The sequence below is a fragment of the Caloenas nicobarica genome, chromosome 2 (assembly GCF_036013445.1).
Source record: "Caloenas nicobarica isolate bCalNic1 chromosome 2, bCalNic1.hap1, whole genome shotgun sequence".
Classification (NCBI taxonomy): Eukaryota; Metazoa; Chordata; class Aves; order Columbiformes; family Columbidae; genus Caloenas; species Caloenas nicobarica.
The window spans coordinates 130,780,870-131,069,227 of NC_088246.1; the positions used below are offsets into that span (position 1 = coordinate 130,780,870).

General features: G+C 39.4%; 1 protein-coding gene across 17 annotated transcripts; it reads right to left on the bottom strand.

The window, feature by feature from the left end:
• Positions 1-29,138: 29,138 nt before the first annotated feature.
• EYA1 (EYA transcriptional coactivator and phosphatase 1) lies at positions 29,139-207,957 on the bottom strand. 17 transcript variants are annotated; one of them, XM_065627176.1, is made up of 20 exons: positions 207,879-207,957; positions 184,780-184,889; positions 115,631-115,680; positions 114,098-114,225; positions 112,217-112,279; positions 101,610-101,690; positions 99,660-99,729; positions 99,145-99,290; positions 94,821-94,958; positions 88,090-88,172; positions 87,483-87,669; positions 74,939-75,081; positions 73,742-73,825; positions 67,622-67,711; positions 42,613-42,671; positions 42,250-42,410; positions 41,930-42,044; positions 41,519-41,640; positions 39,486-39,586; positions 29,139-31,266 (listed from the first exon to the last, which is right to left on the bottom strand). In XM_065627176.1, the coding sequence occupies exons 2-20, from the start codon at positions 184,810-184,812 to the stop codon at positions 31,186-31,188; spliced, it is 1,935 nt and encodes a 644-aa protein (XP_065483248.1). In that variant the 5' UTR covers positions 184,813-184,889; positions 207,879-207,957; the 3' UTR covers positions 29,139-31,185. The 17 variants fall into 17 exon arrangements, with proteins under 17 accessions (XP_065483248.1, XP_065483250.1, XP_065483252.1 ...); XM_065627178.1 differs by lacking the exon at positions 207,879-207,957 and adding an exon at positions 197,391-197,571 and having other exon boundaries at positions 99,145-99,287; XM_065627180.1 differs by lacking the exon at positions 207,879-207,957 and adding an exon at positions 197,391-197,571 and having other exon boundaries at positions 74,939-75,078; positions 94,821-94,943.
• Positions 207,958-288,358: the final 80,401 nt, after the last annotated feature.

Genomic DNA, 288,358 nt, shown 5'->3' on the forward strand with positions numbered 1-288,358 from the left:
AAAGTGAATACATTTGGCCTGATGCCAGAGTCCTGACGGGAAGAAAGAAAAGGCAAACTCATGGCTTTCACGTAAGAAAATGCTTGTAGTAGTGCTACTCAGGGTTTGGGTGGTGAGAGGGTCAAGGTCGAGGTTTTATTTTTATTTTTGTAACAGGGAATCATAGAATCATAGAATGTGCTGAGTTGGAAGGGACCCACAAGGGTCATCAAGTCCAACTCCTGTCCCTGCACAGGACAACCCCAAAATTCACATCATATGTCTTGGAGGCCCAGGGTAATTCTCCTAAAGGATGCTCAGCAGGACAAAGTATGTCCATTCCAGCTGGACTGAGCCAGATAGGTGCTGCATTTTGTTTTCCCAGTGAGATGCAGTGATGGCTCACCATATCTGCTGCCCCAGGACAGGTAAGAGATGCAGGTTGTGCTGTGGGGAGGTGGGAGGCAGCACGTGCTCAGGACCAGGATGCAGCCCAGGTATCCTGCCCAGGGACTGCTGACTTCTGTGGCTCCATCTGGCATCAAGGACAAAGATCCTGGAGACAGAGACCGTCACTGATGATTTGACTCAAATTCACCCATTTGGGTGACTTCTTAAGTTTAGCTGTGCACTGTGGGTAATCCTTGTAACTCAGGGGTTAGAGATTAAGAACTATAAAATTATTAATTCAGGCTGGAAAACAGAAACCTGCAGCCATGTGAATATCTTCAGAGATTGTGTTTCAGGGCACAGATTATGTCAGCAATCATTAATGAGCTACCTTTAGGTATTGAAAGAAAATTTTCCACTGTAGAGAATTAGCGAGATTAACTTTTTTGTGTTGGGAAATTATCAAGAAAAAATAAATCAGCAAATACCTGTAAATGCTCCTAGTCTGCAGGTGAGATATCCCCAAACCACCTGCAGTACGAAAGAAAAGCACAACTATGAGAAAGCTCCACTCAAATTACAGTGTAAAAAATAAAGAATGAGTCTGTGTGACTGACTGTACCCTTTTAGCAATGCCAAACAGCCCCAGAAAATTAAACTGATTTGACCTGATTGTATGGTTTGTGTTATTTTTCAAACACATCTTTTTCTTGCTGAGAACATTTTTTCAGGAGTTTGTTAATCAAATTGCAATTATTTTAATGTTATAAGTCATGAGCCATCACGAGGTTAACCGCAGATTTGTTACTGTGATAGGCAAATAAAGCAAACACACCAGCTTCCAGTGAGTTCTGCTGTCCGTGGAACCAGTTAGCAGCTGGGATGCTCCCTTCACTGCAGTGGAGTGATGCTGAAGCAGACTTTCACCACCACCTCCCATTGCTTGGCTCCTGCAGCTATGCAGGTCCCCATAGATGCAGTAAGGGTCTGTGCCAGTGGGTTGATCCCAATGAGTTACTGCTACAGGAAGGAGATCTCCTCATACAGCAAGCATAGCCTGAGCAATTCCTTCGGAGAGTTTCTTAGGATTGGTTTCACTTCTTGTGGATTTTTTTAAAAGGTTCACACAACAGCTGAGGTTGGAATAGACCTCTCTGTGGATCATCAAGTCCAACCCCCTCTACAAATGATCTAGTCAGACTTTGCTGTCTCTTTCTGTAAATATCTGCTTTGAGATGCTTTGACTTAAATAATACAGAAGAAATCTAGAAAAGCTGTTAAAATCAATCATAGGTGTTAAATATCTGCCTTGAGATGCTTTGATTCAGCGACTGAACAGCTCACCAACTGTAAACAAGTGACAATTCCATAAACTTTTTGGGAATTCAGGATGGTTTGAATGATTTGACTTTTGGCTTCTGCAGGCATGAAGAATATATTTACTCAAAAAGGGGAAGACTGGCTTCTCTCATGGAAGAAGGTCGTTGAGGCCTGAGGCAAAGGTACATTAAAGCGTGAACAGGACATCGAATACACAAGTACTCTCATTGAACTCAGTGGGACCACTACTGAATTGAGAGAAACGAACAGTTAGATGTTTTCCTGCGTTTATGCTTTACCTTACACAGATTTTTAAGGCATGATTTTAGAGATTTGATTCATTTTTTTAAACATTAAACAATACTTCATGCTATTTCAGGCTAATGTAATAAGACAGGTTCACTTTTTACACTACATTGAAAAATAAATTTGTCCTCAGTTTCTACCTGAAGTTGACATTTCCCTTGCACTATTTGTGTATAAACTGAAAAGTGGTAGCCTAAGGGAAGGTGTTTGAAGAATTCTGTGTTTATAAATGGTCTATACTATATTTTATATATATAGGCAGCATCTATAGTCTCCACTTTTTGGCCTGAGGGGAAAGCAATGATTTCTTGCATCATGGAGCCGCAGCTCCTGTCTGTAAGCAGGTACACAAAGCTCCCTTTAACTGGCTCGAGAGGAGCGGTGAGATGAAACATGCCCACTGATGGTTAACAGATCTGTCCCTCAAGACTGCTTTTCTCTGAACATGGCATTTGTTTACACTCAGCTAAAGCTTTTAGCATTTTCAGGCCTATAAGAGGATTTGGCTGGTAGCCCTGCTGTTGATTGTCATATTCCCCAGCTAGAAATGTCAATTACCACTTCTCTTTCTTCTTCCGTTCATTAAAATTTTTGTATATTTTCTCTGTCTTCCCTAGGAATTAGTGATGATGTGCCATTTGCATATTACTGTAGTTCTTCCAGGAGATGAGTGCACACAGAGCTTGCAGCTTGTAACCCACTAGGGATTCAGGGGACCAGGAGTGACATAATGTCGCACGAATATTATTTGTAACATCTTGTGTATAGAAAAACATAGTGAAAAAAAAGAAAGAGCTGTTCAGCTGGAACTGAATATGCACACATATTGCTCTTCTCACATGACATACCACTGAGCATTTTCTCTGCAGATGACAGGAAGATATTTCTAGAAATCTGTCACAGTATAACTAACTGGAAGGATCTTGCAGCTAAAATTGTTTAACCCACCCTTTTATTACTGTGTGGAGCTGGATCATCAAGATGGCTGCACGGCTGATTTCTCAGATTTGCCACTGAAGACCCTCATGGGGTTGTTGCTTCACGCTGCCTGCCTGAGAAGCTACCATGGGCTTTCTGTGCTTCTCTCCCGTGCTAATGTACAGGGGAGAAATTCTTTCCCCCTTTTCTTAGGTAAGAAGACCATAACATACAGAATACTCCACCATGCAGTGCTGAGGCTCAAGCCTCAATCATGGGTAATGTAGCCTGGCTGCTGCTGATCCACGTTTAGTGGTTTCCACCCCAGATCACTCCATCCAGCGACTTTTTCCCCCTGGTTCATTCACAAACCCAAAGCAAAGTTCACTGACAACTGGTTACACCAGCAGAATTGAGGAGGCAATAGCCTCAGGGAGGAGGGTAAGAACAAGCAGCTGGGCATCAGTGTCAGTTGACTTAATTTTCCTACTACAGCTGTCCTTGGCTTGTTGCAACAATGACCTGGAGGGGCTTAAGTACACTGGAGTCATTTCATGTACGTCTACCTAGCTAAAAGTTATGAGCTTGTCCTAACTCATGAGCTGAAGTCCCTTTGGTGTCTAGAAAAAATAGACAAGCACCTCCAGAAGGAAGTTCATCTGTCTTACGTGCTTTAAGAACAACTCATCTAACTTTGTCTCCTGTGGTATTGGTGAAAGCACAGATTAGGGCAACCAGACTATATGGATTGGTCTGAGACATCCAGGAATTCAAGAGAGACTTCAAGCCATTATCTTGTACAGATTTTAGTGACACCAGTGAACACTCTGCAAGGCATTAATCTATGATGTGTCTTCCTCCTTGATATGAGTCATAGACCCACATTCATTTCAAACCTGTAGCGGGACAGAAGGAGACCTGCCCATCAAGCTCCCTGACATGTTTACCATTCCCATTATAGCCATTAATCCTGTGTTTAGAGTCAAACTGCCCTATCCCAGATGGCTAGATTAAACTATCTAACCTCAGATAGTTAAAAATTAGAGAAATTAATAGTATTTTTAAAGCATAAATATAGCCACACTGCCTTTAAACTAGTTAGCTCAGAGAGTGTTAGTGAGTAGCTACAGCAGCAGGGAGCTCAGCTCAGGGTGCAAAACCTGCCTTTATAATTTTTTTGTCAAATACTCAAGTCAGCATTTTATTCAAGCAGTGCTGCATCCACAGCAGTATCCAGTAGCTACTCAAAACCTGAGGCTGTATCACTACAAATTACCTCTGTGGTAATGAAATGTGCATGATCTTCCTCCCTGTCAGCCCCAAATGAGACTCCAGGTAGTCTTTGGCAAAGACTCACCCCAGAAAGGCTGTCGTTTATTAAAAGAACCACAGTAATCCCAGCTCCATTTGTGGCTGGTGCTTGGCTTTTATGTATGATGAATTAGAAAGTGGGATGTTTCCTCCTCACACTACAGGTTTCATTTTACTCTTCTTTGTGAGAAATTACTCCCTTTCAACCTACAGACCTGGAAAGCATTTCAAAGCCCATCCTGTTCATGTGATAGTTTGGTAACTCCTCAAGAACTGGTGAGTTTAAGAAGTGACACTGTTCCCCACTTTCAATTCCTGAAGCATATCTCATAGCCACTCAGGTTGTTTCCATTTTGTACCACTTCTGAAATTTCGGAGATAGCTTATTTGATCTTAGCTGGTAAAACAATGTAACTACATTTCTAATAATTCAACCAGACCTGCTGAACTTCTTCTATGTCAGCATGAATACTGCAAAGGGAAAATCCTTCTGACAAAACCTTTATTGAAAATGCTCTGCAGGAACTTGCACAAATTGCAAGTAGGTGTTTAATTTTTTCAAACGCACCATGTTGATTTTTTTTTCCAGTGAAGTAGTCCCTTTTAAAAAAGATCTACGACTATTTTTTAATTGCAAACTGTTACGTGCATGCCAGGCTGTACATCCTCCTGTTATCCTCTGGGCAGTCCAGTGAAATATCTGCTAGACACTGTAAGCAACACAGCACAGCTGCTGTCAGATTTGGTTTCATTAGCTACTTCCTGAGGCTCTGTGCTGTTGCTGGAACTCTCAGCTATCCTCCTTCCCCTCCTTCAGTTCACTCGCCCCACATTTATTCTCAATAGGGTCATATAGTGTAAGGTACATCAGCTCCAGTGTCTTTTCTGAATGCTTTTCAAAAGAACTGGTACTCTTAAAGCATGCATGGATGAATGTATCCAGTTTCACAAAAGCATACATAAATGGATTTGAAAGAGGGAAAATTCAGGTAATAACCTCAGGGCCAGCAGGTAGCAGGGCTGCATTTGTAGCTTGCACATCGGCAAATTATTTACATGGCTTGAAAGTGCAGTGAGGGCATTGATGGAAAAGGGAAGGGACTGCCATAATTTTGAAGCATGGATGCACTTTCTGTGAAAATTCAAAAATGACGGCATATGCTGAAACCAGCCACTTTCTGCTGAGATGCTCTGCAATGATAAGAAGTTGCACAGGTTTCACAAAGTGCAATTTGTGTTGCTGTACCTCCTACAGTAAGTTCTTTGCAGATATTTGCTGACTTTGGATAATGATGTTGAACAGAGGCTCTAAATGATATTTGAAACAGAGGCTCTTCAGTGCAGATGGTCTCTTCATGATTGTGCAATATTAACGTGATGGAAGTGAGTGGTTTGTCAAGGCTATATAATAAGAACAGTAATGCTACTGATTTAACAGGAGCTTACGGTTGCCTAGAAATTTTATCCTTTAATGTTATTACTGTTGTTCTTAAAATTTCACCTTTCAAGCTGGATTAGACTCCTGAAGGGGCATTTTGTTTTATTTTGCAGTCTTTCATTTGTCTTTTTTTTTTTCTGTTAGTTTATAAAACACGACCCAGTCATTTTAAGTGCACAAAATAATTTTTGGTTTTACAACAAATATTAACACTTTTAAAAAAAATGTAATAGCCGTAGCATCTAAAAATTTCTTGGATAAAGATTTTAATTTGACACACGAATAGTTTTATGGTCTGAAATGTTCCAGAATTTCAACAACCTGGTGAAAGTCCATTGTCTTTTGTCCAGATTATCACCGTTAAGTATATGCGGCTTTTGCAGAAAGCACACAGTGATTGTTTTCCTAACTATCTCCCTCTCAATTTTCTCCTGCCTCTGTGCATGCTTGTGTGAGTAACCTGAGATGAGCGTTCAGTCTCTGAGGCTACAACTATTCTAGTAAATTAAAAAGTGGCAAGGAATGTTCCCAGGCACTGGGCTTCAATTGCCTGCACTGCTAAATTTTTTAAAAGGTCCCAGAGATGGTTTTGGCTCACATCAAAGAGTACTCTCCTGGACAATACCCCAGCAAGGTCTGAGGGCTAGCAAGGGACAAGAAAGTCCTCCTAGCAGGCAACCTGAATGCAGGGACTGCATTTTGGAAGGCAAGAGTGTGGTGATGTGAACACAAGTGCCAGTTGTGCTCACTGCCAGAGAGTGGTTCCAAGCATGTTTAGTTTTTTATTTCAGACACAATTTGAGTGTTATTAGGGGACTTCTACCTCTTTGATATTTGAAGGACCTGTAAAATAGCCCTCTCATTTCAAAGGAACTATTAATGGACCTACAGAAACTTTGATGTTCCAAGACAATTAACCAAGTAAGTCGTTCTGTGACAGTCAACAGCGTAACTCATATGCTTGAGGTCAGCTCCATTCTTGTCACATCTCTGGGTTTGAGCTGTCTGATATCACTGAATTTGGATCTTCACAGGATGGTCTCTTGTTACATCCTGAAAAGCATCTGATGAGAAACAAGACAAATTCAGCCCAAATTCAGAAAGGATGCCTTTTGTGTGTGTGTGTGCAGCTTCTCACCTTATTTGCACTGAAATATTCTGTTTCTGTCCACTTGTACCATCACTCTAGATCTAACTTGCATAGTGTAGGAATAGAAAAAGGCATCAGGTGGTGCCTCATGTCACCTGTCTCAACAGACTGATGACAACATCCATGTTGTCATCCAAATTAGCATCTTCAAAATTACACAGTTTAGGGACAAAACCCATATAGATGGAAGCTAAATGGCTTATTCAAAATGGCAGGTGTCATTCACATGTTAAATGATAAAATAAAAAGTTAGTACATTCATCATTGATTAAAAGTAAGTTTGTTTCACTTGATTTTAGCCATCTGAAATCTAGATCTCTGATCTAGGTTAGATTTCCTTTGAGAGACAAACTACACTAAAGGCAATTTTCAGTAGCTCAAAGAGTAGTCTTAAAATGAAAGGCTTCTGAATGTACCTTGAGGTTGTTGTACACTAAAGACCTGACTTTTACATAGCTGGAAGTGAACCCTACCTTAAATCCTTACATCAAGATTGGGATATCTTTCTGAAAAACAAATGCTGTTTCAGTGAGATATAATGGGTCTGGAATTATTCAGTGAAATTGTGTGGTCTGTGTTCAGACTGGAGGAACTTAATAGCACCTCTGGGTTTAAAAGCTACTGGTCAATGAAATTTTGCAAAGAGATGACATGGACTGAACAAATCAAGCAAGACATATAAATAGGCATACTTAACACATAGATGGCTTCACATGTTTGTGTCTACCAGAATTCAAAGGTGCATATTCAGCATCAGTATTGGACATGGCATCATTTGGTATTGGACAGTCTTTGTGCAAAACAGCTAAAACAGCAATGTTGTTTTGAACACAGGTCTTTGTTGCCTTTGTTGCTGCCTGTAAAAAGTGTTAGCAGAAACTTTGCCATAACACAAATGGATTCCCAGGTGTTGTAGATAACTGAGCTTTGATGATCATTTATTTACATGAAACTCTGGATGTAGTGACAACTCTAGCAGACTCAGGGTAGCCAAGCACTCACTGCAATAACTGAGCAATACAGCTCTGACCAAGAATATTCTGCTAGGATGGATTAGAAAGACATCTGAGAAAGCTCACAGAAGGTTAGAAAAGATAAACTTTTTTTTACCACCTTTACTATTATTTATTAACAATGACAAACCTCTGAAAAGTGAACTGTAAATCCGAGTCCCCAGAAGTAGAGAAATGAAATCCAGGGAAATAAAATCTGTATAACATATGGGGAAATCTGTTGGTCAGGGCTAAAGGCAAAAAGCTGCTGTGAAGGGAGGGCAGACAGAATACCTGTGTCTAGAAAAAGCAGCTAAGAAAATAAGAGTCTGGCTATTTTTTTCAGACCAGAGGAAGCCCAGAATGTTGTGGGCTAATGTGACATCTTTGTGAGGATGAGGCTGGTGGCCAGCCTCAGCATCGTGCAGCTTTTCTGGTGCTGTTCTTCTATGGTGTGTGCTTGCAACAGTTCCCATAACATCAGCTTCAACAGGAGCGGACCGGGTACGGTGCACAGAGGTTGCTGGAAGTGCCTATCAGATTAACAAGATAATCAGTCCAGCCTGATATAGTAACAAGTAGACAGCAAACAGTCTGGATGTGAAAGAACAGCCCTGCCAGAGCTGTATAGCTTGATTATAAATAGCTGGACACATGGACTTCTAGTACTTCTTAAAGACATTTTACCTCTCCGTCTGCTTTGGATTAAAACCAGCAACTTTTTAGAAAAAAGACCAGCATCTCAGTCAGATGAGAATTTTCCAAGTACAGAGAGCACAAGAGCCTCAAAGTGGGAAACACAAAAGTTAATTGCTGCTTCTCTTCTCCTATCCCCTCCTCTTGAACAATTTGTCATATCTGATTGAGGCCGGATGAGTTTATAGTGCAGATGACAGGTCTAGGCATGCAGTGCTGCTTGTACAGTAGGACTGGGAGGAAGCCCAGGGAAATCTGTGCCAGCTCATGAAGTTAAAAACAATTTTGCATATAAAAAGGAAACCATAACTAATTAACACCAGGCAGGTGGTCTAGCTGGAAAACTAAAATACAAACTAGATCACAAGGGAATATGGGACTTGGCAGATGAAACTGTAACTGAAATCATCTCCCAAGACCAGCCAAGTGAGAGCAGAGCCAACTACCCTTATGAAAAAATATGCCTGTGCCAGTCATTTCTGGGAAAAACAAGCCAAGGACAAATGACTGCAGCTCTCAGAATGAGCATGATTGCATTTAGCCTTCAGGGTTTTGTTTCCAAAAGTGTTTTTTGTTAAATGCCAATCTTATTTGGTCAGATTCACAACGAGATCAAAATCAGCCTTCATGGTACTTTAAGAAAATCAGCAGGGAAGATGACTGGTGGAGGCATCAAATAATAAAACAAAGAGGAGGGTGTGAAAATTTATGTTAAATTGAGGTGGAGCTTGGAGGAAGCAATAGACCCCACTGAGTTACAAAAGCAAAAGCAGATACCAGCAAAGTACAGAGCTGGCTGTATATCAACTACAGTATCTGGGATTGTGGCTGTTACCAAAAAAGGCGGGGAAGATTTTGTTTGGAGGAAAGAAATGGAGAAAGTGAGATTTGTGAGGTGAAAGTCTCTGCTCTTATACTGAAAATAAGGACTGATCAAACACATGCCCAGGGTCTTAAAACTTACCATGAGTAGTGTATGAGCTTTGGGAAACTGAACACCCAGATCGCATTTTCAATTGGTGGCCCTTGGGAACACAGAAATTATTGCCTCTCCTCAAACTCCTGAAATGTAATCTTATGACATACCTAAATGTGAGAGCAGGCTGATGGGGACTTACCCTCACGGTACAGAAATAGTTGATAGATTCGGACTCTTAAAAGCTTATGAAAGCTTGCAAATATGTAATGTAATAGTAGGTACAAAGATCCAGCTTCTTCTGCTGTTGCAGGTAGGTTGACTCGTGGTCAGAGTATGTGTGGTTCTCCACATGAAAAACTTCAGCTGTGCATTTAATGCATACTAAAAATACAGCCTGTAAGGTCAATTGGCTGTAGTTTAATGGAGTCCTTTGGCAAGCAATTCAGTGAAAAGCTAATTGTAATCAGCGAGCAGGAAAAGTAGCTCTTTAGCTTTAATCAGCCTCATGGTACCATTTATACCTACTACTGTAACCACTATTATGGTAATTCTATAACAATTCATGTTGATACTTTACTAAGATTATGATTGCTCTCCTTTACACTGCAGTGCTCACATGCAGTCATTCACATATGCATAGCATTATACACATGCCTAAAGTATAAATGGCCAAGTTCTTTCCTGGTCAATACTGGTATAACCTACTGATGCCAAGTGGAGCCCATATACTTGCATGAAGTCCCTGCCTTGCAAGTATTTTTTCAGCCCTATTTAAATATGTATAAGGCAAGATATAAAATACTAAGGGATCAGGGTTTGCTGGTAAAGAAAGTTTGAGGCATGGAATGATGTATTCTGCCAGATCAAACTCGAGTGCTTGAAGACCTAACTGTCCTCATGTCTCCATTGCTGGCTCTCTGGACCTTTTCCCAGCCTTCAGCTCTGCATTTTGCAGGCTGCTCAGGTTATATGTGGCCAGATAAACTTCAAAACTCATTGACATGGTTTGAGCTAATTCACCAACCCTGTGCTGAAACAGATTAGGAATCACTTGCCATGCTTACTGCTGAGGCCATATTGGCACAGTAAATGTCTGTCAGGGTGAGTAACATCTTCTGGCACCGCAAGGTTTGCAAGGTAAATGTGTCATGCATAAGAGAAATGTGCTCAGTCATAACAACTAATTCTTCCCTCAGGGAAACAGAAAGGAGAAGTAATTTCTCACAAAAGGCATTGGAAACTATTTCATCTAGAAAATAGCAGCAGGGAGGGAAAAAAACTAAGACTGGGAGGACATGAAAAGAGTAAAGTTAACGCCAGAAGCTGGACTGGCAGCATGAGAATAAATTTTACAACACTTAGTGCAAGAGAAGAGCTGTCAAGCTTCTGCACCAGGCTGGGAATAGATCATGCAGGAGCTAGCATCCATTTCATCAGGACAAAATGAGATTTTAATTCCCCTTTCATATTGTGTTCTCACTAGTTAACTGCTCTAATGACATGGCTGTGCTATTTTGCTTGTATCCCACCAAAACTCCTCAGTTCTTAAAAAATAACTTGTTAAAAAGAAAACCAAACCCAAACCCCCCAAACCAATAACCCAACAATATGACAATTGTGCAGTCAGCATCTCTCTTTTTTCCATGTTCTACCTTAAGAAAAGTACTGTCTTTTCGATAGGCAAAAATCCTTTCTGAGTGGGAGCTAAAGCAGCAGAATACAATTGTTTTACATCTCCATACCATTACTGAGTTACTATAGGAAACCACTCAAATCATTTGGGAGCCTTCTGTAGTTTGTGCACAAAGGAGAGATGGACTAATCTATACAGTCATCATAATCTCTACAGAAACAGTTCACATTGTCTTGAGGGAAACATATCCAAATCTGTAGGAATTTTATTGCTTATATTAAAATTATTCTCTTGGATAACTATCATACCTGTTGACTTGGGCATTCAGTTGAAACTGAGCTATTAAAAAACCACTCTGAGGTGATCTTTGTAAAACTTCTAATTATTGAGTTAAATAAAACATCAATTATCTTTTAATGAAATATGTCACTGCATTCAGCCTTTCCCTCGGGTTTACCAGGTGTATTCAAACAAATACTTAGAGACAGCTCTGTTATTATCATTATTACATTTATAGTGCCAGCTAAGTGCTTGTTGTATTCTAGAGAGAGACAAATAGTAGTCTAAGTATGCTTGGACTATTTAACAATGTAAATGAAAATCACAGGAACACAGGCTCCAGGAGAATGAAATAGAAGAAGGTCAGAGTTTGGCTGCATTGAGCAAAGCTGATAGTCCCTATTACAAACTCATATTGCATACCTACAGAAAAAGCCACATGCTTTAATAAGAACGTTAATTAATGTGTTCAGCATGGGTGACATAGCCAAATGCTGTTCTCTGACCAAATTCATAGAGATGCCAGACCTGAAATACTCCCAAAATACAGGAAAGCAATGCCCAGGACTGGACTATTCTTCTGCCAGGATACATCTGCTGTTCATGTGGCGCTGAGCCCAGGCATACTGAGAATCCCATTATGGCTTTGTTGTGCATAAAGTCTAAGGGAAGAGACTGTCCAAAATGGCCTGGAAATCACATTATGGAACTTCATGAGGTTTGCCTGGAGGTCTTAGATGCTCCCATCCCCGTCAGGGCATCTGCCGGCTGCAAACGTTGGCGGCCCTGACCCCTGGCAGGGACAGAGGCAGCACTGGAGACAGCCCCTGCTTTGCAAAGCAGGCGTGGTCCTTGACAGGATGAAGTTCTTCACTGACGTAAAGCATCTCCTCTGTCTTTAACTAGCAGCATAGTGACAGGGTAATGTCTCTGCTATCCAATTGCTGCTGTTTTGTAACCACTTAAAGTTAAAACAATTGTTACCCTGCGAGGGAAGTAATATGCGCTTAGATGATACATATGCTATTGCTGGACTTGACCCAAAGCACACTTTGGGTGAAATCAGAGTCATCCCATTGGCCTCCCTGGGATTTGGATGATGCCAGTTTGGCTCCCTGAGCACCAGGCACAGTTTGTACTGTTCATGCAGATTATATTGTTACCCTTTTCGACTTGATTATCTATGCCAAAAAACTGGAGGCTTGAAGGTTATTCTCTTTAAGAAGTTAAATTGATGATGGAGTCAGGTTACTTATATGCAGTTCTCTCTGGCTACAAGCCCTGTGTTCTTGAACCCAGATACTATCAAACAATGGGAGATAACTTTGGTTTTAGCAGCAAACTTTTTAGGGCAGCTTGCCCACAAAAGTTGTTTTCCCTCTTGATGACTCTACTGGATCATGCCATTCTTCAACTTTCTGCTTTTGAGCTTCCTGCCACTGCATCTGTGCAGCCTTTTCTACAAGGAGCAAAAGCTCACGCACACACATGCACATACACAAATGCATAGAGACATTCAACTATGTCCCACTCAATGCAGGGCCAAAGCACTTCTGCCCAAGTCATTTACATTTTTCAGCAGGATCTTACACCCCTTTGAGTGGAGACATAGACTTGTGTTTGGGTTTGGGAGGCTGCTGTCATTTCAGGTACATGCTTCCAGAAAGGTACGTAATAGATTTTTCCAGCCTTTTTAAATGAAGGGTGGCAGCTTAGTCCATTTCCTTTGGTGAATTCATGCCCAGCCTGTTTCAGACTGCCTGTTTCACTGTAGACATTCCCCAGACTGCATGATTCTCTCTATACCTTGCTCTTTCATTCAGTATCAGATTTTCTGCACGTTTTGCGTATTTTATGCACTATGAAAATCAATAAAACAGATTGAACAGTGAAATGCTAATGAATAACAACTGAGACACTGCAGCTGTTTCATTTTAAAATGCTTTTAATCTCCATTACCATAGCCAACAGCATGCTCTTGAATGACAATTGTTACCAAGGCAGACGTATTGCCCTTGTCACTAACGATATATCGCCGAAAAACCTACTCAGCTGCAGTGTTGCAGTGAGTGATGCAAGTCTGTTCAGTGAAGCTCCTCCACCAAAATCAAGGAGTCTCTGTGCAGGATCAGTTTCAAATACCCAGGTCTGTGGAATCATTCCATGAAGTGACTGAACCAGAGCAGCCCAGGCTCTTTCCATGTCTGCTTATCTGCCTAGGACACATGGGAAAGTTAAGGCAAACCAGCTCAAGGTGGGAAGTCACTGCACATAAATTACAGCATGCTAATCCCTTCCACAGATGCTCTCATTTAGGTGCAAAATGGTTTAAGGTTATTGAAGTTCCATGCCACCCTTGGCAGGATTTATTTACATTTCCTGTAGGAGGCTGTGGTTTGATGTTACAAAATGGTCAACAGTGATACAGCAGCTAAAGAGAAATTTCCCCAGTTAAAAGAACAAAACAAAACCTGGTAAAAAAGAAAAAAAATGGTTTGATTTTGCATCCAGATCAGTTCATCAACTTTATTCACAATGAAGTCACACAAACAGCATACTAGAAGCTCTCCTTTTTCAGATAAATTTTGTTCTGGATACAGTGAGGGTTTATGTCCATGTTTTACTTTAAGCAGTTAAGGGTAGTCCCATATTAGTTGATCTTGTTCAGTTCTGCCCTGCTTACTAGCATAGTAATTGCAAAAGTAATTTTTCATGAATGTCCTATTTAGCTAAATATGTACAGGCATAATTAAGTCAGAAACAAAACTGACAACTGGGCTCGCAAGTCTCTGTAATCAGTCTTCTAGCCCAGAAACCCATGTGGAGATAAGAAAGTTATGGACAGGAAGAGAACAGCTGGAACCAGAGTGTGAGTGCATGTGTACAAAGTGGAGGGAAAGTGTGTGAGAGACCACTTTGGAGTGGTAGGACTTGAAATCTCTCTCGGAGCTCCAGAAAATGGGCCAGAATTTGGAAATCTCAAGAATTAGACCCAGAGATGATCCTTCGACATGGGGATGGACCAGAGCTTCTTCCTGTAGTAGGGAAAACCTCATTAACAACACAGTGGGAACTACTGAGCTGGTACTGTTAGACCAAACAAGAGGCAAGGACCTTTATTCTGCATTTTGCTGTGGTTGGACACACTGGATGAACACCAGGACAACTGCAGTTAAGGTATGTGGCACTATTCAGGAGAATTAATCTCCATTGCTAAAGAATGAATAGGCATAATTCCAGCACATTTGAAAAAGTTTGAAACTATTTTAAAAAATCCCTTTCACTAAACCTATTGTCTGTTTAGGATTATTTAAACATTCGTCAGTAACATTCTTTGAATAATAGACTAGTGTCCAACTCCCTGGCAAAATTCACCTTGATCTGTATTATCATTTAGACTCCACCTGAAAACATCATTAATTTAAATAAGCAATACAGTCTGAAATAAAATTCCATTCATGCTTAACTCTCCAATGTGGTTTTGCAAAACCTTTCTTCTGTAGCCAGTCTTATGTTACATGCTAGATGGTCTTTGCTTTGACCACCTCATAAAAAAAGGCTCATAAATACTTTTCATGTATTATTTAAACTAGTGGTACTCCCTGAGGCACCACGCTTTTATTTTTAAAAATCCTTTGTGTATTCCTAAAGCATTTCTAAACCAGTAGCAGAGGTAAGTGTGTATTTTAACTCAAGAAAGCCATGTTCTGTCAGTATCAGACCGTTAGTTTTCTTACTCCATGCTGATAAGAATAAAACTTTTCTAACAACTTCCACCTGATTTATGTGCTTTCCTTCTAAAAATCATCAATTTTTGAGTATGAGCGAAAATAACTGAAATTACTTTTCTTGATTAGATGCTATCCAAAACCAAACCCACATTCTTAGTATGCTATCACAGGCATAAACCATGGACCAAGAGCCTCTCCCCTTGCTGCTGCTCAGGAATGCCCTGAAGGAAGGAGGGAGGCATGAAAGCAGCACCTGGAATGGGCAAGAGCTTGCCTGGAGAAGAGTGGGACTAATACAGGTGTGGTGGGAAGTGACCAAAGATGCATAGAACAGATGGATAGATGGGTATGCAAAATTTCACTTGGCATAAGGGAATTTCCTTTTCCCTAGTTGACAAATATAGATATCAGTAGAATTAAGTTCTGCTGCAAGCAGAAGGACATGGACTCACAAAGTGTAGGAAACAAAAAAATATACAGCAATGTTGATGGAATATTATGTTTAACAAAATCAAAAGTAAATTAAGATTTAAACCAAAAAGACTAGAAACTAAACAGGCAGAATATGCATTAGACAATTGGATAAACCCAGATATTCCAGAAAATCTAGAGTGGTTCTTCCGTGTTCCGGTCCTGCTCCCTGTTTACCCTTCAACAGGGAAAGAAAACCCCAACAAAGCCCTCACAACCTGAGCATGTTCTTCTTGGCAATTCGTAACATGGGATCTTCTTTGTGTGATCACAAATTAGGGCAGAAATGACATTATCGTGAGTGAAACAGGTGTTTTCATCCCAACCTCCTTGAAAGATCCAGGCTGTGGTACCCACACAAAAATGCTGACAATAAAGCCAAGAGAGAGAAGGCAAGATTTCTAAGCTAAATATTTTCCTTAGATACTGCTGCTGTATCGTTGTCTCCTTTGACAGACACATGGAGGTCAGCTGGTAGAAGGGGTAATGACCTTCCTCCTGCTCATGGAGTTTGTAATCTCTGCCAGCACCTAACAGGACTTTAAAGGTTCACATTTGTTTAATGGGTAAATCCCTATTAAACAATTTTGTATCCTTCAGAAGAACTTGCAAAGCACTAGCTCTTGCTGAGATAAATTGCTAAGACCCACTTACAGCTTTAGATGTAGCTGACTTGCTAGATCCTATGTTTTAGAACAAATGTTACAGAAAACTGTTTACATATTATTTTTAGCAGTTGTTTAATCAAATGCTCATATTGTGAAGACTTCCTTTCCACTTATCCTCACAGTTTTTTAAAATAATAAATACTGAGGAAAATGAAATAATCAACTCCCTCACTCCTTGCCCAGCCATCCCAGTTACTAGGTAGCCAATCAGGCATGAAAAATATGAGGAAGAAAAAGAGATTTATGAAGATTTTAATATTGTATTTGGTAAGCGAGAGAGAAAAGTGGCATCAGAACTGGTCTAATAACACTGGAACTGAAGTAGCTTTTTCTGTATAACTATTTCTTCCTCCCTCTCTCACACTGAGATTGTTCCCATCAGACAAAAGCAAACCTTTCACAACACCCTTACCGTTTAGCTGGCACAGTATCCCTAGGATTCAATTCCAGTTCAAATTTCATGAAATGAGAAAGGCTGCTGGGCTGTAATTATTTGGCACACACATTGATGGTAGTCAGCGTGGGAGCCATGATCAGGGGCAGACATGGAGTTATGAGCTCTGCTTGTAGGAGGATTTCACCTCCAAATATCTTACCAAATTCAACAAGAGATGAGGTTCCTTCCCACAGAGGCACCAGCCTCGAATTTAGAGAGGTGGGAGGGCAGGAAGTGTCCTCTCTATATGTTTTTGCTGTGTGGCCACCAAGGGTGGCTGTTTTCTGTACCTCTTACCCTACGCGCTGCATGGAAAGCCAGAGATGGGCCATAATGGCACCCTCTCAAGGGACACAGCAATTCAGCAGGACAAGGAAGAGGAAGAGGAGAAAGAGAAGGAGGACTGTCTCAAAAACATCAGGACATCTGGCTGACTACAGGGATCTGTGGAGAGTAAAGAAAATAAAACGTTTGAAATACAAATAACACTACAATTAAAATGGAAATGTACTTACAATAAAATATTGACATCACTGAAAACATTGGACTGTTTTTGTAGGACTGAGGAGTGCACGATGCTTCACAACTGTAATCATGCCAGTATCCCAACAGCTTGTCCTGGTTTCAGCTGGGATAGAGTTAATTTTCTTCTTAGTAGCTAGTATAGTGCTGTGTTTTGGATTTAGGATGAGAATAATGATGAAACCACAACATAGCTATTTTGTGTATGATATTCTCTGTTATGAGGTAAGAAATATCACATGAAGTCGATAAATCACTGACTTAGTGGGACATGGGGCATCAGAGGATATAACCCAGCCATCCTGGATGCTGTAGCTGCATGAATCCTTGTTCTCCTTCCAGTGTGCTATTGTTGACTCACAAAAGATATTAGCTCAAACTGAAAAATATTTTTCCATGGTGTTTGCTGGTTGGAGGACAACAGTTGATAAGGACAGGGACCTTTTGCTGCTGGCCATATTCATGCTTTACCTTCCTATGGGACCTGTGGCGGTTGCTGGGGGATGCACATACTGTACAAATTTGCATAGCGTTCAGCTCTGAAGGGGCCAAAGAGTCCCTGTAAGTGCAGCAGAGGAGTGAGTGAAGATCCCTGCCTCAGGAGAGTGCCACACATGGCTGCACTGCAGTTGGATGAGCCCGGCTGCTCCCACCATGGAGCACTGCCTGCTCGCCTTCCCACTCTGGAAAGATATGGGTTAATTCCCAGCCAAACTATTATAAGATATTTCAAATAACATCGACTCTAAAATTAACCACAAGTTAATTGCGTAGCACACAACATGGTCTCTAAGCCAAATCATTTCTCCTTGCCTAACTGATCCTTTCTCTCAGGCTTTTACCTACTTTTTAGTTTCTGGAAGAGAAGTAATGATAGCTGTCTTCTCATCAGTTGTGTTATTCAACCAAAGCCATTTATTTATTTTGCTGCTTTTCATCCTATCCTACCCTATCCTATCCTATCCCATCCCATCCCATCCTATCCTATCTGTTTATGTTATTTTTGAAGATCCGGAATGGTCATTATCTACAAAGCAACCTCAACAACTGTTAAATGGAGGAATAGTAGAATATTTGTAGCCTGATGCAGTCAGCATCTGGCAAGATGAAATGCTGTAGCAAAGCTGCAGAGACCATAAGTTAGGTTTGTGAGCAGAGGCTTTTACCATTATCCTCTTTGTTTTTTTGGGTCTTTGGTTTTTTTCAGCATCTGTGCGAGTAAGTTTTACTAAAACATGGTTCTTCGGGATTTACTGTCTGTGCTACAGAGCTGAAGATTTGGGGAGCTCTGGCAGAACAAAACATCAGTGCTGATAGATAAATGAAATGACATAGTTACACAGGTTCAAATTTTGGCCAAGTGATTTCAAATCATAGCAGTGTTTTTCAATTTATATTTATTTGCCTTCCTCTTCGCAGTAAAGAAAACTACACACCACTGTAGGTTCACAAGAATATATAAGGAAGTCAGAGCTGATTATAGTCTGACCACCAGGGCTCTGTAGTTTATTTTTTCATGGGCTGTATCACTAACAGTATGCTCAATCTATGTTGGAGAACTAATGATTAATTTCATTTATACACTTAATGCAGTTTTTTCCTCCTGATCTTGTTTAGATAGGCTTAGATTTTGCATACTGTTGTTAAGGAGTATTGTAATGAATTTGAAACCAAGCCTTTCTTCTAGCCATAGACACAAATACATGGTATTTTGTTTATTTAACCAAGGCTGTCTTTGGAAAACACCAAACACAAAGATGAAACAGAAAATCTCTTTCAAGTGAAGATATAAAATGAATGAGTCATGTGGATCTGACATATGACTCGGTGACTTGAATCTAATAAATAGGAATCCAACCTGTGTTGAAGAGCCCGTATGCCATGACAACAAGCCACAGCTCTGCCATTTCGCAGTTCACATTCTTGCAGCATTATTACACCGGCTGTAGGGAACTAATATCACGTAATACCCAAAGACCAAGACCAATGAGCTGAGGAATGTGCTCTGCAGATGTGTGAAATAGTCCTGTATATGGAATAGCTTGAACCGAGCTGTGGAAGAGCATTCCCTGCATATACGGTGTTGAGGTTGCTAATGGGTAAGGCTGGCATGGACCCACACACTTCTCTCTGCTTTCTGATTCATTGTGTCACATGACTGATATAACAGAAGAAGAATCACAGAATCAGAGTGGTTTGGGTTGGATCATCTAGTCCAACCTCCCTGCCATGGGCAGGAATGCCTTCCACTAGACCGTGTTGCTCAAAACCTTGTCCAACCTGGCCTTGAACACTTCCAGGGATAGGGCATCCACAGCTTCTCTGGGCAACCTGTTCCAGTGCATCACCACCCTCATCATGAAGGATTTCTTCCTTATACCTAACCTAAATCTCCCCTCTTTCAGTTTGAAGCCATTACCCCTTGTCCTATCACTACATGCCCTTGCAAAAAGTCCCTCTCCAGCTTTCTTGTAAGTCCCCTTTAGGTACTGGAAGGCTGTTACAAAGTCTTCCTAGAGCCTTTTCTTCTCCAGGCTGAACAACCCCAACTCTCTCAGCCTGTCTTCATAGGAGAGGTGCTCCAGCCCTCTGATCATGTTTGTGGCTCTCCTCTGGACTTGCTCCAACAGGTCCATGTTGTTATCTTGGGATCCCCAGAGCTGGACGCTGTACTCCAGGTGGGGTCTCACAAGAGCAAAGTAGATGGGAAGAATCAACTCCCTCCAACCTGCTGGTCACGCTTCTTTTGACGTAGCCCGGGATACAGTTGGTTTTCTGGGCTGCAAATGCACATTGCCAGGTCATGTTGAGCTTCTCCTCAACCAACAACCCAAGTCCTTCTCCTCAGGATTACTCTCAATCCATTCTTTGCCCAGCCTGTATTTGTGCTTTGGTTTGCCCCAACCCATGTAGAGGACCTTGCACTCGGCCTTGTTGAACTTCATGAGGTTCACATGGACCCACCTCTCAAGCCTATCAAGGTCCCTCTGGATGGAATCCCTTTCCTTCAGTGTGTCAACTCCACCACTCAGCTTGGTGTTAGCAAACTTGATGACCGTGCACTCAGTTCCACTGCCCATATCTCCAACGAGATTTTAAACATTGCTGGTCCCAATACCAACCCCCGAGGGATGACACTCATCACTGGTCTCCACTCAGACATCAAGTTGTTGACAATAAGATCACAGCTCTGCAGGCGTGTGTATATCTCAAACTCCTCTTGTTTATTCCCCACATTATGTACATTATGTATGTTTGCATAGACGCTTTTTAAGCTGGGTCCCCAGTGAAGCTGACTTACTGACTGGAGTGTCTGGAATTCCTCTCTGCTGGTCTTCAGGTGCTCTCCTGCTGACCTGTGATCCTTCTCCAGGCTCTGGGCATCTATTGCTCACACTGGCATCAAATCAACAGGAGTGGGATGCATTGAGGTCCCCCTCCCCTGGCAACTTTAAAGCGCTCTTCACCAACTTGACAAGCCTATGGCAGAAGATGCTCTTCCCCTTCTCTGATATATGGACCCCCATCAGCCCATCAGAAGGTGACTGGTGGCTAAAATACTGATTTCTGCATAAATACAGATTCCAAATGGAATCTATCTGAAGATGGGTGGGAAGGTCACGTGGTGGCCCTGGGTCCATATTGGAACTGTTCATACCCACACTCACACTAACTGTGCAACTGATGCTGGAAGTGAAATCTAAGTGACTGGGAATGGAAACATACAGGTTAGAGACCTAGGGCACACTTGTTACACACATTTAAGCAGGTTCATGTACCAGTTCAGCCACAAACGTACTGCATGTTAGTTAGCTTTTCTCACTTACCTACCCTCCTGTAGATTAAAAACAATGTCATTTGGTTATTTAGGTGGATTAGTAAATCAAAGAGCCAAAATCCAGATCTCAATCTCTCTACCGAATTGTGGGAATAACTGGATTCAATCTCAGACTGCAGCTGTCCCTCATTTTTGATTGAAAGTATGATTGAAAGGGGTCTACTTTCCACTTCTAGTCAGAAAATAGTTTAAATTGTTTTTTTCCATCTATGAGAGCCAAAATCTTCCTGTGCTTTATGCTTCTGAATGAACAAAAACCCCCGAATCTCACCTATAAGTCTAATAAAAAGTAGTTAACAGACTGATTGGAAAACAGCATTCATAGCTCATCTTCAGATTTGTGCTACAAAATGAAGCATTTACAATAGTCTATTCTTCTTTTACATAACAATTAGGTCATCATTTCAAGAAAGATTTTTATTTCTACAAAATCATTGGCAATTATTTTGTCATCTGTATAGTAAAACCATCTGTCCAGAACTATTCCCACTAGAAAACAGAGGGTTTAGAAATCCCATGTACCTCCACACTTGAGAACGATACCACAAATATTCAGCAGAAAGCCACTGTCTAAGAATTAAACTGGTGTCTTGTGGAACAGACTCCTTTTGCCAGCATGTTTTCAAAATTACTAGAATGGTTTTAGAAACCTGACCAGAGACAACATAACTGTTCAAAGTCCTGCCAGAGACCTACACAAGGTTTGAACATCAGTCTATATTTGGTACAGATGAAAGAGTAATTAGAAGCCTGTGGAAAATATTAGTATCTGAACTGTGGCTTTTTCTGTACATTTCAGGTACAGTATTCTCCATCTCAGAACAGAAGGAAATATATTACATACTATTATGGAAGTATTAAATAGCTTCTGTCTCAGATGTCAATGTTTAAAACATTTGAGTATCATAAAATATGGAGGAGGATGTTGCATCCAGTAGGAAGAACTTAAAATGACAAGAACAGGATCATAGAAGATCAGTTCTTCACAGACAAATGTGAGAGAAAAGATGGTTAAAAAAAAAAAAAAGAAAAAAAGAAAAGGAAAAGGAGCATGAGGTCAGTATCTTCTCTCATCACCCAGCGGCCCAGCTCAGGACTTGGACTGCTCAGCAGGAAGGGGGAAATAACATCAAACCACATTCCCAAGGAAAACAAGGTTCAAGAACCAAATAAAAGTCTTCAGAAAAAGCTCTGGCTCAAGGTTGCCATAGCAATCATCAGGTTTGTCTCATTTCTACTCATAGTGGAAAAAAAGAGCAAATATTAAGCAAAAATGCCAATAAGCTTTCAGGGTCTGCTACAGTTCCAGATCTGCACAGATGTCCATAACTTTTATAGAAGCCAATGGGTGACCAACTGTCTGGGATTTGTAACAGACAGTTTACATTCAGGTTTTGATGGGAATTTAGTCTTCGTCTTCAATGGAAGTAAATGTATAGCCACCATAAATGAATTCCAGTTCTGCTTATCTATAAGAAAGAAAATCACCAAAAAATAGTTCAGAAATGGAACTGTTATGTAACACCTAAACATGTTAGCCTGTTGCCTATGTTAAACAAGAACAGCCAATGGTAACAAGAGCACTTTCACTCCCAAGGAAATATTAACATTGGCTTTGTTACCTGCTCTGTGCACCCATCTCCTGGTTTGGGTCTTCTGCAGGGAAATGCCCGAAGACCCTCAGCAAAATCCTCAGACCTGATGTTTCACACAGCAAATGGAGCAATGGGGAGAGGAATTGTAAAAACACAAAAAAGGATTGCTAACATTCACAGAAAGTTATTTTTTTTGATGCAATTGCCATTTAAAAGAGATATTGAAACCTTGATTACTTCTGTTTTTGTTTTATTTTGCTGAGCTTTCCTTGTCTTCTATAAAACTAAGTATATAGTTTAGGTTTGTTTTTTTTTTCAGCTCCTGTTCAAATACTTTCTGTCTTAAAACAAAAGAGCTCCAAGAAGGCTATTACTGGTGAAAAATCAGGGCCTTTTAAACTGAATTTCAAACTCTCTTTTTTTTTTTAAGATATCAGGAGCAGTCCTAGAGGATTTATCTGCTGTGTAGTGGAGATATTACTGGACTAACATCCTGTGACCCCAAATTAATGACAAGTACCAAATGGCATGTTAGTAGACCTCTGATATCTATGACAGAGATGTTCTACTGAATATTTAATGAGTCACATATAAATAATGACTGCATAGATAGATCTAGGAGCTGGAACATGAATTTAATGCGAAGTTAATAATCCCTTCTGGAATTATAGCATTTCTTAAGGTAAAAGGGAATATCATTATTTTGTTTCTATTCAGTTACTCATCTTTGTACAAAGAACTGCATTTGTTTACTGTGGAGGGGAGGGAAAACGGGTATCATTGCTTCCTCCTGCTGAATCTATCTCAGTCCGCTCAATGGATTTTGCTGAGGAGTGCAAAGGGCATCACTGTAATTTGGCGGTGTGGGCACATGCCTCAGAGACAGGAACTCAAAGTCAAGTGCCAGCTCCCAGGACCTTCTGTATTTTGCATTAAACAGCTACACAGAGGCAAAGCACTCTTGCTCAGCAAACACTATCCTTGTGTGCTTCTCTGAGAGCCTGGATGCTCGTTCACTTTCTCTTCTCCTGTTTTCTTCCACCCCCACTAAACTCCTCTGACTCTCCTAGAGTATTAACAGCAGGCAGCCTCCCAAGAGTACACCACATGGATCGGGATAGGGTTGAAAGCGGAACTGGCTTAAAGTCTCCTGTATCCTGTGTGAGTGGTCACTAATCTTTAAGCTTCTGCAGAAGATGGGCAGCAGGATCTGTGTAGGACATGGTGACCTCCTGCCACGTACCACAGCACGGGCAGCCTCACCTCCTGTACAAGCCGGGAAGCAAGCGCACAGCTGCCTTTGGGAAGGGGCTCCCAGCCATTGATCAGGGGTTGCTCAGCCTCCCAGTAAGGACAGGATTTCATGTGCTGCTCTGGTGCCAGTAGCTGGGTTCAGAACCACTCACCGAGGTTCCCAGCTCTCTCCATGGAGAACACCATGCCCAGCTGAAGCTCTGGATGTCTCAGCCTTTTTCGATTCGAGGCCATAACAACATGCCTGGGTCATTCTGTGGCAGAGCCAAGAAGTGAAACTTGCTTTCCTAAACATAAAGCTAATTCACTCCATTCTGGACAACTCATCCTTCTTTCCTACTCTTTGCTTTGGATTATTTTCCCCCCAATTTATCATCTCACATTATTCAAAACAAATTACATTTTTTTCTTTCTCTTTCTAACAACTCTCCACCTTCTCTCTATTTTATCTCCTGTCTCTGCCGTCCAGATACTCAGTTCAATGTAATCTCTAGATCTCATTTCACTTCCATGTCAAATTTGACACGAGTTGCCAATGAAGAAAGTGAAGCAGACTGTGACTTCTGTTGTAAATGCTTCAATTCCCACTTTGGAAAATAATGCTGCACCTATACATGAGACTGGAAATAGCAGAGTGTCAGCGGCCAGCCCTTTGGGGAGCAGTAGTCAGCAGTTCACACAAAAGATTTCAAAGACCGGGTGAGAAACAAAACTCAAGCCACAAATACCTCTCCGCAGCAAAGTAACTGCCAGTGGTGGTGAAGCAATGGAAAGGGCAGATTGCTAATAACATACTTACTTGTGCATTGGGCTGACTTCCACAAGGTGTTAGTTGGCAACATCATGTGGCTTCCATGAGAGGTGGCTGAGCTGTATTTTCCTTTAAATAAATCCAAATCTTTTGTTTTCCTTTCCCTGTTATTCTAACACCATTAGCAAGAACTATTAGCCACTTATGAAAACATAAATGGCAATGTAGAGTATATTTCATAGAATGAAAAATATTTTTTCCCCAGTGTATTAGAATGTAAATGTTTATTTGCACTAACATAAAATGAAATGCTGACAAACAATTCTGAAGATGAATGATGTGGGTAGGCAAATTTAAGAGTTTTATTCATCTCATAGTTCTGCTGGAGAATGAGAGTAAAAGGTGTTTTCCACTGCAAACCATTTGCTCCAAGGTAAATTAGTCAACAGGCTCAATGACACACCATTTTAACTGCACTGTCATAATCAAGCTTGACTATCTATCTATCTATCTATCTATCTATCTATCTATGCACCCCAGACAGGTTCACACAGTTAATAGGCTGTGAAAGGACTCCAGGTCATGTACCACATAGCTTTCCATGTTCAGCTGTGGCCCTCGTGGCATACAGAGAAGGGCTGCACCTCAGATGCACAGAGATGATGGGAACAGGGTGAGAAGTTCAGGAGGAGCCCCACAAGGGGCTACAACCAGGCTCCTTTTGATTTACACCATCCTCCTCTGAGGCACATATTGAGTTGCAGCACATTGTTGTCTACCACGCTGCAACCAAGCCAGTGATCCACACCATGAAGCTGGTGGGATAGGGTAGATGAGAGACTTTGGGGCCTCTCAGCAGTCTCTTGTCCGTCATGTCCCTGGGCAGAGCACTGAGCAGCTGCTGGGAGGCTATCTGGGAGTGGTGGGTGCTCCTCTCAGTGACCCTCCCTGGTTACCTACTGACCCTCTTTGGAGTCTTGAAACCCTCACACCTCTCCCTTTTTTTTTCCAACCTGGCAGCTGACTGTTTCCCCTGCATTTTTCCTTTTTCTTCTAGCCCTTTGTTGCACAAGAGAGATGGATGGTTTCATTAGAGCCAGTCCCTGGCTAAAAGGAGAACAACAAAAGTGGCAGCTGTGCAGCCTTGCCATTGGCAAAGAACGGAGGAAGACTGGTGCGGGACTGTGCCTCTCCCTTGGCATACAGCACAAAGCAACATGTCTCTTGACATCCACCCTCTACTCATGTTGCAGAGTGGAATTCAAGAATCACGACACTAAAAGGATCAGAAATTTCAAGGAAAAGATGACTAACCTTTTATTGGTTTGCATTGCAAGCATTTTTGAGGGAAAGACAGCACTCACTGAGCATGCCTTCCAGTCATGAAGGACATAAATAATAATAACTCCTATTATTAATTTCACTTTCTTGGCACTACCTCAAAATTACATAGCTCTAATGATTTTTATGAATTTTATTCTTAGAACTAAAGCTATTACAGATGAACATTGTTATCAGGGAGAATCTAAGAAACTTCAAGCAGTACTGATGTGTTCCAAACAGCAGACCCAAGCTTATGACATACCTACATCATAACGTGGTGCCCTTCATTCTACAGGAATCTTACAGGATTTTAATTTAAGTAGGGTCTACCTATGAAATTCCTGAAAAAAACACTCATTTTCTCGACATAGAGAGGCTCAGAAAAGAAAGCTGCTGACTTCAGAGGGGATTTAAGTGCCTGCTTCACTGAACTAATTCCCAGCATCATTGATGCAATGCCGAAAACATACAGTTAACTCCGAGCACCTAACTTCCATGGAGATGCCAAATACACAGAAGTGGTTCCTTGGTTGGTCTTGGCTCTGCTTTTGTTTGTTAGGTTGTCAGTTTTAAAAGAAAGAGATGGAAATATTAACAAAAAGCTCTATTTCTTCTTCACATTATAAGCACAAGTTTGTAAAGCTGTAATTGTGATTTGTCACTGAAAACTCAATGCTTTAATGGATTACAACACAATAATATATTGCATCTGGCTTCTTTTACCTCAAAAACATCAATAGTACTGTACATATAATCATTTTAAGATGGAAAAGTTTAAAATAAACGAGGGACCTGAGGCAATATTTTTTAACACAAGTATGTGTATTCATATATCAAAGGAGCTGATTCACAGTGTAGAACATTTAGGCTACACAGCGTCCATGAGTAATGTCAGAGAATGTTGAGCTACAGGCCTGCCAGGGTTCTGGAAGCAAATGTGTGGAGCTAAATAACACTTACAATTTCATGTTCTTGGTTTAAGAATAATCTGAAATCAGAAGCAATGATGAAAGAAGATGTCTTTAAAACACTGTGATCATCCACCAGCATGAACACCAAAACCTCCAAAATGAGTTCAATAGAACAGTCAGTGCATTTTCATGGGCTGTGGAGGAGCACACCTGAGCCCTGGGTCCAGTGCATCAAGGGGAAGAGAGAGCTTTGGAGGTGACTTTGTAAAGTGTGGCCAGCTGGCAAGTGGATTTCAATCTCCGAAAGACCTCTATCCAAGAAATCACAAGAAACAGCAAACCTCAGAGGTTTTATTCATCATTTGCAGAAGCAAACTGCAAAACCTCATGGAATAAAAGCCACTGTGCTTGTTCCAGAGTTCTGCTGTTTGGAAGAATTTGTTCGGTTTTGCTGTAAGAGAGAAAACTCCACTTTGAGCCTTCTGATGGCAGGCCACTTCCTAAGGGAAGACAATTTCTGGCACCTGGTGGCATAATGGAACTGAGTCCTTCACACATAGTGGGACTGGAGATCTTGCAACAAGCACTGCCAAAGAAGCAGCTACACTGCAGCAAAACCCAAGCAAACACTTGTTGGAGGAAAGGTGAAAGTGTGGAAGACACAAGAAAGGAAAAGTGTTCGGCATGTGGAGATTGATAATACTACAGCTTAGTTTGTTGCCCATAACTTTTTATTCAGGCTATTTTCCTCTTCCACTGGACAGAGGGAGATGCTAAAGGCTAGGTACAGAAAGAATTCATGTTACCTAAAGTGAGACTTAGGCAGACTCTACAGTGAAATATCATCCTGTTCCTTACCTAAAATTATTAGATACTGCAGTTTGTAAAGTTAAAGAGTTATTTGCATTTAGTTGTTTCACCTCTTTATGTACACCCAGTCTTGGTTCCCAGCTCTCTCCCAGGGCTGGAAAGTAGACATTTCTTCCCCTGAATCTCCTAAGGACCTGACTCGCCAGGCACTTCCAGCACCTCAGGCACCAGTAGGATCAAATTACTCAGAAAACATGGCAGACACCGGTTCATTCTACGCCATGCAGGGAATGGGTGCAATGCACTCCTTTTGGTCAACTACTGTTAGAATTGGACAATTAGTTTGAAAAGAAGCTATGCTGACTTAATCCTTTTTCTCTCTGAGAAGACACAAACCCATACTTGACCTAGCCATGCCTTTCTCAGCTTGTGGCACTGCTCGTCTCTCCTTTTGAAGCTGTAACACAATGTAGCAACAAAGCCCAGCTCTCACTAGACCAGAAAGTGCCCTCTTGCCCCCATTCGAAGCTCTCATTCATGGGTGGAGTAGCAAAGAGGGGTCTTCACCAGCCACTCCAAAACAGCCACTCACAGTGGATGGACACATTTTCTCCTTCTGCCTGATTCTGCTTTTCCTTTCAGTGCAGCCATCCTCATTCTTTGGTTCACTGACTGCAGTCTCTGGCTTCACTAACCCTTTTGTGCAGGGTGGTACAGCAGAATGAAGAGGAGTGGAGGGTGTTTCTTGGGCAGATTAGTTTAAAAGTTGTCCTAATTAACAGACTTCTGGAAGGTGAGATGTGTGTTTGGGCAGGCCCCTCACTATTCTTAGAAGAGAGAATCAGACCCACACCCTGGACCAACACTTCATGGGTCTACAATAAAGCACCTGCTATGAAATGGTGGGCACTGCCACTCTTCCCCTGATTTAAAGGGTGGCTCTGCTCCGTGCTTGTAAGAGATAAACGCCAGTCCTGAATTCCTAGAGATGTTCAGGCCTGTAGATCCTCAGAGGATGGGAGCACTGCTGGAGCTTCGAGTGAGATGTCTGAGCAGTGAGACTCATCCATCCAGCACAGGGATTGCTTTGGATGACATTCAGAGGCACCGTGGCACCTAACATTCAGGCATTTACTTCTGGGGGGGGGTCACCTGGGCACGCATTTGCAAGACACCATGTACCAAGTCCCTGTTCTGCACTGACCCTCTCTAGCTCCTGCTGATAAGCAAAACAACTGCTGGCCACCTAACTGAGCCTTCTGCAAACTAGACACAAATCTTTTTTATCCTATTTAATATCTCAGCTGGGCACAAGTGGGTGAACAACTTCTGCTTTGTGACAGCAAAGAAATGAGAAATGTCTCCTCGTTCCCAACCCAGAGGGCAGAAATATCATAGATTTGCATACAAGACAATTGTTTAATATGTTCACAAATCAGTTTTATTAATTTAAAACAAAATTAATGAAGAAAAATTCTGTACACAATTGTGGACACAACACACTTTTTGTACAATAAGGCCCAGATAAACTGTTTATTTTTTTTCAGTCTGTGACTGACTAAAAATTGGAAAAAAAAAAAAAAGACAACCAACCCCCCATCACTTTCTACTTTGCTTGAGGAAGAAAAAAGCTAATTATAGTCTCAATTCTGAAGACTACCCACGACATGCTTTATGTATGTATGTGAGTACTGTGTGAATTCCAGTACTCATACTGGGTAAAGTAAAGCACATGTGCAAGTCTTGGTAGGACGAAAACCTCTCTGTCGATAATAAAGCAATCCACAAACATTGAATTCTAGCAGCAATATGATTCCTCCAATAGAGAAGGGTGTTGTTTTGTAGCTACATTGGCGCTTTGTAGCTCTACAGGTAGCTTTTTCAAGGCTGGTGTTTTTAGCAAAAGAAAACAAGAAGAAAAGCTGGAGAATGAACCAAAAAAAGCTGAGGCTTCTTTTTAATGAAGAGATTTAAATTGGGTAAAGGGAATTGGTACAATTCAAGTGGAAAAGTCAGACTAACTGTTGATCTGACCAAGTAGCTCATGGCCTTCAAGATTAGAAAAGTCACAAGTCACAGACAGACACAGTCTACATTTGTCCTGTAAATGGGTATAGACAAAAGCGAATTTTAACTCCTTGGCGATAACTATTTCAGTATTTCCATTGCCGGCAATGGATGTTACATCTTAGGAAAATCTGACTCCTGGTGGAAGAGGATTAAAAAACTTAAACGTATATGAGTATTCTCGTTCAATTTCTCCAAAATATTCTCATTTCTAATTTCTAAAAATAATCACGATGATAGTTTTCTTCATTTTTGGGTGAGACAAAAACTATTTGGTACCAACATTGCAGTTTAAGTCATGTCTTAAAATATATGTCTTCTCTCTCTATTTCTTTATGGAATGAATTTGCTAATTCATTTTTCAATACTCTAAAAAAGGGTTAATATGTTAATTTTAAAGGAGGAAACAGAAGAGAGCAAAGGACTCCTCTTCAATTGTGTTTTATCTATATTTCCTTTGTGGGGGGGGAAGAAATCAATCTTTTCATAATCAGAGTAGGTGAAAGAAGAAAAGGTAAAGAAACAGCTGAGAAGAACAAAACCCAATTCCTATTGACACTTGACATCCATGCTTTTGGTCTTGACAAGTTTATCTAAAAAAAATCCATTATCTACATATTTATACCCAACGCTTTGATAAGGCACTGCACAACAGTTTGTGCGCACGTGGCCTCATTCTTCACCAACAAGGCATTACTATCTTTCAATAGCATTTACCTTAACAATATGTAAAAGAATCATTCATTATTACAAATTTACACAAAAAATTCTTCCTGTACATGATTGTCTCAGTGATGTACCTATAAGTTTAAATTAGACTTATTTTAAACTACTCTGTAATGTGCTAAAATCAAAAGTAGTTGCTGTACCATACGGCAAAGGCTTACAATAGCCTTTAATCCTATTATACATAACCTCAGTTACATGATGTCAAAATATAGTCTGTTCATAAATAAGTAAAGATGTACAGAGTACCCTGGGTATGAGAAACCAAAAAGTAAACCTTCTTTACAAGAAAATTACTCCACTGGTATTTTGAAAAATCTCAGTCTTCATTGTGCAATCAAGTTTGCTGTGTTGAAGAAACGGTGTGTGTCACATTGAAGAGTCTAAAAACTACAAAGCATTTGCAGGTCCTTTTATTTTTCTTCACAGGCATGAACCTTTTACTTCCTTTCTTTTTTTTCTTTTTTTTTCCTTCTCTACTTCTTTTTTTTGTAGCAAATACGGTAAAGATGAGCTGTTCAAATGTTCGCATGGCTTATTTTCATTGGACTTGCAGTACCAGAGTCAACAGCTGTTCTGAAGAAAAAGACATGCTCCTCTGTTTACTGAAAGGGCAAGGGTTAAGACCAATTGCAGCTGTACGTCAACATGTTGAAATCACAACGTTCCGTAGTCCAATGCTGACACAAGACACAGGCATTCCGTCCACGGGCAGAAGGAGGCTCTGGGGTTTCAAAGTGCTGCTGAGCTGCTACAAGTACTCCAGTTCCAAGGCATGGTGAAGGGCCATAAGGTCAGAGTGGCTTGAGATCCTCCAAAATGGCATCGCATGCTGTGAACAGCACAGACAACATGTAAAAATAACCCCAAGCGTTCTGGTATTTAGACCCACCCACTGTCTTTCGCAAAGATAAGGGAACACCGCAAGGAGAGAAAAAGAGCTCTTGAAACCTCAAACCCTTCACATTTATCTCTGGTTTCTTTGACTCAGCCCCTCAACATATAGTCTCAATAACAGCAAATCTATTTACCAATGGGAACAACAGCAAACATGTCAGGAGATCATAAGGAAGAGAGGGGTTTCTCATCTCTTTATGAGAAAAACAGATTTCAGCATGTGGCAGAAGAAAATATTATTTCTAGAACAAATTATAGGAAAAATGACCTATACATGAAGCATGTAGGTTGAGGAAAGGAACATAATTTGATTAAAAAAAAAAGCGGGGGGGTGAAATATTATTTACTATCAAAACCTGTTTGTTCCTTGTGGAACTATCCCTGGCAGGTGAATTAAGAACATAGCCATGGTGATTCAGACTAGCTCATGTGTTGCTTACATCTCTTTGAAAGGAATTTTATCCCTGTGCTTTGTATAATATCACTCATTGTTAGCACTGATCTTAAAGCTTCTTTTCCATATGGGACAAGTTTAAAATAAATACATATTTTTTTCCTATTAGCTGCAATAAAATCTGTCTGGAGCACAAATATGTTTGCAAGCAACCTGAATAAACCAAAACCACAAACACCAGGAAAAAGCACACTATACCTTATCCATGAAGGGTAAAAATCTGGTTAAGAACTATCTTTATACTGTAAACCAGGGATTATAGTGTCAGCAAGAACCTTTGCACAAATAATGACAATAGTAATAAAGATAACCATCAGCTTTCTTCAGAAAAATAGTCTATAAATGCCATGGGAAAAAAAGTTTATTAAACTCGGCAATATCTGAATGTGATCATGTTCACCTTTTCATTGGGTCAGCCTGTGTCCTGGCATCTTTAGGAGGCAAACCACAAGCAATTTATTACCAAAATAGCTTCTGAGTTCCCCAAGCACTTTATCTACAACTTCTCAGAAAGGCTTTCTTCATCCTCCTTCAGCAATTCCAGAGCAAATTCCTAATCCTACTGAAATCAGTGGTAAAACTAATATCTTCTGATTGTCACTTCTATGATTATATTCTTTTTTTCATGCAAGTCTTCTCAAATTTTAAGTTAGAGAACAATCTTGAAAACAATGTGAAACTCTCTGTTTCCAGCTTCATGTTTACTGTATGTCCTTTAATTTTACCTTATACCTATCTCAGAAGGCAAACACCTTAGCACAGAGCCTATCATATTTTTGTCTTCAGAAGCTCAGGTAAACATCTGTCTGTCAGTGCATAAATAACTATTATTTTTAGAAGAATGCTGCCTCAATCCAGATAATGATGTAATGATGAACTGGGTTGAATTTATAGAATAAAACAAAGATTAAAAAAAAACCCCAAAACGTAACCGTGTAAATAGGGGCAAGTCTCTCTGAAGTCAAATGGCAACTGTTAACGAGCGATCAACTGGTGCTCTTGTGTGAGTCAGGGAAGATAATGCTGAATTAATCAATATTAATAAGCAAGACTAAAGAGTCACGTATGATCAGCAATGGAGCACTTTAAGGAATCGGGAAAATGAGCACCCAGTGCAGGACAAATGTTAGCAAGTGCAGTTGCACAGTAAGAGGGAGTGCAGAGTGAAGGAGGAGCTGGTGAGCACCCAGTGCCCATGTTTCAGGGTTTTCACTTCAGAAGAGCTCTAGTCTGCCATCATGGAAAAAGTGCCCATTAGCTGTTGGAGAACACTTGGTGAGCACCTGGACAATACATTCTTGTTTAGTTCTATCCAAAAGAAATCTTCCCCCTCCCCACCCTCCCTGCCTCTCTAAAATCAGTCAAGGATGTTAATCAAAGCATGGTAAGGAGTAATGATGGGAAGATCTGTTTCAGTATGACACTCCTGATCTGAAATAAAATGTAATATGGATGCATAGACAAATGCCCACATTCAGACTATGCCTAGCTTTTAAAGCAAAGAAATTTCTTCAGGAAGAAAATGCAATTACTCACAAGGAAGCACCATTGGAAGAGTTTCTGTTCTGCTTTGCTTAACTCTAGATTGTTACAAAGCCTTGAGAAACAGCTGACTAAATCTCATTTTGGACACAAATGAGTGAGTGATAGCATCAAAAGTAAAATTCAGAGATGTGAGATGTTGTTGGAGCAAATATTTATGATGCTTCCAAAACACTTTTATACATTAAGCCTTTCCTTAAGAAGGAAATATTGAAAACTGACTACAACACCTATTATTTCTACATCTTCAACCTAAACTTCCATTGTACTGTCTCTATGCTCCACCACCAACAGAAACGATATGCCATTAGCTCATTGACTTACAACTCCACATCCCAGTGTCTTCCCTCTGTTACTTTATACAGATAGTCTATCCTCTCCACTCCATCAGGTCAGACACTGCTGCTTTCTGACTCGAATCTTTCCCAAAGACTCATTTGAGGAAATGAACCAGCAAGAGTGAAACAAAATAAAAATCCCTAATCATGTCATTCTCCAGGCTTTCCAAAAGCTTCTGTACACCTATCTCTTATTTAGGCTGTGAGATCTTCCTGGCAGAATTTATAACATTTAATAGTGGTATTACATCAAGGACAAAGGGGAACAGGTTTGTGCTTGCTGCAGGTCTGCGCAGTGTGTGCCAGCTGACTGCACTTGCCCAGCAGTGCTCACCCATGCTGCCTCCCTTTCTTGTGCAGCTGCTGTTTCCCCCTTCTCTCACAAGCCCCCTGCCAGGCAGGACCTACCTGCTCTGTCTTTCCACCAGCCATAGCTCTCAGCTTCTCTTAGTCAGCTTGGCACCAGCTCTGCCTCAGCCACCGAGTCCGGGAGATGTAAATAGCACACCTAACATGTGGCACGGCAAAGAGTTGGGTGGACGCCTGCCTTTGAGTAGTGTCTCTGCAGAAGCCAAGAGTCAATGACATGGACGCCCTTCAAGGTCATGCAGCAAACTAATGAATAGGGAGAATTGTAGTAATAAATTCTTGGCTTCCAGCTCCCACTTCATGCAGCTCCAGCATTATATTGCTTCCCTAGTAACAACCTCAGCATCACAGAGTGTACACACACCAGGCAGCTAGGGCAGTTAAAGACCCTGATGGATTTAACAGAAGGTTTAGCTTCTGCTGAATCAAATCACAGCAATTATTGCTAGATGTCCATATGCAATATCGAGTTTTGGATTACCTTCGGCTGTTTATGGCCAGATTTTAAACCAAAACTTTAAGTGGTCATTATTTTGGCTATATCTTTCTATTTCAAATTCACTTGAATCTACTCTGTTTCATTTATGTCTGTCTGTGAAAGGAATATAACCTCCATTTACTCCATATAATTACAGGAGTGAGGTGTGGATTGATTCTAGGGAGTCTCATGGAAACAAAGAGGTTGCATAGACCTCAGGATTATAATTATTTTCAGTTCTCCTGCGTATAGGTCAAAAGACCAGCAGCACACTCCCAAGAAATAAAGCACGCCAGGAACGCGGCGGCTGCAGGGGACTGGAATCTGCCCTGGCGCTCTGTGCACAGTCAAAGGCGGCTGATTCAGATCTCTATCAGTCTGACCCTACGGCACAGCCTCTATAGCTAAGAGGATGGGAAACAAACCTGATACATATATATATATATATCTATATGTATATGTTTGTGTAGGTATATAGAGTCTCACACACGTATGTGTCCCTATATATGCATGTGTGTTCACAGGCTATGTACTGCAATTTTCACCTTATCTAAGATAACAAATTATTGCACAAAACTAAAACATTGAAGGTAACAAAATTATCATACAAAAACTTATACATCATTCCTGTATTACCATGCCCCAATCAACCACAACTATCCAGCCCTGTCAAAAGTGGCAACACACCCTTGAGACAGAAGTACATTTTTTCTTACCGAATGACCGGGCAAGAGTTTCTTTGTATATACATTTACTAAATATTGCCTTTAGAAAGCCATCCCTGCCAACACTTACCATGCATGTCATGTACAACACGTGTCCTCTATTTTAAGCACACTGAGAAATGCTAATATCTCATTTACTGCTATGGGAGAATGGACGACAAATGCTAACCGCTAATAAATAGGCAGTGTAACTGGATGCATTAGTATCTAAGAAAACAATAAGAAAGCTTTTCTTATTGCATATGGGAGGAATATGTATCTAGACTGGCAGTAAAACAATGATTTTGTGTACTATTTCAATAGCTTCCAAATAAATAGGAAGCTTTTGTCTTTTAAAAAACATGAATTGTTTTGTTAATAACATGATGTTTGGGAATAAATACAATTATGAGCTTTTTAATTATTTAATTTTGATGACACTTTGAAATGAAATATGGTGGTAAAAGTTTGACCTTGGTTTTGGTGTAAAAAACATGAAAAGTGAAATTATTAATTTAGTAAAACTAATAATTATAATATTATTAAATAACATAAAAATATTAAGGAATTTTATTTCTGAAATAGAAACAATATTATTTTTCGGCATGTATTTACTAAAGGAAAAAAACTTCAACAATTTTATTCAACCAAGTAAAGTATATCTATTAGCACACGTGCAAAACAAAGCCAGTTTTTGACAGCAACGCTGAAAAGTTCAGACTATCCTCCTTTCCTTAAACAAATACATATTTATACAAAAATCTTACTCCTGAGATTTGTGATGGATTTGAATAGAAAACTCATCAGTTTCTGTCGTCTTTCACAGTATTTTTGTTGTGTTCCTGCCAGATTTGCTAAGCGGTCGTCTTTACTTCCTACCCCAAACCTGACCAGCACAGTGTGACTGTGAGCTTGAAAGCAGTGGCATATTGGATACCCATTTATATTCTATTTATTGCTCCACAAAGATTTATGATTTTTCCTCCCAATTTCCCCCCAATGCAGCATGACCATTTTGGAGACAAAGGGAGAAGCCGATTTGCCCGGGCTCTCCCGAATCACCTGATGTAAAATCCAGCTCCTTGGTGCACAGAACCTTCTCCTTTGTCTCCTCTCACAAACTAGAAATCCTTTGGAGAATTCTTCTAAGTAGAAAAACTCAGGAGTTGTGTGTTGGTTTTGTTTGTTTTTTTTTTTTCTACTTTACGACTGTGGCTCCAAAGGGAAAAGATGAACTCAAACAAAACAAAACAAAACAAAACACAAAACAAAGCAAAACAAATAAAATGCCAAGACAGTGGAGTCTCTAGCAGAAAACCCCAGAAAACTATTCTGGGAATAGCTGTGTCACCGCAGTAGCCCCACCGAGCATCTCGGATGCCGCAGCCGCCCCAAGCACCTTTGAGCTCTCGCAGCGGGTCCTCTCTGCCCTCCTCTCCCTCTTTTCCCAGGGAAGCTGATCCGAAGGTAGCAACCTCCGCGTGAACCCTGGCGTTCCAGCCACCCTGGCTGTGAGCTGAACCGACCCAAAGGGTAGGATTATTCCTCAGTCTGCAATGCACACGGCCTGAGAATTTTAATTGTCTTATAAAACGTTGTGCTGGAAGTGACAATTAACGGCGGTGTTGATACCACGGCTAGTCCTGTGCTACGTGAAACATAAGAGTGTGTGGTCTCCTCAGTGTGTTGTATTTATTTTCATCAATCAAAAGCGGCATTTTTCCAGTAAAACATTTTGTCTTAAAAACGTCTCTCAAAAGAGCAATGATCTTTTAAACTGTATTAAAAAGTTTCTACTGTTAAATTTTTAGAATAATGACTATAATAAGAAGATTTTTTTTTAAGTGGTCTTTTTTTCCCCCCTTTTGTTGTATTGACACAGGATTTTCATTGAATGAAGGACATAAATTAAAATCTTGGTTTACAATGAAGCAATTGATCAATTATTGGTAAACTATTTTTAATAATAAAACTTAACTTTCTTACCTCCTAAGCTAGAATTTCAGGTCTTTTCACTACACGAACACAGAATAAAAAAAAAATCTCTCAAATTAAGTAAATTTGAATTTATGTGCTCACTTAAAAATTCTCATTGTAGTTCACAGGTAATCAATGAAGTGCTATTTGAGCATTAAAGAAGGGTGTACTGTTTACAGTCTATGTGGTGCAAAGAAATTTACGTATCCTAAAGGGCTTCACAACAGGCTAAACCCCTTCAGCAAAGTGCTGTCCAAAGGGATAACATAAAAGCTGTCCCTGCTCCAAGAATATCACAAAACCCAATGTGCTGACAGGAAGGAAGGTAGGAAGGAATCAGCTACAGGGTTCAGGGCATAAGCAAGGCAATGGGGTACATCATGGCACAGTTATGCTAATTTGGGTCAATGGGTTTTGAGGTTTTTTCTGGGGTTAAATCTTTGCTGTTTTGTTTGCATGGTCTCTGGAGAAGGTCTCGGCTTTCATTGGTTTCTAATACACCGATATCATTTATTCCCGAGGCAGGGCATACATCTTTAAACAGTATACACTAGTGTGCATTCCTATGCTTACTACTAATAAAGCTAAAAAGAACTGGAGGAGCAGATAACCAAAAAGGCAACATCTGAGTTGGGAGCAGCTCCTGGTACCACAAGGCACTGCGTAGTTGTTGCTCTTGCAGGATGCGAAAGCCAAAACTTAAGAGGCAAATCCTGCTTTCACAGTGTGAAATGGTGACCTCTTTTTTGGTGGAGTAAGAAGCAGGACGAGAATCACAGAAGCATTTTCCTTAATCAAATTAATATTTTCTGCAGAAAGGCAGAGCTGCTGGCCTACTTATTGACTTCTCTGGCATTGCTGCAGCAGATAATTTAATCCAGAGCATCTAACATGCTTTGAATCTGAAAATTCCTTCCACTGGGAAAGAATACGCAGAAGTAATGGCACAAAGGAACTTTCTATACTGCTGCTCCTCTTAGCGACTAGAAAGGCTTTTTCTTATGCTCTTCTGAATCATGTTTCCTGTTGAAAAAAGCATTGAATTAGATAATGTTACCGAAAGGACTACTCCTGCCATTATCATATACAACACTATTTCACCGGACAACAAAAAAGGAACAAAGTTGTTTTTTTCTTTTTTTACTCCCAATCTTAAATGCAGCTTTTAAAATGTAATCATTTACAGTGGGAAAACATGTCTCCGCAAAGATGAAAGGCATTTCTGAAGGAGAAAGGAGCAAACTATTCCTGTTAGTCCGCCAAAGGGATATATGAAACTGAGACTCTGTGAAGCGCTGGGATGAGCTGGGAAGCTACCCACAACACTTCAGGGACACAAAACATGGATTTCATGAAGAAAAACCAGCAAACGGTTGTAAAACAACATGTGGACTAATTAGTTTCACTTCTCCAATTTAGAAAGTTACAGTGGAAACACATACAGAACTATCATTGAGAGCCTTATGCTAAAAGAGAAGCTGTGTAAAAGCAATTTACCTGTAAAAGGAAGCAAGAACAGAAATGCCCCATTTCCTACTGTTTCTCCTATTGTTCAAATAGCCAAAATTATGCCTCATTCCTTCAAGCAAAGACTTTATATCTGCTGTACTTTGGTAGGATAGAAAAGCTAGGAATACTGCCTATTATTCATCATGGAGAAGAATTACTTTTTATGGAGCCTGTTCCACACTGGGGGAAAAAAAAGTGAATTTTTCCCTTCTTCCCAGCAGAAAGCAAAAAATAATAAAGACACATTCAAACAGTATCCTATGGTCAGTTAACTGAGGTTATGAATGCAGGACAAGCCACAAACATTTACCTGAACACAGAATCCAAATTATGGACACAAAAGAAAACTGAAAATTTTGCATACCTACTCCAGTCCTACATACCTTTTCAAGGTGTGACATATACGTATTTCATATAGTCAAACAGCACACTGCCTTTGATCAGCAAGAATTGCCATTTTTTGCTTATATTCATAACATCCTATGTAGTATTTTGAGATGCCAATGAAGACAGAACTATTAGTCCTTGGCACAAAGCAAGGGTCCACTTTCAGGCTCCTTTTTGACATACATCAAACATCCATAGCTAGCTTAATGTGTCTTTTGGAGAACAACAAGGCACATTATTATCTAGAGTTGTACACAACTTTCTACTAGATATGGTCAAAACATATTTCATAAAGCAAAGACACAAAACCCAAATGTCAATGCATTCTGTCCCATATTGAAGACAATTTTGCTTTCAGACTCTTGAAATCAATCCGCACTGAAAAAAGGCCATTACCTTTTTTGCACCTTGCTCTTCTTCGACACCATCCCCTATAACAACATACACTACTTTTCTTCCAAATCTTTGAATTATTCGCTCGAAACAACTTTCCTTTCCTGAAATAAAAAGATCAGACTATTCAGGATAGGTGGTGATGGGATGACATCAAATACATGACTTTTTAGCACAGATCTATAATAAATTATTAGAGCTAGTGGGAAAGAAGAGCCCTTCCCACAGGACGGCGTGTCAAGGCCAAGTGCAGTTTGACTCTTGCCACGGCAGCTGCCAGCCAGCCTTAAAATCTGCTCCATGAGGTCCTTTAGTAGACACGCCATGGCAGAGGTAGCAAACTAGAGGTCCGCAATATCAACTCCCTTGTCTGCTTCTCTAATCTGAGATGGGGTTCAAGGGGTAATTTCCCCATCAGGACAATTCTCTGCTGGCTGTTGATGGCCAGTATCCTGAACTGAGCAAATTGATTGAATATGAGTCAAAATTCCAGGTTTTTTTTTCCGCAACCTGTGACAAGAGTAAGCACAGCTCCTGAAACAGTAGTATCCTGACTTAGGAGGTAACCTAAAAGATTTAGATTTAAATGTCTGTAATCCAATACATGGGCAAGTCCTTGATCCTGCACTGGGATGCATTAACATGGCTCATTACTTCCCTGTGCAGACCTGGGGAAACGATCCCAGTGCTCCAGTCCTACACCTACATACTGATACTGGGAAGCCAGAAAGAAAGTAAATGCTTGCAGTTGAGTTTTCTCAAATGTTCCCCCTCTGAAAGTTCACTTCAGTCTGGTCATGGTACATGCTTATCTGTGTGTCTACAGCAAGCGATGGGGAAAATTGTGTGTTTCAAAGTAGTTTTTTTCAGTTACAGATCAATATCAGCATAAGAAAAAAAAAGCTTGGAAATTACAAAAAGGTTTCTAGCCAGAAGAGAAGCCAAACTATTCAATGACACCCTTTAACAGTAGTGCCAGGCATAAGACACCTCCAACACTAAGTCGGTTGAAATGATGCTTGAAAATTATGAATCATGTCACGTTACAAAAATCTCATGATTTCCTGTGACAGTCAGTGACTGAACACAGTTTTCCAAAAATACCCTTCTGTCCTGTGTATGTGAAGTCACAAGGGAATATTTATTAAAACATGTTTTAATTAAAATATGTATTTAAAGTATTATAATTCAAAGTTTTAATTTAATTTAAAGTTTTGACAGACAGTACCATTACATTTCCATCCAGAAAACAGTTTTAAATCTTTTATGGTAATGCTTTCAAATTTCTACATAAAAATCTCGACAAAGTTTGTTTGTTTTGTTTGTTTTAAACAAAACCAAACAAAAATAACCCACCATTTTTTCTCAGCCATTTGAGCTTCCTGTATTATAGATACTTAAGAACACATGTTTTCATCTAGCCCACAATTTTGAAGGAATCTGCGACACAACAGATATCTCATGATCACATTAAAAACTACAAGCACGGTTGCAATATGGTCCTATGTACTTCTAGATACTCAGAATAATATCTTTTATACTGAATCAGAAAACAGAAATAAACATTTGCCTGGCTGAAGCTTATTACAGTCAGTATGAATGAACTTAAATAATTACATTCTGCAGCAAAATTGTCTTGCTTCTGGTAAACTGTTTACCAAAATTTGCTACAGAGCCCATAAAAACAAATGGAGCCAGGGCTTATGTTTACAGCATTCTGTACTTACAGCCTACTAAAAAGCCTTCTCAGCTGCTACACAGCCTCACAGTTTTGAGAAATGATGACAAAAAAGCAATTATGTTTCCTCCTAACAGAGACTGCATGAGCTATATGAAGCTTTCTGTGCTGGATCATGACAAACATTTGAAAAACACTTTTAGGATGCTTCAGCATGAAAAGTGTTTCATGAGATCAGGTGTTACCAATCTCTGTATTTGCTATGGCAAATGTAGGTAAGAAATAAATATAGACTACACTAGCTTTTTATTTAGAATTACAGTTTCAAAAGTATCACAACAGTATAAAAATAGCTCACCTATTTTAGTCGCACTGTAAATATTCTCTATGGGAAATACAACCCCTAGTCCATACAACAAGACTTTCGCCAGAGCTGGAATTAGCTGCGTAGTTGTTACAAGAATGTTCACACAATTTGTCCTATGGGAGAGAAAATGCAAACATCCTTTTTTTTTTTTTTAACAAAACAAAACAAGCAAAATCTTATCCCTCCCATCAGAACCCCTCACCATTATTATTGCCACTTACAAAGAAAGGGGTTTTCTCTACCTTATAGGAAAGCAAGGTACAGAGTGGCATGGTCAGACCAGAACAAGGAATGAGAAGAAGGTCCTCCAGGTTCAGCATTTTGTCCACCAGACCAGGCAGCCTCTTCTATTAATAGATCATCATCAGAAATCCTAAAGTTTCCTAACTACCCTGTACTCACCTTGAATGAATAAGGGTGAGTGCTTTCAGTGCAAGTGTTAGCCAAGAATCTGTCAAAGCTTCAATTTCTGCTCTGAGTTGTAACCAAGCCTCTCTTTTTGCTGGACCAAGAAGACCTGTGGAGTAGATAAGAGAACGTCTGCACCAAAATTAAGTAACCTTCTGCCATTTTCCTTTGCTTTCCATCAGCTCAGAAACAATTTTCCACATACCTCAAACTGAACAGCTCACTAAACACTACCACGTTAAAAAAGGGATGGAAACCAAATGTTCTTCTCTTTTACTACTTCTGTATTTGTTAGATACTCCAGAGTCACTTGCCTCCAACATTATTTTTGTAGGTGTTATATATTTCTTTTACTCGTCTGTAGCGGAAAGCCAACTTTCGCATCCAGTCCACTCCTCCTCGCACCCCCGTCGCAAGGCACAAATTCGCACTGGTGGCAGCCGCGGGAAAGCCGTCTGTTCCGAAGTTATACGTGCTAGTCGGAGATAAGAAAACCCCCAGATTAATAAAAGACAACAGTCTACATTCAATCACCAGCTACTCACTTTGCTGAGTTGCAAAGGCTAAGACAGCTATTATAAAGAGAGAGCGGGCTACTGTGAGCATTACAGCAGCTCATCGCTTTCCCAGGGAGGAACTTGCAAAGCGAGGTTTTATCTTGCTCAGTTCTCTTGTACCTTAAATCTTGGCCGTTGTCGTCTGAAGACACGTCATCAATGTGAACCTGGTCGCATTCCTAAGGTGACAGAAAGACTTTATAATTTTCTTGATCTTGCAATTCTTGAAAATAAAGCTATAAAAATGATGAACAACCTACTCATCAGGAATATTTTTAATTGTGGAAATCAGTAGATGGCAGTCTTGTTAAAACAACTATTTTACCTATTCCTTGTGCTCATTTCTTAGAATAAATGCACATCATCATTAGCTACTACTGCTAAATGGCTTTCCAAAACCAAGTTTTTGTGTTTAGAAAGGAAAGTGGTTAAAAACAATTAGCATATGTGTTCCATAAACATTCTTGTAGCTTTTTAGGTACCTTAAGACATCATGCTGCTCAAAGCTGATTCGGTCAGTGCATAAGTGTAACTGAAACCAGACATTTTGGTGAATGTAACATATTAGAAAAATTAAACCTGATGCTAACCGCCAATGAAATTATGACCTCTGATTGCTGTTGAGCCACACACCAACACAGCCTGAGGCCAGCATTTCAGAGGAGTGCAGACGAAAAATCTGTTCCTAGTTTGCCATTCATTTGAGAGTTGTGAGTTTCCTTCTCTCTCTTTGGTCTTAGTGCATGAAAGCAGCATGCAAAGACGAAGAAAATCTGAACAGAAACAGGCAAATCAAGCCATCTTCCTTCAGTGACTCGTATGCAAACTAACACGGCACATTCATAATTAACTTTGTCCGTCACTAAACTAAATATTGTAATGGGTACTGTTTATCCACCAAAAAAACCATTAAAACATTAATAATAACAATTTAACTTTTGGCAGGAAAACAAATAAACCTTTGGCACTCTAGATCAGTCTCAATTCAATGCTTGAAACAATAATGGATTTCAATTATTTTAATAATTTCCTCTTCTCTCTCTTAATGTGAAGTTCTATAACAAACATGATCTATTTTAAACATTAAAAAATTGCAGTCCTTTATTTTTGTGTTATTACTTTCCCCTGAACAAATTTTTCTCTCTCTATGGATTTGTGAGGAAGGGAGGGAAGATAGAAGTGCAAAGAAACTCAAACCAGCTGTTCCCTAACAGAATTAAAATCATGACCCTCAACCCTTTTTCTAAAACATCTATTTTCCAGCCAACCCTCTCCCAGCAAGCAGCAAGCTCCAAGGAGGAAAAGACTTTGACCCTGTAACCTACTCCTCCTCTCCTGAGGTCAACAACCTCAGATAAGAAAAAAGTTGAAGAAGTCTATTTGGCCTCACATGATGGCTGTGGATTCTAGATTTTTAAAAACATAGGTCTATGAAAAATAGCTCAGAAAGTTTTCAAACGCTTTGAAGAACAAGGTGTGGTCTTTTGCACTTGTATAACATATACTTATTCTTACTGTAATAGGTGCTCTTTTGTATTTTAAACATAGGTAGCTTGTGCTAAAGAGATGTAAGAGTGGCAACCAGCACAGGAAAGACAATACTACATTTGCTCATATTTAAGCACCATACAGCGAATTTCCTCCTCAGGCAGACAAAATGTATTAGATGTACAGACACAGCTGAAACTACAAGTGTGAACATATGTTGCCAGGCTTTGAAAATCAACTTGGCTGAAAAAAAAAAAACTAAAACAAAACAACCCAAACAAAAAAAACCCAGAAGCTTCTTCAGCAAGTTATCAAATTCACAGAAATCAAGAGGTTCTTTGCTTGTTTATAACTGAAAGGAACTGTCCATCCAAATGCCTACAAAATTAATGATTCAAATATAAACTGAGTGTAAGCTAATGAAGGGACACCCTCCTGAATCTGCGGCTTTCCCATTGTAGTTATTCTTCCACTACTTAGTGACTTCTCAAAGTCTCCACAGATAGAAAACCTAAGCTTGGGTTGTCAACACAGCAGTGACAATTATCAAGTTAACAGTCTCCCAGGTTGGAAACTATGAATGACAATTGCAACAAGTTGCCAGAGAAGAGGAATCAAAGTAGAAATTTGGGAAAAAGAAACAATTTTTTTAATAACCACAAAACTGAAGGAAGGAGCAGAAGATCAGCTTCTCACAGGAGCAGTTGAAAGAAGGAATAACTCAACAGAGTTACAAATTCAGTGCTCTCAGGCAAAAGATAGAGGCAGGAAAGATGACACCAGTCATCTCCAATCCTGCAGTTAGAGAGGACCTGAAGACTTGGAATTTTAATTTACATTGCAAGGTCTTGGGACCATCACAAGCCTTGAGACATCACAGACATTCTCCCCTTCTGACTAACTATCTGCTTGATAGGTAGAAAGCGAGAACTGAAATGACACATTAGAAATAGAAATCATGGTATTGAAAGAAAGAGTGATTTCAGAGACAAAAACCCCCAAAGAGAAATTAGAGATTAAAACTCATTGGGGTAAAGGTATAGAAGCAGTGTCAAGAAAGCAAGCAAATGGAAGAAAAGGTGATGAACATCACACATTTCTGATAAAATACTGAATATAATGGAGAGAGATAGTGTCCCCTTTTGTCAGAAATAAAAGAAGAAAAAAGTCAAGTCAGGAAGGGAATGAAGCAAAGTTAAAGCACAAGAGATACATGTTATAATTTGGAAAGGATTAAAGACCAATGTGATTGACACTACATTACAACTAAAGGAAGGTCACAAACAGTGCATGACTGTTTTGTTCCTCTTGAGTGGCAGGACACGGCTTTGAGGCTAAATGTGAGCTTTGAGTGCCAGGTATTTTTTCACACTGTCTAGCTGACTCAGACTTTGGGCTAATGAGTGATGGGTGCATTTTTCAACCCCTGAACACGGGAAGGGAAAATGCTCATTTAGCAATTTCTTTTTTAGCAGTAAAGTTATTTAGGAGTAACTCTTCAGAGAAGCCAACACCTGCCCACCATTAAGTGATCTGGTCCAACCTTCCTTTGGAACACCTTGTATTTGTTTTCACTTGCTTGCTTTGTGTGGAGCATTTTGTTCATGAGCAAAGACTACTTGAGACACTGTTCAGTGCCCTGATTAGTTATAAGCAAGTATCCACACATTTAACATTTTAAAACAGCAGTTCACTCAGTATGCACAATAATCAGGAATACGGTAAAATGAAGTTTGACACTGACCAATAAATAAAGTATACACTTCCAACCAGTACCTTTTTGCAAAGATATATTTTAATAAAAATACAAAGACTCATAAAATCCTCAAGTACTTCCCCAAAAAGCTTCCATGACAGGAGCCAACTTACAGCTAAACAGACATTCAAAAAAACAACCAAAAAACTGGTTTATTTGCAGGCTTACCATTTCAAACTTTTACAGATATATTTGACACTTTTGTAAAATTTTCATAGGAAATACAGTACTAGTATTCTCCACCTAATTTCTCTGGCAAAGTGCTACCTAAAATTAATACTGAAAGTCCCAGTAGAAACACTATAACTCTATGTTATTTATGCAGATGTATTTTATTATGATAGAATCAGATTAGTAGTTAGCTCCAAAGCAGAACATTAAAATTGTTGGATTTGCTTTTAAAATAGGCTGAACTGGTGAGTAAGGAGCAAAATATCCTGTGGCTTTTGTATAAAGATAATGCAGCAAGCTGTGTTTTGCTCCTAAAGGTGTTGACCTTGCAACTTCAGTGTATCCAGTTTGAAATCTTCACAAGGGACTACAAGTGATGACATGTTTGCACTGGAGGTTTGGATTTCAGTCAGACAGGCTGAGATGCAGCTCTGCACTTTGGGATCAAACCCTGGAAAGCCAAATACACTTGGTATAGTTCAAGGGATAATACTTTCAGAATGGAAAAGCATCGTAGACGTTTCAAACCTATTCTCACATAGGTCTGTCTAAATTGCATTGATTTTAATGAAAACATTGCCAAAGTGCTCAATTTTCATTTGAAAATAAGAGTTGGGCTACTGAAACATACAGAAATTTTAAAAGACCTTATTCATGGTGCCACATGTATGTTCTACGCGTGAGTGCCGGACACAGGATAGGACAGTTATTCGCAAAGGGTAATTTAGCCTAGAGAAGCGATGCTGCTCTGATTCAGATCTCTGCTGCAGATCCCTTGCAGCTGTGGCCAGCAATCACAGGGCAAGTTGGTCAGAAACGTGGCTCAGCTGTTTCTTCTTGGTTGGTTTTCTGTACGATCAGCACACTAAGCTTGACAGCCGCTGTGGGAAAAGGCAGAAGAGTGGGGCTGGGCCGTTGGAGCCCAAGGCAGGACCCCCAGAACTACATCAAATAAGTGCCATCTGGAAGCCAGGGAAATTTGTTCAAAAGGCTTCGTGGAGAATTACATTTTAAGAAAGAATTTGAGGCAGAGAGAAAATGCACCTTCTGCAAAGTGGGAGAACAAGTCTTTTCAGTTCAGGAAGGGTAGCACAAAAGACAGCAAGCTGTGAAATGCAGGAGGATTTAAACGCCTGTAGGAGGGAGATCTCAGCAAAAGCTACTGTCAAGGAAGAGAAAGGAGACATTTCCTGTATACCTTTAAAGTGCAAGTTTGGATGAAGGAAGAGGCCAGACAGGTGATATAAAACATTAGTAACATGCTTAAAGCATGCTCAAAGATACAGTGTTAAAGGTGATATTGGAGGTTGTCTGTGGACTTATCAGTTAGCCTAAGGGAAAATGAGTGTCAGCACCTGTAACTTAGCAAATCTATCTATAGCAGTTTAAAAGAAATTACTTTCCATGCTGTCCTTTGCTCTTCTCTTGCACAGCTAACTTACATGGATCTGCATGTTTGCATCCCTCAGACCTTTCAGTGCCATAACTAGTAGCTTAGCTTGAACAAATCTCCTGCAGCAGCACAATTAAACCAACAGACACTGCAGGGAGTAACTGAGGCTTGTTTCTATGCTCTCTTCCATCAGCTCTGCTTTGGGATTGAAGCAGCAGCAGATACATGTTCACAGGAGCTCCTTCAAACTGAAGTGAAAATATGTCTCCAGTGAAATGCAGTAAGCCAAAGAAAAACAATTGGAAATGGTGGACTAGATGAGTCTAGCCTAAGACTTACTTGGGCATGGAAAGCATGTGTCTTCTCCCTCCTCCATTCCCAAAGCATTTGATAACTCCTTCCTGCTAACTTTTCCTCCTCTTTTCTGTTTTTGTATGATGAGCCAAAAACTCCGAGAGATGCTCCGCAGTCATTATTCACAGCTCTTAAAATGCCTGGACCTATGTAGTCTTCTGAAATAATTCCTTCAAACTAACTTAGGACCTTTAGAAAGATTCATATGCAATGCATTAAGTTATGGCAGAAATGTTCTGCAAATGTTTATATTACTTTGCTCCTTCGCTACCACCCATGAAGTTGTGCACTTCTGCCATAATTATGTAAAATATGCCTCACTACTCAATTTGCTGTAGGAAAATTATAATAACAAAAAAAAAGAGATTAAGGCTGTTACAAGAGTTCCTCTTATCTGTGCCAACACTACATGCCAAGTGGAGTGATGTAACGGCTAGCATGCTGATCCTCTACATTTCTGTGTTACAAAACTAACAAAAATAAACCTAATAATTCTGCTGCCTTTGAATAAACATTGAGTGTAAGATAACTCTGGACAAGCTTGCATACTACGAAAAGGAACAATGTGAATAATATTATGAACATAACCTCAGAGGATGCCGAAGTATTACAGTCCCAAATCTGCTGATTATGGCTAAAATACATTTCCAAATTTGGTTAATCTTCTTAATTTACCCTGAGAAAACTAACACCACGCTGTCAACTAATTGTTTCAATACCTTAGTCTGCAAAGTCAAATGAGAACGAGGGGAAAAAAAAAGCCAACAACCACCCTTCAGAACAAGCTATTTTGAGTTTGCCTTTACATCATCATGTCCATTGAGACAACCTGGACTCTGGCCAACTCGCAGGAAATGATTGCTGGGATTCTCTGTTCCTCTCATATCTGTCATTACGCAATTATATCCACTGCTTCATTTTCCCTACTGAACAGTAGAGAAATTTGGTCATGTACATGTGAGAACAGATCTGGCAAAACAAGTTAAAGCTGCAATCCTTCATAAATGTGATGTATCTGAAAAAACCTTAATTAAAAAAAAATCCTCTAGTGTACACTGCTGTGTTTTATATGCAGCTTTATATGACAGCAGTATGTCTTTTCATGTCTTTTCCAGAAATAATATACCCTTTAAGATATATACCCTTTCAGATTATTATCTGCTCCACAAAGACTCATCACTTCTATAAGCCATCACAATGTGCTTCTTTGGGAAACATAGGATTACAGATTGTCAGGGAATGTTTTTCCAAACTGCAATTGCATATTCCAAAGCTAGTTTGTGATGACCATTTTTTATTATTTGTTTGTTTCTACATCTTTTTACTTATAGCTGTGATTATATTCCTGCAAAATAAAAAGTAGATTGCTGCAACTAGTCTCTATTCTGGTTTTATAAAAACAACATGCAAGGACCCCAACATTATTTAATAGTAGTCGTTAAACCTGGCAAATAAATCTCCAGTTTTTACTTGACTAGAAGTATAGCAAAATCTCTAGTATGTGTACAGGTTAGAAAAATGACATTACATAGAATAGCAGCACCCATATCCTGTGTGTGTTCATATATATGGCCTGTGCCAAATGCTCCTCTACTGTTATTTCTGTACTTGTTAAATATACAAAACCCTCTGCACTTCCTTTCAAGTCGAGGCAATAAAGCCTGAAGTGCTGAACTTCCTCACCCATCATCGCACGGTGCCTGTTAACGTACAGCGTAAATCCATGTGAAAAAGCAGAGACTACGGTTCGCAGGTTCTCAATACTGGCACTCAATTGGCAGGACCTGTCATCTCTGTCTAGCCTGCACTTTGTGACCCTAACATTTTCTCTTCTTTCCCACCATAATTATTCGTCACTGAAGAAAAAAGGTGCAGATTACCTGTGGGTCAGGCACAGGATATGAAGAACAAAGAGAGTTCTTGAAATCCACTTCATTCTGTCTGACAATTTGTGGATGAACAGTCAAGGAATTAAATCAGGCTGTGAAGGCTTTCAAAACACTCCTGGTTTAAACTTAAGACTATAAAGAGAAGCTTATAGTGTGAAAAAAAAATCACAACAAAAACCCAAAGCCCATCTTTTACTGTTAAAATAGCACATCAAAACAAACAAACAAACAAAAGCTATTAACTATATAAATAATTAGCTACTACTAAGACCTGAAATTATTTCATGAACCCATTTTCATAGCCAATGACTTAGGAGTCCTCTCCTGCACCAAACACACAATGAATGCTATTCTTTTCTAATAGAAAAAGTTATTAAAATCCTATTTTTCTTGGTCACAGGAACAAGTGCATTTGGATTAAATATGATACTCCTAAAGAAAACAGTGTTTGTTCCAAAATAAATACCGATCTTACTCTGCAACTTCTGTTTACTGAAGTAGCTACACTTAAAGCAAGGTTTACATTTTCATTTCAGCTGCACCTTGTAACTGGAAGAATCAAATTTAAAACAAAACATGACCTAGAGAAGTATCTATATAGTAACTGTAACATGACAGTTACATTCCCACAGCAAAAGAAAACTCTATTTTGCTGGTTCTCTTTACCTCATAAGTGTAATGAAGCAGATATTTCAAGAACTGATAGTGTCTCGGTATATATTATTTGATACACTGAAATCTTTCTATTGAAGAGAAAGACCAAAATGTAAAATCATACCTCTAGCCAAGGGCCAGCAGAGCTCAAGACAGTCACAATAAGTGCAGTCCTCCAAACCCCAGGGCTTTCTCACTTGCTTTACAGTGTAGATTTGTTGTCTGGGTTCCAGCTCAGAGAGACTCCCTATCATTCTGAATATGCTCATTACCTTCCAGTTCAGATAAGTTAAAGCTTAAAATTATTCTGTTTCTGTAATGTATGATCTTACTCAGAGAAGCGTTTTAGAGTGCCTCTCTAACAATCAATTCCTGCTACGACTCTGACAAAATCATTTGTTATTCTATTTCTGTATATTTTTGCAAGAAGAGAGAAGGGAAGCAGAGAGTGTCAAAGAAAGAATTTTACCCATAGATAGAAATGGCTAAATGAGACTCAAATTTATATGTTTAAAGACTCCCTGTCACTCCTGGAAAGGACAGTGTTAAGTTCAAAATGTCAAATTCACTTTATTTTAAAAGTTCAGCACTTCACGTTGTAAATGCCTTCTTTACGACATGATTCATGTTATCTGTGCATGTATACTTTTGTAAAAAGAAAAAAAATCTATGACTAATAAAAGTCAGTTAAAATAAAATATGAATGTGTTTAAACAAGTAACAAAAGCCATGAACCTGGTCAGCATGTCATGAATTATTCCCAAACACACTAACTTGAAAGTATACTTTTAGGAACATATACATTTTATTGAAACTATATACTAAAGGTTGTTCAAATATATTTAAATTTTAAACAATATCAAAATTAAACTTATGAAAAGAAAGATTTTTCCATAAGAGCCTGAAAACAATGTCTCATATCTCAGGAAATGAGAGTGCTCTTGTGGTTCACATAGAAATTTTCACAAGGAAAGGTAACCTCACTCTTTCCATCGCATGTGACCCATTTATTTAAACCTGCAGTGCTCCAGTGCTGCTGACCATCTCTCCTAAATACATATATTTGAATGAAAGCTAAAATGCTTTGAGCTAGCAAGTCTCCCATCCTTGTAATTATCTGCTAATGGGACAAAGACTGGGATTAAAATTCTCTCTGCTAACCTTGCCAGTACAGATAGCTAAACATTTTCCTCCTATGGGCAGCCTGAAGACCTTTGCACAATACTTTGCATTTTTTCCCTCTCTCTCTTTCTCCTCTCGATGCTGTGGGGCAGATGTTGGACCCCTATGCTGCTGGTCCATGGCAGAAATAGGGAGGGGGTTGAGGCACTGCTGCCTTGCCCAGATGAAGCAGAGGATGACTATCTGCTAAGCCAGAGCTCTGGGAATGCCAGCTGGGCAGGCAAGAGCTTTTGTGCCACCTTACAGTCCTGCATTCAGAGAAAGGGAGAAGCAACAGGAAGGTAAATAAAGTTACAAAGTGATGCTACGACTTTGATAGGCTCCCATGTATTTCAGCTGAGCTTTGCGTGTGCAAAGACCACTCCATCTGGTTTTCTTGAGAAAGGACCTCATATAGGGTCTATTTTCAGTAGCACCTAGTAAGAAGGTGCTCACCACTGGACACATGAAAGGAAAGAAGTTATGTGGTTAAGAAATCACGTAAGCCTATAGGAATGATCTTCTCAAGTAAGTTAAGAAGATATTTGTTATTTTTTGTAACTAACACTCATGCACCACAGCAGCACATTCCACAACAGCCAGGCATCGTGCATTTTGGATTGGTGAAAGCTTTTAGCTGGGTTTTGCACACACCAGCAAAGCCACTGTTCTGCCTATGAATAAAGACTTTGTTTTGCATTTCCGTTCACTTCCCTAGAGCTACCTGTGTGGTGTAATTTAGTTCCATGTTCATGAAGTGGAACTTCATGAGCTTTCTGCAAGTCACCCATGGTTGTAGTATCACATAGACAAGAAACTATTTCCAGCCATTCTCTCATATACATATCAGGTAAAATTCCTTACCATGATTTTTATTTCCTTTCCTTTCTTTCCTTCCTTCCTGCAGTGAAACTGAGCTGTTCTTGGATTGCTGCTGTGGAAAACTAAATGCTAATAAATGGGCTTTGTGTCTCAGTCAGAATGTGCTGTGATAACTGCTGCGATGCCTGCTGGAAGGGAGTCCACAATCATTGACAGGTTTATTAGAAAGTGAACTCTCCTGCTCTTCATAGGACTTAAAGTACCTTATAAATCAGGTTTACATCTACAAATAAATGTAGTGCTGTAGAAAAAAAATAAAAATCAGGCTCTACTAAAGCTTTTGGAATAATCACATTCAGTTTTCCCAGAACTCCCTGTTGCTGAGCGTGAACTATCAGATTCATGGGCTCCTCCTAAAGCTTACCTAGCCACAGTCCCAATCAGGAGCTTTCCAGTACAGGAGGAAGTGCACTGTATTTCAGCCAAATGAGAAAAGGTATTTTTTAATAGATATTCCTCTGTAGAGCCTTGGAGGACTCTACTCTGGGTGACCAGGGTTCATTCAGCTGTCATGGTATTTGGGGGTAAGAGGGAGATAATTTGGCCAGCTCTGTCTGTGAAGTTTCCCTCTCCCTGAAACCATCCCTTGTATTAATATTGCACCAAGAACAAGGCTTATTCAACCACCTTTCTTGTAATTGCTTATTTTTTGAGTTTGATGGACCAGAAATCTATTTTCGGTATGTTCTACCATCCTTTCTACCTGTTTTTGTAATAAGTGACTACGGTTGTTTCTTATTCAACATCCAGCTAAACAATTAGGCAGTAAATGGCCAAAGGTCTGCAAAGACTTTGCAGGATCCATTCTCCAATCACAGCCAAACTAGACTAACTCTGCCAAAATCAGATAGGCGTCTCAAGGGAAACAGCAATTTCTCACAGCTGTAGAACCAGACCTAGTAGTTTGAACATGAACTTCTGTCCATTGTTCATTGCTAAATGGTGATCTGGCAAAACCCATCTCCTTTTGAAAAGCTGGACTGTTATATTCTCATTTTTTGTATTACTAGCAATAAATATTCACATGACCAATAAGAGTGATTACATTCAACACTCACCAAGAGCTGATTCTTCTTCCAGCTGCGTCTTTAACTATAATGTTCTTTTGAAAACTATTTTCAAACAAAAATATATTTCTTTCATAGATTGTTTTTTTAATATGGCTAATGAAGGCATTTAGTATATTCAAGGATGCACATGCTATTTTTCTGGTTTGAGAGGATGTGAAAGGTAATGTTCTTAAGAAATGTATTTTCTTTGGCATCACCTTAGTTCATATTTACTTTTGGGTCAGTAAATCCACCTGTTTACCTCAAGACAGGTTAACCTCCACCTATCAACAGCACTGTTTCTCTGTACTGGGTAAATATATCTTTATATATATATATATTTTTTTTTTTCCTCTGACATTGACACAGCTAGGTTGATTTTCTTTCTTCCTTGCTGGTACATCATTGGTGATCTCAGCATAACAACGGAAATTCATACCATAATGTTACATTGAGCTTTTGCAATGCTCTGAGACAAGTTTGCAAATGAAATGTTTTAAATAGAACTGGGGTAATTGTGCATGAGGGAAACAAAGAGCAGGAAGCACTCAGAGCTGCCGTGTTTACCTCTTAAACAGCAGCTACCTATTGCTCAAAAAAGAATCTCAACCAAAATGGTAACAACCTGCCCCATCCTCCAACAACTTTCTTCATGAATGATGAAAGAATTAAAACCCAAGAAGCTGCTATATGGTTTGGAGAGAATCATTAAATTCTGTGTAACTTTACTCAAATGGAAGATATTACCAGTTCTAACGGCAGTGCTGCAGACTTAATCAAGGGTTTAATCTTCTGAATATTCTGAAGGCTTAGCACACACTGAATCTGAACATAGTAGTTGTTAATCCCAGCTAAGTTCATTAATGTATTAATGCATTCTCCATCACACTTTCCTTCTAGCAATATTATTTCAAAAAACATAAAGTTAAAAAAGTAGATGTGATACTAATAAATGATAACAAAAATATAAAATAACCACAACCAATTACTATTTTTTAAAAAAGCTAATCGAAGAAGAAATTTTTTCTCCTTTCTCCCAGATTATTTTAATTCATACATACCAGTTTTTTCTGTTAAGGAAAATGGTATAACTTTACAGTAATTTTATTGATTTCTGAAGAATTATTTCACACCCCTGCAACTGAAAGCCCAGGTGTCTCACTTGCTTTATGGACAAGGGAAATGGGAGCTATTAAATGATATGCACAATCACAAGTATCTTGTTTTGGAACAGCGGTATTTAGAGGAGCAAGACTGATTTACTGTTGTTCTGATTTCTTCTTTTTCAATGAGTTACCCCATCATTTTGTAAACATAATTTGTCACCAACACCAGCCAGAGTTCTCTGTAACTACTTTTTGCCTTTCTTTCAGATCTGTTATCCCTGCTGAGAGAATCTACTAAAGAAGAATTTTTCATACTGACACCAACTGTAGTCTTGCTGTGAATAACCACATTCCCATAAAAACCATTCCATTTATTGCAAAGTTGTTGGCAGACCATAGGAATAATAGTCAACTCAGGAAACCTTTTATCCTGAAATCACATAGCTTAACCCTTTGCATGACCATATGAAGTTTATACATAAAAACTCTATTACCACACTGCTGAGATAGTGCTTCAGTAAAAGCTTTTTTTTTGGCAAGTTTATAAAATTTTTTTTTCATAGTACTTCTCTTTTTTAACTCAAAAGAAAACAAAAGAAAGACTGAAGTAGAATCAACCATGCAGTATTCAGGGTTTTTTTTTCCTAATATACAATGCTATATTTAAAATTAAAGATTCCTTCCCAGTACATTAAATAATATATTAGCATAGATGCTTGAGTTTGTTTTTGATTAGAATGTAAAAATCTACACTCATGAAACTTCTTGCCCCCCTATTTTTCCTACCTTCCTATGATAAGGACAGATGTATGAATTTACAATATAATGGAACCATTAGAAAAAAAAAAAACTGTTTGCTTTAAGATTTTTTGTTGAAGATACTTCTGTTAGTCATTATATTTGCTTTGTTAAACACCAAACTAGTGGAGATTAGATTCAGGAAAGACATTAGTTTTGTTAGTCAGTCCTCTTGACAGTTCGGGAGTCAGAGGTTGCTTGTATTCAAATTTCTGTCCGAATTTATTAAGGTGATGGAACAAAAAAAGTCGGTGTATGTTTTCACTGTCTTTTTTGTTCTGTTCGTCAACTATTATTTGTAGGTAATTATGGCTTGATTTATTCTTTATGCATTTGACCAAAGCCATAATAGCAGTTTCAGACTTTTAAACACACTTTTAAGAAATATATACAGATTTTGTTCCAAGAAATGAACTGAAATATTTGAGTTGTATTTTTAAACTTTTCAGTCAGAGAAAATTCTTAGAAAGTCTCTTACTTGAGCTAGAACCACTGCTACAATTGGCTGTCCCCCTTGCCTACCAGTGTCAGGGAAAGAGTTATTCCCTTGTGTAGCCATACTTTATATTCACAATGCAAGTTACACAAATAAGCAGAAAAGGAGATCCTTCAACTGATTTAAATGATTTTCTACAGTTCAGAAAGGGTCACTTGCTCAGAGCTGATCATTCTTGGGGCAATAATATTCCATCTGAGCTCAGTACTCATGTCAGTGGCCTACACTCTGCTGCCAGTGAACACATGAGAACTATCATCTCCTGACTGCATAGTGCTGCAGGTAATGTTCAGAAGGTGCCCAGACTGCCCTGTTCCGACTGGACAAGGATCTTGAGAAAAATAAAACAAATACTCCATTCCTTCAATACGACATTGTTTCTTTTGTCAGGCTTTTCATTTACATGTTTTAAAACCCTCATTAAATCCTCATGCTTTAACAGCACACACTAAGCTCGCTTTAGTCCGCTACAGAATCACCCAGCTTCTTGACCATATTTAAAGGCAGATTTTAAAAAGACAATTAAGAGCAGTCAAATTTTACTTTAAAACACAGAAAACTAAAAGTGATACTGCAATGAGTAAAGGGAATAATCCCCTCCCCCCTTTCTTTAAAGTTTCATTAGACCATTGAACTGGATGAAATGCAGATAGAGGCCTTATTGTAACCACACTGAAACAGTAGAAATCTCCTGAGACCGTGAAACTCAAACATTTTGGGAACCAACTCCAAGCACTCCTTTCGTGCTTTTAAAACAAAATGAAAGACACATCTTAACTTTTCTCCCTGTAGCAACATTTAAATATAATTCCTACAACCCTCCCCCCCGCCAGAACAAACAGATTTGTTTAAAATACATGTGTATGCATAGCTTCTTAAAATTTAAACCATAGTCATAGCACGCACAGGTAACCACACAAGCACAAACTGCCTAATGGTTCTCAAGATACCAGCTAACTTGTAAATAACATTGTAAATCCATGCTAAAATTAAACCTCTGTTGAAGAGGTTGATAGAAACTACCTACCATGAATACTGCTAAGATGCTCGTGCTGTGGTTTCAAATCTTTGTATTTATGTGAGGATGGGCTAAAGCGCTCTCATCCTGCAAAATGGCATGTAAGGATGGCAGTTTTGCCTAGCTTTCCTAAAAGAAATGGTATATCATTTTCAGAGACTAATGCACTTAAAACACCAACTTGGATAACGCAAATCTGAGGTTTGCAGTTTAAGATGGTACCCAAATCAACAGCAAGAGAATTTTTTAAAAGGCAACTACTATGTTTTCTTAAGTTTATCATCTGGGGTTTACATTGGAAGAGTGCAGTGAGGAAAAAAAAAATGTTTGCCTCAAAGTGGCGGAATCAGCACAAAATAACTGCATTACTTGCACAGAAAGGGTGGGCTGGGAAAGATATTTGAGTGTAAATTAATGTTGATCTTAGCTGGAATAACTTGCACTCTTCAGCACTTGCAGCTGCACCGGGGACTTGACTGGCTGAATGAAATTTTACACATCTGTCAGCTTAATCAAAGACCAAAACACAAAATCTACTGCTCAGGAATGTTATTTGAATTTGTAAAACTTTTTAGATTTTTAGGTTATAAACTAACAATAGATTACTTAGAAAACTTATGAATGAATCATAACTACAGTACTGACATCTGCAGTAGTAGATAGGCTTTTTGTTCAGTGGTATTCATAATATTTAAAGAAAAAGTAAGAAGCATTTTGTTCACATCAGTTTTGTAACGTTACAAGTCAAAGAGAAGCCTTTCTATGCAAGAATAAATGGCAAGCAATACATTAATTAATAACAACATTAACAGCATTTACCATTAGTATCAACTATTTACTGATTCATTTGACATCACTGTTCTGGGATAATTTAAATCATAAAAAGGGCCTATTCAAATCTGAAATGACAATTCCGGCACTAAAAAGAGGCCTTGAGGATGAATCACATCATTACCTGGTTTTGGATCTAACATGCTGAACCATCAAGCAGTGTATCACGTCTGTGCTTAGGGCATGACCTGCATTGGCAGAAAAGCTCTGTTTCACATAGCAGGGACTTTGTAACCCCGTAAAAGTAAAAATTCATTAAGGGCAGATGTTTCTATGTGTCATCAATATAACATAAGCCAGTGTTTTGAAATCTGCTAATGGATTGTCAATAAAAGCATGAAAATATACTGAAAACGTCTCATTCTGTTAAATTCCAGTGAGTTTTGCACCTCTTAATTTCCATCAAGCTTTAGGCAGGTTTTTAGAACAACTATATTGTTTAATTATTGGTTGTAAGACAATTTTCAAAGCGTCGTATCACATCATTCATTATACAGCAATTTTTGCTACCCTTCAGAGCCTGCTGCTGCAGCACAACACTAAGGTTTTTGTTGCAATTAAAGCTTCCATACCTGGGGTAGGTCTGTGATTCCAGTAACAGACCCTGTCTAAATACTGCTTTGAGGCAGATATTACAATGACTTCCAGGTACCTCACTGCTGCCCTTCAATACACTATCTCTTGTGCTGGCCGATCCTTAAATCTGACATTTCCAGCTCTGCAGAATCTAGCCCTAACGGGCAGGTACAACTGTTACCATGAAAAGTAGGTCAGCATTTGGTATTTTATTTCCTGGAAATGGGACAAGAACGTTAATTCTGTTACTGAAAGGAACATTTTTGAATGTGCAGTTTGGGATAGTATGTAGACAAAACGTTATCTGATAGAAATTACTTTTAGGGTACCATCTTGGAGGTGGGTTTAATACCACTAAAGTTAGCCTACTGTGTATCACAAATAATTTTTCACCAGAATGTATGGCACTGATAAACGGGATGCCATCCAGAGGGACCCTGACAGGCTTGAGGAATATGCCAATTTGAACCTCATGAAATTCAATACAGCCAAGTACAAGGTACTGCCCCTGGCTTGGGATAATCACCTGTATCAGTACAGGCAAAGTCGTGAATTGATTGAGAAGGACTTGGGGCTACTGGTGCATACAAAATTGGACATGAGCCGGCAATGTATGCCTGCAGCCCTGAAGTTCAATTGTATCTTGAGCTGCATCAAGAGCAGCGTGACAAGTAGGTCAAGGGAGGTGATTCTGCCCCTCTGCTCTGCTCTGGCAAGACCCCACCTGGAGTCCTGTGTCCAGCTCTGGAGCCCTCAGTATGGGAAAGACATGGACCTGTTGGAGAGGGTCCAGAGGAGGCCACCAAGATGATCAGAGGGCTGGAACACCTCTCCTATGAGGACAGGCTGAGAGAGTTGGGGTTGTTCAGCCGGGAGAAGAGAAGGCTCCAGAGAGACCTTATTGCAGCCTTTCAGTACTTAAAAGGGGCCTATGAGAAAGATGGGGACAGACTTTTTAGAAGGGCCTGTTGCAACAGGAAAGACTTAACGGTTTTAAATTAAAACGGGAGATTTCAGCTAGATAGAAGGAAGAAATTGTTTACAATTAGGGTGGTGAGACACTGTAACAGGTTTCCCAGAGAAGCTGTGGATGCTCCACCCCTGGAAGTGTTCAAAGGCAAGTCAGACAGAGCTTTGAGCAACCTGATATAGTAAAAGATGTCTCTGCCCATGGCCTTTAAAGATCCCTTCCAACCCAAACCATCCTGTGATTCTATGGAATGCTCTTTACTATAATTTACATGTCAATGTATTTCTTCACAAAGCATGCCTGCCTACTTCTTAGCTCATTTGTACTACAGCAAAATCCAGGCATCCCAAACACAAGCCCCGGCACCAAACAGTAGACGTACACGGAGTTCATACTGGTTACTAGCTCATGAATGCAGACACCTGAAACACAGTCATGATTAGTGTTAACAGGTGCCCTTCTGCTCTAAATGTTTGGCTGTTTTTTTAAACTGTGGTTTTAAAAAAATGGACTTTACTTGAAATTTGTGAATAACTCAAACTGGAACAATTACAACTTAGAAAAATAATCCAAAATAATAATAAGGTACAAAAAACCCAATAGAAAACAAATCAACAAATACAATGAAAAACTGGGAAGTTTTCTTGGATAAGTATTTGCAATGTTTTTTTTGTTCCCTTCTTTTTTTTAAAAAAAAGTGTTTTGAATAGACACATTTTCTAATTGTGTCAGCAGAGACAGCATTTGTGCCAGGATGTTCCTCAGGACTAAGACATTAAAGAGACCAAACTGAAGCATTGTTAGAAAGCCAACTACAACTGTACACAATAACAACTACTACAATCACCAGAGTAACCTGTTTATTTTCCCTCTTGTGTACTTTATGACAGAAGTATCCTCCTTGTATCTGTAGATACCTTTTAACCATCATCATCCTTATCTGTAGATGAGGAGACGAAGGCACAGTGATCAGAAATTACAAAGTAGGGGCAACCACAAAAATGGACCTCATGTTATTTCATCTGCATAAATATGTATGTAGAACTCATGCACCAGACACGTGATCAGTACATAATGCCAGCAAAGTCTTACCCTGTAAATGTTCAGAGCTTGGAGCATCGCTTCAGACACAAAATGATCTTGATCTGTTTTTTTCTATGCGGAGAAGTTGAGTGAGTTTTTCTCTCTAGTGATCATGTTTTCACAATCTTCCTTTGCCACTTCCTTGGTCTGCTTGGCTCTGTCCCTGCTGCTCCCCCAACTTCCATCACTGACCATGGACCTCCATGCAACTTAGTTAAGTTTACATCCAGGCAACATCACACCTATCACACCTGCCCAAAGCTGGCTGCACAACATTTCCACAAAGTGTGAGAGAATAAATGATGGACTTTCACACTGCTAATAGTGGCCAGCCTGCTCTCCCAGCTTGCTCTGGAGCTTGCTCAAAGCCTGCACTTAGGGGCTGGCATGCATCCAACCAGTTCACTCGTTAGATTACTTGATTCTAGGACCAGATGTGCTAAACGCTTTCAGAAAGAAGAGCATTTTACCCTACAGTGGTCATGGTTCTTTGAGATGTGCAGTAACCTGCACACAATAAGTCTGCTGAATGTTATTATTCAATAATGTGTATTATCATAATGCCCACGATCCCGAATTATGCTTCAGAGTGCTACTGTGCTAAAAGTTACCAGCCTAAGTCTGTGGCATATTAAAGTATCAAGGTCTGAGAGGAAATAGTTTCCCTTTCTCCTTCAGATTAAAGAAACAGAACATATGGCTGTATTGCTTCAAAGGCATTCCTACAGGGCCCTGCGTGGTACGCTGGGGACATAGCTGTGTGCACGGTCACTGAAGGACCTGGGAGGAAAGTCACTTAGTCTCCTGTGGTGTTGCTGAGACCTACAAAGGAGAAAATTCTCAAGCTGATGAAAAGAAGAATATATGTCCCTGTCATGAAGAAAAGGTCTCATTGAGGCCCAGAAGTGATTTATATGGTACATTTGCTTCCAGCAGCAGGGAGGCAGCCTGGTTTCACCTGCAAGAATTAAAGGCAAAGGCCAAACAGGGACTAACATTGCAGAAGCTTTGCTATGTGATCAAGCTTCATGACTGCTGGTGCTGAGGTTTTGTTATTTCTTTTCTTAGGCCTGAGCTTTCACTGCAAAATTCCTGAAGCACCTTTTGGAGCAATCCCTTTAGTGCCTGGTGTTAGTACAAAAGGCATCACCATCTGCTTTAGTACCACGAGAGTCTGTATTGCAACATGGGCCTTAAAGGTCCTTTACATTTCTTTAGGGAATAGAAGTGCTTGCATACTCCTGTGTAACAGATATTCCAGTCACATTGCAGTAAAAGCTGCCCTTCACACAGCCTAGAGCTTGCAAAGGAATACAAGGGAGAGGTAGTGTGGATAAATACAGATAGTCCAATGACTGGGAGCTACAAATAAAGAGAGCAGGCCCATGCACATAGTAAATTATGCAGGAAGTAATCCACAAAGAGCAGTTTTCCTAGAAAATACCTGGCAGTTAATTTCTCCCTATCAACTACTAGATTTGAGTAAATCCAAGCTAGCAGTTACAGATTTGTAGGAGTCCTGGAAGGATTTATTGCTATATGGGTAGAAGAAAGAGGTTTACAGGGCAAACAGAGTGTGAGAGTGTAGGGACATAAATGCTGTTTATTCTTTGCTTTAAACTGTGAAAAGATGCATCTATGTATGTCAGTATCTTGCTGCTTCATGAGAGCTGGGTATGTTCCCATATGCGTAAAGTGTAGGATTTGTAAAATCTTTCTGCATTAATCTTGCTTTATTTAACAGAGTGAAGAGGCAGGAGAGTCAGCAATGCAGACGGCTGCTCTCATGCCGCTCCTTGGTGTGGGAGGAGCGGCTGACCTGGCAGGCAGGAGAGAGGAGCAAAGGTGCTGCCTGGTAGCCTGGAGCGAAGCAAGCACCGGGCGGGAAGATTGAGCACCTGGGGGAGAAATAAAAATTGGAGCACCGTGGCCACTGCTGGCCCAGGCCACTGTGCCAACCAGCCATGGTTACAGACGCAGCTGCAACTTATGGAAACCACAGGCAGCTCCAACACAGGCGGCTTTCCAGAGGGGTCTGTGCATAGCAATATACTAATGCGACGCCACATAGATTCATTAATCTGTAGTAACATCATGCTTGTAATGATAAAGCACTTATGCAACTCTTCTTGACACACAGAAGAGACTACACTCTAAATTTTCATCAGGAACACAGGTGGATATTAAATAAGAATCTGATGAGAAATTAGTCGGTATTTCTAACTGCTAGAATGTAACTTTTTTTTTTTCCCCAAAGAACCAAAGTTACCGCTTTACAGCAATATCTGATAGCATCCCCTCCTCTTTTATTGTTAAGAGAAATACATCAACTAATGTAGCAGAAAAACTCCTACCATACTGCCATCCATTATAAATTACTCCCATAGATGTATCATCACTTTGCATATAGAGACTTCACGATTGTGAAGTGATGAGTGTGCATTATATATCCTTCACTGGTAGCAGAAAAATGAATGCTAATCATCATTACTGTGCCCTTATGCATTACCGCATTTCTCTGAGGTGTTCTAATTATTTTTCTTATAGTTTCATAATACATAGAACCTTATTTTGAACCCTCCCGCAAAAGCCCACACCAAAAACTTGACATGAACAAACAGAAATAAAAAGCCTAAAAGAAAACAAAACAAAAAAACTCCTACAAATTAATTTGATTTTAATTACTTCAGTAGAATTCAACACAGATCAAAAAAAAAAAAGGTATATTTTTCATAAAAAGCTGTTAGGTAAGATTAAAAACAAAAAAAGTGGCTTCATAAGTGAACTTTTCAGCTTCAGAAAATATCTCTAAAGGAACAGATCTAATCTGACGCTACCATTTTAGAATAGACTTTGCAAAGCACTGAACTGACGTTTTAAAATAAGGTGTTCATAATCATTCACTACCAGCAATTATTCCTTTAACATATCTAGTTATAATGTGCACCTGATATGCCAAAGAAATGAATAAACTACTCTTCTAAGAAGGTCCATATAAATACGTAAATATATACAATCTTTAAAGATGCAGATAGGTAGATGTCATGTTTCAGTCCTATCATCAAGTTGCTAGTTTCCCTAAAACACTGGAGAATACGTACTAAAATACCTAATATGTGTATTTGCTCCATACATACCATTAAAATATTATACCTTATTATCCTCATCACAACATAATCAGCATGTAAAATCACACATTCTTTTCTGATGAGATAAATCTGGTTCTCTTGAGAGCACTAAATCAATGTATTTTTATTCCCTCCTGTTCACAATTAGAATTCTACTACAGAGCAGAATATGAGATATTTAAATGAAAATTTTCAATTTCCCTACCCCAGGACAGGGTGACTTCACCTCCACCAGCTGGTGGGGCAGGAGGGGTGGGACCCTCGATCAATTGACCGGGTCCTTAACGGGACCCTGAGTCAATTGACAGGGTCATTAGCAGAGGAGGTGCCCAGAGTAGCTGCAAAGCTTCTGGACCATGTAGTAACACCCACAGCCAGATCTGACCAGCCTATAAAATGGGGTTCCTGCCAAAGGCCCCCTTTGGAGTGGTCTTCTTGGAGCAGCAGGTTTGTGAACTGGAGCCCTCTCCTTAGACTGGGATACTGTCTAAGGAGACTTCCTGGGATTGAGAGCTCCTCATTTGGGTGAGTGGTTATTTACTGGATATGTCCTTGAATGAGTCCTTATCTAACCCAGGCTAAGTGATTATTTCTTGTGGGCACTCTGCAGTGAGAGGTCTCTGGTTTTGTTTCTTGTGGGTGTGTGCGTGCACATTGAGGATCCTCATTATTCTTATTTTACCGTACCCCTGTAATCTCCTCAACTGATATCCGAACCTGTATTTCATGTTGTCAGAGTGCTAAATAATTATATAAACTCTGTTTCTAGTCGGTTTATCTGCTGCACTTTTCTGGCTAGAATAAAGTCTATTTTGGAATTTGTTGTCCGCCTAAAACTGACTTTGGGGTGCCTCTGTGACATACCCCTTTAACATGCTGTTTAGGAAAAGTTCCTTCAAGATCCAAATTATTTTCTGTTATATCAGTTTGGAATTAATTACTCCCAATAAATCTGTGCAAAGTCAAGGAAATAACGCATTCTCTTACTTTTTCTCGAAGCAATAAACTAAGAACTAGTATAAACTGAGACTGAGGTAACTGTAAATTTAAGTGCAACTCATTCATAAACAGAATACTGACTTCAGAGATAGTGACACCCGGCTGAATTTTTTCATTGAGTTTGAAAAATGCCAATTACAAATACCATTATTATTAGTAATAATAATATATAGGAAATCAAATTATTTGTTTACTTGGCTATATACTAAATTAGGATGGGTAAACTAGTTTGCAATTGATACGCATTGGCATTGATTCACTTTATACAGACTCAAAAACTGCTTAAGTTTAGAATTTAACCTAATAACATTAAACAAATCTGTAGGTTGAGCTTTGAAAAGCCAGTTAGGTCACACACAAATCAAGCAGTGCTTCAGAGATCATTGCTGCAAGTCTGCCTTTTACATTCAAAATATTTAATCAGTCTTCAGCAGTTTATAAGACGAAAAATACTTTCCCTGTAACTTAGATGACAAGAGATATGTTCTGATTAGATCTTTCTGGAACACGTTAGATGAAAAGAAGATTTTTATTAAAAAACATCAACTTGTGGTATCTGGAAAAATGTGCATCACAGGCCAAAGTTATGACAGATGATTGCCTGCCCGTAAGCCCAGCCTCTCTATATGCCAGGAAGGCTTCCCTCTGAGCCTGGGTGAGCCGGAGAGCATCGGTTTTCAGGTTCCCGCTTTGAATTATGCCTAGACCCAAAGACACATCAACACTGCGGGTTAGACACGTTCCAAATCCAGCTTTGCCTGTCTTCATACTATTTCTGGGCAAGGATGCCCAAGATTTGCAGCTCACTGGCAATGTTGCCTACAAACTTCTTGATTCCTAACAGCCCAGATGCTTGTGCAGATGAATTGGAAAGCTCAGGCCTGAGCAGGGTCACCACTCGATCCTCCAGACTCTTCATCAGCAAGAACAGATGCTTCAAGCCTGAGGCATAGCCAAACCAAATTGCCCACAGTTTTCATGGATGCCTGTCAAGCTGTAGGGCAGCCTGAACTTCCAAACCACCAAGCAAGGACGTTGAGTTTCTGAGATGGATGTGAGGCAACTGCCCTGAGGTCACAGGCCCTGGGAACTAGGCAGGCCCTGCTAATAATGGTGATGCTCACAAGAACAACCACCTGCAGCTCCAGGAGGACACATTCCTTCAAAAACACCACGTGTCTGCAACACGTTTCGAAAACCCTGAAACTTCTGGTAAACTGAAAGCCTCAGTCTGTGGCCAGGCTGAGTCCTTATGTGCTGCTTCCCACAAAGTACAGGCTCTCTTATGCCACCCTCCCCGTGCACTTGTCTGAAGACTTCTCTGTGGGAATCCACAAGCACAAACCCTCTTGTCCACACAATGAGCATGTTCTTTGCTCCCTTAGACAGGGAATGATCTTTCAGATCAGAGCTCATCTTCCTTGCAAATAAGGACTCAGAGCTCATGTACAAGGACATGAACACAACTTCTTGCTCCTAACTGCTTCTGTGTATGAAGAAGACATACTGGGGTATAGACACAGACTGTTACACTGGAGTTTGGAGATGCAAGATAAACTGGCTTGTTATGGAGGGATGCAAAGAACCAAGCTCATCCAGTGAGCTCTTCTGCTTTCACGAACCACCTGGATCAGTATTTTTTCATGCTCAGCTTCAAGGTTCTTCAGTTAAACTGCTATGCTGTACTGTTAAGACCGTAACATGCCAGTCAGCAGAAGTTAATCTACCATTCCTAAGATGCAGTTGATTAACTTCCAATAAAGTCAGTGACACTGACAATCATGTACAAAGAAGTACCTACAAGTCTAACAAGTATTTGGCTATGCACATCAAATGAAAACACAGTGAACTTTATTGAATATGCTGGCAAGATACAGTAGTACTTTCTCTTTCTGCTCTGGATAAAATGAAATATAACCAGAAATCAGAAACAGATTTGGAAAATAACTAGCATTGTTATATTTTTCTACAAATCTGAAAAAATCAGACCTACACATGCAACTCACTAATGGTGTTTCTCATATACAAAACAATCATATCTTTACATATAGTTACCTTAATGAAAGAAAACATTACCTTTAAAATTTAAAGATAAAATCTATCTTATTGTAAGTATATAAAAAAAAAATAAATACTCCACTAAGGAATGGAAGAAAAAATAAAGCACATTTAAATAATTTCATTACATTCTAAGATGCCAAATCATCTGTGAGTGGTTTCTTTTTAGATGAAAAGAAATCAAAATATAGGACAGATGTTGGACAAACCACATTTGAGGTCTATCGCACACTGGCATTTTTCAAATGATTTTGGCTCATCTATTAAATAAGGTGTATTTTGCTTGATTTCGAGAAGGGAAACATCAGGAAATATTTAAAGGCCAATTGCTGCCAATTAACTTTGATCAGCAAAAGTTACATTTGAATCTTTCAGATTCTTTTGCCTGTCTGGAATAACACACTATTCTAAAATTCAGCAAAACAACAACTTGATGATTAATGTGTGTTGGCAGCCCCACCACAAGCTTGCTTAACTGTTGGATTTTAAATAAACAGCTGTCTTCATTGTGATGGGAAAGAAATCTGACTGTTTTCATGTTTTTGTGTTATTAAAATATGATCAGAAATTGCTTTTTTTCCCTTTTGAAAAGAAACAACCAGGCCTTATGGTGACAGTCTCTTTCAGCAGTTTGGATAGTTTTAGAAAGATCTCACAAGCGTCGCCAAACCATCGCCCACGTAGGCTGAAAAAGCCCTTGGCACGTCGGCACCAGCTCCTCCCCGCACACCGCAGGGGAGAGGCAGCGAAACCCCAGCGCATAACAAATCGTACCTGCCACCGGGGAAGGCAGGGGACTCCCAGTTAAAGGCCACTGAGACGGACAGTGTATACAACATTAATGATTTCCCTCAGGTTTAAGGTTATACTCTGCCACAGTGGGATGTAAGTGAGAAATCTATACCCAGCCTTTAACTGTTTATAGAAGCTGAAGTTTTAATGTTTAATGGCCTGTGCAGACTATTGAATTCTAATCTTTATAGGTGCTTTTGGTGTATCCACTTCTAAAGCTTGTCTACTGTGGTTGTAAATACTAAGACCTGTGAGGACAAAACCCTGCCATTTAAACTGTCGCAATGTTTGAATGCCAGTGCAGACATTTAGTGTAAATATTCTTATATATCCTAATGACTAAATTATACAAATATTTTCTAAACGTTTCCATATTAAAACTCTGAAACCAAGAATAATTGTCAAACCATCTAACAACACACAAAAAGAGACAAATATTAAATCATCTCTATGTGTTTTAAAAGAATAAACACTTACTTCTAAATCATTGAAGAATAGATGCGTGTCCGCCAAATTGAAAATCATCTCTTCCATTCGGAGTCCAAGAGACACAGATGTGGGTGGATCCTTAAAGAAGAAATTGAGTATACCATCAATATCGTACCTAACATACATACTAGAATACAAACTGGAACAACTGCTTTTCGAGAGCGGTTATTGGATGTATTACATGTAACTTGTTCAGTTTAACTTCAGCAACTCACTAATCCTGTGCTGTAACACTTACCAGTAACACTAAAAAAATATGACTTTAACTCAACTGATATTACGATTCTGTAGCGGGATCTCTGTGGTCAACCTTGTGCATCCCTCGCATAGGCTCTCTGCCCTACCATGCACAAAGGACAAATCCATTTCACCTAAAACTTCTCTAGATTTTGCAACCATTTACAAGTTTTATGATCAACCAGGGGTACGATAATGCTATTGTCACTCAAAATAAACTCTCACTGGTCACAAGTAAAAGGATTCGGTCCTGGGAATATCTAGTGACTTTAAAGCAAATCACCGTCAATGTTTTATTTGCTAATGGCAATTATATTTAAAACCACTCCTTGATTCTCCACAAAACCAAGCTTTAATTACTCTTTCAGTTGGGCCCACCCATGCAGAGTGAACAAATCTATTGTTTGTTATTAATACATAACACACTTTAACTTCTCTACAGAAATTACCATAACAACTTATTCCTTACTGAGCTAATAAACTCAAAAAGCATGTTCAGCATTGTGGTTACCAAATGCATTACAGATGTTTGCCTTGTTTTGATTTTTTTTTGTGTTTTATGTATTCTCAATTTGAAAAATAGAAAAGAGAGCCCAATATATACATATTCGATATAGAGTTTCTCATTTATAAAGCCAAGTATATCCAAGTGCACAGAAGCATGAGTTTGAAAGAACATGTTATATTATCTCATGACACCCTCTATTAACAATGTAAGTTTGTTAGGAACTGCAAAAGTGACAACCCATATTTTACTTAAAATAAGTTAATATTCTAAACCTGATGACAACTCCAAGTTAAAAACCAAAAGATGCAGTCTGTAGTTTCTTTTTCCACTTCTCAATCAAATTAATAGGTGTTTCAACATGATCTCTGAACTTTCAAACATTTTTCTATAACTACTGGTTAAAAGGCAAAATCTGTCAGTAGTAAAGATTTGGAAAAGAACGGGGATTTGGCAGCCTGTTTGCCTTCTGGAAATACCAAACCCCAAGTAAAACTAACCAGAAAAATAATTATGGAAAGAAGCATTTAGAAACAAAGCTACAAAGAACCAACAAAACGTTTATTCTTGAACTCACATACCTTAAGAGTAAATAAGTATTCTAGCATTGAAAAAAAAAATGCCCTTATAAATGGGAAAGAAAAACTGCATCATGCTATTTTGCTGAACTTTGCTTTTGAAAATAAGCCTTCTATTTAAACTGGCACCACCATGAAAAAGAATATTTGGCTTCTTAATTCAAACGGAAAGTCTTTAAAATATGAACAAAAGTATTCTGTGACTTTCTTTTAATACTGCTCTATTTTTAGACCTATGCCTTCCTTCATTTTACTTTTGTAGGTGTGTGAAGTGGAAAACAGGTGATATTTTCTCTCTAGATAGGCCTGGGGCTACTTCTCCCTCCAACATTCCTGCTTATTTTTGTGCCCAGTTACCACCCCACCACCCTTCATAGCTCATTAGCCTTTAAAGAAAAAACCAAACAGACAATGATTTTTGTTGTGCCTAAGCACTAACAGAAGTCACCCCAGAGAAGCCTCTGCTCTAGTTATTAAAAGGAGTTAGATGGACTAAGTGCCTAAGATGCAAATGAAGATCACTAGCTACATCTTAATTATCAACTATTATACTAACATAACAGTGTAGAACTAATCCCATTCTGAGCCTCCATCCATAAATAGGAACATCATTTTGAAAAGCAGAATAAATGGGCAGACAGAGCATGACATTGGTTATGAACATATATGGTTAATTTCAAAGAAATGGCTCTGAATATATTTTTTAAGTTTCAATATACACATGACTTAAATTAAAAATTTTTATTAAACTTTTAATCACACTTCTGAGTCTGAAAAAATGGCTTTTTGTAAAGCTTTCTGTGAACCATTTCACTCCAAGGTATTTTTAAATGGCAGACAAAACAGAATAGGGATTTCTCTAAAGTAATATTAAAATAATGCCATTTGCTAGGTTAATTTAATTAGGAGAAAAACAAATAAGAAAATCATTGGCACCTACTGAAAATGTCAGATTAAATACCATAAAAGCTAAGAGAAGAAACAAAACAGGTTGCTCTTCAAAGAAACCTTAATTCCTTGATTAAACACAATCTTTTTCTATAGCAAGTTCCACTTAGCATAAAAACTGTGTTAAGCTGCGGCTCTGGCTACCCACGCATTTAACAGAAGCAAAAGCCTTATCTGCATTAGGGTTTTAAATATCTGTGTAGGCACAAGAGCCTTGGTTTAAGGCACAGCAGTAGATTAAATTCTGATGTCAGACATTACAGTGGGGGCTGAAAACTTGAAAAAAAGAAAGGGCTAGAATAAGATTTAAAAAAAAAAATCCCATACCAAACCTTCTTTTGCAATTTTAAGCCACTAATTGCTAACTAATTATTGTGAGGTATCACACAATGAGGAGGAAAGCTAACAATCTCTTCTTGTTGATTGGGATTTGCAGGTTCAGTCAGAGTGTCTTTTCAGGTATGGCCAAAATCAGGTACAAATCTCTGAGGGAGGTACAGTTTAGCTGAAGAAAAGAAATACCAATGTCAAACCGCTTAAGTAGGCCTCTTGTTTTGAATACTGGTATTGGAGCCAAAACATTGTCTGTATGTCATTTCAAAATTCTACCCACTTGATTTCTTTGTTTTGTGGAGAAACAAGAAGCTGAAAAACAGGAAAGTTCACTTTGGGTACAAGGCTTATTTTCCACTTAAGCCTACAGGTCACAAATGAAGGGTTAAGTGAAACCAGGCTTTGTTTTTCTCAATCTCTAAAATATATTAAACCACATTAAAATAGCTTATAATTTAAAGGAAGATTCCTTTAAAGCCTCTGAATCTAAATGCTTTCACGGAGAATGGAAATGTACGTAAAGACCACAGTATTCTAGTGCCAATATTATGACATATTTCCACCTGCTCCAAGATACTAAAAAAGGGCTCCAACTTTTTCCAAATTTCAAAACTTAATCAGCTGACATCCAGCTCAAAACATAAGTTTTTATAGGTGTTAGAAGCCTCAAAGTCAATTAAAGTAAGTGATAATTTTATATTCATTCAACAAGTCTTTCTCTGTACATATAAATAAAATAAATTCCAAAAGCAAGTAGAAATGTTTTGGTCTGATTTGTTTCTTTTTCTTCTCTTCTGGAAGTACAAATCATGTTTCTATACTAGTTTCATACATTTGCATTAAATTCACAAAATTCAAATCACCCTTAGATAAAAATGTTGCAGTTTATACCATGACTGTGCAAACTGAAAAACAAGGGTATAATTTTGTTGCACAAAGCCAAAGGACAAAAGCAGGGAGAAAGCAGAGCACAATAGCAGCAAAAAGAGAGCAGGTGATGAAAACAGATGAGAAAGTAAGAATACACAGAAAAGGCTGGTACAAGCAAGAAACTATGAGGAATGAGGTAGAGAATATGCAAAAGAAAATCAATCTCTTCAGCAGTAGGGCTGCTCATCATTCATAGCCACTCACCATGAAACTCACTCAGGCATTATGACAAGAGCTGAATGCCAAGTTGCCAAATCCTCTACCATTTAATTAGGATATTTTTGTTTGTTTGAAGATCCAGCTTTTGTGTTTTAATGATTATGTGAGCAGCTTAGATTTAATTTTTTAAAAGGGCATTTCTAGCCCTCACCGCAGTGCAGAAACATAAGAGAACATGATGTTAGATGGTTCAAAAAGGAGAATACAGGTGAAAAGAACAAAATTTCCCCTCAACATTTTTTTTCCCAGATTGATGTACGATGTGGATTTCTGATTTCAAAGGCCAGAAATCAATAAAAATCAATTAAAAAATGTGCACCTTCCATTGCTGCAAATAAACCCTACAATTCTCATAAGACACATACATGTATTAGCATGTTTGCTGTGAACATTTGACACTATCTTCCTCTTGTGTGTATGGAAATTGTGAACTGTTGTCTGAAGCTGTTAATAAGTCAAGAGAAATTGTGGCATGAAAGAAACGTTAAGAAAACAAAGCAAGAATGGCACACTTCCATGACTGCATCTGAGAACCAAGGGCATGCACGTTGTTACCCATCACCAAAAGGTATAATATTTATCTACAGCACATAATACACTAATTCTTAGCATAAGCACTAATGCCATCATCCTTCTTAACATCAAGGGTCGGCCGTCATCCTGCAATGCAGAAGTATTCTGCTATGTGCCATGCAACCAGTGCCAGCCGGGTGAAAGCTTCGTCTCGCGTAAACAGCCAACAGTGAGGGAGCTACAATGAGGAGCAACCCGTCTCCTTGCAGCACACACATTTATATCTCTTTGCAGCTGAGGACCAGCCATTTACTCAGCCTCAAGCATCCAGCAAGAAAGGTGTTTATGTTCAGGCCCCAGTTAATGAAACCACTATAGGGAACTATTAACAAATGGAAAAAATATGCTCGCACAAGTACGTCTGTGGCAATGACTAATTAGGCTTTTCCAGCCCTACTCTGCTGCCCAAAAGCAAGTGGGGAGATTTTGCTGGCACTGAGGTTTTTTGTGAGCACTGGGATTTGGTTTCCTCATTCTATACTGAACTGTCATAGGCTTGATGCTTTTGGCATGCCATAAGAAATGGAAAACAACTTTTGGTAAACGTTTAATACTCTATGATAATACTGTCTATATGTACCCACACAATAATTATCAAAACATTTAAAGTTCTAGTGTCTTTTTACCACCTAAATATAAACTAACAACACTAGAAAACAAAGACTGCTGAATTAACTTGCTTTTCTGACATGTAATGAAAAAAAAAACTAATTATGTTCCTCAAATAGGTAAGCTGCTATTACAACAAATCCTTCTGAAAATACACTGCACCTGAACAAGCAAGAAACATTGCAAAGCAGTACTGCTTTAGATTTTTATGATGCAATAATCTGCTAGGAGGAACTCAGAAATTGTCCCAGTCATGGACTGAATCAATAGTATAATAGCTTTTCCTTTCACTCAATTGGGTGTAGAGTAAAACCTTTTAGTGATGAATACAAGCTTTACGAGAAGACAGAGTGATTACATGAAGCCAGACAAAACTATCTGGTTGTTCTTTACATGAAGAATTCTTTAAGGTTACCAAAAATTACATTCTAGTTATACCTCATATGAGGTGAATATGAAATGGCCAACAGACTTTAGAGCAAGCTGAGATAATAACTTTCAAATACAATCCCGGAAAAATAAACTTTGATCTCACAAGGGCATTCCATTCATAAACTTTTTTTTTTACACTTAAGACCACGTTTCTTTTCTGAGAATTACCAAGGAAACCCAAGGTCTGTAGATATATTCATCAGTTCATTTATGATTTCTAGACTATGCACAATAGAAAGATTTGACTCACAAGCAGACTTTCAAAAACATCAGTCAGTATGTAGATTTCTAAAAAGTTAAGGTAAAAAACTTTAGACTAATCTGTCTGTGTCCAAAAGTATTCTTCCTCTTGTCTTCTTAATGGAGAGAACAGCATACTGCTGATCACTCAGAATTAAAATGTTATTTTAGCGATCACTCCTGGAAGTTCTTCACTCTCCGAGGGGAGGTAAACCTCTGCAGATTTTGATTATATCAACAGGTTTCAGACGCTCTGTACCTACAAACCAAACCTCAAGTGGTCAAAGTATTATTCCAACACTATTTAATTATTTATTGAATATGAGAGTTGAGTTCGTGCAAAGAATGGACGTGTGAAACAGCTTTACTCCTTTATTTTTTATGTCTTGAAACGCTGGTACTGGTTTGCCCCTGGAGAATCAATTAATGTTCTGGTCTGCCTTGTGTATCAACCATAAAGCAGTAAATATTACTGAAAATATCTATCAGTTTCTTGACACTTACCCTTCCGTATCTGTTAGCATAGGACCCTGTAAGCAAGGAATGGAAAATGATGATTGTCTCATCCAAATCCCAAATGAATACTCTCTGTAAAAAGAGAATCAAATCAATGTGTTCCTCTGTGAAGCTGATACTTGAAATGGAAAGTTAAAATTTGAATCAGTAAGCGCACAAATGAGAAAATTGTACTGAAATGGTTATATATTAAAACCATAGTCTCCTTGCTCTTTATTTTCAGAACTAACAGGTTTTTTTCCATAATAGGGTAATTCAATCTGTTAGCTTTTTACTACAATTGCTATTATATCAAATTATTCCATTAGAATAAAATTATAGTTATTGTCAAATACACACAGAAAATGAGATTGTACAATGTATTATTTTGAAGCCAGATGTGAGATAGAAACTGAAATAAATGAACAAAAGCCTCTGAAAATTAAATCTTCTGGGTTTGAATTCTGTGTTTCTGCCAGTCTTACAAAACAAAGTTCATATAACTGCTCTTGAAATGACCTCTAAAATCAAAATAAAGCAAATTGCTGCAAAGCACTTAAATGCCCTTAATCTGTGTTCATTTTTAATGGATTTTAGGCACCTGAAGAATTAAAATTATGAACTTAGATGCTGCATGTGTAAGAAGTCATGGCATCAGTGAATCTTTTGCTTACAGCCCATGGAAAATATTCGTTTTAAATTTGTCCTCTGATCACACACAAAATGATATTTTAATGAAAAATAAAGTGTTCAAATACAAGTACTTTAAATCCTGGTGAGATTGTTTTTCCCATCATGACAAATGGGCTAAGCTTTTGGAAAGGAAAAGTAATGCAGTGTGGACACTCGAAGCTGTGGTGTGTCATTGGAGATGTGTTCTCAGCACAAAGCACTGGCCACTGAGGGGAATGTGAACATAGCATGAGAGAACAAAAACCACTATTGTGCTTGAAGCATCTCCTGTCCAACTGCAAAACTTTCTTTGACTTGGAAAAAGCACTTTTTTTTTTTTTTAAATCTAAAGGAGAAACTTCCAGTATTTTTCAGAGAAAGTAGATGCTTTTCATGAAGAAGGTTCTTTAGAAGAAAAATTCTATCTTCTCTGAAAATACTGTTTGAGGAAAAAAAACAAACCCAAACTTCTGCCTGCAAAATGATGATATAAACAGAGCCTATAAGAGGTCGATGACATCTAATATAATGTACCTCTAGATCAGAGTCAGGTGGTGGTGAAGGATTATTGTTTCTTCTGCCACGTCCACGTGATTTCCCATCTGAACTACGACGCAATCTATCTGAATCTGAATCTTTAATGGGTGTTGATGGACTGTGGATTGTACTGTATTCTGCTGCAGTAAAGAAATGACATTTTTACCTTTCAGTTTAAACTTCAAAATGTTCAACTTCCTTGCTTTTTACATGTGACACTAAAACCAGGATGTTCACTAAAGAGTCCTAACTAAAATAATTACATCTACAATGATAAGTGGCAATACTGATACAGAATTAATTCAATCAAGTTCAAGTTATATGTAAAAACATAGTGATAAATTATTTCAGTAAACAAATAAAAAAGAAGTAAAAGAAAATCTTTATTCTTTCAAATCACAGAGAAAATCATATTACTTCATAGACAAGATTAAACTCTAAATTAATGATTTTAAGGGATACCAGCTTTTTTTTTTTTTCTTTTTTCTTTTTCAGAACACTGATTTAATTTTAAGTTTTCAAACACACTTTAAGATAACCACTATGGTGACTGGTAAGAGAAAACATCCAGGTGTGAAAAAATAACATATTAAAATGGTAAACTTTTCCAAATTGTCTGATTGCAGACACTTTTAGATCACTACATTTGAGCCAGATTAATAGAATTCTTTCTGAATATGGCAAAAAAATAGAGCACTTATTTTCCCAGGGTAAGTTCAGTTATTAAGTTTTAAATATGTATCAGCTATGAAGATGAAAGTTATAGTCTTCTTCAAAGGCCTGTTGAACACTGAACTTTTCAAATCAGCACCATCAAGACAGGATACAATTCTTTATACAGTATTGTATGCTAATAATTATGCTTCAGTAAAATTTATTTACAAAAATATTTACTGTTGTCTAACAGGTGAAAAAGAATTATGATTCGTGCGTGTAAGAACAACAAAGTTTTCCTGAAAACATGTTAGTTGGAAGATGTTTTGCTACTTTTAACATCCATAGACTCAGTAACAGTGAAGTGCTTTTACATTAACAAGGCAGAGACCCAGCATAAATTATCCTTCCTAACTCATTTAACCAAAAGTACCACACTCCTCAGAAACGCAAAACCATATTTTTAAATCTCTTTTCAATACTTCCCTTCACAGTCTTACAATCACAAAGACTTTTATTTTGATGATTATACTTTTTTTCCTAAAATCACTATTTTTGTGAAGGCAGTTGGAATTTTCAGCATACGATATCTTTATAATTCTCATTTCTCAGTTAACATTAACTGCTCTTTAGAGTTCAGTAGATGTGGATATTTGTACCAATATTAATTTGCTTTTTAATCAGCCTAGAACATGACATTCCGGTTCGAACAGACAGGTGTACTTCTCACACAAGTGATTCTTTCTCCTAAAAACCCATCCTGATGAGGTCAAAGGTTAGATTAAAGAAGAGACTCTGGACATCTGTGTAACACCACATACTCACAATTACTCAAAATAATAACAGTTCCTTGTGCTGAATTAAAGGAAAATGTCTTGAAATTCTCATGTTCGGCCTTCAAATCTACACTTAATGGAAATTAATATATATTTCACATTATATTTTTACCTAAGTATCTCAGACTACATTAAACAAAGCAGAATAACCGTTTAAGATGTAATTCAAGGTTAAAACAAAGAATTTTCAAAAGACACTCGACCTATACCTAGAAGAGTGATTCTGTGTACATGCTAAATAACAAAAATGATCCAGCCACATCAGTCTGCATAACTAAAGACAGACGTTTAAATGTTGAAGATCATGCACGTTCCAATAATATATGTTTTTCCTATGACAATGTACACTTCAGAATATTTAAACTAATACTTTGAATGTTCATTCCTCTTTCATTTACTCTACTAAAATGTAAATAAGAAATCATAACTAGTACAAATTTTCCCAGCCTTTTAAACTTAAATGAGTTTATCTGCTATACATTATTTTCATTAGTAAAATCCTTAATAAAAAAGAAAAAGAAAATAAAAGAAAGAAAACAACATGCAAAGGCTTTGAAATAAATTATAACCCAGTAAAATAAACAGACCAGAATTTCTTTAACAGGTATGTTGGCCAAATACGTGCTTTAAAATTCAGATGTTTGGGTTGAGGCTCATTTCTATCTCCCCTTCTCAGGTGCAAGTCATCTGTCTGGATGAGTCAGACCCTCACCTGACAGACTCCCACCCCTTAGCCCACCCTTCTGGGGCCTGCTGTACCTGCATCATTCCCAAGAGAGATTTGTCTTACTCTTATGGATCTGTCCAGGAAATCTACTGTGCTATCATTAGAAACAAAACATACAAGTTCAGCATTCAATACAGCAATTTAAGTTCCATCCATGAAAGTGGAGAAAAAATTCTTCCCTTCATTGTATTTGCAGGCATTTGAAGACTGTTCTCAAACCTCCTTTGTTGTTAGGTTAACCCTTCTCTGATGATCCTCTTTTCTAGGCTTTTATTATTGCTCTCTATTTTCTGTTCAAACAGTAATCCAAAGCAAAGATGAGCAAAGCTTTACTTCCCATGTCCTGCACGCCACTGTCCCCTGGACACCATTTGGCAGGAGACAATTTGAATTTTCTGCAATATTTTCAGTAAATGTTGGCTTCAGGATCCCTAGATACCTTGTGTTGAGGAAGTGACACCTAACTGGTTGTTTCTCAAAGACCTGGCCAAATATTGCACATGAACTGAATACACAACATCGCTAATACCTAGAGCCTCTGAGCCTACTCAGGAGACCAGTCTGTTGTCAACAGTGTGACAGATGGCAGTAACCAATGGGTGGAAACGTGACATCGTGTGCATGAAACATATTCCATGTATGTAAAGGGAAACCATAGCATGTACTCTTTGGATTAAGGCTGTTTGGCAGGGCAGCCTCCGTGTGCATGGCTGGGTTACCAGCTCACTGTCCAATGGTTGCTCTCAGGTCCTCATAAGGAAACCCAATTAAAGAATCCAGTATCCAGCTGAGCCCTGAGCCTCGACAAGCCCAAGCCTGGACAAATTCTGGAGCAAGAAAAACAACAGCGGCTGAGGGTACTCAGTGTGCCACTAATATAGGGAGTACTGAGAGAGGTCCACAGGGAAAGGTAGAGCCTGGAAGGAGCTGCCAACATTCCCCATCCCACATTTGTGCAGTTCATCATTCCTGCCTAAATGTATACCTCACACCTGCTCCTATTCAGATCACATCTCCATTTTTTGAGTTCTCATCCCGTCTCCAAAGAACTCGCAACCCCTCTCAGCATGGTGTCATCTACATATTTAATAGGCAAACACATTCTGTTCCGTCATCTAAATGATTAATGAAAATGCGGTCTGGTGCTAGGCCCAAGGCAGACACTGAGGAATGCTGCTGTAGCCATCCTTCTATTTTAACAGCAAGCCCTCACTGACTTCTCTCTGGACATGGTTTCCTAAATAGCTTTGTATCATTCTGCTGTAGTTTCTGCTAGACTGGTTTAGCCTAGTTTGCTTATAAGTTTGTTAAGTGAAAAGATTTAAGTGTCAAGACAGCAAGAACCTTGCTAAAGTCAAGCTACATAGCCATAAAACACGTTATCATTATACCCATTATTCTACATTCATTGGTGAGAGGATGATGATTTGTTCAACCTCAGCTGACTTCATAGTAACAGACAGATTGTAATATTTGCCAAGCGACATTATTATGTTTCTAATGCACTTAATTTAATTTTATCCTGTTCTTGAGCATTACAAACACAGGGAAGTGCAGGAGAAAACCCAGCCCTCCACAAAATCAGGAGTGGAAAAGGGGGCGAGGGTCAGCTCTCTGCTGCCTGTCCCAATACTAAAGCAAGATTCCCAAAGGAAGCTGGCATCAGCCAGGTTAAACAAAAGAAGGAAGAGTTCAGATAAAAGCTAGGAGATTTGTTGCACATTTTGATTAAAAAAAAAAAAAAAAAAAAAAAATCCAAGCTCCCAAAAGATTACAAGGGCTCAAGAAGAGCCTGAAGACATCCCTGGAAGAGAAGCATCCAGGAGTGCTACAGCCATGCCGCATTAGCAGGTTGTGTCTGCGAAACCGAATGAGTGGTGGCAATGACCCCAGGCTTCACTACCTATTTTCTGGGAGGTCATTTCAGTGTAGGTCCAGCCCGATCTAGTCTCCTGAGCATCCTTAATAGGTGCTGGAGGAATTAGGATCTGTCCTGGAGTACACCTTCCAGGTTAGATTCATCTGGAAGGACTCCAGCCAGGTGCTCTAGGACCACTCTGCTGAGCCAAAGCTCCTCATCAAAACAGACTCCTGTTTCAAATTAAAATGCTAATGTAGGCACACTCTAAACATACAAACAACAGCAGCTTTGGAAATCCCCTGAGATTAAAATATCTGGAAGCTGGAAAAGTGCTTAAGGCAAATCCTACAGAAGCTCAGCCTGTCCTTGCTGTTCCCAGGGTTTCTGCTGATGGCCACCAAGACAGGCAGGGTACAGGGCCGGTTGGTCCGTCAGTCTGGGGCACTACAGCCATTTCTGTGTGTTGCATATGTCTTCACAAAATTATTAGTAATGTAGCAATAGTTATTCTTCTGCATCCACTAGCAGACATATAATTTTATCTCTCTCTGCTATGGCACCTCTCTGCACTCTGCCCCAGGCAGGCACTAAATGTTACAGCTTGTTTCTGCTTCACACACTCAGAGTTCCTTCCTCCATACCTTGACCAAGTATAATAGACTCAATCTTGGCTTCCCTAGTCAGTCAGGAAAACATTTTAAACCCAGATTCTGCAAATGTATGCCTCCTTTTCCAGGAGTGACTGGTACACCTGGCTCCTGATCCCTGGTAGTGCAGGGTGACATCAAGTCAGATACAAACTACACATAACTGTGAGGAATGAAATGTGTTTACATTCTGATTTACCTAAAATATATGAACCGTATTGTAGCAGACTTTCCTCTATGCTTCAAGGCACCGTATTATTGCAACTTGACATAACATTTCATAAGCATGTACTTCCCTGTTATACATCATTGTGGGCAGTTTTGATGGTCTTGTCACACAGGACAATTTTCCATCATCTCATAAATAAGAGTACTTTGATTACTTACTAATAAACAATACAGAGATACCACAGAGATACCATTTGCAACACCATATTCTGTAATTCCTTTCAGTTTGTTGTGGAAATGCCCCATAAGTAATTGCTGTATTTTCTTCCTATTGATTTCAATGTACCATACAGCAATAGTATCAAATGAAAAATCTGGGGAAAACTAGCTATCCCAGAAATCCCAAAATAAAGTCTGTCTCTAGGTAAATATAACTGGTGAATGTGTGGGTAGAGGTCTTGCTGTTGACAAAGCCATTGCAAACTTCATCGGACTTTTTCCCTACTACACTGAAAGAGTATGCAAAAGAGTAAATGCACATTGTCAAAGTAATCATATCTCATGTCACAATGTAAATCACATGGACGAGATGCGGCTAGGATAGCCAATATAGGCTTATGTCTCTGCAAGTAGGTTTGTACAAATATTTTCCATTTGGATTGTGCCCAGATCAATGGTTTCCCCTCAAACCTTGTACTTAATTTTGAATAAAGACCTTAAATACTCAGGCCAGTGCTTTTTCAACTCCTGTATACTAAAATAAAAATATAAGAGACATGTAGTTTGAATATGTCAGTCCCATGCTATGATTTTCTTTTGCATAAATAAAGTCTACTTTTGCATAAATAAAGCTAAACACAGAATTTCATGAGCACTATACAAACTTCTTTCTTTACTGCTTACATAGAACTACACCAGCATTAAACAACGCAGCAGAATCGCATAGGTATTTGAGGATTTTTAATTTTTTTTTTTACTTCTCTATAAAAAATATGACTACTATATTAGTAGTAAGCAAAAGTACTAATTAAGTATTGCAAGAAATACAATAGTGCCTGCTGACAGGATCACAGGAGGACGTCTTTAGTGCTGTTTTGACAAAACATTGAACTCTTCACATGAAAAATGAATCTAAGGTTTGTCGTTTGAGGACTATGAGTGTACTATTATAAACTTGAAAGAAACCCTCAATAGTTGTTAAAAATGTTGTCAAAAATGCCTGTTTATTTCAAGGTTTAGATGACTTTTTAATTTAGGGTTGTATATTCAAAATAATGACAAAGTATCATATTAACAGTATATCTTATATATGACAGTATACATTAGCTATGTATGACAACAACTATATTAAAAAGCCCTGCAGTGGTCCAGATTTTTTTGTACAACTTTCAATGTTAAAGAAGAAAAGATGAAGCAATCCCATAATGGGCAGATAGTACCTCTCTCCATTGTAGACATTTCTTCCTTACTCATTATTTATGCTTTTAAACAATTTGAAATTATTGTTACCTTTAATCCTCCTAAAAGCTATTATGAACATCCTATTTATCTATCAAAAAAGGCTATTGAAAAGTGCATCAAGTTCTCAGCCTTAACATATCTCGTGACAGTGAGTCAGGCTATAAATTATTGGATGTGACGCAAAGGAGTTAAAAGTTGTACACTGTTAATGTGAAAATAGAATAACCATTTTCAGAGAAGCAAAACCAGCGCTGTACTTTGCCATTCATTATTGCACCCTACCTCATTACTTTTTTTACAAAATTTTCATTGAGCTTCCTTCATATATATACTCGAGAATTCCTCTTCCTTTCTATTTATGAAAAAGACCAAACTTTGGAACACCAGTAATGTACTGTGAATACAGCAGCATTTGTTTCTATACAGGTATTAGTGAAAAGTTGCCTATATACCCTATTTGCTCTGTTTCACTCTCCTGTCTCTAATATATTGTTATGAAATACGATAAGGAGAAACTGTAAGAGTAGCTTTCCCTTTTGCAATAAATGTGACAGAGTGTTCAAGGAAAAAGAAGTTTAGTCTTTAAGAGAAAAATGGTGACCCATGGCTGAGAACAACTTTTGTTGGCTAGCACAGCCCTTGTGGGATTTTTAATCTGCATGGTGAAGTATGTGAGTAATATGAAAAAAACGCTTTCAGTAATATTTCAAACATACTTATTAAAGAAAGCAAGAAAACTGAAAGAGATCAAATCTCAAGAACAACACAGGTCTCTCTTGTGAGAAACACTGTTTAAAAAATTATAAAGACAGCATCATATGAAACAGGATAAATTCAACTGTTGACTGAATTTCTGAACAAAAATTTGCACAAATCAAGAAATTTTTTTTACCAGTTGTGCTGATGAAGTTGAAATATTGCAAGAGAAGATTATTAAAGTGTTAGAAAAAGTAGTAATTTTCTACATTAACTCTTAGAAATACATGCTATTAATGTTCCTCTAATTATTTTACAACACCAGGGCAGGCATAATGGATTGGGGCAAAACTCCATCCATCCAGTATAAATTTCAATACTGGTCAACAGCAGGTGACTAGGTGAGAAATTGTAAAAAGGACAGGCATACATACAGTGCTAATACAGCCACTGTCTCCAGTGATTTTTCGCGTCAAGAATTTCTTGAATTGACACTAGACCCTGTGTAAATCCAGTGTCTGGGTTTGTCTAAGCAGTGCTTGAACTGGCATGAACTTTTTGCATCCACAACATCCTGCAGCAAGGGGCTGCACAGCTTACCTACATGCAACATAAATAAATACTTCCTTCTCTTTACTCTGAAACTTCTTCAATGAATCCAAGGATTGGAAGGGAGAGCGAATTTTTGCTCACTGTTCTACCTTTATTAATTTTTATCATTTTAATTATTACTACTTCTTGTAGATACCACAGCTCACATGAAAAAACAGTAACTCACTAGTTCATACCTGGGATAATTTACTCATGAACAGACTGAAAGTTCATCCCAGAAGGAACCTAATATATTTTTGTTATTCTGATGAAAAACATTTTCTTCTGTAAACCAAAAGTTAGAATTCTATAAGTAGAAAAAAAAAAACTTTGAAAATTCTTACTTTTGAACTGAAACAAAATTTCCAATGAAATCTGAAGCAAAGCAAATAAAAATTCGAAATTACATACTGAGATTTATTGTTTTGTTTAATAATTTTTTGATTATGTCACTAGTGAAAATACAGCCCTCTGTTCACAAGAAAATAACATTAATGTCTATGTCTGATTGATGGAGAAAGGGACTATCAGCCTCTATGCAATCAAAGTTTCTTGTGATGACTGTGGTATAAGAAATTTTTCAGATCCACGAAGGGAACAGAAAGAAGAAATATTGAGCATGTAAAATCTCTGGTTCTTTTGCAAGAACCCCTGAACGTCCTGGATTGCATGCCAAAAGCTTGCATATTTAACTAGGAACTGCGTGAAACTGTAAAAGGATTATTTTAGATTTGAACAAGGAATCAAACATATTTTAAGTGAAATTATCTGAGCTTTCTAAGTCTGCAAAACTCTACTAAAAATGTCACAAGTGCACATTATTACTTTCTCTTTTTTCCCGTTTCCTACCAGGCTCTTCTGTTTCACTTCCTGGCCCAAATTCATAGGAACCACCTATGTCTGTCAAATTATTCTGGTGCCGCTGTAGATCCTGAAGGCTGTTCTGCGCTTTTCCTGGCACAGTTCACAACCACAGAGATTAGATAGTTTTTTTGTTTGGGTTTGTTTGTTTGTCAGATTTTTTTTGGTTTTTGTTTGTTGGTTTGGTTTGATTTGGTTTGGTTTTTGGTTTGTTGCGGGTTTTTTTTGGTGTGTGGGTTTTTTTGTTTGGTTGGTTTTGTTTGTTTGTTTGTTTGTTTAAATATACACTGTGTTTCAAAAAGATGGACCAAATTTGAAATCACCAGAGTTTGAAAACGGGTCTGTCCTTTTGAAACACCCTCTGGAAGGTATCTAAGGATATCGACATCCAGCAAGAACAGCTGCAATTCAGCAGCTGGTGACCATCCTTCTAAAGGTGTACAGCAGCCTGTACTGCTCTGTACTGCTCCCCACCATCCCTCATACACAATGTTCCATTTATGGTGGAGAATCAGCAGCCTAACTTGACAAGATGGGGTCAACACGCTACAGAAATCTGACTAATTGAAATTAAAATTTGGTGAGTTTGCTTCTTTGTTCAGTGTTTTTGATCCAGCTGGGAATTTCCTTCTCTCTGCTATGCCTTTCACTTGTCCCCACTCCAAGAGAATTCCCTTCCTCCATGCTGATCCCTCATTTCTTTGACCCTAGCCTTGCTTTATCTCCTGAGCATACTGTGTATGAACTCAACCGAGGCTCTGAGAGAAGTAAAAAAATAAAAGACATTGTACAAGCAGAAATGGCAGGCACAGCATTGGATTCACTGGCAGGTCCTCACTTCCCTTCTACCAGCGTTCAAGGTTTGTGAGGCAGTGAAAGGTTCTCACCTAACTTTTACTTAGGAACCCACCATCAGTGTCACCCACTTTAAACTGCTCTCATACCAGTGGAGAGGATTTAGCACCTCTGGATTAAGATTGTAGTTAAAATGAACTCTAAATACTGCTCTAGAGATTCTCATCTCTCTCCACTGAATACAGAAGGAGCCTACATGGGCTTGATCCTAACTTCACAGAATGTCACAGAACCACAGAATGTTAGGGACTGGAAGGGACCTCAAAAGATCATCTAGTCCAGTCCCCCTGCCGGAGCAGGAACACCTAGGTGAGGTTACACAGGAAGGCATCCAGGCGGGTTTTGAATGTCTCCAGAGAAGGAGAACCCACAACCTCCCTGGGCAGCCTGTTAACTTAAATGCATAAAGATAAGTAAACTGCACAAAGATAAATGGAGAAATCTGAATCCAGCCCTATACCTTCTGCTGACTGTGTTGGTGAAATGGAACAGGAAGAACTTCAAGAAGTTCAGCAAGCCCAAGTACAAGGTTAGGGCAACCTGGGTTGGGGCAAACCCCTGTATCAATACAGGCTGGAAGATGAAGGGATTGAGAGCAGCCCTGTGGAGAAGGACTTGGTGGTACTGGTGGATAAAAAGCTGGACATGAGCCGGCAAGGTGCGCTTGCAGCCCAAAAAGCCAGTGGTATCCTGGGCTGCATAAAAAGCATCGTGACCAGCAGGTTGAGGGATGCGATTTTGCCCTTCTATTCTGCTCTGATGAGACTCCATCTGGAGTCCTGCATCCTGCTCCAGAGCCCTCAGTATGGGAAAGACACGGACCTGTTGGAGAGGGTCCAGAGGAGGTCACCAAGATGATCGGAGGGCTGGAACACCTCTGCTGTGAAGACAGGCTGAGAGAGTCGGGGTTGTTCAGCCTGGAGAAGTCTTCAGAGAGACCTTATTGCGGCCTTTCTATACTTAAAAGGGGCCTATGAGAAAGATGGGAACAGACTTTTTAGAAGGGCCTGTTGCAACAGGATGAGGCATAATGGTTTTAAACTAAAACAGGGGATACTCGGGCTAGATATAAGGAAGAAATTTGTTACCATGAGGGTGGTTAAACACTGGAACAGTTTGCCCAGAGAGGTGGCGGATGCACCATCCCTGGAGACATTCAAGACCAGGCCGGATGGGGCTCTGAGCAACCTGATCTAGTTGAAGATGTCCCTGCTCATTGCAGGGAGGTTGGACTAGATGACCTTTGAGGGTTCCTTCCAACCTAAACTATTCTATGATGCTATGATGCCATTAGCTCCTGCTAACAGAAAGTGCCCACAGCAGGTACTTTCCTAGATGTGTCCCTGTCTTTGAAACTGGCAGTGGCCCAAGATAACCCTATAGCTACATCAAGACTTGCTATTTGCAAACTATTTGAAGAAACTTTTTCAGAATTGTTAAGTCAGTAAGATAAATATCTCAGGGTAAGAGACAGTGGTCCTAGCAATGTCAGAGGAGGTGTGCACATGTCCAGGGAACAGCCATGTCCAAGCCAGCAGTGGCAGAGCACCCATGGGTGTACAGCTTTCAATACATGAAAGTATAAACTAGAAGAGGGCTTAGGTGCAGGACCCATCCATGAGAAAGCCCACCAACCTCTTTCACATTTTTAGCCAAAACTTTCTTCACAAGAGTGTGGAAGATTGGAGAGAGAAAAAAAAGACTTCTTAAAAAGGAACTGACAGAAAAGTTCTGCCCAGGATTATAGAGGACAGAAAACTTTTTAAATGGGAAGGCAGCCTGTAATCCACTAAGTTTGAGCTTGGGAAAAACATCCATCCTCTCTGCATATATATGTTTACCATTGCTTTTAGGAAGTATCAACTACTTTAAAAAATATGCAAAGATTTTACAAAAAATCAAGACCCAGATAATAAAACAATTCAATTTTAGTATTTGATAAAAGCTAAAACTCAATCACATTTGTTTTGGGGGGTAAGAAGAACTTACTGCTTCCAACTTAGAAAAGCAAACAAACCCACAAGAAAACAAAACCAAAAAATTAAAAACAAAGTGAAAAACTGAGTAATTATGCAGACTACAATACACATCCATATATTCTAAGTGCCACAGATTCCAATATGCATTCATATATTTAGAAAGATTCCTGTCTCAAATACATTGCACACACATGTGATCTTGTGTATATAAACACACATCAGCAGTATTTTCTTTCCTACTTACTTTCAGCAAATGTATCGAAAGAAGCAACACTGCATACATTTTCTTCAGGTACACACTAATGCGGAAAAGCAACAGAGTGCTAGCAAATTATATTAAAGCTCACATTGCACATGCAAGATCAGTCATCAAGCCAAGAAAACTAAAAACAACCTCCCTCAACAAAACTCCAACCCAAAATCTCCTGATAACATTGCCAAATCATAGCTGCTTCTTAACGCGTTACTGAAAAACACATCTGCAACCTTGGCCTTTTCCTGTGACAGATTTCAAACTTCTGCCATCTACTAACTACTGACATGCCTCAACTGTTAAAAAATGTAATATTTTTTTTTAATAATGGGAAAAGTATTTTTTACCCCTCATTTCCAAAACCAGCTGGAGCAGTTTGGCGTAAATGTTCAAAAAATATCTCAACTAGTAAAGGACTGCCAAATTCCAGCAAGAAAGGTAAAACGACTTTGAAAAAGGACAAGCCACTGAAAATTTTTTTCTTAAAATGGAAACACTTGTGCAATTTCAGCTCCCCATTACAAGCATTATTATGTCCTCTGGAAGTGAAAAACACAAAAGCTCTCTTTCAAGTGGACAGTTGGGCTATGGTCTGAAGGCCTCTCGATTTCAGTCTTTGGAAAAATCAAAGGAGTTTATCTTAACGAAGACAGAGCTTAAAAGCATCAGGTTCTTGTTTAGTATCAAGACCTTCCTATACCCTGCAATTTTTAACAGAAGCATTTTACAAATACAACTTGTATTTCACACAAGCTTTAAAACTTTTACTAATTCCAGTTTTTCTTTAGTCTATTTTCTGCTAGAATCTGTGCAAGACGTGCGACAGGCTCAGGATTAAGAAATAATAATAATAAAAAAAATCAACAACTACACACACACAAAAAATCCAGTTCAATCCCCTTTCAACTTACAAAAACGTGCCACATAGGGACCATAAAATCCATGTAATTACCTGCTGCAGGATCTGTAACCGCTTGACTGGTGATGCCAGATGGTGGTTCTTGAAGCTGGTATGTTGCATTTGTGGAGGGTGTCGTTGGGCTGGTGTTGCTGTTTGTCATGTAATGTGAAGGATATGGTGAGCTATTATAATACTGTGCATATTGGCCCTGGCCAAAACTGGGATAAGAGGGATATTCCTGCAAGACAAAGAGCAACTGAATAGTCCATCGAAGTTTTGCCACTTTTTAGTATAAATTCCAAAATATAACTACAAACACATGTCAGACTTTCAGCAAGTATGCTTCCTGGACTGGATGCTGTAGGACCTAAATCTGTGAGGCAGTAAAAAGAAATCTGAATTATGCATAATTTAATATGTCTTCCCATACAAATAGTTTATTAGACACACTGCTGAAGATGTGTGAATAAGAACATCAAGCCCAGACAATTAGCTCTGCTGTTGGAAGATGACAAATTGAAGAAAACCATTTGTAAACATTAGTTTAACTTGAAAGGATCTAATTTTCTTTCAAAAATAAATTTAAGGGCTACATTTTTTCAGTGGATGAGAATTCTAAGTTTGCCAAAGTTTCCTCAACTCATATTTACAAATTTACCTGCTGTGAACTATTAAATCCAGTAGAATTTGTGAGTGAATTATTTCCTGCATATATTCCTGATGAGGTTGTAAAACTGCTGCCTAAAACAAAATGAAAAATTATGTGAATTACTAAAACACGGTATCAGAAAATAACTTCAATCATGCAATTATATCACAAGGATATGGTATATTTGTAATATTTCCCATATGTTGACCAATTTGGTTGTCATCGGCTCCATAACATCTTAATACACGGAAAGTGATAATTCATCGTTCCTACACCCTGCGTTTCATTATTGCAACAAAAAGAAAATCTTTACATTTACACAGGGATTTGAAGCCACCTCAGCTCTGATTGAATATTAGGCTATCCCACCCCTCTGAATAAAACCCAGAGTTGTAGAAATAATGAGAGTTTCTTCACTTTCAGTTTTTTTTTTTTAACAATAGCTGTCAGCCTTGTCCTGAGAGATGCCGTCTCCCCTCCCTCACAGAAGCTTTCTGGCTCCACTTCTCCCACCACCTTTGAGAACCAGGTCCTCTCCCCTCCCTGAGCCCCAGCCCCTCACGAAACAGCAAAAGCCGTAACTCCCTGCTCCAAACAGCTCAGCCTGACCGCAAACCCATTAGGATTCGCTAATCAATCATAGACAGCCTTGGGCCACAAACCTTTTTCTTTTTTTGATATAGTCTACCAGGCATGACACAAGGGAAAAAAAGCACCTCTCTGAGAAGGGAGATCCAAGATTGAATTTAGCCCAGAGACTGAATTACTGCCTTCACCTCCCTCCTCCTAAGCCACCGAAAATAGACAGATGGGGCTCTTGTTTAATACCTAACCTGAGAAGCTGTTCCACTAAAAGGGCAGCAACCCCCTTTCAGCTGTTTTGCCCTCACTGGTTATAACCCAAGAGTGACACAGCCACCAGCTGAGACATATGGATGCACAGAGTGAAGCTACATAAGCCACCAGAAAGTCTGTAATGAGGCAACCTATTGAACTTGTCCAGTGGAAGGGAGGGCACCGGCCAGCCAGGAGCTCACATTAAACCTCAGGGATTGTTTATAGCCTCCCTCACCACTGAAACCTTAGCGCAAAGATATACCGAGACCTTGGGAGCAAAAGCTTGCAGGTGAGCAACAAGGAGGGATGGAAGTCAACAGGGAGCCAGGCACAGAGATTCACCGACCCTCTGAGGTACCCCAGAGAACTCAGTTAACAACCAAATCCTATGCAGAGGTTACTTATTGGGAAAAGTGACATTTCTTGCAAATCCAAACAGCGAGGAATGCAGGCAAGGCTGCATGCCTAGTACAACCCCTGAAGGGCATTTGTGAACCATTTACATTTTTTTTTTTTTTTTAACACACAAAACCCCCCGCCAAACCCTATAGGTATCCTAGCTATAAGAAGTCAGAAGGGAAAAAAATATTTAAATTATTTGATTGCAGAAGTTACTAAAAATGCACATAAGCCTCAAAGTAGATGTGAAGTGTGTCCAACAGCAGTGGGAGTAAAGGATGAAGCTTAAACTTAATGTGTGATAATGACTGTAAACATTTCTCTTGTATTTGCTAGTAGTGCAGAAGCTCTGTGGTTGTTGATAGATGCTACTAATCCTGTGAAGTAAAATCAGATTACTTCAGCAGAAGAGTTGACATCCAAGTTTAGCAGATAGTACAGATAAACAGTACTAATGAGAAAAACATGTTGTGTTAAATTTAATTTAAAATTGGAAAACAGATGTTATTTTTTATTATAACAAACCCCAGAGCCAAAATACAGCTGAAAAATATTTTAAATTGCAAAACTTTGAAATGCTATTTTATTTCTAAGAGTGCTTTGGCTGGAAGACTGTAAGTCACTGTGTCTCTTTTTATTTCTCTAGTTATTTCGGAGTGATGCAGTAATACATTCAAACACAGGTTTTAAAGGTGCTTGGTTTGAGCCATTTTAAAAAGACATAAAAGGCCTCTCTTAGTTATAAGAAGAAAACAAAACAAACCACAAAACACATACACACACACACAAAACCAAACCAAAACAAAACCCCAAAACCCAAAACCAAACCCCTCACCTTTTTTTGAGGAATACATTATCTTTCCACAGAAAGTTTGGCAAATAATTTGCAAGAGCAAATGAGTAAAGTAATTACATGCCAGCCAGCATCTCTCTCTCTCTCAGACAAAGACACACACATACTAACATGCAAATCTCTCTCTTTCATCTCATGGTCAGCACTGGCTCCTATGGAGGAGGGGTAAGGGTCTCCTAGACCGTAACAAACATGAAGCAGGTTTCTCAGAAATGGCTCTGTGGGCCACCCAGAACTACTGCCCTAAAGTTGTTTTAAAAATCGTCCAGTTTTGCCATTTGTTTTTCAAATAATCGTCCACAGCACGGCATAGAGCTGCTGCTCCTGCCTTAGCTGAACAAACGCAAAAATAAGAATATTTTCAAATCGCGCAAAATTTACTGCCCCAAGCTGGCCAGCTACGTAGCTTTAAAATGCGATAAAAGCTGTAAATTGCAGGTCAAAGGTCTATTTTGCAAAGAGCGTGGACCCACATTAAAGCTGGGAATCCCAGCCAGTGTCGGAAGGCGGCCGGACCCTGCTGGGAGCGGGGCGCGGGCTCCAGGCGTGGGGCTCGCCCCCGTGCTGCCGCCGGGCGCGGGATGCCGTCCTCCCCTCTGCATTTGCACAGAAGCCCATTTGCTTTCCGAGCTGCGTCTCCTTGCCATGGGCTATGTCTATCATCAGGGTGAGATGCATGTGGCAGAAGTTTAGCGCAGCTCTCCTGGGAAAGCCTAAGGCGGCCAGATGGGCTATTTAAACTCAAGGTTTCTTCCGTTTGCTTACAGTGTTTAAAAATCCTTGGCAAAGTCCTCCTTGTTGTCCTAGTAACTGCTTAGCCATCCAGCACAATATTTTTATACTGTATAATAATAACCGAATACCTTAACGTTTACTTTTTAATGGATAAATTCCCAAACCGATCGGTTAGTATATTCTCAAACATCACAGTCTTGGTAACTAAAACAATGCTGGTGCTCATCACAGGTCTAGTACCCTTCTAGAGGCAGGGTATTTGGGTGCAGAGTAAAAGCCATGCTTTTATCTCAACCAAAAGGATGCTCAAGAAGGATACTCCTGTTGCAAATGGAGCTCTTTCCTTGGAATTTCCCCCAGCCTTTCTCCACTCCATTTATCTTCACTGAGCAATTCTTATAATTGTGCCAATATAGGAACAACGGCCCATTGCCACAGCCATTAGTCATGTAAGTGGTCTTTCAACATCTACCAAGCAACGTATATGAAAAACAGCTTAAGGGATGTACTTGTTAAAATAAAGGTGGGGGGAGCAGGGAGACAGGGTGGCAGAACCATCTAAGTTCTCTTCCCACTCTCTCCCTTCCTCATCCCCCATTATAGAGATGATAAATTTGTAACAAACAAAAATCCAGTTACCAGAATAACCTTAGCAAAGAGTCATAGGCAGCAATTTTCCCCATCATTTTCAAAAGTTGGCAGCCTCTCTCTCCGCTATTGTTCGGTGACTAATTACGCTGTAATTTTAGCAGGGTCAGGACAAGCACTGGGTTTAATTGGCTGCACACGCACCGCCAGGCAGTGCCTTTAGGTTGCAGAGAGACATTCGCCCCAGGGAGGGGGACCAGAATCACTCCAAAGGTTTTGAACACGAGGTAACCCCAACCAGAGAGCACGCGCGTGGCAACAGCAAGGACACTAGGAAAACCCCTTTACTGCAAGCAAGAACACCAGCAGGGCCCCGAGCACGCCGTCCTGTAGCACGTGGCTGTGAAATAGGTTATGGGATCCATTATCTCCATTTAGCAGCTCAGCAGCCACACAGGAGAAGAACAACGGCTGTTGCAGGCTATGACAAGGCTGAGGCTGCAGGCTGGCCATAGACTGCTAGGGGGGAAAGGAAGAATAAACTCATTTCTCTTTCTGGAGGTTTCTGCACAAACAACTGAACAGCAGCAGCACTACCCCTGTCTTCTGTCAAGAGAATCAGTTTTGTCCTTAAATAATAGTTGAAGCTATGAATAGGTTCTCTTTCCAAAATTAAATGAGGAAAGGGAAACTAATGTTCCTGTTTACTTTTAACACCTGTTCAATCAAAAGGAAGAATTAAGTCAATTTAAAGGTGTTTCAAATTCAAAATTTAGCCTAATGAAAACATTAAAAAGACATATATTCTCAAGTATAGATAACTATATGCTGTCGACATTTAAGTTCAAGAAAGACCTGTTCAGCAAGGTGATTCTTTTCTATTTAACTTCTAACTCCACAAATATTTTAATTTGAAATATCCTCCTTATTTCCATCCTCATTGTCTGTAAGGTTCCTGTAGGAGACCAGTCCTTCCCTCATCCACACTCCGTGCTGTTTACAAGCACGACAGAAATGACACACACACCACAGGGACCCCCAGACTCTCCCACTCTGACCTGTGGCTCTTCCACCCAAGCCAGACTGTCAGCGATCTCCTGCCTTCCACAGCTGGGCAGCTCTCAGCCCACGCACGGCACAGCTGGAGCAGAACCCAGGCTCAGACCAGCTCCTCCCTCAGCCCTGCAGGCAATATTGTCGTGAAATCAATGCCTATGCCCCTTCTCTCGTTAGAGCTGCACAACTGGGTCATCTTTAACATCATTCCTTTGCAGAGTATTTTTAGATCCTTGCCTTTCAATGTGTACAGCTGAAATGCTTTCCAAGATCTTACTGTTCCATCTCTTGGCAAGTGCCACCCTTTCATGACCTTGACAATTCTGATCTTATACATATTTTGCATACTGCAGAAAACAAAGCAATACCCTTTATGACAGACCTCTATGTAGTCCATTGACTCATTCCTAGCTGTGCTCTACTAATGCCAGAATTCAGTACTTACTCTTAAAATTTGCCAACAAGCACTCTCTCACGTTATCCCATGCTGCTCCCCCCTTCCTCCCTGCATTGAATGAGTTTCCCATAGACATCTGCAAAACTGCTTTATTGTCCTCCCTAAAATCCCTTTATATTGACACCCTTCTGCTCTGTATCTTACAAAAAAAACACCTTTAGAGCTGTTAGATAACCAATATGGGGTGACAACTGTTTATCATGTCTAAACAGTGTCAGCTTTATTGTTATATTAGGCGTTCCTAGCCTGTGTGTTTTATTTTAGCCTTCAACTTCTATAAGGACTATATTTTTGTTCAGCTGTATAAATCAGCACAATAGGATCCCGATACATGACTGTGGCATGAAGACACTACTGCAATATAAATTATAGGCAACACAGACATGATTTCTCAATAACTCTATTTCCTAGTGACCATGAATTGTCAGTTCCTCAAAAGCTGGAATGTCGATACAGGAGCTCCTCATAGCTGCTGCTGGCAAGCATTTCAAGCTGACACCTACAGAGAGGTAGATGGGCTTTTTAGGCGGAGGAGAGCACATGTGTTTGTTTTTTTTCAGTGTAGCTATCTGCAGAAAGCAAAACCGATAACCTGGTCATGGCTATATTTACTCAGGTGAGTAGAAGTCCACCACTATTCAGCATGTAGATGAAAGTTTGCATACTATTCATACTATCTTCCTCTTACTTGTCAGCACACACTACAAGTAAGCAATACTTCAGATGTCAGATGGTCGCTTCTGCCCTGAGCTACTCAGCACACAGTTCAAAAGGGGATTTTAAAAAAAAAAAGAAGAAAATCTCTGTCTGAGAGAAGGACTGGATCAATATACCCTTAAAGCTGCAGAACAAAAGCAAAACCTCATTCACCTGGTCTCTGAAACCACTTCTACCTCAAGACATTTCATGAAGCGTTTCTATGATGGCACACAGTTTGAATGGAGCATGATAATAACACAGAGAGGTGCAAAACTTTTAAAAAATGTAGTCCAGTTCTGTGAGTGATCACTTATTTCAACAATTCTGAAATCTGCAACATTCTGTATTTCAACTATGAAATTCAGAGGAGAAAAGTCCTGTAGCAGACATCAAAAATTATTTATTTGTAGTAAATGAAGATTTTTTTTTTTAATATCTCTTAAAGTGGTGATGATCCACAACTGGGAACACCCAGCAACTTCCCAATACAAAAGGGAAAAAAGGAACTGGGAGTACAAGGTGGAAAGATATTAAGTAAACTAAACAGGCAAGTAAGGCTACAAAATATAATTGATAATAATAGCCCACACATACAAAGACTTGCAGCTTTAAAATAGACTTCAAAGAAACAGACTTCAATCATTACTTAGCTACCTCCACAGCTGCAGTAGGTATTTTTATCTTCTTCTCCCTCCCTGAACACACTCAGGTGTCGAATTATATTTGGCACTTCCTAAATTCATAATCCTGACACGTTTCCCAGGACTCGCTTTGTCACATTCACTGTTTGTTGAACTATTGCAATTTGGAGGTACATTTTTACTGTAATAACACTACAACACTTCACTATTTAAAAATTAATGAAGTCACTAAGTGAGGGATCTTCCAAACTGCTGAGAGCTGGCCCGCCACTGCTCTCAGCAGAAGCAATCACCATTTCAGCTCCAACTGCAATAACATCAGAGGTAAGTGCTCAAGCAAACATTCATTGTTACCCTAGAAATGTAAAGAAATAAGGGAAAAAAAAAAGAAACCAAAAAACCCAAACAAACACCAACCAAACAAAACCATAGCATTAACTATGTCTAATTAATGGTAATACCCATTTATACAGACCTTGCATCTGGTAGCTATAGGGAGCCTGTCCAGGTTGAGGTGTGCTAAAGCTGGCACCATAGCTTAGAAATCCTGTCTGTCCAGGTGACTGTGACTGTGCCAATCCACCTTCTGTCTTGATGCCTGCCCACAATGCACCTAAATCAGTTAGTGACAGCAAATCTATTTGTTCGTATTCAAACAGGGATGGAAAATAAAACCACTTAATTAACAGCACTTTTAACATATACCTAATATTGAGTGCATGACAGAATGAATACCGAGAGCATGTACAAATGAACAGGGTAAGGGCAGTCTAAAAGCACACATAAAACTGAAGTTCACCAGGGAGAGGTTAAATTCAAAACCGTGTTTCCAATAACTGCAAAAGAAATTTATACATGAACAGGAAGTTGCATTATTCTTTTTTTCCTTTCCTGCCAGAGGCTAACTTTTCCATATATTCATGACATTTCACAGAGGTAGATTAGCAACTTTATGTGACTTTAATGAAGCATAAAATAGCCAAGCTATCCCACCATCCACCCATTAATGACATAACTGAGATTTGCATTGTATAATATTCCTACATGAAAATTACATGGCTATGAGTTCAACGGCTTTCTCAGGAATTAGAAGTGGATAAAGAGAACTAGCAGCATTAAGTGTAGTTATGATTTTCAAAGCTAATTAAACACTACAGGAGGCATTCGGTCTTTTAACAAATAAACACCTAATAGACAGGAACTATTCCTGAAGCAATCTCTCAAACTGGGAAAAACATAGCAGAGAGTCATTAATCTGCCCTGACAGGGAAATCCATTACACATCACATTACCCTCTCATTTCCAAATTTAATAATAAAAGAATCCAAAGTCCAATTAAATGAATGACTTGTCTCTCAACTTCACTGATTCTTCCACCAATTTGTAAGGCAATGAGCAAGTGAGTATCAGCAAGTGAAACACTGAGAGAGTGCACACAATCCAGCCTCTGTCTCTTAGTTTTAATTACAAGGTTGTCCCAACATGCACCACCATTTAAAAATAATTATAGCCAATGCAATAGAAAAGTAATACAATACTCTTAGGTTTCACTGTGGCATTCAGCGATACCTCATTGTTCAGAAACCATTGTTATTTGAACCGAATTAACTAAGTGTGAATTAGTAACATTCCTTTCAAAATCACTGTTAATCTGAGGCCATTTCCTGCTTGGATCTTTAAATTAAAAAAAAAAAAATCAACAATATTTGAAGGTGCAAGAGGGCTGAGAAGTTCCTGTGTTTGTACAGTTAAATATCTCCCTTTATACAAGTGGCAGCATAGTTTCTCCTGCCATTTAAATCATTATTTTTCAACTGCTCTCATTAATTACCATTAATTCCTTCTGCCAGACTTGCTAACTGCCAGACTGTTTGCTTGTTTTTCCCTGATGCTTACTTGCTTCTTCTGTTTCATGTTACAATTAAACAATCACAATGACGAATCTGACACCTCTCTTCCAAAGGGAAACTCCTGCTACAGATGTTTTGGTATCAACGATCCCTATTTGTTGTCTGTTAAAAGGACTTCTGAAATCCCGATTAAATACTGCTTAGAGAAAGTTTAACTAAATCAAGCATTAAACTTTTAGTCCAGCTTTAAGAGCCTGATTCGACTCTGTTTCAGACAGAGAGGGAGGAGACGATCAAAGGCAGCGGCAGGAGGATGCCACTTGAGTGAAGACAACTTGGCACTGATGTGCGCTTTTGCAAACCTCCATGCTATGAAGAGCCTTTCATCTCCTGGGACTTACTCTTCCCACCTGCTCTCATCCAGAAGGTCTTCACTCATCAGACCTTGATGTTCCCTTCTCCTTCTCCCAAGCCTAATGCATGCAAGGAAGCGGGAAGGGACAGGCGACTGTCAGTATCTGGAAAGAAAAGAAGTTAAGCGAAGCCTTTGCTAGATGCTGGTACTGGAGCGGCCAGGAGGAGGGAGCTTCAGGAAATTCTCCAGCCTCCTCAGAGGCTTTACAGATGAAGCAGAGCCAGGAGCCCCTGGGAGGCAGCTGTCAGTGGCATTCCCCTCCACCCCCTATCTGCCCGCGTGGCTGCACCACGCTGGAGCTGGAGGAGTGGAAAAATGAGGAGGCTCGAAGTGGACTGGAGACAGCACCTTCCCAAACTCTGCCCTAAAGAGAAAGTTTGAGGGAGGTTGATATGGGAATTCATTAATACTTTGTCTTCCAGTAAGCCCCAGAGTAAAGAAACAACAAAAAAAGAAGCCACCTACTCCAACTCAGTTTCTCCTTTCACAGATGCCATGTGTCCTCTCTTTATACCTGCTGCAAGCTCTCTGCCTGGATGAGAGAAAGGCAAGGCAGACAGTACATGAGGTCTAAGTTGCAGACCCAAGAGGAGAATTTTGGCTCTAAGCAAGGCTTCAGTTCTTGCATGTTGCAAATGAGCATCCCAGTGTTCCCCATGTATTTTATTTTGAGAGCTCGGATTATATAACATGCCTTAAAGATGCAAAAATATATATGGTGTTAGGTCTCAAAACTTTTAAATGGTTATTTGCTTTAAAATATTACCGCTATAAAGTACGTCATCAAAGAGCACCTTAGCTCCGCTCAGGAGGTACTGTCTGAAAAGAACAAAATGCATTAAAATCCACTCGGGTCAGGAGCTGGGGGGTTCAGTGGCCAAAAGTAGCTCTGCAATGTAAAACATTCAGCAAAATTCCCCCAAGTCCTAGGCACAGGGGATGGACTGGGAAAAACAAAACAAACCAAAACAAAACAAAAGAGCAGGCAGGCATGTTAACCCCTGGCGAGTAGTTGCCAAGTAAAGCAACTCTCAATTATAGCTCCGACGACAGCGAGATGGTGAAACTCAAGTAGCGAAATCAAGGCCTTGCTGAAGTCAGTAGGAGTTTTACAGTTGACTTCAGTGAGGTCAGGATTTCATCCAGAGGAACCAAACAAAAAAACCAAAAAAAGTCACTGTTTGGGATGCCAGAGCCACAGCAGCCAACTAAGTATGAACATGAAGTGGCTGCAGGAGAAAGGGGTCAAGAAGAGCACAGGGGGGAAAGGGGTCATCTGTTATCACACCCCCGATCCAGCTGGATGTAGTAGACCAGCTCTCATCAGCAACATGAGCTTGTTGTGGTGGGGGGAAGAATCCCCATCTCCATAGTCTTGAAAATGTAGTTTAAATATCCTTAAAGTATTTTGTTTGTGTAAGTTTAAAATATGTGGAATGGAACTGAAACATCCGATTCATGTTTAAAACTATATTTTTGGTGGTAAGTAATCAAGTTTATAGCCACAGGAAAAATGCTTCATTGGATCATAATTTTTTATATGTTAATAAAATGTGTTTTCTTAAAGGGAAATAATAATCTATTTTTTGTGCCTGTTGCCCAGAGTAATCTGCTGTAGGATATGCTTGAAACGGAATGGATTTCACCTTGCAGATTTCAGGATGAAAGATTCACCAGTTTTGCACTTAGTTTTAAGGATTTTAAGAGGCACAGCTTGTACTGTGAGTTCTGTCCTCTTGCTATAAAACTTACATTACCTGAGTCTATCTTTACAAAATACACTGCTAAAAGTATGTGGATTGTATATTTTCAACATATTCCCCCAGAGGAATATAAGACCTATTTTCTAATAATGCATCCTTGCTGCCGAACTGCTATGTGGTCTGCCAGCAGACAGTCTGGCAGCAAAATGGTCTCACCCACAGCAGCTTGTTTTTAAATTAATTTTTTTTTTAAATATTTGCTACTTAATATTATCTCTTTCATCAGGCAGACAGAGCTTTAGTGGTAATTTACCTCCATTTTCACCTTCAGGGAATTTTAAAACACTGAAAGTGAGATTTTTTGGTGGAGGTCTTTTTGAATCAGTTTTTCACCTGCTGAAAGTCAGTGCAGATTTTCTGATTCGCTTGGGTTCCAGTCATCTGGATCAGCTGAAATTCAGACCTTTATGGTCTCAACTTACCCTACTGTGTTGCTGGAGAGCAGAGCTCCTCGGCAAGTCACCAGGAGCTGTGCCTGTGTAATGGAAGTCCCTAGATCTCTTTTCCAATTTCACTGCTGGTTTTTTTACATCACAAATAAAAACCTCATGAACCTCTCTCCTTGATACCAAAACAGAGTCATCCTCTTGAGTAGCTTCTTACGTTTCTAATACTTAAATTAAGCACCACTCCAATGGGGAAATTACCAATCTTACAAAAGAAATACTCGAGAGCACAGCTGTCCCACTAAGCACTGATGCAAAGCTCACGTAATCTTGCTCTAAAAAATATTTACCTCTGGAATAAAATAACACTGACATGATTTCTTACCATATGAAGTGATTCCATAGGGTTGGCCGGGCTGGGGGTAGGTGGCATAAGCTGCAGCTTGTTGCATCCCCGTTGTAAACTGTGTCTGCCCATATGCAGCCATCGTTTGTGAAGAGGGGGTAGGAAGAATATGTGGGTATGGTCTGCTATTGATTACAAATGACACAAAATAGGACAGACACTGCATTAGACAGACATGCATGTACTTATTTTTAGCCTTATAATCCTGCTACTTCATGAACATATAATCATAGGCTATGCTAGAGAACAGAAACTGTAGGACAAAGACAAAACAACAACAAGGGATAAATAATAAAAGAATAAGTAAAATAAGAAGTTTCCAAATATTTTAAATACATTCTTAGCAATTTTTAAAATATTTTTTTCCCTGGAAGCTGCTGTGGTTTAAATTATGACTTAACAGATGGACCCAATTATTATTTTAAATGAGGTTAAAATCTGCTTATTTCAGTTATTATTACTACTACTATTATTATTTTTAAAAGATATCATACTTGGAAGGGTAAATCTGTGGTGGGGAGAACTGGTGTGTTTGTCTTGGGCTGAAACCACTGCTTCCAATTGCTGCACCAAGGAGAAAAGAAAGCACACAGAAGTGTAAATACACACACCAAAGATAAATATTATTTTTCCTAATAGAATTTCAGAGTATTAACAAGATTTTAATTAAATTCAAATATCATCGATACCTTAGATAGAAAATAATATTTTATCAGGAACTATACAAGAATGTTTAACATTAAAATCTTGATTACGATTTTCAAATACTAAATTGCCCCTTTGTACAGCTCCTGGGCAATAGTCTATTCTTTGCTCGCACACAGACAACATTTTCAATGCAAACAATCTATTTCCTAATGGAAACATTTCCCTTCATATTTTCAAAGGATTATTGATATCTCAAGTGCAACGTTTTATTAACTTTTAGAATTTTTAAGACCTACATTTTATGAAGGAGCTTTATGCATGCCTCGATTGAAAACATATGGCCAGCTTCAGAGCACGTGCCTCTTTTTTTTTTTTTTTTTGTAATTCCATAGTGCAGACAATCTATTACCATATTCCATTTCCTTCTCTTTTGCCCCATCTTATCTGCTTTCTAAAATGCTTTCAGGCCTCCAAAACACTCAGTATTGCATAAAGATGTCCCGACCAATGTGCAAATTTTCTTAGTGGAAGACTTCAGCCTGGGAGGCTAAACAGTGAGCTGCTCCCTGGCAGCCCAGCCGCTGCTGACACAGAGCTTTGTGCCAACCCAACCCAGTTTCTTTTGGTATTTCTTGGTGCTGCCGAGAGTGTGGCAGATGTGCCAATGTGCTCCAGACGTTATTTTCAGGAGCCCCTTCGCTCTCTGGTTACTATTTGGGCGCCGATTCTCCTTTAGGTCCCAGGGCTGGTTTGGAAGCCTTTGCCAGGAAGGGGTCAGCCGCAGGTTATGAGACTACTGTAAAATCAGACAGCCAGAGAAACAACAGGCCCTATTGCTAAGTACTTGGAAATAAACAAGGCACGGATAATTACCCTTTGCCAGCTACCTCTTTCCCGGCCAACTACAGGAAAAATCCATCATCTTTACATGCTGGGAGCACTTGCAAAGTGTGGAGGGAAGGAGGGAATCTCTTTCTGTGCCTTCCACACATGATAGTTTTCTGTGGCCTGTGGGGCTGCAGATACGTCAGACATTATGGTCTGACCTTTAGTCAGATGTACACAGCTCCTATAGCTCTTCTTTCACTCTAGAAATCTCTTTTTTTTTGCCTTTCCAGTTTGGTACTTTCATACTCAACAGCATAGGCAGAAAACGGAGGCTGTGACAAGACCAGAAAAGGGTTGCCTACTTGGAGCCTGACTGGTTGCAAGATGTCAAATTTTGCTATTCTGGAAATATAATCCCACGACAGAGTATTAGATCCTTTTTTTTTATTTGATTTGCGCCATAAAAATGATGTGCTTGAAATACCACAGTTTATCCATGGGTATGCAAAACTGTGCAAACATCTTAGGATTTTCTTACAGCGTTTGTCTCCTGTATGTTAGCAGCTAAAATGTGTTTGGTTTCCAGGAAGAAAAAAAGCCTGACAAAAGAATGAATACCTTGATAATAACAAATTAAAATAAATAAGACCTACCCCTCAATGACAACACCAATCACAGAGGCAGGTGTTTACTCACAGAAAACAGGAGCAATTTACTCTGGGCCAGAGTACTCCCTAGTGAGACTCTCACTGAAACACCAATGGACATCAATAAGCCTGGTGCTGTAATTCTCCTTACTCAGGGAAAACTCCTATTGACTTACACTGTCTGAGTAAGATGAAGAAAAATAGGCATACGCTGCAAAGTGCACAAGACTTTTTAACAGCTGTGCACAGGTTTAGACCACCTGGGGTAAGAAAATAGTAAATGAAAAAATGCTGAGCTTAAAACCTTTGTTTATTCCTTACCTGATCCTGAGAAATTGTCTAAAGACCCGTCTGTGGTAGTAGTAGTAGCAATCTCACTGCTGCTCATTGGTTCTGTTTTAACTATAGAAATATAAATAAAATATATTCTATATGCACCTAATATTCTTGCACACGCATGCACACACACTCACTGCAGCCACAAATTCAATGAAACAAAAATCTGCTGAAAATGTTTTAAATCATGGCTACAATATTTTGCATTTTATGTATTTGTGTATATGAACAATGCAAAGTACTGCCAGCTATGATTTACACATACATATAAAATGATCAAGATGGTTATTTCTGTCCCCAAGGAATAAGAGCCACTGTAACAAACCAGAAGTCTCCATGCAATTCTCTGCACCTGTCCTGATTTCTCTTAATCCTGCAGACCCAACAATAAGAGTCCACATTTAGATCAGGTCACACAGACATTTACAGGCTTGAAAGACAGCAATTTGAATAAGACAAAAAAAAAGGAAATATTTTAAAGTGGGTTTCTCTGAGTCCTGTTTGATTTTTTTTTTCCCATCCAAATAACTTTTCAGAGGAAAATTTGTGATGAAGTAAAACACTTTCCTCGTGGTGGATTTCTCCTCTCAAAATGAAAACCAACTTTATACTCAGCAACACTGAATAAACACAGAGCACACAGTCCTCGCCAGATACTTCAAAGAACACTTTTACATTTTATTTCCTCTGCCCCAGCAACCCAATGTGGCTGTCAGAGAGTGAAAAAGAATGAGAGTAGAAGAGATTCTCTCCTGGCTCATGCTGCTTCACAATTAATTATTCATTAATGACTTTTAATAAAGCCTCAATTAAAAAAACAAATTTCCCTTTCTGCTACTCCAGCACAATCTCAGCACAATCTCAGCACAATCCATGGACAAAGAATGGGGCTGCCCTGGCTTGGATGCAAACAGGCGCAATCCCTCCTCCCAGGGAGTTACCGGATCAGCACAGCCATCTCTCAATCCCATTTTTACATACCCAGCTTTTGGAGTTACAGCACACCAAAAGCAACTGAGGGTTATGTTTCAGAAAACAATGGAGCTGATCTTACTATCAACATCCCACCACTTTCGGTCTTGTTGAGACACGCAGTCACCGCTTCCCACACGCCAGCACGGGTGCATACCTGACCTTTCGGCGAGGCAATTCAGCAACACTGCAGAAAGTGAACCCGAGAAAACCAAGGTAAAGTGCACCCTATTTGACGTGTAAAGCCTTAGTGTAATCTTGACATAGATGTGTGCGTATGTATGTATGTTTGGCTATACATCTGTGTTCAGGAATTGCAACCATCACCAGCAGAAACCCTTCTGGTGCCAGGTTTGCAAAGGGTGAGAGAGAGACACTTTCCCCTTTTGACAAAGGATCTTTCCTTTCCTTGCCAATCCAAATTCTTATTTCTGCATTCCTCACTATTTCCTTCACCTGACCTCATCCAAGGGATTTACTTGCAAACTCTCAAGATTTTACTAATCGCCCACTGTTTTCTTTTGATTCTCACACGGGATGTTTTGTCTGCACACACTAACTCAGGAGATGAATTCCAGTTCCACACAGCTCGTAGCTCTTCTACATCTGCATTAGCAAGCAGTGCAGCCCAGCAAGAAAAGTTTCATGGAGTGAAATAGTTGGTGCAGAGAGTCCAGTATCCACGGTTCAGGCATTATGATGATAGGTTTAGTTTTGTCCCAAGGATGGAGCACCCATCAGCAGCTGGAGAATGTTGGCTGTTCTCCTGCAGAGCATCTTTTTTGAAAGAAGTGAAGTCCAAGAGACTTCACAAGGTGAATTTATGTGTGGTAAGAAAGCGTGACCAAGAGGTTCACTTCAAGAGTGCACTCATGATCTGAATTACAACTCTAATACAAATGCATTTCCTAAAAACACAGCATATAACACATCCAATATCCATTTCATAACTAAATACTGAAAGTCTAACACACAGGTACAACAATATATTTGTTTATCCCGAGTAATTTTCCAAAAACTACCAGATTTTAACAGCAAGTCCTACACAGTTTGTTAATCTAGATACCAAGAATTATAGCATCTACATGATCTTCCGCTTTTTCTTAGAAATTTATCACAGCTACATTTTACAGTCAGACTAACACTTCCCCCATAGACTACTCCAGCTTTCCCAAAATTTTGCAAGTCTTCTGAACCTAATTTCCACAGTACAATTACACTTCTGGAAATAACAATGAAAGATGCTTTTCTCTATAGCTGACAGCTGTGGGAGAGGAAAAGAGATGAAGATGACACAGATCAATCTAGCTTAGGGTAAGGGGTGGAAGACTTCGGTGTGTGCTTTCTCCAATCTCCCTCTTCTCTACTGGAGAAACAATTCTTCTATATTCCTTATAAAATAAAATATCATTGTTCGGATCACTGCAAAGTAGCAGCCCAAGGACTATGCTGAGCCACCTCACACACCACACACTTATAGCATCCTTTGTTTTAGATAAAGATTTCTAGGATTATTTCTTTCTAAGTGGATGCAAATGCCTCTCTTGCCATTGGTTTAAAATGTACTTCACGTGCCTTTGCCACTTATCTGGATCTCAGGTCCTTGTTAAATTTACCATTTTGGAAAAAAAACCTCATCAAAATGGAATTTATGTCTCTACGGGTGATCAGCAATATTTCAGTGCAACTATGTTTATAACTGAATGCTATTTACTAAACATATGACTTTTGAAGATACAGTAAAACATATGAAGTACACTGCAGTGCCTTCTTCATGGAAATGAATTCTAGTTGCTGACTGAGGTGCTTATAAATTTTTCATAACAACTGTTCCTTATGTCTCCTCTCTTAGCAGTTGTATTTCCTGAATATATGAAAAGCCAGGATAAGAAAGGCTGTTCACATTATTCCTGATCTGGATACCCATTAGTAGGGTGATAACAAATAAGCCCTATCATGCCATCTTTAGGAACAACCATGACCTTAGCAGACCTTGTGCTGCAGCTAGTTGGGAATTTAATAACAATGGATAGGAAGTGAAAAGCCCTTCATTCCCCAAGCATTTTAATCAAAATGCCAGAAAATGACTGCATATTTCCTTCTGTCTGAGCCTAAACATATTTCAAGAGGATGAAAGCTTGCTATACAAAGAAATAAACTGAGAAGAAACAGCCATGGTTTTGCCAGTTGGAAATATTCACCCCTGGATTCTCACTGCGTAAGACAAAAACTGACCTGCAATGGAGCATATGTCTGGGGACAGACTCTAGCAGGGCCTGTTTTGATAGAACAATGGGTAATGGTTTTAAACTAGAAGAGGGGAGATTCAGGCTAGACAGGAAGAAGAAATTTTTTATGATGAGAGTGGTGAAACACTGGCACAGTTTGCCCAGAGAGGTGGTAGATGCCCCATCCCTGGAGACATTCAAGGCCAGGCTGGAAGGGGCTCTGAGCAACCTGATCTACTTGAAGATGTCCCTGCTCATTGCGGGGAGGTTGGACTAGATGACCTTTGAGGGTCCCTTCCAACCTAAACTATTATATGATTCTGTGATCTTTCCCCACAGAATCACAGGGGAAAAGAACTGCAAAGGGATTTCCTAAAGTTACAAGTCTACCAGTCTATCACAGCAGCACATCAGCAATCCAGGTCTATCATGAGAGGTGTACAGAGCTGTCCAAGGAAGCAAAGCTTTGGTCAGGCACGGATCTGACCCTGCCACGTGCTCCTTAGGCATGCTCTGGATTTCAGCTCTCCACATTTTCCATGACAATTAACATTTCTGCAACGTGTCCTAAGCTTTCACAAGATGACACTGGGCAGTCAGTGGGAATATTGCCACATGGACATAGAACACATTGCAAGCTTGCCAGGAACTGCCAACAGCACGCTCAGTCATGGCAGAGACAACAGAAAGTGAAACAGGAGAGTTTCATTTTCTACTGCTCCATTGTCAAAACAGAACTTAACAGAGGTGCAGAATTATCAGACTTGTATTATAGAACAGACTGTGATCTAGCAATATGCTACTAAGTTTCAGTGCTGGCAAAATCATTGATGTAACGAAACAGACTATCAAGAAATTCAAGACAAAATCCAATGTGTTTCTAATCTGCTACAAAATTTTAAGTTATTTAGAATTTCTGATATAGATTGGGTTTATATTCCAAGGAGCTTAGGAAGCTATAACAGGGAAACATTTTTCCTCCTTATTTTTCTTTTCTAGTTATGTATGATTCTGAAGACAAGATTTTAAGAGAAACTGTATAAGGAAACAACACAGCAAAATAATAGAAAAAGTATGACTAACAAATAATAACACACATGCTAGCTCTGAGAAGAAAAGAGCACACAAATTCTGAGATCGCATCATTGCTGATCTGGCATTATATCGATTGTCGAGATATTTCTACACTCAAAGACTCCAAGTGCAATGCGCCCTGTTTTGTCAGCCTTACAAAAACCTTACAAAAGGCAGTTAATAACAACTTACATGGCAGTTTCTGAACTCTACCATGAAAGAGAACTTCAGATGAGAAACGACAAGTTCATGTGTTTCATTGGTTAAGTAAGAACTTTCTGAACTCACAGTTTGTCATGCAGTCACTGGGGTATATAGCAGTAAAGAGTGCTGTGAGGAATGAGATGCTGGTTGTTTTAAATATGGATTCAGAGACCTAACATTTGGCCATTCCCAATACAAAAGTCATATGAATACATCATAAAGATTGCACTTTCAAGCACGCAAATAGTAAGGTTCTTAAATATATTTTTTAAATTACTTTGATTATCTAAACTACATATAAAGCTTCCTTTCCTGAACTAGTATTTGTCAACAGCTATGCCATAGACATTAAACCAGAATAGAAATATTGTAAACATGGCTAAGTTATTAAATTGGTTTTAATTTTGCATTTAATAATTTTGAGTTAATACTATAATGTTATACTCTTTGTGTTATATGACTAAGTGGGCAAAATGAAATAATTCTTGGCTGAGAGCTCTCAGTGTTCACAGAGCACAAAGAATGTCAACAAAATAAGCAAGGCTTTCACATTTGTTTATAGACATACATATAAATACAATCTCTAGCCCTATTTTGTTCTGTCTCAAGGTGACATCTTCAAATAATGTTAGCAGCTAAACACTCTGTGGATACAAATTTTCATGACAGATACTGCCTCACCATAACTTGATTGCATATTTTATGTATCCATTAGTATTCATACACTATTTTCCTTGATACCATCCTCTTTTCGTACCCACTAGAAGCCCAAAGCTCTCCTGAAAGCTCGAAGAAAATTATTTGTCACTAACAACTGGACAAAAATTCTACCTTGAATCTCTAAGCTGATGATATTTTCCATTATTTCATTCAAACTCTCAACTGTTTGCACTGAAAAATCTTGCAGTTATAAACAGGTTACTAAAGGTTACAAGTTACTTATAAACAGGTTACTCAATTATACTAATTCTTACTCAAGACATTATTTTCTCTTTTTATCATAGACCATCAAATCATCAGCTCCTGACCACAAAGCCAGATAAATTTACTCACTCCTGCTTCTCAAAGCAGAGGACTCTTCCTGAATTTCATTTGCCTGGAAATTACCAGAAGGTAATTACTACAAGGTAATTTCCAGCCTAAATTTATGTTCAGCTCTCAAAGAAAGTCCCTGCACAAAGCAGCACATTCTAGTTCAAGCCCGGACTGTTTCCTGCTTGCTCCTTCCTCTGCTCCAAAATTTCTGCAGTAGGTGGGCTGCAGTTACATGTAGCCTTCAGTGCATGCACGGTTCCCCCACGACCTTCATCTTCCTTTTATGTTACACATTACAACTAAAAGAGCCTTAATGTCATCGTAACCTGCTCACCTAGCAGTAAAAACCTTGAATTTACAAAGAAATGGCATCACTGCTGCAGTGCAAAATCAGAAAGAACATCCAACACCGAAACCACCTGGGTGGAGACAAATTTGCATAGTACTTGTAGCTGCTAATCAAGATTTAACCCAGACCTTCACCTGACAAGTGTAGCCATGGGTTAAAATAGTCTCATCCACTGTAGTTAGGAGATGAGAATAATCTGAGTCAAACTAATGTTCTTATCCCTTCACACTCATTTGTCCATTCACACTAGATGATTGTATCTCTCCTGTCCAAATGGAAGCAGCATATATCCAGAAACAATCATTTAGAAGATTAGATTTAGAGGATTCTTTTCTTTTCTTTTTTATCTTTTCTTTTCTTTTTCTCTTTTCTTTTCTTTTCTTTTCTTTTCTTTTCTTTTCTTTTCTTTTCTTTTCTTTTCTTTTCTTTTCTTTTCTCTTCTCTTCTCTTCTCTTCTTTTCTCTTCTTTTCTTTGTTTTTGTTTTTGTTTTTGTTTTTCTTCTTAAATCCTTGATTGGGAACCTGACCATGGCAGTTGTCCTACACATATGTAATAGTTTGCACTGTGTCTGTGTAAAATATCTGTACTCTTTAGCCAAAGCCAGACAGAATGACCACACAATGTCACAGTCTCAGCCATTAATGGCAAAGAAGGTTGTCTTCAGCCACCTTCTGGAAACACAGAGGGTTTCAGGTGAACAGAGAGCATCACGGAGAAGTCAAGTCCACTCTGCAATGTAGCTGTACAAGATGTAAGACTGAGACATGAAGACAGAAACAGAATACAAAGCAGGGGCCATCTTTCATAAGTGGGAAATAACGTCCTCTACTTTGGCCAAGGTCTGAATTGCAGGACTTAAAGCCAAATTCACCTGGACAAAGAAGGTCAGTGTCAGCTTGCATTCCCCTCTGCCCAGCAGCAGCAGCAAACTCCCCAGCTTGTCTCATCAAGCCAGGTAGCACAGGTACTACACTCACTGACCTAGGGTCAAATGACCTGGCTAACCCTGAAGTGTGACCAAGTTTCATGATTTTTTTATCTACCTGTGATAAGCAAAACTCCTCAGAAGACTACAAGATGCAAATGTAAGTGCTAAATCATCTGAAGGGTCAGAAGTCTCTGAAGTTGCTAAGGCTCTTCAAACATCACCCTGTTGTCTATTAAGGTGTGAAATTAGACTGAGATTTCTATGGTTCCCTGGAGTTTCTGCTGGTGCGCACCAACGGCAGGGGCTGGATTGCCTTCTCGTCTGTATTACTGGTCTGGTGTATGATATTTCTATCTTACGCTGTGCAATCGCACAATTGCACACATGAAAATCACACATAACAGGCTGGCCCCACTGCAGAGGCGTTGTTCCCAGTGCAATGTGTTGCAGTTCCAGTTTTTGGTGAAGCAGTGAATATCTTCACAGGTTCTTGACATCCCACAGGCTGTGCAAAGCCACTGTGCCAGGAGGGCTCTGGGACCCTCAGGCACACTCAGAGGGTGCTCTCACACCGCCACACTCCATCCACAATCTGGAACAACATGTGCTGTGAACATGTTTATGAGAAGCTGGCAAAAATAGATTATATTAAAATAATGGTGCTTCCAGATGTTCCATTCTTTTTCTTTTTTCAAAGACCTTTGTCATTCGGAGTATTTTCTTTCCCTCAGATGTCTGTGAGAACCAGTGTTGCTATTGATTTTTCACTTAAATGAGGTTCTTTCCTTCAGGAAAATGATATTTCTAAATATGGAAGTATCCCTGTGCCAATTACAAGTTTCATACCATCAAGCTCTTCATCACAAACAGAAGTCTAGAAACTTCAGCATACATTAATGGCAGAAACTCCAGAAATGAGCAATTAAAAAACACTAGAACCCAAGCATCTCCCGAAGGAGGATCATTTTGTCTAAATGCCATCATTTACCACAACTTTGTGCCCCAAAGTACACAAAATTATTAATAACTCTTACTAAAAAATTTAAAATTATTCACTGCTAAAGTGCAGGCTTGGTTTTAACACCTGAAAAACTATTATGAGTGCTACAAAGTATTGTTAGAATTACAATGCACACTCAACATATCGTTTACTTACAGAAATCTACATCATGTGCTGTAACAACCACCAGCACACACCTTCTCTATGGATTTCAACATCTTATTCCACCAAGTAATCTTCAGAAAATACTGAAAACATTTTTTTCTCCGTTCTGTAATATTGCAGCTCAACAGCAAACATACTACACAGTGCTGCCTTCTGAAACCCTGAAGATGGATTTACGTTCACCAGACTTAAAACAACCTTTCTAATGGCCAACTATCAGATAAGTCATGTAGTGGGGAGCTTTGACTGCCTTTGTGTGGGATCTCAATCTCATGTTGCAGCAGATACTTAAAGAGTGAGAACCCTTTTTTTTTTCCAAAGGAATTTTGATGTCCAATTCCCTTTGAAGCCTCTCTTCCTATGTATCTTTGAAAATCTGATCTTCAATTTGTTATCCACTCAGAAATGAGAGCAGAAGCAGCTCCACACTCCTAACGTGAATGAAGTGTAGTTGCTTGGAAAACCATGTCTCCTTCTCTCAATCTTCATCTATTCTTTTCCATTCCAGTTGCATAAAACAACATCACGATGGGCCAAAGGCTCCTGTTTCTCACTTTATGTAATCCATCAGAACTGATTTACATTCTTTAGATAAAAGTAAAGATCACTGAAGGCAGAAACTGGATGCAGTTGTTCGCTATGGAAAACAGCTTTGCTGCTCCTTTCAAATGTATTGATTACTCGCAGACTTTCCCCTCTAAAGTATATTGACCAAAGTGGGTGCTCTTGTTGGAATAGCCACTAGCTGTTGGACAAAACTTAACAAATGGCAATTTTATTAGCTTCTGTTGTTATTCTTTCTTTAATTCCTTCAGTATCAACCAAACATAGCAATTTGCTGACAAAGGAAGATTAGAGATAAGGCATGACTATGAACATTTTGAACTCTACTTCAGTTCTCCCTTTTTTTTTTTAACAGATTTTCCTAGGCAAGTCATATAGGACAATTTTTTAATGGTGTTTGTTATCTGCTGTTACCTACGACAGAGAATATTTTGTAGAAAAATACTTAAAGACATAATGGAAAACTCAAAAACTGCAGTATTTATACCATCAGCACCATTTTCGCATGCCAGGACTAGCTTCTCTGAGAGTTTTTAGCCAGACGTTTTAGTGTTACTCCTCTGGATTTGATCCTGGGGAATTTCTGACTGGTCAGGGTCTATAATTTCCTTGTTACTTCCCCATCACTGGTTTGAAGGCCATGCTGCCTGGCTCAGAGAAGAGGAAGAAAAAAACAAACACCAGCAAAATAATTATTTCTTACTAGTAATTACTACTGATTATTTTTTTTAAATCAAGATGTTAAGAAAATGCTACTTTTTCCCTCACCACGCATACATTCAGACTTATGAAGACTGTCCCACATTCTGCAACAAACCTGAAAGAATAGTGTAAGTTCTACAGAAATCACAATGCTCTAAAACAATCCTGTAGAGGAACTGCTATCTGAGGCAAGAAGTAGTAAATCTGACTTGTTTAAAAATGTTTAGATAAAAGGAAATAAATAGCAGTCACCCAAAACCCCCTGATTTTCTTCAGCTACAGTCCTTGGCCAGCAGTACCTGGTCGGTTCTGCACTACAGTAATTTTGCTCCACCACAGTGAAATTAAGCACACAAAGAGTTATTATCAAAGCTGCACGCAGAGATTAAACTCAGACTTGATCACACAACTTAATCCCCATTCAGTGCTTTGCCAACTTACCACTAAGTGTGAAGCTAAAAATATTAGCTAATAACAGTGAGCTATCTTCCAACCACATCCTCTTGTAGAACAACATCAATAAGAGACAGGTCTGAAAATGTGCCTTAGAGGAATTAATGAACATCTTTGTTTGAAACAGGGCCATTTCACTTTGGGACAGGGTTTGGGGTTTTTTCTTCTGTTTCTTTTTTTTTTTTTTCCCCTCATCTAGTGAACATATCCTACACTTCAGGGTATGGAAACTTGCCTAAATCACACCCAGAGTCAAATAAAATTTAACATATCTTTACAAGATATTTATGACATGCAAATACCTGGAGGGCCTGTTTCTCATTCACATGAAGGTCCTTTATGCCAGAAAAGGAGGGCTCTTTCATGTTAGTGAGAACAAATGCATAGTCGATTAGATGTTGGTTTTACATATTATATTTAACATGTGAAGGTTCAGCAACCCGCATCTCCACTCCACGTGCAACAAGCAAGCAAACACACTGCAGCATTTTAAGAAAGGTGTTTGGCAAGCCCTTACAACTGCATCCTCACAATCTGCCACTTGTGTCTCAGCAGGATTCTGCTTCAAGAATCTCAGAAAAAATAATTTTACTTCACCTTTCATTTAAAAAAAAATAAGAAACCCTTGCTTCATTCACTCCAGTTTTTCTTAAGCCTTTTAGCATCTCAAGGCATCTGCTTCGCTCACAAATTTTGTCTCTTGGTACACAACTAATTCAGAAATAAATTATTCAATTACATTTGTTTCAAAAACCTTTCATTATTTGTCACTTAAGAGCAGAGGGAGGAATTTTCAATTGAGAAAGTTTAGATCAGAACCGCCAAACACAAGCTATTTCTCGGGATGCTTTCTGGACAAGGTGTGAAAACACATGCTGCGTGCCCACGCCTGCTGCGCCCCCCGCAGCCCCCCAAACCTGCGGGGCTCTGTGTGCTAGGGCTCAGCAACCAGTCTGCAGTGCTGAGAAGGGTCATGTCACCTGAGGGAAAATTGCACAGAAAAACAAAAACATTTGGCTTTGTCTCAGAAGGTAAATGTATATTGCAAGTCATAAGCTTTCTGGGTAGAATTCACCCAAAATTAATAAGCCTGAGCTTTAAAATTCTAATGTCAGATAAATAAGTTACCGTAGTTTAATTCACTTTCTTCGATAAACTCTGATTTCTGCTGAGAAGCTGGGATATTACTTCCAAAATTATTTGCTACCTGAGGTCAGTCCATGAATAGACACAATATACAGCTAATTTCCTGACAAAGTAATATTAAGCACCCTATTTTCCAGAGCGTATGTCTGCACACAACAACTACTTAGAAGAAAAAGTCAAGCCAGATGGTGTCTTTGTGTTTCAAGGAACATTCCCTATTTTCGTGCTGCTAAAGAACCTTCAAGTTACATAAAAGCTACAAAAGCTGGTGAAGTTTACAGCAAAGGCTTTCGTGAGCAAGAGGAATTTTAATTTGAAAGGGTTGAGCAATTTTTAACCTGCACCAAAACTGGTTTATAACAGATAATACGATACAAAAATATAATAATATACTTGAGTATTCAAAATATAAGATGACTCATCTGTGGATATGAAATATTTTTCTGCTTAAACTACATTAACACATTAAGAACTTTATTTATTCTTTTAAAAGCTACTTTTTTCCCCCAATTAGCTTAAAATTTGACTGCAGCAATACTCTTACAGCAATAGAAAAAAGTAAATTATACACACCTCTGGCACAAACGCCTGTTAATCTGATAACCCAAAAACCCTCCCCACTACAGAGGACTCCAATTAGAATGAGTAACAGAAATGTATGGGGAATTGAGGGGGATGACATCTGTTTGACTGACATGTGCCTTTCCTGGAAGAATGCAATGCATGTCCATAATCCTAAACAGTCTGACAGCACTAATATGACCCAGTTCTTAGGAAATAAGGCATATCTTTGCTACAACGGCTAACTATACATTTATATTGAAAAGTAATATTTGAAATTGTGTGACTCTGTTTTCTAGTAATGCATTAAAAGCTCTGTTCACATAATTAGCCAAATGCCATGTATGGTCTTTCCTATTATTGCTATAGAAATGTTACAGGAAAGAGTATTTTTCGCTGCTTTTTACATAAACTTTTCTGTGTTTCATTACATGTACTATTACATATATTATATTACCGGCAAAGCTGTTAGGTTGCTCTGCTGTTAGTATTCTACTGAGAACAAACATAACTTATCAACTGGCTGACTGCTTCTTGAAAAATAGGTATCAGTTTACCCCATTGAATTACTACACCTGTTTGAATTTTGGCCACTCCATCAGAGCAGCAAGCTAGCCCAAGGAAATTTTGACACGGTTTTATTAGCCTACTTGACAAAACCTTAATAGCCTTAGGAGCTTGAAAAAAAGTGAGAACATAAAGAAATACTCAAATAGAGAAAAAAAGAAAAGATGAAAGATCGCATTTTGTAGTCTGACAATTGTAAACATCTCCTTTTTTTTCTCATCGCTAAACTGCTCTTTCAGGTTTTTTTGATTTTTGTTTTTTTTTTTAAAGCTCTGCACATACTACCTGCTCAGTCCATTCAAACTCCATGAAAGGAATATAAACCTGGAACGAAAGCTATTGCTGAAACTTGATGATAGTAACTACTGAAAGACATTGAACATTAGCTCTATACACCATATTACATAAACACAGAACACCTGAAATAGTAAAACATTTTCTCTATATACCTTACTGACTGCGAGAACATCAATGCAATAAGGAGAAAAAGCAAACTATGAAACACTAAAGAAGTGGTGGCTCACCTTCTGTGCCATTTGGTGTCATGGAATTATTACTTATATGAGAGTTATCAAGTTTTGGACCACTGGGGGATTCACTACTACCACTTAGTCGGCTATGTGGGCTGGCTAGATCCTGCATTTCCATAGACCTGAAAACAAGATGCAACTAGTTTTAGTGACAGATTCGACATGGATTATGGAGGAATTACCTAGATGAGGCACAGCTCGCTATTAATCAATGTCCTGAAAACAGTAAAAAACGAACAGCTTCTCCCAGCTTGATCTTTTCTAGTGCTAAACTCATTTTGTAGTCCCGCACATGACTGACCAGCTACCTTAATTATTTTTGCAGCTTCTAACAGAATAAAATTTAGATACAAAGTACTGTACTTTAAACGTTTATGTCACCTTGCATTTTTAAGACACATACAAAGATATACAAATACACAAAGACATACAGTCTCTTTACAACAAATTAACACTTTGCTTTTTCAAGATTTACCACTTTGTGGCAATATAATGGGCCTCCAAACCAAATAAAACACTTGAAGCAATTGTGAAAACCTCTCATCTACTGACAGGGAATGAGATATTCCTGATGTATGTGTTTACTCTGGCAAACTACTTAATTGTTCCTCTGTTTCCGTTGAAACAAATGCAGCATTAAAACATTATTATGTCTGCTCACTTGTTTGCTTTGTGGATTACATAAAGCGTGCCCAATTGAAAAGGGATATGACCAACGCATAGTGAATCCATACAGGCGTTAGTGTGCCTTAGCACTGCCGTATCTGAACAGCTGTCGTTCAGCCAAAATAAGAAGAGAGCAATTCTGATTCAAAGCAAAAATTAAACATTTATACAGAACACAAGCAGCTGTATATTTACAATTTGCTTTTTTAAGAGCCTTATACAAAAAGGCCAACGGCCATCACCACTATGACATATCCCTCAGTTGATGCTGGGGAAGCTTATGATTGAAATGCCCCATCTTTCTGTTTCTTTATACCTTAAACTTTTGATAATGTTGATGAACTCAGTCTAAGTAATTGCTCCCAGTAGAAATTTCATAGGTTACTGCGCCTCCAAGGCATTTGAACCAGTAATTTTTTCGGTTTAGAAGAAATGCTTAGGCTCTTTTAAAGACTATTAAAATTACATTAAAAATTCCTCGCACAATAATGGTATAAATATCCTCAAGCCTAAGTGTCATTTCAGACACAAAGTTTTCACGTGTTAACTGAGATTTTATCACAAGTTCTAAGCATGAATCCTTCATTTTATATTTCATTACCTAAAACAAACTACACATCAAAAGGATGATATGGCAATGAGTTTCAAAAGCCAGTATCTAATATAAAGTCAGACAATTTAGAGAAAAAGTGTAGGTGCTCATGGTTGACAGACTTGGTTGCACGCACATAAAAGCAACACTCCAGCACTTACTCATCTGCTTAACGCAGAAAACAAGAATAAACATTTACTTATCACCTGAAGTTTAAAAAATTAATAAAAGGCTTGCAGAAAAATAGCAGCTTTCCATCAAATCCTTACCTGCAGCTTGAGGAAACAGCGACATCTGAACTGGTTTGGGACTTCTGCACCTGCAAACCAAGGAAAGAAACAGAAGCCTCTGTTACTCCGCTTTACTACGAGGCCTTAAATTAAAGAAAGGATATCACTGCAGATGACAATTCTGTCCTTTAAACCCAAAAGGAGAGGAGGAGGGCGCGTTGCCCGTGAAAGGCATATTGTCTTTAAATTGAAGGCTCAACTGTTGTTTCCTCGGCAGGTCTCTCTCCCTCCTCCCCGCGCCGGGGGACGGCGGCCAAGTGACGGGATAGTGATTCATCAGGGGCCCGTGACAGCTGCAGAGGGGCTCACTCCTCCCACGGCATGGCCGCACACCCTGGCAAAGGTAACCCCACCACGCACCCCACCAAGGGCAGGGGGAGCCGCTCCAGTTCCGAGCCCCCCCAGCATCCTCCACTCCTCTGGTCATCTCAGGCTGAGTTCTCTCTCCCTCCCATCCCCTTAACTCTGGGCAGCTTCTTGCCCTCACCATGTTGCCTTTCCTCTTCCTCCCCTCTTTGCCATCCATCCTCTTTGCCTGGGTAACAGAGAACCCGCAAATCTCTGCTCAACCCAAAGATGAGGGGTGAAACACGCTAGAGAAGCTGCCACTGTTTTTTTGTGGGAGACAAGGGGCAGGTCTGTCTATGGTAAAGATCTTCAATAAATGACCAGCAATATTACACAAGCCCATCTCCAAATGGGGTGAATTAAAATAAAAACTCCGCATGTTATTGCACAAGGTCTTACCCATAAAAATTCCGGTCGCTAATGAGATTTCTGATAAAATGACTTAAAATAACATTTCTGGATAAATAAAGAGGGGGAAGCTGCAGCATTTACCTCTGAGGTCACTCATCAAGAAAAATAATCTGGTTCCACTGGGAAGCCGGCAATAATTTTCCAGTTTAATTAAACAACTCATTCTATAACTCAGGTGAGCAAAAGATTTTTATGTCCTATTAGAAAAACACCTTTGCTTTGCTAACAGATGTCTCTATAGCCAGTAATGATTGTCAGCAGGTGATAAAATTCAGGTGAAGGTACGGTGGCAGACACTGTTAGCTTAAAAGCACGCAAAAGCTTCTCCAGGCAAGGTACATGTCCTCTTAATGTCTGCATTGAGAATCCTTCATGTGCATTTCCATTCAACCTGAACTGACATCTCTTAAATGATCACAGAGCAAAGACAAGAGAGATGAGGCATTTTAAGTGCCATAAAAATCATCCAAGCAAATCCTACTTATGTGTCTGTAGGGGGTTTTTTTGTTATTTTTAATCACAGACAGAATTACTACTAGCAAGAGTAAACAACTGCTAGGGGCAGCCAGGCAATGCAGAACATTACAAATGATGTCACGAATCATGCAATAATGCACGCTGGAAAACATCAATCTTTTTATAACTGGGTACTTAAAGTACTGCATAATGTGCTTTTCAGTACATCATCATATGCCAAATCAAACTAGATGAGCAGATACATTCAAAAGCGTTTTGGTTTTTTTTTAAAAAATCTTTTTTTCAGTTCTTTACCCCAGAAGCTGCAGCAGAGTGCCCTAGGATATGTTTCTGCTGTTACTTCTAAACACCTGGAAAAAATTATAGGTGAGAACTAAGTTTGCTCACAGAGCTATCTTCACTCCCTCTTGCACAGGATCCTTTAAAATATATCTTTTATAACAGCCAAAACTTAACTTTTTAAATAGATGCTTTAATTAACTGATGTTTTCCAAAGTGCCCTACGGTGTTATTCATACTAAACTCTAAAATACATTTAATCTTCACTGTTTTATTTACCCAAATTAGAAAAAAAAAACCAACTTCTGTACACTTACGAATATATACATATACATGCACATGTGTGTATAGTGAGAGACTTCATTTAAGGATTCATGGGAGACGGGAAAAAAAGAATCCAACCCATTCAAAGTGAATTAAATATATAGCTTATATGTCCTTTAACACTTTATGATTTGTGAAAGTTCATATCCACAATCTTCATTTTCATTAGACATACTTTAGATATATTCCTTTGTGTCTCTAGGATTATTTAAACCATGTGTTGCACGTTACCATATTTAAAATGACTCTTTAATCAAAATAACTTTAAAACAACTAATCCTCACTTAGGCTGGTCAGCTGAATCCACAGAGTGGTCCAGGAAAAATAAATCTACTCTCAAGAATGTGAATGCAGACAACAATTAGACACAGATGTGAGTGAAATTAGTTACAGTTTACAAAATGCTACACTTCACATGCTTTCAGTTTTTTATGTGTAGTACAAAATTACAATGCAGTAAGGAACCACACTTATGACGACCAGTTCATAGAATAAAAACATTTCTGGGTGGCGTGTGCTTGCTCTCATACATTCTCTCATTTTGCCAATAGATTTCTGGATAGCTGAAGTTCTGCAACATAACTCGCATATCATACAAAAAGTGGGGGGAAAAAAGAAAAAAAAAAAGGGAAAAAATAAAAAGGGGGGAAAAAAAAGCAACAGCCTTACCCAGCTAGCCAAAGAGAAATATTAAAAAAAAAAAAAGAGAGAGAAAAAGGAAGCTGTCACTCACCCTTCATACTCTGTGCTCTACTGAAACTAAAAATGCCATATATGCTAAACGACATGCACATTCTCCTTAATACCTCAAAGATATTACTGTGTATAATTTGATTGTTATAAGTAACGTTCACATCTTTTTCTTTCATATGGATTGCAGATCTGGGCAATACATATTACATGGTGAGAAAGTAAGGACAATGATACAAAGCCACTTAAAATTCATCCATTTAAGAATCTTAAATCAGTAACATCAAATTCTGATTAGTTAATGAGGTCTTTTAAGTTTGCCTTTTTTCTAATTAAATTTATAATTCTTCACAGATGTAGGTTTTGTTGATGTTCAATTTGTCTCTCTCATTTTGTTAAACCTCACATAGTACTCCACCAATCCGTTGAATAGCCACATTAAATCTGTTAATACCATGCTCTTCAACCCCAGAAATTATTTCCAGAAGGCGAACTTGCTTTGAGAGATCATCAAACAAGACTTAAGGTACACATTTTATCACATTTTCCCTACCACAGAGCTCAGGATGCAGAGGAAAATTCATGACTTTTGCACTGTTTATTATACTTTGCTAAATTACGAATCAAAAGCATCTGACAGAAGATCATGTATGAAGCCAAAAAGTTAATAATGTTCTGTGAAAAGTAAACTGTAAATGGGAAGGGATTCTGAATTTCAGCGGTACAGAGCAAGTAAAATGTAGGTACTTGTCTAAATTACAGGTTTTGCACAGTATTTTTGCTTGCTAGGAGAACTTTTTAAATGTCTATAATTTAAAACATTTTTCCTGATGAAAATAAAAAATTTCTAAGTGAAAATAAGAAGTTAACCCAGAAAATAATAGCCAGCACGTGCACTTTTTCTTAAGACACAGGTCTGTTTTAAAGAAACAAATTTCAAAGACAATGCCAATTTTCAAATCAGAGGATTCATCCGGGGGAAGGTGGGGTTGGGGGGGGGGGGAGGGAATCTGTCATTTTTAGCAGGGGGTGGAGGGAGGGAGAGAAGAGGACTTTTCCCCCACCAGAACTCTTTGCCTCCTTAAAAGCGCTTTGCACTCACTATCTACAGGCATAATGGCTTCAAGGGCTAGAATGTTACAAAACTAAAATGCAAACTGGCTACAAAAAGGCACCTTCCTGACAACACATGAAACTTGGTAATTCTTCCACTCTCCCAATAATCATATAGCGGGAGTCTAAGTGAGGAGGGAGAGCTTTTTCACTAAATGCTCACATCAAAGACAAATTGCACTTATTAAACCAGAAGCAGGTAATTACAGTTATTTCATTTTTAATTACTAGTTTAAATCCTTATAAAAGTGCTCTCCTACATACTCACTTTCATACACTTATGAATGAAACATTTTGAAACCCCAACACTTTCTTCCCTTTAAGAAAGAAGTCCTACAAGGCGACAATGCTCCTATTATGACCAGCCATTTAAGAATGTCTTTCTGCTTTTCCAAGATTTTTTTGGCTCCCGAAAAATATTTCATACTTATTGCAACTGAAACAAAATGATTACTCATTCTTTTTTTCTCCGCTCTCCAAAGGCAAAGGGTGACTCAAGCCGCCTGTCACTGTGCAGAGCTGCTGAAAGGGGATGGCTGCTCATTTCCAGACCCCACCAGGCCTTGGGAAAACTCTGACAGCAGTGAGGTGCTTGGCTAAATACTGCGTGTCAGGGCTTCATGAGCAACACATAAACCACTGTGCGCATATGTGTTTATATACATAAAAGCATATGATGTACATGCACATGTGTATGTACAGATACATATACACATTATTAATTTATTTTACACACCAAACCAGCAGTCTGTGTTCTGGCGGGTGCCAATGAGTACGGGATGGAAAAGAAAATATTCTTTATACATGGTATTGAACGCTGAAAACTTCCAGTGATACACTACACAACATTTCCACTTCTTTACCCAAATTTATCTCTATGATCATTTTAAATTTAAACAAACCACCTGAAAATATACTATTATCTTTTTTCTCTCTGAAAGCTTTTATCTCTTCTGCTTGCCTTATTTTAAAAAGTTTACTTACCAAAAAAAAAAAAAAAAACCCCACACCAAAAAAACCCCAAAACAAACAATGACACCAGAAACTAACTACCTTCTAAGAAACACTTTTAAATGCACAAACACCTTTGCTTTTCCAGAACAAACCTTTCACTGCAAAGGGCAGTCCTTCCTCTTGTTGGTGTTTGTCAGAAACACCGAGAGAAACACATATTTGGGAATTTTTTGTGGGTCTCGGTTGCTCGAAAGAAAGATGTAAATTTCATGAGACTTCAGAAGGTCTTTAACTTTCTCGTTCTAAGATCACCGTTCTAAATAAGCCACCTAAAATGTCAATAAACGTCAAATATTTCAGTTGTGTAGATGTTTATTCCGTCATCATAAAAAGTTCTCCTGTGGGGATCTGTGTGTTTTCCTTGGTGTTTGGAAAATTCAAAAGGATTTCCTGCTTCAGAAAGCACTGTCAAAATCTCTGTCAGGCACTCTTCCTTCTAGTTTTTTTATTCTTTTTCTCACGCTCTCATGTCTCTTTCAGAAAGATCGAAGGGTTTTCTATATTACGTGCCTATTTTCCCCCTATTGAACATCTCCATCACTTTTTTCCTATCTGCCGAAGCATTAGCACGCTAGGAAGTCCAAACAGGAGAATCCCCAAAACCTGGCTGATCACAATAAACAGAACCGCCTAACATCTGCTTTGTGGGAAGCCTACAAACCCCAGCCTGAAACAGGGCCAAAATTAACTGCTGCACCTAGTGATTTATAATTGAGCCTTGCTCTTCTCCAGGACGGCGGGCAATCCCCGCGCAACTCCGCGCAGGATCCGTCCCCGCCGCCGCCGCACAACTCCGGGCTGCTTGGCGACGAGGCTATTGCGATCTACCCCTTTCTCTGCTCTTTTCCTCCCCCTTCTCGCCTCTCCCGCTGCCCCGCGCTGCCCGCCTGGTACTCACGGTGCCGGGGCGCGCCCTGTCCGCGGCGCGCAGCCTCCGCGCTGGCGGGCTCAGAGCGCGGCGGCGGCGCCTCCCATGGCGCGGCGGGGCCGGCGCGCCCCGGGGCGCAGGGACGCGGGCCGGGGCCGGGGCCGGGGCCGGAGCGGGGCGGCGGCGGGCAGACAAAGCCGCGGCCGACGCTGCCTCCAGCCCCGCCGTCTGTTTGCTCAGCCTGGTGGGTCTGCCCAGGCGGTGCCTGGGGGCACGCTGCCGCTCCGCGCCCTCTCGCCTCCTCACCCCCCTTCTCCTGCCCCCCTTTTTTTTTTCCCCTCTTTTTTTTTTTTTTTTCCTTTGGGTTTTGTTTTTGTTTTTGTAATGCAAACCGCAGCTATTCTCTTGTCCTAACCTTATTGGTTTAAAAGCAACAACTGCAATGAGGCTTGCGCGTTCTGAAGTCAACCTCCCCGCCTGGGCGAAACGCAGCCGGCGCTGCCGCGCTCTGCCGGCTGCGCGGAACCGGCGCGGGGGTTGCGCGCTTCTGGCCGGCGGCCGCCCAGCCGCCCCCTCCGCACCCAGCGTCTCTTTTTTTGCACCTTCTTCAGACTCACCCTGGGACAAGTAATGAATCCCTCGGGTCCCTCCTCGTTTAAAACGTTTAACTGTGTGTAGATGCGTCCCCTCGAGTAAGCTGGGTTTAAACAACAGCCGCGCTAATAGAAGAACTGGAATTAAACCAACATCATATCAATGAGAGAAGCTAAATAAGGATACTCACAGAGGCTCTTAAGCATACAACCAGCACACACGTCCGGACATGCCGTTTTGATTGGATATGTAACAGATTTGTTCTCAAATATCTGAGATTCTTGCAACCTTGTAAAGAAAGGGTCTGCTAAAACTATTTAAGCCAGTCTTCTCCAATATAAAGGTATTTATTAAATAAAGTATCTGCAACTTTTAAAATTGTTTAAACTATGCAGATATGTGAAATCTCTGTACTTCTAAAAACAATTGTAAATGTAGTCAAATTTGTACTTGAAATTATTACTACTCACCTACTAAAGTTTTAAAATTTAAAACTGTGTAAAGGCCCTTTCCATAGACCTTACAAATACTTCCAAGGAAGAGAGAGATGGTTGCACAGAGTTAAATTTGTGCATTAAGTAACAATAATTCTTTAAAGCTTAGCTTTTACCAATCAATAAGTAATTAAATAATTTAATTAGTAAGCCATTAAACTGAAATGGGTTTACGATACATTTCTATTACAGCAGTTTTAGTTGCTCATAATTAAAAAAACCCACACAACTCTCTTAAAAATACATACATTATGTTAAAAAATATTTTAACGTACACGATAACTAAATTTGACCAGGGTTCTCCAGAGCATTTCCACTTCGTATACAGTATCTTTCAATTCATGTAACATTTATTTCTTTACACTTTTTCAATACACATAATCCAAATATGATGAGGAAAACAGCATAACGATCTGCAGTACCAAAAGAAAAAGAAGTCTTAATACCATGCCAGGTCTAAAGTACTAAATCTAAAAAAAAAAAAAATAAAAAATAAAAAAAAATAACTTTATACTGTATAAATAGATTCAAACAGAACTTTTTTTCTTTACAAAAATCTGTGGTTATCCACTGCTAATATATCCTTACCTTCAATTAACTAATCTGTGAATGAAAGCAATACTTCTAGAGGAGAAATGTCTTCTGGCTATTACATCCCAGTAAGTGAGACATTGTTTTGTAGCAAGTATATTGGGAATACTTCAGGAAAGCCGATCGGTTTGCAAAGCTACAAGTCAACCTCGAGCTGAAAAGGCACCTAGGATTTCATTTTGTTTCGCGGAGAAAAGGGATCTTGGGACAGTCACATACCATATATGGGAGCCCAGGTCAAAATAAGCAGCTTTCGATTGGGCCCGTCTGCATAGCCAGCACAAACACAATCCCTTTACTTCTTTATATTCACAAACCAGATCTCGAGCCAAGAAAACTATTTATGATGTTCTACATTAAACTGTGAAAGAATACAAATTACTTATTATGGAGACATGCAGTTTTGTCAGGTAAAATTCATTTGAAATCCTGCAATATTAATAGAAGGTTATGTGATCATTGTGAACTATGTGCTTCTTGGAACAGCCATGATCCTCCGGAAAATGCTTACTACTGAAGTGTTTACCAGTGATAATAAGAGCATTTAAAAAAAAAATCCTATCCAATCCTATACAGCATTAAAGACACATGTCTTGCTTCACTCTCTCTAGATCTACTTATTACATGAAAAAGATCAGACTTCTACTTTTAGGAAGCAGAAGCTCTTTTTTTTTTTTTCTGGGAAAAGAACTTCAAAAAATATATTGTTGTTGGGAGGTACCATCTGACACTGGAAAATGTAACTCAAAACCCTTTCTCAAAAATAGTGATACTTAAATGATGCTATGGAAATAAAAAAAATATTTAAAAAATATGACTGTACTTCCAGTGATGCATGTGATTTTTTTGCATAAATATACTTCACTTCGTATTTGGAAAAAAAAAAAAATACTGTTTTAGGTGTAAAGCTTACTGAAACAGGTTTACTGTGGGTTAGAGTTTGTAGTCCCTAATGGGAGTTTTGTCTAAGTAATAACTTCAGGAGTGTGTCCAGTCTCTGCATTTAATTAAACTGAGACAGATCCCCCTACACACATACAGAGCTTGATAATGTGATGATAAACATGGGATGAATTACACAGAGGCTAAGATGATCAGAAAAAGGGTGCTGACGATGCATTGCAAGAAAAGAATCGGCCTTGAATTTTTAATCTCTTCTGTAGTATGGCATGTAGGCAGTATGGGAACTGAAGCCATATAAATGATCTAGATGTGGGGATGTAAGATAAAGGAGAGTCCTCGGTGTTTATACAGCCATTAAACAGTGCCTTAAAGTTCTTTATCTGACGTCTGAAGATTGGACTTCAGATTAATGTATATCATTACCCCCTGGTATGGTCTAACCTATGAACTTATCCTACAGCTGATACCATGGACCAGATCCTCATTTGGTTTAAGTGAGTGCAGTTTTTTATATTTCAACAACTAATCTAATTATGCCAGCTGAGCACTGCACCTATTCGAAAGAGGTTTGTTTACTTGGCTTTTTCGTTTTGTTCTTCCAACTAACTGCATATCAAATCAGCGCAGGCTGGGTTGTTGATCACTGGCATCCAACATCAATTTTGAACCACAATTGCACTGAGTTTGGAACAGAGATTTCAATGGGATTTGTATACATTTATTTCATACCTGAATTTGCCCTGATTCTGCATTCCTGATGATGCAGCTGGCATCTCAAGAGTCGTAAGTGAGGGACCAGGCCTATTATGTAATATCAAATGCACAACAAGCCATTTGGTATATTTTTACAACTGTCACTCATGTAATATGGTTGTAACTTCACACGCAGTGTCACACAGTTGTTTCAGCACAAGTAAAGCGGGTCCATCCTGAACACTATATTTACTGGGTGCTTGGATTCCACAATTACAGATGTGCTGGTAATTAAGAAAAATTAGATACGGATATGGAACAGTGGGACAGTTTGCATGTTTGTTTCTAAGCAGGAAATGATACTGAAATATTTTACATTAGAAATAGGCCCAGGAAGACCACACTCTGCTAAAGTAGAAGATGCATCCCATCGCTCCCCAAAGCCACCGCCTGGCTCTTCCCATAACAACTGCAACGCAACGTCAGAACCCCTTGCAGCAGGCGATATCCCTCCTATGTCTCCATACGAGTTTTATTTTACACATAGCAGCTGTTGCCTGGAGACGTCCCTGGCTGGAGCAGAAGTTTGCAGCGTTTGACAGGCGCCCTTATTGTCTCATGCTACTTGCGTGAGCAAAAGTAGGACGACCTTGGTAAATACAAACACAAAAAGTGAGAGAAATCAACCATTTTAAGTGCTCTATTCAAAACGCTATCAGTGTGTTTGAGAAGGACAATTTTATTGCATTCTTTCAAGAGACACCAGATAAAATTAATAATTAATTAAGGTCTATGTACAATGCATTATAAGAAAAGGTGAGTGCTGCTAACCATCGTACTTAGTCAAAATTGTGTGAACAGCTGGCCCCAATGCCATCTTTACTAGTTTGCATGCAGTTGTACTTGTTTCAAGTCAGCAACTTCAGTATGAAGTACAGGATCATTTTGTATAATTTAAAATAGGAAATAGTAAACTTCATTAATCTTAAGTAGATACTGCTTTCGTTTTTTGAATGAATTCATGACTTGATAGGATTCTGAAATAGTTCTTGGCAACTACAACATAAACGAATGCAGATATTTTCCACAGAAGAAGTGCTCAAACTCTAGTTTGACAGCAAATACCTTAGTGTTTCTTAGTTTTTCACTTTCCAAAGTCAAGGTATGCATGTTTTTTCAATAGATTCATTGCATCTTAAAAAGATTATGTAACAGGGGAAAAATATACGGCATATATATTTATAGACACAAACTGCAAACTGTAAATATGCTCAGTACTGTAACTGCAAAATAAATAAATAGTTTGGCAGGGCGAAGGGAAGGTTTCCTACATGAAGGTAAGTTTTAAATCTACCTAATAGTCATTTCTCTTTCGATAGTTTGTGACACCCAACTGAAAACTTTCTACATCACTTTTCTCTTCTAGAAATCTCATGAAGGTAATTATACTTATGATTGCCACACAAAAATGATCACCACACAAAAATACTGCTAAGTTTTGGTCTCCAGATCACCTGAAGTAGATGTTTTACCCCAAAACGATGGCATTGCTTTTCCCTAAAGACTGAGAAACCAGGTTCATGACACTCTGAAGGTGGAAGCTCTGAGATCTCCTCTTAGTTTAGGAGTAATACTGTAGCTTTCCTAACTACAACAGCCTTCATTTAAGCAATGACTTTTTCAGTTTTTCAATTTTTTTCAGTTTTCCAATAAAGTTCAATAGTTTTACAGGGGGATTTTTAACACTGTCTATGGTACCTAAGAATCAGTGAGAATGTCACTTTTTCTTTTTTTTTTTTTTTTTTTCAGGAAACCCTCAGCTTAAAAGATACATAAACATAGTAGTAACTGTTTACAAAAGTAGTCCCACCAAAGGCAACATAATTGCCTTTGAAAAAAGTTACATGGAGAATTAGCTGGTGGCAAGACAGGGGATGAAATGAAAGAAGTAAATTGCAACCTATGAGCCTCCTTGAGAAAGAGCTAATTTTTCTAATTTACACTGAAGTTTTCACTCCAGCTCATCATGGAAACATAACAGCTTAAAAAACTGAAAACAATCATCCTTCATCTGATGTGTGCATAATAATTTGCTTACAAAAACGACCTAGTCTAATCAAATGCACCAGTGATGATGAGGAGCAGCTTGCTAGCAATCTAACAGGCGATAAAAGTTATACCCAGTGGTTCCTTAGCAGACGAAGTTGCACAGAGAATGCAGCACAAATAAGAGATTACCAGAGAAAATAATCAAGTCCCGTTGTTCTGTAAAGGCTATAAAACACATCATTTCACACGCATGCCATTTTTCCATAGTTCGTTCGCCCACAACTATTTAAGCCTTCCTCATCTTTCATTTGGTGCTACTAGAAAAAAAGTTAGAATTTACAAACCATTGCAATTTTTTTTCACAGCAATAACTTACTATTTTACTAGTGATATAAATACAGCACACTGTATAACATGAGTCAGCTCAGTAATGCTACACTGTCTTTTCTCCAACTATTTTCCACTAACATGAACAAAACCAGTTTTGTCAGCACCTCCTATAAGGTGAAAAGGGAGATGGAAAGTTTGCCTTTGTTTTTCAGCTCTGAATTAAAGCCGTACTCAGAATTCTTAATTCGGCAAGAAAAATATGTTTGTTCACTAACCACAGAAACAATAGGTTTATTCGTTGCAAATTCCATTTTGTTATTATTTCCTAAATGCATTTTGTATTTTTTTCCTGAAGCATTATTCATGTCACTGTTCAACAGTAGATGGAGCAGTGGATCATTACTGTATTTTCATTATTTCTGTCAATTATTGCATAATTTTTCAGTTGCTGACATATCAGACTGGACAAGCAACTTTAAAAATTATATAGAGAAAATAATTGTTAATTAAGGCATTTATAATCATGATGAACACGAATAGAATAAGAATCCAAGCTTACTCTGACAAATGGTTAAGTAAAGCCTGCTTTTACGACTAGTGTAAGTGATTCATAAACACACATTCAAATCACAAACCTTGTGCTAGTTTAATACAGTAAATATGTACATCCTTAACCTTGAAACATTCAGTCACACATATTTTTCTTATGATGACCAAGAAGGGTGAAGTATCTTCTAAAAGTGAAGTTCATAAATATTCCACATTTTGGGCCTTGTAACAAAAAGGAAAAAGTGGAAGTCTAAGTTAAAATAAACATTACAAGGACAATTTATATTACATTCGCATCAATTCCTCTTCCTGTAAACTGTTTATATGAAATTTACCACAATAAATTGTTTGAAACCTTACAGTAATTAAACCATGACCCTCATTTGTTCAGCAGGGGTTAGATTCCTCTCACCTAACCGTAACCACCTAAAATGAAGCATTTAATTTAAGATGATCATCTCAATCCTCATCTTCAGTGGAGAGGGACAGACACTTCCACTTGATGTGTCAAGGGGGGGCAATTTTGAGGTTTCCCCTCCCCATAGACACAGACGATCAGCTTAAGCTAGCTCTCAGGTTCTAATGGCTACAGCTCCCCAAGCATCCAGACTTCGTTGCACCCAACAGCATAATTTCCCTTAAAATCAGTTGGGTCTCAATAGTAATTGTATTCACAGAAATTGCAATTGGCACATGCTCTATTGTGAAACTTCGTATAATTACTCAGAGTCAGACTGCCAATATTTGTTGTTACAAATCAAGGCCAGAGGAAAACTTCTCAGACGGCTTCAAAGTCCCAGTTCTCATCTCCAAGCCCAGCTCCCTCCCCCGCTTCCTTCCAGCAGCATTAACTTTTTCTCCGCAATCTCACAAATCGGAAAAAGAGTAACCTCTAAAGCTGGTTTAGACTGAAGGTCAGAATTCAAAGGATCGGTAACTTTATCCACAGAGCTTTGCAATCACATTGCTATTGGAAACACACCCAGAAGCAGCAGCACTTGAGATGTTTTTATTAAGCAATGTCAATAGGTACGAAATTTGAAGGTTGGGGTTTTTTTCCATACTGTAAGGTTTATCAAGACTCATACTTGCAAGAGATCGAATTGCTTTCTGCCACTGAATTTTAGTTTAATGTTCTCTGAGGTAAGGAAACTGGGCTCTGTGTTTCATGCTAATGAAAACAGCAGCTTTGGTTTGTTTATCTAAATACTTAAAGAGAGGCACCTCTTGCAGCCAAAATGTAAACAAAGCTTAAACTCTTTTTACTGCTTGGATACTTCCAGGCTACTAATACGGATTTTCTTTTAATTAAGTGCATTATACAGATTTTCTACATCTATTTCCTGCTTAACAATCTACCTTTCCAAAGAAATATTTAATTCCTAAACCAATTATTCATAATTACACCTATATTTTCAGCCCATGAACATGAGATGACAGATCCTTTTCAAACCAAGGCTCAAGGGAAAAAAAAAATCACAGAGGGCAGTCAATACTTTTCTCCCTGAAAACCTGTCATTAATTTAGAGGGAAACAGGTTAAAATAAGGATTTCAACAAGGCTTCACAAGAATTAAGAACAAGCAGAAGACTGATTTAATTATCTAAAAAAATAATCATATACCTTGCCCTTCTACCACATTTGCATATGCAAAAGACTGAAGCACTCATAACCATCTGAGTGATTCATCTGATGAAGTTCTGAAAATGTGTCTTTAAGGATGCCTTGCCTTTTATAATACAGGGATCTCTATATAGAGCAACCTCCATTAAATAATGTTACCAAACTGGACACAGACAAATGAAACACATGTTGCACTGGATGCCGCTTTATGTGCTGAAAGGCACAGCACATGGGTACTGCACCCCAAGCAGAGGCAATAACGCTTTTCATCTGGTGATACCAGAAGAATGCAGTAATGTAAGGAGAAGAGGATGCAAACATACACACAGCAGAACACAATTCTATGAAGAACTTGAAACAAAACTGGATGACCATAGAGAAATAGTTTTTAACTGTTCTGATTTTGTTTTAAAACTTTGTAATTTGGCAGCTATCAGTATAAGGAATGTGTTGAGTGCAACTCAAAAATGCATATTTATTGTCAGTGCATCTGGTGCCACTTTCCTTATATTAATAAGCAGGTTACCCTTGTGTATCTAGGCTGATATTTAACAGCACTTCTGGAAATCAGCAAATCCTAAATTAGAGACGCCTAGAAAAATTTAGCCCATTTAATAGCACTAAAAATGCACTAGCCTGAAACATACTCCACCAATGTTCTCCACCCCACGTGACTGTTTATTGAAATAAAGTCAAAATTATACTGCTGGAGATTGAATGCTTCAAGTGATGCCTTGTGGTGCCTGGGACACAAACGAGGGCTCCATTGTCCCTGCTGAGGACACTGGTGGTGCTGCTGTCACGTCAGCCTCTGCCACCTGCTCCACCAAGCCCCAGTGGGCTGTAAGCATCCCTGGACCCCATAGCCATTGATGAATTGCTTCTCCACCCTTCACTGCAAGGCAAAACAAGTGTCCAGAATGAAGGCTCCTCCTCCTAAACCTTAATCCACATCTAGAAAGGGTTTTGAATTCAGAAAGAGTCTCAAGAATTGCGTGGTGCCTACAGTTGGGAAGGACGAAATCCAAGGGATTGGAGAGTGGCTGCTCCTCAGCTGGGTACAGCTCGGGCACCATAAAGCTCTTTTTCCTCTGTGAGACCCAAAACAGCTGCCACAAACCAGCAATGATACTGCTACAATGCATTCCTTTTCCCTCCTCTCTCCCCTCTCATAAAATCCTCATTATTTTTAGTCCTAATATATTTTTAAATAAGAAAACACTATAAATATTTTCACCTCCAAAACACTAGAAAATATAGTGTATGCATCTTAAAGCCTGAACTAAAATAGGATCAGCCTCATGTTGGGGTTTTTTTTATGGAATCGGCCTCAGACATATGTGGTACACCAAGCACAGCAGGAGCTTCCTACAAATCTTTCTCTATTAGTTGATTAATTCCAGGATTTGGCTCTTGTTTTTCTGGTCAGTAAGTAAATAATAGTAAATAGTTATGCAGTATGCATAAAAAAGTAACAACTGGTGGGTAGAATATTTTTTACAATAATCTAATACGGGGTTGCCTAAAATTGTTTTTGCCATCTGACAAATGTACAGGATGAAACAGGCTCAGCATATCCTATGTTATAAAGTTCCTGTCAGCCAGTGTTGGGATCTGCTTCAGCCCAGACCACCATCCTGCAGTGTGATCCAAAGAGTAGACTGTGGTACCCATTAGTAGTCCTTCTGACTTCAAAAGGTTGCAGGATCCAGGTCTAGTTATTTCTTCATGTTTGGATGCATTGAAGTCCACGAAGACACCAGTTTCTCAAAAATTGAATGGATACCGTAAAATTACTTGAAGTGAATGGCAATGAAAAAATAGCTGAAAGTTAATATGCAGTAAAAATGTTTCCTATTAATTTAGTGAGAGAAGTGGACTTTAGAGACCCTGAATAAGAGGTTTGAAGACTGCTGTTTACATTTGGTTTAGAAAATCATGACTATGAATAAAAAAATAATAAATCACAGTGATTTAAGAGATTGGTTTGAGACACTGATTTGCTAAATCTTTACACTCACCTAAGCTTTCTTGTAACTTTGCAAGACATAAGTTTCTGTTTTAATAAAACTGCACTACACAGCTTAAAGATACATGCTAAATTTCTAAATAGCTCTGTTGAAGCACATACATGGCTTTGCTCTTGCTAGAAAGATCCATGTATAATATAAAAAAATTCTCAAACAGCTGAGAACTAATGGTAATGAGAACTATTAACAGTTATAAAGCAGTGTTGCCATTTAACAGTCAAGAAACATGAAAATACATGTGGTGGCTACAGGCAGGCAACTGCGGAAACACAATAACCTAATAAATAGTAAAAACAGTGACATTCAGACTTTGTATGATTTCCACATATCAACATGCCATAAGCAGATAGGTGTCATCTGCTCAAGGGAATGACTAATTAATTTAATATCTCTTTTAGTATATGAAAATGTGGTTTTTTCCTCCCATCCTACCATCCTAGAAGAACTATTAATCCACAACATCCTTCCCTGCCTAACACCAAATGCAACGACGTCCAAATTAACATCCTTGCAGGGTGGATTCTACTGAAAGAAGAAGTAAATCCATTTTGTTCACTGGAATGGATCTTTGATTTGGTCCATGATTTGAATATCCCAAAGAATTTACTCCTTACTCTGCCTCCTTTCTGAAATGTGCACATGAATTCATAAAATAGAATTTAAAAATTTTTTTTTTGAAACATCCTTTTATGAAAGCTCGACAGAAACCAATATGCTTTGAAACGTTCAAACTGATCTCAAACCTTTAAAACTCATTTATAATACCTGAACTCTGGTATTCCAGTCACAGATGGAATACCAAGTAAAGGTTGGCATCTTATTAATGACTGTTGGCTAACAGTTACAAAGAAAAATAGAATTTATGACAAGGTATTAGTATTATGAGTAATTATACCGGATAATTATGAATTAGATCAAAAAGTGAAAGGAATATTTTTTCTTGTTTACCAGAAAAAAACCCCAACTACCCAAAAACTGTTCCCAACTCCATGAATTTGCCTTAGCTTTCAACCTAACTTAAAATTCAACCCAAATAACTGTATTGGACATGACCTAAGAAAAATGAAGTAACTAATGATGTCATATTGGAACCAGTGCTTAAATTGTGCCACTGAGCATACTGAGCGCCATATCGCGCCTTGCAGAGCTCAGCTCCATGCTTAGGCTATCGTTCTCTGTTGCCTAAGACCTGCTGGCATTCAGAAAACATCCCAGCGCCTATATGCTCACACAAATGCAATTTGTTAGGGCCAGACACTCTATCTCTTGCACCATCGCAAAGTGGCTTGGCCAGGAGGAATGGAGAAGACCCCTTGAAGGAGAGTGGGACAGCGCGGTGGTGAGTGGTCCCTCCTGTGACTTGGGCCCTACTTGAAGGATCAAACAGAAGCCTTCACACCGCAGCCCTTGCTGCCTAAGTCATAGCGCTCTCCTCCTAGATGGCACTTGAATGACTGAGTTTTGGGAAAAGCAGCAGCAGCATGCAGTCACCTACATGAAGGACTCAGGTCCAAATTTGAAACCCACCTCAGGGGGAGGTGCAACTGCAGCTCTCATACAAGCAAGTGGCAGGAGAAACCTCCAGCAGAATGGCACAGTATCTCCACAGTGCAGGTGGGCTGCTGGGATGGGATGGGGGTGAGGAGAGGCACAGATTCAGGCCCAGTGAGAATTTCCACAACTTCCCTACAACTGGTAAAACCTGCTTTTAATCTAGCTTCCAATAAACATGGCTTATCTGTTGCCACAAATGAAGCATTTCCTGAAGAAACTGAATCTCTCACGAAATTCTTATTTTCCTTACCTGCCATTTTCACAAATGTTTCTACAAGACTTTATCAGTGTGAATGTTATCAATGTGTTTATTAGAATATTTATCATGTTTGTCAGAGTGTTTCACAGAGTTACTGGATATGACAATGATGAAAATAAAACTATTTTTTAGGAAAAAAAAAAAAACAACCCAAACCAAATCCAAATCAAACCAAACCAAAACCAAAACAAAAAATGAGCTATTCCTAAGGAGGACATTTTCAAAATTTCCCATAATTTTTTTTCCAACCATTTAGGCTGAAACAAATGAAACCGTGACATCCTGCAAGTCTAGAAAACATAAATGCCGACTTACCATTTAAAATTTGTTCCTATTCCACACCTGCCTGCAATTACAACTCTGACTTCATTAGCTGAAATCTGCTAAATGCATCCTAATCATCTTTTCATAACTGCACCCAGAGTGTTTCATTTCTTCAGTCTCCATCACTTTATCTGATTATTTCTCCATTTACATATTTCCTTGTTAGCTCTGGAAATTACTTTTTATAAGTGTTCATCAGAGAAGTTAATGCATTGTCCAATATGCCGGTGTCTCACCTCTAACTGCATTACAAATACTTTCTAAGGAGTCCATTCTCCCACACAGGGGTGACTGCCTTTTTGCATGTTGGAAGCTTATTTCCCTTCTCTTGGCTTTGAAGATGAGAGAAGGGAGTGGATGTATTTATTTGATCTCTTCTGTGTTCACTCTATCAGCTCTCTTGATCTGAACCACTGAAGTAGGAATCACAGATACTCCATTATATTGGCAGCAGAGACAGTCCCGTGGCAATATGAGCTGCCTGGCATTTTTTTTCATAGCAGGTTCTGCTATCCAGCTGTTCACAAGCCACTGTCAACAGCTGGAGATGCCCACATTCACCTAGAATGATTTTCCAGCCCTCTCTCAATTTACCCTTCAGTTAACCAATTTACACAATTTGTCTTTCTTTACACTAGCCAGTTAAACTCTCCTTTAGGGAAGAACCACTCATATTTCCCAGGGAATTCTCTTGGAACATGCTTCCTGGAGAGGTGGTTGATGCCCCAAGCCTGTCAACGTTTAAGAGGCATTTGGACAATGCCCTTAATAACATATTTTAACTTTTGGTCAGCCTTAAGTGGTCAGACAGTTGGACGAGCTGATCATTGAAGGTCCCTTCCAACTGAAATATATTCATTCTATTCTATTCTATTCTATTCTATTCTATTCTATTCTATTCTATTCTATTCTATTCTATTCTATTCTATTCTATTCTATTCTATTCTATTCTATTCTGTATTTTCCATGTGATAGAGAGGTTGCTTATATTTTGTTTGTAACAAGTAAGGGATCACTGCCTCTGATACTGATCAATTTGTTATATATTTCTCCTCACCATTCCTATGTTGGGTCTCCCTAGGAAGGGTGTGAGAGGCTCAGTCCTACTGGAGATGTGACTGTTTCCCTTTTCAGTTTGGGGTCCCAGGGAGGAATTTCTCCGCTTCACAGTTTCAGGAGAGGAGGATGTTTGGGTTAAGGCAGTGCTATACAGAGAGAAAGCATAACATTTCTTTTCTATTGGTCTTTGTTCAGCATCTGGTGTTCAGTCCACAGGGCAGAGAAGTTAAGATAAAATGACAAAGCCTATGACAGACTAAATGGTGATGGAATTATTTGGCAGAAGATGGCTGCTCAGTTTGACAAGACTTCAAAATGCAGAAATCATTTGGCAGACAGGCAAGCACAGAGAAACCTGCAGAATATCTGCTTTTCCTGACAAGTTTTTTAAAGGTTATATTGAATCAGAATTATTCTCATTTTGCAGGCATTGTCATTCATTGACCTCCTACATTCATCTTTGGAAAGCAAAAGTGGTACAATTATACTATCAGCTGAAAAAATAGTTCTGGGGATCTTGAGTTTTGGATGGGATGCAGATACCATCTGATTTTTTTTTTTTAAACATACCTGCTTCATCTTTCATTCTTTCTCTGAACTGAACTAACAATGAGGAACCATGAACCTTGCTAGTTACCTTCCTTTGGATATATGCTGTTGAATACAAGATCAGTGGATAATAAAATTAACACCATTAATGACTTAATTAAAGATAAGCACCCTGTGTTTTTTAGTAAGTCAGTAGTAACTGTATAGAGGACACTGCAAATAAGTGGGTTCTTAAGAAAATGCATATTCCTTTCCTGCGTACCTCCTGTACCTTTCTCATATCATCCTTCAGTGCAGGTACAGTCTTCAGAACACAAAGAACTAGATTAACCCAATGTTGAGATCAAAATAAGACCTTTGGTACACTACCAGAAAGCTGTTCGATATCTGGTGATCTGATTGACATAAACCTCTCCTCTTGAGTGATATGATTATCTATCTTTAAAATATATATATATATGCATATATATATACTGGAGTATAGATTTTAAATATCATGTTAAAAGCACAAGCAGGTTTAGTGACTTCTTTAGAAACTAAATCAGAAAAGTATTCCCTTTTTAAAAAACTGCTGAAACTTTTCTTTTGTGTTTAACTACTTTCTTCATTCACATGCATTTTTTTATTACTGGACAAAAGTGGAGTTTATGTCAATAATTAAAAACATGTAAATTATGTGATTACTTTGTATTTACAATGGCTTTTACTTCATTGTCTGCATTTTATCTCTGATTGCATAAATATTCATAGAGAAACACCCAGGGAAATTTTCAAAGTGGTGCACAGAGACTACACTATGCAGTTCCTATTAATTTTAATGAGTCACATGGTTACGTTCTCACACTCTAATTTGAAAATTTCCCTCCTGCTTTCCACCGTCTAAAATAACAGTCTAATTCCAAGTACACGCTGTCTGCATCTCCCACTCTACAATCTATAAACACACAAGGGACATGCAGTCTTTTCACATAGATAGGTCAGGATGCTCCAGTGGCAGTTTATACCCAAAAGAAAAAGTCCTCAGCCTAATCAGAGTTGCTAAACTGCTTATGCTGCTCCTAATTCTCATGTCCAAAGACATTTCCATTAATTCCTTTGCTGAAATGCCCATTTGGATACATAGAAAATTAATATCCTGGGAACCTCTCACATAATTAAAAGCACAATTACCAAAAAAAGTAGGATCAAAAGCACCGCTAAAACCAGAATAAGACATAATCAACCTGGTAACCCATCCAATAGTCCCAGAAACCATGCTTCGACATTCCTTCCCCAGAAGCTAATGACAGCAAGTTATAAATGAAAGATTTTTGTCATTTGACTATATTTGAACTTTCCCCACAATGTGCCAGGAAGGTCAGCCAGGGTATTTTAGAGCAAGGCTGTGAGTAGAGAGAATTACAGGCGTAGAGTTACTTTCAGTGTTTTGCCAGAGATTCCCTCTGTTTTATAGCTTGTAGGCTTCACTTTTCACAGTTGCTGCTTCCAACCAGCTTTTTTATATCTCCTCAAAACAGAGGGTGGGGGAAGGGAAGACTTTTTTTCCCTGCACAGATAAGCTTGGGAAGTTTGGCAGCAGGGGCAGTGAACACAGGCAGACAGCGGGAGCTCAGCCGTCTCAAAGCTGCACCTTAAAACGGGCTGAATTCTGGTGGCAAAGCAGCTGCAATGGGTTTGAAAGCTCTGTCTTGGTGAGCTTGAAGAGAAGATCATGGGGTGGCTTAAGTGAAGGGAATCCAGGGACAAGGAAGAAAGGGAGGTTTGCCGATGAAGATGATGTGGGTCCTAAGAGGAAAGCATCCTGGTTCTGGCATGCAAGTTGCTTAGAAATGCAACCTCTGGGCTTGGGAGCGCTGAGAGTATCTGGCTTAGGATTGACACAGAGCAACTATACCATGCAACCTCTTACCAATACCCCAGTCTGGGGAGAGGGACACATAATGAGCTGCGCCCACCAGCAGCACCCCCAGGGCCAAAAGGCAGCTGGCTTGAACTGAAGAGCAACACACCTCCCACCTTTCCATCATCAGTACAGGATGGCCCTATCTTACAGATTCACAGATGTCTATTGAAAAATATAATTGTCTTTAGCCTTTCATCAGCCAAGGACATCTACACACGTTCTCCATGACCCATCTGCCTCTATTCACAAAACCTGAAGGTGCGTGATATTTTTGAGACTGTTAGCTCCCTGTCAGATTGGGTTGAGATTTCCCAACAAATTGAAAAGTTACTATTAGGAGACATACAGCTAGACGGACATGTACAAAGAATGTGGTTGCAAAAGTCTTTTTTCTTTAGGAAACCAGGTTATAACAAGAAACTGTCTGATCTCCGTTTACAGTTCTGTTCAGTTATCTTAATGAACTTTTTCATTTTGCTGACAGAGCAACTTCATTTTACGTAGAAAGACAGTTCCCCAGAGGGTAAGATCTGTCAGTTGTCACAGGAAATCTTTTCAGTCCCTACCTGAAAGCAGTCCCTACAAGCAAAGCTGTACCTCAAGTAATCAGGTTCATCCTGAAGAGCTGCTGAAGGAAAGAAAACAACACTACAGACACGGAAACCTTCCACAGTTTGGTTGCGCATTCTTTGCTATCAGGGCCCAGCTATGTCTGCAGTCAAGAATTAACTTCTTCCATACTACAGATCATCTGAACACTTTTTTTTTCAGGCACCATCTCGGACCTGATGTTGTGCACAGCTGGATTGCCCTGTCTCATATGTGGGCCAGACTGACTTTCTCTGCTTCACCATGCAGCAGCAGGTCATGAGTAAGAGTGATAGCAGTGAAGAGGATCTTCTTTTTCACCCATTCATTCAATCTACTTTGATGAATACCAGAAAATAAAATCAAAGGCGGCATAGGAATGTAGTGAGAGATGAGACCACTAGAAAAGAAGTAAAAGCCACAAGAACTGACACCATGTATGAGCTCATGATGAGCCTGATTTTGTATTAAGTAGGTCTTGAAAGGGCTTTGTTACACAGCCTGCTGGAAAGGCTTAGGCTGTCAACTTGTTTCAAGGAAAATGGGAAGAGTGTTGGCAACCTGAGGGCATAAAATGATGGGCAAAAAGATTTACATCAGGGACAGGGGAAGCAAGAGTCTTTCTACCTGGCTCAGTGACCTGGTGGCTTGACAACTTTCAGGTACAGCTATCTGTATTGGGAAAATTGTCAATGTTCTGTTGAAAACGAATCTTTTCCTTATATAAGCAAATCTCAGATCAGAAGTCTTTTCACCCAAACTAAATGAAGTCTCAATTTACAAAAAGATTTTAACAGCTGTAAGAATAAAAAAGCTGAACGCTCTTTGCATTTAAAATGTTCTAAAAATATTACTACATCCTGTAAATCTCTGAAAACCCAATTTTCTCTCAATTTTAAACGTTTTTCCTTTTAAACATAATGTCCCTGATGCAACATTATTTTTGTTTCTGTCTTAACCTCTCTGTAGAAACCCATTTCTAGTTGAAGAGTCATGGAAGGGGAAAGCAATAAACAAGCAACAAAGGTGGAAACTCGATGTTTCTAAGTAGTATTGTTATTAAACTTGATATCTTTCTTTTAAAACATTTCTAAATAATATTAATTCAGAACCATACTAAGTTTATGCTGTTCTTTATTAATAAAGGCAGGAGACCAAAGATCATAACAAACTAGATCGGGCCACATTAGGTGTTTTCACCATCACTGTTAAAGCTTGAAAAGGTATGCAGCTGAAAGTAGTTACTTTTTAACATATTGATATCCAATGCAGTATCCAATTAATCATTGTCTTTGTTAAATACAAAAACAAAAGGATGTTAAGGAAAGCTGACAAGCTGCTAGCAAGCTGTAAACAAAAAGCCTACCTCCAAGTTTTTTATATCAATGATCAAATCATCACTGCCATTCAATTTTTCTTCATAGATGTCTTTGCCCAGATGAGACTGTCAAAACTTGTATGCAAAGTATTGAAAAGCTGCATCCAAAAAACCCGCTCCAGAGTATAATCTGGATGTACAGTTTCTTCAGTGTTTCAGTATCTGGAGCTTTTAGAAGGCTCGCCTTTCTTGAAAAAGAATTTAAAAAATATATTAGCACATGTAAAAGGAAGAGAAGAGTACATGGGGACTTGCAACCACAGCCAGCTTGCAGACACTGAAACCTTCGTGTAACATAGGTGTGAAAATTGAGTATGCTTACCAAAGCATTTGGCCTGATTGGATAGCTATAATTGAAGCAGGTGGCTGACAGATGTTATGTCTCAAGTATGAATTTTCATGTTCATTTTCATGTATTTAGAATTATTTGCTAACATACTGTAGTATGTAGCCTACATGATCCTTAAAGGAGGTTTCAAAGTAGAGTTCAAAGCTGTCAACTAATTATACAATGGGAAAAATGAGAATAACCATTGCCAACTTACCAGCCCCCAACACAAACTAAGATGGGCTGTTCCACAGACAACTGCAGCACCAAGGTTTCAGCATGAAAATACAGCAACCATCACATCTTTGCCAAAGTTAAAATGAAGGGGTTTTTGCTGTACCTTGATGAAAAATATATTAAAATACTACTTCTAGGTTGAGAAGATGTCAAATGGAACTCATCCTTTCACCATTCAAGAGTTTGCAGATGGTAATCTCATTGCAGCATAATGTTGCAAAGGTTTTGGTCTAGATATTATATTTTAGCTTCACTCAGAGGTTTGATTCTGCAGAGAGTGTCAGAGACCAAAATTACTAGTAGTGGTACCACTGCGCGCTTCATGTATGATCTTGGTACTTCAACAGAAGAAATGTATGTGACTACTTACTGATCTTACATATGGGACTTACATATCAACCTATCTATCCAAGTGGAAGACGAGTGACTGTTCTGGAAAATGAGAGCTAGATCCTTGGCTGGCAAAAGCAGCACACCAAAAAGTAATCTTCAGTTCTGAGTATCACCTGGAGAGCTGTCCTAATGAATGTAATCTTCCTCACAGAAATAAAACCATCCTATCAAGCCCACTAGGCTACACTGAGATTTAATTAACAGTCCTGACTTGCAGGAAAAAAACTACCAAATAATACCAACCAGTGATGTTGATAAAGTCATAAATACAAGATATGACTGTTTTGCCAAATACAAGCAGTACTCCTTTGTTTTTATTAACAGATGTATCATGTCTCAGTCCTTCAAGATGAGGATTGAAATGCTCTATAGTAATTTGTGTGAACTTTGGGACACATTTACTTAAATCCTCTAAAATATGCAGACTACTTGGCCAGTGAATTTCAAAGTTAATGAAGCAAACATCCTCTTACATGCGTAAGTGATGAAAAAAAGGACATAAATCTTCCTGTTTGACCTCCACGCACATCTGAACATGAAACACGAGCACTTTTAAAGCAAGGCAGAATTTTGTAATATATTAAAAGCATCTGCTAAAACCTACTGCTACTAAAAAGCCTACTGCTCCTCACTTTATCACCGCACTGCGTAGGCCACCTCACAGGTGTGTATGAGCTTTTAGACACATGCTATTTCCAAATGTGAAAAAAAGGAAAGGAAAAAAGTAGAAGCAATCTTATGATGATTTTGCAATTTATAAAAGAAAGCTCTTTGAAATGTTGCCCTGAGCCACACAGAACTCCAGTTGAATAATTAATTACCTATTGACAAGATCTTACAAAAGAAAAGCTCAGAGCTGTATTGATGTTTATATCTTCTTCTTAACATTCATCAGAAAATGCCATTCTGCTTGAAACAATTGTTTGTAGCTTGTAAGTTTTTACCTTCATATTCAAATTCTTGTTAAAAAGATATGTGACTGATGATGTTTTATGGTTATATACATTAACAATTTGCCTAAAATTTAATCTTTATGATCAACTAATTTATATTATTTGTATGTTCTATAAATAAATAAGAAATTCTGGTCTGTACCTAACTACAAGCCAGTGTGCTACAAAAATTTCTTTTACCTATTCTAGTTAGGCATTACATCTGAATTGTTGTGCAATTAGGAACCATTAATGCACAAAATACAACCAAAACCATTTATTAAAATGACTGCACATGAACTTTACTAGATAGGATGTAAAAAGGAGATGAACAAAATAATTGCAAAATGTGCAATTCTGACAGCATGTTGTATTTCAAAAGGAGAGAGAATATATTTTCATATTTCTGTTTTCCTATTACATTTGCAATTAATTGAACTAGGATGGCATGCACAATTCCACTAGAGCTCTTTTGTTACAGCACTTCAGATGCACTTAATAAATTGCACCTTCCATGAAAAGAAAAGGTGATGGATTGAAAAATGTTTAGCACAACCATGCATAATTGATAGGTTCCCTAGTGCAAATAAGTGTCTAATAAATAATTAAATTTAATCTCATTATAAGAGTTTTCATAATGGGATAATTTAATTAAATGAAAGCCAAAGGGTTTCTAGGGGTTGAAAGATGCTGCTGTTGCTATATTTGGCTAATGGTCTGGGGATAGTATAGTGAAGAAGGGTAATTCACATGGGTGCATGCATTATTTAATGAATCCCTCTGAGATGGAGGAAAGGACAGATCAATGATAACTTGTCATTTTATCATTGCTTACAATGCACGTTTAAACAACCTGGGAAATGTTAAAAACAGAGAGAGAATCTTGCAACCCTTTGCAATGCATCAGGCCTCTCTCTGCCAGACACAGTGAGCATTGTCTTTTGCGATACTTCAGTTTCACTCTCATCTGACATCGTTAATTTTTTTCCTTCTTTCAGACCAAAAATAAGAGCAAAGCTTTACAAGCTCCTGTACAGTTAGGGCAAGTCTGCCCCTAAGTGAAAGTTATAATGGATACAGCATGTATATCTGATACTAAAAAATTGATAGCTGTGTCATGTGGGACCCATTAACAAGCTTTTTGAGTGGGCTGAGTTTTGAGCTTTAAGTCTCCAGAAGCACTTAGCTAGCCTAGGATACTAAAACCATACAAGTCTAAGTAGTTAGCTCATTTGCAGGTGATCAGTTATGAATTAACTATTACAATATTGTATTATATTATTATATCTTTTCAGATAAGACAAAAGTGTCGTCTTGCACACAGTAAATGTGCAAGACCCAAAAGCTAAATGGAATGGGTTTGCAAACTGAACTTCCACCTTCTAATGACCTATACAAATACAAGCATTTTCTCATTTAGAGACTTCTATCTTTTCAGGTGAACTCTGAACACAATGACTGCTGTACCACTGAGCCTTGTGGTTTGTGCCTTCCAGATGGTCTCATCCCTCTGATGGTACCAGACACTTTGATCAGAGACATGCTGACCACTCTTCTAGAACAACAACAGAGGGATACAATTGCCCAAGGTTTTGCCTTCTGTAGCATATGGGTTATGTAACATTAAAAAAAAAAAATCTTTTAATGATTTCTCTTTTTATCTGTATTATCCTTGTTAATACCCTTTTATATCTTTCTGAACTTTAAAAGTAATTTTTCTCCTATGGACAACACAGGCTTATTATTTGTGCAAAGAAAACATTTTCTAGTATCAATGAAACCAATTTAATTTTTGATTGATGCTGTGCTCTGAGCAAAAGCAGCCATGAGCTACACAAAAGGATGCTCGAATCTCTTTAGGGGCTCTGACTACAGTAGCTCACGTGGTTCTTCCAAATAGTTTGCATCATATTTGCCAGTTATATCAGGTCCTGCAGGAGTTCTTCAGCCTTTCTTAATATTCTTTGCCTAAATTATCTTGTCTTAAATTTGCCACCTCTCCACTCATCCTATTTTTAGTTGATTAATAAGCGTATTTATCAAAGTACTTGTAGTATAGATGCTGAAGGTTTTGCACGATGAATATCAATGTCCTATTTCTATTTGTTCTTTATTCTCCTGGCCACTTTTGAATCCCCACAGAAGTTTAGTAGTAACGTGGTTCTTGAATTACTTCTTGTGAGAATCTAAAGCTTTTTTGAAAATCCAAATATACCATATCTGTCTGGTTTTTGTTCACCTTCTCAATGGCGCACTTGAAGAATGAAGAAGCCTCATTGTGTCTCGTGTACATTCTCTGAGGGATCTACACCTCCACACTCACTGGTTACCTCATGCAAAAAGATGTCTCGGTGCTTTCCAGTATTGTTAGTCATTTTTTAAACAACACTTTAAGCTGAACAAATACAATGTCATTTGGCTTTTTTTGCTGCTGTTCATTTATGTGGTTTAGCACCTCCTTCAGCATTGTAAATACAAACAGTTCATCAACTTTGTATAAAAAGTAGGTGTTTAATTTTACACTAACATCAATGAATGATTGATGAGTCATTATAGAGATGTAGTGCCTCTTCCCTTCTCAACTATTATATTTCGTTTCTTACAGTTTAATAGCCTGTCTGATTAATGTTTTGCTTTTACGAAATGAATAACTGGATGTTTTTTATTAGCAAAAGGAACTAAAGAAAAAATATAACATTTATTTCTTGTTATCTTTAAGACAACCTCTTCCATCTGTTTCTCTACAAACAAACAAACAAAATATAGAGATGTCTTGGGAAAATGCAAGGGGCTGTATCTTCTGATTTGGGTGCCCAGAATTCAGTAGCCTGATATCTATGAGAGTTCAATATTCTCAGTGCCTATGAAATGAATTTCAGAGACACTGGCCTGAAATTAAGATGTTATTTTCTATAATTCAACTTCCTCAGGCACAATGATCTACTTAAATCTCTGGGAGGATTTGTGTACATTTTATTACAGCTTATGTAATTCAAACAGCTGGGAGGCAAGATCTCTGGTTATTATTCAATAATCTGTTCTGTCCTTCAAGAACTAATGAAGTTCTCCATCCAATTCTCTGCTTCTCTAAGGAGACCTCCAGTAAAATAAGCTAAAATACACATGAGGCATTAGAAAATGAAGACTTTCCCTGCTTACAGGGATAAATACAGGATAAATATAAAAGACCCTTATTTCTTCGTTTTTTTCAGGTTGCATTTCTATAACGACTTGTTGGAGTATAACTTCCATTCTGAATTACTCTGAATGGTGTTCAAACTTTAAGAGCTTAGTTGTGAAGGGATTTTGTTTGCTTAAGAGTGGGACCTTTTATTTATTTTTCCTATTAAGTTACAAATTCCATTGCAGCCCCCAGGAACTAGTATGCTTATACCAAAACATCAGCAGATAGCTACATCCAACGTTGCAATAATGATCCTGTCATAGAGTTAAATTATAATCTGTGATTTCTACTCCCTGTTACAGTGCTTTCCCAGACTGTAAGACAAAATTCCAATAAGTCATAAAAGGGGAAAAAAAAAGATTGAAATGAGAAAATAACATGGAAATATTTTGGTGGGAAATTGAAAGTATATCTACTTGGTATAATGCTCTTTTTCATGGCTTCTTTTCTTTACAAAAATTCCCGACAGCCAGCCTAAACTCCAAACTTTGGCAGTCAGAGTTTTCATGCAATACTCCAGTATATGCAAAATTTAACACTGCTGTGTCTCTGAACAGTGGTTCCATGTATTCTAAAACAGTAAAATCACCACAATACAGTATGGAAGTATTGTAACTTCAGCTTGCAAATCCAGGGTTCTTTTCTAAGTAGTGATTCTACATGTCAATGTCTTCTAGTAAAGAGTCAGTATCTGGCACTAATGAGTACACCAGTTAATGCTTCCATAAAGCTCTGCTTTTTGCATACACTCGTTACTGAGTCTCAACATGCAGGAAGTAGGAGAAAACAGAAGAAATACATGTAACATTTGCCCTGCTAAATGTATCCCGAAACTCACTTTTAAAACTGCATTTGTAGCTTGGTTATAGTGCATTTGGAGTTTATTTGGTGTATCTAATATTTATTTTGAAATCTACTCCTGTAAACATAACTTTGTTGTACTACTACCACTTAAAGCAGGAGTGAATCTGTTTTATGATGACATTGGGATGAACTTTGCAAGATTATCCAAAATATATAAATTAAAACTGAGAATGGTTTCTGAAATAAGTATATATTTTACTATTTCCACAAACCACATGAATCAGTGTCCCTGCCTTCTATATAATACAACAAAAAATAGCACATGAATTTACACTTCTAATTGCTAAAGTTTGAAATACAGGAATGACGCCATTTTTTTTTCTTGGCATACCAATTCATATCTCTTAAGTTTGCTCACTTAAACATAAATTTAATAAGTCTCCATAAGCAAATGAAAAACCGCAGTTTTACTGCCATTTCTGAACTCCTTCCTGCTACTGTGGAGTCCTTCTCCAGATGATTTCCATTACCTCAGTTCTCCATGAGACACACTAGTTGGCATCATGAACAACAAAACTTTATTCACACTGGAGAAAAAGTCTACATAAAACAGAAAGAAACCAAAACACTAATATTTTTCCTTCTTGAGGCATGGGAGGGATGCTCTGACAGAACTGGTCAAAATCTGTAGAACCTGGACTGGGTACACGTCACTAACTTAAGCCTTCCCAAGGCGCTGCAAGGATGCTATCAAACAAAAGTCAGAAAATCTGCTCAAGGAGCAAACTGTCCACCTATCCATATGTAGATACTGTTCATCAGTAGCTATCATCAAATTTAAATGATCATAGTTTCTGATATTCAGAAGGACCTGCTGATCTGCTTCTCTCCCTTCTCATGCTTTTCTATTCACCCATCTAGTACAACTCTCCACAGTCTCATGCAGCACTAAATCTCCTACAAGTCTCCCAAGGATGAGAACAAAATTATAAACTGCCACTCATTTCCATAAATGTTCAAAACAAAAATAAAAGCTTCCTACCTCTACATCTAGCCAAAATAAATTGAGTCTTTACAGCAGAAACACTACATATTGTGAATAAAAAAATCTCCAAATACCAAGTATAAAACTATCAGAGAATCTCAAGGAATTCCTCATGTTTCCTGCCAACAGTTGGGGCTCAAAATGATCTGTTGGATATACTTCACTACAGCTTTATGAAAGCTTCAGCTTCATGCAAGCCAGCTACAAGTCTGCAGCTCCCCTACAAGAAGAGAAACACTGGAGCCAAGCATAAAGTTGTGACAGATGAGCAAGGCTCTGAAAATATCTATGAATCTGGTCTTTCCAGCGTCTTGCACCCAGTAATTTCTGGGCTGCTGTAACCGCTGAATGCAAACTTGTTAATACAGCTGTACAAGTCAGTTTTGTATTCTTAAACTACTGGATGGTAAGTAACAGATTTTCACTTTTATCTCTAAGCATTTACAAGTTCTCTTCTTTCAATTGAAAAATGTAAAAAATCAGGATTAATATAGATAGAGCTTGGTTTTGGCAATTTTGGCATTTTACTTTGAAACAAACATAAGACACACCCTCGAATTCCCTTTGAGGACGTATGAGAATGTCCCCACCTACTCCCTCCAGTCCAGTCTCAGTCCAGCCACAGGAACAAAACAATTTTGAAGCAAAGTCATGAAGACAGCTAATGACAACTTTGAAACACTTTCTCAGGAAGCTGAGATTGATTCATTTGTAAAAAAGAAACTGTTGATAAAAACAGATGAACCACTTTTCGTAGTGTAAATATTTTGGGACATCTTGTGTTCAAAATTAAATGTGCTAAAGAAATGCAGGGCAAAATAAGTAAAACAATCAAATAAAAGGAGTGGATGTCCTAAGAGTTTTATGAAATGCAAAGTAGAACCTGGTGAAGATGAGCTAAACAGAAGTTCTCTGAAGATGAACTGATGTTCCCAGTAGCTTTGTAGATTTGACTTTCATTTTAGAGTTTAAAATCCCCGCAAAATGGCAGAAAGCAAGAAGGATGCAAAGAGGGTATGTCCTTCTGAATAGATTAAGTGGAAACAACACAAGAGATGAGAGATCCACTGACCTTTGGAGGAACCTCGCCTGACTAATGTAAATACCAGATTACTCCTGGTATGTGAAGAGGCATTCAAAACCAAAACCCTTCTGCAGCTGATAGAGAACATCAAGTATCCACAACTGAAACATCCCCCTCAACATTTTAGTTCTCCCCATGCTGAACCTCCGGGCGCAACATTCACAACCGCTCACCAATGTCAGACCAACTCTCATACAGCGCAGAGAGGCATGGTTCTAACAAACACAAGGGCAAAAAGTCTGAAAGGCCTAAACTCGTGTCAACACTGAAGTATTAGGAGTTTTTTAAAGGTTAACACCTGGCCTTTGCTCCTCAAAATAACATGTGGCTTGGCCATTGGATTAAACTGGGCAAACTCTATCAAGTTTTGCAGGCTTAAGGGTAATCTGGTAGCAGCCTTCCAGCTCCTCCAAGGTGGTCATCAAGAAGACAAAAGCCAGGCTCTTTACAGTGATGCATGGTGGTGGGATGAGGGACAATGGGCATAAGCTAAAACACAAGAGTTTCAGAGTAGATTATAGGAAAACCTTTTTGACCCTGAGGTGAAAAACTTTGAGGTTTTTCAAGACTGGACTAGCTAAAGCTCTGAGCAACCTGGTCCGACCTTATAGGTGATTCTGCTTGGAGGAGGAGGCTGGACTATGGACCTTCTGAGTTGCCTTCCAAACCGAATTTTCCTATATTCCTAACACCCTAAGTTATTAACTATCTAAACAGAGAAATGGCTAAATAATTAAATATTAATTACAGGAGAATTAACGCACAAAAAAGAACTTGTATAACAGCTGTAGTATATCGCTTAACATTAGCCAATGCATGCTAGTCTTTCAGCTATCCTACATCACTTATTATAGAACGAATGCCTTGATAAACCCTTGCACAGCATATATTAAAATCTCAGAAGAAAATGGTGACAAATTTTAGTCAATAAGCCATAAATTAAATTGCCTCCAAGTAGATCTTGGCATGATACATTACATTTCCATTCAGTAGGCCTTAGATGTGGCTGATTGTAATGATTCATACTACATTAATAATTAGTGAAATAATACAATATACATAATCCTAAAACTATGTTCAGACATAGAGGAGAGGGATAGCTACAAGAAGCTGGCTATTTCTCCCCATTCCTCACCTGAGCTCAAACAACCAGCAGCCCACCTATACTTCTACTAACACAGTCCAACAAGTGCTGAAGCACAGAGAAGTTAGCTCCATCATGACCTGTCTCTGCCTCCAGTTCCACTTCTCCTAATCAGAAAGAGAGCAGATGGTACATGACAATTATCTGTACCCTTTTTGGGGCTGAGCCAGGATTCTCACTATCTACCAAAGATTCAGATGGCAGGACAACCTGATAACCTGGAGAAATTAGTGCTAAACCTATAATATGTTACAGGTTTCCAGAATTAGTTCTGAGCGTCTCTTATTAAACCCTTTCCTTAAAGTCTGAAGAGACGACTTAGTGTTGTTTCGCTCCAGCAGTGTTTGTGAAGTTATACTTGCAGTAGGACTACAGGTCTACTGGGATAACTGGAGCACCTAATACCTGACTTAGCTGCTGGTGGTGTTCTACAAGCCAAGATGTATTTAAGGTCTAGAGTTTATATACAATGCTATATACCTCTGAATGTCTAGCTATGTAGTGATATAGATACACATATGCGCATAAATACTGCAAATAATTCTCCTAGGAATTTTTAGTTTCCTGTCAGTGGTTAATTTGCCAGACCTAGGAAGTCCCACTAGAACTTGGAGAACAGACAGCTAAAAAATGGTATTTACGATCTATTAAATCAAAACTATGCTGAAAATCAAACTCTATTTACAGCATCACTTTATTTGCAGTATTCCTCCTGGTGCAGTGAAATGGTAAGGAAATAGTTTGCAGTTTTTCAGTAGTTATTTTGCAGAAATATTTTCCATTTGCTAAGCAAATTGTGTTACAGAGCTTTCCTAAATAAAGAACCGTACTGTTCAAATCATAAAATTATGGTGCCATGGGTTATTTATATCAGTGATGTTAAATATGCCGTAAAGGTTCAGAAAGGTATAGAAACATACCTCTGTAGTATTATCTCTTAAACACATAAAAATACGCATTGTTGTTGGAAAGACCTCTCCTTGTTCTCTGTGCTTGATGAAAGTACAGTTTCCTCAATCGGAACAGAAGGCTTACTGCTGAATTTAACAAAGAACATCTGGTTTTCATTTGAGGTGCATTCAAGTGTTCATTAAAGTGTCCTTGCTGGTCATTTTCAGACCTTTTTTTTTTCTGCTTCACAATGGTTTGTGTCCTAACACTGTGGCAATTACAGCTTGTTACTAAAAACAGTCATTGTCATTGTACCATTTCCTTTGAAAAATCGCAAGAGAAACATGAAAGAGAACCAAATGTGGATCTCATCTGATTTCAGTGTAAGAGCAGCTTCTGTGGCTCACCTTGTTCATACTTCCTAGGGGTGTTTATTTTCTGCGATTTTTCATCTAGGCTTCACTGAACTTGAATACTAATAAATTTTAAGAAGTGAAACAAGAAGCCTTCGTACTGTCTGTAGGGAGGCCTCAGAAAACTCTGTTAGGTCGTGAGTTATTATTAGCACCTCTGGTGCTAATACTTTGTTACTTGCCACAGAAAGCCAGATCAGGTAAAATACATCTTAAAAATAAAAGAATACCTTTGTACATTTTCTCTGAATACAGAATCATCCTTACACGACCAATTTAAAGTGGAGGGGTTCATTATAATCTGTAAATATTTTCTTTAGATTTGTGTTGTGGTGAGCTATAAGGTTATTAGACGTATTTTATAGAAATATGAACTTAAAAAAAATAACTTCGGTAGTTTTTAACTACATTTGGGGGAAATTATTCCATCACACAAAAGTGTGTGCATTATTTATAGTCAAAGTTTAAATTTAAGGAAACTACTTCTGTTCTTTAAGTTACATTTCTGTCTCAGTGCTTGAGGTCAAGAAAATTCAGCAGTGTGCTGTAACTGCATGCTAAGTAAATTAATATTGGTACAGATAACAAAACATTCATGACACTTGACAGGCAAGTATAGAGACAAGACTGCCTTTAAGCACTCATACATCTGGAGTTAGACTGAAACCTCTCTAAAATGTACAGCAAACATTCAGAGGATGTAAATGTGGGCTTTAAACACACATAGGATGCACATTCTTACTGCTTTCTCTGAAACTAAATTTTAATAGTTGCATGGGTTATGCAGAGGTGGCTCTGATAGTCAGTAGGTGACATCTAAGCATCCTCTGAATGACCTGGACTTACAAAACTTGCAGCCTGACAGCAAAACGGTAGCAAGGCAGTTGCAGAAGAAATGGCTTTTCAACTTACTTTCCAGCTTGGCTGACAGAGGCCTAGAAAACTTACACATGCTTTAACTAGCAGGGGAACAAGTTCCACAAGAAATTTACAGCTTCCCCAATATCAAGCTGATTCATATGAAACGATCAAAATTGTTAGCCATTTCTGAGAATGATAAAAACCAACCAACCAATTCTGCCCACACTCAAAATAGTGGGTTTTTAAATTATTTTTAAGATGGACTATACATCAGGATGATGCAATTTATTTCAGGGCAGCAGTTATTAACTTCCCTATGAATCTGATAAAAATAATTAATCTTAGAAAACTGCAGCTCATGGTATCAAAGAATCACAGAATGTTAGGGATTGGAAGGGACCTCGAAAGGTCATCTAGTCCAGCCCCCCATGGTAGAGACTTGATAACATATTACGTTTTAGCAGGTCAATCCTGTGGACCAATCTATCCACACTTGGCATGTTTTGGGGAATTCTGAGTGGGCTGCCTCATAAAATTAGGACAGAAATGGGGTTTTATCCTTTCTTTAATGATCTTTTCTTTCCCTTCATTCTCTACATTGTGCCCAGGAAGGACAGAGAAACAAGTTGGTTCAAATGCAGGAAAAGAAGAGCAGATGAGAGATAAAATGAGCTCTGGGACTGAGAAAAGCATAATAGGCAGAGAGGTGAGGAGAGGGAAGAAGAAGAAAGCTAGGACTAGTGAGACAGGAGCTGGGGATGCAGGGATGTCAGGGGCAGTGCAGGACATGAGGTTGGAGGATGGAAAGAACAAGACATGGGACACCACAGGAATGGATGCTAGAGCTGACCATGAGAAAGAAAAAAGACCAGGAGGACTCACCAAGGAAGAAACATCAGTATTGGTGGAAGGACAGTGCTAAGACTGCTTGGTGGAGTACAAAGCACAGCGGATACCCAGAGGAATGGCTTGGGGGTCAACCACAGCCTTCCCAAATGGAAGAAGCCAGCAGATGGCCTATATGCAATCAGGTTCAAGTGCTTCCCTGGCCAGCCCAATGATACAGTTATATTAAGGACAGGCAGGCAGCAACTCTTTGACAAGCTTTTACTAAAGCAGATTAACATAGCCCAACAGTCAAGGGAGACAAGCAAACAAAAAAAATGCATATGGAAGGGATAGGAAATTATATGGGCATGCTTCTAAAGGAAGAAAAAATAAAGAGCAGAAGCTCTATTTACAGATTCTGCATGTGATCACCAAAGTCAGGATAACAAGTATTTATTTAAGGTGGAACCACTTCCTAGGAAAAAAAAATGCTTCTGCATGAGCACAAGCAATTTTATAAATGATTTTGCTAAGTGCAGAAAGTGCTTCATTCTAAGCAATTTTTTTCCTAATAGTTCACATTCATGCCACCTCCAGTCTTCTTTCTGCGCTCTTACTATTTACTTGAATTAACATCACCCTTAATATCAAGAAATATTACCCAACAGGGACCATCCAGAAATCTCCATTCTTCTCCAGTCTTTACCTACAACAATATCTCTATGTTTGTTGAACGTAGCACTTACTTAGGGTCTCTTTATGCAGCAAAGATTAGCGTATAATAATTTAGTATTTTTCACTGCAGTTACTTTAACTAAGTCAAGTAGCCAAGAAAATGTCATTATTAAAGGAGACCCTGAACAATCTGAGTTTTCTATTCCCCTCATAACAAAAGCCACAGTAGCTGTGGACACTTAGCACATCACAGGACCAAGCTTCTGATTAAACCAACATTTCTAAATACCATTTTTCACATCTACATGTGATTTTTTTGAAATAAACTAAACTTAAATACACTTTTAAATTAGCTTTTAGTTCTTACAAATTCTACATAATTCAAATATTTAATTCCTATCTTATCTGTGATCCATAGAACATGCCACAGTACTGTCTGCCTAAACACTCCCATTTACTACAAACGGAAGAATAATTTGTTTAGCTATATAATCAGCAGAGAGGCAGCACACAATAAAAGAAAGCATTCTAGCTTTAAAATGAATAAAAATTGATTGTGTCCCTATAAAAACTAAATTGGCAGAGTGTTAATTGCATTTCACATAAACATCTGTAGCAGTCGGTGACTCGTTACTGTGCTGTAATGCAATACAGGACACTTAGGAATAAATGCATCCTCTAGATGAGTTCATAGAGATTTTCTAAAAGCGCCTGATGAGATTGTAAAAATCTGATTAGTCAGAACTGCTAATGACACTTAAAACAAAGGGAAATCTTTAAATAAAATTATTTTGCTTTCCTTTTCTCTTGATAAATTATATGCAAATTACTGTTGATTGAAAAATGCCTGCCTTGAAGGGAAATTCGTACTAATGAAGGAAAGGTCATCAGGCAACAAAAGCGTTTGCTAAAGAAATCTGCAGGCACTTGAAAATTCAGAATAACCTAGTTTTCTTTGTGTATATTACTATGCTGGAAGAAGAAAATATACCCATTCTTCATATTATTTGTTGTTATTACAATGCATGAGACACTTCCCTGGCAGGAAAGCAGAGTTGCTTCCCCAAAGACCTCAAAGTAAAGACTCAGTACTCAAATGATGTAAACACATGTCCAAATATATGTCCTGCAAGCAGGCCCCTAAACTTCAACCACATTAGTTACATGCAAATGCATATCTGCAAGAAAATGGTCTAGGAAAGCAGGGCTATGGGGCATAATTAATACCAACAGTTTATGTCTGAGCATCTGACCAAAATAAACAACAACAAAAAAAACACACAAAAAACCCCACAAACAAATGAAAAACAAAACAGAACTTACCAATAAAAATAAATGTCCTTCAAAGACTTCCACCAAAAGAACAGTGAGGATAAAATATAAATATCAGTGAAATAAAAGTAAAAGTTGGAATTAAAGATGCTCACTGCAAGTTTCTATAATTCCCTTCACTGTCAGGTCAGAAAATTGAGTTTGCATTTTTAGTTTCTTTTAGTTATTATAAACTGAAATTATACTTAATATGCAAAAAAACTGCAACATTTGAACAGGCAGCTGCAGAGATATGAGAAAGCAACTATTGAATAGGTAGCAGCTCTGGAGAAATGGCTTTGGAGCAGATCACAAATTGAGTCTAAGCAATCTGTGTGAAAAAAAAAGTGTTCATCCTATTGTGATGGATAAACTGCAATGTCAAATGCAAGACATGCAAGGAATTCCTTCACTCACCTCTACTCCAACACAGCCTCTGCTTCTTTTAGGTAACACACCCCAGGTGACCTTGCAAGGAGCAAGAGACAATCAAGTTGAGGAAACATGAGTTATCAGGAATGACTTAAAGAACTCAGCTTAGTGGATCTAGAAAGGAGAAAATTGAGAAGAGGTACAATAAAGCACTACCAGTTCCTAAAAGTCTCTCACAAAGAGGGCAGTGAATTACCTTCCGAGAACTGGGAAAGCAGCAAAGTCCAGCATCATAGCTTTTAAAGAGCATGTTAAGCTAGCATCCACAGGTACAATGGTATTTAAGGTGTTTGATCCTGTTTCAGAGATGGTGATAGATGAAATGATCTATTGAAGTAAGTTCTCTCTCATTTACATTTCTATTAAAATTTTTCAATTTACAGTCAGCATATTTAAAATATTCTGGTGATATGTGATGTAGTAAAAACATCATTAGAAAATAAAAAGGCCATTAAAAGTTTTTAAAGGTTGATTTTATTCTTATTTATAGATCAATGAAAATTAGTCTCAAATAGGCCTCCAATACGCATAAGAAATGTCCTTTGTAGATAAATGGTAAAGCAACTATTGATAACAAGAATAGGAGTTGCCTTCTCATTTTTAGGATTACCATTTAGACTACTGTATCAGCTGAGAATGGGTGTTATTGTCCTTGATTTCTACAAAATAGCGTAGTCCCACTCCTGACAAGTGTCTCTGAAAAACACTTTTCTATGGCCTCAAAAATAGTAACTCCCAGGTTCAAGCACTGATTTTAATAGAATAAATCCCCAAAATTTAGCAAAAGACATAGGCTGAGATCCTTCAATGGAGCATACAGGAGTTTCAAATGAACTAAACATGTTTTCACTTCGTTATATCTTTTCAAATGAACAAAACTTGTGTCTAACCTCACTACATACTGTATATTCCTGCCTCCAATAGATTATAATAATATGTTGTAAAGCAGGTTGGTTTGAACTGTGGCTGGTGCATTACCTTTCAATAAATGAAAAATGAGTGGACATATGGAACCACTAGAATCCACTTTATTCATCTATTAATGGAGGGTCCTAAATCATGAACCATAAGTTTAGCCTGTTGGTAGCTGCACTGATTATAATGAGACCATTTACTCCTGAGGTTAATGCTTAAGCTGATTCAGATTCTTCCAGCAATCAGATAAGGCTGGCCAAAATGTGGTGCTAAACAGAAATAGATGTTCAAAGGGATTTCCCTACAGTGAAGCTGGCCAGCAGCAAGTTTTAGTCAGTCTGCCAGCTAATCCATATTGCCAGCAAGGTTCAGCTTGCTGAAGATGACAACCCTCAGCTGCTCTGGGACTGAGAAGCAAGACAGATCAGCCCTGTGGAGCAGAGGGACTCTTCTGTCACTTCTTATTGGGAAAATCACACTCCTGTTATCCTTGATTCTCCAGTGCATCCCATGCAGTTTTTTATCCACAAGTGTTTTAGGATGGAGCTCCTACAGTGATGAGGTTTGTCTACCTCTGGTTTAAAATTTGCAGCCCTGTCAATTGAAATGAACTTCAGTATTCACAGTTCACTTGCTTCTAAGTCCTCACCAACCTAACCACAAGGGATTCAACACAGATGCTTCCTCAAAGACATCAAGAAGTACAGGACACATTGAATTTGTGCTGCCTTCTCTCACTGAAATTGCCCCATCTGCTGTGGCATACAGCCCAGGAAAGACAGAGCAACCACTAAAGTATTCTCACACAGTAAAGTTCTTCCCTGAAATCTCAGCACAATATCTCTGACTTTATTTAAATCACTGATGATAAAGCATGCCAGGAAATACAGTGGAGTCCTTCCAATGAATATTATTGTTTTCTGTGCATTTCTCCTAAATAAGTAAATACAGTTAAAATAATTTTTGCAGCAAAAGTTTTATATATTATACAATTAATTATTGTGTGCATCTTGATGAGGGAATTCACTCTTTTTCCAGGATGCATGAGCAGAGAGTCCCCTGAACCGGTAAGTACTAATGCTTTTAGCATATGAATATAGGGGATCGGCTACGTGTTTATGTTTCTTTCTCTGTCAAAGTAAAAGCTAATATTTTCATAGCAGTTGCAAAAGGAAGATCACTATAAGGCAGCTCTGGTAAGTAGCCTTTTTGAAAGAGGGACAGAAGAAAGGAAAAGAGCTGGTTCTCCAAGCACTAACTGCAGTATTTTTGTCTTATACATGGCAAAGTATTTTTCAATTTCAGTTCTTTAAAAACTAATAAAGGCACCCTTCTGATAGATCAGAAACATCTCCGTATTTACTGATAACAGGTAATTTCTGTTCTTTAAAATCTATTATACAGACAAGCTGCAAAATACCTTACTGAAATTGTGTGTTGTGGCAATCCGGATGACTACTTACTGAAATACTTTCAGTGCATCATAAAATTAAATTATGTGTTCCAGATCATTGGCTCCTAATTTAGATAAAACAGTAAGATTGGAATTCATAAGGCTGGTTGGTCTGTAAGGGGCGCCCTGTAAGGCACTGTATATTAGGCTATTAAGACTTTAATTTTAGCCCGGCTGTAGTTATGTCATGCACTTGAAGTGAAAACATGATTGAATATTTTGAGAAAAAAATGGTGAATGGGGTGCTTAAATGAGCATTTATGGGGACATATTTAGACCTGGTGTTTACGTAGACTGTAAACAATTTCTAATTACACCCACAATGTCTTCTCTATGAATAGATCATGTTTTCTTCCTTTCATAGATAAATATTTAGATAAGAGGGACAGAATTGGTTTGGGGTTAAACATTATTTCAAATAAGCATCAGATTTAAACTGAAAGATACAGTTAATTGCTTCTCCCTTGTATGTAACTGAATCATCATCTTTTCTGCAAGGAATAAATCTGAACATATCTCTTCCATGGCAGCAATTTTCCATTTTGTACAACCATTCACTCCTCTCTGTTACATTTTAAATAAATTCAGTGAGTGAAGAGTCTACCACAGAGAGTTCATTTTTACAGAGTGTTAGTTCAGCTGCAACTTCTGCTGAATGATTTAATACATATAGCTATTATGTAACTCAGATTGTCTTCCCGTGTTTTAATTTATTCAGTCATTTCCTTTTTAAAACATGTGCTACAGCGTACAGCATACCTCCTGGTTGTGATTTTGAAAGCTTCCAATTTATTAGTTACATTTCTGACACTAAAATATTTAGTTATAAAAATGTAAAGATTTGGAACAGTTGGAAACCATTGTTTTCATATTTGACCCCTGTTTTGCATTAAGGGCTTTTGTCCCAAGGTGAATGTGGTAACCAAGTAGATGTGATTTGAATAAGTCCTAGATAAGGTATTTTTTTCCAGAAACATACAGTGAGACGTATGTCGGGAGAAAAGGTTATGAGAATACAAGAGACCCACCAAGGATTAAAGGAAGGAAACTTGGAGCTACCTCTCTTATGGTGCTCAAGTATGAAGTCGTCCAACTCATTAGTTATCTTATTCAACCTTGACATTCATTTATATGGAGGACAAGGCTACAAATGACTTAACCAGGCATGCACAGTCTCCTCCTGAAAGGAATATAGTTAGGAAGAAAACACAGTAGTCATTTCACAGTAACTTGCAAGAGGAATGTGGTCTATGTTAGGAGCTTATCTCAAGACATGAGTTATTTGTTTCCCCTAATAAACATCCTATTACACTGGCTACTATGTTTAGGCTCGAGATTGACAGGGAGGTCTTGCATAGCGAAGATTTAGCTACTGTCTCATGGTGCTGCAGACCAGATGCTGAAAAAACTTGTCTCACACAGAGTTGTTTTAATATTTGTGTAGCAGCCAGGCAGGCGAGTTTCCTGTATAAAAAGAACATTTGAACTTAGGCATCAACACTAGAAGAATTCATGTTCTTTAATTAGGTCACTGATCCCCCCCTCTAAATTTCTATGTCTTGGCGAGACATAGAAACATTTTCTGGTCCTCAAGACAGTCAGCCTGTCCACTCTGGTTCATATGAAATAGGATAGTTAAAACTATCTTCCAGGCACATTTATCTAAGTTCCCTGTACTTTGCATTGTCATTTACATACATAGAGAGTGTTTATAAAGGAACATCAAATCCTACCAAACAAAATCAAACATGTTGTATACTCTGTTTCAGGGCTGCAATGCGATGAAACTTTGCACCTGGCAAGTGAGAATATGGCCCACAAATATCTGGATAAGGTATGATCAGTTCAAATTATCTGAGAGCTATAGATGGTTGTAGACAACTTTTTAAAGTCTGTTGGTCTATTAGCACTATTTAGGATTTTAAAAATTGAATTAGATATTAAAAGATATATCAAAAGTTATACAGTTCTGTATCATTTTTATGTTGGTCAGGAACTGGTTTTGGCGGTTTGTTTGGTTGGTTTTGGTTTTGATTTTTAATTATGAATAATCTTGCTCTTACTCACTTTTCAGCCAGTAAATATCAAGAAATTTCATCTACTATTAAAGCTTACAGATTAATCCTGCACAGTGACATACCTGTTACTTATATTTAATATTTACAGGAAAGAAAGGCGAAGATATGTTAAAACTCACTTTTTTTTAATTTTGCCTTTTTTTTTTTTTACAAAGCAATGAAAAATTCCATTTCACATCAAAAGAAAAAAAACACCAAGTATTTTACTGTCACATGGGCCATGCGTCTCTCACTCTTTGCTTGGTAACATTTGAACCTGGCAGTAAAGGACAGAGAAACCTAACTAGAAGAGAGATGCTGATTAGCTCTTCCCCATAAAGGGAAAGGCTGCCTCATAACCACAGCCAGATTTTAGATAGCAGAAAATCCACACAGGAGACAGCTACTGAAAACTGAGCTTCATAAATTTCACCAAAGGTCTACTTTTAATCTGAGATAATTCAAGATAATAGTCTTTCACATGCACAATAGACTAACAGACTAATCCACTATAGACTAATTATCAACCGGTAGTAACTGGAATACTCTACAGTGGGACTCTGGCAATTATAAAAAGAGACAAATTTGGGCCACGGAATTATCTCAAGTACGAAAAAATGACAGTTGCAAAAAAAATGGGAGGCTAGTCCCTCTGAGATCACTGGTAATCCTCTTGCTGACTTCAACATTGTCACAGTTTCTCTCACGATCTTTGCGTTAGGTCCAATCATTAAAAATAATTATATATTTTATCATTCACCTAGGAACACACAGTCTGTGATTAGGCCCCTGGGCACTACAGTAAACTATTTATGTGTTTTTTGTATTATGACAAAGTAACAACAGTTCACAAACATAGAAACACAAGGTCTGCAAAAGCACTGTTTGTTGGCAGGACTAATTATAGTAACACTGAAATGTTCAGCTTACACTTGGTTCATACTCAAGATCTTCCCTGTAAACCTGGAAGCTCACAAACAAAACTCAACCACCAATGGAAAATCTAACAGCATGACAAATGACCAGCCTAATCATCACCTTGGCTGGTGTTCAGAAATGTCAGTCACCTTAAAAATGAGTCTTGGCACTAGCACAGTTTTCTCAATAATTTTCTTTCAACCAGATACCTAGAAAAGTTGGAGTATAAAATTCCCTCTTAAAAGTCCCCTTCTGGGAGATGTGATCTACTAAATCAAGACTTTGAGATTTTTAGTGATTGTAATACTTTGCTTCTGCAAAGATTAAAAGATAAATACGGAAGGAATGAAAGCAAGCGATTCAGTATAAATGACCTGAAAATTCAATTAGCATTTAGAACAAAATTTACTTTAATAGATCATTTTTCATGTATGTAAACTTGAGATCCATTCGCAACAGTTATACCTGCAGTACTACTGAGAAGCTTTCTACACATCTCAGTTCACTTAACCCATATATAAGTATGATATACTTATTTATGTATTTATATAACATAAATATAAATGTATGTATTCATATGATACGTATGTTTTACTTCGGTGTGTTTTATGGAAAAAGATATATTACTGGCATGAAAAGTTTAAAATTAACCATATCATCACAGATACTGCTGAACTACTTTGTTCATCACAGCTGAAAACAACTGCACTGATATTCAACTATGTGGCTCATTTCCCCCTTTTTACATACTTGTATAAATCTCATTAATATGAAACTCATAGCTGCAAGAGATGCAAAAATATTTTTGACATTAAAATATTTGATTAAAATAAACCTCATTAACACCCTTTTGTATCTTAAGTAGTCTTTTAAGACCTGTCCATTTATTAAGGTCTTTGAGTTGCGTTATGGAGTTTCAACTATCATGACTACACTGAGGAAGTCTAACTCCTACCACTAAAGGAACAAGAAAAGATTAAAGTTCAGGCCTTTTTTAATTATTATTTTGTGCACATTTTAGAAAATAAGAAAAAGTTATTTTGATACTTAACATCTAAGTTCAACAAATACGGGACCTTAAGGGTGAGAGGCCCAGTTTAGTCCCTAGATAACCAAGCTACATCATAGAACTAAGAATTCACCACTTAGTACAAATAGCACTTCATGTTAAGGATATCCCTAGGCTTAAGGTCAGCAGGGCAGCAGTTTAGTTGCCAGAAACCTGACTGCAAGTTGAAAGGAACTACAGAATTTAAACTAGTTTTTGGTAATTGTTCTTGAAGTTAGCAATTTCAAAATTAACTGTGTTGCCTTTAGCATTCAGTAACATAAACTGGCTAGGTGGAAAAGGCAGAGGAACTGCTAACATTTTAACATCTATATCTGTATAACTCAGTCTCTTGAACATTCAGCCACTTCTTGTTTCAGTGATGAACTCAACACTGTATTCCTCATCATACCTTATCTCACAATGTGTGCATACATCAAGTCCACTGATAGTGACTGAAGAGTTACTGCTTTTTATCTAATTATGACTAAATTTACTCATTTAGTGATTACTGCCCTTCTCTGCAGACAGGGCCAACAAATGGAGTACTCAAAAAAATCTTCAAACTAAAAGGCAGAGAATTGCAGGCATCCCAGGAAGGAGGGAAAAGCATTGTTTTCATGTTGTGGGTAATGAGTTTGTTTTGTATATTACATAATGGGGAAATATTTGGGCCCTGGAGTTTAGCTGCATTAAATAGTTTTTGTGGTTATCAAATTTTGTAGCCTAGCTTCAGCTTTTAAAAGTTGCCACAGAAGTGGTTTTCTGTTTTGCAGACTGTACAGGCATAAACATTATCAATTAGATAAACTGACATAAAATTGCTAGTCATTCAAAAGCAAGAACTTCCCCTAGGAATTGATAACATTCTATCAGGCTCTCAGAAGTCAAGGCTCTGTTTATGTCATAAGCATTACACAGAAAAAAAATATTCATTCAAAATACAATAATTACTTTGCATTCTTCTGTAAGAAAAATAAAAAAGGCACACTTAAATCAATTTCCTCTTTCAACCTAATCTGCCATGGTTTACATCCGCAATCTCTGCTTGTGTTTTATTATTTGATTTATTTTTTATTCAAATGGGCATTCAGCCACATTTAAATATTGCCAATTTCTAGGCAAATGCCCACTTATTTAAAGCTATTTTCTTTGAAGTTTATGGATTGAAGTGGCCTTGAATAATCTTAAGAGAAAAGAGAATGTCTCAAATCCATTAGCAGGGAAAGTATAAGGCTGCCGTGGGGAGCATCCTTCTGGTTCGAATGCAGTGCAGCCTTGGAAGAGTTAGCAACGGGTACCACACAGTTATGGCCGAGATCGAAAATACAGCAAAGCCACATTGCTGCTACTACGACTATTCAGATGATCTACGTCTCACTGCTCTGACTCCAACTTCTGACGGATCCCTGACCCCTCCAAACTCTAGTGCCACCCATGCGCTCTCTCCCAGTCGCACCTCTCTGGCCAATCAGTGCAGGCTGCTTACTGGAGTGGCTCCCATTTGTTTTGTCACCTCAAACAGCATTCCAATTACTTGATTTTCTAATAACAACTTTCATATTCTAATAAATCAACATTTGCCCTAGCACCGAGTAGGGCTGATTGCTTATTACAATTGTAGACTTGTAGACTTGTAGACTGCCTTTTTCTTCCTCAGCTAGCGATGCAAGGGCTTCAGGCTGCTGAACAAAGAGTTGCACATTCAGAACTGTTGCCAGAATAAAGCCTTATGCATGTGGTAAACCAGCAAATTAGGAAGTGTGTAAAAACTGAGCATGGACATTTTTCATAATGCAAAATATTATAGTCAAAGCATAAATAGTGCTTGTAAACACTTTTTTCTTTTTCCTTCTGATTTAATAATTCAACAGCAGTAACTAAAGCAAAACTCCACTGTTTCTTCTTTTCTTGTCATCAAGCCTCTTGTGTGATGTTTTCCTAACCAGTTTGCACTCAAATCAACAAACTGATTTTCACGAAAAACTGAGAGAAACAAATCAACTACTTTCTAAGGTTTAGAATGTCTCCTGACTCAAGCATTAAACTAAAACTGACGTGAAGTCTTGTTTCTTTGGAAGACCCAGAGCTTTCCATCCTTCCTGGGCTCTTTGGAAAACAGGCACATGCATTTGGATTCAGTATCACATTTAAAGTGAGGAAAAATCATACACATATTATATATGTATATAACACAGATACACAGAAACACAGAAATACAGATAGAACAAGCATAGTAGTATCCACACACTCTTCATTGTTGGTTTTTTTTTTAAGGGGTTTTGTAATGTAATTGAAGTATTCATACATCAGAAATATTAATTGATGTTGGGGTCTAGAATGCCATCAGTGTGAAAGGAAATTAGCAGTGATAACTTAGGCTACTGTTACATAATACGCAATTACCTCTTAGTTATATGGAGCTTAACAACAACCCTATACATTCATGTATTTGCAGCATATTACAAAATCAGTTATTCTCAAGAAAACAGACATTATTACCTTTTCTAGATTTGATCTATGAGCCTGTGGATTCCAGTGCTAAAGGACTTTCCCAAAACACTAGAAATTCCACGTGTTCCTTGTAACAACCATTTTCTCCATGTTCTGGTTGTCTAAATCACAGCTCTAAAATTTATCTTGCTAACACCATTAGCTAGTATCATCAGCAGCTGTTATCACCAATAGTAGTCCTCAATGGAAGTTGTGTACCTCCATTTCTTCCTCTCCACATTCCCTCACGATGCTGCCAACTTGGAGACCAGAGCTACATCTTTTCCTTTCTGTTCTGACCTGTCCCACAGGGAGAAGCCAACCCCACATCACCATGAACACTCTCATCCTACAGACTGTGACTGAGCCTCAGGCTCTCATCTATCCAAATCTTAACGTTCAGAAGAGTAGATGGGACCTGCTTGGCAGGATCCTATGGGGGTAGAGGGGCCCAGGAAAGCTGGTTGACCCTTCACAACCTCCCCAAAGCATTGTCCTTTCCAACATGTAGAAATCTGAGCAGGAAGGGAGGAAAGCCAGTATGGCTGAACAAGACATTACTGGTTGAGCTTAGCCACAAAAATGAAGTACATAGAGGGTGGAGGCAGGGACAGGCTACTCATGAGGAGTATCAAGATGTGACCTGAGTGTGTAGGGATACAAGCAGCATCACTGACCATTTTTGAGAGGTCATAATGATCAGAGGAGATTCCTGAAGATGGGAAAAGGGCAAATATCACACCATCTTTAAGAAGAACAAGGAGATTGTGGGGAAATACATGCCAGTCAGCCGAACATCAGCCTCCAGGAAAATTATGGAACAAATCCTCTCAGAAGACATTTTCAGGCATGTGACAGACAAGAAGATAATTGGGAACAGTCAGTATGAATTTAGCAAGGGCAACCAGTGCTTAACTGACCTGATTGCCTTCATGATGAAATGACTTGCTCTGGGGAGAAGAGTCCACAAGTCTCCCACAGTATTCTTTCAGACAAATAAGTAGAAGATAAGGCCGGTAGAAAATTGGCTGAACCTTTGGGCTTGAAGGTTTGTGACTGGCCATATGATGGCCAGCTGGCAGCTAGTTTCCAGGCATTGATAATGAGGTCAATACTGTTTATTATCTTTACTAACAAGCAAGATCGATAGTGTGTATTACCAACACGTTCGCAGATTGCAAAGTTTGCAAATTGGCAACTCTGCCCTCCAAAACTGGAAGGGCAGGGCTGCTATTCATCAGAGGGACCTTGATAGGCTTCATATGGGCCTACATGAACCCCATGGAGTTCAACAAATGGACATGCCAAGTCCCATGCCTGGACAGAATAGCAACATGCAAAAGTGCAGGCTGGGTGCCAACTGGATAGGAAGCAGATTTGCAGCATGGGTGTACCTGGTGAAGCATTTGAACATGAGCTAGCAAAGTGAAGAATTATAAAGCCTATGAGGTCGTATCAGCCAAAGTGCAAAGCAGCAGATCAGAGAATGTTTGTTTCCCTTCTATTTGGCACTTGAGAGACTGCCTCTGGAACACTGTGTCTAGTTTTGGACTTCCCAGTATAACAGAGACATTGCTGTACTGGAATGAGCCCAAGAGAAGGCTATTAAACTAGAGGGCACATGCCATATGAGAAGAAGCTGAGAGACCTATGTTTGATCAGCCTGAAGAAGAAAAGGCTAATAGGAAATCTTCTTGCTCTTTACAACTACCTAGTGGAAGGATAAGCAGAAGATGAAGTGTGATTCTTCTTGGAGCTGTGCAGTAACAGGATAAGAGACAACAAATACTAAGTTCAACATACGAAAATTCACATGGCGGGGAGGAAAATCACCATAAGAGTAGTGCAGCATCCATTTTCAGTATATAATCATAACATAAACTGAAGAAACCAACCCTGTAAAACCTGAGGTTTAAGCTATTAAGGCAAGTAGTAATCTACGGTTAGATGAAAGCACTGGAAAGCTGGAAAGCCCATTCAGAAGTGGTAGAACTTAATGAAACTCAGAGCATCAGTGTAAGATACCTCTGCTGACTGTGACTTTGTTCTTCTGACAAAATGAACACAATTTATCAGGGATACAAACGGATTTGTCAATACCAATTGTTTTTCTTCATGGCAAATTTTCCATTCTTTATTTTTTCACACTGGAATTCGCTGTGGCTGAATGGCAACTGCTCTCTGAAGTATCTGACGTTATATACAGAAAGACTGGCATAGTAAACACTGGTCTCATCCTATAAAAGTTTTTCTTATGTGCATAAAGATCACTGTTCCAACAAAATGTCTCTTTCCTCATAGCTTAATTACTGAACATAACTTACAGAGTATAAGAAAAAACTTTCAATAGGAACATCAAAATATGACAACTAGCTACACAACCAGACATGTTTCTATTTAACACATCTGATGTAAGGAAGCTATTAATTTTCTAAATGCACAGCCAAACTTCTTCATAACACCTGACACTGCATTTTGCTAGGGTAATAAAAGAAAGCCTGACAGCTGCGATTTTCTAGAAATATGGATTAAGCCTTTCACTATGCTCCTGGGAAAGTTTTCTCTTCTATAAGCTTCTATAATTTGTTTTAAAATGGCTTGCTTCTGATCATTCAGACCAGAGTTCTCCTGCATCTGCTCCAGCTACAAGTTATTTTTTCGGGATGCACATATCAAAGCATTGAAAAACAAACATATATTCTTCTACATATCCTCTGTGACGCTGCTTTTTAAATTATTTTGTTTAAAACCTTTCCTTTAGATACTCATATCAGTGAAGACTACAGCAAAAATCATGCTGATGTACTTGACCAATGCTTCCTCTTCAAAAAACCCGAATTATATTATTATAACCAAAGGGGAACATTGCAGTGAAAGTAGCTGGCTTCCCCCTCTGAGAACGAGACGCACTGGTGCCTTGTGTTGTCTGGTGACAGGAACTAAATATATTATCTGCATTCTCCACGACATTCCACTTTGAACTTAACATGCCAGAAGTCATGGTACAAGTGAATGGACAGCTGCCATGGGGAAGGCATTTAATGTTTGAAACAAAGATTAACAGAGAAATCACAGCTGAATGTAAAATAAATATAAGAAATACATGTGGCAACTATCTTTATCTTTATAATTTTAAAATATTTGTTCTAAAATTTGCATTGTTTAAAAACCCATCAAGTTACAGGATAATAGATTCTTGCTACTATTGAAATTGCGTCACGTAGCCCTCTGTTCATGTACTATCATTTGTGCACAGTAGCAACAGAAGATGTCTAAAAGCAAGTCTACTAATTTTGTTGTATTTTAGAAAGAGCTAATGAACAAGTTTAAAATTTGCTTTATTTGTCCTGGCATTTCCTTCATTTGCCTCTCAGTACCACTTCGTATTAATTAATCAAACTACTCAATAGACTAAAAACTACTAAACACATTCTGCAAAGTTGGATTATCACAAGGTATTCCCACACTATATTCTGACCAGATGAGAACAAAGAAATGTGAAAGCATTGAACAGTGTCATTTAAACATGTGCTCAGTATTTTAAAATGTCAAAGTCTGCTATAGAATATAATTGCTCTAGAATTCAAATTGTTCAAAAGCATACAATTCTTTGTACACTGTGGAACAGTCTTATAAAATGTGTGTGCACTCACAAAGAGGAAGAAACTGTACACAAGAATATGCTTTAAGATGAATTACTGCATTTACAGAGCACCGGAGAAAATTCTGGATCAAATTCAGGGCTTTAACCATGCACACGCAACTCCCACTCCCCCCACAGGGACAGATTATACAGTGCTCAAATCTAGACTTCAGATCTTTGTCACTGCAAAAGCGTAGGAGTCAGTCTCTGTGTTTCGGATTTGTCCACCGGAATATAGTTGCTATGAGCATTTACACAGAGATGTTCAAAGGAATAATATTTTGAGCTTCGTCTTTTTCATCATTGAAAGCAAAAGCTTAGAGTAGCTCATCTTTCATGTGTGGCACTCTCTCACTTGGCTTTCAAAAGGAAACACAAGTTCAGTACTCAGGACTGCAAGACAAAGTGCCTAGTGCACCTTCTATACATAATACAAGTTTACTACAACTAGCTCATATTGGCTAGATTAATCTGATGAGAGGGAAAGACCATTTTGCAGACAAAGAACAGGCAGAGACAGACTACATGGCATCCCTACAGTCATGCAAGCAGCTTGCAGGACAGCCATGGAGAGGCTTGATGTATCTCAATGCCAGGTCAGTGTCTTAATGACAAAACCCTCCTTACCACCTAAACATTACATTCAATTAGACAAGGACATCTTTAAGCAGAGAAATGTAATTTCTTCCTCACTTAAGTCTTTGATCTCTACATAGAGTGTCAGCAGAGCAATCACAAAACCTCTAATGACAGCTGAGGCACACTGGGCTAACACAAAGATTTTGGATTAAACACATCATATCTTACAGCCAGTTAACCTAGTCCTTCAGTTCTGACAGATCTGGAGCTATTAAAACCGATAAGCCCTGAAAAATCCTTTATGCACATTAAATGGAAAGGCTGTGCTGAATGAAGATAAAGCCCAGTCCAGAAGCCCAGCACCTGCACACCCCATGGTCAGCCTGTTTGTGATCCTAATGGTACTTGTTTAGTGTCCCTCCAAGAGCCTCTATAGCTCTGCAAACACCACTGTCACACACTTCGTCACAACCATGTTTATTTTTGTTGGCAGACCTACACAGTTCCTGTGTAACACTTTTTGGCACTTAATTCACTCAGATGTACAAATGACTCACAGAAAACAAATGTTAAAGTACAAAATACGTCAGGTTTGTCAGCACCACTTGTTTCTGACAATTCTCTTGGACTTATACATGTGACTCACAATTTCTCAGTGGGGCGCAAGAATTACAGGCAGAATAAAAACAGTCTCTAAACTAGTGTCTCACAAGGATTTAGGGTTAAAGATACTTAAGCGTGAAACATTTGCCAAGTAACCCAATAAAAAGAAAAATACTAAGAGAAGAACACTGTGACGGTTAATGCCATCTGCAATAAAAAGTATAGCAAAAGTTTATAATCCTCTCTAGGTAACAGCAGTAACAACTACATAGTCTCGCACCGAGGAGTCGGTTTGACACGCACTATCTACAACTGCTCAGCAAAACCAAGAAGGACGCGACTTCTATTTCTAGCAGCTGTCTCTAATGCTGAATGCCCTGTGCACACTTTGGAGGGAATAATGTTTTCCTACTTAGCTGTTGACAGTGAGAAGCCAGAGTGGCACAAAACAGCAGTGGTTGAATAAGATGAGTGCAGAAAAAAATAAATCCCCAAAAGAGCATTGGCCTTTTGACAAAAACAGCTGAGATCCACAGATTATTATTAGCACAAGCTGACAGTGAATGGGAAGAAAGCCAAAGGTGTACCAGAGCTTAAGGAAAGGACTCAGGATAACCTAAAAAGCATCAGTGTAAATCTGGCATTAGTGTGCAGTAAGCAAACAGTCACAACGCTCATCAGCACAAGATAGGTATATAACTGATACCTTTCAAAGTCGTTCTGGGAAAATGTTTAACATGCATTTTTAATTTTATGGCAGGTCATATAAGACTTGAAAGCTCAGATGCACAAATAACTTTTTAGGCATGAGCTGGTAAGATCCTTGGTCATGTGTTAACCTCAACTGGAACAAATTATTGCTCTGTGCCAATAAATGTGAAAACAAAGATGAGAAGTCAAAGGCTAGGAAAGGCAGGTGAGTGAAGGAGTGCTTTCACCTGAAGGTAGAAGGAAGGAGCAAATGACTTGTCCTTCTTTCTTCAAAACTTCTTTGCCTCTCATACAGTTCAGAGTAATTGTCCACAGCTTTTCACTACCCACTCATGCATTACACCACACAGTGCAGTTCCTACCTTCCTCCTCACTTTCAACTTGCTCAGCACAGCCTTGTCCTGCACAACACATTGAATGCCATGACATGTGGATAACAGCTGTAAAACATAGAAGAATGGACATGCTCTGTACAGGACATCTCTTGAAATTGTGTTAGATATGATAAACCTGATAGACTAAGAGGTCCAGGATGAGTCAAAGGTGTTAACATGATCCTTCTCACTACACGGTGACAAGCAGTCAATACACACCTTGGCATTGCAAGTACAGAGAAACCATCACACCTCTCAATGACAACAATCCCCACACAGACTGTCTAAACCTTTAACAAAGAGCAGTGAATGCTTTCAAAACATTAAAGTATTATATACGTCTTTCCTTTTGATAACACTTCTTACTCTCTTCCCACTAATATGCCAAAACATTTCATGGGAGAGGTCAAGAGAGGGATAAAATACTTTTGTGGTGTCATTATAATCCAACTGTAATTGGATTAACTCTTCTCTGGAAGAAGTCTAGGAAGAGGCAGAAAAGATGTCGAGCTGCCATATTGCTGGTGTCTAGTCTTACATTCTTGAAGATAAAGAAATTACTCACAAAATGAGGGGGAAGCGTAATTAAAATAAAATCAGCTTCTCTGTCTCCTACACACTTTTAGTTGCAATTTGTTGACCAAGTTGAGCTCATGATCTTATCAGCCATTCTCAGATCTACCAAACTGTGTTAGCACCAGACAACGTAAGGCTTAGTTTTTGGCAGCTTCACCAGTTGAGGATTCACAACTGACTTGCTAAAGGAATCATATTGGTTACTTAGGAGACGTTTTTCTTGAACAGAAGGCAACGGAGATGGGAAAGATGAGGAAAAAAGTGGAGGAAGGAAAGTAGTGCACAACTTAAGAGCAGAAGCCCACGTCTTGCACACCAAGTGACTTGCTTGGGATTTAGCCACAGCAGATAAGAGTGGTGATGCAGACTTTTTCTGTCTCAAGCTCTAGGATCTATCCAGCAACAGTGCAGCAGGCATGGGCTTCAAGTGCACACTGAAGCCAGGATGACTGAACTACCTGAGGCCTGAGAGTCAATAGCTCTCATTGGTTACTGATATTTAACAACAGGAATAAAGCCCTGTATTACAGCCAAACTTCAGACATCTGTTCAACTAAAATAAAAGAAAAAATAGTCACTGCATTACTTATTAAGGGTATTGATTATATTTATTTTTCATAAAAAAACCATTAATAGAATATTTTTTCCAAAAATTAAGTAATTCAGCTCTCAGAAACTGCTTTTAGAACAGATGGGCTTACAACGTTTACTCTTCCACCATATCTGGCTATAAACTAAACTTGCAAGTTCTTTAAGCAACAGTTTGTATTTCTCTTTCCTCTCTCTGTGCGACCCACAAGAACTGGTCCTTCATCTTCTCATAGATACAAAGAATAATAACATATACTTTTAAAAAAAAATCACAGAGCTACTAATTTACCTTAAAATAATATTACATAAATAATGGAATGTTTCCAACATTGCCTTTTCTTGGTCAGTGAGATGCAGGTTCCAAAAAGAATGTGAAAAAGATAGCTCTGAATATGGAGTTTTGCTGGAAGGCTATTTCCCCACTCTCCCAAAACCTATCTGTCTAACCCTTCTAAGTCAGACCAAAAATCGAAACTTTCCAGAATTTTCACTAGCAAGGGGAGAAAAAAGTTTTGGAGAAAGACCTTTTAACGAAAAGATTAGATGACAAAGGGGTGGGGCAGGTGGCTGGAGCAGGAGTTTCTTACCAAACTGACTATCCTACAATCCAAAGAATGCAAAATTGAGCCTAAATCCCACTTCTGCCTGGTTAGAGCTGGAATTTAAACTTCATCTTCTCTCTTGTTTTTCTGTAACAGATTGCTCTCAGACTTCTCCCTCAGAATATCTGCAATCAAGTGGGGAGGACACTCGCTCTCAAGGGCGAGGTGTTCATTCACCTCTCTGCTCTGACACAAGCTACCAGTCATGACCATGTGTCCCAAAGCACCATCACCAGCAGAAAGAATGAAGAGGGGCTGGAATCACACCTTCCCAACTTGCAACTGATGCCAGCATCCCCAGTTTCTGGGTTTTTTTTGTCAAAACTCTTAACTCAAATTCAACACAAATTCACCAAGAGTTTCAGTTTCAAAGCTATTCTCTTTTGTTAACTGAACACATTCAGTGAGAAAAGCTGCAAATGTTTTTGCACCTAAAATTGATTTTTGCAACCTCTTATTCCATCATTTTGATCGTATAAAAAGACACTTTTTTTTCATGCAAATCTTACCACAAATACCTCTTTAGTTCATCACAGCTATATCAACACTTCTGCTACTCAAAGTAATGAGCTCTGCTATTCAGCTCATCCATCAGATGTGTTGCAAACCATGTGAAACACAAAATTTTGTCACCTCAGTTCTCAGCTGGAGAAGGGAGCTCTTTTTGGTGATGATCTTTTCAGTTTAAATGTTCAAACAACTCTTTCTAACAACAACAAAAAGCTTTACTCAGATCTCACCCTAGTGCTGTAGTCACATTTTCACTGATTATAAAACCTCCCACTGTAAAAGTTACTGCAGGATAGTAAGTTCTGTTCTCAGCCATTGGCACATAATAAAAATGCTTTACACATTGTCACAGGCACTCTAGGCTCATGTGGAACACTTCTGAGAAAAAACAACAACAACAAAATCTGGAAAGTCTCACACAGATAAAGGAGATTCATAAAGAGGATCTGTTCCCTCGAATAATAATAAAGCATATACTTTGCTTGTTCTGCAGCTTTATTTGTGTGGTTATTTATGCTGTATGGAAATGGTCTCAAAAATGCTGTCTACATACCAGAGTTTTGTGACCTAATTCTCCCTGATGTAGTTGGGAGACTTGACCTTCAACAAAACAGGTAGAAGGATAAAATTAAAAAACTATTCATCCCGGGTCTTTAAAAATACTTTGGGAATGTTGAAATATCCTGCTGTTGTTTCAGCTTTGACAGAAAGAGAAGTCACATTGCCAATGTGTCTCAGTTCATCATAGAATAGTAGAATAGTTTGGGTTGGAAGGGACTTTCAAAGGTCATCTAGTCCAACCCCCCTGCAATGGGCAGGGACATTTTCAACTAGATCAGGTTGCTCAGAGCCCCGTCCAGCCTGGCCTTGAATGTCTCCAGGGATGGGGCATCCACCACCTCTCTGGGCAACTTGTTCCTGTATTTTACCACTCTGATTATAAAAACTTTATTCCTCATGTCTAACCTGAATCTCCCCTCATCCAGTTTAAAACCACTACCCCTTGTCCTGTCATAACAGGCCCTTCTAAAAAGTCTGTCCTCATCTTTCTTATAGGTCCCTTTTAAGTACTGAAAGGCTGCAAAAAGGTGCCTCTGGAGCCTTCTCTTCTCCAGGCTGAACAATCCCAACTCTCTCAGCCTGGCCTCACAGGAGAGGTGTTCCAGCCCTCTGATCATCTTGGTGTCCTTCCTCTGGCCCCTCTTCAACAGGTCCATGTCTTTCCTCTGCTGAGAGATCCAGAGCTGGACGCAGGACTCCAGGTGAGGTCTCAACAGAGTGGAGTAGAGGGGCATTTTTCACTTGGAAGAGATGGCTGCACCCAGCAGTACTAGCAGGGAGAAGACAGTAGCACGGTGTCTGCCTGGGCAGGAGACACCACCATCCCCTCGACCTCGGACATGAGCAAGGCTACAGGTGCCCACCTACAGGCACCAAATCAGCAAAATCCTTCAAGAGCATATTAGACAAACTAAAGAGGTTTCTAGGCTTCTATTTAAATTTTTTGTAAGACCATGTGGGAAACGACTTTCTGAAACAAACGATTAAACAACAAAAAAGAATTAGAGTAATACATTAGGAGGGCTTTGGAGACTCCCATAGCATACAAACCAGGAAAAGTCTGTAACCAACTACAGGGCATTTAAAAAAGATGGACCCGATTTCAAAGCAGTATATTTCATGATGGCAACATGTTACAATTACACAAAAATTTACAAACAGTTTAATGAGTTATCTAGCTGTAATAATTCGAAACTCTGTGCCCCACCCTTTCAAGTGGTAAGAGTTTCGTTCATGATTGCAGAGATATAGAGATTTCATATTTGGTCCACCTTTTTGAAACACCCTGTATACTGCTTTTAAAATCATTGAAACAGTCTGTATTATATTTTTTCATTTCCGAAGAAATAAGAAGAGGTTGCAAATGTGCAAGCATGCATTCAGTCATACCGGCAGACATACTCACGCTACTGACAATTGGCATGGTAGGTACGCTTAAAATACATAACTTCCTGGAAGTTACGAAGCCCGTGCATTATAGCTGTATGATCTGGAAGCCAAGATGCAATTAATTCCCCACATTTTCTGGGTTTGTATTTTTATACACAATACACGTGATTAATGGATCTCACTAAACTATTTATACAAAATAGCGAACATTTGTAGGAGGTGAATGATCTGCAACAGTACATTCAGTCTATACTCTGAAAAGACAACACAAGTAGAAAAAGACAAAATTACTAGACAGGTAGATAGAAGATTAATAAAATAAAAAAAAACACTGGGAGCAATTCTGATGCCCAGACAAGGCCTCTGGTGCTATTTTAGATGCCCTAGACACCTGTACAGTACTAGGTGACCTGTGCAGAGCCACAGAAGACTCAGGCTTAGCTGGAGCAGACATTGAGGGTCGAGAGACATTACACAGGCTAAGTGCCATACATTACAGCTAAATACTTGAAACTGGAAAAGGGCTTAAGTTCTGTAGATTCAAATGTAAACCCCGGGGAACGCAGGGAAAAAAAAAATTGCTATTGGCTCAGATCAATGTAAAAACTTCATGGAAAACACGTGAAAAGCCAACATTTGCCTGTGGTAATACAGGAATGCTCAGTCAGGATCAGACCATTGTAGTAAAGTTATTAATAAACGAATTATTTGCATGATAGGCACTATGCAAGAAGAAAACACCTTGAAAGCTCTAAAGTATTAGCAGAGGAAGCATTGGGGCAGATTAACAAAATGAAGAGGCACAAAACACTCAGACCCAAGAGTTCACCCAAGACCTCTAAAACAATGGAAGCATGATCAAATCAGCTGCTATAATAAACAAGAGAATTGGTAGGCACATGGGAATATGATGTAATGGGGAAGAGAAAGTATGGCTTTGTAAAGAGAAGTCATAACTTCAAGATTACTAGCGTTTCTGCAAGGAGTTAATGATTATTTGGATAAGGATGATTTGGTTAACGTAGTATATTTAGATGTCTGAAAAGCTCTCGCAAGCGAAAAGCTCTTAAATAATTTGTCACAAGGTAAAATAAAAGGTCTGTCATTAATTACTATTTAAAGGATGTAACAGAATAAGTGGACAGTTTTCACAATGTTACTAGCGGAATTCCAAAACAACCTGCTCAATTAAACACAAATACCCTGGAAAAGATGGCAAACAGCAAGGTTATAAATTCGCTAAACTATACTGGACAGCTCAAGGCAAAGCTGCCTACAGAGAGGTGCCATCATGGTGACTGCATGCTACAAGAGCCAGTGAAATTCTATGTCAACAAATGCGAAGTAAAAGACAAGTCAAACTGAGGATGAGCAAGGATAAGTGCTGAATTAATTACTGTTCCCAGGAAAGAGATCTTGGGTTTGTTGCCAATAATTTTCTGAAAACAACAGCTCACTGGCCAATGGCAGTCAAAAGGGTAGATATAGTATTAAAAATTATTAGGAAGGAAAGACAGAGTAAAACAGAAAACGTCACAAAACCAGAGTGCTCACATCTTGAATTTCTCACACAAAGCTCGCCAGCCTCAGGAAAAAACGAAGCTCTTCAGCTTGGAAGAGACACCTTGGTGGTGTGAAGCTAAGTTATGTTGTCTAACCCAATGCAGCGGCACTTACATACCTCTTTCTCTTCTCTGCCAGTCCAAATCTGAGTGTTCTTCAAGCTGTAAAACAAGGCTCCTGTTTTCCTGTCCAGCCCCAGAAGTGTTTGCTTCTGAGTAGCTATTGTCTTTTACTCTCTTTAGTCAGATCAAAATACTGTCAAATTAATTAGACTCATCAGAGGCAATTATTTTACTTAAAATTGCAAACAGAGATGAAATTGAGATGGAGAGTCCAGCTACCAAGAAGTACAAGACACTCTTTGCACCCGATGATCAAAAGCGGATGGAATACTGGCAAATAGGGCAGTCTTTGAGCAACAATAAACAAGACAAGCTAAGAACAGAAAGAGCTGGTGTGCAGTGCTGCAAGGACTTGGCAGTGTGCTTGTCTTCTGTTTATAGAAAGCATAATGGCAGTACACAGCACTTCCAGGGACTGAGCACAGGATTTATGCAGTGTCTGCACTATATAAACCTGTTTGATGTGCCACTTTGCTTTTACAATGCCTTACTAAAACCAGAGAAAAATAAAACATAGATCTTACACCTTCTCCCTTTCCAAAATACTGTTGTAAATGACATAAATCTGGTGTACCTATCAGCCTATCACTAAATATACCTTGTTCCCAAAAAGTCTGATGCTTCGAACTAGAGTAGAAAAATAGAAGTGAAATGGGCCATCTCTAAATTTAGATTCTTTTTTCATGTACAAATAACTGAAGGTGAAAGCAAGGCATATACGCATTTAACTAGTTGATTCTGAATACAGAGATACTTTTAGATCTTTTAAATTATTTACAGGCCTAAAAGGGTGGTCGAACATGAAAAATATGTCCAATTATTAAGAATAAAAATAAAATAAATAATAGATCATGCTTACTTTCCTAAAAATATCTACAGTACTAAATACACATTCAGCAAGAGCAAATGCCTGAATCTACAAGCACCCAAGTAGTGCTTACTCTAAAAGCTCTCTATTTTTTTTTTAATCCCCATTCATTTTACCCAAACGTAACATTTCATTTATATCTTTAAAATATTATACTGCATAAGGACAGTGTGAAAGTGTGCCTGAAATGTCCTACTCTCCCACTTACTCCTTTTAAAACAGATTGAGAAAAAAATAAGCATTTTTTTAATCTTCAAGCAATTTCATTCATTGACTCATGACCATTAACAACATTTATAGCTCTGTAAATTATAATCAGGATAATTATTCCTGTGCTTCAGGGTATAAGCTGATCACCACAGGAGCTGGGAAGAAATTTTCTCCCATATGCTCTACTGCGCAGTTGTATAGGTGCATCGTTGCAACGGAAAGTCCACCCTATGTGAATGCTGGTGGCAGAATATAAGGCTTTGAATGCCAAAATTATCAGAATGACAAATTCTACGTGATTTATGAGAAATCTCTATGAAGCCTCCACACTCACTGCCAGGCTCTGCTGCTGTGCTGTGTTCACACTGGGAGACCAGTGAGTCTACGGCTTCCAGGACAGTCTAGACAACATAGCTAAAGCACGGCAGACAGAAATAGAGGAGCATCTCTTTCCTGCAAACTCTGAATTTTAATTTCTCCTGCTGTAAACAGGTCCTTGACTGACTAATCTTACCCCCAGCAAATATAATTTGATTTATACCGTAGCCATATATGTAAACATAATATGAGAAAATCATGGCATTAACATTATCAACTACTAACAAAATTATATTCCTCAAGTAAAGATGGAACATAACCTAATTTAATCTAAAACATTCCATGCACACAGACACACATATATACACTCACACCAAAACAACATTAATTTAAACATCATGTTTCTGAAATCCACTAATATGAGGTCAGTATATATAAGATTGAAAACTGCACTTAAACAGGATTTCTCTGTCATTATGTCATATTTGTCTGTTACTGTAGGATAATACTAAGCACAAATATTTCAGAGAAATCTGAAATCAGGAGGAACTTATATGTCAATATCCCATGTAAAATAACAAACTAAAATGAGGAATTTGCTATGTACACAGGAACAATACCAGCAATAGCTACAGCCCAACCAAGTACCCAAGATCTTTAATAGTCAACTTTAAACTGCCAGCTTAAAATTGCTGTCCATAAAGTTATGAGGACACGCACGTGAGACCCACAGCAATGCTCGGCAGAACCCTAAGCCTGTAATCTCGCTGTGAGTGCGCAGGAGACGACATTTACCCTCGCCCTTAACTGGGAGTGTTATACCCATCCAGCTCCCAAGAACCACTAAAGATGTCAGAAGGAAAAGGGCGAACTGGTGACCAATGTCCTTGCAAAAATACCGTTTTAAGGCAACATACTTCTATTAAGCATGGGTAGAGAAGCTTCACTACTGGTTTAGTGATTCCTCCTTACAGACAACACTCTTCCTGCTCGGAAGCTCCATCTTGCCTGTGAGTCAATGTCATGGGGATGAAGCTGAGGGCTGGAGTTGGTCTGTGTCATTAGTGTTGTTAAATACAGGGCTGGGCCTATCACATAAACCTGCTCGGTAAAGTTGAGATAAAAATTGACAAGAGCGTGTCTCTGAAGAAGTTCCTGAAATATGTGAGATTGCTCCACACTGTCTTTAAGATACACATTCAAGCAGCTGAACAGCAAGTAGCTGAATTTTCTTCCTAAATATTCGCATTCTCTCTCTCTCCCTAAAAGTGTTCATAGAAAATAGTGGTTTTATGTATGCATCAAAATACTTCCCCTTTGTGCATGCAAGACTACTTTAGACTAGAAGACTCACTTAAAAATTATATTAATTTCTGCATTTACTCGAATGGTAGCAGGACAGGGGGTGTGAGAAGACAGGTATGGCATGGAAGCCTTTGCATCTGAGTATGTCAGTTTTTGAAGCAGCAACAGGAACATGTCCTCCTAATGAAAAATGACTGTTTCAAGAAAAACAGTATGTACTTAAGAATAGTGTTTCAGGTAGCTCACTTAATATTGCATAGATATACTCTGTACTGAAGTTTTGTTATAAAAGTGAAATTCAAAAAACAGTTTTGGTATGTGCATGTATAAGTAAAGCAGTGTGTCTATGTGTGGGTGTGTAAATACTATATACTCAGATACAAACCCGCAATGCATTGAGTAAACTTCAGCTCTATACCTTAGTACTTAATTCTGAGTCTGGTTACCTTCCGGATTGCTAAGTCTTTCTAAATTAGAACAAGCAATTTCTCTTTGTTTTACCTAATATTTGAAAATGGCAAAAAAGTCCCATGGGTCACTGAAAATTATCCCTTCATTCCTGCCTCCTGTTTCAAGTCAGTCAAAACATTCCAGACTTCAAAAGGGGGCTTTGCCTGCTTAGGCCATTTTGGTGTCCTTCTATGGTTGGCCTATGAGGGACTGGTTATTTGGATAAATTAGTTTGTGGAGCCTGCTGGCCTTCTAGAAGACCTCAGTGTCTGACTGCAAATTAGTTCTACCGAACATGTAGAAATCCCTGGGCAGATGAGAAGAAATAAATGGTGATAAAATCTAATACTACAATGTTTGTAATGTGATTTTATTCTGCTCTGTAGCTTGTAAGCAACGCTAATGTTGAATTAAAAATTTTAAAATATAAAAATGTCCATGAAAGCACAAAATCAGATCAGTATCCGAGTCACAGCAGAGAAGGCTGGATGCCAACTTTAAAGTTAAGCGTCCAGCAGGAATCTTTTACAAGAACAAACAAAAAACCTCCTGGTTTTCCACAAAATCAAGTAGGTATTTACATTACGGATGCACCCCCGCTTAAGCCAGGAAGTCACACAGTTGAATTCTGCTGGAGCTTGGGCTGTGAATAAACTGCTATGCAGTATTTTAGTGCATAGTTGTACAACTGCCTAAGGAGAGTTTATCCTTAAGGAAGAAAAGTCAGAGAGCCAAAACTAACAAACATGGCTCCTTGAGCAGAACAATGGTCCAGAAAACCTAGTAAAAAAGAAAATAAACTTCATTGGCAGTTTGCTTTTTGCTGTTAAAGGCTAAGCTACAACTTCATCAAGACTTTCAAGAAGAGACTTCATGCAGAACAGTGTGTATACAGCACGCGTATGTAGCAGCTGGAAAGAATCAGATTAATTGTGTTTGGGGTTTTTTTATATCTACATATATGCCCATTTTTATAAGGCTATCTACAAACATCTCACACCATAATAAAGACAAAGATCGATCTCTCTGAGGAAAAGAGGGTTTGCAGCTAAAATCAGTGGTGGTATCTGTTGACAGAGCCCCATCAAATCCCTGCAAAGTCTCTGTCCTTCTGCTAAGGCTGGGACCATAATGTCCGTGCTGATGTGTGTGCAGAAAACACACTAAGAGTTACGCTGGTGGTGGGATTAGTTTCTGGTATAATTGGAGGAAAATTACAAATGCTCATTAAAAATATGAGCTACGATGAATGCTGCATTTAGGCTCTGGTTCTGCAAAGATTTATGAATACATACAATACTCTGAGCTGTGGGTAGAAGTACTTCTGTCAGTGCTACAAGCATTGTTGCCTCGGCACTGCAGGGTTTCTGCCACCAATTAGTACACTGAAAAGTACATTTTAAGTAACAAGGATTCCTCCATGGTGTTATTGCAAATGCAGCCAAATGAATAGTTCGTAGTGTGTTAGGTATGTTCTTCCAACTGTTCACAAACAGCTTACAATTTTCAGTAGTATTTTCACTAAAATATTTTTAAAGAAAAAATTCTGCTAATAGTTACTGATTGAGCAGTTACCATACATTGCCTTGCATCAGCTCATTTCAATTTGAGGAATTAAAATATATCAGCTAGTTCCGGATGTTCATTATTTTTGACACTTACCAAGTGTTATAAGTGGGTTTTGTGGCTTATGTTTCCAATATCCTACCAATTGCAAATAGAGAGGGGAAGGGGTGTGGGAAGGGTGTGGGCAATTACATTTTATAGGCTCAGTTACAGATTGCAATTGCGCGATGCTCGTCGGTTATTGCAAAGCTTTCCAAAAAGGAAGCATGTTACACATTTCTTCAGAACACCAAGGGAATGCAAAAGAGAGTATAGTGCTGTGCCAGCCTTTGAGACAAAATAAGGTAGCACCAATATATATGATTTTCACAGGTGACGATGCTATGAGTTTTCAACTGAAGGTAAAATATGTGTATTTTCACCTATTTTCCTAGTAGACTTTGTCCCCTCATGTGACAGATAATGTGGTGGCACGACACGATGACGTTGCTCAAACCAAGAGGTTGTTAGGCTGTCACCGGCCATGCCCACAGGCACAACCATGCTACCACCACAGCGGTGGCTTCTGAAACTGCTCCCTGGCTGGTGAGCCACACTGCCAAATCTCAGCTCACCTCGAAACAAAATGAACTTTCTAGCCCTTCTGGTAGGAAAGATAACCTTGAAAATGCAAAGAAAGTGAAATCTGATGCCTCAGTAAGACTGCAAAGAGCTTGAAACAAAGACGGAGAGATGTGAACTGCCCCAGTCATCTCTCTCTGGGCCCCATGGACTCAGCATTTCTGTGGTCATGGAGTCTGGCGTTTTTCCAAGATTCCACAGAATCTCGCATGTTTGCTGCAAAATTCATTATTTTGCTGCAGCCAGGTGCTGGATGTTTTTTGGGGGGTTTTTTTGGTTTGATTTTGTTGTTTTGGGTTTGAGGTTTGGTTGTTTGGTTTGGTTTTTTGGGAGGTGTTTTTTTTCTTTTTCCCTCCTTTTATTGCTGAAACCAACTCCTCACTCTATGTCTTTCCATTAGCAGAAGAATAAAGTGAATTTTCGGTGCATGCACCACTGTCTGATACACAGCATGGGGTAAGCAGGAGAGGGGTCCGGCAAGCAGCAGGGAGGAGCAAGAAGTTGGAAGTATGCAGTTAGGCAGCCCAGAGCACTGACCGAAAACTGAGGTTTGGGGGCTGTAGGGGGAATCGGAGAAGATTAACTGCTGAAGCAGACTAGGAGCACCTCCTTTCTTGGCTCACTGGGTGCACAGTGTTTGGATCTAACCTGACTGCTGAGGGCCTCCGAGTCTTTGCTCTGTTTTCCAGATGGGCAAAGTCGATCATCAGAAACACTCGATGTTGAAAATCCTTCCTGGAGTACAAATTTGCAATGAGAATTTCCCACTATGAACCTGGATGGGGTAGGAATGAAAAGTATTTTATTCTATATAATAACCTGAGATTGCTTCTGAAGAGAGACTGATGGGGAAGAAATACCCTCCAAAGTATTCCCATAGGGTATAGTAATTGCTGAAAACATTATAATATTTACTTGTGAAAACTTCCTTGTGCTGAATCTTGCAAATGATTTTTTTTAAATTAATTTTTAAAAATCAACAGGCATATCAAATTAAATAAAATAGTTGCTTACTTTTACAATTCCCTTTTGGAGGTTTTTTTAAAAGTTGCCATCGGGGTACCTCTAACACAGGCGTATGCCTACCTCAAGCATATCAAGCCAGAATCTTCTGACTATCAGTGTTCGTCATGTTTCTAGAGCTTCTAGAGGGTTTCTAGGGCAACACATTCATGTCAATGCCAAGTTTGGGACTGGTAGAGATTTAGCCTACCATTATGATTTTACATTATTTTTTAAAATTTACATTTTAAAAAAAAATTAAATTAATTTTTAAAAATCAGTTTGGTATAAGGTGTACTGTTACCCGTTCTCAGTTTCCTTACAATCACGATTTCTATAACATCTAAACTGACATTTTCATCTCAAAAATATTTAAAACGAGATGTGTTTTTTTCTTGTGAGGCATGCGTGAGCAGTGGGACTCATTGCAAATGACTGGCAGAATGGTCAAGAACAGGATTTACAAACTCAAATGGAGACTGGAGCAGGATATACCAAATCAGGCATGAGATGCAACCCTACACATGGCGCTTCAAAGTGTGAACATGTTTGCTGTGTATCAGACTTGCAGATTTTGGTCACAAGCTAAATAATACTAGTTTGCTGCTGGTGGTTTGCTCCAGAGTCAGTCAGCTAAGAGGTACAACCACAGAAAGATCAATGAGGTGTGCAGCATGGCATATTGACAGTCTTGGAGTTGAAACAGCCCAGTCATTGAGGCAGCCCCGTTGTAGGAACTTAGAATAGCACAGAATATTTCAGTTGCAAGGGACCTACAATGATCGTCTCATCCAACTGCCTGCCCACTTAAGGGCTGACCAAAAGTTAAGGCATGTTATTAAGGGCATTGTCCGAATGGCTCTTAAACACTGACATGACCACCTCTCTCTAGAAAGCCTGTTTCCGAGTTTGACCACCATGTTGGTAAAGAAATGTTCCCTAATGTCCAGTCTGAACCTTCAGTGGTGCAGCTTTGAACCATTCCCATTGTCCTATCACTGGATCCAGGAAGAAGAGCTCAGCACCTCCCTCTCCACATCCCTTCCTCAGGAAGCTGTAGAGAGCAATGAGGTCACCTCTCAGACTCCTTTTCTCCAAATGAGACAAGCCCAAAGTCCTCAGACGTTCCTCACAGGACATTCCTTCCAGCTCTCTCACGAGTTTTATTGCCCTCCTCTGGACACATTCAAGGACCTTCACATCCTTCTTAAATTGTGGGGCCCAGAACTTCACACAGTACTCAAGGTGAGGCCGCACCAATGCTGAACACAACAGGGATAATCACCTCTTCCGACCGGCTGGTGAGGCTGTGTTTGATGCCCCCCAGGATGCGCTTTGTCCTCTTGGCTGCCAGGGCTCACACTGCTGACTCCTGTTGAGCCACTGTTGACCAGCACTCCCAGACCCCTTTCTGTAGGGCTGCTCTCTAGGTACTCCTCTCCCAATTTATACCTGTGCTGGGCATTACTCCATCCCAGGTGCAGGATCCAGCATTTGGACTTGTTAAATTTCATCCCAATGTTAATTTTCATTGCCCAATACTCCAGTCTATTTAGATCCCTCTACAAGGCCTCTTGTCCCTCAAGAGAGTCAACAGGACCTCCCAGTTTATCACTGAGATCTCTGTGTCACTGACAAACTGGGCTGAAATCAACAACCAATTTCTTAATACAGAGATGCAAACTGAAAACAACCCACTGCTTACAAAGATTCAAGAACTCTTGTTTTAGCTTGATAAAACATGAGTGGAACATCTTTAATAGCTGCATATATCATTAACAAACAAGTTTCAAAGCCTTTTTTGGACTTGGAAAGAAAGAAACTAAACAACAATGTTTTTTTCTGGCAGAATAATAGACTGATATCCTCCTGTCTAGCCAGCCTCAGTTTTGTGTTATGCTTCTTTCTTAGGCACCTAGTAAAAGAAAGACAGGAGCAGATGTAGCGTTCAAGTTTGTAAGCACAAGTTTGCAAGTCCATTCCTACACAAAGTGAACCAAACACGACAGTACCATTAGGATCATTTCTCCAAGTGACGTAAGTTTGCTTAGATGCTAAAATGCCCTCTCAGCTGTATGAATGTAATAGAGAGCAGAAGTTAGCCTACTGGGCTTACTATGTTATCCTCTCGTGCACATTAACGCTGACAGGCTGCATTACCATGTAAACATTATCCTCTTTCTCAACAGAGAAATCTTGGCCAAAAAATGGCAAAGTACATACTCCTCTATTTTCTCAGTGTTGTCTGATAAACTTCTTTCATTTTCCTTTCTTCTACTCCTGGTGCTGCCTCTGTTGTCCATCTAGCTCTATTTTCCTAAAACATTATACACCTTAAATTTTCAGTTGCTGAATAAAGCTCTTCCCTTACCTTTCTGTACCTGAAATTGCTTCCACAGCATAGTTTTTATGGGCCAGTTCCAAAATTAAAGTGTGTTTCAATCAGTGCTTGTAGAAAAGTTTTCCTCTTTTCCTATGGACTACCACCAGGTTTTATGAGTAGATACATGTGTTTGGGATCTAAAATCCTAAATGTCTTCTGGTTTCTGTCTTGTAATTACAGTGTTAATCTGTCCCTCACCCTCTCTTTCTTTCTTTCTTGGATGCATACATACATAGCAGAATAAACAAAAATAGTGCTCCTGAAATCTTTATTTTCACAGAGACTATTTTGCCTTCTGACTGCTGCTTTTAAGAAACCTCTGTGTTGGTCAACTGACTATTGCAAACACAGCAGCCTGTCCAATTATGAATGAATTAAAGAGGGGCCTAATTGCAGGATTTGATTCACCAGTTTAATATCCCAATTTTAAACCTATCCAATGACACGGCAATCAAAAGAGTCACAGCCCACAATACTGCTTCTGCCCTGTGTCATATACCTTGGGGCTCTCACAGTTAGAGAAGCCTAAGTGCTTGTTGATGCAGCAAGTCTATTCAGCAGTTACTGGTTTTGATTTTGATAATCCCGATAGCATCCACAACTACCACCCACTTGGGTAATGTGAAAGGAAATTCTGAGCAGATGAAGTGTTTTACAGGCTCTCTGGACTAAGTGGTGAAAAGAAGGAATGGAATGAATAACCCCAACAGGAGTGCTAGTAGTGCCAAACCATGAACAAATATTTCCCTTAATACTCCTGTTATGTTAAGCGACAGTTACATTTGTCATTACATACAGCTCCAGCATACAATCACCCGAACCAAACCCACTGCAGCACATGAAGCCTGGGATATGCCGAGCACACAGAGAGGCAGTATTGCAATTGGAGCCGCAGAAAAACCCGACGGCTTCAGGGAAAGGCTTTTCGTGCACAGACGAAAGCCTCATCCTGAACAGAACAAGGACTGGGCTTGGGTGGTGCTGAAAGCTCTGGGACTGCAACTGCAAAGAGGACCAACCATCCCTGTTTAGCACCAGTCAGTAACCATGGCCACTCCTTTCTTGAGGAGTGAATTGGTCCTTTTCACATATTGCTGTAGCAGCGATGAATAAATACCCAAACATACACATAGAGACAGACTGGAACAAATGAACATTGGAAAATAATCAAAGCCATATTGCTTCAGACAGTAAAAATGACACTAGAGGAGAAGTGTAACAAAAACACCCAACACAACAGGCTTATTATTAGGTGGCTTAGTTCTTTCTACTCTGTTGCTACGTGAAAAACTAACACAAGTATCAGGGAAACTGGATATACAAGTGCAACAGAAAGAGATGATGCAGAGTACTGTCAAATGTAGAAAACAAATGGGAAAAAATGCAGGAAATAAATCTAATCAAATTTACTAAATAGTAGTTTTTGGAATTATTTTACCACTGGTAAAAGTAAGGCAATTTCAGTGTGCACTGTTTCTGTTAAAACAATCCAGAATAAAAATATATATGTAGCATTTCAATGTCCACTGAGTGCCAAGAATGATATCACAAACTAAACTAACAAATCTGTAACACACACACTAATCATTTGACCATGCATGAAATATTGTTTTAAAACATTATTAACCATGTCTGATAGTTTGCAATTTTTTTTTACTATTGCAACTTTATAAACAGGCATTTACAAGAAACAGCAATGCTGCTAAAGACTTTTTTTTAAAAACACAAATTTTGCCACTGTTCATAAGACTTCTTAGCTAGGAGTTGCACCCGCTTTACCCAGAAACAATATTTATATATATTCACATGGACAAAGAAATAACTTCAAATAACAGGAGAAAACTCTCCAACAGATCAAAATGTTAACAGTATAAATGCAGCAAGGTGTGTATTTCTTAGAAAAAGCAACATCATCACTTTGTAATATGAATCACTGAAGACAAATATTTTTAAACCCATACCTATTTTCTGTAGCATTAGCATAAGCGTCCACCTCTCAATGAATTTCATCATTCACTGCTTCCAGTCACTAAAAGTACATGTAGCTCTCTAAAACTTTCCAGTCACTTGGTTGCAACAAAAATAATTACCCCTTTAAAAGCCGTAACTATTTTCTCAGGACTGACAAGTCGTTTACTTACAGACTTCCCATTTATTCCCTGGGGGTCTTCCATTGAAGATTTCTTTTTCCAAGTTATATACGGGCTATCAGTTACAGTGAGGTTCAGACAGTCCTAGTACACATGCACACCTGTGGAAAAGAAAGCACCACAGTGCCGTATTAATTCGTTGGCATGAAATTAAGAGCTGATCTTTACATCTGCAGCTTTCCTTTAACGAACAAGTATTCACAAGTTGGGAGCAGTTATCTTTGATGAATTGAATTAATCTTGAAAATAAACATATAGCAGAGCTGTTTATTGCAAATCCACGTGAGCCAAAAGCAGGCGGCGAGAGTCCCGTTGTGCTCCCTGTCAGCAGATGAATAAAAGGCAGCCAGGAACTCTTCTGCTGACGGTATTTCTGTGCCAACAACACATCTTTTCCTTTTTTTTTTTTTTTTTTTTTTGGTGAAGTTCAGCCTCTCCCTGATATCTATCAATGTCAATTGTACTTTAATGCTAAGAGGAAATAATAACAAAGAAATACGATTGTACACTGAGCCAGGATAAAAGAGAAAATCCACAAAGTTTTCAAAAAGTTGCCCTCAAGCTAAGGATATTTTTATACTAAATCTCTTCAAGTTTACATTAGGTCACAGTTCTAGCCCCCATAAATTAAAAATATGGATGCTTTGTGTTCTCTCACCTTTGGAAACTTTGATGTTAAAAATAACAGTGAAGTGCTGAGACGTATTAACAAAGGCCTCCCAAACAGACATCAATTCAAAACAGGGTTTCCTTGCAGAGACCACTTTCTTTAGAATAAAATGCTGTGACCTTCTTCAAATTTAGAATTAATCATCTGAATAATTCAAACAAACCCAACTAAAACCCTCATTAGAAGAACTGGCTTGGGTTTTTTGGTGTTTGGTTTGGGGGTTTTTTGGTTTTGGGGTGCTTTTTTTAAGATGTGGGGCAAATGTAGTCTATTAAAGAATAACAAAAATGTAAAACTGCTTTTTTAAGTGTGTGCATATATAAATATACACCTTATATCAAAAGAAATATGAATAGCACTTTGCTTACACACGACAAGCAAAGATCCCATGACCTGAAGATACCTAATTTGTCCTAACAACACGCAGTATATGAAACATATATATATATATACATATTTTAGAATCATGATCCAAAATCTTACTCTGCATCTTTCTACCTGAATGAGATTCTTGCAAGAAAAAAATATTCCTTCAAGCTCTGTTGTTTAGTGCACAATAAAACTATACTGGACGCTATTCATTGCACAAATTCAGCTACTTCTACATAAACATTAAGAAAGTGTTAACAGCTCCACTCCACACCCTAAGGAAGATGCTAATATGAACCATGCTTCTGTAATGCATCCACTCCCTTCTTTCTGGTTTTCAATTGAGACATCTAATCCAGTCCTGCTCCTGCTGAGAACAATGGCCAATCTGAAGTATTTCTATGAAATCAGGGTTTGGTGCTCATATTTGTTCTGACACCAGATTATGGGTTAGAAATGGCCCGAGGCTTTAAAAAGTGACAATTAAAGTTAAGGAGGGGAAAGAACAAGAATTTCTCCTAACTTTAAGAAAAAAAAAAGGCAAAGAGCAGAAGAAAACAGTTTTCTAACAACGCCCCACTTCCAAGCAATGACTGACATCTGTTTCAAAAACTCTTTTATTGCAAAATTCAATAAATGGAAAAACCGCACAAGCTGAAAGTCTGCCACTTCAGTGAGGGAATAAAATGGAGCCTTTTCTAATGGAAAAATATTCAAAAGTCAATTGATGTAATGCTGGTATGTGGATGACCTGACAGCTTTTCAGATCAGCAGTGCTCTCTTTACTAATGGAAAGAAAACTTTACCAAGACTAGTAATCCTCTACATTTAAAAAGCATTTTCTATTAAAGGACATAAGGAAAAAGCATATATAGAGTTTTAGTGTATATCACAGTTCAACCGCAATTAGGCGACCTAGCTTGCAGAAGCTGCTGCAGCAAATGTTTTCCCTCTCTGGAAGAGATTCCTATAACACACCAGCGTCAAAAGAACCCACTATTGCATATTCGGCTCTGATATATTCTGCTCTTCAAGTCACTGCAAAAGACATTTAAGAAAAGGTCCTATACATACCCCCCCACACTGTTAGGAGCAAAGACTTGTCTTTCTCAGCAGCCACCAGAGACCACTGGCAGCAGAACCAAACCAGCAGTAACACGAGGCCTTAGACGTTAATACAGAACAGCTGATTTACAATGTAATTAAGCAATTTTAATTTTGAAAAATTCCACTTTTAAACAACAGCAACTTAGTTATCCTTACTGTAATTGCCATTTTAGGTTATTTTTAACTTTTAGTAAAGCTTTATGAAAACTAATTAAATTCCCTTGAGTTGTTAATGTATCAAAAATTACATCTAAATTACATAGAGTATCTATTACAGAGAAGTCGTTATATGCAAAATATGCCATCGAATATGAGTGAAAATACCTCAAATTATTGAAAAAGACAAGAACTAAACTGAAGGGAAATCATGAAAGTACATATCCCCTTTTATTTTTCTCTACTACTTTTGAAGTCATTTGCTTGGTTAAATATTATTATTAAATGCATGATGGTAGCAATTAGAGTTCAAGCAGCTAAAGAAGTACTGTCTTACCAGGCATGATAACCAGCAGCCCCCTTTTCCAAACAGCTATTACCATTTTAAAGGGAATTAAAAACAAACAAACAAAACAACAACAAACAACAACAAAAACCACAACCACACACACACACAACCAGCAAAGAGGTACGGAAAGTGGTTTATGGGGGAGTTTATTTCCTTCTTTCCGCAACGTTAGCCAATGCAGTGCAATTTTTCCTGCACACATGGACCTGAATGTGTTCCTTTGCCACCAGGCACAGAGTGGCCACCCACCACTCTCCAGCCAGGCCTTGGAGGTGGCCAGGATCTTCAACAAGCTCCTCGTCTTGCAAGGGCTGTCCCCATCTGAGCACCCACCGGAGAACCTGACAAAAGCGAGTGGCCAATTATATGGGAAGCAGATATTAAACGTAGCCAGGGACACTGTGAAATAACCTCTTCTGGTTGAAAGCTACCGGCGGAGGGTGATCTCTTGCACAGACAGCACCGAACACAGGGGTGACCAAAAAGAAACTGGCCACCGTTGATTCCCGGCACTTACAGGCATCAACATTTAAGGACAAGGAACCCAATTTCTTACGCTTGCTGAGCTGTTCTCCATAAAAGCTTTGCATTTCCCATGCAAGCCCTGCTCTGCCACCAAAAGACACATCTCGGAGCCGTCCAAGGCTGTTGTAACACACGTTCAGCTGCAGTGAGCCCCTGCTGAAGCTCACTGTGACCAGAAACATCAGGAACGCAACACCACCTTGGGCAACATTCCCGCTTCCATCACCAAGGAGATGGGATTAACTTTTTTTTCTGTTCCTGTGCCACCAGCTATACCACCCCTGTCTCAGAACCTCACCGATGATTGTGCTATTGCAAAGTCTCTAAGATGAGATCACTTCCGGTGTCATCAGTGGATACTGCTTTGTTCTTATTTTCTTTTACTAAAAAAAATTTTTTTTAAAAAGTTCACAACACTGATCATGCTTTCTCATGAACTGGTAGGACTTTCTAATAACAGCTAGATAAAATTGGTAACTCCCCAAATTGTATCTTCTTCATTCTCTAGAAAAACAAAACAAAACAAAACAAAACATAAAAGCCACATATGCTTTATCATTTGGTATAGAAAGAGGTTATGAGGCTGGGTGAAATGGTCTTTTTTTTTCAATGTACATGATAACGTGTGATATTTTACGGTTAATTTTAGGGAACGTGATGGTTTTGATTTGAGGTGCTATATTTGAGAAGTTTCCTTTTCAGCATTTGGTAAAGGCTCACTACATTCACTCTATTCCCAGGTAGGTCTCTTGTCCCTCGCCCCCGCTTCCTTTTAAGGTGTTAAATTTGGCAGATAACCTGGGTAGCATTTAGAAAACAATTATTTCCAAATGCTAGGAAAGAAACTTGCCAAGTGTAACAGCTAAAAACCAAAAAAAAAAAAAAAAAAGGAGGAAGGAAATAAAACGGAAGAGGGAAAGATATTTTTTAAATGAAATTTATAGAGACCTTTCAGCAGCTTTATAAACAATTAACTCCAGTGCTGAGACTGAAGACCACCTCTGACTGAGCCTGGAATGCCTGCAGATGCAATACAGCATCCTGCCTTCCAACCAGCCTCGGGGACTCCAAAAAAACAGATAGGTGCCCAGATGTGCAGGACCTAACATGCACATCTGCTGGAAGACATCCCGTACCAACTGCAGCACTGACACTGACCTAAACACAGCCTCTGGACCAGCCCTAGACCTCTCTATGGGTACACAGCCCACAGGTAACACACTCTGCACATCTGGGTCATTGCTTTTGCATCACCATACACCATAAACATCCACGTCTACCTCCACAGACCCTTTTTCCAGTACCTCTGAGCAGAAATGAATGGAGTGTCAGGACTTGTGGCTGGAGTAAACTTGCAGGGAAGAAGGCTGAAAAACTTCCATTTTATTGGTTTATTGGTAAGCTTTCCTTTCTAAATATAGAACAAGCACTCTCAGTGTCCTGGACAGGCACATGTAAAACCATGGCACTTACACTCACTGTGATGTCTAGGTCAGCACCAAAGTAATCTCATTCTTTTTAAGTCAGTAATATAAATTAAATATCCAGATTTTTTTGATATCTGGGTGATAGCTTTTAACTTTAAAATAAAGATGAAAAAATCAATTAAAACCTAAAATTATGGTGTTTCCTTAATGTTTTAATTTCATTGAAAACCAACATTTCTGGTAAGGAAACATGAGGGCTCATCTATCTACACAGAAATCTCACTGGGTGCTGGACCAGATTAACAGAGGAGACACAAGAGCACAATGAAGAAAAACAGACAGAAGGACTATAAACACAAAGAACACACCACAAGAAAATTATATTAATGACAGTCTGGTTAATATATCTGTACTACATTTTGAATCCTGGTAGTATTTATATAATTGGTACAACTCTGTAAGCCTAAGTCTGTCTTGAAGAAGCCATTTGACAATAGAGTTTGTGTCACATTTCTCACGCATGATTAAGTCTAGCAAGAAAAAAGAAGTGTTGAGAGCAGAAGGACCGTGTTACCGGTTCAGACCAACAATCCCCCTGGTGCTGTCTCCAACAACGGCCATAAATGGATGCAGAAGAGCAAGAACAGATCCAGTCTGTGCCATTGCCCCACTATTTTCCCAGCTTCCTGCTTCTTCAGTTCTGAGGGTTTCCTGAGCCTGGTGGAGTTCATCTCTCTGGCAACCCTCAGTACAGCTCTCATAAGTACTTGTCCGTCATCCTCTTGAACCCATGTACACTTTTTGGATTCCTAACAATTCTGAACATTCATTTTGGGATGTCATTACTGAGCACTGAACAAATTTCCTTGGAATTATCTTTGATGCTGTGATCTCACTTCCGAACGGTGAGGTCCAGCTCAGTGCTCCTCATTTTCCACATACAGCTACACCTATTTTGCCCAGGGTCTGTCAGTTTACATTTTTCTCTGCAGAATTTCATTTGCCATTTCATTGTCTAGTGACTTGTCTCATAAGGTCCTTTGCGCAGTTCTTCACAGCCTGCTCTCTTTGCTATGCACCTCATTCCCCAAGTTGTTTATGAATAATTTGCTAATTTAAGTTGCTAACCTGGAACATCTATTCAAGTGGAAACAACCTAGAAAAATGATTGTGTCTGATGAACACAATTATTCAAACTAAGCTACTGAAAGAAAGTGGAGTGTGAATAGCAGAAAATTTCCACCTGAAGAAACGAACAAATGTAAAAGGTGTTGGCATGTTTATAAAGGAACTGGAATCTGCTGGCTGCTAATTTCAGTAAACTCAGAAATGCTCTCTGGTCCCCCAAAGCTGGCAGAGACTTGGTCAAATGCAAAGAAACTTCTCCCAAGGTGTGGAAAGAAACCCAACAACCAAAACTATCTGAGCACCTGAGAAAGGCAAATGTTTAAGACTGGAGAACTGCAAAAATGAGGTTAGCAATTTGCCATAGCTTTTACAGGTTCTAAAACTGAAATATAACTGGTTCAGAAACCATCTTGATAAGTCTTTGTGTTGTTTCCCTTATCTGCTGTGGTCGGGAATGGTTTAAATTGTGAACAGGACTGAGGTCCTGGTGAGTATGTGATGTGCATCGGGTATGACACCAGCGATGGTCAGGTTGCTGAATGCATCACCCTGGCAGAGGCAACCAACAGGACACCTCTCTTAGGAAGCTCCACAAAGAGCCAAAGTGGGCAACACACACACACACACACACACATATATATAATTTTGAAGCAATAATGTTATTCTAAAAGCAGAGCTCTCCAAACATAGCGAAAGATCATATTTTCATTGAATACTAAATACACATGAAAGTAAAACCATAAAAGAACATTAAAATTATACTCACAACTTGCTTGCCAGATTTTTTTTTAATGACTTACAAAATTAATATGATGTTTAAACTACCCAGTGGGATCAACTTTATTTGTATCTGACAGGTAGGTTGAAACTATTCAGCAAAGAAACACGCTAACAGGTTAGGACAGCAAATAAAGACTATTTTTAAGGTGAAAACATAAAGGAAATTCATACTTTTAAAAATTAACAAAATTAACATTTACAGTGTGAATTCTGTGCCTCAAACAAGAGCTTTGCTTTTAGCATTCCATGGAATCTCTGTTATCAAAAGTTACAAGAATCCCTACTTTCCCTTGTTTTATTTATGTATCATTAACAAAGGTGGGGGGGGGGGACACACAAATAAACAAAAAACCAAACAAACAGAATGCAACAGTCTGTCCCTTCATTGTGAGTTTTTTGAGCAATCTTCTGTTTTCTGCTTTTTATGTGTAAAACACATCACAAAAGGCAAGTGGATCTACAGATTGACACTGACTGTTAGACTAAATGTCATGGTTGATAAAGAAACTGAAATATATACAAGAAAAATGTTAAGCTATGAATCATAACATGCAACTAGAATACTTACCTAGCTCTGGAAAGAAATGTAAGATGCTTTACAAACAAAGTTTACTTTCAACCTGTGTGGTTCTGTACAATGTTTCTAATAAGTAATAATTATATATATGCTCTAGGAAGCCTTTCTACATCTATTATAAATTTAGATTAAAGGTAAGGTGTCACTTATTATTTTACATGGGCTTTTAAAGTAGTTTGTAAAATGTATGTAGTCTATAAAAGTTTGTGGTCTAACAACAAACAACTGTACTGCTTCTGCACAATTCAGTGCAAACAAGTAAAGGTTTGCTAATCATAACTATTACAAGGCTTCAATGTTTATACAGAGCAATTAAAAGCAATTTTCCTCTGGGTGAAATAATGTTCTATTTTAATCAGCCTTTTAACTTGTATTTTTTTTTTAATAAATCAGATACATTTGAGTCTGAAATTGTAACAACCTTCATTAAAGCCTAGGCTTCCCCCAAGCTACTGAAAGCATTCAAGTAAGAAACACTACCAGCAGTATTTTCAGCAGTGGAAGCCATCATGTCGCAGAGAGCAGCAAATACCCAAAAAAGAGGGGGTTAGAGAAAGCATGCAGAGAGTCATCCCAGCTACGGAAAGTTAATGCCTAACTGGGAAATTCACAGACAAAAGTCATGGCATCTCCCAGCACAAGGGGACCCAAGTACTGGGTTAGGGTCCTTCTCTGGAGACCTTCAAAACTCACCTGGCCACATTCCTGTGCAATCTGCTCTAGGTGAACCCGCTTTAGCAGATGGGTTCGAGTAGATGATCTCCAGAGGTCCCTTTGAACCTCAACCACTCTGTGAGGCCCCACACCCTTTGAGAACCACCACGTTGCCCCTGGACTGAGCAGGAGCTGCACTCCCCTGCCACACAGCTCAGGCCACCACGGCTGGTCAAACCCATCCTGCCTCTGCAGGTGACCAGCTCTGATGTCTCTGCGTGAGTGGCTCTTCCAGCATCCACACTGGATCAATCACTGAGGTTCAACTGAATGTGCAGGCCAGTGGACTTGCTCACATCTTCATCAGTGAGGCTAAGGATGCTGCTTTCTTATTTATCTGCCATACAATGAGAAAACTTCCCTGTCTCTCAAGGTGAACCAAAATTTTCTTTGGTCTAAAGTCACAACATTCACGTACTGCAAGAAGTATCTTATTTTCAATCTTTACAACAGATCAAATGCCAGAATTGACATTTTCTATCTACATATACTTCTGCTTCTCATCATGCAGCAAAGGCATCTACTTGCAGTAGGTACAAGTTTCACTAGCAGGTGCAAGTAGTCTATTTTCTTCATTTGGACTCATTTATGAGAATGGGTTCTCTTTCAATCTTTGTTAAAGTCCAAAAGAAAGAGAATGAACCTGAGAAAACCAGAAGACAGTATCACTGAACTGTCAAAGCTGTCAATGTGAGGTCCAAAGGGATATTTAAAGGCACCACATCATGTTAAGCATCTATGACCATTTACATCTGTTTGTTTGTCTGTTTGTGTACACTGCAAGCACCCTTATGAAGGACAGTAAGCACCCAATTGCACCTTTAGTCACCTAGATACCTTCGAAAGCCTGACCCATGGTGAACAGAAATAGCAACAATTCACTAACAAAAGTTAACTTTAAAAGAAAGTTGATACTTTATTTACCTAACAAAGATGTCAATTTTCCTTCACATTACTGTGCCACATCCTCGAGCTCTTGCCTCTCGGGGGTTATCCCAGAGACAGTGCTGCCTGGTTCCCCACGGGGCCATCCCTGCTCTGAGTGGGTCAAGGAAGGAGGCACTGGATGGGACCTCTCTTCTCTAGCCAGCAGCCACTTGTGAAACGAAAACCTCACCAATAAATCTTTGCTGAATGTGGACAATTGGTGTGAATATTACAGGGGAGGAGAATGAAAAGATTGTAAGAGCATTTATAGAACTCTCAGTTCCTTGGAAAACAATGCTGAAAAACATTTTTAAATGCTGGTTTGTTCAATTTTGTCATATCTCTTTCTTGACAGATTACTTTATTTTTCTCTGATTTCTGCCAGACTGTATTTTCATGAAAATTAATTCAGTAACTCATCATTTTCAACACAATAAAAACTGAAAACTTAAGGATTTGGAACCTTGATAAATAGCTTCTGCTTACACAACTACACAAAGATGCATTATATGTTCTTTGTCAGCAAAAAATGCACCAAGTTCAGTCAAACAGCAGTATTTGGTTTCAGTTCTCCATGTCTCCAAACTGTATCCACCAATGAGAATGAATCTTGTATACATTTATGAAAAAAACCAAAACATACAAAGGCAAAACAAAGTTGAAGTTATTTAAGTCATTAAATCAATCTGTCCTCTAGCAACAGCCACCCTTCTTATGAGTTTGCTTATCCTAATAACTCCTACAATCTTTTTTTTAACCATCACAGCTACACATAAAATTGTAATTATTGCTGTATATTACTGGCTACAGTAATACATTGAGTGTGAAAAACATAACAGACGATAGTTGCTATCCATATAACATTAGTTTTACAATTTGTTATAAAAGATGAATTATCATTTCATTTGTCAAATAATGTTATAACTAAGTTATAATAAATAATATTTCATAATAAAGGAGAAAATAAAGAATGTACTACATATATTTTGAACATAACGTTTCGCTTTCCCTTAAGAACCATATAACCTAAAAGCTAAAAAGGAAAATTTTATTCACACAAAACCATGCAATCCACTTCAATATTCAGATGATAAAGACCTCAAGCTATTGAGTTGAGAAATCAAAAATTCAGAAATTTCAGGTATCAGGTCAGTTGCCTAAAGCGGCAGTAGGTGTGACTCGCTATGTAAACAGCATAGGAAGGACAGAGAAACAACTTTGAGTTGGAAAAGCTTTTAAAAGCACATGAAGTACCCAGCTGTGGCCTCCTTGATTTTAAGGACTTTACACACAATTTCCGTTCTTATAAATAAAAAGAGCTTTCTCCTAGCTCACTTCATTACAAGGGGAGCTGCAGAAATGCAGACCCACCTCAAAGGGTGGGAGTTCACCTCCATGATTTTTCCAGGCATGGTGGGGGCCTTGTGTGGGCTTGGCAGGGGCATTCGCTGCCTGTGCTGCCCATGCACCCACCCGCTGCCCAGGGCTTGGCCGGGGTGTGGGCAGCAGCTGCCCCCCAGACCCCGCCAGGAATTGCCCCTGTAGGTGCTTCTGCCAAGCAGCCACAGGACAGCTCACTCTCTCACCGTCAAATTTGGGCAAAACTTTCTTGGTCCAACCACTAAAGCCTTTCCATGGTAGCTTGACCCATATCATGGAACTCAATGGTAAATTCAGATTTTACTTTCCCTGGACATGCAGTAGGATTGCACTCGGAGACAGAGCAAGAAGACATGCTGTGTCACAAAGAGGATAAAAGAAAAAAAAAAAAAGATTAAAGGGCATTAAAAGTGTCCAGACATTTGAGAAATCATTATCTTATGATGTTTGATCTATCAGATTAAAAATTCAAAAATAAAAAGAGTAAAAATGAAATGAAGGAAAATGCTCAAGCTTCTTAATTCAATTTGTTATCCTAATTCTGTATCACTCTCTCTAAATCTAGAAGGAAAGGTTATTTTGAGCAATAATATTTATGGATTCTCTAACAAAATAATTTAATGAAAGAAATGGAGAAAATAACCTAAAATTCACTAAATGCATGGGATGCAGGAGGACCTCGGTTTCCAGCTGACTTGGAGAAGCTGTTCAAATGACCTTTGAAGATTTTAAAATCCTCCTGCCAGAGGAGTCCATTCCTCACCTTGCCCACACTGACAGGTTTGGCAGAGCAAGGAGGACTGAGCCACAAACAAGAAAAAGAGTGATTTGCTTCCTCCCTTTTTTTCCTATTACAAATTCTGCAATTCTGAAGAATGCTTTACCATTCATAAAGACTAATCTATACATTTTAAAATTTTGTTCAAGAATGCAGATACTCACAGTTTACCTTACACTGAAAACCATTACAGAATAAGATGTTTGCAAGCTCGGACAAAGGTCTGGAGGGAGTGTATCCAAACTAGCCTTCAGAAGATGTGCCAGCTACCTCCACAAGCTACAGTCCTCAGTTGGGGCATTTCCATACATATTGCTCTTCTGTCTCTGATTTTCTAGTGCAGACAGACTACCTGAACCGTGACTACTCTGTGATCCTACAACTACCCTCATTATGGTTCATGCTTACACAGCGTTTGGCAGAGAACTAACAGCTCTAATCTGGAAATTGTTTCATAGGGAATTTCCACACCCCACATTCTCTTTTTAAAAGAGCTTCTTATAGCACTGAATGACCGATTTCTCTTCTTATAACCATATTTTTATTTTAAAAGACAACAGAAAGTGTGAGTCTTCAAACGTAGTGACTGTTCAGTGCTGCTGTTCACATTACATTTTGCTAGAGCATATGTAAGCATGAAAGTGTTTTGCTACTGAAAGTCAATGTGAACTACACTTCTCTTTGCAATTTAAATGCAACACTATGTTCCTTAGAGCTTAAAAGAAATTTAAAAAAAACCCCAAAAACAAAACAACAAAAAGCCTAATGTTATATTTTAATAATTGAAGAAAACTCTGATCTTTGACTTTGTGATTGAAAACCTGCCTATTTCATTACAGTTGTAAAGAACAGAGTATTTCCAGCTTTAACTCCAAGATCACCAACACAAACTAAAATAATCTCATAACTACTCATATCCAACAAATCTTTCGAAGGGCTTAGGTGACGGCGAGCAAAATGAAAACCCCAGAAGGCGGCTGAGGAGAGGGACACCTGTGGGTGTACCCCTTCCCCGTCGGCGAGGCTTAGCACTCGCCTCGTTCCGCACAAGGTGCTGGGATGTGCGAAGAGGAGAGGGGAGAGCGAGCATCCTTCCTTGCCTCCCGCCTTTTCCCGAGCCCCCGGGGCTCCCGGCGGGGAGGCGGCCGCACCAGCGGGGCCGTGCCCGGGGCACCGGGCAGCGCGGGGTGCGGTGCGATCGCCGTCGGTTCCCCGGTATCTGCAGCCCTTCCCCGTCCGTCGGAGGAGGAGCTGCCCGCTCCTTGGTGGGGACCTGGACACCTCCCCTGACACTTGCCGTGCTCACAGCCGGCAGGCCCCAGGGGAAGAGGTGAAGGCAGACACGCTCATCACAGCACAGCTCCCGCTGATTTTTACCCTTTGCCACAAAAATAAAAAAGCAACGCGTTCAGCGGAGCCGACGCGGTAAGGCCCCCGCGGACGCGCCGCAGCGCCCGGCAACCCCCGGCCGGCACCAGGCGAGCCGAGCTCTGCCGCCCCTTCCCCTCCCACTCCCCCGGGACTCCCGCAGCCTCGCCCCTCCCTCCCCGCCGCAAGCCCCGCGGCGCTGCGCACCCGCGTCCCGCCCGTCCCCTGCCGCACCCACGTGTCCGGCACCCCGCGCCGCGCCGGCTCCGGGGGCGGCAGCCACGGCCCCGCCGCCCCAGCTCCCGGCCCCGCACGGCTCGGCACGGCGCAGCACAGCGCGCACTTACTCCGCGGGGCCTCCGGAGCGGCGGCGCGGGCCCGGCGGCTCCCTAGGCGCGGCGCCCGGCGGTAAGTTGCGAGGAACGCGGAGCCGCGTTGGGCAGAGAGGGGTTTCGGGGAGGCGGCGGCCAGGAAACTTCTCTGGAGCGGCTCGACCGCCCGCCTCCTCCTCCTGCCGCCGCCGCCGCGGCCGCCTCACCCGGCGGCAGCACCGCGCCTGCCCGGCCGCGCTCGCCAGAGCACACCGAGAGCGCCACTGGCCTTTCCCCCCGCCCGCCCCCTCCGTTTGTTGGGATTTTTTTGGTGGTTTTTTATTATTATTATTTTTTTTAAAACGGAAGGTATTATTAGAGAGGGGAAGGATGGGTCCTGGGGGATCCCGGCTTCCTGCAGTGCTGCAGGGTCGTAAGGGGTGGCTGCAGGTTTAAATACCCCCAAAGCTCGCTGGCAGCTCCGCCGCCTTCGTGGCAGCGCGGGGGCTGCCGGGCGGGTGGGTACCCGCAGCATCTCCGGGCCGCAGGGGCTTATCTGACACCTCTCTTCACCGCCCTGGGAAATCCATCGCTGCCCTAGATGGAGAAGGCAAAGAAAAGCATCAAAAGCAGCATGGGAGCACTGCTCTGGAAGACGCTGTGCTACACATGTGGCACCTGACCCCATGCACCTTGGTTTATCCCTAAAATCAGCGCCTGTGCACATCATACTTTCCTCATTACCTATGAAGAGAGAAAGCACGGGTCTGATTCCTTGTATCTTATACTTCAGCTACGAAGTCAGTGCAAAAGAGTGGTAGAACATTCTCTTTGACCATCCTGTGGGTATGAACTTAGACCCTGCATGAAACGTGAAGCACAGGCACCTGAGTCTAATGTAAATTAATGCCTTTCTCAATTTGGCTAGGTGGTTCACATGGAAGCAGCTCTGATGCTGATTTTTTTTTAACCTGTACTATAGAGATGAACGTTGCAGTCCAAGCCTCCTCCTGCCTTTCTACTTTCTTAAACCAGAAGGAGTGTTCCCCTAGACAAGCAAGACAGAAAAGTTGTGATTGCTTCAAGCTCTTCCATTTTTTTCAGACACTTCTTTGTCTTCAGTATGCAGTTGTCCACTATTTTCCTTTCCAGCTCTTCACAATCTGCCTGTATGCCAATGTCAGAAAACACAAAACATATCTCTACCTTTAGAGAAATTGAAATTATGTTCCCACAAGCATTTATGATCTTCCTTAACTTTAGGTACACAAACGATGCCATTTAAATCACTAGAATGTCTAGATGGTTGTCCTGAAGAACTCTAGTTGCTTGGAATCCATTCTTACTTTTTAACAATTTCAAGGGTTTTTTCCTCCACTTGTTTTTTCTTCAGTGTAACAGTCCTGCCGATTAAAGGATGAGGGTTAATTAAAATGTCAAGCATAGGGCCATGTACAAACATACTGACAAACTGAGTTGGAGTCCACATTCTTTTGAAGTTAAATTAATCAGTTAGGCCATATTTTGACTTACCCAATATGGGATATTTATAGGTATATTTTAAAAAAATCATTAAACTATTTCTAGTTCAACACAATTTGAAGGTATTAGCAGAGCTTACTCAATTCCTATTAAATTCAGTAGCCAAACTCACCTTGACCCATGACGATGGGATCATGCTAGGAACTTTTGTATCACCTTAACACATCTGAGGGGAGAATGTGATCTATGGGTTGTTAAAATTTTGGTCCACAGTTTATAAGAAAGACCGACCCAGAAGAGGTAAAGTCACAGGTCCACTTGCTCCCTTCTAGTGGAATATGAAATGGAGAAGAGCACTTGTGGATCTGTAAAAGTCTCTGGAAGCAAAGAGGAAAACAAGATCTCTGCAACATGCTTTCTCCTGGACTCAAGGAATAGACGTGTACAGCCTAAATGCTACATTATGCAAAGCAGTTTCTTCAGAAAGTCACAATCTTTGACTAATAGGTGTTCGACTACCCACTGTGATGAAGGTTTTCTTTAGAGTCAGGTGTAGAGCTAAACATATGTCCAAATTCTGTCATTTTTCACCTAAAAATCTTACCTGGTAAAAATTCAAATATTCTCATTTCCTAGGTATTTGCTAATTTTGAGCAAGTAGTATTAAAAAACCATACATATATCCAACATATTTAAGAAGATCTCTACCATAGCACATCTAGGACCCCAGGGATGCTCCTAGGTTTGTGTGGGATATCTCAGAATAAAATATGAAGGTCAGCTCCAGCATGAGGGTATATGTTGCAAAGATGTGTGAGAATGCTAGCAACACAGCCCCAAGAAGGACCATGCTTTCATGAGAGCTCTTAGCCTACTCACAGAGATGAAAAAGTGGAATTCTCTCCTGTAGGAAGCCCTTGACAGTATGGTGATGAGTTGTTTGGATTTTCTTAGTTTTGGCTTTGCAGTGTTTCTGTTCACTTTCCCCTTCTGCAGGTTTTTAAGTTGTTGATCTTGTGAAAAGAACCAAGTGAAGCCTGTATAATACTGAGGCAATGACTAAAATATCAACGTAATTACAATTCACAGTATTAGACCGAACTGTTTTAAATTATGTTTAAAATAGCACTCATATTGCCATTCTGCTTCCTAGTGTCCAGTCTCGCAAGTTGTCAAGCATCAGCTGTTGCCTCTGGAGTAAATGCAAGTTGTCAAAGTTCTTTCCCACTCCAAAAGCTGTCAGGTCACCTGCTGCCATTATCCCATTATCTACAGTAGAAACCTCCAAAATGTTAAGTGGCTTATATGACCTATAGTGTTATCTAAAGCCAATTTGAGTCTTCCTCAGATAGCTAATGAATTTCAGTGGGAGTAGTAGGAAAACATATTAGGACTGACAACTCAGAGCCCTGAAATTTGGAAGACCAGTGCCTTTGAGAACTGACAGTAGCTCCAAGGTAAATGTGTATTTTCTGTTAGTCTTTTATCTCTTCAAAACAAGCACCTTTCCAGATCTGAGAGCTCCTGGCAGGTATGATGAATGGCAAATCCTAATGAAGGCTATGGTTTGGCCAGAAGTGTTAGGACTTAGCACACTGTACAAATTCTCATCTGAAATAGGAGTATCAGGAGCCAATTTATTGAACATAATTTATTCCAGACACTCGCTGGAATAAACAGCATTCTGTAATCTCCTCAGATATTTTTGCCAGTAGGGAGCTGTCTTTACACTTCTTTCAACTAAGTTAGTGATCCAAATACAAAATTCATTCAAGAACACAGTGTGGTTTTACAGACTCAAGCATTTGAGTTCATTACCAGAGACATTGTTGCACCGTATCTCTATGTTTTTTTCCTTCTGTGTCAGGTCTACTGTAGCATGCTGCTTGCCTTGCACTTATGACTGAAAAAAAAACCAAACCAAAACAAAACAGCACGCAGTCTATACTTGGGTTTAATTTTATAAAAGCAACCCAAGCATGCATTCAGTTTCTAAAATAATTACTGTTTTATTTAAGTGAAGTTTCATACTAGGAAGGGAGTAACAAAAGACATTTTAAATGCTGTTGTCTCTAGTCCACTGCACGATATATGCAGCTGTGACAGACAAACTAGATGTTGCTCTGGCACAGGCATTATGAAGAAAAGCACTGCCATGAGTATAAACCTGACTTACCCATGCAAGGGAGGGCTAGTAAAATTGACCTTTTCAGTTCCACAGTTAGATACAGTCCTCAACTACACCTGAATGCAATTAAAAGCAAATTTTTTATTACTAGAAAAAATAGAAGATTCAAAGGTAGCATTTCCAGTAGTGGTTTCTAATGGAACCTGGAAACATTTCTGAGGCAGATGCTACTGGGATCCCGTACCAGCTGGCACCTATAATGCCGTGTTGGTGGGCCACATGTGACAACAGAGCTTCATTTACTGCTTTAGTAGATCTCATGAGAACACAAATAACACGCAGTCCACTCAAAAATTATTTAATCTTTTAACTCTTGGTTATGTTTGCTCTGATTCCCCCCCAAAAAACATTTTCTTCTCTAGTGCTTATGTCTTCAATACCTCTGATGTTTGTTGTTATCCTCTATGTGATATGCTGATTTAGAAAATAAAACTTTAAATATTTCTCTGCTACTGTGCTGCTCATTTCCCCCCTCATCCTATCCCTGATACTCCATTAGTTTCTCAATATCTTTTTGATAAGGAGTTGTCTAAAACTGATGAAGATGAAGTGGGGAAAGCAGCAACTTAACATTGTGCGGAGTGGATAAAAAGTTTGTCTTCCAGCTTCGTAATCTGATCATTGTGTCACTGCAGACAGAAACTTCCCACAGCTCCCCAGGTCAGTGGTAGAAATCCCTCTGACTTCCAATGAGTTTTAAGCACTTTTTTCAGTATATGTAAATTCATCTCTAATGCTTTCTAACACTGTACACACCTGTATTTATAAGTTTAATGAAAGTACTCACAGAGCTATTTATGAATACATGGATTTAAAGAAGTTTCCTCCATGAAATAACTGACTAAAACCAAATTATAAAGTAGATTATCAATTCAATCCGGGTTTTTTATTTTTAACTCTCTGGTATTTTTTATTATGCCTTTGTTCGTTAAGATGTTCAAACGGAATACTCCATGTCAAATAGAATAATATCCTTAGCTTTGGTCTCTCTACAGTTGTAGATGAGGTTCTTCAGCAGTAAAGGCCTGAAACCAGAAGCTCGTGTACATAACACAGGCTGAACCATTCAGAGTGACCATCCGCTTGTTTAAGGTCATATTCTGCAAACACGGACTTGTGCCTCGGTTTTGCATGAGGCCACTTGTGGAAGCCATTAAGCACAGAGACACTATTGCAAATTTAGAACTGCAGTTTATCAGATCTAGGAGTTTAATCAAAGGTGTCTTATATTGGGATCTTGGAAAACTTGTATATATTTAACATTCCTCATTTTCCTTAGTTTCCTTAGTTGTGGCTTGATTTAACTCCTAACAGTCCAAGAGGCTGGTCCATGTAATTTAACCATTTTGTTGATGATGTAAGTCTTGCTTATCTGTCTTTACTATATCCAGATGAAGATCAATGAAGAAAATTACTTGATATATTGGAGAAAATTGTGTTCGTAACAGGATGCTCAAATGCCTCCAAAGAAAATGTTAACTCGAAAGTAAAATATTTATTGTAACATGAAAAAATTTAAAAATAGTATTCCTTTAATGATCAAAATGATATTAGGCATTGCAACATATTTAAACAGGTTTAATAGGTTAAAAAAAAATCCTTAGATATCTGGGGGGAAATGCTGAATTCAAGACTACCTTCTCCTAGTTTTTTAGGCCTCTTCTGAGCACACGCCTGCAAACATTCCAGAAAGCAAATTTATTGTCAAAAAACTTAACGAAACGGCGAATTTTAAGTAAGTAGTATCCCACGATCCAATTTGATCGTGCAGACGTGCTAGGAACAAACCAGGGAAGAAGGAAAACAGGCGCCTGCTGGCTGCAGCAGCCCCGGTCGAGCCGCGCTCGCTCCCCGTCCCGCAGCCGCGCAGCCGCTTCCGCGGGCCCGGGGCTGCGCGGAGCCGGGGCTGCCACCTCCTTCTGCACAGCCCGCTCTCCTCTGTTTTGAACGCTCCCCTCACGGGCTGAGACCCTTCAGGTTTTTAAGCCCCTGTGGCACCGGTCCCACGGGGCCAAAGTGATGCTCCCAGGGACGTGACAGGGACTCCCGGGGCTCCACCGCCTCATCCCCTCGCAGCGAGGCGTCGGGGAAGCGGGCTGAGACAGGGGTGCAAACCCGAGTATACGCGCGAAATCGTGCCCACGGAAATCGTGCCTAGTGGAATCGTGCCCAGTGGAAACCCACCCTGGGCCGAGCCCCTTGTCTCGCAGAGGTGACCTCCTGTAGCACCTTGGGGGTGCTCCTTCAGCACTGCACTCAGTCGTTCCAGTGGTTTCCTATGGCCAAGAGGGAAAACTAGGAGATGACACAGGGAAAAAAAAACAACAAACCTATTCGGCTGAAGATCGAGTCACTGCTCCCGCTTAATAAGTTCCTCAACACGAGGAGCCGATGCGTTTCTGGTCCCTTTGGCTGTTTGCAGCGCTTGAGCGCAGCCATTGCCAATAGTCGCGTAAGGGCTTTGAAGTTATGGAAATCGCGTTCGCAGGCTTTAGTCAGTATTTTAATAGGTCTCATTCTGGCTCGTTTGCCAAAAGACGTAAGCAAGCCAAAAATTCAGCACTCTTCCGGGGTACCTACAAAGTTAGGTCCCTCCTCCGAGAGGGATTTCGAACCCCAGCCATTCTATGATTCTGTGTGAGGCCAAATGAGAAGAGACAAATGAGTGCATATGTTCAAAATTACATTTTCGACAGAAATTCAGACCTACTAGGTCGTGTTTAAACGCGAAGTAGGACAGGAGTTGGGGGGTGGGAGCTCAGTGTGCAGGAAACATCACTGGGAAACCTGGAATGTAACAGCAAGGATCAAAAGTTAATGGCCTATTTGATGTGAAAAGTGAGCTGGGGATGCCGGAGAGCGGGAGCGAAAAGAGCCGGCGAGACGTACGCAGGGCGCCCGCAGCGCGCCGCGCAGCCGGACGCCCCCAGGCCCGCGCAAATAGCTAAGCCAAAAATAGAGCGCAGGTAGGAGACTCTGTCGGTTCAGACTTTAATTCGGTGGATTTTCCTCCTGAGCGGGGTGGCAAGGTGGCTCAGCCGGCTCCGCGGGAGATGCTCTCCGCGGCTCTCCGCGCCAGGCATCGGCTGTCCCCTGCAAACCCGCGTACAGGCCCGCCACCGTCTGCCACGCAAAACCTGGAGAATCACCGCGGGCTCCCGCCTCCTCTTTGCCCGCAGCACCGGAGCGGGTCCCACAGGACCTGCAAGCGGTGCACTGCGCGGGGAGGCGCGGGGCGCTGCGCGGAACGCCCCAGGGCGCGCAAGGGCTGCGCGGCCCCGGTCATGCAGCGAGGGCTGCTGTTGATCCTGCCCGCAGCCCCCCGGCGCTCCCACCGCCTGCGGCAGCCGCTGCCAGCCCTGGGAAAAACGGAGGGTCTGCGCCTACCTTAGACTGACAGGGAAATGCTCAGGAGGAGACCGACTGCTCCTCTGCAGTGGCAGGCCCCGGTAGTGGCTCGTTAAAATTACTGACCGTCCTCACGCACCGTATCAATTGCCGATGAAGCTAGGAAAAAGTGCTAGCCGCTAGTACAATCAAAATATTTCAGCCATGCCAACGTGTTTACTAATATTTTTCTAAAAATAACGCTCTCCCTCGTACTACTTTATTCCTCCTTCTTTAGCATACGTTTTGAATTAAAACTGTTGACAAGATTGTAACGAAAATACTGATTGATGTAAACATGGCCTGAAACAAATCCACACCTGACAATGGTTCTCTGACAATGCTGATTAAAGGCAACCCCCGCCTTCTCCCAACCCTGGCCAGGATCTCCAGCTTCCAGAGAAACTGTGCCCAGGGAGATGCGCAGAAACACGGGGTTTGAGGCTCCCCATGTACTTTTGCAGAGGCACTGAGAGGAGTACATTGAATGCAGGCCATTTTCTCTCGCCTTGGTCTCATCCCAACCCCCAGATATATTCAACTGTTGAGAGAAGTCTGAAGTCAGCCCACTGCCAGCGCTAGAACGAAAAGGCAAAGGGAAGCCAAAAATGCCTGTGGTCTCCGTAAACTACGTTAAATCACGCGGGGAGAGGGGGTATATTTAGGTGGATAATGAGCGTAAAACGGTAGATAAAAATCAGTTGCTACGGACTGTCTAGGATTTCGTGTGTTTTTATTAATTTTCATAGGAGATTTGAAGATTTACGTGAGCTCCCCGTTACAAGCGGAGCCCACCCTCCGGATGGAGACCCCTCGGCTGCTGGCGGCCCGGCGGGAAGAGCTGCAGGAGACATTTGCAGCTTCCCTGCCCATCGCAGCGCCTCCCCCGCCTGGCTCCGCTCCGCGCCCTACCTGGGGCCGGACCAAGCCCGCCCCGGCCCTGGTGCTTTGCATAAGCGGATTTCGCTGTGAGTGGAGTCCAGGGGAGCCTTAGCCGAGGGGTGGGGTGGGGGGAGAGGACCGGAGGTCTCACTAAAGCCCTTACTCGGGCCCTGGTGTCTTGGCTGCAGGTCACATCTGCAGGGGCACCAGGGAGGTTTGGCCTCTGCGGGTCTCAGTCTGAAGAGGCGCAAGACGGCCGGAGGACGCTGCCGCCTTCGTGCAGCAGTTCGGTCCCGGTGTCTGGCTGGGCAGGACAGGCACAGCGCACGTCCTAATACTGAGCAGCTGCTCCTGCAGCCTTCCCGTCTCCTAGTTCACCGCTGCCACCTCCTCTCCGCGTCCCGTTCCTCTCCGCTCCTCCTTTCCCCACTAAGGGCGCAAGCACCAGCGGTGGCACCAGCGGGAGCCACCGGGGCCGGGTAAACAAGGAAGTCCCTCCCGATCCCCAGGCAGATCTCCCCGATCCGAGGGGGTGGCGGCCGATGCAGGAGCACAGCACGGAGCGGGAAGGTGGCCGCTGTCCTTTCCGCGGGACGCGGCGGGGACCTCCAGGGCCCTCCCGCATCTCCGAGGGGAGAAAGGGATCCCGCATCATGCGGGCTTCCCACTGGGATTTGTATTCTCTCTTTCTAGTAGCAACAGCTTGCAGGTTTTGAAAAAATATTTTATTTTCGATTAAATCACCGTAACTGGAAAGATGTGCCTGTAGAGCAGGGGAAGGCGCTGAAAAGCCGTGTTCACACAGGCGGGATTTCCAGTGGGACTCATTCCCACAACGGCGTTATCCTACATTGCGAACCCAAACTTTAAATCCCCCAGCGACCGCATCACTGACACCTGACAACCTCAAATGCCCTTCTCCGAGGGACCGTAGGGCTCCCCCTCGGCTCGCAGCCCCTTTGCACCCAGGCGCTCTGCTGCAAGCAACGCCTGGCGGGGCTGCGCGGAGCCGGCTGCGCAGGGGGATCCGGCGGGGAGAGCAGGTGCTACCGTCGTGCCTCTGCGGGCTTCACCGACAGTGTTTATTCTCTTTCTCTCTCTCTCTTTCTTTTTTTTTTTTTTTATTTTTTCCCTGGTTTAACAGATTCCCGTGCAGGGCAGACAGCGGTGCTGCGCCTCAAGCTTTGCCCCACGCCCAGACTTCAGCTGCGTGCTGGTCGCAGCCTGAGTTCGTCTGCTCTCATTTCTGTGCCGATTCTTCCTTATATTCCATTTTTTTCCCCCCACTGGAATATGTACACATAGATGTACAGGGTTGTTTGCAGGTGGCCAATGACTAGAACTACAAACTGGTTAGCCTCCTTTGTTTGGCGAAACGGCTCCCCATTAGCTGGGTTAGCGTCACGGCGCACGTCATCAGTCCAAATCGCAGTATTCTGACTGTCTTAGCTGTCCTGCGCTTCTCCTCGCCTTGCTCTCAGCCGCCAGCAACCAGAAAGTTATCCCGAGAGAACTGGCAGCACACCGAATTGTTTCATATCGTGTTGATATTCAGTGTCACGCCACTGGCTGGGTGGTGGAAATACCTGCTAGATTAACAAATCGAGGTTTGGATTCAAACCTGCCCTCCTAAAACGACACGGCACACGTGGCCCGGGTGGCTCCTGGGCTGCCATTCGCCTTCATTGCTTTGTAGCAACTAACAGTAGTATGAATTCTAATAGCAGTCCTGCTTTCTTTCCTGCGTACGTTGCTTTCTATTGCACACTGCTCAGTACAAAGGAGAAATAGAAAAAATGCTTTCTGTATCTGGCTGTAGGAACGGTATCAAATTTGGGGCAGGGGCAAACGGGAGTTTTCCTTGCCAGGCATTCGGAAGCGTGCAAACCGAAAACAAACAGACCCCACCGTCAAAAAAACACCAGCAATACTGAACCCCAGATATCAATAAAACTTCAAAACTAAAACTGAACCAAACCAAATCAGCAGCAAACAAAAACAACAAAAAAACCCAAACACCCACAAAACCACAAAAAACCCGCCCAAACCAAACAAAAACCCGACAAAATACCCAAACAAAACCAAACAATCTAAAAACCGAAACCGAACCAAAAAAAACCAAGCCACACAATATAATTTAAGACCTAACTGGAACACAGAAGCACTGCTACTGCACACAGAAAGCAGAACGATCCTTGTCTCCTAGCCACCGACAAACTTCGTATAAGAGCGGGGGGAGGGAATCGTGCCAAAAATATGCTCGTCTGACACACTTCGGCACTGCTATGGCTGACTCCTCAGGTCCCGGCTGCTCGAGGTGACAAATATCCATCTCGAACTGGTCAAACGACACTCTTTAATATCCCAGATATGCAGGTAAATCTGTAGAACATTTAATCGCTTAAGCGACAGATTTCTCCCTTCCCGACTCCGGTCTGACACCCACGAGTGAATTGAGTGTGTGCGTGCGTGTGCACCCCAGAATAGGACAGCGTGGAAAATGCATTATTTCCTGAAATAATAAACAATCAGCTTGTTCAAATAATCCGGCTTTTGCAGTGTTTTGTGTGTGGAGGAGTGCTTACCTCAAGTCTACTCAGGTTTCCCAAGCACAAGAAGTCTGTAAACATTGCAAATCATCTAGGAGAAGTGCTGGGTTGAATTCTACAAATCTAGAAACAGACACGTACTGCTTTTTTTTAAAGAAAAAAATAGATTATCGGGGTACTCTGTTAAAGTAAAAAATATAGTGAAGGGGAAAATAAAGGAAAAGAAACTGAAACGGTATTGGAAAAGTCTTGGCTCTGGTAAGCAAGGAAACACTCTGTCTTCTTCCGGCGTCATTTGATGAGACCATAAAGAGACACGTATTGTGCATTTTCTCAGTTTTTCAATATCCCACACACGTATAACACTGGCAACTTTTGACAGCTATTGCTGGGGCTCGAATTGGTTTCCCTCAAGTGAAGAAATGCATCTTTAAGTGGGAAATCTGCCATTGGCTAACCACAGTCAGAGACGTCTGCTGGGATAAAAAACATTGTTAATTCCTTCAAGCTCCATCTGTGGAAATGATAAAGTGCAGCCATAATGGAAGACTGCAAGGTTAAATTAATTAAGTTCCTCCATTATGCTGCAGTCTTCTGAAGATGATTGCTATTTCCCTCTTAAATGTCATTATTCCTAGATCTATCTAGCAGCTGATGCAATTAAAGTGAACATAATGTAAATTTAACAACACAAATAACACTTTCCTCCACGTATGTTTGAATGCGGCATGCAAAGGCTATATCGCAAGCTTCCACTTTCTCCCGTAAACATCTGATGTAACCTTAAAAAAAATTCGAACAAACCAGTGGGTATTTGGATACTTCTGCGAAATTTTGGATCAATACTTTTGTTTCATGTTTTCATGTTCTCAGTAATGTTAAGGGATCCAGTTACAAACTCTTGCCAGTAAGAAAGAAAATATGCCCCGCTGTGCACCCTCCTAAACACTTCTAAGAAATAGTGTTTTCTTTTCATTTGGAATGACAATTTTGTTTGTCTGCTCTGCCCCGGCGAGCGAGACTATAGATTATTAGTAGAAACATTTAATTCCGCACCATAATGCAGGCGGCTGCGTCCAGGGCCGACACACGACCCCCGGCGTGGCAGTGCCGAGCGGGGGCACCCGGGGGGGACACCGGGGGGGGGCACCCGCGGCCGGACCCCACGGGGGCCGGGGCGCTGCCTCCCTCCTCCGAGAGCCTCGACCGCTCAGCCCGCCCTGCTGCCGTGCTGCTCTCCGACTTTCTTATTTTATATTTTATTTTATTTTTTTTTATTTTTTATTTTTTTAAAAATTTTATTATTATTATTATTTCTTTAAGGAAGAGGCGTGTTTTTCTCCAAGTCTTTGCAGTCCTTCATGGGTCATTATGGCTTAATGCAATTAACGTAACCTTTTGTAACCCAATATCAAGTACTTCCAGGACAAATCTTTAAACAGATCACTAATCGTAAAACAAGTTACGGTGTCTGGGAGTAAAAACTAAGCTATTTGCTATTTGTGCCGATACTTTCAAGCTTTTCCTTCTCCCTTCCCCCTTCCCCTTCTCGCTAGCTCTCGCATCTCGAGTTTATGGGGTTTGTTGAAACGCTGCTTCATGTTACTCTCCCTCTCTCCCCCCCCCTTTTTTTTTTTTTGAGTGCTCTGTATTTAGCCACTAGAAATCCAGCACAGGGGTTTTACAGTTTTCGTGACGAAGGCCGACGCGAATACGCTGAAGGAGGAAAAAGCGTCGGCGAGGAGGCGGGAGGCTGCGTGTCAAGGTGAGTATCCCCGGGCGGGGCGGGAAGGGGAGCGGGGCCGGGCCGGGCCCCCCGCCAAGCCGCGGCTCCGGGGGCCGGAGGTGCGGGGGTGGCCGGGCGGGGCTGGGGCCGCGGGGGCCTCCTGGGGCAGCGGGACCTCCACCCGAAGCGGCCCCTGGAGCGGAGTGCCCCCCCCTCGCTGACTGCTCTTGCTTTTCCTTCAATGAGGGGCGGGGGCACTTCGCAGCGCTCCCTCTCACCCCCTCCGTGGGTGGAATGGGGTAGGAGACCCCTGGGGTCGGGGAGATAAAAGAGGAACCATAAAATGTGTCTCTATAGTCACATAGTGGTTTCTTCACTCCCCCCCCCCTCCCCCCCCCCCGCCCCGTAAAGCTTTCTGCATCACACACAATGAAACAGGTTTGGCTGAGAAAGTTTATGTTTTATTTACCAATGAAAGGCACTTTCTGGCCTGTTCTTTGGGTCCCGCTGTGCAGTTTGGGAGTAAATCCAGGTGGGATATTTAAATTTGGTTCAAATGTCACACGGATCATTTATAGCCGGTTCAAGGTAGAACCACCACTCACCCTGAATTCAGGCGTACTGTTGCGTGCCTGTGCAGCTATTTCTGTAGGTGGCTGTTATGTAGATCATGTCCATGCAACCTACACTGACAGAGGCTCGGCTCAGTGCTGTGGTACCCAATGCAAAAAATGGAATGAAACACATTGGAAGTAAATCATACTGGAATTCTGGTTCAGAGGAATTACATCCTAGTACTTAAACTATTAGATTCTGTTTGGAGAGATTATTTAATCTACCACACACCACGTCTATACTTTAATTTTCCCGATTATGTGTGCAAAATTGGTCTTGTCCTGATTTCAGTTTTACAGCTGGGATTTCATTTGTATTCCCAGTTGCCCCTGAGGAAAGAGAATCCCTACAGGAACCCGACAACACAGGAAAATAAGTCACAATGTACTTGGGCATTATGCTACATTTTCAGAAGAATCCCTTAATATGTGTAATCTTTTAGTGTTTTACGTTGGACTTCTGTATGTCAGGAACTGGAAATAACTCTACATGTTTATTGTAAAGATGTATTTTCCAAAAAGGATGTAACAACGATAATATTCAAAAGGTTCCAATTTAATGTTTTTGAGGGAAAAATAAAAAGAATCACTGTAGCCTGTCTTCAGAGAGACTGGCAGGTTTTGAGAGAAATCCTGAAGAATGCACAATGCATTCACCTTGTCTAGTTTAATAGAGACTGAAAATGATTAGAGTGTGTTTTAATACTTGCCGTACATGTGACGTAGGAAGCCAAGCCTCAAAACAGTTTAAATGTTGACATACCCAGCTTGAAAAAGCTTGTCAAATAAATCAAACCATTCTGGGGGCAAACCCATGTTGTTTTTAAACCACAGTGGCGTGGTTACTCCCCTGGTTGAATGGTGAATGTATAGATTTAAAATACATTTTGCCACACTGGTTTACAGAGGATTGTTTTGGCCTCATATTCTGATGCCATGAGCCAAAACTCTGGTCAATGTTTTGACAACAGAGCCAGGAAAAACAAAAAAGGCTTAGCCTGTGAAAAAGAAATGAAGATGTAGTGAAGGAAAACAGTAGTCTCTCTGCCACTGCCTTACTCAATCCATATGTGGACTTAAAGACAGGAAATACCCACCATTCACTGCAATCAAGCCAAGAGCTTGTGCATTAGAAAGTGCCCTGTGGAACTAATTGGACTCTATTAAGATTGTCATTGACATCGGAAAGCATTTTGAAATTTGAAATCGCAACTTTTAAAGAACACAGGAAAAAGATAAGCTGCTGCAAGATTTTTTTTTTAATATGAAATGTATTCATCACAACACTACAATGCTTTTATGAGGGCTTTTTGCATAAATGAATTATAATTTTGTGATGTTTGTGTTTTTAAACTCTTTATGCTTACTTTTCATTTGAAGTCTTTCTGATGCACCAGATTCACTTCAGAGTGGAAGAAAATCCTAACTTCACTGATTTAAAATGGTAATAAACAACGTGCATGTTACCTTTCATACAGGCAAAGTTTACAGAAAAAGTACAACTGTAAATAATGGATCCCAGAATGATTTTTTTTTTTTTTTCATTTTACAAACTTGAATGAAAACAACATTTGTCCTTGCCCACCAGTATTTGGCAAAGTGTCTATTTTAGCACTTCCATGCCAGATATCTGCTTGTGAGGTTTCGGTGATGCTTTTCCTGACCGCACTTTTTTTTTTTTTTTTTTTTTAATACTGTACTATTGCATGTAGATTTTTAGCTTGGTGAGTCACTGTTAGACCTGACAAGACAACATTATGATTGCCAATTAAATTCAACCTCTGTATGATTTTCAGTGAATTCATGTTCCTGTGAACTCCTGTGATCTTTCCCTGTTTGGTTTTTCTTCCTAGTGCTTTGTGTCAAATCAGAGGGGCCATTAATGCTTCAAATGGTACTTTGGTACACTGTTGTACTGTAGATTAAGTCACTTGGCCTTCCAGATAGACTGGAGAGTGTTTGAGGAGGTGACATGTTTTCCACTGTTTTCAAGTCATTAAATAAACCTCCTGTAGAGCTGTATAATAAAAATATGAATTCCTCCACATCAGCCACACAAGTACTGTGGCAGCACTAAGGACATGGAATTTAAGTGTTTTGGCTGCTGTCTGTACCCAAAGCTTTGTGTTTTGTTTGTGGTTTTTTTTGTTTGGTTTGGTTTTTTGTTTGTTTGGTTTTTTGTTTGTGTTTGGGGTGTTTTTGTGTGGGCTTTTTTCATTTTTTTCCTCTTTGGTCCGTTTTTGCATCCCAATGGTATTTCATTCAAATTTCATGAAAAATTCCTGTTCAAAAATTCCATCTTTGAAAGACTTGCAAGAGCAAACCTGTTCACACAGAATAAGTCATAATTTCCACTTGTAGAAACCCAGCTGATTGACATTTAGAATACAGGTAGCTGAGCTTCAGCTCCTGGAGCTGCACATCCAAGCCTTACATTTGTCTGAAGTATTTTTAACTCACTGCCTACAAAAAACATAATGGCAGTAGAAGCTTGCTCTCTTTTGTCATTTCTTAAAATCCCAGTTTTCCTTGCCCGTCCCACAGACTTGGGATGCCTGAGGGTCACCATTCTATTTTCTCTCCTGTTTCTTGTGCTAAAATGCACTGAGTACCCCAGCTCTTCCCCCAGAGTCAGTCCACAGATCACCACCTCCTAATCCCCACTACCAGTTATTCTTCTAGTTTAAGCAGCAGCCTTAAGCCCGACATTTTACAACTTTTGCAGATTTGACTTCAGAATTTATGAATGATTTCTGAGATTTTATGTGGTCTGTTGGGGGAAAGGGCAGGGAGAAACTCTGTGTGTAAATACATAAAATGGGATGACTTTACAGGCATGAGTCAAGTCTGATTGTAATGTAAACACAACTGATTATTGTGTTGGTAGATGTCTGTAAAGTGTATTTGGAGTACAATAGCCCATATGATATATTCAGAAAGTGTCTGTGTGTGTAATAAATTAAGAACATACAAAACAGATATTTCCCTATAAATAAAGTTGTTCATTCACCATGCATATGATCCTTCAATTTTTTTCAATGTGAAACAGTCTATACATGTAAAAAACTGGTTTGAACAAAACTCTCAGCCCCATTCATGTATCCCCCAACATTCCTGTGGAAACAAAACAGAAAACTCTGGTGTTTTGAGATCTGGACTGTGGACAGATGCGCTGTCATTAATTTTAAACAATGAGAACCAGGTACTGTAGGCACTAAGATTATATTCTGAAATTTTGTATTGCTCACTTTGGAGTGACAGCAAGTAAAAATCACCTCTGAAAGTCAATGTAATTAGATTTCTAATTTATCCATGCTTTTCCTGATGGAATGACCATTAGGCTGATGTACACTGGAGACAGTGAAATTTGGAAGTTTTGGCTTCTTTGCTGCATTTGCATTGGCCATTGCCCATTACAGTTCTCTGCAAAGTGAATGTTTACACCGATCCATTTTCTTTTGCTTTTTCACTGTAGACATCTAAACATTTAAAATGTTGCCATTCTTTTATGAATTGGAACAACAGAACAGTAGACATATACCGAGATAGAAAAAGAAAGTAAAGAAATAAATGTGTGAGAGTAAGAGGAAAGACAGGCATAAATGTGTATGTGTGTAAATCTATTTCCTTTGAGTGACACTTGATGAAAACTATAAATTACAACACACGTAACAGTAAAGACTTCACTAGATGCATCTGCATCTCATCTGCCATGTGCTGATCCGGTGTCTTGCACGTCTGTAGCATTTAATCGGATGCCATAGCGATAGGCACGGAAAAGAGAGGAGAGATTAGTAATTAAGATGCAGTAAGCCAAACTGAAACCAGTGTTGGAAAATATGAACTTGAGGGAGGATAATATTCTCAAAAATAATAATTGGTATTTATTTACGGCATCAGAATGCCAAAAGCAGTGGAGGCTGTCCTGGACCTACTGTATCTTGGCATTAAGTGTGTAGGACTTGAATTTCGTTCCACCCCACTGATATGGTTGGTTCTGCTTGTGGAGCAGTCTTTGAGCCTAGTTATTCTAAAGAAATGTTTTTAACTTCCCAAAATTATAAATAACTTTATCGATGATGAGTAGTGTGAACAGAATGGCACAGGATATTAAAAACATTCCCCTTAGTTTGTTAATACATAGTATCAGTAATAGTTGTGGGACCTAGAGTTATCAATTAGACAAGACTACTGAAGACAGCAAGATTTCTCTTACGGGCCATTGTAGAGTTCTTAAAATAGCCATATAACCAAGTCCAAATCTGTTAAGCTGTCTTGGGAAGCATACTGCTACAGATAAGTGACAGATCCTCAGCTGATGTAAACAGACATGGTTGTATTGATGCGCTCCTCACACAGCTGTGGGCTTATCTCCGTAACAGTCTACACCCTGGAAAGTGCTCTTCCCCCGCACTGGCCAAATGACTTCCTATTGTGTTGTCCGTCCTTTTGGGAGATGAAAAATACAGAGCTCAATATACATGTACCCTGACTTGAGGAAAATTCAGCTGTCAGTGTGTATGAAAGTGCATTACTGGATCAAAATAAAAATAATTAATTTATGTCCGTTACTCTGTGTCTTTAGTGGAAAAAAAAAAGTTATTATGTTCCACATTACGTTTTCTAATATTCCAAGATAAATGGCCTAGAAAAATCCAAACATTGTTATTTTTAGCTCTGTTTTCTCCCTCACTCTCTCTTTCTTCTCCCCACCCCCTCCTGTCCCCACAAAAATTCAGGCCAATTTCAACCACATTTGAGAGAGGAGGAGAACTCTCAAACATCGTTAAATTCCAATAACTGCCATGAAAATTTGTGGTTGGATGGAAGAGAAAAAACCATATTTGTTCTTCCAGGTAACTTGGCCCCCATTTGGCAAATCCAACTTTGCTTCTGCCTGGCAACGGACAGATGCACGATGGGTGCTCTTGGCCACGTATCAGCCAGCTCACCAGTAAACCCATAGCTCCAGACAGGCTTCAGGCTTTGCTCTGTCGTGCCAAAAGGGATTATCAAGTAGGGACGTGAGAGACGAATAGGGTTAATACTGTGGTAACATAAAGAGGATATAAGACACAAATGCAAAGGGGATCAGGCTCTGTTAGCTACTCATGGAGCAGCTTGTTTTTTAAATATACCTAAGGCAGTTATTACATTTTTCCTAGACATCAAGTCTTGTGTTTATGAACTATAATCCTTGGATAATTTATCACTTTCAATAAATAGTAGCATTTGATTTTCGTGCTATGGCTCTTTCAATGAAGTCATTTAATTGAAACAGGGTCTATGGTATTTCCACACCAACGCATACAACATTAGCTTCTTTTAAAGGACAACACATTAAACTTCTGTTCGTGTTCTTCACTGCTGGGTGCATGCTTTAGCTTTATAGTTCTTCCTATGATTTTGCACATGTATTTTAAGGATTTTCAAATTTACAAGCGACTCATGTACACACCATATTTAAATAAAATTGTTCTGCTGACTGTGGAGAGACCCTACTCCCTGCTTAGGCACTACCTTTAAATGCCTTCAGATGGATGGTGTGAATAGCCTAAGTGGAGGAAGAGCTTGGTCAGACCCTGCTCTCAGCATGAGATCAACAGCCACAATATATGAGAAGGTTTCTTTTCCCCTCAGGATGAGCCTAAAGAAATGTGATTTGTCTGTGAAGGAACATAATTAGGACCCTCAGCTGTATTAACAGACATGCAGTTTGCCATTGCTTCCCCAGCCAGCCTCTGCCAGAGGGGCAGAGGTGGGGATGACTAGTGCAGAGGGACAAAGAGGTTCCCTCACAGGCTCTGTCATTTCCCACCTCCTCTTCACTCCCTGACTGACCTTTTACTTGTCTTCCCCTGCACCAGCTTTCCTGCAGTGCTTTCACTGAGGTGATTGCCACCTTCTCTTCTGTGGTCACTGGCTCCTTTGGACAACAGAATTATTTCCACCTCTGATTTCCTAATGCTTCTGGAGCCACTCGGTGCTTCCCTTCCTCTGCTCCTTTCGCTGCCTCTCGTCTTCCTCTGCCTTTCAGTGTCTTCTTAAGATTTTCTTCATTGTTCCTTTTCTCCTTTTCCAACTCGTCCCTTGGCAACCTGATTAATTTTGATGGCTTTTTTGCCGTCTCTAGGATGGTAGCTACTGAGTATAAGTTTCTGTTCCTGACAACATCCTTCTTTTTTGTCTCAGGGATTCTCAGATTTCACCCCTCAAGTCTATCCAACGTGCAATTGCCAACATTTTCTGGCTAGCTTGCATTGCAGTTTTCTCACTATTTAAATGAAAAAAAAAAAAAAGGCAAACCTGGGGTCTCCTTTCTCAAGAATACAAAGGGGATGTTTCTATTCTTGGTGGTGTAACAGGTAATAAAGATAAACCTTGCTTTTTTCTGAAGTCAGACTAGACTGTATATATTTATATGTAGCTGCTATGGTGACATTTACAACAAATCATTATCATTCATGTGGAATAATCTGTCAAATATGCAGGGATTTAAATATTTTACCACTAAAAATTGCCTGTGCTTTTCTTAGTTTTATGTTGAAAATTCCACATCGTTCTTAAAACAACACTTTCTCTTCCAGTATATATTTTCCAAAGCTGTATTATTGTAAATTGCTATAAATGATCCTCATTTGTGTGGGAGAGAAGGATGGCAATGGGAATGCTCATTCCTCCTGAGCAGGCTTTGTTTGAACTGGAAGAAGACAACTGAGATCCTTCTGCCATATGCATTGTGCAGAAAGATAGGGAAGAGATGGAGGGATCTCTTAGTCCAGCAGTGATTTGATTGCAAGTGACGAGTCTCGCAAGGAAGGTGACTCCTCTCCAGAGAATAACTGAAAATAGTTCCATCCAGTTTCATGAGTAGTGATGAGCCATGAACAGGATGGATAGGTCAAGGATAGGAAAGAGGAGAGACACATAGAGGGGACAAGCAGATAGCATGAACAAAACAGTTGTCATTTTGCTACTGATGATGGGAACTGTCTACTGGCTCCAAAACTAAACAGCTGCATTTACTTCTATAGTATGCTGGACACCAAACTAGATAATGGAAGCTGTCCCTCTAATGGGAAAGAGTATGAGTTTCTACACAAAGATCATACTAATTTATAGGTCTGATGACCTTTTGCTACAATATCAATTCCTGGATGTGTACAGCCAAATAAGACAGTGAAGGGAGGTCACACACCACGTCCTCGTGTGATGCAGTGAAGATGACCAAAGAAGCAAAAGATGACAAATCTATCTACAAATAAAGATGAGGGGGACAAAATTAGAACATATATTTCACTGGCATTAAGGTACAGACAGAAGAATATTACTTTTTAAGTTGTGGTTAATTCTTTGGATGAGTACCAGGAATAACAATTCTTTTGTCTGAATTGAAAGCCGTTATCTTCAGCTGCCAAAAATCCAAGATTTTCTTTTAAAAAGTCTCAGAGATCTAAAACAATAAATGTCCTGTTGCCTCAAATACAGTGGTGGAGAGCTGACATGCCAAAGTCCTCCTTCTGTTCAGTAAAGATTTCTACAATGTTTGCCTTCCCATTGGGGAGATCAGTAGAACTGAATACGTATTATAACATATACTTCATACATTTGTTTCAAAGATGAATTTAAGACATATTTAACACCTTCTGGAGAACCTTGAAAATCTAATGGGCTAAATTCTGGCAATTCAGACAAAGTATGTAACTAACCTAACAATGTAGAAATCGATTTTTGTAGCTGTCCCATACAGCTGAAGGCTATCTTCCCTGCATATCCTCCATAAAGCAGGACCAAGGACAACTGGAACAGAGGATGTACAGAGGACTGAGGTTTTGCAATATACATACATTGCCACTACATTTAGCCAGGGTCGCTGAACACAATGACTTCATCCATTCTGGCATGCCTGAAGCCTGACCTCAGCTCACTTTGGCTTCAGCTTGGGTTGAAGGTTCTTAGCAGGTGCTGGCAGCTCTGTGGATGTGACACAACATATATAGCTCTCTCTTCATCCAAGAACCAGGATCAGTTTCACGCTGACCCTGCAAATTACATGTGCGCTATGCAGAGTTTGTCCTGTTGTTGTTGTAGTTTGGATGATCTAAGTTTACAACCGAGTCAAGGCTTGTAAGGAGAGCTGGTATCTTTTACCAGATCAAACTGGAGCAACAAAGCAAAAAAGCAACCCTTGAGCTTCCAGGCACAAAGGTCTGTCTTGTCCTGCTCTAATGGCAAATCAGAAATGCTGAAGGGCCTGTGTTGCCCTCCAGAGACGTGCTATCAACTGGCATTTTATCATTATACATGTAATTTTTTTCCAGTAGTCTTTCCATTAATTTTTAAGAGATATTTCTCTGTGATGGACATTCACAAGAACACAGGGTGCTGATTTTAAACAGACACTTTTCTTTTGATCATTCATGCTCACAGACGTCTGTTGTAATGCTAAGTGACAGATTTGGTGGGAAGTAGCAGCGTGCAGCAAACAATCCTGTGCGGAAGCATCAGGGCTTTCTCTGTCCATCTACCGAGACGCTTTGCTTCAGCTGAAGCCCTGCTTCTCAGCAAACGAGCTGTTCAGCACACAACGCTTCTGTTTGTGCCAGGAGATCTTAATCTGCTCTGAAATCCACCACTGTGTTTTTATTCACATAAACTTCCTTCCACATGGCAAAATTAGTGCTGGTCACAGAAGCTACACGTATAGTAGCAGGTAGTACAGAGTGGTATAAGCAGATCAGTGGAACAAATGTGTTGGTGCTGAGGACCAGGCATGTGTCAAGGGGGATTTTCTTCGGGCTGGTTTGTGCCTGGTTCTGGGACCTGTTTGCTACCTGTTAGTGGCTGGAGTACACTAGATGCACTCCTCAACACATCTGGCTTGGTTTCATCTGAAAATTGTTTATTGAATGTGCCCTTAGACCACTCCGTGCTGTGAACCAAACCATAGTGAATGGGAACAACCAGGAGATTTGTTCAGAAATGCACTTCTGGTCTGATCTAAAACACTGTTGTAGACTCCTCTGCAGCACACTGTGCTGTAGCATGGCTCATCAGAAAGGCTACATCCTTCATGGTCCATCAGAACTTTTTTAGTTTGGCATTGCAATTCCTTTATTCAGGGAGGCATATATTCCTCCAGGAGGCTTGGGATGTGGATAGACACTTTTGCTTCTGACATTAAAATAACAATAAAAACGAAAGTTATTTTTAGAAGTCAGCTTCTAATGAAAATATTCTAACATCACCAAGTAAATTTTATCCCTGAGGCTGGGTTACAATGCCATAAGTCATATATGAGTGTGCATGTAGAACCTTGACTAACCCAGAAGGTACTTTTTAGGCAGAAGTTCTAGTCAGACATAACATTTTAGTATCTATAAAAAAGGAAATATCCTATTTTTAGTGTCTGGTGATGTAGCCATAGGCTTCTAATAACAAACAAACAGGTGTGATGCATTTGCTAAAAAACCCCTTCCAAACTAACAAACAAACCAATTCTAGAAAACCCAATACTCCTCCCACGCCCCCCCCCAAAAAATCAAGAAGCCTTTTATAAGCCTTTACAAATACATTCAAGATAAGGGAATGAGAAACAGTAGTATGAAACATAAGGCTGACCACACTTACCCTAGTGAGAGATGTTTTCATTATTGTAGTGGAAGCAATGTACCTTAAATGGCTAAAATGTTTAATCATCTCATCTTTGTTAGAATGTTTTAATCACCCGCCTAAATTAAAAACATAGAAAGTACTGGAAGTGCAATTGTTTCAATAAATGCAAAGAAAGAGCTAAGTGCCAAGAAATACATTGAGAAATTATTTTTTGCCTCTACTGCTACAGTTAAGATAGTATAGCTGTCACTATTGCTTTGCTAAGGTCTTTCCTCTGAAGGTAGTCCCATTGATTGTGGCCAGAAGATGCAGTTATTTTCCACCATGTGACTTTATTCAGACACTTTTGTGAAACTGATATAAAATTTGACAAGAGGAAATGACATTAGAAAGCATTATAAGCATGTTAGTGTTATCATCATCACCATCACTATTATTTTAATTTTGGGGGGATCGTATTTGATCCTGCTTGCTGATTCCACCTTAGGGTTTTATGGACACTGTATGGACACTGCAAGCATGAAGAAGACATTTTGAAAAGATTGTGAAGATTTTGCACTAATTCCAAGAAAATTCTAAAGGTCTTCCCCACACTTCTAAGTTTCAGCTGCACACTGACTATGCTGAATTACAGGACTTGGCTTTAAGTGCAGTTTGAACTACAGGAAGGTTTGGAGCAGACAGAAAAAAGTACAATGCGTGTCTGAACACATTGTAAAATAAGCAATGTAAACTATGAATATGGAAGAAGAAAACAGAAAGTAGATTTCCAATGTCTTCATAATCCATAAAATATGTGCTACAAGTAAAATAAAATCCTCTGTCTATGCCAAGCATTACTCCATGGTAATTTTTCATCACACTGTATCCATTTGCATGAGCCACTAACTCCGGTTTGTAGCCTTCCACTGGTCTAGACAGACAAATCTTTGGAGATCTATTCTTTTTGATGGATTTATCAGATTTCCAGCCCTGTTTCCCCCCTCTTTCTAATTTCTGTTCCTTCCTCACTGTTGTGCTGGCTGCAGCAGGTTGCTGAGGTGAGTCCACAGAACTAATCCTGCGGCACCAGGGCAAGCAGCTCGCTTGCTTGCTGGCCCTTTCTTTTAGTCTTCTTTGAAGTGAGCCCCCCACCTCAGACTTATTATGATATGGAAACTGGCTGCCTCTGCAGTAAACTTAAAACCTATACAGTACACACAGTATGCTACCACCGAGGAGCACAGAAAAACAACTCCGTCAAACTCCTGTGCTCCAGCTCCTCTCATACAATGTGTGTTCTTGCTGCACACGCTTTTGTACATCATGTCTCCAGCACACTTAATATTGCCCTCTATGAAAAACTTTGTTGATATAAGATTGCTAAAAAGGGCTGCAATAAAGCTGTTTTCTAACATGGTAGGTTTTGTTTATTTTCAGAGTTCAAGAACACAGTGCTTTGGTAGTTCTGCGGTCCCGGATGTGTAAGGTATTTAAAAATCAATTCCAGAAACCAAAGCAGTTCCATCCAAGGCACATCAAGGGCTAGATGCCAGCCACACATTCAGTATAAATAATGTAAAGTCATCAGTCACATTTTATAGTAAGCAAAGTAAAATTGAAGGAGTAAAGACAAGCTAATAAAATAATTAATATTAGTGGAAAATAACTGGTATACGGTAACAAATACGTTTCTGTAGACATACCACTTAACTCTAAAAAAATATATACATACATATATGATGGCTACAAATGAGCTTGTGATTTTCTTCCAAAAGTATTTGAGCAGGAAGTAAAACATTTTCCCAGTGGATGAAATAACATTCATTTTTGCCAATCCAAGCAACGCAGATTTAAATTTTATGTGTGTCCAACTGCTTGCTCCCCCTCAGCTAATAACCTGCCTGCTGGAAACATTTCAAATGAAAAGGAGTTCACAGTTCCTAAGCCCAGCTCTGAATATATCTGCCATGCATGTAAACAAGTAAACCATTATGTTTCTTGTTGAGATAAAGAATACCATGATAAGTGGGGACTTTTACAAAACAAAGGGCTTCCTATTGCGAGTGTGGATAATCTTCCAGAAAACCCTGTGTTTTGGCAAATCACACCAGATTAATCTGTTAGGCATCTCCTTTCATCATCAAATTTCCGCTGCCTATCACAGTGGCTGCCTTATCAAGCACCCTTTTCTCAATAGCGGGCCCATTCCTAGGATTTCAGGTGCTGGCCTTCCGTGCTCAGAAAACAGGTGTCCCCACTGTTTTCAGGCAGGAAAGGTCCCTGCACAGAAGCCTGGGAAAGGGCAGGGGTATCAGCCGTTGTTCTACCTGAAGGAACAGGTAACAGGAAACTGTTGATTCAATGGGCTGAACTTAATTGGCATGCATTAGTCAGCACTGAGAGTTTTTGTGAATTAAAAATCCTCATAAGAATTCTTCCCAACAAAAGTTTCAGAAAGGGGGGAAGAAACGTGCCCAGAGATGCCCTCCCAGGAGCAGCCAGTTCTTGTAACTCTGTTTTAAGTGCCGCAGTCTCTCGACGTAGTCCAGAAAATATGAGCTAGGAGTAGAGGGCAGCATGTCAAGCTTTACGTGATTACGTATAGTGCCTGAGCCGTTAGGCAAATTGCCTATATTCAAGAGGAAATGGATTTCAAATCTCAACTAAAGGCTAATATTCCAAACCAATTAGTATGATGGATCAGGTTTTCAAGCTCTCAGTACCGCCTCTGGCCAGACTTTTTATTTTATTTCTAGTTAATGAAACTGGGCATATGGTTTCTGGCCAGACTATTTATCTGTGCAACAAGGCCATCCACTTGGTCACCCAGAAATGCCACAATATGGAGCACAGATAGAGCCACGAGGATGACGAGCAACATTTTAAAGTTGACAGAGAAAGGTGTTTTACAGGAGTCAGTAAATTCTCGCTCCTCAGTGCTTATCTCTTCTTGTCAGGATGGCATCAAGCAGCTCTTGTCCAGGCGGGTGTTTCAGTGCCCACCTGCCTTCTCCAGCAGAAAGACCTTCGTACTCTGCTCTAAACCCACTCCTAAAACATTGGCTTGCACAGACTTTCCTGTAATGAAATCAAGGCAGGCAGGAAGGCCGGCGCAGTGACAGCAGGAAGAGCCAGTCTGCTCTCAGCTCCTGGCTTTGACAGCGGGGCTGCTCGGAGGCGGCGGGATGAGCTCCCAGCTCTGCTCGCTGGGTCGGAAGCGTTTGATAAGCGCTCGCCTGCCCTTCCGGGACTCCACAGCACAGGCTTTGTTTCATCTACGGATGATTAAATGGTCTACGGGGCAATTACAAACCAAAGGAAGGAATAGCCGTCTCTCTCCAGGTTTCCTCAATCAGCACGATTGAATTTCTCAAAGGAAGGCAGCAGTAGCAATGGCAGGCTCAATGACTTTTCCTGAAAAATGTTCTCCAGTTTAGGATTGAGCTTTCATTTAACTACTTGCTGTTTCATTTTATTAAGTGCAAATTGTGGCTTAATAGATTTACAGTTGCCATAAACTTTAGCATCATGGAAGCTGTCAGAGTGGCCAGTTGCACAGCATATTGCTTGTACGGTGCTAGAAAGGGTGAACTGGACAAACCAGGCACCAAGAAAGCCTGCAGAGCATTTTAATGGGTGTGTGCATGGTCTTTTCAGAGGCAGACGGAGCTGAAACACAAGCAGTCACTCACAGTAATTTCCTTTTGCTCCTCTCTTTTCTAGGAGTTAGAGTGAAGGTGGAAGACTTCAGGAGTTTATCTGCATATGAAAAATACCTTATTTTGCCTTTTCAAACACAAACTTTGTAAATCGCTAGACAGTGGTTGCCCCAGTCCTAAGACGGAGTGTTGGTTTTTTTGTGTGTTTGGTTTTTTTTTTTTCTGTGTGCCCATTACACTGTAGCTCTGTTCTGCACTCATTACACTGTGTTTAGCTCCAGATACATACCAGCAAAAAATGCAGACATACTGGAGGGATTTCAGAGAGAAACATCAAACCTGATTAAAGGGCAGGAGGGACAGACTCCTGTGAGAAGATTAAAAAAAATGAAATATAACTGGTTTGGTTAAGCAATGATGGGGCAGTGGGCTTGACACTTGCCCTAGGACAAAGACCACAGGCTGTGTAATTTTTACCTGTGCAACTCCAGGTAACCTCCCTCCTGATCAGGCAACTCACCTAAGTGAGAAGGGCTAAAGAGAGGAAGAGAAGATGTGTTTTCACTTTGGGGTGTGGATTTTTTTCTTTCTTAATAAACTCTTCTTTGGGAGGATATTGATTTCGGAAGTTGGTAGCTTTTCCCACCAACGACAGTTTTTTTGGCAACTGCCTGGATCTCCTCTGTGTGTCGCTAAAGAATTGGCTAGTTGACTCCAGACAACATATGTAGAGATTTGAGTTAACGCACACCCAGATACGTACAAAACCATCTCAGAGATCTTCAGGAAGTTTGATGCTAGAATAAAGCAAGGCTGCTACAGCTCTACCCTATTTCATCCCCTGAGCAAAGAACTCTGCTATGTAAGAGTACCAAAGCAGAGAAAAAAAAGAGCTGGTGTCCTATGCAGAACAGCATTTTCCCCCTGTGTACACACAGGGATATTTCACATCCCTGGCTTACATCAGCAAATGTTTCCATATGCAAAGATGCACCCAGATATGAAGCAGTAGAAAGGAAAGCTATAAGTAACAGGGGGAACCTATTTTTGCTGTTACTGCATTCTGAAAATTGTTTACCTTCATGTCAAAATATTCTGAGACTCAGTGATATGTACATATGAACTTTGTTGACTGACAGCAATTGTACCTGAGGACAATATATCAAAGGACCTAATAATTACATAAATAGTTTCTTGGTGTAATGATCCTGTGTTAAACAAGACAATTCATTTCAAACCAAATTTAATGGACAAATAATTGTACAGTGCCTATACTTGAAGAATTAAATAACCCAGAAAGCGTGTATTCGTACAGTTTTATGATGACTTGTAAACAGGCATGGACCTGCCAACAGGGATCGAGGGGACTTTTGCCCTTCTGTTCCGCCAGCACAGCTAAGGAGCCCGCAGCTTACAAGGCCGCCGTACCCTTACAGCCCATTCCCACTCCTGTCCTGTCAACAGCCCTGCTCCATCCCATAACATGGTGTGTAGATCACATCAGAGGGACTGGAATAGAATTATAATGTGTTGGGGTGCACAAATCATTACCAATAAAACCCCAACCACCTCCTAAAAATAATTAAAGGAAGTTTATTTTCTAGACCTTCTTGTGGTATAGCTGTTAAGTTGTACTCTAAGGGAACCAAATAATGTTCTAATGCAATTTGTAGTTAACTTTGTGGTATTGTCAGTCTGTAAAACGCAACCTATTCATTCTAAACAAAGCTCGACTGTGTGCTTTCCTTGTCTTTGGACTAGAAAGCACAGCTTAATAGACACAATCAACAAGACTGTTTTGTATTTTTTCTCCCCACAGTGACTTCATGTGTAAATTCAATTAATTTATTTCTGTAAACCAGATCTTACTGTATGAACAGAATATAAGAGTTTTAAGGCTCTCAGTCCACTCAGCTAATTGCAGTGTAAAACACTCCGCACGTTTGTTGCAAAAGACCATTTTGAAATGGCTCAGATATCTCAGAAAATTGCCTAAATCTTCTTTACTTCATTAGCAAATGTCTTATGTACAGATCGTCAGAGGACTTAATGGTGACCATGCTAATAGACAACTGCCAGCATGCTGCGTTGAGTGAGGCCATTTGTAATTCTCATTAACAGTTCTACCATTTTCAGTTGTATGAAAAGTGATAACACAGTGATCTAACAGTCATTAAGAACTTTTTCTTACTCCTTTAGGATTAATTTGCACTGACCCAGAATTCTGTATTTGCTTAACACAAGCAGTGGGCCGCTTTGATGTTATCTGCTTCTATAAACAATAGCGTACAGTTCTCTCCTGGGCTAAAACAGCTCTTATTCTACTGAGAATTAGCTGTATTAATCATTCTGAAGTCCAAGAGTGCATGATCATAAATTCTGTGCAGGGACCTCACTTAGCAACTCCCAAGACTCTCATTTATCAACATTTTTTTTTCCTTCCTGGATATTTAGTATGTAGGGAGTAATTTATTTCTGAGCCAGTGCTTTGTGATGTCTTTCATGTTGAAGTAAAGTTGGAAAACTTTCTGCAACAAATATATTTTTTCTTTCTTCTTTAGTGTAAAAACAAAAAATATGGACCACAGCTACAGACTGATTCCCTCAAGTGGCCAGAACAGAAAACACAGGCCAAGCTTCCAGCCACTGAGCTCTGAATTGGATGAACCAGGCAATGGTAACTAAAAATGAGGAGATTTTCACATTAAATATGACTTTTCTTAGTTATGCAATTACAGCTTTAAAAATATGGGGCATCTTTAAAGCTGATATCTGCCTAACTTTTTCTTACCTTTCTTAAACTAAGTTGCTAAAACAGAATTAAGGTAAAATTAAAGCAGATAAAATCTTCAGAGAACACTACATTAGTTTATATTTTTCCAGAAAAGATATAGCTACAAGTGAATTATGGTTTTGTTTTTACCATTCTTTGGTCATTTTCCCACCACCAAAATACACTGCAAATCTGCCAAAAATGTAAAGAGGAAAAATGCTGCTCTGTGTCACCTCACAGTTGATATGACACCATGTCTTTCATATTTTTAATACAGCCAGTGGAAGACTTTTATTTAAAGTCTCCCCTCCCTTACAAAAGCTCCTTGCAAAAGGATACAAAGTCAGATCATACAGAAATCATGGTCAGAAACAGCAAGGGAAGTGAACAGCAAGAGAGTGAATGGATGAAAGCCTTGGGTCTGAGATGGCTGTCTTTTATCCACACAGCTCAATTTCTTCAGCTTTTGGTATTTTCCATTACCTAAACCAAAACTGGGAACAGAGGCCTTGATTCTGCTTTTCTCAAGACGAGCATGCATGAAGTATCTTCTCTGACTTACTGGTGAAAGTCCAGATTTAAGTCATTTTTGATGAGAAAAAACTTTTGGCCCAACTTGGGCAGAATCAAACTCATGAGCATAGAAACCTTTCTAACTTTTTTCCTAGTTTCATCCTGAGCTTAACTTCAATTTCAAAGCTCTCACTGTTTTATTGTAAACATGTGGGTTTTAAAGTACTGCACGGCTCCAAAGTTATCTGCATGTGAGTTTATTTTATATTAAGTACTTAAAAAAATGTCTGAGAATTAAATGCCAACAGAAACAACAAAATTATAAATAAATCACCACATTCAGCAGAAATGCTTTAATTCAGAATGTAATAAAGACAGTCAAGGTTTGAAAAAGTTTATACCAGAGTGTAAACTGAAGGAATTAGTATTTTTTTTTTCCTGGAGACAGTTTTGCTGCTGCAGCCAAAAGATTCTCAAAGGTTGTTAAAAAATATAAAGAAAAAAAAAAAAACAGTGGAAAAAATTTTATTTCCCCTCAAGAAATTCCGGCTTCTGCAATTTGGCATCCTTATCAGCCATTAAGAACATTTGTTTTAGTGGAGGCCAAGTACTGCTGTTATATTCACAGATTCTCCCTCTCTTCCCATAAATAAGCATTCAGGAGCTGTGACCTATCCTCACTTAGAGCTGTGCAGTCTTACTGATGTCTGTAAGAGCGTGAGGGCAACTGCTGTGAAAGATCTTCATACTTCAGAGGCTACTGTAATTCTTCCTGGATTTCTAATTACAGAAGAGCTTGCTTCCAGATTCAGGGGGCAAAATTCTGCCAGCAGTGATGTGAGACACCCTGGCTGATTTTGACCCAGGCAAATTATCATTAACTACCTGTGGAAGAATTTCTCTTTAGGACAACAGACACATGTTGCACGTGTATAAGGAATGCCTGTACGATATAATGTAGACGTGCCCAAGCCAGACCTACCTCAGTGTTACAAAATTCTGGGCATCCTGGTCCACTGGACTGGGTGATGTGTCATTTTGTGGGAGTAATGAATTTTTTTTCCTGCCTCATGAAACACTGCATCTCCCTCCACAGAGCACTGCAGACATGCTTACAGTGCATTTAATCTCTAGCACACCAGCTCATCTTTATTTAAAATCCTGCGGATGGATGCTTGACACAATCCTTGAGAGTTATTTTTGCATCACCCACACCCTGAGAACTGTACTCCTGGCTGAAACAAGGGTAAATAGGGGCTTTCAAGTGCCTTCTCTTCAATGCATGGTCAGCGTGCTTTTGATTGCTTGTTCTCTGCTCCTTTGTATACTGCTGCTGCAGTGAGATTTGATCTGGGCTTATGCTTTGAGCATTATCTGCTGGATCCTGTGTCTGTAGCCTGAGAGAATTAAACTGTTTAATTTAAGATCCATTTTAAGATGTTACAGCACTTCCACTGCCCTTGTCACTCATGCTTGCATTGGCATATCTCTGAAGAATTGCACAATTTGAGTACAACTATTAATTTATTGAAGTCTTGCTATTATTACTATTAACTCTCTTGAGACTTAATTCCTGATATTAATTTTGCACTCTCTGTTAGCTGTCACAGTATATTCGCTTGTATTTATAGGAAATCTATCTTTTGTTCTAAAAGTGTGTTCCCAAAATTTGCAATGCTGGAATACATATTCACTTATGGAAGCCGAAGGTCCACAGTACAGTCTCATCTAAACGTGAAGGTATAAACAAAAAATGGTGTTTACTGGTGACATTACAAATAATGACCAGTAAGTTATAAATTACATTTTAGTCCTTTCCTTTTATGGCTGTATTTGGTGGCTCACCTGCATTAATAATTTTATGACATTATGGGAGAGGCCATGTAGACCAAGGGTCTATCATTGAGAACTCTCCTGCTTCTGGTCCCTGGACATCTCTATGAGGGCAGCCATGCTGACAGGTGAGGTGTCTATAGATGCTTACAGAAATCTTTTTCATATGCATTATCTCACTAGCAAAAGGATTTGACATCTCTCTCTAAGAAAACAGGTCTATCTCACTTGTGGAAGACCTTTTTAAGAAATGTCAGCTACCTATTTAGACTCTAAAATACAGGTAAGTGAAATTGTATTTTCCTGTGACATCACACACACATTCTCTGCAGTGATTTAAGAATGAAGTCACGCAGTACCTGTCCTTTGCAAAGGCAGTCTTTCCAGCTGGTGTTCCCTCATGTTCTGGATGCCTACTGAAGATACTGGCATCTCTCTAAGTAAAATTTCCTCCAAAAGCTTAAGAAGGGGCAGAAAGGAGAACAGCTGCATTCAATTACCAAAAGCATGTATCTGCTAGTCAGGAAGAAAAGGTGGCTGCTCCTGCTCTTTAGAAGCAAACTCTGGCAGATCAAAAATACACACTATTTTATCTTGGTGTTTGGTTTGAATAAGAAAGACAGAAACTTGCCTTGAAGAAGAGTGGCCTCTGAAGAACTAGTATGTTGTGGTGCTCCTCTTAAAATAAACAAGCAGAATCTTCCAAAAATCAGTTTCTCCTTATAAATTGCTTCTGCTGTAGTTTGGGGGCTGGGGGTAGGAAGGAAGCACTCTTTGATCAAGGTTTGTATTGAACCTATAAAAACGAATAGACAAGACTTGATGGTCTATGTGGATAATTTGCTCCCCAAACATCCTCTCCTAATGGTTCCCTTCTGGTACTTTGCTCCCTGGAAGTTTGGTTTCTTTCAAAGTGGAATATGAAAGTGATAAATGAGGACTTGAGGAAGAGATCACTTGGTGGGAGGATGCAGCCAGATTTTAGTAACAGAGGCAACGTGAAGAGCTTCATTTACGATCCAGTTGTATGTTGAACAGCAGGAAATGAGGAATCTGCTCCCTGTCAGCAGGTACTCTACAGGCCCAAAGTGAAAACTCAGATGAAACCGTTTGGACAGACATTCTATTCCTCAAACATTGGCTCTACTTTTGACATGGTGTATCAGATTCTTCAAGCGGGTGGAAAGGAGAGGATGAATGTGAGAGGACTTCAAGAGCGGATCACAAATACACTGCTCATACCAAAAAATAACGAAGAGCCATCTTTTTACTTCATGTTATTTTTTAAAAAAATGTCTGATGACTACTTAAAGACTGTATTGTAAAAGACCACCAGACTACGCTGAATTTAACAGAACTCTAAAATTGAACTGGAAAAAATATACAAATTATGGGCTGTTGAGTTGGAAAGTGGCCAATATTGTTCCCAGGATTTAGATGATCTTGGTTATTAGAGCATTTAATATTTGATTTGTGAATAGTCTCCAGTTCATTTACCATGGGATTTAAAAAAAAAAAAAAGAAAAAGTTCAAGGATTTTTAAAGTAAGTAGAGGAAGGAGAAGATTATACCATGCATAATCCTACAATTTCCTTACTGCTAATGAGTTATGGGAGGATATACAGTTGTTCTAGCTTCTGAACTGTGAAGGGCAAACAGGAATACAGGTTCTGTTGCCCTAGAGCAAAATGCAGTAATTCTATCCTTGAGAACATTCCTGGTGAAGTGCCTTCTGACTAGGAGTTCAATAAATGCTTCCTTCTAGAAGGTGTGAGGCTCTTGAAACTACTCAGTATAAAATAGAGACACAAAAAATTCTGCTGAATCTGCAGTCATGCTTTGGAAGTTCTGTGTCATTATTTACAGATAGTATGCCCATGGCTATTATGGCATTAGGCAGCGCAAACAGGAATTTCTGGAGCCAGTCAGGGCTCTGGCGCTATTAAGAAGACACATGCTGAGGTTTTATAATGTTTTCTGAAGGGCTGAAAGGGACTGGTCGGAGGCAGGGGTAGGTGGTGATGCAGGAGGGGGTTAGGGTGACAGGTTGGGAACATGAGGGCCAGCAGCAGCATTGACAGCTGGAGCTGTGCAGCTGCATAGACAGATGGCTTATTTAACACAGAGGAGGAGACTGCCTGGGTCGAGCTCCACAAAAGGGTCAGTGTTGCTCATATCTGAAGCCTGAGACAACGTAAAGAAATGGCTTCTGATATCAAAGGAGAAACAATTCTTATATCCAGAGGCTTATAATGAATAAAACTTCTCCGTTGCTGTCCCCTTGCTGTAAGGGAAGAGAAAATTGTTATCGGTGCCTTGGTGGAGAAGGAAGTGACAGACAAGACAGAATGTGGAAGATGTTTCCCCTTTGGCCAAGAAAAGCACATGAATGTGATGTTCATGACAGAAGATGAATAAACATCTTGTTACTTTTGTGCCTTCTGCCTGCACTCAGCTTTCCTTGGATGTCAGGTTTGGTTTCCCCGGCAATTCCCGTGGCACTTGTACTTGTGGGTCATGCTCTTCTATCACATGAAGAAATTGCAACCATGCTGTTGTGCAGTCACTTAGACAGGGACTGAGCCTACCTCTTGAAACTGTATGTCATCAATTATTGTAATTTTTTAAAGATAAGCAATCAATTATAATTAGTTCAATGAAACTTTTTTTAATCAGCTGCTTGAAACATGCCCCTTCTGTTTCACATCTGTTTCAAGACATGCAGTTAGCTTCTGTTTCCTTGTTATTCCATCTGCAGTTTCACAGCTGCATGTGTCCTACGTGCTGCTGTTTTGTTCAGTGACAGCATTTAGATTAAGTTGTTATTTCTTCCTATAGTCACAATTCTGATAGATGTATATGTCTTTTCAAAACTACTTAGGGATCAGGATTGAAATTGTATCTACCTCAGTATAATCTGCAACCATAAAGGACAGACAAACCATATATTTTCCTTTGAATTAGTTGCTAATTAAAAACAATTTTTTATGTAATTTTATTTTTAAGTTAATTCCCATCCCTGGGAGGTAATGGTGGTATTTTTTTTTTTTTTTTTAAATACATAAAAGTATTAATGCTTAAGCACTACTCAAAACACCTTCAGTCTTTCAACATCCACGACTGGTTTCGAGGGCTGTGCGGATGAAGGAATGGGGTGCCAAAGTTTTTCTCCAAGTACAGATGTTTTGACCATTTTAACAGACACAGCAATATCTCAGACATTATCGTTATGTCATGTCACAGCACATACCCAAAGTATTCAATAGGCTTTCAGAACTTAAAAAAAATCCAGCACTAGCTAACAGATCTGCTCTGTGAGAGACATTTACTCACTTACATGAAATAAAGGAAAATGAAGAGATTTTATTATTATCAAACCTCAGGACGCTGTTGCCATTTGAACTGCCAATTTGACTTTAAGTCCCTCTTTGATACTTGATGAGACTACATGATGGCCATAAATCCAACTTGGCTATGATTCTGAAAGGTCACCTGTGGATATTGTTTTTCATGGTGTTAAATAGATGGTAATGGTCCCATTATTTCTCCAGAAGGACAAGTGAAAGTCCCATTGGTGTTCTTGCTGTCTCATAAATAATTAACAGGCTGTTTTAACTGGTTATAACCTTTGTACAGAGTGGTTGAGCTTCACCACATAGCAGAGGTAAAAGAGATTCAGAAAAATATCATCCATCATTGATGATACTAAAACATTCAAGTAATCTAGGAATAAAAATAAAAGACTAATAATCAAGTGGTAATCAAGCAGTTTTAGAGGCAACAACAACAGTTGCCTTTCTGTGCATGTCTGGATATTTTTAGCATCCTCCATCATCCAGGCTATTAGTTTGTTGATGTTTTTTTTTTTTTAAATCTTCCCACATGGCCACTCAGCTAACTTCCAACATGGGAAATTTAAGTAACTGTGGAATAGATGAGAAAAAGTTCAGAATGTTTATTTTTCTCTTCTGCCATAGGTAAAATCTTAAAGAAGAGGGTTAAAAGAAGGACCAGATTCATTTTATTACCAACATAAAACTCAAAGCTTTCAAGTGGGGATGACTAAAATGAAATCTTGTGTCTGAATATTAAAATTATTCATTTAGATAAACAGCCCTCTTCAGCTTTCTATTTTGAGCATCTTCAACAAAATACCAGGGTCTAAACATTGTACTCAATCCAGTGTCTAAAACACAATGCTGAAATCTGCCACATCTCACCTGGAAACTCCCCAGTTTTCTTGGTAACAACAGCTGGTGTTAGCAATAAAGAGCCAAGTCTGAGCTCACAGAAGATGTTTCATCACCACAAGGTGGGGGCGGGGGGGGGAAGTGTGCTTGCTATTGGGTAGAGGAAAAATTGTCTGGAAAAGAAATGCTGAATTCCAGCCATGAAATTGCAAAAAAATAAAATAAAGAGACTTAGACAAACAGAATCAAAGAGAGAGGAAAAGAGAGACAGAGAACATTGGTCTCTCACATGTCTCAGTTTTACAGAAAGTCAGATACAGGTAGTCACAGCTCTGTCTTTCTAATGAGCCTAAAACCTTCAGATCTAAACATCCCTACTCTCTCAAAACAAACAAACCAAACCCTGTGCCAAATTTCAGAACAATGAAATGCTCTTTGGCTGTGGTGGGAAGATTGAGAAATTATTGCATCCAAAGTAACTATTTCCTTTCTGGTCTGTTTCTAAACTGAAACATAAGAAAATGAACTGCATGTTTCCACTGCAACCATTTGTCTTTTCTCCTTTGTTCTCCATTTTGGGAAATGAAAATACCTTGCTTACGAGTTGTGTCAAGTTTGCAGAGGAAAGAAAATATTTAACAATTCTGCTTTTGAAGTTCACTTCTGTGCAATTTTATTCTCTCTTTGGGCTTTATAGTCTTGGGCTGATGAATACATGATAGCCGGAGGAAAAGGAAAGCTCTGAATTCCCATCACAGGAGGAGATTTGGGAAAGATTGCTCTCAAACATGTGCTCTCTTCAAAGATGCTTTAGCAGCTCCACAAAGCAAAAAGACAGGTAGAGAGAGGAGGGAATATTTTAGAGCAGGAGTAGTGGGAAACTCCAATGATATCTCTCAGACAATTGACAAGAATACCAGCTCCTATTCCAAGCCATTAGCAGCTGGTGGCAGCATGTCTCCGAGGAAAACCATGATACCAACAGTCAGAGGAGTCCAGAGTCAGGCAGCTTTTCATGTGGAGGCCAGGGGAGGTTTTGAGCTGCTTTGCCCTACTGATCCCTGATCTTCATGGGTGTTAGAGGACTTGCTCTCTTGCCCTCCCTGCCAAGAAAACAAACCTTTTCCTCCTAAGGAGACACTCATAAAATCCCCAGATTAAAGAAATCTAAAAAAAAAAAAAAAAAAAATCCCAACAGGGGAACCTTCCTATGTATCTTTCTGGAAACTCTCTTCAGTACCCGGGGAGCTCCTTACCGTCTTATAGTCAGCATTTGTACAGCAACTCCTCTTTTTATTTTCAGCTGTTTTTTACCTTTTTCAACTAATTTATGGGAAAACAATAAAAGCAGAAAGAAAGTGCTCAGGTAATTTTATTAAGCAGCTGTAATGGGTGGTAGTTGCAAGTTGCATGCTTGCAAGTTGCATGCAGCAGAACCTCAGTGGTACTGCTCAAGATGCGGTGAAGAGGACTACTTGGGGAGATTTATTAAGTTCTTAATCTCAAGTTAAAAAGGAAAGACAAATAGAGGGAAGTCCCGTCCCAACAGACCTCAATTACTTAGCAATAGTCAGAAGATGCATTGAAAACCTTACAGTTTTTATCCCAAGCTTCATTATTCTTTATGTAACTTTTCTTAAAGCTAAACTGGTGAATTACATTCAGACTGAAGTGCGGAGCTCCCTCGTCTTGAAGAAAAAAACCAAAGTGAAAACAAAAGCCAAGAACATTTCTGCATATTCCCCCTCAAGCCCCCTGCATGTACACACACACATGCACATGTTTGTGGAGATGTCCACATGTGAACTTTTGTGCTCTGCCCTCCTGTTTCAAAGCCATTGTGCAATCAATGGGCAGATTCAAAAGCTTCATAAAAACAAAGTCCATTTACTGACTTCAGGAGGTCAAGCCTCTTATATAAGCAATTTGAGGAAAGAGAAACAAAAACCTATTAGTACTTGCCTACATTTTTTTTTTGGCCTGAAAAAAATTTCGAATTTTCTATTAATTGCAAGTTAAAGTAGGAATACACAAACCTAAAGGTGACAACTTGACTTTCAGCAGCAGCAGCCCAATGGCGAACATCAGCACTTACTGATCATGCCTCGGCGTTAACTAATGTGGTTTCTGTGCAACCTGAGGGCATAACTATGGGCTGTTTGCAATATCCCAAATTTCCCCCATGGTCTCTAATGTTTACTTAAACTCTAGAAATGGAGATGTCGATTTTCATTCATTTTAGCTTAGAAAATATTGTGCTCTTACAGACTGTTACTATTGTCTACTGAATGCAGTCATGGGATGGAAAGCAAACAAACTCGGAAGATGCAGGTGTGCGATGTGTTGAAATCTGATCTCTCTCACTGCCTGTAACTAAAATAAACAGAATTGACTTAAATTAACTTAAGTGTTGACTGTAACCTCAAAGTCATTTTTTCCTTTTATCTCTTAAATATATATATTTTGGTGACATTTTAAAACCCTAGGTCTTAATTAATTTTCAGGGGGAGTTCTTCCTAAACACACAGGACAGATTCTGATCTTTTTTGGTGTTTGGTGGGGTGTAATGACAGAGGAACATCGTCCCGTTTCATCACTGGCTTCAAGGGATTGTACAAAATTTTTCCGTTGCAACAGTTGTATAAAATGAGACCTGGATCTGTCTTCTTACTTCCAGATCACAATCATCACAGAAACTTTAAAACAAACAAAGAGCCAGAGGCTACCTGTTCCTTTGCGCAGTGACTGCAAGCTGCCAAGGCTGGACTGAAGCCAGCCTTCAGGTCAGGTTTACATTATCGCCAGCAAAGAAGAAAAATCAAGTCCTGAAAAAAAAAGTACTGTAGTTAATAAGAAATTGAAAAGATCTGATTAGCACATCTGTGGTTAATCAAAGCCATCACAAATAATTCAATGAAACGTAACTCTTTGCTGAAATCTATTTTGACTCAGTTTACAACAGCCTGAACTATTGTGATCCCCTTCAGAAAAACAAACAAACAATCACCCTGGCAAACAAGGCAGTATTATTTTAACCCTACACAGGATGACAGCTTTTCTGTGTACATATTATTACAAGACACAGTACCTAGTACATTGGACATGTTTCCATACCATTTACAGAATAGATTTATATATTTCTTAAGGGCTTGTACCCTTAACATGATGAACTGAGAGGCTGTGGGATTGAATGAAATAAAGGTGTGTTTGGTTTGGTAAGCACCTGGATGAGGGGCTGCCAAGGGAAGTTTGAGGCCTGTTGGAAATGTTGTACATAATACAATACACTTTCTCAAGGCTCTGTGTTTGATCAAAGCTCCCGTGTGGTTTCAGGAGAAGCTGTGTCCATAAGGAAATCCCTTTTTCATTTAATTTTTGTTTTATTTTATTTGAACATAAAACACAAGTTCTGAAAGCTTGTTTTAAACCTTAAAGATCCCTTGCAGCCTTTCATAAGAAACTATAACATTAATAATGATGCTCTGGCTTCCTGAATTTCTCTTGCAGTTTTCTTGAATTCATTATTTTTCCCTCTCCAGGAGATGAAAGCTGGCTCTGTGGTACAAAATGGATGCTTCTGGGTTTTTGGTGGGGAGCAAGCCATCCCTGAGGACCCAGGGAGGCTGTTATCCTCTGCAGCATTGAGCAGCTCTTGGAGGAAGGGGAAAGTGGTGGACCCAAAGATTTAATAACAGCACTCTGATCCTCATCTGTCTAACCACAGCAGGAGCTGGAGCAGCAGGAGCTGGAGCAGCAGGAGGTCTCCTCCAGCTCCTGCTACAAGAGAGAGTCTTAACACAACCAAAATGGCTACGGGCAACCCAGCTTTGTTTCCCACACCTTTCATTGCTCCTACCCAGCCTACATTTGAGATTTACCACTTCACTCCTCTGCTTCCATGACAGATCTGCAATGTGATTATGTCTCTACCTGGAAAGTTCTCCATGAAGGGGCTCCTTTGTAGAGACATAAAGAATGAAGGTTGTATGAAAAGAAAGCACTACCTAGGTCATGGAGAGAACATGTTTGTACACATATAAAATAATGCAACACCAATGGGTTCCAAACAAACATCCAGCCCTATCACCTCTCCTTCTTAATATTGATCTCACGACAGAAATGGTATTTTCAATACATGCACACTAATGTGTGCCAGCACCCACTCTACAACTCTAGAGATGCAAATACAGCTCCTTTAGATAGCACACGCTGCTCTGTCTTGGCTCTGCCCTTTTTTTTTCCTTATTTTCCTTTTCCATTTTCTTATGTCACATGATAGTGAAATGTTTAGTCCTGCGAGTTGCTGAAAACCAAAGCGTATGAAGGGCACAGTCTGTAGCATGCCAAAAGTGCAAGTTCTTGTGGGAAGGGACTATGCTTGTCACACCTAGAAAGCATCTTAACCACCAATGTCATTTTGATAAGATAGGAAGGCAAATAATAAATAGCTCAGTGAAGATGAAATGGATTTTTTTATAGTATACATATTAATTTCACATAACACAATGGAATACCCTTAGGATGACTTTTGTGTTTCATAATAGGTTTATCTCATCTTAGCCAAAGTGTAAACAAACAAACCAAAATATAACAGAACTCTCAGTATGTTGTTAACCTGATATGATGGAGTGCAATAAAATTGGATATAGTGTTGTTACACTTCCCTACAACCACAACTTTGGATGTTGTACAAGTCTTGGAAATAGCACTGCTCTGTGAATAATAAAATAATGTGAACAATGAATATCTGATCCAAACTTTGGTGGATAATTATTATTAGACATGTGAACATTCCCAGGAAGGCAGCTTTTATTATTGCTCATGGATACATTCTGTAAGTTTTTTATTTTACATATTGTTGGCAAAAAGTCCAGGGTGGAAAATCATAGGCAATTCACATCAAGTGAAATGTGCAGGCCAGGAGTTTTGCATTAACGTATCCGCTAGGCTGCAGTGAATTTATAACCCCTTAAAGCAGTACAAAGGGTTTTAGTATTGGATATAAATTATGTACAAAACACTCAGCATGAACTGTTGTCCCTGTATTAAGGTAGGTACACCAGGCATAAAAAATAAATGACAAAATCTACGCTAATGTTAAGAGGTCAAATTTAAACTGACAAAATCAAGGAAATGCAGAATTACTGCTGAATCCTTCTGTCACTCATTTTACCCCCTACTCAGTTCACACTGGGTCATCCCACTTCATTCTCAGACAGAGTAAAACCTCTGCTAACACAGGAGGAGCAAGCAGGAGTCACCAGCTTGACTACACACAGGGCAGGTGATGACTGGGGACCACTGCTACTGATCTGCTCATCCTTCTCAAGAAAGAAAACATCCATTCATGTGACAGATGCAACTTTCTTCTTTTCCATCTAGGAGCATTCTCCTATCATGTGTTCCTCTCTCCCCTCTTACCCTGTGTGTTATACTCAATATTTAGCCTATCACTTCTTTTTTAAAAAAAGTCTATTCTGGTAAAATGGAACACCAACATGTTTTGGCCCACAGGACATTACTAAGCTGTAAGTAATAGTATTGCTAAGATCTGAGTATTTCAAATCATTTGGGGGTGTTGCATCTGGATTATTGTGTCCAGTTCTGGGCCCCTCAGTTCAAGAAGGACAGGGAACTGCTGGAGAGAGTCCAGCGCAGGGCAACAAAGATGATGGAGGGAGTGGAGCATCTCCCTTATGAGGAAAGGCTGAGGGAGCTGGGGCTCTTTAGTTTGGAGAAGAGGAGACTGAGGGGTGATCTCGTTAATGTTTATAAATATATAAAGGGTGAGTGTCACGAGGATGGAGCCAGGCTCTTCTCAGTGACAACCAGTGATAGGACAAGGGGCAATGGGTTCAAGCTGGAACACAAGAGGTTCCACTTAAATTTGAGAAGAAACTTCTTCTCAGTGAGGGTGACAGAACACTGGAACAGGCTGCCCAGGGGGGTTGTGGAGTCTCCTTCTCTGGAGACATTCAAAACCCACCTGGACACCTTCCTGTGTGACCTCATCTGGGTGTTCCTGCTCCGGCAGGGGGACTGGACTAGATGATCTTTTGAAGTCCCTTCCAATCCCTAACATTCTGTGATTCTGTGATTCTGTGATGTTGGAATTCTGGGAAAAGTGCTTCTTTCTTCAAAACAAAGGGAAACCAGGACGAAGGAAATAAGCAGACATTGTTAGAAGAAGAAATATATGATACTCAATATCAAATCAAAACTTCACTTCAAGGTGTATCACATTAATTTCCTAAGAGTTACATAATAACAGCATCATTAGTGGCAAGACGTGAAGGGTGAACAGGATTCAAGGTTAGTGAGGAGAATGAATTACAGATGGTACTCCAATCATACACTTGGATCCTCACAGTTACACCACCACTAATCACTCACATATCAAAATTTTTATTTTGGAACAGAGATAAAAACAGTACTAGAGAGTGACATTACTTGCTCTAATGCAGTATCTTACCCCTCTCTCAGCATGAGGATATAAACACACCCATACAAACACACATATACAGTGAAAATAAGATTTTTTTTAAAAGACTCAGGGGATAAACTTGGCTTCAGATAAGTCAAGGTTGCATCCATAATGGGAATAGAGGTTGCATCCATAAATTTCAGGTTCAGGAAGGACTAACGTGTTAACCTAGCCTAATTGGCAGCTCACTTCAGATCACAGGATTTCATTTTTTTTGTTAAAGAATTGTTCTCCTTTCCACCACCCTTATTGATACTGATTAGATCAGCACCCAAATTAGTGAAAACTATCAAACTCAGTAACTTCTGACTGAAGAAGAAAGATGTTCAGCTGAAAGGCTTCAAGTGACAAAGACCATAAGGAATTATTTTGCTTCAGGAAGCAATTACACACTTTAAAAATAATTTTAGTCCCACCTGTAGCCATTGGATTGCATTATGTTCTAGTTTTGGAGAGCAAAGAGGTCCCTATTGCCACATGTAAGTAATTACAGGTTGTGATCTAGTTGTTTTTGTGAGCCTAATAATCCATAACAACCTAACTGCCAGATACGTATGGAAGGTTTCAGTTGTCTCCTCCTGTATCTAAGTCAATAACTGTCAAACCAAACCCTTCACTTATTGATGTGACACAGTGTGGACTCACCTGGGTTTTCTAAAAGATTCCCACTTTTGTCTACTACAAAAGAGTTTGTAAAGGCAAAGAAGCTTCAGGTCTTATTTTTAGTGACTAAGATCTTTACAAGTGAAAAATTGCTGATATTTGTAGAGTTAGTTGCTTCTGGAGTTACTGTGAGAACCTGGACATATTATTTTATATGTGGCTATCTGAAGATGCTGTGTCCAGCTGCTGTTTTTGGAGGTTAGTTTCAAGTTAGTTAAATCCAAATGTTTCTTTCTGCTATATTTCTACAGGGACACATATATGCCTGGCAAATATACTGCATTTCAGAAAGATCAATATTCACAACATGAAGCTCACAAGAATGTTGGTAAATGTAATTTAAACCACTTTGAGCAAAAACTGTCAAGTTCAGTTTTCAACATATTTGTGGCATTAAAGTGACAAAGTTTGTGTGGGCCTAATCAGTGTTCTTCCACCTATGTTTTGGGTTTGAGGGTTGTTTTTCCAGTGTGAGATATTTGTATTTGGGTTTCTCAGCTCTTCTGCCCTTCTTACATTGCTAATTGAACGGTGGGTCCTCCGCATACCCCAGAGGACAGAATCTAGGTGGCTTGTAGACAGCAGCATGGAGGCTGAGCACAGCTGTTCCAGCTTGTCTTTTCTACAGCAATTACAATTTAGGTTCTTCTCACAGTACCATGTATAAGTCAAGGATGCATTTTCTGCTTTTAGAGTAGTCAGGTCATGAGGAATGCTGAACCAAAGACTAATTGTAATCTCACGCAATCAGTACAGTTTCACCTGATTTATTGCTGAAACTCTAGGACAGCAAAATCTGCCCTACTGTGGTCTGGAGACAATGTTTTTGGAGATGAAGTGCTGAAACTGGAAAGGTACAGGACTTGCTAACAGAGTTTATGATTTTAAGTATCTACCCTACTTGGCTTTTTCTTTTAAGACAAAAGAAAAGGTTACTTTCAGACTGTTTGTCATGACATATAATTTGGGCAGAAATTTTGGTGTTTGCTGAGAACATTTGTGCCTTTCCAGGATTCCTGAGAAGAAGAGTAGCTTGAACTGAAGAGGCTTGAAAAATAATTAATCAATAATCCAATTATTTGAGCTTGTGTAGGCCAGTGATTTTCGAGGGGGTGTTAGCTGGATGTAGACTACAAATGTTCAAAATTAAGCTGTGATTTCTGTTTGAAGGAACAGGAAAGGGACAACATGATGTCAAAAATTCTTTGAAAAAGTAGCTAATTAACCCTTCCTCCCAAACCTAGGGGTCATGAATGAATTAGAAAAAGGTAGTGATCCCTAAACAATAGATATATGGCAATGACAAAAAAGCATTGTGTTAGGAGAGGAATGATATGTGCAGTGAATTTGCTGACAGTAAGTGATACAAATAGCTGACATGGAAACACTCACAAAATAATTACTATAGGAGCAACCTTTAAGTTCTGAGTGAGCACAAAGATCCAGCCATGCTTTTGATTTTTCTTATTTGAAGTGTAACAACACTTCAAATGCCAAAAATTAAAATCTGTTCTACAAATGTCTATTTTGTTACAGTCTTTCATGAGGGCATTATGACTTTCAGGTGCAAGAAACTACTCCTCTTTGTAACAACACCCCTTTATAAACACAGAGCAAATCATTATGTGGAAAGGGGAGAAGTTAAAAGCCCTAAATCTTCCATTCCCAAGGATACTGTTACCTTCAGATAGAATGTATTTTTTTATGTATGTATTTACTGCTTAAATGTGGTATATTTCCATTGGGTCTAGCTGACAAGATTTTAGGGAGTTCTTTATTACTGATTTATATATATACTTATAGACACATATATATTCAACTACCCATACACTTTTTTGCTTCTGTTTCCTAGCATAAAATTATTAGTTTCCCTGGAACAATGAAAATGCAACTGCTTTCTAGACCAGTGACTATTCTTTCTTTGAAGAGGCTCATAATAGGATGCATGAAACATCTGGAAGAATTAAATCAAAGGGTGATGGAATTCCCACTGGAGAACACATGTCAAACAAGAAAAAGAGTCTTGTGGAACAAATGAGATTTTGCCCTGAGAATTAGCAAGTACAACAGCTAGGCTTAACATTGAATCGAGACAAAAACTCCTAAGAGGCCTATTGATACAGTTTTTGAATATCCACTGTGCTTAAAAAAGAGAAGAATTTGTGTAACTTAGTCTGCAAGCAAAATGTCTGTTTTACCCATCCACAGCCACTGTTCAGAACAATTCCTGAGATCTGCAATAATCTACACATAGGGAAGGCAGTCTGGGAGATGGACAACATCTGATAAGCACACCGTTCAATTAGGAAAATACTCAGCTATAGCCCTAAAGTTGCAATGGGGAAGGGACCATCAAATTCAGTAGACATGTAGGGACCCACAAAGAGAAGAATAGAAGTGAGGAGGGAGTAGGATTTGTTATTCCCTTTTAATTCTGTTTCTTACTCTTCCATCACACTACGGAAAGCCATCCAGAGAACAGCTAGACTGGAATTTAGATCCACAACTCAAGTTGCTCATTTTGACACTAGTGTAATTTCCATTTGCCACACCAAGGCTGAATGGCATTCTGTATCTTTCTCAGAAAATGTTTTACTGGGGAGAAGATTAAAAGAAACTCTTAGATGTGTCTGTGTACCTTGCACAATCATATTCATATATTATTCACAGCTGCCAAACAAACAAACAAAAAAAAACCCACAAAAAAAGGTCTGCACACCAATACCAATTGCCCCAAAACTGCAGTGCAATGTGGTGAGTTAAAGCAATTTGAAAAGTAATTTAATGAGAATTAATTTACTTTTATTGAGGAAAGAAAATACTCCCTCGTTCATATCCTCAAAGATCCCTCCATCCAATCTTGTTCTATTTCTGTCTTTACATTCTTATAAACTAAAAGACCTATGGAAGCCAAGTTGCAAAGAATGGGTAGGACTGTGACTGGTCATAGGCGACTTTGGATGAAGCAGAGGAGGTTTTCAACCCTCTATTTCTCACTGGTCCAAAGGCGGCTCAAGAGAGCAGTGATATGTTTTTTCCTGTGTTTCTGAAGTTGCCTTCACCCTTACTCAGTGGAGAATGCTCTGCTTGTGGAAGAGGGAACAAGGGGATCTGTGACTGCAAAAAGCCCAAGTGATCTTGGATTGGAGATGCGTTTGGTGGTTGGTTTACTTGATGATGTTCTGCTGAAACATTTTAGCTCTTTTGGATTGATGAAAAACAAAACTCCAAAAACCTGTGAATTTTTTGAATACAATGAGTGTTGTCTTTCCACTATAGCTGGGCTAATTTGAGAGGAAGGTGGTCTGGTATTGAAGAAAGTGGTGGGAGAGCAGATGTTCTACTCTGGACAACACAGAGTGTATTTGCAGCACTGCAAAATGTAAAGTGAAGCACACCCTTTATCTTTCTGGATCTCATGCAGTAGTCCCCTTGCCCCTCCAAAGAGGCTACAAGATCTACAATTATAGATGTTTTGATGCTTTTCCATCACCTGATCATGTGGGGAAGGGATCATTAACCGCTGTATTTATGGTGAAACTTGGTCTTTTGGGCCTTCATTTAAACCACTGGATAAGTCACATTTGAGAAAAAAGATGCACAGTAAGAAATATTTTAAGGATAAAACTGACTTTTGGAATCTCTGCAGAAAATGATCTTCCTATGTTGACATAAAAAAAAAGTTATTTTCACCACAGTTAAATATTGAAACAATATGAACAGTACTCTGAACTGTGTTACCTTAAAAGTGATTAGTACAATCTAGAGATTTCATCCCACTGCAGAAATTCTACTAAGTGATTATAGGTTAGTGCATTGGACTCCTATGCCTTTTTAGCACACCAGTTTCCTAGACCATCATTCCTATGATGGCTTTATTTTGACTTTCTCTACTGCTGTTCTTCACGCAAATTTAAGAATTATTTCCACTTCGTAATCTTCAGAAGTATGTTGCTGCATTTGCAAAACTAAGTTTCCAGATATATTGGTTCTCTGCCTTCTTGTTTGCAAGTGCAAATCTGGCCAGAAAGGCATGCTGCTTTTCTGTGATTAAAAAATTAATTGGACTTGTCAGCAGTAGTCTGATTTATGTCTCCAGTTCAAGTCACAAATGTGTAATCAGTGCTAAAAGTGGTGGTTGATAGGCCAGTGTGATGAAATCTTTCACTAATGCTTCACCTTCAGAGAAGCTTCATGTGTTCAAATCCTCTAATTTCTGACTGCTTCATATTTCTCTAATCATCTCTTTTCTTAAAATGAATCGATAATTTGTTCTAATATTGGCATCCTAAAAGTCAGTGCTAAAAAACTGCTCTTTTTTCCTTTGGAAATGGTGTATTTACTGTCAGAAACACATAGAATAAAAGCGCTGATGTTGTTTGGTCTAAAAATGTTTTTCACTGCCAGTTTTGCAAATAACTTGGAACATAACAAACTGTGCTTTTTTCTCTCATACACTGATTCTATACATTGTTACGAGTAAAAAATGACATGGTTCATAATAATGCATATTTGCTTTTAACGTCAGCAGAGATTGTGTTTAAATGCACAGGCAAGGAGTGCAGCAGCAACTCACAGGCACAGTCTTTACAGAATCAGCATCTTAATTACCAGGTAGTAACACAACGTATACTATAAAACAAAACGGAGTGAAACACTTGACAAGTTTGCAACAGTGCAATAAGTAAGACTAATTCTGCAATTTAATAAAATGAAATATTACATTTTCTTCTTTGTAAAGACCAGTAACATTCATAATGTCAGCTGCCAACAAATGAAAGATCGTAATGTATTCCAGTAAAGTTTCTTTCAGCCAAATTTCTGCTTCATAGGTTTTCTAAACAAGAAAGCATCTGAGCTGCTCCAGCATGGAGCTTTTAAAGGCTATCAAATGGCATTTAAAACACACACATGCTACACACCAAACTCTACTTCTCCTTTCCCCTCTCTGTTAAAGGCACAGAGAGTCTCTCAGTAATTAAACTAAACCCTGCAATCTCAACCGTTGTGGTTGCTAAAGATCCCATGCACTTTTCAGGAGAGAAGGGGCATTAACCACAGTTTCCCCCACAAATTCCCAGCCAGGTAATTGCTCTCAGCCTGCTTAGAAATCACCCGTCCAGCTTCCACCCAGAAAGCTATTATATTTTCACTCACTCTCTTACTGAAACTGCTGGAGGGCCTTGCAGGCGTGGGCTGACAGCTGCGTTTTGTCTTAATGCTCTGTTGCTTTGCTGAATATGAAAACACTGCTACCATAACACAATAAAATGAACAAAGTGACAGAAATATATTTGCCATAAACTTTAGGAATAGCAAGTAATCTAATAAAAGCATTTGTAAACCAGGCCATTAACCCTCCAAAAGATACTGCTGTATAGCAGGTTATCCCTTATACCAGGTAACACAGAGGTGAGGTGAAAAGTTGATGATCCCCAGTTCACACATTCTTCTGTGTACATTTCATCTGTATTAGTCAGCAACAAAAAGAACAGCCTGGACTAATTTCAAGAGTCACCTGTGCGAATAAGACAAAGAATTAGCAAGAAAACTCTGCCATACACCCAGCTATGTTTCCAAGCATGCTTTAAAAAGGCTTTTCTGGTTTCTATCTTCTTGTAACTTGATGGGAGCCTACAGGAGACAAAGATGTTCAGGCAGAAATTCAACGATGGAGCTCAGAGTAAAGCGACACAACTTCCCAGATACACTCCAGAGATATTTAATAGGTTCTGTCATAATCCATATGTTCTCTTCAAAAAATAGGAATAAAAGCCAGCTGCCTTACAGTAAATTCTAACTGCAGTATGAGTTAATTTTAAACTGATGTAACATTCAGTCAGTTTTCATTTAAAATGACAGTGGATATCTTTGCCAGACTAAGTGTGGATTTGTAAAAACAGATGAGGAACAGTAAAATGTTTTTCCTTCAAGACAAATACTTCTTTTTAACATGGACCTTTAGATAATAGATTAAATGTTCAAGAGTAGAAAGACCTTACATTCGTCATCATGCAGATGTATTTCTAAAGTACTGCACTTTTGGACTCTGTCAGGAACCCCTCGGGGACATGGCAGAGCAGAGATGGTAAACGGTGCCTGATGCCAGTTCTGCTGGTGCACACTCTGAAGCAATGTGCTGGCTCCGGTGGTGGTGCCTGGTAACAAGGCAGATAAAATAATGTTACAAAGGCTGTTCTTATCCAGACAGACAACCTGAATGTTCCATACAAAAGCTCTAAACTAGGTTTGACCAGTCAACAGAGAAGTTTGGGAGTCATCATTTGCTAGGTGAGTAGACCAGCTTAATGCCCAAGACTGGTCTTAATGCCATTTAATGCTAGCAATTGTGGAGAAAGAGTTAGAAACAGGAAACACAACTATGCCAAATCCTGATGCTTCCATCTTTTGAATGCTCTCTGCATCCTGGCACCCCATTGAACTAGACAAAGATGATTAGAGCTGTTCACCAACTGCCACATAGTGAGAGGAAAAATAGGGTAGGGTTCTTCTTCCAGGAAAAGAATTGTCTCTGAATTCCCATAAAATGTGATAGGAAAGTCTGATAGAGGTCTGTAAGATCAATAAATGGTGTTGATAATGTAAACAGAGGATGATTATTTATTACAATAACAACAGACTCATTGCAATTATTAGGCAATGTATTTAAAGAAAATCAAAGGAGGAATGTTTTGATCTAGTACACAGTTAAATTACAGAACTCCTTGGGATAAGATATCGACAAGACCAAAGACCTGAACCAGCTCACAAAGGGACCAGACAAATTCCTAGAGGTTAGGTCCATCAACACAATTTTTCATATTTAACCACGGACTGAGGAAACACCTAGTTAATTCCTTTAAACTATGAAAATGTATTAAGGGATGAATTGCTTCCTGTAACTTGTATTATATACTCCTCCCTATTGCAAAAAACACCATTAAAGACTCTATGGTGGGCTAAGCGGACTTCTGGTACAAAAAATACAGAATGTCTCCTCTTTCTGAGTGGGAGGTGGAGTGCAAGAATGAACTGGTAAAACAGGTCATAAACAGAAAATGCAAAACCAACTGCAATCTTTAAAAAGCCATTTTTGTGAACAAGCAAAAGTGGACATGTTGTCATGGAGAACCCTGCTACTCCAAGAGCAACATTCAAAATTTGCTTTCCCCTGTGACAGGTAAACATAACCTTGAATAGGTGACCTATCTTAACTCTAAAATAATTGTTTTCCCTGTATAAGCTTCTGACTATCCAAACGTGCTTGCTTTTAAACATGTGAGTGCTCCCTTGAGAGCCATGTATCTTTTTTTTTTCTATGTTGTGTTGATATGATGTCCACTAGTTTCCTTTTCAGTTGAGTAAAGTGGATGCATCTCACACATAGATGGTCATTACGCAACACTCTTTCGGTGGCTAAGAAATCAACTACAAATCTTTCTGACCAAAATCTCAAAAATATTTCTTATTAGCAGCTCCAGGATAGTAAATACTGGAGCAGCAGTACCATACCAATACCAGCCAAGGGTGAACTCAGTGTTATTTACTTGATTGCTAAAAAAAAGTGTTGGGTTTTTGGGGGGATGCAAAGGCAAACTTTATCTAACTACTGGGCTGGTTGGCAATGCAAAAGGATTTTCTTTTATTTTCCATTTCTCCTTGCCTGTGTCTTCTGTCTGTGTTTTCTTTCCCACCACAACAAATCCATGCAGTTTCAGACCTCTGGATTAGACAGGAGCCCTAGAGACACAGGACTCCTGCTGATTGTTGCCACTCTTGTTAGTGAACTGCAGAAAAATGTTGTTATTCAACATATTTCCTTACTTGGATCTATTCAGTCCCTTTGTCACGCAATAATAGAATACCTGTATTTTTCACAAAGCCTCTAATGTAGCTAATTCTTATGAACTTGGAAACTTCTGGGCAAAGGGCGGCACATTTCACCCTAAAAACTCACACCGTCATATTCACAAATACTTTGGCACTGATTTTTTACTCAGTCCTTTCCAATGGCCTGCTGGCTAGGTATGATGTACTTTGTCAAAAATAAAGGTCAGTGGATCACTGCTATTAGGTTTATGTAAAGGAATCAGGAAAAAAAAAGTGACAAGCAAATCTAAACGCACAATCCTTATTTGAATGGGAAAATTAAATTTTACTGTGACTAGCTACTTTACATTGCAGTAATATGCAAGTGACTATAGAGTGTCATTATTTAAATCAGAGTACATTGATTCTTTCTGAGGTTTCAGATCTCCAACTGGAAGCCTGTTGAAGAAGGCTGGTTTATGGTGAAAGGCATACCATTCGAAAATGAGTGCTTTGTGCCCCCCTGGCACCTTGTCTCTGAAGTCTGAAATGCAGTTTGCAAGCGTGCAAGAGTCCCATGTCAGGGAGAAATGCTGTAGCGACTTGTGGCTGAGAGAAACAAAGGTCTTGACTGCACATGGTGGGCACGTAGGAGGGTCACAGCAGCAGGGAGTGGGGCAGAACTCAGGTCTGCTCTCTTACATCAGCCACAAGACTCTGACTCCTCATCATCTTCCGTAGGTATTGCGTTTTATTGTTTATTGAGTGTTAACTGTGCAAACAGAGATTCTGTTACTGTCACTTACTGCAGTTAATTATTTCAGGGGAGGTCGGTAGCCCACATTACACAGGAAGTTGGATGATAGCACTACAATGATTCCTTCTGACCTTGAAATCTATAAATCTATGAGACCTATAAAGAAGCCCCTCCTAACACCATTAGGAGTCTTAACCTGTGTAGGGAGCTCTGGATGCACAATATCGAGAAGGTCAGAGCTGTCTTGAGCTTTGAAAACTGTTGTTTCCAGGGCATGATGGGCATCTCCCAGGAAGGAATTTAGTAATTGACCTTGTGATGCATGTGTCACTGCTCTCCAGATGATATTTGTATCTTAGCCTCTGAGTAGCAATACTTATCTATTACCTTGCTGGATAGTAGCAGCATTTACACTTGCCATTTATGTAGAGCATGTCATTAGTGGAGCCTCGGCTGATGTCTAAACGTGTTGGCAGACACCTAGGTTTTCTGAGCTTTCCATGATGGCCTATGTCTGTGCTGTTGCTAACGCTTGACTTTAACAAGAAGCTTTCAATTTCAATTAAGCCACGTAAAGAAATGTCAGATGGTATGTGGAGCCTGGCTCATGCCTGTTGTGAGAATGGACTCCTGTCCTTGAAAATTCAAATGAAAATGTTTATAAGGAAGTTGGTAAGGTGGAATAAATCCCTCTAATTGAGTAACCTAATCTTTCAAGCAATCTTTCTCAATGCAATGCTATTTACTTTGGATTCAGAGTAAAAAGGGAGTTAAAGGGCCAATGGGGCTTTAGGTTACCCAGTAAAGTTGTGGCATTGTAGGAAAGGGCAGAGTGTGAGATGGTATTTATGGAATATAAATATCTGTTTAAAAAGCATGAAAAGACAGCTATGCAGCAATGATCACTCCCTCACTGTGGCAATTCCCGTGGAAACACAATTCACTTTTCACGCCTCTGTTTGATGCAGGACAGGATTAAACATGGTTAGACAACTCTTCAAACATAAAGGCACTCATTGGAGGCTGTAGGAAGATAGGGAAGAGGCAGCAATTGGTTTGCAGCTGTCACTACAGAGAAGAGATATGCAGAGCGCCAGAGGACAACTTGTGAAAGTGCCTCCCTGAACTCCTGAGCTGTACATGCCAAAATTCCTTACTTCTACATTCCTGCACTATGAGATATTCTTTGGGTGTCAAGAGACTGGAAACTTCAGCATCCGTCCCCAGGACACGGCCTCGCTGTTCCCCGTTCTCTCCTGTGCACCCTTCATTGTAACTTCTCCGCCACCACACACACACACAACCTGTGTGGGATTAGACAGAGAGGAAGAACACACGTCCCCACATCCAAACCATGCATTGCTTCTTCCTGAACACCTACTTTGGCTTCTGTTCTTCTACTCTGACATATCAGAGGTGATCACTTCTGCCTGCTTCTCCATTTTTTTTATTCCACTTTGCACTGCTTAATAAAGTTATTCTTATTGCCTGCAACCTTCTGAAGCCATAGAGGAGGGGTCAGTGGCAGCATATGTTCCAGCTATGAGAGGAGAGTGGACAGCTTAAATTTTCATTTTTTAAAAGCCCAGAAGGTATCATTTGGGAATGCTTTGTGATAAGGAGAAGGTACACAGCAGATTTTTCATTTACTTATGACCAGACCAGGACTGCATTCAGCTTCGCTGTCCAGTGATGTAGGTTTGAGCCATGCACTTAAACCGGTGGAGTTATTCCAAATTTACACCAGTGCAAGGGTGAATATCTTGACTTCACCAGTTTATTAGTGATTGTTAGCTACAGTTTAATTTTAAATGCATTAATAGCACCAAGCCTTTTGTTTGACCACCCACTGTTCACTAGCCATAAAATTGACACAGATGCTTATGTAGATAAGTACTACTTTTACGCTTCAGTTTGTGTTTCAGTGCTACTTGGATATTAAAAACACTAATATCAAATCAGGTATAAACAATGTGCACTAGAATGATCCCTACTTTACGATAAATATCTGCCATGCAGTTATAAGGATTACCTGACAACCTAGTATTTGTTTATATTGCCTGCCAACCATGGGGGTTTTTTTCTTCTTTGAAGGATCCAATATGTGTATAATGCCTTCTGTTAAGTTTGGATGACTCTTAAATGGAAAATGCACCCTGCTGACCTCATTTGAAATAGCTGTTTGGACTAATATAAATTTACTGCAGAGCCATTTACATTTCCTAGCTGTTCTTTCTATACTCTGTTTACTGAATGTGACAAGTTTAAGTAGACCTAAAGTGGATAATATTTTTCATCATGTTGTTGCTTTAATTGTTAATATTCAAACTGCTGCTTAGTTTCCATATGAGCAGAAATGTAATGTAAAATATAACTTACTGACTCAAAGTACTGTCAGGCAGAAGTCTTCTGCCTAAACAATAAGAAGCTATATGTTCACAATGTATGTATTCAGCATTTGTATTCACAGAATACATTGTTCTGTAAATTTGAGAGATCTAAGTGGACCATGACAGATACTCTTGTCCACAACAACAGAGGCAGCCGTGAGGAGGAGACAAAATCAGTCTGCTTAGCCTGTATTAACACAAGTCACAGCTGCTTTCCTGAGCTGGTTGCATGGCAAGTCCCTAGATGATGTACAGAGCGGGTGACATCTTAGCTCTGGGCAAAGAGGAATTCATTTTTAGGGAGCAACACTTTCCTTGAAGATGGAAAGAATGGTAGATTAGGAGGTATTCTGGGTTGCACTTGATAGCTTATAGACATATCCAGAATGTCGCTTTTATTCCATCATTTTTGAAAAAAATCAGAGCTCATGACTTGGATTTTTTTTTTCTTAATTCCTCCCACAAATGAAATAGTGGAGAATCACTGCTTCTAGTCATTCTCATATGCAGAGTCAGTGAGGATATCTGAGTCCTGTGGGAGGAATGGTGAGGGATGTGATGGCTTCCAAGAGAAATGTGGGACTTTAGCACCACCTTCATCTGCAGTGTCCACCATGGGGTAAGATCTGACAGGGGCAGTCTGAGCTCTCTTATCATATGAAAAAGGTCGAAAAGTGAACGGTCAGAGAAGAGAAAGAAAGCACGGCTAATCCCTCAAAAATTCCTATTGACATTGTACTATTTCACTGACTTTCTTTTTCCCAATCAGAAACATCACATTTAAGAATATTCGAAAACCTTAGATTTGTATTTTAATGTAAAATGAAAGGCTCCAGTGATAGGGAAAGAACATTAAATTCTATCTACACTGTAAGAAGAGACGTAAAGTGAACTTCAAATTTCTATAGTATGTAATCATTTAGTTATTCCAATGTAGAACCTTTTCATGTTCTTACATAAAACTTATTCTGGAAATGTCTATCTGGTAATAGAAAACTAGTAAGACAGATTGAGTGTCAGCAGTCAAAACTGTTATGGGTTTACGTTTACCACATTTGTTCTTCAGTGCACATTTTTGATAATTTGTAAAATTACCATCTGAGTTTTCCTGAAATATTTGAGGTATCATATATGACATTCATTGCAACTTAATGACAAAAATCAAAAAGTTTCTTTCCTGTTCAATCATTTCTGTTTTCCTTTAAAGTATGATATGACTGATCTAGTCAAGGTTGAGACATTTATCAATGTTCCAAACAGTTGAGATTAAAATATGAAAATGAGACTGATTTTCCATAATCTGCTGAACAACCTGAGTATAAAGCCATCCTACCAACAGGACTGGCTTTCTAAAACCCAGCAGATCAAATGGTTTTGTTGTGCAACCAGACCAGCCAGAGACTCATGATGTGGTGACTAATGATAAATTCCACCACTGGAAAAGCCTTTACTGAAAATCCCTTGTCTTTAATCTGTTAGATAATTTAGACAGCTATAACTCTTTACTGCTACTGCAGCTGTTATTATAAATAATTAGTTGTGTTATCAAGGAAATTTAGAATAGTGACTAACTAAGACTGCACTATGTGAAGCGTCCTCACTTTCCTCCCTGTCCCTGAAATACAGCCTGTGTTCCAAAGAGCTCACAGTCCAACTGTGAGACAACACTAAGTGAGGTCCAGACACACATCTCAGTCCTAGAGCCATCCCAGCAAAGGATCTTTATGGGAGCAGGAGAGAAAGCAGAGAATTATTTGTTTCAAAATGTCCCCAATAGATGAGACTGCAATTGCATGTTGCTCAGGTACTCAGGTGAAGGAGAGGTATAAGCAGACTGGAAGAAGGGTATGACGACTTTGAAAGTGAAGGTAAGTAATTATTGTTTGATGTATAAAATAGAAGCAAGAGACCCTTTAGAGGAGCTTTTGCACTTGAAGGAATAAACTAAGCAGATTATCACAACAAGATATCCCCAAAAGTTATGATAATACTGTAGGTTATTTGTCAAGGCTAAAGAGAGGAAAATTATAGCAACCAAAGAGAGAGCTTGAATGATTTTTTGGCTGTCTGGCTAAATTTGAAAGGCTATTAGAACCTCCATACAAATAAAGCAGTAAGATTAGACATGAGCTTGAGAGTCTCCAGTAGAAAATGCACCTTAAGTCAAAGAGCAGCAGCCTCTACAACAATCAAAGGATATTGCACTATTTCCCTTAACTTTATTGAACCTGACTGGTAGATAAAATGAAGCATATGGTTTCTCTTAAAATCCCAGAAAAAAACTCACTTGCTAAGGTACCTGCAGGTGATGTAAATCAACAAAAATGAATTCTGATGCCTGGGAGCAGAGGTTGAAAACCCTTCCAGCCTAAACAGGAGCATTTAGCTAAGAGCAATTCTAAGGTGAGAGATGGACTTTCAGAGCAGGACAGGTACGCTACACTGCTCAGCTAGAGGGCCAACATTTTCTTTAGTTGCTACTAACTGGGTACTGTCAGGCTATTATTTTGACTTAGTAGGAAATAAGATATTTTGCAATCTGATATTTGAACTATTGTGGAAACTTCTCCATGTAAATGGCCTGGAGATAGACATGTATATACTAGCAGATGGCAAAGAGACTGCAGCTTCAGTTTAGACTAAAGATGTAGAATATGTGGCTTCTCAACATGGAGATGGCTGGTGGGTTTATGGATTAGGCTTCCTGAGGGAGAAAAGACTCTTATGCCCCTATCAGACTCTTCAAATAGACAGAAATGAGGTAAGAAAAATGTCCACCTATGTAAAAGAGGAAAAGATCAAAGCTAATGCTGTAACTAGTGTGGAAAACAAGCAAAGGTAGAGAAAGTAGAAGGTCTCATAGCTCAGTTAAATGTAGTGAAAAGGCAGCTGGAACTATGGATGTGGTTGCGGTTTGTTTTGGTCATTGGCAAATCTGCTTGCACTGCAGGATACCTGTAAGACAAATAAGAGAAACAGATGTTAGAGATGGGTCAGCATTGATGTCTTTATTGAAGAAATGAGTCCATTCTTGATGGAGAAAAGTGATGGATGAAGAGATTCTTCAGATATATTAGTAGAAGATAGGGAAGAGGACAAAGAGAAGAAAAATGGGGGAGCAGTGGAGAAATAAAATGAGTAGACTGAAAGTCATCAGGTTGAAGAGAATTATAGAATCATAGACTGTCCTGAGTCAGAAGGGACCCACAAGGATCATCAAGCCCAACTCCTGTCCCTGCATAGGACAACTCCACAGTTCACACCTCGTGTCTGAGGGCGTTGTCCAGTCTCTTCTTGAACACCGTCAGGCTTGGGGCCATGACACCTCCCTGGGGAGCCTGTTCCAGTGCTCCAGCACCCTCTGGGGGAAGAACCTTTTCCTCATGTCCAACCTAAACCTCCCCGGCACATCTTCCTGCCATTCCCTTGGGTTTTGTCATTGGTCCCCAGAGAGAAGAGACCAGTGCCTGCCCCTTGTGAGGAAGCTGTAAACCACGATGAGATCTCCTGTTAGTTTCCTCTTCTCCATGCTGAACAGACCAAGTGAGTTTAGCCGCTTCTCATATGGTTTCCTCTCCAAACACTTCACCAACTTTGTGGCCCTCTTCTGGACACTCTCCAGTAGCTTTATGTCTTTTTTATCCTGTGTCACCCGGAACTGCACACAGTGCTCCAGGTGAGGCCGCACCAGTGCAGAGCAGAGCGGGACAATCACCTCCCTGCCCGGCTGGCGATGCTGGGCTTGGTGCACCCCAGGACACGGTTGGCCTCTGGGCTGCCAGGACACACTGTTGGTTCATGTTCAACTTGCTGTCGACCAGAATCCCCAGATCCCTCTCTGCAGAGCTGCTTTCCGGCATCTCATCCCCCAGTCTGTATGTACAGCCAGGGTTGTCGTGTCCCAGGTGCAAAATGCGGCACTTGCCCATATTGAACTTCATGTGGTTGGTGATTGCCCAGTTCTCCAGTTTGTCCAGATCCCTCTGCAGGGCCTCTCTGCCCCTGAGAGTGTTGACAGCTCCTCTCCATTTTGTGTCATCAGCAAACTTACTAAGTAATCCCTGAAGTCCTGAGTCTAAGTCATTTATGAAGACATTGAAGAGCGCTGGCCCTGAGATGGATCCCTGAAGAACCCCATTAGTGACTGGTTGCCAGCCTGACATAGCCCCATTTACTGGAACCCTTTGAGCCTTGTCTGTCAGCCATTGCTCATCCAGGAGGACATGTTATATAGAGATAATGACTGATTTTACTCAAGATCAAATACTTTTTGAAGAGGAATTTGAACAAGACATTGGACTTCAGTTACCGTGGTAGGATGCAACCTGTTCAATGACTGTCTCTGACTGAATTTGAACTAACACATTGGTCAGAAGCAGCTGTTGTGTCAATGGAAAGAGCCTCTCCAGACAGATTTCCTGTTCTGCTCTTTGCTGAGGCACAGTGTGCCCTGACTCCACACAGAACTCACCTTGGTCGTGTGGCTCCTCAGCCATGAGCAAAGGAAGAAAGTGGGGTCCTGTGCTTAAAAGTTTGTAGTCCAAGAAAAAATAATAAAACTACTGCTTTCAGTAATTTTTATACTGCCTTAAACTAGGTTCTAATGTTCTTGTAAGTTTTTGAGAAATTAATCCTTACATTTTGTCCATTTGACTTCCATCTTTTCAAGCTATCACAGCAGCCGTTTCAAGTGAAAACTTGGAAACTTAAAGTAACATTTGGGCAATGGCTAATGAAAGTTTAATTAAAACAATACAAGATTAAGAACATCTTATGTCATTTACGGGTTACTCACCACTCATCATCACAAGTGTATATTAGGGGAAATAGACCGGTTTCTCAGCTGCAGAAAACTGTTACATTAGGATATTTGAATTAGGGATATGTTCCTACTGTGATCTGGCAGTACGGACTCTTGAACCCAAACTAGCGTTGGGTTTGACGTTAATAATGTAGAAAAATGTATTTGTATTTAACTCAAATGTGGCAAGTCTACATATGAGCAAGTCAAGTATTATCGTACCTTGATAAGTGGCATTTAAGTATTCAAGTTAAGCATTTGAAGGATGACTCCTCATATTTCTGAACCTCTAACGTTGATTGGCCTCCAGTTCTGTGTAGTCCATCAAATTAATCACAAATTACAGTTCTATGCTGAAATACCATTAATCTTAGAAGAAATTGTGTGCAATATGCCAATATGAAAAACTGCAAAAGGATATTTTGTATAGCCATGTGGACTACTGAATAAAAGCTTCAGTGCAAGAAGGAGATCCATTAGCTGGTGTTTAGTTGGGGATAACATGCACATGATTTGGATGGAAGGGAAGAGGTGACCTGCACACCAGCACGGCCACACCTTGTCATACAGCACATCATGACGGAGAACCAGTAGGGTGTATGTAAGCAGTCTCTGTTATCCTTATTCCAATTCACAAGTCAGTAACTTGCACCAGCTCTGTTCTCACTCATGATGGTATAAATCAGAAATAAATTCAAACCTGGTGACTCACAGTTCTACATGGATAAGAGTGAGGTTAATTTTCCTCAGACAGGCATGCACCTTGACATTAATGTCCTTGCAGTACAAAAGTGTTTTCTAGAAATGAGCTGTCACAGGTTTTTCTTGTTTCAGTCCAGTTTTTGCCAATAGAAAACCAGCATTGCACAGAGGCATGGAAATTGCAGAGGCTGACATTATATTTCACACTATTATGAAATATATTTTTGTAACTGGGACAGGAAGAAATCTCTTCAATATAGAGACATTATATTGTGATTGCTCTGCTGTTAAAAGATTATCTGAGAAAAAAATACTCCAAATTATGACATTGGAATAAGTGATTTATATTAATTTCCTACTCCAAGGAATGAGCAAACATTATACTAAGAAACTAAAAACTAGAAAATTTAAAGTACTTAATAAAAAGAACAAAAACACATTTCTTGAAAAGACCTATTGTTCTTCAAAATGAGAGAAAAAAATAACTATCATAGCTATTCATTGCTCTCTATAAAAGTAAAATATATTTTTCATTACGAAGAAAATCACTGCAAGGATTTAACTTAAAGTATTTTAATTGACAAAACTAGACCATTTTCCTCCCTCTTGAAATAAAAAAGCTTAAGAATTATATAGGAGCTTAATTTGTTATATGAAAAGACTTAACCTTTTTGTCTCTAGAGAATTCTCATTTCTCAAGCTATTGATGGTCTATTTCATATACTCCAAAGAGCAGGCGTGTATGAGCAGGCATGTTAACTTTTTATTATACATGATTTGGGGACAGAAGTTAGGCATATGATGGCTATCTAAGGAGAGATCTCATGAGTGTCAAAGATTAGTTTGCCGTAATTTCAGCTGTATAGCTATGGTTTGCATTACTACTTTAGGGCTGGATTGTCGGAGTCTTTTGGGTGGATGAACAAAGCGGGGGAGGAACAAGGACTGTCCTCTTTGTGTGGCCTGTACAATTGCACTTACTTAGTTTAAGGAAGGAAGTGAGGTCCGTGACCCTGCCTTGCTCCACACTGTGGAGGGTACACCATCCTAAAAGCAAACATTAATTGGAAGCCTGTTTTAGTTAGGAAAGGAAAGACACAAAAATTGGGCGTATGTGAAGGAAGCAAAGGGGAAAGCCAGTGTGGGTAGGCAGGTTAGTGGGAAGCGCTGAGTGTAATGTCTGTGCTGTTCAGGGCTGTGGTGAGGGCAGACTTTGAACATGGTGTGGTAGGACAACACAACAACAATATTTAGCAAATATTTTGAAGGGCTAACAGTGTAAAATGCTTGGCTGCAGAACAGTTCTGGATAGATTTGAAGAGGGAAGAAGGAAAGAGAGAATGGTGCGATGTTCATCACAGTTCGGGGCACACAAGCTCCCACCCTCTGTTGTATTTTTAGATGATATGCCTTTGAAACAGGTATCTGATAGACCTTTTTTTCTTTTCCCTGCTTGCTGACCAGCATCCCAGCCCCTGTAATGGGCATTTGCCAGCTGCCCCTTTGTGTTGGGTGCAGCTGCTGTTGCATAATTCACCATTATGTGCCCTTCTCTTACCATTGTTGGCAACAGCCATTAAAAACTTTCTGAGAGTATCTTTTTTTCTCTTTCTTGCTGGTTCTGGTTTTGCTGCCCTGCTAGCCCTTCATTCCCTCTGGAAAAGGTTTTCAGACCTAAGTATTCTTCAAGAAATATGATGTCTAAAGTAGAATATTATCTGAAGAAGACAGCTGGTTTATTGTCCTTACTTAATATACTTGTCCCCAAGTACACGCGCATATCTGTTACCTATTTAGGTTTTAAGTGTTTTGCTTGTGTGTTTGTCTGTGGTTTCTTTTTTTTTGTTTTTTTTTTTTTTCCCCAAACTGGCTGAATTTTGAGATATTCTGCAGGTGACAAGTTCACATACTATAGAGGTACAATGAGGTGTGAACAGTTCAGTTGCCAGCAGGGAAGAAAAATTATTATAACCTGCATGGTTTATAAAGCTTTATATTTGGAAATCATGTACTCTAACCCCAGCCTTCCAGGCAATTAATTGGTGGTATGGAGCCAGTGGAGGAAGTAGTTGGCTTTTGGTACTCATGCACTGTGAGTATTTTGCTTCCCACATGTGTCTACATCATAACCAAAAGCATCTGAACGTAAAAGGTTCTGCAGCATCTTCAGAAACATCGGTGAGCCTCAGTGAAATAGCTGAACCTTGACTCAGCCCCTTAGGAGCTGTTATAAAACCATTTTTTGTGAAGTAAAGTAGAAGGATGGGTGGGAAAAAGAAAAACAGATTTTGTCACTCCTGAAATATGCTCAGATTCAACCTTCACTAACCCCATTGTGTAAAACATACTGAAAATTATTAAGAGAAAGCTTGCAAGTGTAAATATACTTATTCTCAATGAAATCAACACCATCAAACTGATTTGTAACTATTCCCTTAATACTGCTATAAACTTTACTGCAGTGAAAACACTGGCTATACAGATTGCTTTCCTCTTCCTCAGGATGTGTTTCACCTTTGTGGCATTGCCACTATAAATCTCATGGTCCAACAACCCCTTGTCTGCAAGTGATTTCAAGCACTATCATAAAAACGAAACAGACAGACTTAATTTGAGTTCCAGACTTAAGGAAACTCAACTAAAATATTAGCATAATTTCACTGAAGACGGAGGAAATTGTTAAAATATGTGTATTAGAGAGTGTCTGCAATACAATACATCTCTTAGCTGGCTCTTGGGTGCCACCCAGTGATTGATTTAACAGCAGGTTTGTAATGGTGTCTGTGGTACACCACAGGCCATGTTAATAAGCAGCACTGATCACAGGAGATCAGAAACAAGAATGTTAGGAAGTATAAGGAGATTCATGACATGTTAGATCTGAACCTGTGAATAACCAGCTCTAAGTCTGATGGATTTAGTGCTTGGAGAATTTCTCTGTGGAACAATACTCCTATTTGTTTCACAAAGGGACTGGCTGATTAGGCAAACGTTGTGCATGTTTCTTCCTGAAAGAAACTATGGAAGCTTGTAGTCCTTTGATTTGTTGTATTTTTTCCTTCTGAAAATATGTAGTTATTGTTTTAAGATCATAGCAGTGCTCTGCTTTCCACCAAAATAACAAAGATGTTTTTGTGGAGAAAAGTACATGCTTTTCTGCTGATCATTCTTTAAATAATGTAAAACCATTGAAAAAATGCTGGTTAAATACTAAAAGCGGTGTGATGGTAATCTTGCTAATATAGCTGGTCTTGATGTTGAAATGTCTTTTCCAGTGATACTATGTGACAGTCGGCCTTTGTCCCAACAAAGAGTGATGGTGCACTGACCGCTACACTGATTCACAGGTCTTCACAGGCAGTACTTGACGGTTTACAAATATTGATGTGAAGATGATTTCTCCTAGAGATAGCTATTTAATCTCACAGAAAATGCACAATGATTTCTAACAGCTGAGTCAGAAAGACCGGGCATACCTTTCAAAGTGGAGGAATTGAAACAACCTCTCTCAGAGCATGGCTGGTTCATCAATAGCGGAGTTTTAACTGAGGGAGAAGATGCCTTTCGCAAAGAGAGGCTGCAACTGAAACTAGAAGGATGGTTTTCATGCAAAAAAAATTAGGTGAAAGAATTAGAATTACAATTACTAAAGTGGGCCCTTCTTCTCTCAAAATGTATTGCTATTTAGAGTGGGACAAAAGATTATGCAGGGGCCATGGAAAAGAGTTTTGCCCTGTATGTCTGCACAACACCTGGCTGCTGTGCCATGCACCAGCATCTCTGCAACTGTATTCCCTAAAACAGTTTGCAGAAGGTTAAAATTTTACATACTGCTTCTGGTGATTCCTTTGAAAGGCAGGTACTCTCTCCAAGCGTAAGGTGAAATTCTCTTCCTCTTGCTTTTATGTTCACGTTAGCTTGGGTAGGTAGAATGTACCAAATTAATAAGTTAATTAAGGATACATGAATGCCAGGAAATGAAAGAATATGGCCCTAACATCATATACCATATAACAGCATGTTCTTTGTAGTTTCTTAGAGAGTTCAGTAGATTTTATTGGGTAAGGAGACAACTTTACCTAGAGTTTTAGCATCATATATTGTACAGTATTTTTCATTGCAGAAGTCAGTTTGATAGAGTAAAATAGAAGTGTGTTTTGGGTAGGCTGGTAAGTGACCAGCACGTCCAATGTTAGCACCTTCCCCCTCCAAGCGAGGAAGGAGGTTTTGAATTGAATACCTTTGGGCTGCAGGGAGAGAACAGGATTCTGTCAGCCTAATCTCATTATACTTGTAGCCATTACAGTCAAAATGAGTTTCCTCTGCCTTAGTTTGGGTTGGAGTCAAAGCCAGTTCTCAGAGGAAAAGGGTCATTACATTAAGGTAGTAAGTTACTAAATTGAGCTTCCTATTATGCTGGGGTATGTACATTCATGTTTTCTTTAACCATTGGGAGATGAGATGAATAATCCAGGTATTGTTCAGTGATTGGAGTCATACATTTTGTTCTGATGAATGAAATAAGAACAGACAATCAAATGAAATATATAAAATATTAATTGTGCAAGAAATGGACTGAGACCAAGATCTTGTTCAAAACACCTCCACACTTTGAGAAGATGCAGCATAAGCCAGCACTTTGTGGCTCAGACTCATCTTAAATGAAGTGAAATGAATAAATATATGTCATAGTAATCAATATTCTTTTGGCCATGATCCTTCAAACATATGTGAATAATTTTGTGCATGTGAGTTCAATTAGATTATTCATATGCACAATGTTAACTCAGATATTAAAGTGTTTGCATTATTGGAATCCCAGTTTATGGATTTTCACGAAGAGCCAAAATCTACAAGGAGAAGCTCAGATACCACAAATGTTCACGCAAGTGAATATTTACATAGAGGAATACAGCCCTGTTGTACTCACATGCATGAAGTTTCTTACATGCTTCTACACACCACTCTGCAAATCAAGAAAGAATGTCTCACATGTTGTAATATCTTACATGCTTACAATATTGAATTTGATCAAGCATAGATAAATATTAATTAATTTGATGGCCACTATAGAAGCCTTTTATTAAATATATAATGAATTTGATATAACATACATAAGTGTTGGGCAATTCACATGAATTAAAAACATCAAAATATCTTTTCTTTTCCCCTTTGCATCATGCCATAAGAAATTTTGAGCTGTTCTCGTCTAGATTCAGTATATGAAATTGCTGGTTAATGAATTTCTAATTTAGATGACTACAATATTACTTAGCAGTCACTGACTACTGCAGCAGTCCTTTCCATACTTCTTTACAAATGTGCAAACAATGGCAATATTATGATGAAAACACATTTTTATATTGATGAATTAATCATACAAAAGTAACTCATTAGAGAACCTGTTTATTTAAGGTTTCATAACCCATAGGCTTAAAATAACTTGCAGGCAGGCAGGGTTAAAGGGTGCATTGTAGCTGTGCAACATCGCAGTGAAGCGTCGGGCTGCTGGGAGGTGTCAGGCAGCCCTGGGACTGGGTCACCCCCGCTTTGCCCTGTGGTTGCCCATGAGGCTTGGCTTGTTCTGGGGCTGGCCAGGGCGTCCATCTCAGAGGAAAGTGGGGCCACAGAAGCAGTGTGGTGTGAGGTGAGGTTGGGGAACCAGCCCAAGAGACCTGGTTACAGGTGCAATATGAACTTCCAAGGGGATGTGCAGAAAACAACGGCCTCTGTTGCCTCTTTCTGCCTTTCCATCAGAAAGGTAGGCATAACAGTGCTTTTCCACCATGTGAGGGTAAAGAGCAGAGGCTGAAGGAAGTTCTTTCTCTCCAAGCAGGTGAAGAGTACACCTGTCATTCAAGAAACAGTCAATATCCCTTAATTAATGAGGGAGCTGAATTAAAAACTGAAACAAAATAAAACCAAAAACAACCAACCAACCAAACAGAAAATCCCAAACAACAACAACTACAAATGCACAGACCACATGGAAGTCCAGCCAAGGGTTCAAACCAACATTTCATTTTGAATTCTGAGTCAAAAACCAAGGTTTATATATGGAGCATGACTGTATATTAGTTTGGTGGAATTCTATGTGGACAAAGAGAAACTTGTAATGGCAGGAGAGAAAACTGGAACAAGCCCCATAAATGACAGACAGAGGCAAAGTTTGAAGGAGATTTTCAGTTAGGTGCTGGCTTGAAGAAGTGCAGAGTTTTTGGCAAAAAACCTTTGCTTTTCTCCTTGGCTCTTGCCTGCAAGGATAAGGGATTTTGTACACTCTTTGGAAGCAAACAGAAATCACAGGATTCTGTTATCACATCTTTCTTCCCAAGTGAAAAAAAAAAAGCAAGAAGTTAAATCTGTGTTAGCTAATTGACATAAAGGTGATATGTCAGATTGAAGGGGATGCAAGGGCTGAGACACTGTAGGGCTGTGCTCCGATAGTAGCTACCTCCAGCTCAAGACAAGGTTAGCAGCTCTACTCCTACATTACTCATTCACCCACTCAGTCCCTGTTGAGAACTTTGAGTCTTTCTCTCCATGCAGGACAAGGCTAAAGCTGTAGAAAGTTGAATGCAGGACTACAGTGAGCTTCCTCCTATTCAGGGTAGTCACAAATACTTCTCGTCCGCAGTGTCTCACCTCAGCCGCATGTAACTTGAACATGTCTGGTAAAGATACCGTAAATTGCTCAGCAGAATATGCTTTAGATCAAATTGTTATTAAATCATTGTTTATCCTTGAGAAACACTTTGTTAGCAAAAAACTTTCCTGCTATCTTTCCAACATCTGCTAACTAAAAGTGCTGAAGTCTTTTTTCCTTTCCCAGTCTTTCAAACTAATATTGATTTTGCTTCAGCTAAAAATAGTTCAGTGGGAAAATGTCATTCAGAGGTGCCAGCCGACTAAAGAAGAAAAAGCATAACATCTCATAAAATGGAGTAGAGCTGAAAATTAAATTTTGATATTATTCTGCTACTCTCAGTGGATCATGTTGAATTTTATGTGCAAGAAAGTATGTGTGATAAAATGTTGCTATAATTCCTTTTAATTCTACAGCAGAGAAAAGTTTTGTTGCAAAGACTGTTTTTAAAACTGAAAAAACATAGCAGATTTATTTTAGTATTTTCTACCAAGATCCATACATTTCACAGTAACTTTGCAGTGAGACATACTGAAAATGCATCAAATTCAATAGACTGACCCTCACTCTGACAATTTTTGAGTTAGCTTGATGTATATTTAAAGCAATACTCAATTTACTAGAACCCCGCACTGCATCTGCTCCTGCCACTAGGATATTCACAACCACACAAGACCATGATCCCTTTGCCATTACTTGTTTGTGCTGTCTATTGAAACCTTTTTCCAGAACAAATCTCCTTCCTCCCTTTAGGAATAAGGCTTCCTCACTCCAGTTGCTGCACCCTGACCCGCCTCAGTTAGTACCCTTCTTGGAGGCAGGACAACAAACCTTGCTTAGACCAGGGCTTTTTGGTTTACTTGGAACACAACCGTGATCATAACAAAGTTCACTCTGTTCATGTCATCCCAGCAGTAAGTAAAGTTGTTCCCAGCAGTGTGCTGTGTGCCCTGACTGACTTTTGTTATGTTTGCTTTGCTTTTTCATCTTTCTCCCAGGAAGAGAAGTGCAAGCACGGTGGGTTTGTTTGTTTGTTGGTTGTTTTTTGTTTTTTTTTTTGTTTGTTTGTTTGGGGGTTTTTTTGTATAGTTTTATTTATTTCAATATGAACAAGACTGTGTCTGTCTGATGTTAACGGTGGAAAGGTCAAAGGAATTTGCATTACAGGTAAGGAGATGAATACAGGACATTAGCTTGCAGTCTTGGAAGGAATTTGTCTCTCACTGCAGGCAAGTTTTACACATATGTAGGAAGTTATGTAGTTCTGAGGTATAGCTGTACTGGCAATAATCTTGCATAAAGTAGTCCTTGAGATATGGGGAAACAAGCCCACTCAAAACCTTAAAGAAATGCACTGAGCATTTGAAGTAATAAGTATCTGTGTTTTCCCGGATAGTCTGTGGGAACTTCATGTCTGTATTGGGTCGCCCTAAAGATATACTAAATTTACCAGTGGTCATGGCTACTGGATCCTCTAGCTTTCTGGAAAACGTCCAGAGCTGAAAACTTACGAATAGTACAGGTATAGAGTGTTACTTCACATGGTATTGCTCCCTTTCTTATGGAGAAGTTAATGTTACTCAGCCTTTAAATTGAAGAGTAGCACTGAGAGCTGCTTAAAATAAACTCTCTAATCCTTTGTGATCATAGATGGATTAAAAGATCCATCCTTGAACTCACGAGATCATAACCCATGACTGAAACCTCTTGTAGCAATGAATTTATTCAGAAACATCCAGAATGCAGAACATCCTCCTAGTGATAAAGTGATATCAGAGAGAAATAAATGAATACTTCTCTCCAGGTTTCTCTGTTGAGAAGTGGGTGGGGAATAAGACAATCTCTTCCCACCTTCCAAGGCTGTCTCACCCCGAAAGGCGAGCAAGCAACGGGTTTGTGAAAGTTCAGGCTTGTGGGACCTGGAGGTTTCTGTTCTGCTTGGGTTGTTATATATGTTTTGTTTGGTTTGGGTTGGTTTGGGTTTTGTTTGTTTGTTTCAGAAAGAAAATGTTGTTGCTAAACTAGATTTTCTTTTGTGCTATTTTGCTAATGGGCATCACTGCATCAAGGCTCTCTTTTTGACCTCACCAACTCAATTGAATTTAATGCATCTTTCCTTTGGAAAAACTCTACTGTTTCTTGTCCTACACTTATAACAGTGATTTATTGACCATGTCCCTTATAATGAGGACTGTAAGTGTATAAGTAATCCCTTTTTTCAGTTACTATTTTGGAAATTCTTCTATTGTAAATGAGTTGAGATAAAACCTTTCATTTATAAGCATCCTCTGTAATATAGCACTGGTAAATGGTTAGCTAATAACTGAGTCAAGACCACTCACTAATTCCACACAGGCCACTGAGTGACTGACAGATGATAGAGACACTCAAGTAAGAAGCCTCATTTCTCTCTGTGGATCTTCAAATCCATCCAGTTGTCTGTACTCTAAGTTTCTTATCTCTATGCATTGTTCAAAACCAGAAAATGTCTGCCATTATTTCTAATCCCATGCGATGCCCAAGCATTTTTGAATATTGCTTTCAAGTGTAGTGGCGGTGCTGAGTGTGAGGATCTCCTGCTTCTACAGGTATATACATTTTGTTTTTTCTGAATTTGAAGGCATGAGAGAATTAATTGAAGTAAAGTCACTTCAGTAGAATACAGTAAGATTGTACGACTCCTCACCATAGTATGAGTGTTATGGTACCTGTATAGGAAGAAGTCAAATTAAAGAAAAATCGATACTGTCTCCAATAAAGTTTCCCTCTAAAATCAACATCAGATTTTTTTCTGTTTGTGTTAACCTTCAGCTGCCAGATAAAACATCATCTTTTACTTATCTCCTGCTCCATAGAATCATAAAATCATAGGATAGTTTGAGTTGGAAGGGACCTTCAAAGGTCATCTAGTTCAACCTCTCTGCAATGAGCAGGGATATTTTCAACTAGATCAGGTTGCTCAGAGCCCTGTCCAGCCTGGCTCTGAATGTCTCCAGGGATGGGACATCCACCACCTTTCTGGGTAACCTCTTCCAACCAAAGTTACTCCTACTTCACCCTGAAGTGGAGTCTAATATACAAAATCAGTATCACCAATTATACCAAAGTATAGTATGCAAGAATATAAAATAAAACATACTGTGTTTAAAGTTGAAAAGATAAGTATGAAAAAATGTGAGGCTAATGCTCGTAATGTTTCTGTTCATTGAAACAGTATTGAAATGAACTAGAAGACTTGAATGTTTGTCTAATCAATTATCCAGAAAACCTGCCCCTTTGGATGTTTTGCCTGTGAATTCCACCTGTTGTGATTCTTAGGTCCATTTATCAGGTTTGTTCTTCACCAGGCTCTATAGCCCATTTTGTAAGACAGTATCACACAGCTGGAAGATTCCATTAAAAAGGAAAGGTCAGCCGAGTAGGCTCTAAAGCATAACTTCATTTGCATACACTTTGAGTCTAAATGTTTGCTCATAACACATGTTTAGGAGTGCGTTCCTTAGTACGACCAACCATGTGGGAAGTTTGGAGGATTTCAGCTCATATTTGTGTTTTTCAGAGGAACAAAAAACTACCATAAGGTATATATCTTTCTATATTCCCAGACCAGTCCATTGGGCACACTTGAAGAGAATGCAGAATCAACATGAATCTGCATATTGTAGAATAGGTACGAAAAGCTATATAAATCAATGCACATAACTTCTAGGTTTATTGAAATAGCATTAAAATGGATGAAAAGAGACAAATGTTTATCTGCTGAGTGATATTGAAAACTTGCGCCTTTGAATGTTTTGGCTGTGAAGGCTGACAGTGATAAATCACTTTCCAACAGCTGTGGACAGCTGTGTAAGTCTGGGGTCTAGAGAGCTTAATTGGGGAAGTGTGTTATAAAATTAAAGTGCCAATGGCTCATTAAGTTATGTGGTGATTTTGTGCGGCAGGCCAATCATCCTGCATTCCAGGCTTTGGGAAAGGACATGTCTAACTCTCTGTTAATTAAGGGTTTGTCGAAGAATGCAGGTTTGCCAAACTGCAGTGTTTTCCTAGGAGAGCATCTGTGAAAGAAGACTCAGAGGGGGAAGCTATTTACAAGTATGGGTTTATTGTAGCCAGAGCAGATTTCTAACTCTCCATATACTGATGCCTTGGGCACGTTTATCTTGTTTGTAAACTACTGGGATACCTTAGATGCAGAGAGAGGACTATCAAACCTGTTGTGAAAAATAACCATTTCTCTGGAGAGATTAATTTCCTCTCAAAGCAGACGCATTTATATTAAAACCAAACCAAACAATCCCAAGACACAAACCAAAATCAAAACACAATACCCAAACAAACAAAGCAAAACCCCAAACAAAACAAAAACCTGAACGAAGAAACAAAAACCAAAAACAACAAAACCAAAAAAACCCACAAACCCCAAATGTTGATGCAACTCACCCGCAAAGGGAACAAGACAGGTTTTCTAGGGTAAGCAGAGGATTAAAAAGTAGAGATATGAGGGAAGCAAAGTGGGGTGGAGGAGGGGAAGTGTATTACAGCCATCAGGATTATTTGCAGGAATGTGCTGTCATCTTTTGAGTACTTTGTTCACACTGTTTTGTGTATATAGCAGGATTTATAATTTGGCTTTTTTAATCTCTAGTGGCCTACAGAACAAGGGTGAATCACCCTTACTAGTGGCGCTATGAATTGCAGGATGGGAACAGGGGAATGGTGTCAGCTCTGAATGCCTCAGCTTGCACACTCATTGCAAATGTGCTGGCTACCACCTGTGCTGGGTGCAACCAGCTTTACACTCCCTCCTGTCCGCAGGGGTTAGGGGGCCACCAAACCTGGGTCAGAAGGTTTTTCCCTGTGGCAGCAGAGGGCTAAGGCCACAACTATGCAGAGCAGTTTGGCTTAGAGACAGGTTGTGACACGTCCTCTGTCATAATTGCCCTCCATGAGCTCCCTAAACTAACAACAAGTACAAAAGTGCTGAAGGAAGGACCAAAATATTAATAATATCGTCAGAGGGATGATTGCATCGAGCAGTCTTTCAAGTAGTGATGTGGAAATTTGAGATACATTCTCACCATTTCTTTCATGTCTCCTCCCAGATATTTTTCTTCACATTTTAATTAAAGATTTATGTCAAATTGTGAAACATAAGACTCATTCATACCTCCGTCTTGTTCTTAAACTGCTTACTTGCATTGCTTGGTATTTTCCCTATTCCTCATTTCTGCCAAAGTCTTTGGTAACATTTAGCTGGGTGCTTTAAAATAAGGTGGGAAGTTTGGTACCTATTCCTCTGTTTGCCTCAGTCCAAACATCTTTTACTAATAAGACCAATTGTCCAAGACATCTTGCCTAGAGTTATTAGAGACCTTATAAAGAAAATATTCACACTTATCTAATCATAAATCTGAAACAATCCACTGATTTCAGTGCAGTTACTCAGGATTTATATCACCAGAACAGAGTTTGTCCTGATTATGCTGAGTATGCAGCAAAAAAGGATACCTGAAGGTGTTTAAATGAAGGTGTCTTAACGAAGGTTTGGAGCATGGCTGTCATTCTGTAAAATTGTAACGTGATGGAAAAAGGATGGATTATTTCTGCATATGCCAAGAGAATGTTCTCTGCAAATTAGTTATTGACTGCCTTGCTAGTAGGCTATATATCAATTTTATTGTTAAGTGCAAGACTGACTCTACTAATGAATTTGAAGCATCATGCTCCTGGTTAGAAAACCAGCAGGTGCTTCTGCTGAAAAAAAGAAACTTTTCAGTACCTAGGGACTGTTTTTAATTTATTGTAGTCTCCTGTATAACTAACCCTGAGGAGTCTATTCCTTCATGAGTCTAAAGACCAGCTGATGTGTTTGTTCACACATTGCTGTTCTGTGAGCTATTTATTGCTGTTTATGAAGTGTTTGAATGGATATATTGTAAATATTTTCACAGAAGGTAATATAATCCTTTTGTAGTATCTAATTAAAACATTTCTATGTTCCACCCAGACTTCAAAAATATATTGCACAGAACAAACCTCAGTACTGTAGTGGCTATATTATACCTAAAAAGTTATTTTCCCACCAAGAGGAACATAGCTTACTCCAGTTTTTCAGTTACAACGTTTCTATATTGTGACAATCATCCTTGTGGTTGCCAAGAGTTGATTTAGCTGCCTCCCTTGGGAATTCATTGATGAATCTCATTAATCAACTGGTGGCAATGCTATTGAACAATGTAAGCTAGAAATATCTGTATATCTACCAAACATCTGGCAGAATGATGATTTCCCATGTATTAGTTATAATGCTTGGTGCTGGAGTACATGGCCATTCTCCCTGTAAGTCTTTCTGTCCGGTATTTTCAAGACAGAGGATGCAACTGTGGTTGTATCTTCATTGCTATTTAAACTTTGGACTAGTACTAAGGCCTGACTTGCCAGTGTCCATTTTTATTTTTATCTGAAACTCTCTCAACTGACACCTTCGGTCCCTCAAGGAATAATTTGAGCCCTGTCATTTTTCACAATAGCCACCGTCACCTCCCATGGAACCAAGATTTGGGAAGTCAAAATTTCAGTACTAAAGGTGTGTCAGATCAAGACTTCTGCATCCTTCATTTGTTATTTAACACTCTTCTAGCAAAGACAAATTACAGCCTGGCTCTGTTTCATTGCGAATAACATCAGTCAGCTCAAAGCTCTTTCAGCAATGAATTAATCTAATCTTTTCTACTCTGTGCTGACATAGATGAAGAGCTGTCACAGGGACATGTAATTCGTCTCAGGTGAAGGATTATAATGAACTGATGAGAGGCAGTAACCTCTTAAAATGCTACTGCTCTTTTGCAAGTGAGCATCTGACTACGGGCTGAGTTTCTGCATGGCTCACTCCATTATTTTCCATCCACAGCCTTTAAGAAGGGAACACGCAACCTGTCTGTGGGTTAGGCAGGTCTGTACTGGTGTGTGGTTTTTGCTTGCAGATGGTTCTGACCTCAGTTAAAGTGTATAACAGGTACAGAAAGCAGAGTTGATGTATAGCCAAGCATATTCTGTAGGCATGGCTGAACACTGCAAAGAGGGATGCAGCAATATCTTAAAACACAGGTCAACAAAAGCAACAAAGCATGGGACATGCCTCAGTGTAAAAAGATTATGAATTGCTCTCAGTTATATTTGGGTTTACTAAAGAATGTGTGTTGCATTCCACATAAGTCATGGTTTCACTGGTCTGTATTTTCCATCTCATCCTAAGTTAAGAGGAACTCCACATTCATTTTCAGAAATACTAAAAAGAAATACATTTTCCAGCTATTGTAATACGTTGTAAAAAAGACCTCAGAATACTCTGTGATTACAACAAAGGAATTTGCAGATGTTTGGGGAGCCTGAATATACCCAAGAATATAATAAACTGGATAATCAACTAAATACATCTGATGTTCTGGGTTAAAAATACATATATTTTTAAGAAAAATAACATGAAGATAAAAATGGAAGTTAAGAACAGCACAGCAAAAAGCATGTTAACAGAAAAAGATGCAATAATAAAAGGAAAAAATATGTTTTCCAGCTTTGCCAAGTGAATGATAAATTGGAAAGGAAAGTGGGGAAAGTGAAAGAGTTACTTAAAGGTCAAGTTCAACTTTGAGGCTGTAACCATATTCACCTTTGGTTACATTTGCTCTTGAACTGGGAACTTCAAAAGAGCAGACTGGTGACTGACATTATGTAGACAAAGAAGCATTAAGGCTTCTTAAGCTGATTTTGATGATATTCAGCTATTTGACAACATTGTCCTATCAACATACTTTGCAACAGAACAAAACCAAAGAGTTGTGGGGTTTTTTGGCTTTGGTTTGGTTTTGTTTCGTTTAGTTTTTCAGCATGGCCTCCTGTGCAACTGTCAATGTTTTTAGTCTAATAGAATATCCTGAGCAGTAATCCTTTTCACTTTTACTTCACTCTTTTCAATCCAGACTTGGAAGTTTACACAAAGGAATTTTCATGGTCTTTCCAAGGGAATAATACTACTATGTATCCCTACACAGAGAGGAAAAGTTAACGGAGACAGGTTACATGTGTTGGCCATTTCCTTGAACTAGAGCCTGATCCAGGTAAAGCCCTCACCACACTCACCTCTCTATGCAGAGGGACACACGTCCCTAACATGTCGCTCCTGCTAAAATGCTTTTCTGTGTTGACAGCAATTGAGCAGGGTCTTTGCTGTATGGATCCACTGTTCTGAAAACAAAATCACATTTTGCCCAGTAGTTCTATAATTTTCTACTGAAAATGTTCCTTCTGTAATGCAACGAGTAAACTGCACTCAAGGAATCAAGACAGTTCAAATCGTATGTGCATTTAAAATAAAAGAAGTAACTGACAAAAAGGTATATGTCTTGTGAAACGGCAGTTTCATAAGTACCTTTAACAGATCTATAGAGAACATTGACTTTCAAACGTCAGTTGTAGCAGCTTTTTTTTTTTACATGTAAGTTAGAGTATTTATGTAAGCTCAGAAATTTTCTATTTCATCAGTATTAGAGCACTACAGAGCTTTGAAGGACCCTTGTGTAAACTAAAACTAAATCTCTTTTTCATGGTTTTACTACTGTTTCTCCAGCACGATGTCAATCATTCTTCTCTCAGTGGTCACTAAGCAGGTTATTTGTGTGTTTCCACACTGCTGCATCACAAAACATCGTGCCTACTTGCCCTAAAAAGATAATATCTAACACATATGGAGACTGCCTTTGATCTCCACGGTCTATCTAGAGGTCACCGACCTGTCTTCTCCTCTCCCTTACTTCAAATAGCCCCTTTCATTTACTGTGAAACTAAACATTGGAAAGACAAAGGCAGGAAAATAAAGTCCTTGATTTAGTAGCGCTTATGTGTTTGGCTATTTCAAGGTAGATTTTACTCTCTTAGGTCACATCATTAATTGCCCTGCATTTCTGCATCATGGCATACTGTATTTGTTTCATACATGCAGCCTTCAAAATTCAAGCTGCTTTTTGAATCAATATGTGCCTTGTTCATAAATAAATAGCCATTAAGATTCTACTTATCAGTATGCAATACTCAGCACTGAATCCAGCTCTGTGTGAATTGCATGAGAAGTCTGGGTAATTTGACTCAGTTTTTAGAAAACAGATTTGCATTTATGAATATAGAGTTGTCAATGAGAAGAAGTACATTGAGTCATCTTATAAACTGTGTTGAAGGTAAATCTGCCTGGGAGGGTGAAGGAAAAATATGGCTCCGTTAGAAATCACAAAGGTCTTAGGGAATAAAAGATCATTCCACCCTATCTCAAACTGGTGAACACAGTGAACAATTATGTGGCAACTGATTTAATGGCATTTGCCAAAAGAAAAAAAAATATTTTACATGCAAATAGTAGACATCTTTCAGTTTCAGCCACTTTTGTTTTTATTAAGGGCTGATTCGGAAAAACATGTAGGTACCTAAAGAAGGATTTGAGCAACATGTAGTTACATGAGAACAAAACTCTAGTCTTGAAAATTACTGCTCAGCTGTGGCTCTACCATAAAGACCCTTCACTGCTGACCTTACAGCTCTGCAGGCACCTCAAGTTCTCCGTGTTCTCACTCTGATGCTCAAAACTTGCTCAGTTATCACCACTCCAATTACTTACTAACATTTAATAGACATTTATAAACAAGGGGCTTAACTGCTTAACTCCCTTTGAGAAGTCAAGCCACTAAGAATTTTCTAAACATATTTAATTTTTTTTTCTTTAACAGAAGTTACCTGAGAAGGAAGCAGTTGTCCTTTTTTCTTGCTTAAATACATAAATGTCAGAGCAGTTACCCAACCTCTGCTATCTTCAATGATGCAAAAATCCAAACTTCCACAGAAGAAACCCTAAACGTGAGGTCTTTGCATATATTGTAGGAAATTGGGCACAAATGCTGTTCCTCTTCCATCACAAGTGTCTAGAGGCAAAGAGATCTGCCTTCTTAGAGGCAAAGAGATCTGCACAACCTCACAGTCTAGTGGTTAGGGTACTCAGTGTGGGACTAGGAGAGAAGCCCTGGTTCTGGGTCCACTTTCTCCTACAACTACTTGGGGATTATTTCTGCATTTTATGTTAAATCATTGGAAAAAAATAGACTTTAGAAAAGGTCTGACATCCAGATGATTTCCACTCCCCTTAGGTGATTATGCACTCTCTCTTACACGTTTGTTCTGGCCACATCAGAAAAGTATTTCCCATGTGGTGGACAGAGAAAGCAGGAGAGATGAGCCCAGGAATACCCTCCAGGTCCAGGGAACTCTTCGGGGAGGTGAGAGAGAGCTGAAGAGGGTGAATCTGAGCATTCGGGTCACTCACACCACACAGGATGGCTTCAGTAGCTAGAATATTAATTGTGAACTGTGTTCCTCTCTCTTCTTCCATCTGCTCACTTATCAAAATAAATATTATGTTGTTTTGTTTGACTTTAAAAATAAGTGAAGTATCACCTTTGGGAAAAGATTTTGTGTCAGAATCCCAAGTAGATGGCCAATTATGTTGGAAGAGAGTAAGATTTAAGATGCTCCTCAATGCTTTCTCTAACCTGGTTCCTACTCAGCAGGATAATTATCTTCATACCTGTCCTCAGGTGTCTGTGTGTCCTTGGAAATCAAGCACCTAGCATAGACAGCTGGAACACATCTGGAAGCAGGTGTCCTGGAGCAAGCACAATGCATTCAGCATTGCATCACCTATGTGACATTCTGCATCTGTTTTTAAGAGACTGAAAGAAAGATGCACGTATGCAATGCTGTCTGGAGAGAGCTGTGTGTGTGCGCGCACTCTCTGCAAGAAGCTGCATTACACCAAACAAATGAAAGAGTCTTCTTAGTCAGCCCTATGTAAAGATACAGTTCTGGGACAGAGAAAAAAAGGTTACTTCATGTGCACACCATCCTTTACTTGAAATTTTCTCTATAGAACATTTACTTCTTAATTCTCCTGCTTTATATACAGCTGAATAGTTTTAATCCTCTTGGCCAGCCAACAAACCAGAGTTACTTCTCCTTGTGTCTCAATAACCTGCTGGGACACTTTGCTGGATACAATTATAAAGCTCAACAGAACTGAAAGTATCTTTGGCTTTCTTCTGTGGTTATAATAAATTTCAGATGCATTTGTTTTTCATGATAGAGCTAATTGTTCGTTCTTTAATTTGCATCAGACATCTCTTACTAACTATTAGTCAATACATTTCTGAGCCCATCACTTCTGGATTAAGTCAGGGAAGAAGTGTCAGCAGCTGATCCTAATGCTTTTTCTATGCACTGACAAACTTTGCTGATGAAAGCAAAATCTTAAGTAACATTAATACTTTAAGTGGTCTAGATTGTTCTCTGTGATATTTAAACTCATTAGGGGAATGGCTGAAGAAATAGTTGATGAGTTTCAATGTGAGCAAATGTTAAATGATATATTGAAGAGCTAAAAATAGTAGTGCTGTCTGTACACTTCTGAATAAAGAGTGGAATGCAGAGATAAAGAGGGGAACGGAGTGGGTTGGAAAAGCACGTACATGAGGATGGAGTATGTTGCTCAACTACAGTAAAAACAAAAGGTTAATATGATAAAAAGAGAAGCTCTGCTTGGAGAATCTTCCTCTGAAGTTTTTGCATCCAGATTTGAGTTAACAAAGTGTGATGAAATTTCAACAGAAGGATGGAAACTCAGTAAAGGTTAGTGAGGCAATGACTGATTCTTCAGAGTTTAAGCCTAATATGCATATTATATCCAAAGAAACAATAACAAAAATAATTAAAGTCATGGGAACCAGAGAGACCTCAATATGAGAAAAAATTAAATATGTGACGACTATTTTGTTTGGAGAGTAAAAGGAAGGGCATTAGAATTAAAAATAACAATAGCTAGAAACCAATATAGTGCTTCTAAAATTTAAAGAATGAAAAATAACTGAAGGGCAGCAGATATAGAATAGTGAGATTAATATGCTATTCATGCAAATGAGGAAATCAGCTCCTTATTTTATAATGTTATTTTTTAAAGTTGCTTAGTAAAATCAGAAAGAAAAATAGACATACATGAAGAACATAGAAATTTTCTGCTTCTGGAATCACTAGGACAAAACTAGGAGGGACAAGAAAAGACAGTCTTTCTTCTCCATGCAGGAAAAGTGGCATTTAAAGGCAGTTTTCAGCATGAGATGACATTTTTGAAGACAACAGAGCTGCAGAAAGTAATGCAAACATTTACACACTAACAATTAAATTTCTCATGGCCTGGGAAATGCATCCTTTCATGCTATAGGTCATTCAACACAGATTAAAACTATTTCCTGCTTTTATTCAGTTAATCCAGGTGCTATTTGGACACCGAACATCTGCAGCCATTTCTGTAAGAGAGGGACAGCAGACAGGAAAAATCAAAACGCTATCTGTAAGCCCTTCACATTTTTCTGGTGCCTTTCTGAAGGGAAAAAGATCACTAATAAAAATAATATTCCAAGACTAATAAAAAAAAGACAAAAGAAGTTGATATCCCATGCTAGAAGTGCAAACATAACCCTAAAATTATATCAAGTATGTTCAATATGAAAAACACAAAGTGCTGCAGGACCAGCTGTGTCTAGTTTGAGGTGGTCTGCAGGGAGTTATTTCCAGTAGCTTTAATTCATGCGGGAAGGTCACCTCCTCTGGGAATCCTGCTCTCCATTACTAAGCAGAAACCCTGTGACTTCCTCTGCCCACTGCTGGAAGAAGAAAATCAGCTCTCTTGGTGCTGTTACTGGATTATCAGTACCCCATACCTTATTGTCCATACATTTTCACACCTCTGGACTTTCAGGTACTTACTTTTGTGCCAGAGCAGTAGAAGCCCTGTCTCTTACAGGTGGGAAACTTACCCTTGTTTTGCCTGCTAGGTGCCACATTATAAAAACCTTATTTACAGTTTGATTTCCAGAGAGACAGTTAATTGAACTAATCAATGAACTTTGCAGAAGAACCAAAACCATCCGCGCGTGACCAAATGATACTGAAATTCTGTCACTGTTTTCTGACTGACACGGAAAGTAGCAGGATTATTGGGAGGAGGGGTTAAGTTTTCAAGAAGAGCAGAGCAGGGCACACTGTGCCATAACAAGACAGTTATTAGCATATGCCAACTATTGTAGGCATTGGTGCCCTGCTCATAAGAAAACAAATATCAAAAGTCAAAAGGAAAGAGTGTGTCTCTTCTTTTTGCTCCTGACTTTGTATGTCATCAGCTATGCCAAATTATTTCTGGTTTTGTTTCATCCTTCTCTCTCTAGCTTTGTTTTTTAGTGCTGAAAAAGAAAAGTCTTAGTCATTTTAGGCTGATTTCCCACTGAAGTCAGTCTTATGCAATTACTGTGCCTCTGGGTGAATGTACGTTTAAATCTGTATTTCTGTCTCCCTCTCCTTTGCAGAGCAGCTTCTGCACCTGCTGCCTGGTTTCAGTCAAGACTGGCAGATGAACAGTCATCTTCTGATAATTAAGTTCCTGCAAATATTATATGCATGTAGAGGAGGAAGGCCTGAGAGGCGCCCCAAGTGAGGGACAGTTTGCAGCATAGCTTACCAGTCACAGGAGTGTATATGTATGACAGAGATCTCGTAAACATATCTATCAGATTTCTTAGACACCAAGTCAATCAAAATCTAAAGGAAAATAAGCCTCATTAGCCCTGGCTCAAGAGAACCACTTGTTCTAACAGCAGGTTGTGGCAGCCCCAGTTTAGACTTGATTTCCCTATTAGGGCTAAATGAAGAAGCACGAGTCTCTCTCTTCAAGCCACACATGCATATTGATAATGCTGTCCTGCTCCTCTTCATATCCACTGCTTAATATGGTCTAAAATTGAGTGCGTAAATAAATGAATAGTACAGAAAGTTTGCTGTCAGCTCAATCAAAGGACCCTGCTAAGGAGTGGTGAGCAGTATATGTACATGGTCCAGACTGTATCAGTTAAAATGTCAGTTCTTCTAACAAGAAATTTCAAATGTGGTGCAGGTCCCAGTACATAACATTGTAAAAAGTGATTTTTTAAAGAAACAGCCACTATACAATTAAGTTACTAGCAGGACTTTATCTGGGTTGATAAATTCCTGCTCAGTCATGAAGATTTACAGAAAAAACACTTCTGAACCTGAAGGTTTTTAGTTTTGCAGATCTCACGGCAGTTACTGGAACGCAGGGCTGGAAGTAGCCTCTTGGGTCATAAAAATCCACATGTACTGAGTGGCCTTGGTGTCATCTTAAGGAAGGATCTAAGCTCAAAAGGTCACTGACAGCTGCCAGGATACACTTGATCTGCACACAAGCAGCAAGCCTGATGCATCTGGCTGACTCTGCCAGTGCAGAAGTGAGATCACTGCATAGTGAGACCCCCCCACCTGGGTATATGTTCTGTCCCCAGGGCGGGCTGAACAGATAGGACAGGGATGTGTTGCTGCTGCTGGAGGCAATCACACCACCTAATCCCTGTCAGAAACTAAGCAGGCAACATTTTAAAATAATTCTACACCTTTCCAGCCAAAATATATTAAGACCGATTTGTGCACTTATTTGCATGCCAACATTGCCCTTCTCTGTTCCGCCTCCCTTATGATTATTTATGCCCTGCAAGGGATTATGATTCAGAGATGTAAAGCATCTCACTGTCAGATGAGGCCTCTGCTTCTGATGGATGACTTGTTAAAATCAGCTCCTATATATGGAGCTAAATATTTACACGGGTAAAGATTTTACTGAGTGGCTGCACAGCGTTTCCCTTGCTGTGACTTAACAACAGATCTGTCTGAACTTCCCAAAACGGTGGACTGCAGAGGGAACACTGGAAGGCTGAACATGATAGTCCCTTTTTCTAGCACATGACTGACATTAAAACAATATTTAGGCAGCCTCAGTGGGTGATCTGAAGTTTAGCTGCACTCCAGAGATGTACCCGTCAGGTGATGGAGATGCTTCCATTTCAGCCATGGAGTGGGTGCACTCCTCCTGGTCATGACAGGGATGGCCACTGGCTGCTTGGGGGGGGAGCAGCAGTGAGCAGGTTAGGAGAAAGCCTGAAAATCAGAAAGTTGTATTAATCCGCTAACACTGAGATTCCCCTCGTGGTTTCCTGCTTTACTGATGATAACAGGCAAAGAAAGTCAGAAAAATGCCCTATATTGCAACAGATAATCCTCACCTTCGTAGGTACCTTAGAAGTCCTTAATGGCTCCTTCTCCCTATTTCAATGTCCCACCTTTATCCTCCTCTTCAAACTCAAAATATTGTTCATCTTTCCATCAGAAAGATTAAAATAATGTAGTTATTCTTAGCTAATAAATTCTTGCAGGTCACAAGCTTATTATTCAGTGAACAAAACCTTTTTGTCTGACTTATTTCCTGACGTTGCACTATCTTCAACAGAACATTTTTATCAAAACAAGCAAAGAGAATAAGGTGGTAGAGGAATAGGTATTTTTACTATTCAAAACAAATTAATCATTTCAAGTATTGATGGAAGTGAAGAGGAATTCTGTTTATTTTGTAACTCAGGGAGTGGAAACCTGGTTCTGAAGTAGGTGAGCACATTTTACAGAACTGCTCATAATAAACAGCTTCCCCTCACAAAAAAAAAAAAAAAAAAAAAAAAAGTAGTCACTGATAAATAATTTTCCCATAGCTACAAAACTGATTTGTAGAAGTTAAATTGTCCAAGGCTAATCAAGCTAATCTGAGGGAGAGGAAGTTTACCCTCCATTTCCCAACAGATTCTCTTTAATTTTGCAGTCACATTGACAGGTGGCCTCATCACTCAGGCATTACAGACCACCTTGAAGATATCAGCACCGTTGGCCTTTGAAGTCAGAATAATCAACAAGCCATTTGATACTCTATCAGATGAAATGGCCCTGTCAGAAAAGGCTGGCTCTCAGGTATACTGATTGTCTATCGAAAGGAGATAACTTGATATGCTTTACTATGGTACAGATTCATAGACCTTGTGGGATGCTATAACAGATGTGTTTTTAGATGCACCTCTCCACAACGTCTCTTAAAAAAATATTCCCAAGCCACTTTTAACAGAAATTGTAATACTCCAACTTCCTGTATAAAATATTCCCACAATACTCCAAACTCCTGTGAAGATACGCAAATGTATTAGCTATGGTTAGGGCCACAGATGCACAGATTCATGTGACACATTCATCTATAAAACCTGTCAAAGCCTTCATTCAGATATTGGATAGTAGACATTATTAGGAAAGTCTTTATTGTTTTACAATAGTTAACGTTCTGGAAGCTGCCAAAATCTGCCACAATATTATTTCAAGAAAAGGACAGACTTTTTTCCTTGATGATTGTCCAAGATAGTAGGAGCTTTTTCTCAGGTTACTTTGATCTTTCAGTATATGTTGTTATCTTTGATTCTAATAATATGACATGGACTCAGCAAATATCTTAAAGAATCTGAGTGGTTTCAGAGAAACTCAGTTTTAAAAATCATTACCTTAAATTCCACTTTCACGTGCCCATATAAATGTTTATTTTCAGAATTAAATACTGGCTGGAAAAATTCAAGTGCTTTGCAAATCTGTAGGATAGTGAGGCTGAAAAGCACAGTTTGGGTTTTTTCCCAGTTCTAACAAAATTTCAGCTATTGAGATATAATGATGAAATTCCTCCTCAATGAACTAATATTTTGTAATGATTCCAAAATCATGGGAATAGTTCTTTAAAAAGTTAAAGGTCATTCATTCATGTTTAGGGTGAATTGGAGTTGAGAGCAAGAAAAAATAAAAAATTATGCCAAAAAGAATGTTAAACATCTCATTGTTTAACTGAGCTTTTGACTAATCCATAAGGTTTACTTGGGTGGAAGAGAATAAAAATATTTGTTTCGACATTAGCAGTAAATCTAGCAGTAGTTTATGTCAGGGGTTGGGAAAGTTATACTATGGCTGTATTTATTTATATGACAGGCAGGAAACTTTCTTTTCCGTAAAATACCCTGGCTTATTCTAATAGGAATTATTCATCCAGAACAATCACAGGATGCTCATTCAGTAGCGAATGGTCCATTTGGTATCATTAAGGCAGCCCAAGGACTTAAACTTACCCCTTTCCTTGGGTGCAGGTATGTTGGGTCTTGCAGTCTGTAGGTAGGATCACAATGGAGTCCCCAGTAGAGGACAGCTGCTCTGATTTATTAGACCTTTGGAAACAGTATTGCTCCTGTTATCTACACGTAATCCCTTAAATTTACTTGACAGCTAAAACCTGAATCAACACCACTGGACAAATCTTCAAGTATCAATTTTGATGCTGACAATGAATACAGAAAGGAAAGGAAAGAAGGAAAACTGAAAGGAAAAAAAATTGTGAACCTGAAGTATAGATCACTTTTCACAAGGGAAGATTAATAACCATTTTAATTGAGGTGCATTAATGATTTTTAAACAACTTGCTTCTGTTAGTCATTATTCTTCATAATCTCATCTCTTGTAACAGCGAGTTTCATGGTAAATGATGTATTGGAGATTTTCTGTTCAGGGTAAAAATAAATCAAGGAAACACACACAGGCAAACCTTCTGCGAAGATGGAATACCTAGAGCAATTCTGTGGATTGACTACAACTGAGGGTTGTCACAGAAGCCTTGAGTGATGCAGTTGCTGACTACAATGAAGATTTATCAGAGGTGAATTTGTTGCACAATGTGCAATGCAATGTGCCTGACAGGCAAGACATGAGCCTCTGTGCTTACATCCTACTGTCTAAATGATGTGCATAACAGATAAGTAGGGATAAAAATGACGATTGTGCTCTGAGTTTATTTTAGTCAAGAATTTGCTGATGGTTCAGAATGAGATTTTTTTGGTAACAAAATAGAGAAATTGTGCATTAAAAATATGATTAAGAATGCTGTCTCTCAGCCCTACAGAAGGCTGGGAACCACAGGCTGTTTAGGAAAGACAGGCATAGGTAACAAAAAGGGACATTTGCTGTCTAGGGAGAGCAGCGGCTTCAATGCTTAGAGCTTTGCCCTGTGGTTAAGAACAGGTTGTGAGGCTGTAGGTCAGGGGCCCAGAAAAGGAGGTGGACAAGTCTCATGGTCACAGATCCTGGCTCCCAGCACCTGCAATCAATCTAGGAGATTTCTGGAGATGGCCAGAGATAAATTTTTAAATCAGGTGCTGGACTAGGGAAGGTGTTTTGTGGACCTGCTATACTCATGATTAAGGTAGGACTGGTTGGAGATGTGATAGCTGCAGCACTGACAAGCAGATGGTAGAGTTTAAGATCCAGAGGGAACTGAGCGAGACAATCAGCGGAAAAGAGCCATGGACCTCAGGAGAGTAGATTTCTGGTTGTTCAGGGAAGTGGTAGGTAGGATCCTGTAGGAGACACAGGAGCCATGGAGAGCCGACCAGTCTTCAAGGACATCATCCTCAAAGGATAAGAATCATCCACCCTGACCTGAGTAGGCAAGAATATGAGCATGCCCAGCAGGAGAAGGGCTGGTTGAGCAGTCTTACTGAGTTGAACTGCTAAAAGGAAATGTACAGGAGATGGAGGCAGGAACAGGTAACCGAGGAGGAATACAGAAGCATCACCAAGGCAAGCAGGTATGGAATCAGGAAGGCTAAAGCTTGGCTGGGGTTAAAACTGGTGAGAGATGTGAAGCAGGAACAAGAAGAGCTTCTGCAGATATATTGGTACCAAAGCAAGATCAAAAAAATGTGACTCCACTTCTTAATGGAACAGGTGATCTTGTGCTGAAGGACATAGAAAAGGCTTAGGTACTAATATCTTCCTTGTTTTAGTCTTCACTGCTGATAGACCTCCCTGGTCTCTATGCATCAGAGAAGAGGTTAAGGGAGACAGATACAACCCAAAGGAGAGGAAAATAAAGGTAGGGACTACTTAAGGAAGCTGGACATATACAAGTCCATCAGACTTATCAGGAGGTGTTCAAGGACGTCAAAGGAACTGGCCTAAGTCGTAGAAAGGCATTTGATAAGTTTGTAGCTATTCCTGTAGGTTCCTTCTTACTGGAAAATGCCAAATGTCATGCCCACCTTAAAAAACAGTGAGGAGGATGATGTTCATCCTAAACCCAGTGTCTGAGAAGATTGTAGAGTACTTCCTTCTGGAAGTCATTTCTAGGCATATGAAAGATAAGGTGACTAGGAATACGCGGGAAGGATTTATCAATGAAAATTACACCTGACCAACTTGGCTATTTTCTATGATGAAATGCCTGGCTTTGTGGATGAGGAGAAAGCAGTGAATGTCACCTCGACATCAGCAAAACCTTCAACACTGTTTCCGACAGTGTCCTTGTAGCTGAACTGAGGAGAGGTGGATTTTACGGGTGAACTATAATGTGGCTTAAAAACTGGCAAGACATATGGGCAAAGAGAGCAACGCTCAGTGGTTACAAGTCCAGCTCGTGTCTGGTTGTGAATGTCTCCTTTCAGGGACTGATATGGCACTATTTGTCTTCATGTTCTGTTCATCTCCATCAATGACCAGGACAGTCGTACAGAGGAACCTCAAGAAGTTCAACAAAGGGAAATGTCCAATCCTATATTTGGCATGGAATAACCACATGCACCATTATAAGCTGGGGCCTACTAGATCAAAATCAGATCAGATTTACAGAAACAGACAGGGGATCCTGGAGAATGTCAGTTTGAACATGAGTCAGCAGTGCAGTCTTGTGGCAATGAAGGCTTCCTGCACACTGAACAACATTAGAAAAGAGGATAATCTGCAAGTTTTGTGAAGCTGTCACTCTATCTGACAGTGGTGGGTCACAACTGGGATGTTGTGCTCAGTTTTCGGGCCTTCTGCAAGAGCAAGGCCAACGAACTGGAGAGTCTAGAGTAGATTTACTATAAAGGTGAGGGGGTTGGTGAATACCATATGTGTTAGAAAAAGCTGCTGAAGGAATAAATATGGTTTATTCTGGAGAAGACAAGGTTGTCATGGGATGTAGTTGCAAGTTTTTAACTACCTAAAGAGGTCTTACAAAGAAAATGGAGCCAGACTGTTTCCATTAGTACATCTCAACAGAATAAAAGGCTATTGTCACAAATGGTGGGAAGGAAAACTCTCACTAGGCATAAGGACAAAAAATTCTTACAATGCAAGTGATAAAGCACAGTAACAGATTGTGGAATCTCTATTCTTAGACATGTTCAAAAGGTCCTGAGCAAGCTGGTCTAACTTTGAAGTTAGCCCTGTGTTGAGGGGGAGGATGGACTAGATGGCCCCCAGAGATCCCTTCTACCCCAAATTATTCTATGGTTCTATGGCTGCATGCCCAGCCTCACTCTTGTCAGGACTTAAATTTGCAACTTTACTGCAGACAAATAAAACATGCAGCTGAGGATTTTCCAAAAGTATACAGTTAATCCATTGAACACTATATACAAAAGTGACCTCTTTCATTCTATCTTATGTATTCATGTTAATCTTCTTCCAGAGCCTGTTGACTGGTTTCTGCAAATCTACTTGGTCAGACCTGAAAACACATGCTGACAAATCAGGCAGAAGTCATCTTCCAGTGGCATACCTAGCAACTGAGTGGGCAACCAAAACATGATCATTCTTGAGGAAGCTGTATTCCTCATCCACCTGAACTTTCTGAATATTAGCACATGTGCTCATCATCATCCATTTTGACCTTGACAGAGTTTCAGTGTACAAATTTGTAATATTACATACAATTTCTAAATTTTGTATTTTCTCTTCTTTTTTTAGGCTTTCAGTCTGCATCAGCACAATTCTGAATTCTCCATGATTTCAGAATATGTAATTGACATAAGTTTCAGTCAAATGCCAGCTGTCATCTCTAATAATGTATCAAACACAACAGGCAAACAGAGAAGTTTTAATAACAAGCAAAAACACTGTCAAACTGAATTTATTTCCAGATGTGGAGAGGGAAGCTTTCACTTCTTCATCTCGCAGGACTGGTGCTTTAATGCCTTTCAGCATTATTTTTAAGACATTAATTTGTTACGTAACATCCATCAATTATAAAATATATTTATGAGGTCTTGCTAGCAGTTGTTAACAGCAGTGTTGTGGGATCACATTTACAATGAAAAGCGAGAGCAAGAGTAATTGAATTGAAATTGGTAAATGAAAACTCATTCTGGGGGGAAAAAAGGTGTAAAACTGATGAGGTCTGACATGTCATCAAATGGTAAGGATTAAATTAAGAGCCAGTGGAGACATACACAGTGCTTATTGTAAGTGTTTAATTGCAAGAATAACAAATGCCTCACAGAAATTCACAGTTAAGCATCAGCCCTCTTTCTACTACTAAATGGAGTCATATGCATAAATCTTTTCCTACCTACCTATTTGTCCCACATTTTTATGGGGATTTTTGTTGTTGTTTATTTGTAAAATCTGAAATGTAAAGTAAAATGTTTTTCTTTTAAAGAGCAACTTCATTTGATGAATTTAAATCAGATGTTTGAAAATACTTTATCTGTATTCCTAGCAAAACTCAAATGCATTCCAGCTCATTCTCAGATGAAAAGCTGGGCATTAGAAAAGATAGAATTATGAAATATTTGAGGTTCCTTCTCCTTTAAGAAAAAGCACTTGCTAGTAATAAAAACTGTTAATCAGTGAGCTGAACTTGAAGGTTTCCAGTTAACGTCAATTATCTTTGGCAAAAATGAAAAATGGTTCCAGTGACATAAATTGCACTGAAAGTTTGGGGTGTCTTTGAAAGAGGCTGAGTGGGTCCAGCAATGATTTTTTGGAGTAATTGCCTGTAGTGTCAGAAGGTTTCTTTCCCATTGTAACCTGAAAACATGTACCTAGGCACTAGAAATAAAAGTTTTAAATCACTTGGCTTAATGGATAAAATCAAATAACAGTAAACTGAAACATTGTGATGAATTCACAACTTCACACCAGGCTAAGACGCTCTGTTTTCAAGGCTGCTAGGCCTAAAAACTGTTTTCTTAAATTGCCACTCTCACCTCTCGTATAGATTAATTATCTGAGATCGTTGTCTGAAGTACAGACCAGTAAAGAAAATAACCAGAATCTGCTGTTTGGTGTGTGTTAAGTGAAGATGTATAACTAATCCATAAATGCCTGATCTCCAACCTCAGTACTTTGTCTGTCCCCAGCCCTGAAATTACTGTTATAAAACTATGAGAAAATAAAGCCTGAACAGCTGAACTAAGACCAGTTTGCATGATGATAGCAGCCATCAGTGGTGCAGAAGAGTAGCAGATATAATAGTAGTCATAAGCGGGGGAAAAAAGAAAATTCTGGTCTAGCAAACAGACGGTAACATCATTCCATCTTTTCCCAGAAAAAAAAAAAAAAAGGCAACAGCCAAAAATTTTGTGTGGATAGTATATTCTGACCACTGAACAGCTTAATAATAGTAACAGCAGAATAAACATCATAAATAAATTTAATTTGCTGCCTGGAGATGGCTTTTATAAAATACATCTTGCCTGCTAGGAGATTTCACTTCAGAATGGGAAGTCACTTGTGTGATAAGCACAGAAGGAAATGAAGGAGATTTTTCCTGCTGCCTGCAATGCACTGGAGGACTGTGTCTGCAGCAGCATCTCGACAAGTACTCCAGGTTTACTACATAGGCCATCATGCAAGGTTGCCTAAAGGTGCAAAGGACTGACTGTAGATCTGTGTGGACACTTCTGCCTTCCATTGCATAGTAGGCTGGCTACACGCATTTTCTAGACAATATTAATTACAGTCCTGATTACTGCTGTAATCATGTCGCTCACAAGATATCGCTAGTCTGAACTACTGTATGGCAACAGTAAGACAATTTTTGCTAGTCAGTTCCACATCGAAGGTAATTATTTTTCCCTACAACATAACAGAACTCAGTACCTTGGTGTTGAAAATGGAGTGTTTATTTTTAAAAGATAGCCGGTCTTGATTTAAAGATATCAAGTGACGATTTTACAACATCCCTTGGAAATCTGTTCCAATGGTCAATTACCCTCACTTAAAAAGCTGCATCTTATTTCCAAATTTGTTTAAGTTCAGCTTCAAGCTGATTGGGTCCTGTTATAGATTTGCCTCCTACAATGAAGTTTCCACAATACCTTTACAGGGATTTTCACTACTACCATGCTGATGTTGCTGTGAGAGGGAGCAAAAAAGAATATAGAAAAGGTACACATTTTGAGATGGGAGATTTTGTCAATGGGGAGTCTGAAACACTACCTATATTCCTGAGATACCAGTTTGCGTGCATGTGCTAACAACATAATGTTTGATTGCTCTGGTCGTGAAAGTCAGCTCAAAACACACCCAGAACTATGACAGTACATTGCCAGGGATAACAAGTTGCTTACTTTGTTGAGCCTGAACTCCAAAAATCTAGTCCAGATGCTGCTACTGCTATGAGAGCAAACGGAGCAAACAAAGCATGACGGAGCAGCTGCCACTGCTAGGAACTGGGACAGGTCTCCTCTGGTAGCAGTAGTCACCAGTGCTCATCAACATCTCCAACTGCTGTAAGCAGCAAGACTGATTTTTCACCTACCTATCTGTCCTATCTTGATCGTTTCTTTTACCACAGGCCCTCTCTTACCTATTGGAAAAAAATAATTTTGCTTCTGCTGCTGAGGAGCCGTGATAGCTGACATTTTACTGTGGAAATCCAACTGCCAGCACTAGAGGATGACAGAAAACAAAAATCTGTTCCTAATTTACTAGCTGATACGGTAAGTACTTTAATTATATTACTACTATGTTAGAAATACTGCCAAGGTGGATTATACTTCTCCCTACCTTGCTAGGTAATTACAGAAGTACCTCAGAATATTTACTCTGAGAAGTCCTTCTCAAGCTGCCTGTTTTTGACATCAAAATCTGTCAACGAGATAGATAAAGCACAGACAATGCCAACTTATCTGTTTGTTTAGATCGTATTTAAGTAATTTTTCTGTGTTTATTCCTCTTTGGTTTGCAGATTAACACAGCTACTTTGCTCAGGAAAATCATTAATCAGCAATCATAACAAAGAGCTAGTAGCGAGGGACAAAATATCAGCAAGTTACAAGTTGTTGGATTCCAAACTGAATGAAAGGAATCACCCTGGGCACTATCCCATGCTGCAAGTTGACATTTCATTCTACAGCCTCTTGCTTGACCTTTTCTTAGCATCAGCTGAAAAACAAAGAAACTATGCTGTTCCAGCAGCTGCTGTACCTCTAGGCAGGTAACAGTATCATCTTCATGAATGACATCTATGCCACATTTGTGGTGTGCCAGGAAGTCCTTAAAACTCTGCAGATGAAAACAACGCAAGATTTTCATATTGACCTTGAGGTGATGATCAAATATGGTGACTTGCAAACTGCAGACATGTGGAGGCCAGCCACGAAACAATGGATCTGTTAGAAATTTTTGTTACGTCAAAGATCCGTTTATATCCTAAGTGATATATTCAGCATATTTTCAACCAGGAAAGCAGAAAAAACACCGTCATCTTTGATGATTCTGTTTCTATAAACATACCCATCTGTGTTATTTTAAACGTGATTGCTTCTTCATGGAGTTTCTCACATTGTGACCTGTTTAACACAAATTGGTAAATATTTTTACCTCACTCATTTATTTGAAACAATTCTAACAATTTTATTTAACAGTCAGCAGACATATTCTGCATTGCTGAGACATCCTATTGTTATCTTTAAGCAGCAGCAGAAATTGACTGTTTAATAATACTTTTTGTTTTATGCATTTTGTTCAGTTCCTAATCTGAGGCAATTCTTTACCTTTCCTCTCTTGATTTATTTTATTAATCATTAGCTATACTTCAGAGACATGGAACCCAGCAATGTGTCAATGACTAAGTCAGCGCTAGTATTTGTGTAATACTTGCATTTCTGGAAAACAAGAATTACATGCCCAAGAAAAAAATGCTGGAAGGATTAGGACTTGTATGATTTAATGTGCTTTGACAAGCTCCACCACTCCCTCATTTGGAGCACCAATATAACCAAACAGAAGGGTTAGTGATGTACAGTTGTTCCACCACCTACTGAAACTTGTAGCTAAGAACTCTAAATTGTGCTTGGCAGGTTCGTCTGTTAGGAATGAGAGCTGTAAACCCCAGCACTCAGAACAGTAAGTTCCTTAAGCAAATGGTAGACACAGTAAGGAAAAAAATGTTGCATTGCACACGCATTGCTTTCTCGAAGACGCAGGCCTTTGCTGGTTACGGGAAGGACTTCTTTTCCAGTTGGGTTTCATAATCCTTAGTCTTCTTCTGGAGCTGGAGCCCCAAAGGCTTGCAGAATCAGAGAATAGTTC

What these genes read in the sequence shown, in the direction of transcription:
- EYA1 (XM_065627176.1), bottom strand. Translation starts at nt 184,812, where the DNA reads ATGGAAGACCCCCAGGGAATAAATGGGAAGTCT. An exon ending in ATGCTAACAGATACGGAAGG is followed by an intron (nt 67,712 to 73,741) that starts GTAAGTGTCAAG and finishes TTCTTCTTTAAG; the next exon opens with GATCCACCCACATCTGTGTC. An exon ending in GACAACGGCCAAGATTTAAG is followed by an intron (nt 42,411 to 42,612) that starts GTACAAGAGAAC and finishes ATCTCCGACTAG; the next exon opens with CACGTATAACTTCGGAACAG.